Source organism: Sarcophilus harrisii, chromosome 6, assembly GCF_902635505.1.
Source record: "Sarcophilus harrisii chromosome 6, mSarHar1.11, whole genome shotgun sequence".
Classification (NCBI taxonomy): domain Eukaryota; kingdom Metazoa; phylum Chordata; class Mammalia; order Dasyuromorphia; family Dasyuridae; genus Sarcophilus; species Sarcophilus harrisii.
Genome location: NC_045431.1, coordinates 193,541,823 through 193,830,180, shown reverse-complemented (window position 1 = coordinate 193,830,180; position 288,358 = coordinate 193,541,823). Strand labels below are relative to the sequence as shown.

The following is a 288,358-nucleotide window of genomic DNA, read 5'->3' as shown; positions in this document are numbered from 1 at the left end:
TCACTTGAGATGTCTAATAGGCAGTTGGAGGTTAGATGCAAATATGGAGGTTAGGAGAGAGGTTAGAACTGAACAAGTAGATCTGAAAGTCATCTGAATAGAGAAGGAAGCATCTAAGTGATGGAAGATGAATGTAGAGGGAAAAGAGGAAGGAACTCTTAGAAAAGTGGTTTTTTCAGTGAAATGTTAAACAAGGTTCTCAGCTAAGAGGTTGGGGTGGAGGGAACTATGGGAGATTTGAAAAGGGATTAAAAGTTTTGGAAAAACTATAGTGGTGACTGGGAGAATGAATCAGTTAAGGATATATAACAAGATGACCTTGCTGCAGTCCAGTTGAAATCATGTTAAACAAACTTGCAGTGGACCCAATCAGCACACTTTCATAATTTTTTTCTACCTTAGTTCAACAGTATATGAATAGCAGGGTACAGAGTGAAGTAATTCAGAGCTGGAGCTTAGCAGGGCAAGATCTTTGATAGACTAAAGGGGCAAGGGACTCAAGAGAAGAAGATGGAGCAGAGTTAAACTGCTTTATTATGGGGTAAAGATAAGGAAAGGAAAAAAGGATAACCAGTTGAAGAATGATGGACTGGAAAAGACCTAAGGGTTAGGATAAGATACAGGATTTAGAGTTGCAAGGCAGAAAGAGAGATAGAATAACAACAGATTATGATCAGATTATAGGGATTTTATAGTTGATGAACATAAATGTAGAGCATCTTTTGGATAATGAGGAGATCAAAGGCATGACCATTTCTGTGAGCTACTGAGTTGGAACAGAGTATTTAATGGGAAATGAGAAAGGTGAAGAACTTGAAGGTGAAAGTGTTTGAGGGAATATCAAATGTGTGTTGAAGTCCCCTAATATGATGGCAGAAGTTGTTATTGTTTGTTCTTCATTCTTGAAAAGAACCATGACATCAGGGAAGTGATGCCATGACATTCAAGTGAATTATATTTAAGTGAAATAGGTCTGTGTAAAGTCACCAGTCTCATTTTCTCCTTTGGAGCCATCTGGGTTCACTGAATACAAGATACAGATACAAGATACAGATCTGGACCACTGAAGATGGTCCTGGATACATTGGGAGACCTTGGCCTTTTTAAGCTAAGGTCTTTAACAAGTCTCAGTTTGAGTGAGATTAGTTAGTGATTAAAGTTACATAAGAAATGAGGCAGAGAAGAACCTCTTTTCCCTAATCAAAAAACCCAAAATATGCAATCTGGGCAGGGAAGACCCTCAAGGTCTGAAAACAGAAACAATTGCTGTTAATATTCACTCTAAATCAATTAGGGCCCAAACCATGACAAATTGGCATTTGACCTGAGACCTATTGCTGGTCCGTCAATGTGAGCCAGGATTTGGATTTAAAGTATTATGAAAGAAATCTAGCTGTAAAAACTCACCAGCCTTACTTTCTCCTCCAGAGTCATCTGGATCCAATAACAAGATCAGATACATAGATCAGAACAACTGGAGATGACCCTCATAAAACCAGGTGCTAAACTCATAGAGAAAGGAAGGAATGTAAACTGGATATGTGTAGATAGTAGCTACCAGAATCTTGATTTGATTAGGTGATAAAGAGGGATTCATTTAATTTTAAAGGAAGAGAAATTGGTGACAGCTGGTAGGAAAGAGAGTTGGAAGTGTGATTGTGGAGCAAGAAGTAATTCAACTTCATCGCCATAATCAGTGAATCAATCAGAGTTATGGTAAAAATATCACCAGTACTAGAAATTGTAACATTTAGGAACTAGCCTCAACTCAGGGAATATAATGAGGTTGGACATCAAATGAAGTTCAGGTAGCAATTCCTAGGTCAAATTATGAGGCTCAAGATACATGTAAAGAATTCACAATGGTATTTTCTTTGCTAAAAGATACCTTTATTAGGAGAAAAAGGGACCCACATGTACAAAAAATGTTTGTAGCAGTCGTTTTTGTAGTGGCAAAGAACTGGAAATTGCATGGCTGTCCATCAGTTGGAGAATGTCTGAATAAGTTATGGTATATGAATGTTATGGAATATTATTGTTCTATAAGAAACAATCAACAGGATGATTTCAGTTAAGCCTAGAGAGACTTACATGAACTGATGTTAAATGAAATGAGCAGAACCAGGAGATCATTATACACAGCAACAGCAAGAGTATATGATGATCAATTCTGATGGACGTGGCTCTCTTCAACAGTAAGATGATTCAAACTCGTTCCAATTGTTCAATGATGAAGAGAGCCATATACACCCAGGCAGAGGCCTGTGGGAACTGAGTGTAGACTACAACATAGTATTTTTACACTTTCTGTTGATGTTTGCTTGCATTTTGTTTTCCTTCTCAGGTTTTTTTTTTTCTCCGATTTTTCTTGTGCAGCAAGAAAACTATATAAATATGTATACATATATTGAGTTTAATGGGTGAGGTGTATCGGGGTTTATCGATTATAGAACAGGCTCCTCTAGGAGGGTCTAGGGCACTGCCAGGTCCTTTGAATTTTAAGCAGTGGCTAGTAGTTCTCTGGCGAGTAATTTTGTTATTTAATTACCTCAGTTTATGGCTAAGCATGGTGGGGTCTCTAATCCCAGTTTGTACCTTAGCTTTAGTGTCTTCAGCATGGGTAAAGTCACATAAGTTGCGTATTTTAATATCAACTAGGGTGTATTACAGCACAGTTGAGCTTTAACTTTATTTGGTGGATTGAATGCTTAAACACCCTTTATGCCATTCTTCTGTTAATTTGGGTTAATTGTATGACTACGGTGGCTGGCATGAGATTTACCAACCCTTTTTATTATGATTTAGTCAAACTTTCGTTCATAGCTCAATGTTAGTCACTGCTATAACCCGGAGGGGGGTGGGGGTGGGGGGGTTAAACAAGGTGTCATGGGCTACTTTGGGAAGTATGCCTGATACCGGCTCCTTTAAACTCAATGGAAATTAGAAGGGCATACTCACCGGGTTGCAGAAACTTGCATGTGTAGGTCTAATAAAAATTAACAGTAAGGCCAGGACCAAACCTTTGTGCTTGTGAAACTGGTTAAAGCCCATCTAAGCATTTTCAGTGCTTTGCTTTGTGTTAAGCTTACACAAACAATAAATAAAAATTTGATAAAATTTAAGTTTGTATACTATGTCAGTATTAAATTTTTTTGCAAAATTTTTTTGTTTTCTTTTTCTCATGAAGAAGATGAATTTAAGGTTTGGGTTGAAAGACAGGTGTTTGCCTATAATATCCTATATTATCCTATAATAGTTATAGTAGTTTTAACAGTGAGTGATTGTTTGTGGGTTTGAGTTAGACTTAGTTGCTGCTTGCATGTGTTTTAGTACCTATTTCTCCGAGGTATTTAATTACCATACTAAAGGCCTATCATCCGGTTTTGGGGTTTGATGGAAGCGATAAAATTTAGTAAGGGGATAGGGGGATTCAGTGGTAAAAAACTACTGTAAATTATTATAAATATTGTTTGTCTTTGCTTATCGCCTAAACACGCAGGGACACACACATACACACATACACATACACACACACATATACAGAATGTATATTTTAACATATTTAATATGTATTGGACTACCTGCCATCTAGGAGAAAGGGTGGGAGAAAGGAGGAAAAAAATTGGAACAGAAAGGGTCAATGTTGATAAATTACCCATGTATATGTTTTATAAATAAAAAGCTTTAATAAAAAAATAAAGAAATTTTTAAAAATAAAGAAAATTATCCATGCATATGTTTTGAAAATAAGCTTTAATTTTAAAAAAAAGTACCTTTAGTTATGAGAAGTTACAGACAAAATAGACAACAGGAGTGGTAAATATAAATAGTATCAAGAGGGCATATAGATAGCAAGAAAGGGGGTTTTTAACAATTAAGGGAGTTCCCCTCCCTAACTGCAGCAGGGACATGTGAGGCCAGAGGGAGAGAAAGATACTATGCACTATCAGTTAAGTGAAATTTATTATTTGAGATATGATAGCAAAAACAGTTTTATATTGGGAATTTAAAGTTGTGTTTCATTTGATTTTAAGTTAAAACATAGGTTATTAAAACAAATTTCCAGTAAGTCACTTTAGGGGAGGTCATGTTTATATCCCCCAATTAGATGGTACATTGCTTTCTAAAAGTATGTTGGGTAATTTGTAAAATTATGAATTATGCCTTAAAATTTGGTCAGCTCTGCTGAATATATGTATAAGTTTTATGAAATTTGGTCCAAAGTTATTTAATTGTGAATCTTAAAGTTTAAAGTTTTTTTTTTTAAGTGGTTTAAAAACAAGGGACAAGAAAGATTGATTTGCAAAACCAATTAATAGTTTAAATGGAGCATCTAGTTAAAAGGGTTATTGGTTTGGGAGCATGTTAGAGAAAGGGAGAGAGTATATTGTAGAGAGATGGAATGTGTTACAGGGGGCGAGACGGTATGAGAGAGAAAAAGAAAGAGGGAGAGAGAGAAAAGCACAGCATGTTGGAAAAGAGAAGAAAAGTTAGTTAGATTGGACAGAAAGGAGCAAGCTCCTAGTGGAACTGGCCATTTGCCAGGGAAAAGGAGACACCCCATGAGATTGGGGCATGTCTTTTGGCTGGCATACTGAACCCTGGGGGACTTGGTACCCTAAAAAGATTACCTGTAAGAAGTGGGGGTTAGGAAGTGTGGTGGAGAAAGGGATAAGAGGACCTTGTCATGTTAGATTTTCAGGTGACAACCTGACTTCCCCCTCCCTCACTAAGTGCGGCTGCTTTTTAACAAACTGCAGCTCTTTGGAGCTCCTCCCCTTGCAGACTGAAACATTAATTCCTTATATCATTTAAAGGAAGAACCTACATTTACATGATGTTAATAACAATGTTTTATTTTTCTTTTTCAAGTCTATAACTGCTCTAAGAGGTTTGTTGGAACCACAAGTTTTCTGAAAGTGATTTATTTCTACTAAGGTGTCCCATCTGACTTCAGCAAATTATTTAATGCTTATCTAAGTGAATAATGGTCTCCTTGTTTAAGGGTCATAACAAAAACCTAGAGCAGAATTTTAATCTGATTTGTTAAGTTGATAAGGCTATTTCCAAAAAGTTTATCAGGACTCTTCAATTGGAGGAAGTTGACTTAGGATTTTTTTTAAGAACGAAGAAATTGTTAATTCCCATAAGGTTTTTTATGTGAAATTAAGATATTCTATATTTTATATTAGTTTTAATTGGTTGTATTTAGTCATCTTAAAGCTGTATCCATTATTTAAAGGGACTCTGGGAATAATAGTTTTTGCTTTTGTCCCTTTGAACATGACATGTTTCTGCTATGGACAATATGCAATTTAGAGTTTTTCTATGTATTGAACATTTTAAAAACAAAATGATTTGTATAATGTTGAACTTAAATATCTATTTATTTATGAAAAATAAGCTATGAATCTCTTACTGTGATCCTTGAGAGCTAGATTTATTTGAAGCTTTGATTAATGAGAATTGCTATTGGAGATAAAATCTCTTGGGACTGCAGCTGATATTTATTTGGAGTTTTAAATTCAGGTCTAACTGTCTGATTGTCAAGCCAGTGATCCACCATCTGAAAGGAATATGCCACAAGCTACTCAGAAGAAATTGTTACAAGTATAAGTTAGTATCTGGGAACAAATTAGAAGGATGATCTTGGCCTCTGCTTAAGATAGGATCCTTCTGACTCAATTTTCCAGTGGTGTTCTTTGAATGAGAACCCACCTAATTATTCCCAAGTCTGGTTTAAGTGGAATTGTTAAAACTAGGACAGTTACCTGAAGTAAGACTGAGTTAAGGATGTTTTATTCTGTATGTACTCTCAAGTCAAGACTTAAAGGATCAATTTTGATACTATTTAAATCATGTCCCTAATTTTTCTTCTTATTGCAAATTTCTGTAATCAAAGCAAGTGGCCAGTGGAAGACATTGTATGTTGATGGAAGCAGGGATAGGTCTTAGGAGTCTTTGGAACCCTGTCCTAGATCCCTTGCTTATTTATCAAAGATCTATACTGACTTCAAATTCATTTTTCATGTTTTACACAATCATGGGTACTATATGAAAAAGAAGGGGATTTTTGACAGCCAAAAAATCCCCATTAAGTATGCAGATAAAACAGTTACTGCCACTTGTCCATGGACCTAGAGAGGTATCTTTTGTTTCCTAAAGAAGAATTCACTTCAGAGGAAGGGAAACAGGCTTATAGATCACTGCCCATGTTGCTGATTGTTTGCCCCTGACCATGGCAACTTTAATTCCCCAGCTCTGGACTCCAGCATTCCCTCATATAGCTCCCCGGAAAGTAAATTCTGAAAGGACTGTCAAAAAAACCTGCACATGTGCCCCTTGCAGGGGCTTCAAACTGCTTTAGGTTTTGTTAACACCTGTATTAATTAATTGGATAAAAGGCTTCCCTTGTAAGACTCTAGGGTTTTTGCTGGGAAAGATCATACTGAAGGGCACAGTGTTCTACCACTGTACCTACTCCTTTGAGGAAACAAAAGTAAGAATTTGGTGAAAACATTATTTGGTATTTAATCTAGGAAAAGATGTTTGGATGAAGCGTTTATGAGAGCCTCATCTCCCCCCAGCCTTCCTCTGGGTGGGGTTCTTACTGTCCCTATTAACCTCCATATTAACTCCATTTTTGTTTATTCTTTGTCTTTTGCTCATATTTAGTCCTTGTATTTTTAATATACTCGTGAGAGTTGTTTCTTCATTCTTGAAGAATGGATGAACCAGTTGTAATATATGAATGTAATGGAATACTATTGTGCTATGAGAAATGACAAGCAATCAGATTTCAGAAAAACCAGGAAAGACAAGTATTGATTCTGAATGAAATGAGCAGAACCAGGAGAACATTGTACACAGTAACAATAACACTGTATGATGATCAAGTATGACTGACTTAGCTCTCCTCAGCAAGGCCATGATCCAAAAAACTTCCAAAAAACTCATGATGTTCTACATCTAGAGAAAAAAACTATGGAGTTGGAATTACACACCAAAGTCTTATTTTCACTTGTTTATATGTGTGTGTCTGTGTGTATGTGTGGTTTTCCCTTTTTGTTCTGTTTCTTCTTTCACAACATGTGGAAATAACTTTCCACTATTGCACATATATAACCTAATCAGATTGCTTGCTGTATTGAGGAGGAGGAAAGGAGAGAAGAACAAAATTTTGAAACTCAAAATGTTTTAACAATTAATGTTGAAAACTACCTTTACATGTAATTGGAAAAAATAAAACACTATTTACATGAAAAAGGGATTCATCAAAATAAAGCTTGAGTTGATTAAAAAAAAAATGCTGGCATTATTAATAAAATAATTAAATTATTGTATTTGAACCAACTTAAATGCCAGATAGGTTATCATTATCATTATCAAATAGGGGTTTAAATCTTAGTTGAAGTTAACTGAGTTATATATAGCTAAAAGTTGAGATAAGAAAAGTAGGAACATATAGCACACCTGGGCAGGGACAAGCCAAGCCCTGTGGCGTTGTAGGTGAACGGATGCCTAGAGCTCAATGAAAGGTGAGCCCTAGAAGATGACATCTTATGATCCAGATTGTCCCAATGACCTAAAATACCTCCAGTCAAACCTAAGAATAGTTCATACATAACTCATTTCTATAGTTGCTACCTATCTTTTTCTGGTGATAATCAAGCGGATGCATACTGTTGATAAGCCACTGAGGGTACCCAGGATTCTGCTCTACTAATTCCTTGTCTATTTAATATATGAAACATGACTAAGGCAAGCAATTGACAGGTGTATTGTAGCCAAAATATAGTAAAGTACAAGAGTTGCAAGTGTGAGATTTTATTGTTATTATTTCCTCTAGAAAGTGCCTGATATAAAGTGTTTCTTGATGATGTCATACTTCAGTCTTCTTGAAGTGACTTTCCAAATGGGTGATTAGGAGGGTTCTCAATAAAAAGTCTTGGAACAAAAACTGCTTGGAAACTGGAAAATAGACTGGCATCCATTATATAGCTATTAGATATAATTATCATAATAAACAGTTATCATAAACCCATAATCATAATCCCATAGTCATAATTAATACATTATGAGCTCCTAGAAGGCAGGAACTGTCTATTTTTTCTTTTTGATATCCCTAGTATTTAGCATATAGTAAGCACTTAATAAATGTTTGTTGATTAATAAGTTCAAAATCACAAAAGGTCATATCACTTAAAATTATAGGACAATATGAGACCTTTCGGAACTATGTTGAGAGAAAGAACTTTGAACAAAAACAAAGAAAAAAAGGTCATCATAGGAGACAACAAATAATTTTGATTACATGAAATTGAAAGATTTCTTCATAACCCAAATTAATGCAGTTAGCTACAAAATAGTTGTGGGAAGGAGAAGGGACAGCTAGGTGGGGCAATGGATAGAGCACCAACCTTGAAATCAGGAGGATTTCAGTTCAAATGTGACCTGTGTGACCCTGGGCAAGTCACTTAACCCCAATTGCCTTAGCAAAAAAAAAAAAAAAGAAAGAAAATAGTTGGGGGGAAATCTCTACTGCAAATATATCTGAGAAAAGTTTGCTAACCAAAATATGTAGAGAATAGATACTACTAACAAAGTGTACCCAAAAAGTATAGTTTTAATTTAGAAAAGCTAATTTTGTACTACAAACATTAAAACTGTACCAAGACATTTGGGACACTCTGTATATAAAAATAAGTGCCATTTCCCAATAGATCAAGTCAAAGGATATGAAGAAGCAGATTTCAGAAGAAGAAATTGTAATGCTGGAGAAACTGAGGCAAGATAGAGATTAGAGAGTTTTTAATATTTTATTTGAAAGGGAGAGATTTATTGGGATCAAATGGATCCATGGTTTGGCCCCAGTGCTGAATGAGACTGTGGTCTCCAAGAATCCAGCAAACAATGTGAGTTTTCAATGACATACATACATATATATATATGTACATGTGGCTCAGCTACATGGACAGACCGGGTGGAGTCAGAGTGCTGGGAGCAGGAACTGAACTATCATCAATCCAGTTCTGACAGGGTAGGAGGAGACATTCTGATAAATAGGGAAGGGTTGGGGTCATGATGTCTAAGATAGAAGGTCTTTCTCCTTATCTGGATCAACATGATTAGGAGGGAGGAGTAGTTTTGCAGAAGTGACCAAAACAATTAGGAACTGAGGCAGAACAATTCAGGGAAACTGAGGCAGGACAATTTAGGGAAATTGAGTCAGGATAATAAAAGAGAACTGTGGCATAACAAAATGCAAGCTAAAACCAAAACAAAACAAAACCATGCGGAAAATATTCCAAATCACATAATATGAGAAATGCAAATTCAAACAACTCTGAGGTTTCTTTTCAACTTTATTCAGATTGTCAAAGATGACAAAAGAATGAAAATGACTAAATGGTGAAGGGACTGTGGGAGGACAGGCACACCAATGCACCAATGGTAGAGCTGTTCTGAAGCAAACGTTCTAGAAAACAGTTTGGAACTATGCACAAAAAACACACATACTCTTTAACTCAGCAATACCAGTACATGGCATATATCCAAAAGAGAGTAATAAGTTCATTTAAGTTGACTATTAATTGAAAGCAGAGGGAAAGGATCTGTATGTACATATGTGACTCTAACAGATTGTTCATTTATTTTTTTCCAAGTACTTGAAACAAAGTGGGGTTCCATTAATTAGAGAATTGGTTACTAAACTAGAAAATTGGTTAGAGAATTGGTATAATGGTATATTATTTCACTGTAAGAAGAATATGAAGAAATCATAAAAATGGAGAAATCTATATAAACTGAAGTAGACTGAAACAATTATATTATGACTACTCTAATACAAAGAAAAATCAAAAGACTTGATTCCTCAAAAAATATCTGTTCTATTGGGCTAATTAGATACATTCAAGGTTGATATAGAGAATATGAAAGGTGGAGAGAGGGGAAGGGGGAGGAGGAGGAGGAGGGAGGGAAAGCATTGTAGTTTAGAGGGACCTAGAAAAGCCTCCTTCAAAAAGTGTGATTTGAACTTAAAAGAAACCAGTGAAACTAAGTGGTAGAGGTGGAGGGAGGTTATTTTAGTTATAAGAGGTAGCTGTGCAGAGGGACTGAGATAGAGAATGGAGTGTTGTAGTTGAGAAACAGCACATAGGCAAGTATATAGTTAAAAGGTGGAATGTGTGGTGAGAAAATAAAGAGTAACACTTGACAACTCTTTCCTTTTCTTCTTTCCCTTTCCTTTCCTCTGTCTATAGTGTATCATACCATTACCTATGGGTGCTCTACCCAAATGAATGTAAATTTTGATTATTGGACATCTTGGAATTTACCAGCTAGGATCAGCCTTAAATCCAAACCTCTCTGGCTCACATTGATTGATCAACAATAAGTTCCAGACCAAGCCACAATTGGTCATTGTTTGATCTTTGATTGGCTTAGAATGAATGTAAATAGCAATTATTTCTGTTTTATCCAGAAATCCTGAGTGTCTCCCCTTCCAGAATGATTTTTTTTTCCAACTAGGTAAGGGTCCATTCTTTGTCTCAATTCTTATTTAGCTTTAATCAGGAATTGGGTGTTTCAGTCAGACTGAGATGTGTTAAACACTTTAGCTTAAAAAGGCCAAGGTCTTCCACTGCATCCAAAACCATTTCCAGGTGTCCTGATATATATCTTGCCATTGGACCCAGATGGCTCCAGAGGATAAAGGGAGGCTAGTGACTTTCCACAACCTTTCTCACTTCAATCCAATTTACTTTTATGTCATAGTATCACCTTCCTGGTATCATGGTCCCTTTTAAGAATGATGAATAAACAACCAGCAACAGAAAGAGAGAAGGAAGGAGCAAGTTATGAAGAGCTTTAAATGTCAACAGAAGGGTTTACATTTAATCCCTTTATAAGGAGCTACTGCAATTTGAGTATAGGAGTGACAGAACATGAGTAGACGTGCCTTTAGGAAAATCCCAAATCAGGCAGCTGAGTAGAAGATAGGTTGGAGAAGGAAACCAATTAGAAAACTATTGCAAGGTGTCTAGATGAGAGGTGATAAGGATATGAAAGAGAGTGGTAGCCATGTGAATAGAGAAGGGGACATATAGAACAAGGGTTGCAGAGGTAGAAATAGAAAATATGGTTGGCACTATATAGAATTCCCAATCCCTCTATTTTTGTCCACCTGCATTTTGGATTTCCTTCACAGGCTAATTGTCTACTAGTTCAAAGTCTGATTCTTTTTGTACAGCAAAATAACTGTTTGGACATGTATACTTATATTGTATTTAATTTATACTTTAACATATTTAACATGTATTGATCAACCTGCCATCGGGGGGAGGGGATGGGGGGAAGGAGGGAAAAAGTTGGAACAAAAGGTTTTGCAATTGTCAATGCTGAAAAATTACCCATTCATATATCTTGTAAATAAAAAGCTATAATTAAAAAAAAATATGTGGAAATGTTGTTTCTGCAACAGGGGAGAGTAGGATGCATAATAATAAACCATTTGTAAATGCCTAAGTGACAAAGAACATGGGATTGGTTGTAGGAACCTGTGATCAAATAAAGTGAATGCCAATGGGGAGATCAGGGGTGGGGGCTCACACTCACGTGGAGGAATTAGGCATTCCAGGTAGGCTGTAACCTCTGTAGTACAAAATCAAGGGAGGGACTTCTGTTTAGGGACAGGGTACAAAAAGTTATGCTTTAGCACTTGAAGTAGTATGTCTATTCTTTTGTACACTAGTCCTTGCAAAATCATGAATTAAAATCTTTCCCTGGCTTCATGAGCAGATCTACAGAGTTTTTGGTAGGACACTTGTCTCTCTTACAGTAGAACTGATCAAATTTGACAATAATTGAATTGAGAGGGGAAGTGAGGAGTGGATGAGGATGACACATCACATCACAGGTTTCATGCGTGGGTCCCTGGAATGAGAATTAGTAATATGGAAATTAGGAAGAAGAGGGTTTAAGAGAGGAGAAATTTGTCTTCCTTCCATGTGGCATTTTAGATACTTGTAGAATATATAGTTTGAGATACCCAAAAGGCATTTGTTGACATGGCTTTGTAATTCAGGGGAGACTAGAGCTGAATGCATAGACTTTAAAAATAGTTTCATAAAGATGATTACTGAATGCATGAAACTGGTTGAGTTCCCTAAAAGAATATAGAGGTAAAAAATAGAAGGGCTCAGGACAGACAGGTTCTTAGCAGACACCTGTGGTTAGTGGTGCAACATAGTTGCAAAAATATCAAAAGAAATTAATAAGGAATGGTTAAAGACACAAGAAGAAAACAAGTTAGGTCAAATCAACAAGCATTTAAGTGCCTATGTTGTGTCCTGTATCAAATAGTGAGGATACAAAGAAAGTCAAAAACATGGTTCTTTCCCTCAAGCAACTGACAGGGGAGACAACTCTTAAACAACTCTGTACATTTAAGCTATGTAGTATATAAAGTTAATGGGAGGAAGGGCACTAGCAGAGATGGCGCCTGAAAAAAACCTCTAATAGTATATTGTATTTGAGCTGAGTCTTCAGGGAACCAAAAGGCAGAGGGGAAGGAGAAAAAGCATTTTAGGCATGGAAGCAGTTGCTGAAAAAAATGGAGTCCAGGGATAGAGGACCAAGTGCAAAGAATAGCAAGAAAGCATGAGGTTAATGTCAGTACTTAAAAAGAGAAACTGAAAAGGTAAAATTAATAGAAGTTGGCAATACAATTGGAGTAAGGAGTCAAGAAGAACATTTAGGTTGCAATTAAATGATTAATTGGTAATTAATTGGGTGATTGGGAAGAGATACAGTAATAGAAAGGTTGGAAGAAGGATTTTTAGGGAAAGATATGCTGATCTTAAATTGTCTACATCCAGCTCAAAATGTCCAAGGATAGCTAATGTGGTGAGATTAGAAGTCAGGGGAAATTTTAGTAATAGACTAATAGATATGAAAATCTTCACAGAATTTTAGTTGAAACCATTGGAGCTGATGTAATCACCAAGATGATGTAATCATCATATTGAGGTGGAAGAAAAAAGGGCCAAAGACAGAAACTTGGAGAACCCCAGTTAGTGGACATAAAACAGAACCCTAAGAGACACCCATATTTGGTTGGCATGACCTGGATAAAAGTCCAGCAAAGGCAAGTGAGAAGGTCTGATGAAATATGAAGAACTAGGAAAGATCAGTTTCATAAAAACCTAGAGAGATTAGCATATTTAAGGGGAGAAGGTATTAGTAGTGCCAAATGTTACAGAGATGTCAAGAAGAGGACTGAGAAAAGTGTATTGGATTTAGCAATTAAGAAATTTTATAACTTTGGAGAAAGCAAATTGAATGATGAGGTTGAAAGCCAGATTTCCAGATATAAAAGAAATTGAGAGGAAAGTAGTCAATACTTTCATGTTCAATTCTCAATTTGTTTAGTAGAGAATAAATAAATGAATGAAAAAGAAGTTTTTATTAAGCAAAGCACTCTAAGTTCTGGGGATACAAAAAAAAAAAAAAGAGTTGAAAATAGTTTTGCGTGGTTCAGAAATGGTGAGGTGTCACAATTTAATAAAAAAAGCTGGAGAGATCTCTAGAAGCAAAGCAAAGTTTATTATATATTCTTTCCAGAAGGGTGTCCCAAACATCAAGCATGACAATGGACGGGAGGAAGCACCTTCTGGGGCAGGGTCAACATTTTTAATGCCTAATGCAAATGCCCCCTCCATTGACCCTCATCCTCATTGGCTGAGGATCTCCCTAAAAGAGGGAGCTACCCAAGAAATTGAACTTGACCAATAAGTACATAGTTGCCCATATTTGACTGAAATACGGAGAAAATGATGTCACAGGAAGATAGCAGGAAGGGGACTTAAGTATGCCTTTGACTCAATCTTCAAAGTCCTTCAGGCCCACTCAAACTCTGAAGTAGATGAAACCTTACTCGATTTTCACAATTGTCTGGGAAGATCTCCCCTCATCTCGTTCAGTTTCAACTCTCAAGGAGTTCTATTCTACATTCTAATGGAGAGGACAACACGTATAAGAAGTTTCAGCTATAAGTGAGATGGAAAGATTCCATAGACCTTGTAAAGTGCCCCTTGACATAATAGTTTATTTTAAGCCTAGGAAGCAATTTAATGACCTCTAGAGAACTATGTGGTTCCATTCTCTTTAACTTCAGAGTTTATTTTAGATAAAAAATTATGAGTTTAATCATAATATTTCCAATCCTGTTAGGTTAAATTTCTAACATTTAAGCAAAAATTGGGTTCTCTGCCTAAATTTATATTTATATTTATCTCCAGTTATCGCAGGCCTCTTTGTGGTTGAGGCAAAAATCGGGTTTACTGAAAACCTTTACATAATGAAAAGGAAGTTGACAATCTCCATCATGTCCCTATTCCCAAAGTGTTTTCTTCCTTCAGCAACCTGAAATGGGGTTGATATTATTCAACTTCTCTCTCAAAATTGGAAGCCAGAAACACCTGAAGTGCCTGAGAACCTTTAGAGACTGAAAAGACTGTTGTGATCTCTCTCTCGCTCTCACCAATTCCTCTCTGCCTCTCATACAGGTGTAGAGGCATAGTGAAGTTTTAGTGATCAAAATTTACATTTCTTTGGGTGAAACATGGCAGGAAGGGAAAGGAAAAAAAGAAAAGGGAGGAAAGAAGAAAAGAAGGAAGGGAGCAAGCTATGCTACCTAGACCAAAGTCAACAGCTTCATTTTCTCTTCTAGAATCATCTGGGTCCAGTGTCCAGATATGGATCAGGAGATGACCCCAAAAGCATGTGACTTTGGCCTTTTTAAGTCAGTATTTTAAACAGATCTGCTTGATTGAGACAACTGTCTATTTGGTGATAAAGATTAGATGAAAAAAAAATGAAGCAAAGAATGATTGATTTTATTAGTCAACAAAACAAAAATAAAAACCAGTCTGGAATTAGAAGATTCTCAGGATTTCTGAAACAATTGCTACTTATATTTATTTTGAACAAATCAGGCCCAAACAATGACCAACTGGGGCTTGGCCTAGGACCTATTGTTGGCCAATCAAAGAGAATCAGAGTGATTTGAATTTAAGGTGGCCCTTAAAAAAGAAACATAGCCTTGGGGTTGAATCCTTGAGGTTCATTTTTCTTTCATAAGGACCACACCTTTCTTTCTTTCCCTTCCCAAAAGACTTAAAAGATTTGCAGAGCCTTTTATATCCATATAAACATGCATATTTTTTTTTTTTTTTTTTTTTTTTTTGTAGGTATGGTGGTGTCAGCTTGGATCTTCTATTCAGAAATGTCAGTAGAGTTCATGGCCCTATTCCATTTCTCTTTTCTCCACCAAAATTCAATCCTATTTTTTCTTTCTCTTTTTGCTGATTCTTTCTGTATGGTACCTTCCACCTCCACTCCATTTCTTGGCTCAGCTGAGTATGACATCCTCCCTCCCCCCATTTCTAGTTCTATTCTTCTAGCCCCAGGATTCTTTGGGAGATGACCAAATCTTCTCAATGACTTTGATTAATTCAAGGAGGTAGATAAGGTCTGGTTCTTTGTTATTGTTTGACCTTTGTACTCTAATTACATCAAGAGGGTGGTGCTTTGATTAATTTGAGGATTAGACACAGCAGTGAAAAGTCCTTAGTCTCTTTCTTCTCCAGAATCTTTGAAGTCCAGTTGATATAAACGCTAAACAACCTTATTCTCAGGAATTACTTTAAAAAAAAAAAAAAAGCCCTTCCTGTTCCTTTATTATAATCAGGTCAGTTCTCCCAGACTGTTCAGTTTTTATAGAATGATGTGAAGCCAAAATCTATTGTTAATCCAGCTATCTTGTCTTCAACCTTTTAAGACAAACTACAAGAGAACTCAGTTTTCCCAGATGGTCTAATTAGCATCTTTAAAGACAATCACATCTCAATATACAACTATATCACTTTCTACATTCCTCCTTTATTTCTCCCTTCAGCCTCAGAGTTACCAAACTCCTTTCCCCAAATCTAGACCTCAACACTACTATTGCCTTGATCCTGACCTTCTCTTTCCCCACCTCACCTCCTCCAAAAGCAAATTGCTCAATCACCTATGACTTTATACAAAATAAATAGCAAATCTCTTGTTACCTTTGATGGATATTGCTGACATGATTTATGCGAAAACCAAATCTGTTATATTATTTTTATAATTTTTTTTACAATTATACTCTCCCAAATTTACTTCATATTTCTCTTTTATATTGCCACTTCTGGTACCTTTATTACCACTTCATAATAGCAAGGCAGCAGTCAAGGTGACTGGCAATAGTCCAGATTACACCTGGTGATTGTGGTCTTTCTAAATAAAGTCTTTCCCAGATGTTAGTTTATCTGAGGCCACACCCATTCAAGACTAAGTCTAAGTAAGAGCGAGTCAAAAGATGGCTCAATTTACCAAACAAAGAAATCAATCCAAGTGGGGAAGGACCCTCCGAGTTTGTGACCTAAGAGAGAACAATTGCTATTTACATTCTTCAAAACCTAAACAATGAACCACCCAAGGCTTGGGTTGGGGCTATTTTTAGTTATTCAGTGAAAGCTAGAATAATTTGGGTTTAAAAGTGAAGCCAAGTCTCTCCATTTAAAACACAATAGGCGTCTTTAAAAGCCTGTCTTTTCAGAGTTATATTATCATCAAGAAATCCAAAATGAAAATTGAACACTACAAAAAAGAAATTGTTCCAACTTTCTGGGAAAAAATAAATAAAAGAAGGAACGAATTCCAATTAACTGATTCAATCAAGAAATCTTGTGTTTTGACCTTATATTTGGTATATTTAGGAGTATATCTTTTTTACTAATAAAATCATATTCTTCTTTGATACTGAATTATTTGACAATGCCAAGGGTTTTAGTGGCAAAAATGGCTTTTTCTGATTCTTCAATAGCTATGGCTTCAGAGGAGTCAGGGGTTGTAGCACCTGTATAAACAGATACCAAGTTGCATCTCCACAAGAAAGGAGAGACAGGATGGTAGGTAATAGAAGTGGTAGGGATCAAAGTGATGTTTTTTGGGTTTGTTTGTTTTTTTTGTTTTTTAAGTATGGGAGAGACAAGGGAATGTTTGTAGACAGCAGAGACAGTAGATGCAATGAAATTGAAGATAACAAAAGAGAAAAGGGATGATAGCAAAGGCAATCTGCTCAGATCAAAGTTGTCCATAGAGAAGTTTGCCTAAGCAAGAAGGGCCATCTTTTTATCTCAGATCACAGTTCAGGAGGAGATGTGGAGGAAGATGTCTTTATGAGGACATCCTGTGACAAGAGAAAAGCTCTCATTGAATAGCTTCAATTTTCTCAGTTCAGTATGATTTAAGATACTCAGCATAAAGAACAGTGGCAGGGATTTCTGGAGGAAGTTTGTAAAAAGATTAGAGAAGAGAGATTTAGAAAGGTTGTTTTGTTGCTGTAAGGTTCCAGTTGAGATTAGTTAATATAAATTTCTAGTGGAGCCAGTAGAGCCTGGGTTTTGCATTTTGTTTCATCATCGTTGCAAAACAAAAGAATTGAGAATGTTTTGGAGAGGTATGTAGAAAATAGTCACCCGGATATCATTTGGGTAGTAAAAGTAGATTGAATGAACCAGAAAGGCAAAGAGAGATTCCTGAGTGGTTTGTAAATAGCAATGAGGAAAAAGTATTCTGACTCCTCTCCTTTAATCTAAGTATATGTGTGTGGAAGGAGGTGAGAGTAAGGAGGTGGCAAATTCATCTGGTGACTAGAAGGGACTTATTACCAGGCCAGTAAAAGAAGCACTCCACTAGACCAACAAAAAATGACTCAATTCATTTACACTGAATTTTTCAGAAATTTGCATTTCCATCAGATTGTGAATATTGGCTCTATTTAATGGAGAAGGAGTTTGTTCTGAATTTAAACTTCATACATCTAGTGTTGAGGTCTAGATTTGGGGTAGCTAAGTGAAATTAGGGCTTAGTTGAGGTCTAGTGGCAGGTTTGGGGTGCAGGGAGTCAAACAGAACTCCCCTGCAACCCCCTTGGATTCCACGCAAGGATATGGCGGTAAATGAGGTCTAATAGCAGCACGAGTCCCCAATAAAAGCATTTATTGGCCCGAGAGCTAGATTGATAAAAGAGGTTTATTATTGGGTTTGGAAGTAAGGAGATGGGGGAAGGTAGAGCTAAGGAGGGCACCGGACAGAGGGTCGAGTGGACAGAGGGTCCTCACATGGCTAGCATGTTTGGAATCTCTGCAAAGAGGAAGTCCCAGCGTCTCCCTTTTATAATGGGAGATTTAGCTCGAGGGGCTTTTGGGTGTAGCCCCAAAGTTGGCTCAGATATAGGTGGGGCTGGGACAGGTCTGGATCTTCTATTGGAATTCAAAGGGACCAGGATTTGTGAGTCAAAGGGTAATTTACATTATTAACTAGGAGGGGGTGGAATCTAGAAAGGAATCTTTTCCACAGTATACTAGGAAATGTCAGTCAGGATGTGGCACTGACACGGGAAAATTTCAGCTCTAACTCAAATGGTCATCAAATTAAGAAAGGAAGCCAAATTTGGAAAGCTTCAGAAGAAGAAGATGGGGCAACTTACAGGAGAATATTCCATTACAGTTCCTCCCCCTTTTACAACATTTCTTGTATAGGTCTCCTTTTCTACTCACACAAACTACCTGGTGCAGGATCTCATCAATTCTTGCCTGGCCTAGACTTTTGCAGTACATATATATATATACATATATATGTATATACATATATATGTATATATATATGTACTTTTTCCTTATTGCTATTTACAAACCACTCAGCTAACATTCCACTTTTCCAGTCCCTTAGTAAGGGACTAGTGGGAGTGCTTTCTTTCTGAAATTACCTTTTCTCTGTAGATGTATATATAGTTGTTTGGAACTATAAGTTCCTTAAGAGTAGGAATATGTTTTTGTCTCTTTGTCTTCCCCCAGCATTTAGCATGGATGCCTGGCACTTACTAAACAACTAATAAATGCTCAATGATTGATTAACATTTACATAGTGTTTTACCCACAACAACCTGTCATCATCTTCCAGTGGGACTGGTTTGATGTGGATGTTACATGCCAAAGGAATGCATGATACCAAAAGGTTTATTAACTATCATTTGTATCCCCCATCCTCCCACTAGATACAGAGTAGTTTATGAATTTTCTGGAATCCTATGTTGGAAAAAAAGGAGAACAAAGAAGGAAGATTGGATAGATTGGTGATAATGGATGATAGAAAGAAGATAGAACTCCCCAATCCTTATTTTACTTGGTTTTCTTTTTTTTTTTCAGCGGAGGAGAAATAGTGGATAGGGAAATAAAATCTAAGCCGTCCAAAGACATGGTACCATAGCATGATAGATGCTATGATGGGTTCAAATCACTAGACCTATAATCTACACTCAATGTACTGATGATGTGATTTCCGAGTTACTGTCAATGATCTTTGAAAAACAAGAGAATGGGACAAGGACTGGAGGGCGGCAAATGTTCAAGCAGAGAAGAGCAAAGCCTAGAAATCATAGGCAGGTGAGCTTACTTTTAATTCCTAACAAAATTCTGGAATGTATTGTTAAAGATATAGTTTGTGAACATGTAGAAGGGGAAGTGGTTTGTCAAGAACAGGTCATACCAGACAAACCTCATTTCCCCATTTTTTTTTTTTTGACAGGATACCAAACTGGTAGACCAGGGAATGCTGTATCATTGACAAAGTCATGCTGTTTGTGGAAGATGGAGCGATATAGTCTAAAAAATTGTCTTTTAGAAGGATTCAGAATAAATTGAATGTTCAGCTATAAAGAATAGACATTAATGGTTTCATATACACTGGGAGGGTGCTGTATCCCTCAGAGCAAAGGAGCGCTAAACCTGCATTACGTTGTAATGGTAAGTGATAATGCCGGATAATAGCTGGGATGTTATATTCAGTTTTGGGCGCTACATTTTCAGCGGAAGCACTTCCAGAGGAAGGTGGTCTGATGATGCTCAGGAGACCCTGGTGGGAGTAAGACTGTATCCTAGGGGCTGTCATCCGACAAAAGGTGGATATTCTTCCGTGCAGAGGTAGCTTGGGGACGCGCACATGGCCCGGCTGGGCCCCAGGAGTGATGAGTGCGAGTCCTAGCCAGACAGGTGTCACCGTGACGCAGCACCGCGCGCTTCCCAGGGAAAACCAAGGGAGTGGGTTGCGCCTCCTCAGACATCTTCGCGCCCAGACCAGGTGGCCACTTGTTGGGGATGACTGGGGGGAAGCTTCACAGGTGTCAGTTGCCAGCTGATTGTGGCTCTGCAAATTCTCAATCGGTCCCTTCAGGGGCAGACACCCTTTCTATCCTCCGAGGAGTGTGGGTGGGGGTAGTTTCCGTCCCCCCTTCCCAAAGCCCCCCACCCCAATCTGCAAACACCAGGCAGGGGCTTCCGGGCTCGGGCCTCAGACTAGGCGCTGGGGGAGGGCGGACCCCAAAGGACGAGGGTGGCTCCCGAGGGTCCCCAGGCTGCTGGGTGGGGAGGGGAGGCGGCGGTCCCGCCCCCAGAGACAGACTCCACGCCCAGCCAGGTGACCCGACAGCCTCCCGGCCCCAGCCCCGGGACTTCCTGGGCCGCGCCGGCGCCTTCGCCCCCGCCCCCGCCCCCGCCCCCTCCCTCGCGGCAGGCCCTCCTCGGTGCGCTCGGCTCCGTCGTCGCCCCCGCGTGCTGAGGGGCGGGGGGAGCCCCGGGTGCCGGGACGGCGCAGTGCGCATGCTCGGAGCGCGGCGCCCCCGACTCCTCGCTCGGCTGGGCTCGGGCATTTCCGCCTCTTTGTTTTAAACTCCGGACGGATTTTTTTTCCTCCTTTTCGGGGGGACCCGGAGGGAGCGGCGCCCCCTCCCCCTCTCCCCCTCCCCGCGCGGCCCCCGCGCGCGGCCCCGCCGATCGGCGACTCGCAGGTCAGTCAGCGCGCCGGCCCCTCGGGCCCTCCAAACGCGGCCCCCTAGGGCCCCGACCGCCCCCGGCCCGGCTCCCTCCTCGGGGCCACGCTCCCTCAGACCCCGGGCCCGGACGCCCGGCTCCGCCTCCTCCACCTCGGCGGCCGGGGGCTCGGTGCCGCGGGGTCTGGGCGGGGAGGGCCCCGGCGCCCCCCCTCCCCCCCCCCGTGCCCGGGCCCGGGCCCGGCCCTCGTCCCTTTAAATCCCCCGTCGGCGGCCTCGCCGGCCTTCCGGGCCTGCTCGGCCTCCGCCTCCCTCTGCGCCCTAGTCCCGGGGAGACTACCCTGGCCGGGGAGGCCCTGGGGGCCCGAGGGGCCGGCCCGGCCCGGCCCTGCCCGCGCGGCTCAACTTTGTTGGGCTGCAGCTGCAGCTTCTCAAGGACGCCCCGGGGTGGGAGTGTAAGTGTGAGTGTGTGGGGGTGGAGGGCGGGTGTGCGTGAGTGAGGGTGCAGGGGGGCACCTCCGGCCCTCGGCAGGCGTTTTGTCTTTCCCCTGCCCCTGAAACCTACCTGGGGGCAGCAGCCCCTCGGCCTGGGCGGGGGTGTGCCGGGAGGGGGGCGGGGGGAGAGACCCCGCCGTGGGGGGTGGTTAAGGACCTGATGGCTTAGGAACCACATCTGCCTCTTCCGAAGGGAGATGCTGGCCGCCGAGCCGGACCGAGGGGGTGGGGGGTAGACTCATTTTGGGGGTTACCATTTTGGAGTAAAATTTAGCCTGATGGGGGGGGAAGGTGGAGCTCTCCAGGGTATGTGGGAGGATGGGGGGAGCTTTCTTTCTCTCAGCTGCCCCCTTCTTGGGCGGGGGTCGGGGGGTTTGTTTTCATCTTGAATCCCTTCCCCCCCCAAAAAAAAACCCTTAGCATTTAACAGTTCCTAACCCCTTTGTTCAGGATGTTTAGGAAGCAGATAGTGAAATCCTCTTTGGGTGGATGACCCTTATTCGGGGTAATTTTGACCCTTCATTGGTGGAAAAATGAAGACCACAAAGGCAAGGGGTGTCTGTCTCGTGGCTTCATGATGTGGTTTGGAGCTTTTGAGAGACTCTGAAAGTGTCAGGTGTTGGAAGGGTGGGTTATATAGGTGGCAAAAGTCAGGGTGAGGAACTAACTGAGAGCAAAGTCGGGGGTTAATGAGGGCTTTTTGAGAGGAAAGGACAGGGCAGTCCGTAGAATATCGGCAAGATCTGTCCACCAAAAAGTCTTTACATTTGTGGAGAAATAATTATTTCGGATTCTTCAGTTATCTCTCAGCAAGAACAAAACTCGTGAACTGTGTGCCCTGTGGGTATTTAAATAGTTTAGGGAAATTGGTTGTTGTAGCTTGACTGCATAAAATCCAGAACTTTTGCCTATATTTATTTATATTTTAAAATTTGTTTCCAGCATACTTTTAAATTTTATTTTTTGTTTCATGCTTGCTTAATCGCAGTCTGGCAAAAACTTGATTTTTGACAGTGACTATGCCTTTTAATTAAATTGGCCATCATGCCTTAGTACTTTTTTTTTTTTTTTTCCTTCTGATTGTTAGGGGATTATGGTTAAGAATACACTTAAAAAATTTCTGGCTGGTAGAAAATACCTTTTAACCAATTTATTGAATTGACAATGTGTCATAGACCCCATTAAATTTGCCTATAGAATTCCTTTTTTTTTTTTTCCCCACTGTAATATTGGAAGGTTTGACACACTACTTGTGAAGGGAAAGCTTTTTTTCCCCTCCCCTTTGAAGTTAGCAAAGGATCATAGATCTGAATTTAGATGTGGAATGGATCCTAGAGAGATCATCTAGCATATTCCCCTCATGGAGGAGATAGTTCAGACCCAGGGAATGAAATGTTCTTGTTACTAAGTCAGGTGGTACAGTATCCAACTCTGGTGGTCTTAGACAGTTCCTTATTCATTGTACCACGATATCTCTAATGGTGTATACTTTTATTTTGTAATCTTTTAGTGCGTCAGTTTTTAAAAATGTGTAGCAAAACATAAATTGATCAGGTAATTAATTGGCTCCTTGTCAATTTGGTAGGTACTCTATACGGGATGCTGTAACTTTTAAGTTTAGAAACTAGTTGTCACTTTTCCCCATCTCTTATGCTATAAAAGGGAAAAGCATCAGAACTACATAATTAATTTCCATATTAATTAATTACTGTTGCAGCAGCCTTTTTGCTGATCTTTTGCCTCTACTCTTCCTTTTGACCTCCTTCCCAAAACTGAAAAATCATTCACCAGTCTGCTCAGAAATCTTCAGTGATTTAGTGTTATTGCTTTCTCTGTACTGCTTAGGTTCTTCTGTGTTGTTGTCCAAGCTGTCCAAAACCTAATGTCACTCTAACTTAATAACTTTATTTTGTATTGTATTTACCCATCAGTTCCTAGTTTCAAGCCAAATTAGACTACACTGCTTCCAGAACGACTCTGTATTCCTATGCTCAGTGTTTCCTATTTCTGGAATGTTGTCTGTTTTCACCTAGAGTTCCTGCCAATTTGAAGCCTAAGTCAAAAGTCATCTCTTCTATGTAGCCTTCCCTCATTTGTATTATATTATCAACACCTGACCTTCTTAAAATACACTAGGTGATTAAATGCTTGTTGATTAATTATCAATGTGAAGACCTGTACCAGTGAAATCATGGCTTAAACTATTGTCCGTGATCCAAAGATTAGCTTAGTAAAGTTTCAAAAGGTTGCTTACCAGAAGACTGGCACCACTGCTTATCAAGACAAGTTTATTTAAATGTGATAGGATTGAGGTGGCTGATATGTGTTCTTCTAGAGTGTTTTAAAACTTGAAATAATATTTATGATCCTTAGAAAAAAGGTTTGCCTCTGAGAGGAACTTGTTGCCTAGTATTTGAGAACTCCAGTTCTTAAGTAAATACGCTCCAAGAGAACTTTTAAGAATCAGGATTAAACCTCTGATTTCATTGGCATAGGGAACTCCTAGGTTCTTTATTACTGCTGGTCCATACTTTGGACCATACAAATTAAGATCTTAAGAAGAATTGCCTAAAACACAGAGTTGTAGGGGTTTGCTCAGGGTTTTATACAGCTAGTATCTGTTAGATATGGGATTTTAATTCAAGGTTTCCTAGCTTCTGGATTGGCGTGCTGTGGCAGAGCTGCCACACTGCTTATCAGAACCTATACAGAATTTAAATGAAGATTTTTTAGTTTTTTAAAATGTGTTTTATACATAGTCAGAATAAGCTTTTGCTTAAGTGATTTGGACAGACATGCTGTGCCCTATTGAGTTGCCCCTCATGCATGAGAGATTATAGTAACTGATTAGTCTGATTCTTCCCTTTGTAGGCTCTTTTCAGTTTTGATTTGAAGGAGAAATTGCTGTAAATTTTAGGCTTTACTCTTGTTGCTAGAACTCCCTGGCTATTGCAACCCCAGAATTTTCTGGGGCAATTGATTCCAGGGGGAAAAAGTATATATGTTGGACCCTTTTGATTCTTGTCACTTGGAAGATCATTAGTAGACCCCTATCAAGATCCTGAAACACAAGGGAATCTCCTCCCAAGACCATCAAGACTACAGGAGACATTAGAATTACCCAAAGTTTTGTTAAGATAGATTTTTTTTTTTAACAGTATACAAAAGCCTGCAGGTATGATAACTATAAGGAAACACATGATCTCCAAAGTGACAAGAATTCCCTTTTGTCTCATTTTCCTTAAAGAACTGACCAAAACCTTAGCCCTTTTTAAGTACTTTGATTCTCTGATTTAGTGTCAACCTTAAATTATGAGACTGTTGTTCCCTATCCAGTATTTCAAGAATTGAAATTTATTCAATCACTTAAAAAAATTTGGTTTCCCTTATAAAATATGTATTTATTAAGTATGAATAATGTTACAACTCTCATAAGAAACCCCCAAGAAAACCTCACATGGGGTCATGGAGAGTTGGACACGACTGACAACTCAACAACATCACAAAGCTTTGAACATAGTAGACACATAAACACTAATTAATTGACATTGGACTAATTATTTTCTCCATCTGTAAAATGTGGAACATCATAGCACTTTGTCTCTCTTGTAATATCCTTATGACGATTCATTGAGAGAGCTTCAAGTGAAGCAATTTGCTTTGTGCAAATATAAAAGTAATCAAATTGGTCAAAGTACATATTAGTGGCCTACTATGTCAAGCACAGTGCTGGGGTTCCAAAGAAAGTAAAAACAACAACAACAAAAAAACAACAGTCCCTGCCCTCAAGGAGTTCACAGTCTAATGGGGAGGGAGAAAATATGCAATTATATAGAATCATCTGCAGGATCATTTGGAGATCATTTCAGAGGGAAGACATATTAAGGAGAACTGAGAGGTTTCTTGATGGAAGGTGGAATTTTAGTTGAAACTTCAGGAAAATCTAGAAGCAGAGGTTAGAGAGAAAATTTCAGCTATGTGTAACAGGAAAATGCACTAAACTGGGGAACAGAGTCAGTAGATGAGAATATGTGATATAAGAAACCTAGAAAACTTATAAAGCTAAGGGCTTTATAAGACAAACAAAATTTCCTGTTTAATCCTGGAAATAAAATTGAGCCACCAGAGTTTGTTGAGTAGGGAGGTAACATGGACACATTTGTTGGAAGACTGACTGGAGTGGGGAGACTTGATGCAAGAAGGCTAACCAGTAGACTATTGCAATACACCAGTTCAGACATGAGATGAGTAGGGGGCTGGTACCATCATGGTATTGTATCAGGACAGAAGGAACTTTATAGGAGAAATATCCCAAGTTAGAATCAGCACAATTTGCATGTGGAGAGTCAGTGTGAATGGGGAATTGAGGGTGACAGATTGTGAGCCTGGATGACTAGAAGGATGATGTATTCTTGACAGTAACAGTGAAATTTAGGAAGAAGGAAAGGATGAGAATTTTGGACATGGGCTATCCATTTAGAGATGTCTAATAGGCAGTTGGAAATAGGAAATTGAAAATCAGGAGAGAGATTAGGGCTGGATAAATAGATCCAAGAATCATCTGCATAAAGGTGATAAATTGATGGGAGTTGTTGCTGTCACCAAATGACTTTGGATAGAGGAAATAAAGAAGAGAGCCCAGGACAGTACTGGGGAAGTCCATATTTACTGAATGTGACCTGGATGAAGATCTAGCAAAAGAGACTAAGAAGGAATGGTTAGATCAATAGGAGAATGAAGAGAGAAGAATTAGGAGGATTAACAACAGTATGAAAGAGTGTAGAGAAGTCAAAGAAGATGGGAAGAGGCCATTAGACTTGGCACTTAAGAAATTATTAGTATTTTTGGAGAGAGCAACTTCAGCCTAACTAGGAAGCCTGAATCCAGGTTGCAGAGAGTTGAGGGGAAAGGAAATAGAGAAATTAATTGTAAATAGTCTTTTAAAATGAGAGATTTTTGAAGATGGTAGAAACATGGCAGCCTAGAAACTTCCAGTAGATAGGAAGAAACTTTGAAAATAATTGTGAGTGTGTAAATGATTGAGGGGGCAGTGTGTGCTAGAGAAGATGGGATAGAATGAGACCATATAGATTCCATTATGTAGAGAGGTTTGCCTTGGCATTGACAAGGGCTACCTCTTCATCTGAGACAAGGTAAAGAAGTCAATATTGGGGGGAATGCCATCTTAATAATATAAAATAAGATGAGCAGGGAGTGCTAGGAGAAAATGGCTTTTTTCCCCCCAGTGAAATGAGTCAAAGCTTTCAAGATTGTGGAAGGAGGGAGCTATAGAAAAACCGCTCTGGTGAATAGGATAAATAAAAGGATTGCCTTATCATAGTGAGGACCCAGGTAATTGAGATTATGGTGGCCCCAGTCAACATGATTTCCAGTGATTTTCCTCCCGTTTTGACTTAGTAGCATGAGACTAGAATCAAAGGTAGAAGATAGTGGAAAAAAATACAACACTAGCCTTGACATGGCAATATTGGCAATAGAATAAAGAGACAGGAGGACTTAAGAATATAGTGTAGACTTAAAATGGTTCACCAAGGGATCAGCATGGGAAAGGCGATAACCTGGGAAAGATGTTGGTATTGAAATGGAAGAGGTTAGGCAAAAGGAAAGGTGGAATGAGAAAAGATTATGGTCCACTTTTAAAAGGTAAAAGTGATGTTAGTTAGATGGATTTCCTTTGTTTACAGAACCACATTAAGCCATTATTGTCTGTGATTGGCTTCATTCAAATTATTATCTATTTGAAAGCCCAGTTGCAGTTATCCTATGATGGCAAAATTGCCCTCTTCCCCTTAACCCTAGCTGTTATCTTACAATTTATCAGAGTTTTGCTATTAACTTAGTTATAAAGAAATAGCTTTTCTCTGTACATTACAATAGTGAAATTATAGTGGATTAGATATGCACATTGAGGAAGTGGAGCCAAAATGGCAGCCCTAGAAAACAGTAAAGGCAACTCCCTTCCATAAAACTCCAAAGTCAGGGCAGGAGGATCTTTTAGACCCATCTGAGATACCACCAGATCCATACTAGGTAACTGTGAAGGAGACAGTATCAAGTGGCAGCTTTGTTGCCTGCCACCCAGGTCTGGGTCATAAGATTCAGGGTAAATTGAAAAGGTAGTTAGTTTTTTTTTTTGGTATCTTGGCACTTAGCACAGTATGAGGTACATAGCAGACATGTAATTAATGGATATTGATTGAGTCAGAAATAAGTCAGATGACTCTCTGGAATAATAATTCTTTGTAAGTTTGAGTGATGCTGAACTTCTGTAGGAATTGTGGGGAGTGGAGGATTTAAAACAATCTACTTATGTTATGGGGCCAGGAATCAGAAGACCCGCTTTCAAATCCATCCTCATTTACCAGTTTTGTGACTTAGGACAAGTCCCTTAATCCTGTTTGCCTCAACTTCCTCATCTGTAAAATGAACTGGAAAAATAAATAGCAAACCTCTCTATTCTTTTTTGCCAAGAAAGCCCCAGATGTGACCATGAAAAGTGCATGGATGCCACTGAAATGATTGAATAGTATTAAACTGAGAAGGGGACCTGAGCACTTGACAAAGAAAGGAGGAAGTTTGGGAGGAAGCAGCAGCCCAGTGTGGTTCTGACCTCAGGCACAGAGCTGCATCTCAGTTTTAGCACCTAATCCAGCCTGTAGAGGAATAACTAGGTAGGAATCTCATCAAAGAAAGTTCTCTGTTTGAACCAACATAAGTTTCCTAGTTGGCTGATAGAGGGCAAGTCCAACCCAGCTCAGGATTTTTGCCCAGCATAGACTAGGATGGATAGCAAACAAATTTTGCCTCAAAATAGATCACTTTGGGAGCATTGAAAGCTTGCACAGCACGCAAGCATGGCTCCAGGCTGTTCTTGAAATTCAGAAATAGCACAACGCTTAGTACCCCAAGGAAGCAGCAATAAGATAAAATAATAACTTTGCTCCAGAAGAGCTCCAGAGCCAAGCCCTAACATCAAATCTAAAGTCAAGAAATAATCTGGAAAAATGAGCAAACAAAAAAGAATCCTACCAAAAGGAGCAAGGAAGCCCAAGATACAAATTCAGAAGAAAATGACTCCAAAAATACTTATAAGCAGAACATCAGAGAAAGATATAACTTGGGCGGAAATTCGGCTAGAATGCCTAGAAGAAATGAAGCAAGAGTTTTAAAAAATGTATAAATGGAATGAGAGCACTTAGGAAAAATGGAAAAGAAATGAGAACTATGGAAGAAAGAATTAGAAAAGGAATTAACAGCTTGTTACAAGAGATACAAAACTTTGCTTAAAAAATATGAATTGACCAAAGAGAAGACAATGACTCCATGAGGCAACAAAAAAATATTAAAACATACTTCATAACCAATACAATTAACCTGGAAAAATAAACCATTGTTGAATGTTATAATAAATAAAACGTAGATTTTCTATTAAAAGAAAATTTAAAAGAAAACTGTCTGAATTTTTAGAAGAGCAAGAATGCAAAGTGGAAATAGAAAAAAAAATTTCTTCTGAAATCCCAAAATGAAAATTACCAGATTATATCTAATATCCAGAACTTCCAGGTCAAAAGGACACTGAACTTCACTAGCTATAATTTAGCTAGTAAAGGAGAGAACTTGGAATACAGTATTCCAAAAGACAAAAAATATAGGTTTATAGTCATGAATAACTTAAAAGGAAGAACTAAATATAATTCAGCATGGAAAAAATAGATTAATAAAATAGAGAGATTCCAAGCATTCCTGATGAATAGACCAGAGCTACATAGAAACTTGGAAATTAAAACAGCAGTGAAAAGAAGCATAAAAAGGTTAACATGAATTAACAATGATAAAGTATTAAACAAGGACAAATTGTTTACATCCTAATATGGAGAGATAAATATATCTCCTCTGAACCTAATCTTTATCTGGGGTCACTGAGGGAGTCTCTCTCAGTGGACCAAACCTGGAAATGGTTCTTTTATGTCATGTTGATCTTAGAGATGAATGGAAAGAGAGGGGAAGAGGAAAACATTATGTGGTAGGAGTGAGAAAGAAAGGAAAGTTAGAGAAAATTATAGTTGGGGTGTGCAGGTTGATGTGGAGGGGGAACATTTGACATTTGTCTGATCTGAACTCGTCAAAAGAAGGGTGCAGTTGAGTGCAGAAATTTTATTTTATTCAAGAGGGAAATAGGAAAGGGAGGGATTAGTTCTAATCAAACTAAAACTATAAATGTATAAAATTTACGTTTTGAAGTAGCAAAGAATGGGAGTCTTAGGGAATGTCTATAAACTGAGGGATAAACAAATAAGTTATAGTATATATATGTGATGGGATACTGTTATATTAGGGCGTCATCCTTTTCATTAACTCTTCCCCCTTCTACTCCTTCCTCCCCATATTCAATTATTGTCAGTTCTGAGCAGTTCTATCTTTGCCACACTTGCCTTCTCTGGTTAGCACCATTTCGCATCTTCGTCACTTCTCACCTGGACAATTGCTGTTGCTTTCTGGTTTCCTTTCCTCAAGTCTCTCTCCACTCCAACCTAGCCTTCACTCACCTGCCTGAATAGAGATTTTCCTATAAAGTCACATCTGCTCACACTGCTCCTGTATGGACTCAAAGGGCTCCCTATAAAGAGATTAAATGTAAAACCCTCTATAGCATTTAGTACTCAAATCACCTTCACCCTTCATGATCTATGTTTCTTTGACTATCACGACACCATATTCTTTTCATTTTTCTCCTATGGCTTGGTGCCCCTGTTGCCTTTGATATAATCTTTTTGCTTACTCCTCTCCTAATGTTGGTATTCTCCAGTGAGGTGAGAGTTACAGATTCTTGAATAATATGAACTATTTAATTCTTGGCCATATTCTTTTCTCTGTGTTTTATTTTCCACTGAGTGTATTGGACAGGGATTATTTTTGCCTTTCTTTATCCTCTGGTTTAGCACAGTGCTTAGCAAGTAGTAAATATAAATGCTTATTGACCAAGTCCCAAGACTTCCTGTCTCCTCTTTATGTAAATGTCTTCTAAAACAGGGCCTCTTAAACTTTTTGTACTTGTGACCCCTTTTTGCCCAAGAAATTTTTGTGACTCTGGGTATATAGGTATAGGTAGCCCCCACATTGAGTTGCTCAGCCCACAGTATAAGAACCTTGGTTCTAAAAACAAAACACCTGGTTTCACATCTCTTTGGCTCTTTAAGAGGTAGAAGGGGGGAATCATGTCAGTGATATTACTCTTCTCCTGGTTTAAGATCTTGAAGTCATCACTGTTTATTAAGTTGAATTTTTTTTCTCCCATGTCCTACAATTCAACACAGTTTGTACCCGCTGTAAGTGCCCATTGACAGAATGTTGAGTCATTGAACCTAATGGATTCTTTTCCATTTCCACTGCCACTATCTTAGATCAGCTTGTTACTCCCTCATACCTTCTCTTAATTTGTCTTCTAACTTTTCTTTTTTCAATCCATCTTGCATGTAGGATCTTGATCTTCTCATTCTCCTTTTTATCCTGGTGTGCAAGGCCCCTAGAGACTAGTCCCAGATGCTCCTTCTCAGCCCTACCTTCTACTATTTGTACATATTACTTGGATTGCTAAATGGATTCTTTGTTAGATACTTGCCCTTTCCTGGCATTTCGTCGGTGATACCATTCCCTCTGCCTGTATTGACTTCCCGTGTCATCTTCTAGTATTGACTCTAATTTTTGTCATCTTTGAAGAGTTGGTATTTCTCTTCAAATCCTTTGACCACTTGTATTATTAGGGAGTGCTTTCTGTTATGTCACACACATATATGACAATTCCTTAAATATCCTGCTGCCATTTTCTCACTAGAGATAATTAAATTATGTGTGTTGGAAAGCAGCTGTTTCCCAAATTCCTGATCTTGCCATCACTCTTTTTGATTCTCAGTCCTTTCATTAAAGTTAGTGGCAAGATTTTCTGCTGAGGAGAGAGAGACAAATTCAGGGGAGGAAGAGAATAGGTAGTTTGAGAAAATAAAGTTTGAGGAAAGTGAAAGTTGATCTTGGAAGAATGAGCAAAAGAATTGTCATGCATCAGTGAGGGTTCAGTTGTTGAACTGAAGTTCATAAATGGTCTACATATTTGGTGACACAATTTTGTTAAGCCTAGTCTTCTAAGTAAATTCGAAAGGAATTTCCTGTGTTCAGATGTTTTTTGTGGATTTTTTTTTTTGGTGGTGGTTCTCATTCAGAATATTGTCCAACTATGTGTATTTTACCTTTAGGGTTTTTCCATTTCATCATTGTGAATGTTCTCTTCATAACTTTGTAAATGGTTTTGAGAGCGATGACTGAATAAAAGTCATCACCATTTTTCTTTATAAACAATATGATAATGAACTTCCTTGAACTTCTCAGAAAAGAGATACTCATTGCCATATTTAAATGATCCTTTTTAAGGACCTAGGAGGGTTTTCATTCCACTAATGAAGCCTTCAACAATAAAAAATCAGCACCATAATATGTTACCAGATAGGACCTTAATGGAGAGGATGTATGTATGTGTGTAGACATGTTTTGCACACATTTCATAGTTTTTAAACAGTGTGAAGTTCATATTTAGTGGTTTTCCTAAAAGCATCAGTGTAAAATTCCATTTAAAGCAATTACCAATGAAATAGGCTTAAAACAGGTTTTTGAGACAAAGTTGCAGTTACCTTTTGTTGTACCCAGTGAAGGAAGGTAAAGGGAAGCTCTGTTTAGTTGCATCTGACTCATGACCCTTTTAGGATTTTCTTGGCAAAGATACTGGACTGGTTTGCCATTTCCTTCTCTAGCTCATTTTATACATGAGGAAACTGAGGCAGACTGGGTTAAGTGACTTGCCCTGGATCACACTGAGTGACTGAACTTGGATTTGGACTCCAGCCTTGCTGACTCTTGGCCCATGCTCTCTAACCGGGCCCCCTTGCTGCGCAGAGTGAGGTAGGAAAACCAGCCTAACAAGCTGCAGAATTAGAGGAAACTGGTACCATTGCACTTTCCCCCTTAGATTTCTTCTTACCTGCATTATTCTAGTGGAATTAGTCCTTGTCCAAGATCTTCCCTTCAGTCCCTTTTGACTATGAAAAGAATCTTGCTAATGTACAGTTCTGACATGTCCTTTGCCTTCAGTGACATCCCACCATTACCACTGCCTTTTTTTTTTTTTTTTTCATTTTTTTTAACCAGAATTGTGATTTCATAGGTTCAGGGAGCTTTGCTGGAACTAATTCTCACACATGCTAGGGGTTCATAGCTTTTGTGTGTGTCATGGAACCCTTTTGAAATCTGGTTTAATGCTACTAATGTATGCTGTTGATATTCATGACTGAAGAAAATGCTAAATTTCCCTTAGAGATTAGTGAAAAATACAGATGTAATTCCCTCCTTGATTTCCCACTCCCCAACCTAAGTTCATAGATGCTAGGAAATCTATCTGTGGACCTCTTTGTATCTGCATTTGCTGTGTAATTAGGAGTCTTAGTTGTCTTCCTCTGGGAAGGCTAAGTGACATGCCAAGGGTCGTGTAGCCAGTTTGTTTCAGATCCAGGGATACTGACTTAGCTGTTCTTTTATAAAGATACTCCATCTTTAGCTCTGGACAGTTCACTTGCTATGTCCCCTGTTCCAGGAATGCTCTGAGCTGAGTTTCCTTGAAGTCACAACTAAAGTCCTGCATTCTATGAGAAGTTTTTCCTGATCCCCATTTCCCCACTATAGATTATTTCCTTAACTTGTTGTACATAGTTGTTTGCATCTTATCCTCCCCATGAATTTATTGAGTATAGGAACTGTCTTTTTATATCCCTAGAACTTTGAGGAACACTAGGCATATAATGAAATAAATACTCCCATCTCACTGACTGAGGCAGAGCTTTGATTCAGGGCCCCTCTTGGTTCTCCATACACTGTATTGATGGTCAGCAAACTACAGCTAAGAGCCAGATCCAGCTTGTTTGGGTATGAGTGACAAGGTAAGAATGTTTTTTACATTTGTAATACAGTAAAACTTATTTTAAAAATGTAAAAACCATTTTAAAATTAGACTGTAAAAAAAAAAAAGGCAGCAGCAGGACTTGGCCTTCTGATCATAGTTTTCTGACCCTTGCATTACACTTAACTCCTTGTTATTTGTCTATAATATGATCAGAGTGGATTTGATTTAAAGTTAATTGATTTATATCCAGATTTGATTCATAATTTAAATCACTAGTTAGTAAGATTTAATTTAATATTTTTATTACATTAAACAATAAAGTGAATTTCTACTGTCAGATATAGCTTTAGTAATATTTTTGTAATTTAGAACTAGTTTTAGGTTTGATCCCGATTAATGAACTTCTGGGGGAAAAGTTACTTTGTACCTTTTGGGTAAAAAAACCACTTATCCTTAAAAAAAAATAGAGAAAACTATGAAAGTAAAAAGCACATTTTTAAGCAGAAATTTAGTTAGGGTAGTGGTGTTTTGGTGTTTTTTTTTTTTTTTTTTTTTTTTTTTTTGAGAGTCACATTCAAAGTTAAACTAAGTTGCTTTAAAAGTAAAGGACATGGGCAGCTAAGTGGTACAGTGGATAGAGCACCAGTCCTGAAGTCAGGAGGATCTGAGTTCAAATGTAGCCTCAGACACAACACTTTCTAGCTGTGTGACCCTGGGCAAGTCACTTAACTCCAATTGCCTCAGCAAAAAACAGAAAAGAACAAAATACAGCTGGGGTAAAGAAAACGGTGTTCAGGTAAGCAGAGAAAGAAGGAATAGGGCAAGAGAGTAAGAAGAAACATTCTCAGGAAATCTCATGACTTCTCATATCTTTCCCAGGCAATCACCCCTGCACTAGCTACTCTCTTCTCCATTCCCATCATGGCCCCTTGATGAACCATTTAAGTTTTACATGCCCTCCTGAGTTCCTTGCCCCCTATCATTGCATTGCAGAATTTTTACTCAATTGGGCCTTTATTGCTGCAAGGCAGTACTTTACTATCGTAATTAATTCACTCTTACACTTATTACCAGGCTCTTTCAAAACTTTTTAACTCTTTTCAAACCTCCCACAGTTCCCCTTTCTCTTAGTTTGATTTTTATTTTACTGAAAAAATTGAGGCCATTTAATTGAGGACTTCTTTTTCTCCCCTCTTCCTCATTTCATATTGCCCAGATGTATTCTGTTCTTATCTCCTCCTTCACTTCTGTTTCACATGAGGTGGCCTTTCTTTTTGCCAAGGCAAACCCTTTCATGTATGATACCATTTCATTCTGTCTTCTCTGACAATTTGCCCCCTTTCTTGCTTACCTTCAATCTTCATGTGTCCCACTTGCTTTCCCACTGCTTACAAACAAATCTCCCTCATTCCTCAAATACCCTAACTTGATCTATTCATGTAGGCTAAACTCTTTCCCTCAATAGTTTCTGTTTTTACAATTATATGTAAAGATAGTTTTCAGTTTTCATTTTTTGAGTTCTAAATTTTTTCTCCCTTAGCTTTCCTTTTCCTAAGGCAGTAAGCAATCTGATTTCTGGTTATATACATGTACAGTCATTTCAAACTTATTTCCCTATTTGCCATGTTGTGAGAGAAAAATTGAAACAAAAGGAAAAAATATATGAGAAAGAAAAATCAAACAAATGCTTTGATTTGCATGCAGTTTCCATAGTTCACCCTCTGGATCCAGGTGGCATTTTCCATCCCACGTTTATTGGAATTGTCTTGGTTCACAAAACAGCATGGTCTATCACAATTGATCTTTCCATAATCTTGTTGTCACTTTCTCCTGGTTCTGCTTACTTCACTCATCAGTTCATGTAAGTCTAAAATCGGCCTGCTGATCATTTCTTAGTGAACAGGAATATTCCATTGCTTTCAAATTCCCTAACTCATTCAGCCATTCACCAACAGATGGGCATCCAGTGACTGAACTCCTGAAGAAAGCTTTTCTGCACTCCTTTTCACTCTTCTTCCCAGCATCATTCAGCCAAGCCTGTTGCCTCCAACATGACTACTAATGTGATTGTCACTTCTATAGCTTTTTTCCAGTCCTCATCCTTCTTGACCTTTCAGAGGCCTTTTGACACTCGTGACCCCTCCTTGGTTTTCTCCTTGCTTCATTTCCTCCTTGGCTAATCGGCCCTTCTCTGTTGGCTTTATTGAATCTTCATACTGCTCATGGCCGCTCATCATGGATGTTCTGTAGTCTCTGACCCCCTTCTCCCTCTATTACTGTTCCACTTGGAGATCTTACCCCAGAGATGGGCTTTAATGGCCCGAGCTTCTGCCCTGACTGCCAGCCCTGCTGCTGCCCCACTGCCTTTCGGACGCCTCAGCCTGGGCGTCCTGTAGGTGTCTGAAACTCTGCTTGTTCCAAACTGAATGGGTCCTCCTTTCCCCAGGCCCTTTCCTTGTGTTGTGGAGGCTGTCACCATTCTCCTGGTCACTCACTCATAGCCTGGCAGTCCTCCCTGGTCCTGCTCTCTCCTCCCTCCCCCAGCCGTCCTCATCAAGGACTTTTGGATTCACTATCCTGCCCATTGACACTTTCTGCTCTCTCCTGAGACCCATTGCCTGGGTCAGTGTAGTAGCCTGCTCTAGTCCGTCGGAGGCGTCTGCTGCCCGCTACGCAGTCAGCGCCAGCAGCTCATGTCACTCCCCAAAGCTCCCCCCATCCCGGTCAGGCCGACAAGTGTCATCACCTCCCCTGTGCCTGCAGTGCTCTCCCTCATCTCTGCCTCTTGACCTCGCTGGCCTTCCTTGTACCTCAATTAAAATCATACCTTTTTATAGGAAGCTTTTGTGTGTGTGTGTGTGTGTGTGTGTGTGTGTCTGTGTCTGTGCGTATCTAATTTCTAGTGTTTTCCCTCTTGTTTATCCCCAGTTTATCCCCTGTCTTTTTTTGTATATAGTTGTTTTTATGTAGTCACTTCTCTGGCCTTGGAATCAGGAAAGCCCATCCTCATGAATTCAAATCCACTTAGGAGCTGTGTATGATCCTGGGCAAGGCATTTCACCCTGTTTGCCTCAGTTTTCTTTTCTATAAAATGAGCTGAAGAAGGAAATGGCAAAATCACTCAACATTTTTGCCAAGAAAATTCCAAATGCAGTAATGAAGAGTTGGAACTAAACTTTGCATTATTCAGAGAGGACTTTATCTTTGTACCCTCAAAGCTTAGCATGGCACCATAGGCCTGAATACATGTTTATGGGCTATAAACAATAGTCTCTAGTTGAATTTATCATGTGGGTATATCTCAGTTGGTAGACTTCAAAGTATTTTATATAGTCGAGTTATTTTAGATGGAGGTTTTTCTTTCCAATTCTTCCTATTGATTTCACAAAGGGTGTCCCAAAAGGGGCAGTTTTAAGCTATTTTACTTTTTTTTTTCCCCCCAGAGGTATTTAGTTTAAAAAACTGCAATAAGGCTTTTGGGACACCTTTTATAGAATATTTATATAGAAATTTAATAATTTGGGTGGATTTATTTTATATACTCCAAGTTTGCTGAGTTGTTTCAGTTAACCTTTAATTAATTCTGTAGGTGATTAAGTACACTATCATATTATAAGAGACAAGCATCTTTTCAAGAATTCTATAGACCCACTGATGAAACTAGGAAAGGAAAGAATTTTATTTTATATTCTATAAATAGCACTTGTCTAGAAGCACTGCCTTTTTTTCCCCTCCAGTCCTGAAATACAAGTCAATTCCCCATTGAGTGGGTACAGTAAGAGGGTTCTGCTTATCTGGAGAGCCTGATTCCCACCCATGAGTGTGAGCCTCTCCCCTTTGCGGTCACCTTATTTGTATACAGTTTAGTACCTCCCTTGATTGTCCTTTGGTTAGTACTACAGCCCATCCATAGTGTCTGATTCTCCTGCTTGGGTGTGACGCCCCACTCCCTGTTACATCTCATAGCATTTTTCTTATTCTAATTTATGGCTTCCCTCTATAGGTTTTGCAACCTTTTAATTTCATTCTTGGGTTTCAGTTTCTCTTAACTTTTCTAACTCTGGAAATATTTCCATTATCTTTCTCCAAAAAACTAAATAATTTCCCTTTTTCTTTGCCTAATGCTTATTCTCTCAATTTCCCCGTGTCTTATTGCTGTAGTCAGCATTTCTAGTATTTTAAATGGAAGTTGTGACAGTGCTTTCACTCATTTCCCTTCTGATTTTATTGGGAAAGATTCTAGTTTATTACATATTTGTTGTTTGCTTGTTCTTCAATCTTGTCCAACTCTTCATGAATCTGGGATTTGGGGTTTTCTTGGCAGAAATACCTGAGTGGTTTGCCAAGTCCTCCAGCTCATTTTAGATATGAAGAAACTGAGGCAAGCAAAGTTAAGCGACTTATCCAGGGTCACATCTCTAGTGTCTGAGGCTGTTTTTATACTTGGGAAGAGTCTTCTTGATTCTAGACCCAGTACTCTGTCCACAGTGCCACCCAGCTGCCCCATTATTATAGATAGTATCCTTTTTTAAAGTAGCTTTAAATTGCTCTAATACTTTTTGAGATCATCCTCTGAAATGGTAGCTTTTGATTTTAGATATGTACTCTTCTCATTTAAAGAAGACCATTTATTCTTGTACTGTATAGTGCTTTTAATAGAAATGGATGTTGTGTTCATCCAGTGCATATTCTGTATTGATTGAGCATAGGGTTTTTGCTCATTTTATTATTAATATTATCAACCTTCATTCCAGATAGAAATCCAAACTACTAGTCAGTGTATCATTTTTTGTGTATTTTGTTTTAGATTTTTTGGTAATATTTCATTTAAAATTTTTGTGTCACTGTTTATTATGAATATTGATTTATAGCAATAATCCTCAACATTTTGGTTTCAGGACTCTTTTTCATCTTTAAAAATTAGCGGAGACCATGTAAATTTTTTTTTTGTAATTAATAGTTTTTTATTTACAAGTTATATGCATGGGTAATTTTACAGCATTGGCAATTGCCAAACCTTTTGTTCCAATTTTTCCCCTCCCTCCCCCTATCCTCTCCCCTACATGGCAGGATGACTAATACATGTTAAATATGTTAAAGTATAAATTAAATAGAAAATAAGTACACATGTCCAAACCGTTATTTTGTTGTACAAAAAGAATCGGACTCTGAAATTGGGTAGAATTAGCCTGTGAAGGAAATCAAAAATGCAGGCAGACAAAAAAAATAGAGGGATTGGGAATTCTATGTAATGGTTCTTAGTCATCTCCTAGAGTTCTTTCGCTGGGTGTAGCTGGTTCAGTTCATTACTGCTCCATTGGAACTGATTTAGTTCATCTCATTGCTGGGGATGGCCAGGTCCATCAGAACTGGTCATCATATAGTATTGTTTTTGAAGTATATAATGATCTCCTGGTCCTGCTCATTTCACTCAGCATCAGTTCATGTAAGTCTCTTCAGGCCTTTCTAAAATCATTTCGCTGGTCATTTCTTACAGAACAATAATATTCCATAACATTCATATACCACAATTTACCCAACAATTCTCCAACTGATGGGCATCCATTCAGTTTCCAGTTTCTAGGCACTACAAACAGGGCTGCCACAAATATTTTGGCACATACAGGTCCCTTTCCCTTCTGTGTCCGGTGCCCTCCTTATCTCTATCTTCACCTTTTTCCTTAACTATGCTTTAACCTTGCTTCCAAACCCAATAATAAACCTCTTTTATCAATCTAAAAATAAATAAATAACTAAATTAGAGGAACACAGGATAGTTTACCACTCAGACCTGTGGAAGAGGAAGAAATTTATGACCAAAGAAGAACTAGAGATCATTACTGATCACAAAATAGAAAATTTTGATTGTATCAAATTGAAAAGTTTTTGTACAAAAAAAATTAATGCAGGCAAGATTAGAAGGGAAGCAATAAATTGGGAAAACATTTTTACAGGTTCTGATAAAGGCCTCATTTCCAAAATATATGGAGAATTGATTCTAATTTATAAGAAATCAAGCCATTCTCCAGTTGATAAATGGTCAAAGGATATGAACAAAGAAATATGAAAAGATGCTCCAAGTCATTATTAATCAGAGAAATGCAAATTTAAGACAACTCTGAGATACCACTACTCACCTGTCAGATTGGCTAGAATGACAGGGAAAGATGATGTGTAATGTTGGAGCAGATGTAGGAAAATAGGGACCATGTAAATGCTTAAACAATATTGAGGATTCACTTCTTGTTTATGTGGGTTCTATTAATATTTACTTCATTAAAAATTCAAATTGATAAATATTTAATGCATTGAAATTAACACTAAGAACCCATTACATGTCAACAAATGATAATTTTAATGAAAAGTTATTTCCAAAACAAAAAACTGTGAAAAGGATAACATTGTTTTACACATTTTTGCAAATCTTCACTGTCTGGCTTAATTGACTTCTGCTGTACACATGTTGCAATGTGATATTTTGGTTGAAATATGTGAAGAAAATCTGGCCTTACACAGATTTATAGTTGGAAAAAAGCATTTTAATAGACAAATATAATATTTTAGTTGTATTTTTTTAACAAAAAAATTTAGAAATTATTATGAAAATAATTTTGAATTTACAGACCCTTGAAAGGGTTGCCCCTGTGTTACACAGAAAACTTTTTTTTATTTTGTTTTGTTTTAATTCCCCATGGTTTATTTTTCAATTCCATATCTATATCAAAGGAGATATTTGATAAGCTCTCTTTTGCAGCTTTTGAAAATGGTGTTTAATATTGAAATTAATTTTATCACGCGTGTTTGTTAGAATTAACTTGTAAATCTATCTGACCCTGGGGTTTTTTCCTTTGGTGGTTTGATTTCCTCTTCTGAGATTGGGTTGTTTAAATTCCCTATTTCTTGTTCTATTAGCTTGGGTATTTTATACTTTGGCAAATATTTGTTTACTTAAATGTTTTACGTTTTATTGACATGTAGGTAATATATGAGGCAGTATAGTTTCTAATTTTAAATAGCATAATTTCTAAAAAATAAAAATGAAAATAATTTGGATATTGAGGTTTTATTTGGGGAGTACATTGTCGTGGATTAAACTAATTAGGAAGATTTGGGCCAATTTATCAGGTTTGTTGAGAATTCCTTTTTCACTTGCCTCTGGGAATTTCAGTTTTTTAATCAAATTAGGTAATAGTTGATAGTTGATGATCAAATCCATTTTGATTTGATTTGTCAAAACAGCTCTTGGTTTCACTTATCAATACAGTGAGTTTTTTTTCAATTCCATTAAGAGGTTTCTGAAAAAAATGAGAAATGGAGACTAAATAATTTAATCCTAAGGACATGATAGGTCAAAGAAGACATAGAAATGATCATTTTACTAAAGATGACATTAAAAATGTCATCAAAAGGGCAAATAAGATGACATAAAAAATGACAATGCAACAATAAAATTTTTAAAGGTGACCAAAGTAATCCTTAAGGGAAAATTTATCTCTTAAAGCTTATTTTTTTTTTTTTAAGAGAAAAGAAAGAAAAAATCAATTAATGTGGAGTGCAACTAAAAAAACTAGAAAATAAATCTTCCCCCCCCCCCGCCCCCCCAATTTTTTCCCCCTGAGGCAATTGAGTTAAATGACTTGCCCAGGGTCACACAGCTAGGAAGTGTTAAGTGTCTGAGGTCAAATTTGAACTCGGGTCCTCCTCACTTCAGGGCTGGTGCTTTATCCACTGGACCACCTAGCTGCCCCTCCCCCTATTTTTAAAAAAACCTTAATTTTCCAATCTTTTACCTTTGTCCTGTTCTTATTGTCTCATGAAATCATTGATTTTTGTTCTATCTGCTATAGTTTCCAGGGAGTCCATTTATTACGTTAAGGATTCTGGCTTTCTCTGCTAAGCTATATATTCTCTTTCTAATTCTTCCTGCCAGAACTAAATGTTCTTCTACTTCGTTAAATGAAGCTCTAGCTTCATCTTCACCCAAAATCTCCTTTTACTCTTCTGGTTTCTAGATTTCTTAGACCAGCAAATGTTCTCTTTATAGCATTCTATTATACAATTCTATTCCATCTCCTATCCTCTTTAACCTATGTTCTTTAATTTACTTGAAATATATCTACTCACTAATCCTTGTTTCTGTCATATTTTCACTTCATTTTTCACAATCCTGGCCACATAACATAACATTTTGCTTGTGTAACTGCTGTGCTTAAAAACTTTCAAGAGCTGCCCACTTCTTATTGACTGAGTATAAATTCTTGGTACTGACTTTGAAAACTCCTGCTAAACTGGCCCAAACCTTCCTGTCCACTTTTGTCTGCTATAGTGTGCTCCCCAAATATGATCTCAATCCAAATGATTTCCATCTTTAATTTCATTTTAAAGTGCATTTTTAATAAGTCTACTATGTCCCAACACTAATAAATAAACTCACTCTCTGTACCTACTATCAATTTATAGCTTATATTTAATTCCTCTGAAGTCCTCCAGTGCTTCATTGTGTTCTGGTTATCCAGGTTCTAGAAGGATTTTATCTTCTATTGGACTTCCTGCCTCTCATGAGAGCATAAGCCAGTGTAAGTGGAGGCTCACCACTAAGTTAATTGCGGGATGACAAATTTTTGATGAACAAATAGTTGCAGAGAGTTCTCATTCGGGTCAGACGTCCAGGACAAAATGCCTAATTACATTGTAAGACAGATCAGAGCTCAGCTTCGGCTCTCTGGGGCAGCAGAAGCCCTGCTCTGTAGCAGACTAAATCTGGCAGGCCTAAGGCCAACTGCTTTTGTGGGGGGGCATTGGTTCTGGGGATTCAGTGCTCTGACATCCCTCTGCAGTCTTCAGGAGACCTGGTGGTGGGTGCCACTTTATCCACCGCTCTCCATTCTACCACATGAAGACACTGAAATCTGTCACTCCTCATTGCTATGCTTAAGTCAGCGATTGCTAAGGCAGAAGTCCTTTCCTTTTATCTGGCAAGAGGAGTCCCCAGACAGGAGGGGTTCCAGGAACTGGAGAGCCGCATTGGACAGGTCCTCGAGGGCTTGAGTGTTCCTTGAGCAGTCAGATTTTCTGTACTCCAAGAAGATCAGATGCTGAGGGAAGAGATCCAGGGTTTAAGGGGGTGGGATGGGAATTTCCTGCAAAACACAGAGGTGAGGTCAGTCGGGTTTTTCACAACTGTCTTAGGTCATGATCTTGATAAAAGGAACATAATCACAGGTGATTATTGTTTCAGTATTGTTGCTGCCTGTGGACCAAGTTCTATTGGTTCACGAAGGCCCTTGCTTAAGTGTAGGTCTGTCATGTTACCCCATCCTTGAAGGCCTCCCTTGGGATCTAGCCACTTATATATATATATAAAATATGTTTCTACTCATTTCACTCAGCATCAGTTCACAGAAGTTTCTCCAGGCCTTTCTGAAATCATCCTGCTGATCATTTCCATATAGATATTTGATCTATTTCTAAAAAGAAGCTATATGGGGCAGCTAGATGGTGAAGTAGATAGAGCACCAACTCTCAAGTCAGGAGGGACCTGGGTTCAAATTTGATCTTAGTCACTTAACACTTCTGGCTGTGTGACCCTGGGCAAGTCACTTAATCCCAACTGCTTCAGCAAAAAAAAAAAAAAAAAAGAAAGAACATAATGTTCAAAAATGTTTATAGCAGTTCTCTTTGTGATGGTAAAGAATTAGAAATGGCAGGGATAACCATCAATTCGGGAACGACTAAATAAGTTGTGGTATATAATTATGATGGAGAACTGCTGTGCTATAAGAAATGATGAGCTCAAAGATTTTAGAAAAAAATGAGAATAATGAAGAGCTAAATGAGCAAAACCAAGAAAACATTATATATAGTGATAACAATATTGTTTTAAGAATGGCTTTAAGTAAATACATTATTATGACATAATTATAAAGGACATATGAAAAAAGACATTATCTGTATTCAGAGAAAGACCTGATAAAGTAGGTACAGAATAATTCTTACACACACTTTGTCTAGTGGTAGCCATCTCTAACTTTCCCCCAAGAAAAATAAATTTACTTGTTAATTTTTTTTTTTTTTTTGTACATTTAAAATAGCAAGTTATACATAGTAGATATGCAGGTTCATATGTAATCATTTTTATTGTAGTGTTATAGAAATGCTTGTTTTATTCCATAAATTAAAATAAAAATTTAAAAATTGCTCTTGAAACTATTTAGCTGTAGGGATCTTAAAAAAGTTCTTCTGAACCACATTTTCCTTCTCCTCAAATGGTGCAAAGTAACACGGATCTCACAGAATTTTTGAGGGACTCATTTGGGATAATTGTTTTACTTTAGGGTGGTCCATAAATTCAGTAAGTATTAAACTAGAGCCTGCTTTACATAAGACCCTCTAATGGGCATTGGAGAATCAAAGGCAAAGGAAAAACATCCCCTTTCCTCAAAGATTCTATTTGGTAGAAGAAAAGACATTTATAGAGAAATAAGTTCAAAGTAAATTTGATAGAAAAAAGAACACTATCTCCTGGGAGATGGAACTGAGGAAAGATTGGTAAAGGCCTCCCTTGAAGAGGAACCCCTGAACTTAGCTTTGAAGATATCCAGATAGAACTATTTTCTAGGCAGTAAATAAGTAGAAAGCTGCAAGAGAGAATAATGTGAAATGAGCTAGGAAAGCTTGGTTGGAACTAGATTGTAGAAGGCTTTAAATATCAAACTGAAGAGTATATTTTTCCTACAGTGTCAATAGGGATCCACTGAAGCTTCTTGAGTAAGAAAATGACTAAAAAATAAAAAAGCAATTAAAAAAATGATTTCTTAGAGGGAGAAGAGAACCTGTGATTTCGTTGGTATAGGGAATTCCCAGTATGGAAATTCCCCCCGGAGCACAAAGAAGATAGTTGTCCATTGTCACACAGCTCATGTCAGAGAATTTGAACCCAAGTCTTCCTGACGGCAAATACAGTGTTATATGGAATCTTATTGATAAGGGTGTTTTCTTCAGAAATGGTGACGGGTCACCATTTAATAAAAAAAGCTGGAGAGATCTCTAGAAGCAAAGCAAAGTTTATTATACATTCTCCCGAGAAGGGCCTACCATCCATCGAGCAGAGGATGGAAGAGAGGAAGCACCTTCTGGGGCAGGGTCAACACTTTTAATCCCTAATGCAAATACTCCCTCCCACCACTGACCCTCACCCTCATTGGCTGAGGATCTTACATTCTAAATGCTGGAACTACCCAAGAAATTGAACTTGACCAATAAGTACAGAGTTGTCCATATTTGACTGAAATGGGGAGAAAATGATGTTACAGGAGAATAGCAGGAAGGGTACTTGGGTATGCCTTGGATCAATGCTCAAAGTCCTTCAGGCCTCCTCAAACTCTGATTGTAGATGAAGCCTTATTCGATTTTCACAACTGTCTTGAAAGATCTTACCTCATCTCATTCAATACCTGTCTGTCTTGTGTGATTCCTATTCATGTCTTCCCATAAATTCACCTAACATGCCAGAGGCCTTAAACTTTTTTTTAACTCCTTCTGACATATATAAGAAGTACTAAGCAGGGATAAATGGAGAGGCACAGAGTAAAATGAACTTAAAGCTAAAGAAAGAAAGGTCTAATCAATGGACAATCAGGTTTCCAATACTCTATGGATATGAAAGAAATAGGAGGGAAGAGACCCTGAGTAATGCCAGTATTTTGAGTGGATCCCTTGTGATATGTGTGGAAGAATATGAGAAGGATCCCACATGATAAGCAGCAAAAATCAGTTAAGTAAATCAGCTAACATTTGTCAGAAGCTTACTTGCAAGAGGCCCTGTACAAAAACATGCACCCTTTCCTCAAGGAGCATAGTGGGAAATACTATGCAAATTTTATATATACAGTGTAAATTGGAAGATAATCCCAGAAGATGGAGCACAAGCAGTGAAGAAAACTGGGAAAGACTTCTTTTAAAAGGTGGAATTTGAGTATAGAAGAGAAGGAAAGAAGAAGGAAACATTATAGACATGGAGTGTCTAGTGAAAAGGCATGGAGTCCAGAGATGGACTGTTTTCTCCAAGAAAAATAAAGATGTGTAAGGAAACAATTCAAATTCATAAGAAAAAAAAAACTTCAGTTAAAATAAATGGCCTAAGGATATGATGAGGAAATTGTCAAGTGTAGAAACTCAGTCTGTTTATAACCATATTTTTGGTTTTTGTCATTTACTTTTTTACTTTTTATTATTTTTTTATTATAACTTTTTATGGACAGAACCCATGCCTGGGTAATTCATTATCCTTTGCAATCACTTCTGTTCTGACTTTTCCCTTCCCTCCCTCTGCCCCCTCCCCCAGATGGTAATTAGTCCTATACATGTTAAATGTGTCACAGTATATCCTAGGTAGAATATATGTGTGCATAACTGAACAGTTCTCTTGTTGCACAGGAAGAATTGGATTCAGAAGGTAGAAATAACCTGGGAAGAAAAAAATGCATACAGTTTACATTCATTTCCCAGTGTTCTTTCTTTGGGTGTAGCAGCTTCTGTCCTTCCTTGATCAATTGGAACTGAGTTAGATCTCTTTGTTGAAGAATATAACCATATTTTTTTAAAAATTCCAAATCACTAGTAATTAAAAAAAAACAAAAACAAATGAAAGCCGTTCTGAGAATCTACCTTAACCCTCTTCAGAATGGCAAAGTTGACAAAAAAGGAAAATATTAAATGTTTGTGTGGGAAATAGGTATATTGATACATTGTTGGAGGACCTGTGAATGGGTGCAACCATTCTGGAAAGCAATTTGGAATTATTTACAAAAAGTCGATGAAACAGCAGGCCCTTTGATCCAGTTCTAGGTGTACTCCTGTATCCAAAAGATATCACAGACATAGAAAAAGATCCTATTGTACAAAAATTATTGCAGCATTTTTTTGTAGTGGTAAAAACTGGAAACTAAAGGGATACTCATTAATTGAGAAATGCCTGAATAACTTGTATTTGATTGTGATGGAATAATATAGGATTGTAACATTTAAGGAAATAGATAATTTCAAAGAGACATGACATAAAGCTAAGTACTTTACAAATCTCATTTGATAACATCAACATTAAAAATAATTTTGAAGACTTAGACTGAATAATAAGAGGAGACTGAATAATAAGAGGAACTAAGAGAACAATTTATATAATAGTACTGTAAAGACAGCAAGCTGTAAAAACTTGCACCATTCATGATTCCAGAGAACCAGCGAGGAAGTGTGTGTGTGTGTGTGTGGGCGCACGCGTGCTTATGCATATATGTCAATGGAGGAACTTGCATATATGTTAAAAGAAATGTAGTTTTTCTTCCTTTTTTTTTCTTAAATGATGATACATGTAGAAATGAAAAAAATTTCTGTTAAAAATAAACGGACGGTGCTACAGATGTGGAATATTTTATGTACTTAAAGATGAAGCTACTATATTGTTAATTTTGCTTAATTGCTTTACTTTGTTACAAAAAGACCTTATAACACTAAGTGGGGTTAATCTGTGTTTTTAATGTAAAAACAATACGTCAGCAAAGCTTTTGTTAAAAAATAGAAGAAAATGTAAGTTAATTGATCAAAAATAACTAATCTGCAAACCATGTAAAGAAGAGATAACCTTTTCACATTTGCAACTATCAAAACTTAAGAAAAATATGTTGAATGATAGCATCATGGATATCTCAATAGCCTATAACATTGGGCCAATTCTAAAATTTTATTCCATCTTCTGTTGAGGTCTTTTTGAGTTGAAATGAAAATGAAGCTATCACCAAAATAAAGTTAAAATTCTTCAGTAACTGAAACCTTATTATCTAGAAAATAGATAATTACAGCAGTGCCCCTGTTCTGAATAGATAGGTGATAGACTCTGAGAACAAAATATTGGGTACATTTTTTGGGATACTTTTGTTTAGTTAAATAAGTGTGTAAAGTAAGTTAAATGAGTGTAAACAATTATAGATGGGAGATGTGGGTAAACAGTTAATGAAAGAAGAAAGGGGCATTTTAATGGACCCCAGATTTAACTGAGTCAGCATGGTGATATACAGTCTGACAAGTGACCATTCATGAGCAGATAAACCTTAGAGCCTAGGAACCACAGTTTTCTCTAGACCATTGCCCTTGCCTCCAGTTTCGATCTTTCCGCCTCCAGTAAGGAGAGCAACCTTTGTGGGAATGGAACCCAACATCCTTAGTAATATCAGCCATTGCCCAACTAACTGCTTCTAAGAGGCAGATGAACCCAAGAGCTTTGGAAGCAGAGCACCATCTGGACCCACAGCACTGCTGAAGGCTTGTTGTTCTTTGTAGCCATTGTTGTCCTTTAGAGATGTGACTTTATAACTTCTGTAGATGTATGATTCCTGTCTATTCAGTTACTGAAGATCTAGAAAATAAAAGTTTTTGATACCAAAGTCCCTGGTACCTCAGAAATGAAGAGGATTTTATTAATGGTAATAACATTAGAGAAGATTTTGTTACCATTTGTTTTTTTACTACATCACACAAAGAATCCTCTTACTTTAAGCTGAAATATCCAACTTGTGCTATCTTGCTGTATTTAGAATGTGAGTTCTTTGAATATGGAGATTGTTTTATTTTGTGTGTCTCTAGCATCTTGTACAATTCTTTGCACAGAGTAAGCATTTAATGAACACCTTTTGCTTTATTTGGCTCAATTCCTTGTATATAGTAGCCACTAAATATTTCTTGAATTAAATTAGCTCCCTGTAGGTATTTAAACTTGGCAATTCTGACTGATCTAAATGAGAAAGATTAGAAATGCGAACAGGTGCTTCTTTGATATCTTGGCTGTTCTTTTATAATCTAGATCAGTGATATCAGACAAGTAGAAAATCACTATTTAACAAATAATACAATTTAATGGTAAAGCAAATAAAATTACCAAGACTCACAACCTTAACAACTATGTTACATTTTTATGTCTTGCTGAATGTTTCCCAATTACATTTTAATCCCATTTGGCAGTATTATGGCAAGGAGTTTGAACTCTCCCCCTAGACTGTAAACATTTTTCCTCTACTTGGTCTTTTATGAATAGTGCATGCTCACTTGAGTAATTATGGATATCATTTGGGAATCTCTCCTTGTATTCTGAACCTTAAGCATAAATGCATGTTTACTGAGTTATAGACACATGAAATAAAATATATATGATAATTGCTTTCCTGTTTGTCTTAATAGGAAAAATTATTCATAATTTGAAACCACATATACAAGGATTAAAGAATATATTTTCATAGTGTGGGATAGTGTCTTATTTATATTAATGCTATCATTTATAATGATACATTAATCTCTTTCAGCTTGGGAAGCTGCACAAAATCATAAGGCTGAGTGAAGTGGAACACTGTCAGAAGTATTTTTACAAGTAAAATGAAGACTAGTTTTTAAAGTAAGTTTATTTTTCTTTTTTGAAATATTAATTTAAACTTAATTAGAAATTAAATTAGAAATATGTGATGTAGCAGGTACTTGGCAAAGATCCTAGAATCTAGTGCAGCACATTTGTAGTATTGCCACCTACCGTGCAGTCTTTCCCTATCCCAAGCTCCAATCAGAAGGAAGGTAAGTGCCTAATTGGGCAACATGCATTAATTGAGCATTTCCTCTGTGCCAGACCTTCACATACTTGGTACTCAAAGGCACATGTGAGACAGCCTTTTCCTTTTAGGACTTTAGTTCAAATGAGGGAGACAAGGGAGACAACGTCTGCACATACCATTATAGAGAAAGTAAGGACACAGTGAATACAAAGTAGGTGAGGGTGGGGAGGGAAAGACCAGGAAGGGTGTAAGAAGAAAAGTGGCCTTGAGCTGAACAGGGAGATCGGAACGGTCATGTGAGTAAACATGTGTGACTGAATGAAGAGTCAAATGTAAGAGGACAATTTAAAATGTCAAACAGAGGAGTTTCCCCAAGACAGTGGGGCGTTTGTCAGACAAGGAGTCTTAAAATCCCTTTGGTGGCTGCGTGTTGGATGGAGTGGAGTGGGCAGGGTATTGCATCAAATAGGCAATTGCTTCTCCAAGCATGAGACAAGGTCCCAAACTAGGCTGTGTGAGTGGGGAAAGCATGAAGTTCTCAAGATGGGAAGGGCAAGATTCTCTCAATCCTGAGTAACACGGAAGAGGGAGGGTGGAAGCAAGACTGGAAATGGAGTTGGAAAGGGGGGGGGCGGTGTTTCTGACCAATAGAAGGAAGTTTGGCAGTGCTGGAGAGAGAATGGGGCTGAGGACAGAACCACTGGAGTACAGTCACAGTGAATGGGCATAACACGGATGGTGAGTAAGGAAGGCTGAGAAGGAAGGGTGGAGAGAGCTGAAGTGGCTCACAGGTCATGATTAGGAAAGGAAGCAGATAGCTTAGGAGAGGGTGATGGCCTGGCAGAATAAGGACTGGTGAGAGAGGGCAGGATCACTGAGAGCAAAGAATTAAGTCTGGAGAGAGGCTCTGGGAGAAAGGGAATGATGGGATGTCATCATGTGACAAAGGACTTTCATCAGGGAAATGGAATAGCTGTTGGCAAGATCCTCGTGGCGTCATCTGAGCAGGCTCAGAGATGTGGCCATTTCTTTATGAAGCTGAGGCAGAGTGGAAGAATCCATAGGAGTTGAGCAAGTCAGGGAGCTGGGAAATTAGGACATGTCAGTCATCCTCTGTAGGAGAGCACTTGGGATGGTGATGAATGCTGAGCCAAGTACTGAATTCTTTGAGAGAGTTGGGAAAGTGTGCCCAAGTAGTAAATATCAGCTGGGGGATGCAGATTGGGTAAGTGTGGATATTGGGAATCTCACAGTAGGAGCCAGTGCTGAACGATGGTGGCAGACGAAGGGTCTGTCTGCCTTCCCCACTTGGAACTGTGAGCAAAAAGTACTGCCAGTACTAGAGAGGGAGACCTAAGCTAAATCCTCATCCAGGAGGTACCTTAACTCATTAGGACCCGAAAATCGTGAGAATAAGAGTCATAGACTGGGAATTCCAGAGAGTACAGTGGAAGGAATAGGCAGATAATGAACATAGTATGGCAACACTGAGCTCAGTGGGGTTGAGAAAGTGGACAGCAGGGCGGTCGGTTAGCTTCTCTAAATGGATTTCAAAAAAATAGGAAAATAATACCTGATCTCAAGGATTTTATGCTCCAATTTAAGAGAAAAATACCTCAACATATAGAAAAGATCATTCAGGTATTGATTGAAGGGCTGCAGTGTTCCTATGGACTTATAATGGGTCCTCGGGAGAATAGACTTCTCTATCATCAAGAAGATGTCTCCCTGGCTTCTTAGGTGACCCAAATTTTTTATTCTTTGGAGATTGTGGTGTTCTATGATTCCCAGCGATATAGCAACACCTCTCGCCCCCACCCCCCAAATAAAAATCCAACCCTGTAATAGATAGTTAAAATCAAGCTAATATTGCAAATGACTCCCAAGGTGATTATCTTACAATGTATGTTATTTTGCATTTTGAGTCCAGAGATGGATAGCTTTGGTTGAAAAGTTGGTTATTACTTGTCCTATAAATAGTTCTCCTGATTAATCCCTTCACTCTGCAGTAGTTCATATGTGTTTTCTCAGATTTCCATTTATCCTTTTTGTCATATCTTGAAGTGCAATAATATTCCATTACATTCATATACCATCACCTCATCAGCCATTCCTCAATGGCTACCCACTTTATTTTTAATTCTTTGCTAGAATAGAAAGTGCTACTATAAATACTTTTATATGTATGGATCCATTCCCTTTTCTATCTCTTTGGGGTCTATACTTAATCATGCTTATTGTTGAATAAAGTATTCATGATATGCAGGCATGATGAGACTTAACTCTTTTAGTCTTGATCCTATTTTCCTCCTTTTTTTTTTCAAGCCTCAGTTCCTGCCTTTGCATTAAAGTCACTGATTATCAAGATATGTGTAATGTAGATTTAGTTTAAAGATGTTTATTGAGTTACATATATAATGTTTCTATTTCTTCATTCTCTAAAGTCAGTGTAACTGCAGAAACTGCAGTTTTCTTCAAGAATGTTTGTTTGGTTATTATGTACATGTAAAGTGGTAGTAATGATCAAGTAGTCCCCCAAAAAGATGCCTGTTAAAACTTATTTATTCTACTAATTTACTATTTCCATTGCTAAAGAAAACTTGTCACCTTCTGTTTAGTTGCAACTTATTTCTTCATTTAGTTTTTAAAAAGCAAGATTATCATAGACTCCTTTTCATGTACTTTGCAGTCCTTTACAATTCCCTTGCTTTACATGATTGCTTAATCCCATCTCAGTTTTTCTCTTTAGAATTCAGTTTTTTTTTAAGAGATCATCTCAAAACAAATAAACCCTTCTTTTAACACCCTCCCTCAACCTTCCTTAGTACCTTGACTCTAAAATTACCTTCTGTTTATTTTGTATACAGTTTGGAAATCCATATGTACATATTATCTCCCTCCCTAGAATTTAGATCTTTGAGGGCAATGTCTAATTTTTGTCTCCTGCTTATTAAGTAATTGTTGATTTATTAGCCAGAGATCTCATATTTAGTGTCAAAAGTTAAGTTCATCAGTAATATAGCTTCATGACCCATTTTGTGGTGGTTTTTAAATCTGTTTTGTTTTATGGAGTTTGTGACCTAAAAAGTGGTCAGTCTAGTGACCAGCTTGCTAATGAGCATCTTAGCATTCAAATATGCTGGTCCTAAAATAAGAGGCCCAGTCTTTTTTCAAGTCTATTTAAAGTCTTTGCTGGTAGAGCTTTGGAGATCCCGGAGTATCTTCCATCTTGCAAAAAAAAAAAAAAAAAAAAAAACATTGAAATTGGATTTTTGTTTTGAAAAAGACACACTAATAGAATTTTAGAGTTAGAGAAGCTGATGTCAAGATGATGGAGTGTTAACTTGTGATCCATAAACTCATTTTTAAAAAAGTATTTGAATAGTTATTTCCCTAGTTTCCTTTATGTTTCTGCTTAATACGTTTTGTGCATTAAAAACAGTATTCTGAGAAAGGGGTATTAATTTCACTAGACTGACTAAGGGGGATCTATAATATAAGAGGTTAAAGACCCATAATCTAGACCAACTCCATAGCTGATACATGAATCTTCTCCAAAACATCCCCATATTTGAACAATGTTGTGGAATTCCCTGAAGAAGCCCAGTTTATATAAGTGGAGTAGTATCTTGTTTTATTATAGCTTTTTATTTACAAGATATATGCATGGGTAATTTTTCAGCATTGACAATTGCAAAACTTTTGTTTCAGTTTTTCCCCTCCTCCCCCCAGATGGCAGGTTGACCAATACATGTTAAATATATTAAAGTATATGTTAAATACAATATATGTATACATGTCCATACAATTATTTTACTAAACAAAAAGAATTGGACTTTGGAATAGTGTACAATTAAGCTGTGAAGGAAATAAAAAATGCAGGCGGGCAAAAATAGAGGGATTAGGAATTCTTTGTAGTGGTTCACACTCATTTCCCCGAGTTGTTCTGCTGGGTGTAGCTGGTTCAATTCATTACTGTTCAGTTGGAGCTGATTTTTTTCATCTCATTGTTGAAAAGGGCCACGTCCATCAGAATTGATCATCATATAGTATTGTTGATATATGTATCATGTGTATAATGTATATAGTGATCAGCAAAGTAGTATTTTATGGAAAAAAAATAATTGGAGAATTTTAATCGATGCATTGACCAGCCACGTCTTCCAGAGAATGCATGATGAAATATGTTGCTCACCTTCTGACAGAGAGGTGATGGATTCAGGATGCAGGGAAAAAATCCAAAATCATACACATGGTTTTTTTTTTTTTCTTTTGTCTTCATTGGAGGAGGAAGAAAGTTTTGCACTTTAAAATGCACTTTTAAAATGTCCCAAAGACCTTCTTTTATTAAGTGCATGGAGGGAACAGGAAAGTTCAGATGGAAGTATGTGTGGGTATCATGTGCTTACGTATAAAAACAGAAGCAGCTAGATTAGATTAGTGGATGGGGGTTTGGTGTTGGGGAGAAGATGATAATGGTCGTGGTGTAGACCCAGCAGTAGGATGTTACAGTGGCCATGTCAACCACAAGAATTGAGAAAAGTCCATTTGATTTGGCAATTGAGAGCATTGCTATCTTTGAGAAGAGTAGTTTCAATTGACTTAGGAAGGTTGGAAGCCAGATTCCAGAGGACAGGAAGTAGATGCCCTGAATGATGGCTGGTTTTTCAAATGCTAGTCAGAAAAGGGGAGTGTAGATAAAGGATGAGATGGAGGGGCAGTTTGTTAAAGGTGAGGGAGATAGGGTCAAGGTTGAGGAGGCAGTTAGTAGTGGGTTATAGGATAATGGGGAAAAGAATTTGAGAATGGAAGATAGAGCAGAGATGTGGTTCATCAAGGATAGAGATATAAGAAAAGAAGAGAATAGCCAGTGTTTTTTCACCTTTAAGTTGAAAAAGTTTCTTTGCCTTTTTAAAATTCAGTGGCAGGAACTGGACATGGAACACTATTAAACATATATAAATAGTGTAAGATAGTATCATTAACCTGTACTTGTCTATCAAACTGCTTTTAATATATCTTAGTGTCATGTTAGCTTTTTCTAGCATTACCGATTCATATTCAGATTATGGTTGACCATGACCTTTCAGACTGACCACACACACACAAACACACACACACACAGCCTTGATCTTGGCAGTACATTTTAGTGAAAAGAGTCTTGGATTTATAATCAGAAGACCTTGAATAAATTTTTGGCTCTGCACTTAGTAGTTGTGCAAGCCTAGATAAATCATTACCTCCTTGGAACTTTGATTTCTTTATCTGTAAAGTGGGGATAATAATGCTAGTACTACCTGACTCAAATGATGTCAATCACTTCTTAACTACATTTGAGTTGTTGCCTTATGTTTATTTTATGGACTTTCTGTCTCCAAATGGCACTTTTCTGTGTTTAATTCTTAATGATTTATTCTGGTGAGTCTTAGGTTTTGGTAGAGTGATTTTTATTCTTTTATTGGCAGTATTAATAATAATCTAATTAAATATAATTTTGAAATTCATTGGGATGAGTCTCAGTTCCTTTATTCAGCTCTGAAATTTAGATATTAGAAAGAATGAGTCTCACGGCTGCTTTGCTTTTTACTTTGGTGTTGATTGCTTCAGAGACGCCTTACTCTTTGTGATCCTATTTGGGGTTTTCTTGGCAAAGAACGGTTTGCCATTTCTCCAGCTCATCTTACTGAGACCAACAGGACTAATTAGCTTTTTCACACTCTTCGTTCTCTCCCTCTCTCATCACATTTGAACTCTGGTCCTCCTGACTGGAGGGCCAGTGTTTTCTCTACTGCAACACCTGCCTGCTTCTCATCTTATTCTTTTAATTTAATAATCAGTTGCCTTCTCCTCTTGGGATCCTATTTTTTAAACTTCTAGAGACTGTCCAAAGTGATAGTTGAAGCTTTGAAGTCATAATTTCATCTCTTGCTTCTCAGGTGTCTTTAAATTGTAGTTTCACTTAATTTGTTCTTGATTATACCTTATGGCTTTTTTCTTATTGGGCTTTTGAAAGGTGTTTTTTTTGGGGGGAGGGGGTACTCTCGTTGACATAGATCTCTATAAGTTTGAGAATTGCTATGGCTAAAAAATGAATTAGCTTACAAATTATTTGGCTTTACTTTGCTTCCACGTATTAAACTTTATGATTATGATTATGATTATTATTAAACTTTTCCTTTTTTACAAAGTGCTTATGTTCCTTCTATCTTTATTACTTTCTAAAATGATATATTCATTTTTTAAGCACTTTGGTATATGCTACTAGTTTTGCTAATGTGAGTACAACCAGATTTTTAAAAAGTATTTTTTAATTTTTAATGTCTCATAGGTGGGAGCTGGCTCCGGAGTAGACAAAGTGAGATTTGGAGTTAAGAGTCCTTTATGGACTCAAATTTTTATTTTTCTATTGTGTAATTCTGGTCAAGAACCTTTTCTTTGGGTCATCTGTAAAATGAACAAATTGAGCCAGATCTCTGCTTCTCAAAAAGGTGGTCCAGGACCCCTGGGGGTCCTTGAGGTCTTTAGAGAGTCTACTAGGTCAAAACCATCTTCACAAAGAATAAGGCATATATGTAAAAGCTTTTGGAAGGTGTGGTCCTCAGTTTTTAAGTCTCAGTGGTCTTGAGACAAAAAAAGCTTGAGAAATGGTCCTTTTAGCCTTAAATCTGTTACCATCTATTTTCCTTTTCCGGTCATTGTTTAATTTAACTTAATCATTTTTATATAATTTTATTGTTTCTTTATACATATTCATCTTTAGTGATCTGGTGTAATTATCACATTCATTATCTCATTTATCTTTTCATTCTAGAGGCTTGAGGTTAGGTCATATTATGGCATTTGTTCATGTTTAATCTCTTTTATATAAAAGACAGAGATTGTTCCTGAGATTGCAGGATTATGTTCTTGAGCTCCTTTGCTTTCTTCTCCCCTTCAGGCTTTTCTATATTTTCGAATTCACAAACCTGTGAAAATTTCCTAATTTCCATTTGTTTCCATTAATTTACCTAATTGCAAGATCATGGAACCTTTAGAGATCAGGAACTCCAGTTTCTTCATTTCACAGATGAAAGAACTAAGGTCCAGAGAAATTAAGTAACATCTAGCAGTTAGCTGGTCCAGTGGAGAGTTGAACCTGAAATTAGGAATACCAAAGTTCATTACTGTTTGATAAAAATTGCTGGGAAAATTGGAAACTAATATGGCAGAAACTAGGCATTGATCCACACTTAACACCGTACACCAAGATAAGGTCAAAATGGGTTCATGACCTAGGCATAAAGAACGAAATTATTAATAAATTAGAGGAACACAGGATAGTTTACCTCTCAGACCTGTGGAAGGGGAAGAACTTTATGACCAAAGAAGAACTAGAGATCATTACTGATCACAAAATAGAAAATTTCGACTATACCAAACTTAAAAGTTTTTGTACAAACAAAACTAATGCAGACAAGATTAGAAGGGAAGCAATAAACCGGGAAAATATTTTTACAGTCAAAGGTTCTGATAAAGGCCTCATTTCCAAAATATATAGAGAATTAACTCTAATTTATAAAAAATCAAGCCATTCTCCAATTGAAAAATGGTCAAAGGATATGAATAGACAATTCTCAGATGAAGAAATTGAAACTATTTCTAGTCATATGAAAAGATGCTCCAAGTCATTATTAATCAGAGAAATGCAAATTAAGACAACTCTAAGATACCACTACACACCTGTCAGATTGGCTAAGATGACAGGAAAAAATAATGATGATTGTTGGAGGGGATGTGGGAAAACTGGGACATTGATGCATTGTTGGTGGAGTTGTGAACGAATCCAACCATTTTGGAGAGTAGTTTGGAACTATGCTCAAAAAGTTATCAAACTGTGCATACCCTTTGATCCAGCAGTGTTACTACTGGGATTATATCCCAAAGAGATACTAAAGAAGGGAAAGGGACCTGTATGTGCACGAATGTTTGTGGCAGCCCTTTTTGTAGTGGCTAGAAACTGGAAACTGAGTGGATGCCCATCAGTTGGAGAATGGCTGAATAAATTGTGGTATATGAATATTATGGAATATTACTGTTCTGTAAGAAATGACCAACAGGATTATTTCAGAAAGGCCTGGAGAGACTTACACAAACTGATGCTGAGTGAAATGAGCAGGACCAGGAGATCATTATATACTTCAACAACAATACTATATGATGACCAGTTCTGATGGACCTGGCCATCCTCAGCAAGGAGATCAACCAAATCATTTCCAATGGAACAGTAATGAACTGAGCCAGCTACGCCCAGAGAAAGAACTCTGGGTGATGACTAAAAACCATTACATTGAACTCCCAATCCCTATATTTATGCCCACCTGCATTTTTGATTTCCTTCACAAGCTAATTGTACGATATTTCAGAGTCTGATTCTTTTTGTACCGCAAAATAACGTTTTGGTCATGTATACTTATTGTGTATCTAATTTATATTTTAATGTATTTAACATCTACTAGTCATCCTGCCATCTAGGGGAGGGGGTGGGGGTAAGAGGTGAAAAATTGGAACAAGAGGTTTGGCAATTGTTAATGCTGTAAAGTTACTCATGCATATAACCTGTAAATAAAAGGCTATTAAATTAAAAAAAAAAAAAAAAAGGAATACCAAAGTTCAGATCTGACCTTCAATATATAGCTGTGTTAGTTTAGCATCTGCCTGAATAAAATAGTAGGCTTACATGAGGATAAAGTGAACTTTATCAATGAATATCTATGAAGTTTAAAGTGCTAAAAATGCTATTATAATTTTGATTGCACCATCACCATTATCATCACTCATTCCTGTGACTGCACAGTTAATAAGTGATAGGTGGGATTTAAATCCAGCTCCCAAATCCGGTTTCTTTTCCCTCTGACAGTCATATTAACTTTTTTCCTTTTTGCTTTCTTAAGATCTTGAATTTTGATTATTTCTGTGTAGGCTTGCATCAGTTTTTCATTTCCAGTAAATCTTTCCTTTTAGAAGAGTGTCTTTTAGGATTGATTGTTATATTTTCTACTTTTTTTCTCAAAGCAGTGCAAATTTGTCTGATAATCTGGGGATTATGGAATTGCTTTTTTGGCATGTACATTTAAATCCCACAATATCATTATATGCTTTTATTTTTCTATTCTGATTTTAACAAGCATCAAGTAGAATGAACATTTTCATCTACATCTCTGTTTTCTAAATTCATAATTAATTTAACATGTAACTTTCAAAACTGTCCTATTTATAGGACTATCCTAATCTAAGGCATATCAAGCCAACCAGGCCTTCTTCCTGAAGCAAAGGTAACAATCTTTTCAGTAACATTATTCTTCTAGTGATGATGTATAGCTTCAAGTCTTGAGTCTTGAAAAAATTGAAGTTAGGGATCACAGAAAAGTATGGTGAACATAAGATGACTGCAATTAAGTATGTATAAGACATTACTTATATGAAAGTTGGTGAAAGATTTGCAAAACAAACCATTTCACAGCCAGATTGAGCAATCACTGATGATAGTCTGTTTCTTCTAGTGGTATCCATGATATGACAAATACACCGAATGGACTCCTGAAGTGAATTTATGGAGGATTTAGGGAAAGAGTCATTCAGGATAAGCAGGCGGGAATGAGTTATGTTGCCTATCATAGGGAGAAATACATTGTTGAAATCACAGATTTTGTGCTGTATTGTATAACAGGTATTTGGGACCATTTTACTTTTCCATTTTCTTATGCAGTGAAATTTTTGAAACACTAAATTTTCAGTTATATTTTATCTTAACGTAATTCCCAGAACTTTATAAGCACTTAATAAATACCAGCTTTTTATCCACTGCATAGCACTGCTTCTGTTGGTCATATTTTGGAAGGAATGTCTTGAAACTGCTGCTGGAAGTATGCTGATAAATTAGATAAAAGAAGAGGAAAGCTGTAATTTGACCAAGTCTTTAATTGGTAGATTTATAGGTATGAGAGAATTAAATATAACCTTCCACTAATTTTAATAGCAGGCCCTGGTAAAACTTTTAACATGTCATTCTGAGAATGTTGGCCTTGTACCTACATCTACTCTTGGTGACATCTTCCTCACTTGAAATTTTTCAGCCTTCACTGTTAAGAAATTGGTCTAAAATTGTATTTAGGGCTTTAGAATTGGTACATTTCTAATTTTATATTTTTCTGGGGAAGTATGTTGACTCTCTTGCTTTATTTGACAAAACCTAGTTCAGTCACAACAGAAAATCAATAACAACTTTTTGTTTTTTGAAAATTGTAAAACTAATTCCATAGCACACTTGTGTTATACAATGTCTATGAGTGAAGAGCAACAGCAGCTCTTGACTACTCCTCTAGTGAAAGAAAGGAGAATGTAAATCCAAATGATAAATAACTTTTCTCAGACATAGTATAATAAAACTCTGGACTTAGAAGCAAGAGACCTTGGTTTGACTCTGTACTATTTAGTAGGCACTACAAGCAAGTTTACTTACATGGAGAGCCTTGGTTTTTATCAGCTTTATAATGTAGGTAATAAAATATATACACAGAGTGATTGGGAGTAAAATGCTTTAATGGGATATGCAAATATGGGTTTATTTTGAAATTTCTTGCTCTTTGATTTTGTAATGCTTTGTGTCAGTGACAGGGAGAAGAGGGAGGGAGGAGAGAGGGAGAATATGTGTGTGCGCACATGCATTTTCATCAAATCAGAATGCATTTAACAGAAATACATGGAACCCTGTGGTTAGAAAACATAGCACTGTGTTCTCCCACTTAACTCATTTTTAGCACTGATTTAAATAGTGTGGTATAGTGGATAGAGAGCTGTCTTAGAAACTAGGAAGACCCAAATTCAAGTCCCTCCCTTGGCCTATGGCCATAGGCAAATCACTTAATCTAAGTGTTCTAAACAACTCTCTAGATGACTATGTGCCAACTGCATTGATTGAGTTTCCTTATTTAGAAGTTCCCCATATCATTGAAATTACAGATTCATTTCTTATCCATGAATGAAGTGAGATAAGCTCCTGGGATTTCAAAGGTTTGACCTACCACACAGAGGTATTAAAAACTTGGATTCTCCTGTTTACTAGTAGTAAGGAGGTAGAACTGATCAGGGAAGAGCATTGGAATATTCCTTGCCATTGCAATTTTCAGATTATTCTTCTGCCCCTCACACTGAGATTCTGTCCTCTTGAATTCATTCAATCTCTATTCATTTCCCAGTCAGAGTTTTGGTTCCTGTTTACCAACTTCTAGGAACATTCTTCTCTCTCATTGGATCAGTAGCTGGCTTTCAGACTTTCTTGCCTCCTCAAATTTTGCCTGTTGTTACAATCCTAACCTCTCAATTCTTCCATTTATGTATTTCCCATAGTCTATTCCACTCCGCCTCAGCTACACAGACATAGCTTTGATTTTGCTATCATGGACAAATATTCCACATCCGTGTTCATGAATCCTGACATTCCTTTATCCAATCACAATCTGCAGTCATCCCTATCTGCCTTATAACCCCAAACCTGATTTTTCATCCTCAATATGACCTTCATTTCCTCCTCCCTTCCTTTCTTTCCTGGGCCATCACTTCTTCCCTGGTTACACTCTTCTTTTCACCATTTGGATGCCTTGAATACTTCTACATTGTTTAACTCTACATTGCCATCGTCTTTTGTTATCACTTCTATTCACATTCTACTTGAACAAACATGGAGAAAATCGTGAAAGTATTCCTATTTAAAATATATATATATACACACACACACACACACACACACACACACACACAATTTATTTAATATTAAAAGAACCTGTATCTGTAGAGGGCTGAAACTCTTGAGTTGACATACTGAGGTTAGGACAGCCGAGCACTTAAGGCTAATTACTGATTGTACAGTACTCTATGGGCATATGTGGGTAAAACGGCCCTTCCCATTATCTTGTGCTGGCTCGATGATTGGTGTATACATAGAATTGTAGGAGGGACTGGGGGGGTGGTTGTAAAATTAGCCAGGGTCACTTTGGTGGTGGATGAGGAAGAAGGAGGTTACAGAGCTCCTGCTTCCATCCCCTTCACTTCTACCCCTAAAGACCAAGAATAAAGACTAAGGACTTTTGCTTATCCTGACTCTGGCTGATTCTAAGGTATCCTGGATGCTAGCCTGGTCGTCACATATATCCATTAAAAATGTATGTAGCATAAAACCTGTGGGTTTTCTTCCCCTCAGATTCTTAACTTAAGAAGCTTGTTTCATTTAATTAAAAAACTGAGACCATTTAGAGATTACCCTTCTTGCCAAGGCTAACTTTCCTATATGCACAAGTGGTCCCAGTCCATCTCTTTCATGGCAATTGCCCCTGTTATCATCCCCACCCTCAGCAGTCTTCAGTTTTCCCTATTCATTGTCTGCTTCCTTGCTTCCACATCCCATCCCTCCAAAATCTCACTTGATCTAGCCCTCCATGTACGTTCCCATGGATTCAACGCTGATCTCTGATCCAGCCCTAACCTCTACTCCCCTGTCCACAGCTACCTTTCAGACACCTTGAATTTGATGTCCTGTAGGCTGCTGAGTGTTCCCCTCTGTCCCCCACATCCTTCATCATCTTAGCCTCTAAGCTTTCAAGTCTCAACTTGGGGTTCATTCAAGAAAACTTTTCCACTCTTTAATTATAGTGCTTTTTCTTTGAATTTAGCTACAGCTTAACCTGGACTTTTCCTGCTGACCTGTTGGCTTTCCTGCTAGACTTTGAGTTCCTTGAGAGGTTTTACCTTTTGATTCTCCTTTGAGTACTCTCTTCATGCCTGGCAAGTAGTAGGAACTTATTAAATGCTTATTGATTGACCAAAAGTCATTCAATCCTAAAATTCTAAAAGATTTTGAAATAATTTAGTGTTAGTATGTAGGTAACAGAAATTATAAAGGGAAGCTAATTTTTCTAGTTTTAAATTAAATACAGTATAATTTAGTAAAAAGCCTACTATATTAGTTGCTGTCCTCAAGGAGCTTTTATCCTAAGAATCTACATGTATATAAATTAGCTGATTGTGAAGTAAGAAAAGTTTTCATTTGTATTAAAAATGTGTTGCAGGGAGACTTAGTGTGATTTTTGCCTCCTTACTCCCCTTCTGTATATTTTTCTTTTTAATATATAGATGTTAGAGATGGACAGTTTTTTTTTAATACTAGCTTTTTATTTTAAAAATACACAAGATAAACTTTTTAAAATTTTATTTATTTTTATTATAGCTTTTTATTTACAAGATATATACATGGGTAGTTTTTCAGCATTGACCCCTGCAAAACCTTCTGTTCCAATTTTTCCCTTCTTTCCCCCCTCCTCTTCTCCCTCCCCATGACCAATAAATTTTAAATATGTTAAATACAATATATGTATACATATCCATACAGTTATTTTGCTGCACAAGAAAAATCGGACTAAGACATAAGGTAAAAAGGAGGAGGAAGGAAATCAAAAATGCTAGCAGACAAAAACAGAGGGAGTAGAAATGCTATGTTGTGGTTCATACTCATTTCCCAGAATTCTTTTACTGGGTGTAGCTGGATCTCTTCATTATTGAACAAATGGAACTGATTTGGTTCATCTCATTATTGAAGGGAGCCATGTCCAATAGATACATTTTTAACATTCATCCTTGCAAAACCTGTTTCAAATTTTTCTCCCCTTTTCTTTCCCCTCCCCTAGACAACAGGTAATCCAATATATGTTAAACATGTACATTTCTTCTATATATATTTCCACATTTACCATGCTGCACAAGAAAAATCAGATCAAAAAGGTTAAAAAAAATTAGAAAACAAAAAGCAAGCAAAGAACAAAAAAGGTAAAAAATTATGCTGTGATCCACATTGAGTCCTAACAGTCATCTTTTTGGATGCAGATTGTTCTCTCCATCACAAGTCTATTGGAATTGGCCTGAGTGGTGGACAATATTTTTGATAAATCCATTGATAACTACATAATGAATATCAGAACTTGAGGATGGATTTCCCAGCCCATTGGTACAAATCCCCTTGTGGAGAGGCCAGTAAGAGCCATAGAGGACAGGCAATAGATGTTTAATGTAATCTGCATTGTTGAAACAAATAGCTATTTATGACACCATAGATCAGTTTAAAAAAAAAAATTGTATTATTGAGCTGGAAAAGGACTGAATTTCTTTGTAAATGGTTCATTATTCAAACAAAAGAACCTGATTTTTTTTTTCTTTTAATAAAGGAATGTTTTTAGGTAAGCCTGAAAATCTAGGTCCTACATTGGCTGTCTGTATACCTCTTTAAATCAGAAAGTTCTAACTCATTTGTTGATGGAGGCATATAAAGTAATAACTTTGATTCTTACATTTGGGGGTATTATAATCATAATTACCATGTATTCTCCTAAAACTGCCATATAGTATGTGAAGTCTAAAACATATTTTTGTATTGTGCTTCTCTACAGGTTTCCAAAATGTAGCATGAGATTCCAGTCTGTCTGCTAGGTAAATATAGAAAATTAAATAAACTTTGAACATTTCAAGGTTTATTCTTTTAATTGAATGACTATACATGGATTAAACATACTGGAGGGGGGAAGGGTGGGCAGGGAGAAAGGGCCTGATAAAAGATTAAAAAATCTGATAATTAGAGAAAATATGTAAAAGATAAAAAAAATCTGATAATTAGAGAAAATATGTATTTAAAGACTTGAATTATGACAATACATTCCCAGTTTAACAGATAAAAGCAAAATCATATTACTAGCCTTTTGGATTCTACACTAAATAAGTATTTACCAAACTCTGCTCTGCAAGATATGTAAATAAAGGTGTTCTCTGGGGGGGAAATAATTCCCAATATTATTTGTCTCTCAATATTAAATGTGACTTTGTTCATTTGCCAAAAATGGTTATTATGTATGTCTGTGCTGTTTTTTGGTATGGAAATTGACCTACTTTCCTGTTTTATTTCTTAAACTCTTTTTCTTATTTATGGAGCTTGGGAGAATTCCTTGTTTAAGTTAGTTTGAGTCATACTACTTTGGCTTGGTTTTCTCTGAATATTGGAGATGGATCACACTAATCCTATAAAGTAATTGTTGCAGTAAATGCTTTTCAACTAGAGGAAGATAAAACTTTAGAATTGTGATGATAAATGTTAAAACTTAAATGATTTGAGATAAAATAATGGGTAAATGTCTTTGTTAGAAAATGGAAAATAAACAAGGGACTGAGGAAAGGAGCAAGGGTGAAGAGCCAGAATACAAACTAAGACAGACTACCCGGGATAACAGAGTAAAGCCAGTAGCATAAAAACCCAATGAGAAGACAAACTGAAGACAAAGAAAACATCTAGAAGAGGTAAAAAGAAAACCACATGCACATGCAGAAGATAATGGGGGAAAACAAAAAAAGAAGAAATGTTTCTTTTGCTCCTCTTATCAGGAGTGGGAGGGGTGGTTGTTTTGGGAGGGAGGTAAGAAGGATCATACAGTATTTTCTTTTTTTTTTTTTTTTTTTTTTTTTGCTTTTATTTCCATATTAGCTTTGCACCCTTCTTTTTCTCCCTTCCTCTGTCTCTGTTTCTGTCTCTCTCTCACACACATAGTGAAAATTAGGCAGCCAAGTGATACCATGGTTCCCAAAACACTACACCTGTAAGTAGTAAGATCTAAGTTCAAATGTAGCTTCAGATACTAGCTGTTGCAAGTCACTGACTCTGCCTACTTTAGATTTTATTTTCTTCACTTATGAAATGGAGATAATAACATTCACAATGAGATCATTTTTAAAATACTTTGCAAACCTTAAAGCACTTTGTTCAAATCAGTTTGCCACCCTTTATGTGAATATTTATTGCCCAACCTAACTGAAAATGATCTATTCTTCCTTAGATTTCTCACAATCCTTTGCATCTTATAGTATTACTCTTCATAATCTATCTTCTCTTATATTTGTTATCCCATAAGAGAAACAGGTAGGAACTGTTTCATTTTATTTCAGAGGGATCCATATTATAAAGTGGAAGTGGTGTATACTAGGAAATATATCCTTGAGAGAGTGTGTGTGTGTGTGTGATCTTAGTTAAGTCACTCAACCTTGTAAAACTCAGTTTCCCTGATTATAAAATAGAGGCATTCAAACTTGTACTACCTGACTTCAGAGTTCATAAAATGTTAAGTGCTTTATATGTATTGAGTTATCATCATTTTAATAGCATCAACAGAGCAGTGGTCCTAGGACAGCCAAGTTGTCATTCTATGATTTTCAATATTTAGGTAGCTAGATTAATTGAATTTTTTAATTGAATAAAAGTATTGGCATACAAGTTTGTTTTGTATAAGCTCATTGAAGACATCTTTGATAACTGATGAAGAAGAGAAAGTTGTAAGTTTCCAAATGAACATAGAACTCAAACAAGATGTTCTTAAATGGTTCAAAATAGAAATTTGATTTGTGAAAGCACATCACTCTGACTGGCATTCTCCTGTTTTGCTATTGTCTCCTCCCAAGCCTCACCTCCAGAGACACATATATTGGAAATTGGGCTTTGAAAGGGGTTATTATTATTTAATAGTAGCAGCAGCAGCAGCAGTAGCAGTAGTGTCAGTATCCTCAACATCTAGGTTAGTTATTTTCATACACTAGAGATTTACTAATTATTTGTTTTGGAATTGAACATAATTAAAGAATGTTTTATATTTTATAATGAGAAAGAGTGACATAAACCTATAAGATTAATGCAAGAAGAACTAAAACCCAGAATGAGTTGAGTCTGGAGAAAATTGCTGAGAATAATAGACCTTTTAAACTTGGATTAGAACAACTAAAAAGATTAAAAGGACAAAACCATTACTAATGAGATGTTCTAAAGTTAATAGATCAGGGGTGGTGGAGGGAAGCCAAATGATTCATGATAGAAAAACATTGGTCTGGGAGTCGGGAGTTAGTAAATTTGATTGAAGAAATTTACTGTAGAAGGCATTGCTAGAAATTGGGTGAAATAAAGATATATTTGGTAGAAGAGGTAAAGCAATAACAAATACATGTAAAATAGAGCGTGCAAGTACATAGGAAAGTGTTTATAAAGAGATCAAACATTGGATACTTTTTTTTTTTTATGGGAAAAGAGATCAAAATATAAATAAGCCTGACCACCACAGGTATCTGAAGAAGAAGATCAGTACAGCTGAGGAGACAAAAGCAGAAAGGCTTAGTGGGGTCAGTGTAGTGTAAAGATAACCACTAATGCAGTTCAGAAGGGCTGGGCTCCAGTCTACTTTGTAGCTAGCTGTGTGGCCTCCTGGGTCTCAGATTTCTCACTGGAGAGAGCTTACTGGAAGCAGAGACCCCCAGTGAGGATATAATGATGGTCCTGTCACTGATGTGACCTAGACTGACGGAGGCTCTCCGAGTGGACAGAGATGGATCGTGCAAGAAACTATGGAGGTTACATGAGCAGCACTTGGCACCCAATTGGCACAGAGATGACCTAGAAAACAGGATAATGGAAGTCATCAGTAGAAGCATGAAAATTAGTAGGAGAGAGTGAGGTTGGGGAAGGAGGGAGTGGGGAGTGATCAATAACACTTATTTTGAATAAGGAGTTTGAAGTGCTAGCAGCTGGATTTCTAGTTTATGTTCAACAGGCAGTTGGGGGTTTGGGACTGGAGTTCAAGAGTGGGACTGTATCTAGCCTGATAGATTGATAAGGTAGAAGTGATTATAGGCTGTTATTGAGAGGAATTATGATTATTGTTATGATTATGTTTGCAATAGGTTATGGTGTCATTTTCTGTGTAGCATTCAACACTAAATGATTAGCTGTGCATTTAAAAGGGGAAGAGACAAATTGCTATCAATTATTATCAACAGCAATTTCCAGGCCTTTGGTAATGGCCAATATAATTTTTTCTAGTGTTTTGACATGCTAGCTTCTAGTTTCAGTGCTCTACATTTACTTCAGGGGTTCTTCCTGTTCTTGTCCTTTGTATGCAAAACAGGGTTATAGTGCCATCTTCCAGCTACATGTGTAGGCTTTTGTCTGTCTTCTGAAAGGTGCTTAGACTTCCAGACCTCTACAAACATTCCTAAATCCTAGAATAATTGCCCTTACTCCCTTAGAGATAGGTTAAGCCTTCTCTTTTCTTTTTTCAGTCCCCACAAATAGGCCTATAATTCTGGCACAGGTTAAACACTCATTCCTAGAATGCATTTTCCTTTTCTTTTCTCCATTTAATTTTCCCCAAAATGTAGAGTCCCCCAGTTAAAATGTCTGTATATTTCTTTAAATATACTGTTTTTTCCTTGTCTTGGGGAGGCTTACGTTTCTAAACAATTTTCCATTGAGCTCTACAAGCCCCCTATTTTCTATGTGTCCAGATCAGGATTATAGACTTGGGGGTGAAAAACACTTCAGAGGTCATCTAGTCCCACTGATACCCAGGATTCCCTATACATCCTCTCCCAAAAAAATGGTCACTCAGCCTTTGTTTTAATACTTTCATTGGCAGAGTTTTCTCTGCCTCCTGAGTTATATAATTCATAAGTTTTCCTTTAAATTCAGTTGAAATTGATCTCATTATAACCTCTATAGTGTTCTTACTTCTGTCTTCAGGAAGCAAGCAAAGAAATCTTCATTGTTCAATACATTTCTGGAAGGCATGTTTTTACTTCCTTTTCTCTAAGTTGTCTATTCTCCATTCTTAGTTCCTTTATCCAATCTTTACAGTATGCGGTTAAATGTTGTTTGTTTTTTTATCATTCTAGTCTCTCTTCTGGGTTTGTTCCAACTTGTCAGTGTCTTTCCTTCCCCAATTTTTACTTTGTGTCTCCTCACATAAATGTTGGCAGCTAGGTGGTTCAGTGAATAGAGTACAAATGACCTTTAACTTATATACAAATTTAACATGTAAAACAACCAAATGAGAAAAGTAGCACAAACCTAGAACTGAATTAAATGGACATACTTGAAGAGTTTTCTGAATGGCAAGCAAGAGTCAGCTTAATGCAAACTGCCCTCTAGTGGTCAGATATTATTACTGTTTAAGAACTGAAATCTCTGGGTCAGCCTATAAGAAGAATCTTTAGGCTAGACTGGATCTTGGTAGGAAATTTAGACTATTTTTCTGCTTGGACAAGAATGTATATAAACAAATGTAGAAAGCTGTGGTTTTGTTTTATGAAAACTTTTAAAAGATTCACAGTTTTTCTTAATGAGCTTTAGTTTCATGGGAATGGCAGGAAATTTTTGCATAAATCCCTTATGCTGGTGGTTTATATCCTCTTTTTTTTTTTTTTTTTTTTTCAGTAGTTAAGCTTCTTGCAGTAATATATTTTTGTCTTGCCTAAATGGTAGATAGTTCAGAATAGAACCTGAGATTGTGTACTTTCAGGTTTGATAATTTGAAAGGGAGTTTGGTTCTTGATCTCATCCCTTAATCCAGATTGTGTATATTTTTAAACATCCTTAGCAAGTGGTTCCCCTTTGCTTTAAAAACTCAAGTGACAAGGAACTTGACCTCACATAAGGCAATTTGTATCACTTTAGAGAGCTCTACTTGTTGAGACATTTTTTTTTCTTTATATTGAGTTATTCTGGGCCTCCTTTTTCTCGCTGGAGCCAAGTGGAAAAGGCCTAATTTAGGTAGGGATGATATTGGAGAATATGACAGGAGCCGGAAGTTCAGGAAGGAAGTCATAACTGGAGATAAATGTTCAGAAAGTATCTAGAAAGAGAGAGTGGATGCCTTCTAACTTTCTAGGTCTGTTGACTTCCAGGATAGTGAGTTTTGCCACTATATCATATTTTTTTTACAGAGAAAAAAACAAATTTTTATGTTTTTAGACATTATGTGAGATGGATTTAGGGAAAAAGTCAGGTACTAATAGCAGCATATGAATCGTTTGCTTTAAAACTTTTTTAAAAGTCCAGTGAAAAGAACAATGAATTTCTTATAAGTTCACTGAGAAGACTTGCTCCTAGTATGAAGCATGGGTTAAAAATCAGTTTTTCCTGAAGTTTTATTTATTTATTTAATTTTTGATGCAGTGGATAGACATTTGGCCTCAAATCATGGAATCAGTTGGTTGTGTGATCCTCCTGACCAAGTCATACTCGGTGCTTGAGGCTTTTGGTATTGAAGTCAAATAGAAATGGTTAAATTATAAATCCATGTTAAAATCTGTATTATATTATTTATTTTGTTAAATTATTTCCCAGTTACATTTTAGTCTAGTTTGGCTCCAATGGGGAGTTTTGCCTGCTGCAAGGGAGTTTGACACCTCTGCTTGAGGCAACTCTCTAGGAGTCAGTAGCAGAGAAGTTTCCAATCTGCATTGTTAGTAGAGGGGATTTATTCACCAGGGAATTCTCCATACTGGGCACAAGTCATGTCGCTGATGGAGGAATGAAAACGTTGGACTGTCTGCTCTTTAGAGTTTTTGTGAGGAGATTCAGGTGCCAACCTTCCTCCTTCCACCTCTGGATAATTACAGGAGCCTGCTGGTGGGGCCTCCCTGCCTTAGGCCTCTTCCTCAAAGACTCGGCTTCGGATCAGGTCTCTCCCTTCCTTACTCAGTAGATTCTTGTGTCTTCCTGTTACTCTTAGGATCAAATAAGAAGCACTTTGGTTTTTAGAGCCCATGACAACCTGACCCCTTCTTCCTTTTCCAGTCTTGGTCCCTTCTGAGAATTCCATGGTCCGGGGTCACTGACTGTTTGCCAGGAGACTCTGTCCCCTGAGTTATCTGTACCTATTTGGCTATCCCCCAGGTCTGCAGTACCCTTAGTTCTCCCCTCTGCCACCTGGCTTCCTTTTAAGACTTGGCTCATGTCCCACCTTCTGGTGGGAGACTTTCTCTTTGAGATGACTTTTGATTTACCTCGATCTGCCTTATCCTTGTTTTCAACTCTCCCTCACGAGATTCTGGGCTCCTTGAGGCCCAGGACCCCCTTTTTCGCCTCTTTTTATTCTCATCTCTTAGCATGTACCTAACACATAACAAGCACTTCAGTTTGGTGATTGCAGTGGGGGTGGGGATGGTCACAGTAGCAATTTTCTTAATACTCTGGTAGGTTAATAGGAGGTTTCACTTCTAGTCAGCATGGTACCCAATGAACTATCTTGAGTCAGACGGTTCTGAAAGTGGGGAACTCCGAGGGGCGGGAATCAGAAATGATTTTAAAATGGGTGGAACTCAGCAGGACGTGAAAGATTATGGTGTGATGTAAGGAGAATATAGGCTGATGGAGGAAGCTGACAAGTGGGGAGGACAGGGAAGGCAAGCTCTAGAGCATCAGGGAGAAATCCAAAGGAATTCGTGTTGGAGGGAGGGCGCTATCCTCCCCATTCCAGCCCTCATAGTTGTTGGACAGGGACTACAGACGGGGTGTGAGAGCCATGGCAGGTGTGCTCTTGCTGCTTCTCAAGTCCCACAGTGCTGTAGGAAGACAAAGTGTATTTTCTTGTGTGACACTGTATCCTTTAAAGCCTTCCCCAAAGAGTCTCTTCCTTTCTTCACTTTTCCTCATTCAAACCAAAAGAAGGGACCGGTGCACTTTGTGACAGGTAGCATTGTGGCACCGGGCAGCAGAGTAACAAGGACTGACCCGAGGCTCGGGAGTCAAGACCCTTGCTGCCCTGCTGCCTGCCTGAGCAAGTTCCTTAACGTAGCCAGAGTCAGCTTCAGTTTTCTCATCTCTGTAGTGGGGACAATTATAGCTGTTCTGCCCACTTGCATATTTTCTTCATCTCTAATTGTATATGTAGAATTACAATTTATAATATAGTTTTTTGTGTATGGGCATAAAAAAGTAATTAGAAAAAACTGAAACGTGTAATGCAGTCTCAAAGAGCTGCTCAAGGGTAGAATGGCCTTGTCTGACCTGCAAGGAGTGGATCTCTCCCTTGACTCAGAGCTTCAAATGCAATCTGAGAGGGAGTCACTTCTCCAGGCTGTTATATCTGGGATTACAGTCAGATTAGGTGATTTTTGAGGTTTCTTTCAGCTGTAAAATGCTAGAATCAGTACGCCACCCTGTGGTGTCTCCTGCCAGGACTCCTCCATCTTGACAATTACTGCAGCATGGAGTTTGCTCAGCACCTGTCCTCTTCTTTCCTTCCCACAGTTCACCATTCATGTTGGTGACTATCATGTTGCAGGCGAATTTTCGGGAGAGAATAGAGAGGAAAGGGGGTTTCCTTGGAAATGGAGGTGATGTGAAAGAAAAAAATGATTTTTTGATTAAAAAAAAGTCAAAAAAAAAAAAGAAAAGTGAATGACTTGGGAGGCTTTTTAGATGACTGACAACTCAGAATTTCGTTGATTGAGGAGAACCTTAAAGGAGAAATTTTTATTAGATCATAGATGGGCATTATGAAAGGTAGAAGGAAAATGGAGAGGAGGCCGATTTTTTTTTTTTTTTTTTTTTTTGTAGACCACTGTTTTATTTTGTCTCTGGATTTAAATAACTCATTATGATAATAGGTTCAATTTTAAGAGGGCCATCTATCTTCCAACTAAGGGGAAAAAAGGATCAGTTTTATCTTTATTAAATGCCATTGGTTACAAGAGGACTAGGAAAGAGAGGATGTCATTGGTTAAGCAGATGGCTCAACCTAAAAGCCATCTCCACGTTGGAGAAATCACATCTTACTGATGGGCTACAGTCATATTTGTGTATCCAAGAAAGCACACAGGCACATTTCTGGCATATCTCTTAAAGTATTCAATAGCTATAAGTTGGAATTAAGCAAAATTTAGAATTGTAATTGCAATGTTTTTCAAAATGTGAGTGATAAAATGTTCTGAAGTTTATGTAAGAACACATTTTTTTTTTTCTGAATTAATGAAAGAAAAAACTAATATTCTGACAACTGTTGATTTGATTGATTTTTTTTTTTTTTTAAACCAGTTTTGGTGTTCTTTTTTCAGTGTCTCAGATAAGATATCTAGCTCTTTCATACTGCCTAAAGAACTTTGTTCATTTTTGTGTGCACCTAACTAATCTAATGTCTGTTTCTTTGGTTCTTTGTGGTAGAAGACTGGCATGCCGAGGTTGAAATAAGATCAAGTAAAGAATCATTTGAGTCATATTTATTAAGCCAGTTCACATAGATAGAAAGTAAACTTTTATTATTATTAATGCTCGCTAGTTTTTGGTTTTGGTCTTGTCTTTTTTTCAGATTTTAATCTTTTTTCTTTTTTTTTTTTTCCTCTTTCTTCTTACAGACACCAAAGATGTTGACCAGAAAGATTAAGCTTTGGGACATAAATGCCCATATCACATGTCGCCTGTGCAATGGATACCTAATTGATGCTACAACTGTAACGGAGTGTTTGCATACCTGTATGTATAGAAGTTATTTTAGAATGTTAAAAATTATAAAAACTCAAGGTCTCTAATTTCTGGCTGAAGCCAAATATGAAAAAATTACCATTTTACTTCCAAAGTATACCATGGAAAGGAGGGAAGAAGACTAAAATTGGCTTTATAGAATTTTAGTAGTAATTTCTAGTAGTAGTAGCAAATGGAAAAATAAATAATTGAAGCAGTGTATTTAAGAAAGTTGAATTATGTAATAACAAGGTTTGTCTTTATAATCATTACAGAAATTTAGAAATCGGAGAAACTAAGTTGCTTGGGTATAAAATGTGCAAAAACTAATGCATTAAATTTTTAAAAAATTAAACTGTGATATTTAAACAATTTCCATATAAATTACTTATGGGAAAAACCAGCCACAGGCAGTTAGACCAATTAGTTATCTTAGTAGAGAAGGTGCATTCAGAGTTGACACATGGGGGAGATAGCAGAGAGACTTAATTTTTATAGAATTAGTTAATAGACAGCCCTTTATTATGGACTACATCAAATAAGAATCCTGTATCCATTTTTTTTAAAAAGTAGACAAATATGATGTATTAGAAAAAATAGAATGCAGAATATTTTTCAACTGACATGCCCATCAGAATAATTGTTACTCACCACTTTTGATGACTTAAAAGAAAAGATTGAGGGTTTATTGATTCAAATGTTGTGGCAAGTGACCAGTGCGTTAAAAGGACTGGCAATATGATTTTTGTTCATAAGAAAAATTCCAGAGAAGTCCTGGTGAGGGTTCTTTTCATGATAGTCAAAATAAAAACTATAGTAAAGTTAGAGGAACCAAGGATATGCTGTTAAAAAGAGCAGGCTTTCTGGGATTAATAAAATTGTACTCCAGATGCACTGCATTATTAACATTTTGTCCATTACTTTTTAAGTATTGACAGTAAATCAAACCCTGCTTGATAGCATTTGTCAGTTTCTGTTATTTAAATGTATAATTTTACTGCAGATTTTTAACAATTGTTTCTAGCTCTAGCTAGCTCCCACACACTCCTGGTAGGAAGACTTTAGCTTCACATTGAGGAAAAAGAAACATGCTTCTTGCTTTGGAAAGTCAAATTTGAATAACCTTATCTGTTATATTCTTACAGCTATTCTTGTTGTATGAACAAAGGGAATTAGTAGTCATAATTTGATTAGATCCAGGGTCAGCAGATCTGCTCTGGATCATTGTGATAGCACATATTTATGTAGTACTTTACAGTAAACCACTTATAAATCTTATAAAACCCTTATAAAACAAGCAATGCAAGAATTATTTCACTTTTTATTAAAGATTAAATTGAACCATAGCTTCCTTAAATATTTGGAAGAAAGTGACTTGAATAATCAGCGTTGTTTCTTTGATTCTAAGTCCAATGTTCTTCACTCCATATCATATTGCCCCCCAAATTTAGGAACAAAATATATTAAATATATATTTAAAATTGCCTTTTGAACATAAAAAGTGCTTTTCAGATGCTAGATCCAGTTATTTTAAAAACATAAGCTGAGAGATTAGAAGAAAAAATTCAGCTCACAGAAAAATTTGTGAGCTAAAAAAATGACCTCCCAAAAGACTGGGAATTTTTTCCAGTGGAATAGATTTTTTATTTTCCTAAATGCACACATCGAATATTAGATATGCTTTAATACAAGAAAGAGTCAGGTGCTGGGGGGTTTACTCCTCTCTGTTAGCAAATGAGGAGGAAGAAGGGTATAGAGACTCTTTATTAAAACCACAAATAGAGTGCTGGAAAGCTAGGACAAGCATAAGGTTTTTTTTTTTTTTTCCTTACAATTTGTTTTTTTTTAATCATTGTTGGAGCAAGGTTCATGAGTTAAGATAAAGTGTAGTTTGTGGTGAGCATGATGGAGAAATACCATATCATAAAATATTAGAGATAGAAAGGAACTTTAGACTCTTCAAAAAGACTGACAAGATCAGAGGCCAAAAGAAAGTGCCATGAAAAAACTAAGAGAAGAGGTGATCTGATATAAAGAATCCTAGATTCTGGGTTATGGATTCTCAGATCCTAATTGTGTCTCATCTGTTAGTCATGGAATGTAACGAGATGATTTCAAAGTTCTGCTTCAGCTGTGACGTCAGTGGTAGGAGAAATGCAAACAGTGCCATTGTTTGTATAAAATGGTCTCCAGGGGAAATTGAGGGATAGTTTAAAGTTTGCAAATGTGGACAAAAACATGTGAAATGTCACATCAGTAAGATCCATGTAAAATTGTCCAAAGTTCATTCCTTGGATCAAAGATGTCAGCTACCTGTCCACACTACTTCTAGTTTAGGCTAAACTAGCTTAAAATGTAATTGGGAAATTTTTAAAAAACAAAATAAAAGTAGAACAAAACATAGATAAAGTTAGTTTATGTAGTTTTCTAAGTTCCAGAGGGATATATGTAGTAGCCCCTGTTTCTGTTTGGTTTAGACACCACTACTTTATACCGCCCCTCTCTCTGCACTATTTCTTCTGCCCCAATGTCATTTTAATCATAAGTAAACCACAATGGGCCAAAAACTCATTAGAAATAATGCACCCTGCCTTTTCTAGGGTTATAGAAAAAACTTGAGATATGGAAAAAAATAGGCGTCAAGAAATTTTTAGACGGGTAGATTGCATTTATAAGTGGCCATATAGGGACAGTGCTGGAGAGCCTTGAACTTATTTTACTAGCAGCTGGCCTTTTGCCTTGGCTGTTCTGGAGAGCAGCTGCATGATGTAACTTGCCTGTAACTCTTTATTGCCCAGTCTTAATTTGAGTGGATCGCAAAGAACTATCTGTCTCATAGCAGTTCATACTAATACTTCGTATCACTGTGACCCTGATAATTTCATATGAATGTAAAATGGAATATAAATACTCTTTAGCACCATGTTCAAATAAATACTCTTGTCATGTTCACATATGTATTTTAATGCTTAATAAGCCCATTTGTTTTGATCATTTAAAATTTCAGGTTGTCCTGCAATTGAAATTTTTTTTTTGGCGTTATCTTAACTGAAAGATAGATGTCACTGTTTAACTTTAGAATGTAGTTCTATAATCTTCTGTATTCTAAGTGTGGTGTATACACTAAGGATTGTTAACATGCCAATGGGTCATACATCTGAGGATTCTGGGGAACATTGATTTTTAAAAGGAGATTTTAAAATGTGTTGAAAACCCATCTCCCACCCCAACCCTGCAGAAAGTGAAAATGGAAAGAAAAAGTAAATTCGAGTTTTTTTGGGGGGTGTTGGTAATTGTGATAGGGAAAATACAACTCATTCAGTTAGTTATAACTTTTCGTTATATTTTTAGGTGCTGGTGGGGTAGCTTGTTCAAAATTTTTTCAGTTAATTTATACTCAATTTTAACCAGAATATTCTGATACCTGATTATGGAAGGTGAAGCCAGTACTTGTACACACCTTGGCCAGAGCTATTAGGTCTGGTTATACAAAACCAGGACCAGCTGAGCTCCAGCATAAGGTGCTTCCCTGGCAGCCAGGCTACCCAAGTGTGTCAATTGAGCTAGTACCCACACCAGTGGTTCTCAAAGTATGGTCTAGAGAATCCTGGGGATCTCTGAAAACCTTTTAAAGGGTCTACAAATTCAAAAATAGTTTTTATTTCCAATGTGGTAAATGTCTATAAATATAGCCCAGATAAACAAAAACGCTTTGGAGAGATCCTCAATAAATTTAATAGAATAAAGATACTGAAAACAAAAGTTTGAGGACCACTGACCCACACCAATGAAAGAATTCTCTAAGTTAGTTCAAAGGAAAGTCTTGATCTAAGTGAAAAGTGCTTTTTAAAAAATTCTTAAAATGAAAATGTTCAGGTTCTGAAATTTCAGTCCCATTGCCTCATAGCCTTCCTCCTCCTTACACCTGAATCATTTTGCCCTTTCTCCTTTCTACTGCCCAAACCAAAAAAAAAACAATTTGAATGAAAGGAGGAAGAAGAGGGCTTTGCTAGGGATCCAAACTTTCTGTCTACTGTCAGGGATGATGAAGTGAAAAGTCATAGCTTATCTAACTCCAGGAACAAGGTGTGCTTGTGAAAATGTGAAGAATGAATGTTTCAAATCTTAGGCATTTAAAGATAAGAGTTTATATGAGCGCTTTCTGTTTTGGGAATTTAGTTTTCTAACTTTAAGTATGCTTTTGAAAACAGTCTGTAGAAGTTGCCTGGTAAAGTATTTGGAAGAAAATAACACTTGTCCTACGTGTAGAATTGTTATTCATCAGAGTCATCCGCTGCAATACATTGGGTAAGTACACATTATATGAGAGAAAGAAGATAGGAAATTCTCAGTGCATGAAAATTTTCATATTGGTATGGTAACATCATATTGGTGTGGCAAAATTGTTCAGGCTTTTCTTTGTAGGCTAATTATACTTACTGGTGCTATTTTGTCCTGGTGTGGATTAACATAACAGGGCCTCATGCATATGCCAAGTGTCCCTCTTTTGTTCTGCTGCTTTTAGGACATGGCACTGTAGGTTATGAAGACTCTTTGCCAAAAGAACTACACAGTTTATTTCCTTTGAAATGAAATAGTCTCTGTTCACACTCCACAACTATTTGTCCAAATGGAATTACTATATAAATTGGAAAATTGAATTTAGATTTGATATTTTAAAATAAATCAAAAAAAGATTGATTTTTTTCAAAAATTAAATATGGTTAAATTTATTTTTGCTTATAATTTTTATGTTTTCATAATATTTAAAATTTAGTATAAAAGTTACAAGTTTTGAGAGAGTCACTTAGCTCTAGTGCCCAAAGGGTTATTCAGTAACTAGACTCTTGTCTGCAGTTATAGGCAGCTTATTTTTTTATACTCCAAGAAGTGGGAAGTACTTTAAAAACTCTGTCCTTTATTCTTGGTCTCCCATTCTTAGGGGGGAATGACAAAGTATCTTCATACATTTACCTGTTGGGCATAGAATAGCTTATTAGATATTTTATATATTATTTACAATTATTATTTATTTTATATTATTATATATTGTGTAATTATATATTGTTACTTACATTTTTATATATATAATTTATAGACTCCTGCCCTCAATTCCACAGCTATTTACTAAGCGCAAGGGCAAAAACCAAAAGAAAGGGTTCTTGACTTCAAGTAAGTTACGTTCTTTCATGGGGTGCGTGGAGCTAAATAAGACAGCACTGCAAGTAGGGATTTAGAAAGATTGCAGAAAAGATGATGGCTCCTGAACTAGACCTTAAAGAAGAGATCATCTTTGGAGGTCAAGGTGGGCCTGAGCTAGAGTTTATATATGCACATGGAGGGAAAAGACAGAATGGGGAATTATAAAGAGTAGTCCATATTGGATAGACAGAGAATGCCTTAGGGAAGAAGAGTAAGGAATAAAGATGGAAAGGGGTAGGAGCCAGATTGATGAGATCTTTGGATATTGGGCTTGATTTGAATTTTGTGCCACAGGAATAGGAAGCCACTAATGCTTTTTTGAACAAAGTTAAAGCGGTATTATAGTGAATTATAGCTGTAGAGAAGTACTTACAGAAGTGCTATCCAGGTTGGCTGGAATGAAGTAGAGTCCCTGACAGGCAAGAGAGAAAGGAAGGACTAAGGGAAAAAAAGATAGGAAAGAGAGGAGGGAGAGACTTTTGCTGAGGCACTTGGGGTTAAGTGACTTGCCTGGGATTATACAGCTAGGAAGTGTTAAGTGTCTTGAGGCCAGATTTGAATTCAGGGCTGGTGCTCTATCCACTGTACCACCTAGCTGTCCCTGGGGTAGACTAAGAGGGAGCCCTGCCTATTCAAGGTACAAATGAGGCCTTTGATGAAGCCTGCTATCATTGCCTGTAGAAAAAAACTAAACAAATGTTTAGTTACTTGAAGCTCTTCCACGTTAACATTTTTGTTCCTGTTCCTGAATTTATCTTAAGAATTTGCCTGGCTATTAATTACTTTAGAACTGCTGATACTTCTGTCCCAATATGAACTAGATTCAGTAATCTAGATTGCCCAATTTCACCATAGGCTCCACAGGTGAATCTATTGCAGGACTTAGATTATTGACTTATTTATTTATTTAAACCTCCCAGCTGGATGACTGCAATAATAGTAACATCATTGAGGGTAGTAGGAAAAAAAAAAAAAAAACAAATGTGCTTTATTTTTGACCTGTTAAGTTTAAAGCATCTATGAGTTCTTGAAGTGGAGATTTTTTAGGAACAAATGGAAAATTGGAAAATAGATAATATACCAAAACTAAAGGTGGTAAATTTGTAAATCTTCATATAGATTGAATAAAACTGATTTTATTATTTAAGTGTTCCCTCTTTACATAAAATGTTTTTTGGGAAACTATTAAGAAAATCTTGACTCTGCTTCTCTTCCTCACCCTCACTTAGGTTTGTCCACTGGCTGCAGCTGTTAGCTTTAGATGCTGAAAAACAAAATATTTCTACTCTTAAAAGAATCCTCAAATGAGTAGGGCAATACAGAGTAAGGCAATCAAAAGTTGGAATTATCTATGTTTAGAGGGACTAGAATTGTCAGAGAATTTTCCTTTATTTAGACAGTAAAAATGAGTTGCCACTTCTGTCCCATGACTAGCTAGGGTGGTGCAGTAATTAGAGAATAATGGTGCAGATAGTGGTTTTTTAAAAAATCTCTGAAAAAAAGACTATGAGGAACTCGTAATGCTCCTCCAGTACTAAAAACCCAATTCTTTATGTGACATTCTGGTTACCCTACTCTTAATACCTTTTACCTTCTCAATGTTCTGCCCAAGATGTAGCTACCAGGACTGACAGTACTACCAGTGTAGTCTGACTGAGGCAGAATAAAGTAGATAGTCATTTTCCTAATTCAGGACATTATTATTACACTTTGCTTAATACCATCTGACATATTAGCTGCTTTGATTCTTATATTATACTTTTGACCCATTGAAGTTATTCCCCTACTCTTGCATTCTCCCAGGCTTTTTCAGATAAGCCATTAATATCTAGCCATTACCCTTCCATTCTTTGCTTGTAAAGTTAATTTTTCTAACCCAAGGGAGCAGAAATGGGGATTATAATAACAGATTATGGACTTCGGCAGATATCATTTTGGAAAATCTTCACATGTGAATCCAGCAATTAATTATGTGTTTGGCATTGAAGGACTAATTAGATTGCAAAGATTTATCTTTAAAATATTGGTGAAAGTTAAGACTTCAAAATTTCATACATAAATCTTTACCTCTTTGAAAATACAAATTTTGGTGTTATTAAAAAAAGTCAACTAAATAGAACTTTTTATTTGTGTTTAATCTACTCTTCATTCAGCTAAAGATGGACTCCTTTCTGCTCTTCTCTTTATTGCTTTACTTTTTGGAGTATGGCTGCTAAGACTTTTGATTCAAGAGGCAACTCTTATTTTTGAAATCATTATCGGGTTCTCAGGTTGGGTAAAAAACTTTTCTGAAGTTTTTTGCAGTATTTGCAAGGAAGATAGGATTATATTATTGGTTCAGAGTACTTTGTGCATACCTGAATACTAATAGCATTAGATTATTGATAATAACTTGTGCTTGTTGTTGTTATTGTTGTTTTTTCTTGAGGCCACTGGGGTTAAGTGACTTGTCCAGGGGTCACACCGCTAGGAAGTGTTAGGTGTCAGTGTTAAGGGTCTGCGGTCACATTTGAAATCAGGTCCTCTTGACTCCAGGGCAGTTGCTTTATCCACCAAGCCCTCCAACTCACCAATAATAATTTTTTAAAACAGCTTTTAGACATATAATATGGCTTGAATCCATCTTGTCCTAATAACAAAGTTTAGGACTTTTCCTTAACATTATTATGTTTCACAAAACTGTCTAATAAAAAGAAATTTTATTCGGCAGTAGGTCCTTACTAGCACCTGCAGTTAGGTGATGAAGAAGGAGGACCTGGAGTCAAAGGTGGGCTCAGATACTTAGCATCTTGGTGACCCTGGACAAGTCTCTTAACTGATTTGTTTGCCTCCATTCTTCAATTGTAAAATGTGACTAATAACAGTACATACTCCTCATGATTTTTGTGAGAATAAAATTAGATGTTAATTGTAAAGCATTTAGCACATTGTCTAATATAAAATAGACTCTATATAAATGCTTATTTCCTTTCCCTTCCTCTTTTTTTCCTTCATGACAGTCACATTTTGAAATTCCATCTGAAGTCTGACAGGTCATGGTGGTACCCCCTCCATTATTTTTTGTTGTTGCTTTAAAATAAATTTTTGATACCTTATGGTGGTTTTTAAAGCATCATTAAAATTTTACCCAGTATCTCTCCAGCCTTCCCAGTGAACTATCCCATCCATATATATATATAATATTAATTACATTATTACTTAATAATATTTAAATATTATAATAATTATATATAATATAATTATTAAATAATTAAATATTAATATTAATTTTATATATATAACACAAAAACGTAGAATATTTGTAAAGGGGGAAAGAAAAAGAAAATAATCAGCAAAGCTTATCAATTCTTCCAAAAAGTGTGTACATGTGTTCAGTATCCTCTGCCAAAGAGTGACTTTCTAATACTTGTTAGTGAAATGCTAATTGGTGTCTTTAGACATAGATAAATCTACACAAATTTTCCCAAGTAGAAGTGACAGTCATTTCAATCATACAATTATTTGATGACCACGAGTGCTTCATTGCACATGATGTCTTGCCATTACTACTACAAAACTGCATCAACTCAGGGCATGCCTCCTAGGACTTACGCTTTAATATGAGAAATTATGGCAGGGATTTCCAACATATGATTCTCTCTCTATATATATTTTAAAACAATTGTTTTTCCCTTTCAGAACCCAGAATAATTTAGAAATTTAATTAAGATGTTTCATATTTTTATACCTTTCCATAACTTAATAAATTTTCATATGTATGATCCCTAATTTATATAATGAATATAAAGGATATTCTGAACAGATTATAATTTTTAAAAATGTGTTTATGGCTTTTAGTATTTTTAAAAATGAGAAACATGATACATCCCATTCTTTTCAACAGAAAAATTAACAACTCCCAAACATTTGTGATTTTGTATTGCTTAGTACAAGATAGAAAATGAAATTTAAAAGGAACACTTCAAGTGCCATCTTAATGTAATTGCAAATGTTTTTGTAATTTATTTTTTGCTTTTTTTTTTTTTTTTTTTTTTTCTAGTCATGACAGGACAATGCAAGATATTGTTTACAAATTGGTACCAGGCCTCCAAGAAGGTAAGTCTTAGTATGTCAGAATTTAGTTGTAAAATGGATATATAACTAATAGCAGTAATGCAATGACATTTCTTCTGTCACTTATTTTTCCTCTTGTAGCTCTAGTCTTGTAAATCAAATTATTATCAAATCTCTGATAATAAATGAAAAAATTTTAAAGCCTCTTATAATTTGACTTTTGGCCCAAACTTTTTTCCTCCATGATCTGCCTTGTATTCATAACCTCCATTCCTATTCAAAGACGACCTTTTGTATGATCATATATGCAGGAATGTTCTTTTTAGGGTTTCCTTCGGTCAGTCTGACTTCCACCTATCCCCCATACCATCCTGAAGGGTAATCATAGGTCAGCCTCATTATTTTCCCATTCCAACCTAACAAGCACTTGTTTGGTGTTAACTGTCTGCAAAACCTCATGTGAGGGGCTAGAAAGTGGAAGCTCTGGGTCTTACACAATGCAAACAAGCTATGGGCAGGGCCATGTGCAAATAGGTTTGTACCTCATAGTGGAAGAGAAAGCAGATGAGGAAAAACAAGCATAATTGTTGCATGAGAAGTAATGATGTGTCAGCCCTATCATTTGTGAAAAGAAGCAGATGATGGAAATTTCTTTGATCATCCTATATTTGTTTGGTGGGTTTTATGTATCACATCTGGATCCTGTCCCAGAATGTAAGTTCACTTAAAAGTCATACTCTGGATTTCAGCCCCTTTCTTTCAGCTACCTTCTCTCTTTCTCTGTGGCTGCTTTCTCTTCCACTGATGAGCTCTTTGCACAGCCTCCATTTTGAGGAAGGACACTTACCCTTCTTTCATTCTCTGGGTTTCAACTCCACACCAGCACCTCTTCCCTAGCCCACCCCCTGCTTTTCAATTCTTTTTTATATGTTGTCTTCTCCTGAAGTTGAGTTGAGGGTAATCTGAGACTATAATATCTGGTTATAAGCATGACCACACTATTCTTTTGGCATTCCATCTAGACCTACACATCTCTCAGGTTGGAAAAATTTCTCTCACTAGGACAGGAAAGACTCCTTACATAAGTCTTATTCAGAGGAGAAAAAGGACATTTTAGAACAAATTTTCCTTTAATTATAATTTTTTAGAATTTGGGAAGAGAAGAAATGATTACTTTGGTCTTGATTCACTCAAGCCCTCAGGAATACAGAAGCATTTTCAGAAACAGCTTTGAAGTTTTTACTGTTTTCATTTGGAATCAGAGAAGTGTTTTTGCCTTGAATTATTCTACCTTTTTGGTTCTGCTAACTACCAATCTTGTACCCAAAATAGAAATGTAGGAAAATCAAAGGCATCAATACCCAACCAAGTTGACAACATTTCTGTTGTAAATATATTTACTACTTTATGAACTAGGATTTTTCCATTTTATCAAATTCCTTTGAGGCAGATCTGTAAAAGCTCTAACTTTAAGCCATATGCTGGGACAGGAAAATAATTCTGCTCAGTAAAATACATTCTTAAATTGGTGTTCTTTAAATAGGATTTTATCTATATTATTCAGGCAGCTAAGACTAGTGGCGAAGGATTCCATTCTTGTACCTATTGAAGCAGTCTTGGTAATAGTATCTATATCCAGTTCTCTTGGTTTGAAGCCAGTACTCTTGAAATGATAGGAAATACCATTTTGGAAATTTTGCTCTTTTGTTTTATAGCACCTATATTATTTCTTTCTTTTTTTTTTTTTTTTTTGGTCTTGGAGCTATCCTATATAATAAAGTATAAAAAGGAGAAGAAAAACAAACATATTAACCACTTCTAATATTATATGTAGGTAACCACATTAATAGTCCTCTGCAAAGGAAGGAGATGCATTCTCTTCTTTGGGAACAAATTTGCTCAATATCATTTCACAGCATTCAGTTTTTATTTGCTCTGTTTTATTCTGTTTTTTCTGTTTCATATGCTCTCTCCCCATTCCCCCCATTCCAAGAGACTTGTTCTTGGACAGCTGCACATAATTATATTTTAATTTAGGGAGGCTTGCAGGTTATTTATTTGCCTAATCAGAGTTTTATTTTTATTTTTATTTTTAATTTTTTAGCAACTTCTGTTTGTATTTAAAAGTCATAAAATTTTAGAACTGAACCCATTTCCCAATGGCTCATTTATAATATGAGTCAATTGACAGCTCATTTTTTTTTTTTTTTTAAATTTCATTTCTGAGCATTATTCTGACAGAAAGGAACTTATTTGGTAAATGTTAGGATATACTTTAGGGCTTTTTTCCCCTGGTAAATTTTTACTCATTTTGAAATTAAGTACAGAAATATAAAAAAAAATTTGTTTTTTACACACACAGTACAATGTAGAGGATTCTATGTAAAACCATGGATTTCCAATTCACACAGTTTGCTTTTTATTTTGCAAGCTATATAATGAATAATACACATCATTTTCAAAGCTACCCTGCTTTCCTGTGCTTCTTTCTAAATATTCTTTTGTTCTCTGCTGTACATTTTTTTTCCTCCTTTTCTCCCCACATTACCATAGACAAAGTCACCAGTAGACACAAATATGTGTAGATAAGTAAAACTTGACTATATATCTATTTATTAGTCCTTCCTCTGGATGTAGAGGCCATCTTCCTTCATAGTCCTGTGTAATTGATTTGAGAATTCATAATACTCAAAATTAATAAGCAACAAGTCATTCCAAGTTTTATTTTTCATTATGTCATGCAGGTTTTTCTGAAATCAGCCAGCTTGTCATTTCTTATTACACAGTAGTGTTCCATCAGAATCATATACCACAGCTTATTCAGCCATCCCCCAGTTGATGGGCATCCGCTCAGTTTCTTTCTTCTTGTCTCTCACCCCTCCCCCCTTTTCTTTTTCTTTCTTTTTTTTTTTTTTTTTTTTAAGGATCACTTCCTACCTAGATTGAGCATCTAGGTGAGTGTTTCAATTTGATTTCCTAAGTACTTAGTTCTAACCCTTAAGACAAGGAGGCAGATTTTCTAAATTATCAGGGACATTTCTCATGTGCCTCTTTATTTTTGACTGTGACTTGTTCCCTTTCCTTTGATCAACTGAGAAACAGATATGGTTATTGACTATATGCATGAGAGCAAGTTTTTTTTTATTACAAGAGTAAGCTTGTTCAAGTTTCACTGAAATTTACCAGTTGAAAGAAATCTTTACTCATATACCAGTTGATAGAGTAAATTTGCAGAACAGCAAGCAGTAAACATCAAAACAATATAAAGGGAAGAATGAAATGCACGGACACCTTATAATTCACAAGCCATCTGACTAAATAATTGAGAATTGACTGTATATGTACACAAGCTGACATCCTCTGAATTGTCTCTGAATTTTCACTTTTATGAACGTTAGGGGCTCATGTTATAGTAATAGTTTGTGAAAAAAATTAGAACAAATAACTCCTGATTCGCTAGTAAATTACTATTTACAGAGTAGGTGCTTAGTAATCCTGATCGAATGAGTGGCACAGAAGGAGATTGTTTTAACAAACAGTTGTTTATCACTTGTATATCCAATTAGCACTTTTGGAAAACTTTCAATTATCTGAACTGTTAGGCATGCTACATGGGAAGGAAAAGAGGATGTGTTTGTGGACATTAGATTAGATGCATTTAATTTCAGAACTGGAAGATGAATGGATCATCCAGGCCATTCCCCTTGTTTTACAGATGAGAAAAACAGTGGCCCAGAGAGGGGAAGAGGTTTGTAGTAGTCTCATAATAATTTGGATGGCTGCACATAATTCTTTATTTAAAAGGGGCTTATAGGTGATTCATTTATATAATCAATCATTGGTTTCTCAGGCATCACCTGATAAAGGGTTTAACAAATCCAAACTCAATTCAGGAGTGAACTGAATCAAGATTGGAACTCTTAACTTCTGACTTCTCATATAGGGCTCTTCCATAATCAGTCAGAATATTTCTCTATCCCCCTGTCTAAATAATCAGTTTTCTTCAGCTGATATTTCTGTTTTGTTCAAAGATCATATTGTTGATGGGACAAAGTTTTAATATAAAAGCATTCTATTAGCCTTGTTAAAATAAATGATAAATGTTGTTTTCAATAGCGGAAATGAGGAAACAGAGAGAATTCTATCACAAATTAGGCATGGAAGTGCCTGGAGACATCAAAGGAGAGACTTGCTCTGCAAAGCAGCACTTAGACTCACATCGGAATGGTAAGTTTTCTTTCTGACTAGTTCTTGTGGCAGTCAGTAATATTAATAATCTGTCTAAACTCTGTCAAAAGAAACTTTACTTGATGCTTAGATTGTGTATTCTAACATAACTTACATTTTTCTGAACATTGATGGATACCTATGAAGCCTGGTACAGATAATGACGTGAAGATAATATACACATAAGAATGAAGAAACATCATGAAGGGCAGGACAAGTAGAAGTTGAGGATGAACAGGCATTTTCTATTTAGAAAGTGAAAGGAAATGATGCTAACAACTGATATTTTATCAGAATGTATATCACAGGAAGAGGAAATGTACAGAGTTTTGTGAGAGAGGGTCAATGAGGAAGTATGTTCCAGAACAGGTATTTTCAGAGAAGATGATGAGACTTGCCTTCTTTATCTGCTGCCCCTGAAGTTCCTGTATCCTTTATACCTGAGGCAACATAAATCAATACCACCATTTTTTCTAGGAATAAAATCTCTTTTCTGGTCCAGATGATTTAGCCCTTCAGCATTCACCTTTCACTAATCTCATTTACCTCTTATTTCCAATTTGAGGCTTAAGCCCCTTGGGCTTTTCTGATCCTTGAACTGATTTGACTTCTTGGTTTCAGATATCTTTTATATCTTTTGTACCTGAACTCTAATAGACCGTCTAAGGTTACCACCTCACAGTCCCTTCCCTATCTCCATCTCGCCTACACATACCCTTTTCCGTTGGCTGGGTTACTTTAAAGGTCACCTAGTCTGATCTGAATAAAAAACTTTATCTGACAAGTGGAAATCTAGCTCTTGCTTGAAGACTGCAAGTGCGCAGGGGGACCTACTACCTCCCAAGGCAACCCATTCTAATTTGAGATTTTACTTAATTATTGAGAATCTTTTTCTTGCTTCAATTTACCTCATTACAAGTTTTTACTCATTTTTTGTAGCTCTGCCTTCTGAAAACAACTAATTTAATCCTTCCATGTGATAGCATTTGAGGAAACTTCTTTCACCCCCAGTCTTATTTTCGGTAGACTGAACATCCTCAGTTCTTTTAGCTCATAGGAAATCAGCTTGATATCTTTAAACATCTTGGTCTGGAAACACTAAGCTTAAGTCCTCCCTAAAATAAGATGCCACTCACATAGCACATCCCTGTTTAAGACAGAGGCCAATGGAGCCACTTACTGTCACCTCCCTCCTCTTAGGGATGGCACCTCTGTCAGCCATCTTCTGATCAGTAGGTGTTTTCTATGGTTTATAAGGAACAGGAGAACAGACACAATCATTATGGATACTCATGGGGGGAAACACTCTTTTATTTGTGACTGAGCGTCCCTGTAGCTAACTTGATCCTAAAGTTCTCTAAATCTAGCACAATTCATGCTTCTGCTCCATGGCCCCAGTGAGAATAATTGCTTCTCTTTAGAATAAAACTCCCAGTTTCAGGATTTGCCCAGCTACTCTTTGTCATTTCATTGTTCTAGTCCAGTTCAACCTTAGCCAATCAGGATGCCTGATGCTCTGGGAACCTTGTGATGTTTCACTTTGCCATTTGTAATGCTGAGTTAGTTAACATCTCTCCTCCTCTAAAGGGGAAGCCAGGTAAATACAAATCAGCTACCATGTTCCCATCATCTCAGAACAATAGATGATTAAATACATAGAGATGTAAAGATAATTCTGAGATCTCAACAGAGTGGATATGGATTATAAGACTTTACACCTCTTCATCTCACACTATTCTTGTTTCTGGAGAGGATTCACCCCACATCTGGAATCTTTCCTTTGATTCAAAAATGTCTGTGTGGATATATAGTTTTGTTCTTCCAGTTGTGTGTATCAATTTGCTGGTTGTAGATAAAGATTTCACATTAAAATTACTATGACATTCACCTATAACTCACTTGTTCTCCTTGCTTTATGTACTCCCCCCACCCCCCTTTTGCCATCACCTTCCTTGTAGAAGGTAAAGGGCTCATACAGAATCAAGGCTTGTTTTTACCCATTTCATGGACTATTTTGGCCACCAAATTCATTGTTTGACAAATCACTTTCTGGCATTTAGCCTCCCTGCACTTAGCAAGACAGAAACATTCAAAGGAGATAGAATTTTAAAGAGCTTGTGCCAACTCATGCAGCCTTTATATATATATATATATATATATATATATATATATATATATATATATATATATATATATATATTTCATTTCCCAGTGTTCCTTTTTTGAATGTAGCTGCTTCTGTCCATCATTGATCAATTGGAACTGAATTGGATCTTCTCTTTGTCGAAGATAGCCACTTCCATCAGAATACATCCTCATACAGTATTGTTCTTAAAAGTGTATAATGATCTCCTGGTTCTAGTGCAGAACTTTTTAACAGAGGTCATTCAGCCTAGTGGACACAAGAAATCACTTCTGTTTAGAAAGAAGAAAAAAAAGGAGGGAGGGAGGGAGAAATGGAGAAAAAGTTATATGGGCATCTTTGGTTTTATGTCATAAAAACAATATATCATAAAAAAGGTTGTTGTATATCATAAAACTTTTTCCTAGTATCCCTACCTTTCTCCCACCAAGAGAGTTGTCCTATATGACAAATTCTTTTGGTTTGCTTTTTAAATAAAGAGAAAGAAGATGAAAAGAATCAACAAAAATGTGTAAGAATTTTCTATATAATAGGGTGGAGCTTCTAATTCTAAGAATGTGAGTATAAAGGGAAATATGTAGATTTCTTGAGATGAGAGTAATATCCTCTAGGATTTCACCATAATGAGAAAGGAGAACTCTTTTTCAGCCTTCACCATCATATTGGCTACATAGAAAGATTAAGGATCCTGTTTAGTCTGCTTAGGAAGTCTGTCCTTCTTGGGTAGTTTAAACTTTCTTTTACTTTGGCCTTCAGTGAAAGACTAATATCACACATATTCATTACTTTAGTACTGAATACATTGGTAATCTTCATTGATAAATGAAATCGGCTAAATTAGCTAATTTTTAAAAATTAGTGTAGCATTTTTTTCCCCCCTTAATCTTTCTGCCTTTTTTCCCCTGGGTGAACAATGATTGCTTTTGTTAAATATTAACTTCTGGAATGTTTTATTCCTAAAAGTAATACTTTTTTTTTTTTTAATAATAGCTTTTTATTTTTCCAAGTACATGCAAAAATAGTTTTCAACATTCACCTTTGCAAAATCTTGTGTTCCAATGTTTTCTTCTTCTTCCCACCCTCGCAAGACAGCAAACAATCCATTATAGAATTAGACATGCAGTTCTTCTAAACATATTTCCATATTCGTGTAACTTCTTTTTACAGGAAAGGTTTTATTTTATTTTTTAAAAAACAGTAATAAAAATTATCTAACATCTTCTAACACAAAATCAATTTCCTCTTAAACAATCATGTTAAGATATTGTAATAGTTGACAATATAGAAAAGACAATTCATCAAATATTATAGGGTGATATACCTGGGTCTAGTATGTGTAAGCATATCCGCATTTTTAATGTTAGCACATAGTGTTAGCTATTCAGGACATTTTATCTGATTTTAAGTAACTGGGGTTTGGTAAATTATGTACTTTCAAGGAAGTCCATGCTCTTTTAGAATCCACTGTACCTAGTTATCTGCCTTTGACTTTGTATGCATTCCATACTCTGCTTAGTATTTTTTCTAGACTTTTTAAGTGTTTTGATATCACTTTGACTTATACTACATAGACTTGAGTAATGAATTGGGCATTTTGGATTTCATCAGTAAAGTATTTACCTTTGTATTAAAAGGTGAAACAAAAGCCGATGACAATTCCAACAAAGAAACATCAGAAGAAAAACAAGAAGAGGATAATGACTATCACAGAAGTGATGAACAGGTAGTTTATCTTTTCATTAATATTAATGTCTTAAAATGCTTTTGTGCTCATATTTATGTTTCTGGCCATGTAAGTTTTAGCACATTTTAAAAGTTCACCAGCACATTGGGAGCCTGTGGCTTTATCCTGATAAGTTGCATTCTTATTAGATGACATAAAGTCATCTGCACAGACTTCACAAAAACATTCTATTACTAGACTCGGGTAGATTTTAAAGAGAATTAGCTGCTTAGGAAATATCCTAAAAATTTTAAGATTTCTCTACTATGATCTCAAATTTAGGTGTTCTTATGGCATTTGTACTTTAGTAAAGGAAAAAGTAGATACAGATCACTATAATACTGTACATCATACAATCACGTTAGATTGCTCTGTTAGTTCAGAAGAGGATTATCTTTGGGATTAGACAAAACTTCCTTGAAGAGGTAACATCTGAGTTGTGACCTCAAAATAATGAGTAAGAATACAACTGGTGACAAGAGATAAGGAAAGGGCATTCTAGCTGTGCACAAAAGGGAGAACAAAAGTGCAGGAGTTCGATCATATTCTTAACCTTGTTTATCTTATGGACCTCTTTTGGCAGACTATTAAAGTCTATAAACTCCCTATTCAGAGCAGTGTTTTTAAATGAATTTTTAAAAAAGCATAAGGTAACGAGAAATCAGCGTATTGAAATGCCACTTTCGAATTTTAAAATTCTCTCTCTCAGTGAGAACCCCTGGTCCAGAGTAATAGGAACTAAACCTAGAAAGATGAATTATATCGGACATACAGTGCCTGGGGGTTTCGACTTACTTGACAGATTATGGGGAATTACTGAAATTTTTTGACAAAGGATTAACTTAACTACACATTTTTAAAAGCAGGATTACTCTTACATCAATTTAAAGGTTTGGAGCAGGAAGAGGCCTTGCACATAATGAACACTTAATAAATGCTTCTGTTGGAGACAGGAAACCATGTTGGAAAGTTGTTAACATTGTCTGGGTAGGTAGTAAATGAGAATCTGTACCAGGGCAGCTGGAGTGGGAATAGAGAAAGACTGCTTTAATGCAAGGTATGCAGGAAATGTACTAGAACCAACTTGTTAAACTTACTTTTGGGTATAGACATCAAGAGCCAATTGTTATATTTGTAATGTGAGTAATTATATTTTGTAAGTTGACAATTGTTACAAATCAGAATTTGATTTAATGTTTTGTTGATTGTCTAGACTGAAGAATGTGACCCCCCCAAAAGACATTAATGATATTGATCAAACTTGAAGATTTATCATCCACTTATATGTGGCTTTTGGTTTTGGTCATGTGGGGGTTTTGTTTGTTTTTGAGGGCTGATTATTAAACATTTACCAGCACACCCTTGAGGATATGTTATAAAAGTTGAATGAACAGTCCCTTTGATGGGAGTTGAGAAAGGAATTGATGGGGTATGAGAAGGGAATCCTAAAAGATAATACAGAATCAGAATTGCAGATATAGGAAACTGGATGGTACTTTGTAGATAAAAATCAAGAAATAAGAAGGAGGAATAGGTTTAAAGAGAGAAAATAAATTCAGTTTGGTACATGTTGAGTTCCATGAGGCCTAGAATATATAAGGATTTCCCAGAGATACTTTGGGATGAAAATCTAATTTCTGAAGACAATGGGTGATAGTGAGTTGTCTGAATAGAGAAGTCATGGTTAAAAGAAAGATAAAAGAAAGATTGCCAAGGGAGAAAGTATAATGGCAACAAGAAGAGGACTGAAGACAAACCCTTGAAGAACACTTAGTACTTTAAGGAGCCATGAAGAATAGGAAGGGGGATAATGGAGACAAAGAGGAGAGATTGAAAGGACAAGAGAGTGTAGCATCTCTAAACCTGAGGGAGGAGCAGGCTTCCCAAGCACTGACTACTCAGCAGTGTGATAACCATGGGAACAGCCCCAAGGACTGAGAAGGATTAGGTGCAGAGGCCATCTCTAGAGTTGTGGAAATGAGGGCAGGGGGTGGAAAGAGAGAGTGGAGGAAGGAAGGAAAGGAATTAAACATGGGCACGTTTTTCAAGACATCCCCAGTAGAGGAGAGTAATGGAGAGAGTGCTGGAGCCAGGTCTTAAAGAGCAGAAGGAAAGAGACTGGTGGTGGAGTTGGAAGGAGTGAGTCTCAGGAGGAATAGCTTTTAGGCTACTTTTGTGAAAGGTCGAGTAAGGAAGCTAGGAACCAGTGTTGATCCATTGTGATGCTAGATATAATTGTGATTGATAATCCTTTACTTGGAAAAGCCTAGGTTCTAGAGATACTGGCTTGGTGACGTTGGGTGAAGCCATTTAACCCCTTCAAGCCTCAGGTTCCTTATTTGTAAAGTCGGGATCATGTAGCACCTACCTCACAGGGCTGTTGTGAGGGTCCAATGAGATAATGTGTGTAAAGTGCTTTGCAAACTTTAGAGTACTCTAGAAATGTGAGTTATTTCTACCGTCTAGAATATTGTTTCCCAAATTGTTCTATGGTCCCTATTATTTTGCACAGTATGAAAAAGGATTTTATGGGAAAATTTGATAGTAGTGGTACTTACTCCTCAAATCAGATATGAAGTACTCATTTGGTAACTTCTTTTTGGTTATAGCAATAGAATTAATTTTGGTTTTCTCTAAGATTTTTCTAATTTTTTTTATATATCCTGGAGGCATTTCTTACTAAATTTACCTCCTGTATTTGTGGACTCCATCAATATATTTCATTTGGAGCCCTAAAATGTTCAAAAGCCAAATAAAAGAATTGCTGCTCTGGAAAATAGAGATATAATTCGTGTAATTATGAACATAATCAGAGTGTACAGAAATCTATATATTTCCAGATATGCTGATGATACCACACGCATTCAGAAAATAATGGTTTCTTTTGTGAAATAATCGTAGCCCTTTGTATTAATGATCAACTTAAAGAAAGCTAAAGCCATATCAGTCTTCATTAAGAAAAACAAAATAAGTAGAAGCTTATTTTCAGAACCAAAAGGACTCGTTTCTTTTTATCTGGTCATTATCTAGCAATACACAAAAAATAGAAGTCTATATCTAGTAAAGGTTGTGGGTTTGGGTAAGTTGTAAAGCAAAATATTACTCCAAATTAGTCCAAATCTGAGTCTCTATGAAGCATGATATCAAACTCTCGGTTGTAAGTCTTAGAAAGACAGGTACATCTTCTTGAATGCCTTCATCTTCTTCTTTGAGTCTTATTACTTTGATAGATCTATTCTACATGCTGGGGACCTTCCTGCATTGTATATATTTCAGTAGAGCACTTGAGCTGTCTCTACATCAGTTATCTCTTGTCCTTACTGTGTAACCAGTCCATCTGGTGACTTCTTTTTCTCTGCTTCCCTTGCATAATTCTTAGTTAAGAATGTGTTGAAGCCTATTCATGCCAACCATGTACTCCATTGCACTTTGAGTGTCTTTCAACTTCAGTTCTTTGAAGACTGTGATCATCCATAACTTGTGGCCAGTCAGCCTCCCTGTGGTTAACCAGACAGACTTTTGGTCACTTTCCTTTTGTGAGAGAGTTGGGGTACTTGTGGTTGTGGAATGGTATTTATACTGTTAGCCATGATCAATGTCAGCAGTTTTGTTGTTTGTTGCAAAGTAAGGCTCTCTGAGTGGGGATGATGGGAAAGGAAGTGGGTAGATTGAAAAATGAACTTAGTATAAATTTTTTTTTAAATGGACTTTTGTTTTGGAGAGAAGCTTGTGGTCATTACAAGAGCTATGCAGTTTCCTCCTATTAATTCAGTTCCTGGACTCAGCACAATCACAAATCCTGAGACGTATTACTCGATGGACCAACTCAACCACAGACACGATTTGGACAATAAGCATTCTTCAGTGATTTCATTTGTCCAGGGTTCACAATTAGGCCAAGTTCTCTTGTTAAGAGGCTGTGCTGTATTTCTGAGCTTGCCCTCTGTATTGTGTCTGCCATTAACTGCTGCTGGTGTGGCCTGACCCTGCCTCAGCCCACCTGCTGCCTTTCCTCTGGGACCTTCAGTTGCTTGTGTGTGCTTCCAATGCACTCCTTTTTGCTTGCTTTGTCCAGATTGTACCGGTTCTATGATGAGAATTTGAAAAAGAATTTCTGAGCTTGATAGAAGCATCAGGATGTCATATGCATAGGAATATCTGTAAGACCTGAATCATCCATAGGAAATTCTGATTTCTTTTATACTCTGCATTATGGTAGTGACTTTAAAAAAAATCGTCTTTGAACATGTTTCTCCATTCTATGCTATACTTGATACTAATGACCCAAGTCATTGAATGAAGTTATTATTTCTTGATAAAATTTTCAAGGAATATTTTCTAATTTGGGGCATTTTTTTACTTTAAGCCACTACTTGATTCAGTCATAAATTTTTTGTTAAGTCAATGAATAACACAATGGGATTTTGTGTTCTTTATCATATTCAGTTAAGCATGAGACAATAACATGTTCTACTGTAGAATATAGTTAGCAAAAGTTGCTTGTTCCCTCATTTTTTATCACTGTCTCAGTATTCGTAAGTTATTTTTCATAAAAATTTTGTACAAATGGAACAGAAGGCACACACAGATCAAATCACCCTTTTCACATAACAATAAGATGATAAATTTTTGTGAAGTTTTTTTTCTCTCCTTTTTGAGGTACCTTGAAATATTGATATCATAACACCCTCAGTGTAAGTATGGCCCTCCCAGCAGTAAGCTTTTTGGGTATGCTTTGATGATCTAGCTATTCTTCCTTTATTTTCTTTATTAATATTACTATTTTCTTATATGCATCAAAAGTTATACTGTCTAAATGTCATGGCTTTAATGTCACTTTGTAGTGAAAATCATTTGTTTGTAAAAATGCTTTATATCTATTTTGCATTTTTTAAATCTATATCTTAAGCTTCTTTTTAGTTTTATTGATACATGGTCAAGATGATTATATTTAGTTTCTCACCAAACTTTTTGTCTAAAGCTGTTTGCCCCAATAGTAGTTTGCCATTTTATGAAGTCAGTGCTTCTTATAAGCTTAAACCATCCTTCTACAATGTATAATTTAGTCTATTCTGTAAATGAGCATCACCCTTAGTGACTTTATCTTTGCTTTGCAAGAAGAACAGGGTGATTTTTAGGTTTTTTGTTTTTTTGCTTTATCAATTTATTGACATTGTTTTTTTTTTTTTTTAAGGAAATGGTAAATGTCTAGGTCAATGTCTGTTGTTTATCCAGTCCCCATTTTGAGGCATTAGTAATTTGTTTAAATGTATTATGCATTGCCTCAGTTTTGCCATATCTTCATCCTCTTTTTATCCTTTAAATTTTTTTTTGATACTAATTTTGTTGTGATTGAATTGGTAGCCTGACTCTATACAGACAAATGACTTTGAAATAATTCACATCAAGAACTAAGATTAAAAAAATATCTTTTCAAGTGTTATGGTTAGCATGGCAATATCAATAACAATGAAATGTTCAAAACAAAACCACTAGTCTGTTAGTGATGCTTTCTCCATTACACTTTACTGAGTAGAAAATAGATTGATATAAACAAGTGTGAATGATGCGGCATATCTGTGAACTTTTAGGAAAAATCTAGTTGATAGACCAGTGTATCAGAAATGGACTTATTCTCTATAAAAAGAAAAAGAGATTTAACAGCCCATGTTACAGAAGTAGGAAACCACAAAAACAGGTTTGATACTATTTATAGCTTTAAACACTGTTTAAGGGCATTCACCCAAAATTACCTCCTAGTGCTCTTCACCCAGTCTCCTCTGTGAATTAAAATCAACATAATACATACGATATATTTTGAAATGTAAATCTACATTGTATAGAGTTTAAACTGAATTTTTCTCCCTGGTCATAGCACTTAGGCCTGTAGATCCCCCCTCCCCTCCATTCCTGTTTTTACTCATGACTGAAAGCAAATATTTTTTTAAAAGAGAGCCAAGAACAGATAACCCAGAGAGAATTGAAAGGGATACTTAAAGATCATTTACAAGATGATCAATTTAGAGATTCTCATTTGACAAATAAGGAAATTAATCCACAAGGAGTCAGTAGAACCCAAAGCCACTGAAAAGATCACCCTGTGCCAGCTTCTTTGTTTCTCTGTCTCTGTATTTGTGTGCTTTGATGAAACATAACTAAACCAGGGTTGCTTCACTCAACCTATCTCATGAACAACAATCGGACCAAATTTCAAGTTATTGTTTCTATCCAGAAGATCTCTTAAGGTTTCAGAAATGAATTCCTAAAGCCCTGAGCTCATTCTTTTTAATGAGTAATACTAAACATCCTTATGGGAGATGTAAGTATTTTTTTAAAAAATTTTTAGAATTGCTTAATTTTTTAAAAATATGATGCCAAAATGGTGAAGAGCTCATCAGTTTGTGAAAGCACTGTTATTGCCCCATTCAGCTCGAGTGTTTAGAGAAATGCGACAGGAGTCAAACTCAGTACACACATTCATAATCACCTATCTCATAGTTCTAGAATGCTTTTACCCATAATTATGGAAGGATCATAAGGCAGAGGAAGTGTACTACAGTAGGAAGAGCACCAGATTCAGACTTAGAGTTTCAGGCTTCAAACCCCCCAGCTCAACCATTTATTACTTTATCAATTATTTCTTTGTAATCCCAGAGCGTCAGACTTTGGTTTCCTTTCAGTGCTAAGTCTGTGATGTTGGGATCCTCTCCCATGCAGTAGCACTTAGAGAAGCTGATAGGAAACCTCTAAATGTACAAGTGGATAAACCTTGTCAGATTCCATTAAAAGTGAAGTCACAAAGATAGTGAACGACTCTTCCATTTTGGAAAATTTTATATATATATATATATACATACACCTACACCTCACAAGGTGGACTTAGTTCTATATGAAGGGAAAGTAATTACAAACACGTAGAAGTGTTAGGCATTTTGTTCCATTGAACTAATGTTTAGCCACCATTTAATGTACCACAGTATATTCTCTAACTCGTTTATACATTTTCTTTTTGTATACCTTCCAAATCATTCTAATAGAAGAAATTCTGTTAGAATGAGAAGAAATAATTGTACCTCCTCCTCATGTTCCCTCTTTTTACTGATGCTCCTTAAAATTTTATCCTGACACTTATTATACATAAAGATTAGATTCTGACCTCCTACCTGTGAAACCGCATCAGGTGTTAATTTACCCATATCACATCTCATATCTTTCAGCTTAACATAGGTTCATTAATTCGTTTATTCAGTACTCATTAGGGCTTTTTAAGGCTCTACAAGATACCAGGGAAACAAAATGGACCTGTTTTTCTGTCATCCTAAAGATCTTTCCTTAGCTTTATGAAGTGAAAGGCAGGGGGTGGGGGAAGAGAGAGAACCAAATTAGCGTATCCTTTCATATTTCAGCTCTTGAAGCCATCCTCCTCTCACCTGTTGATTGGTTTCCTCTTGTTGCATTTTGCCCTGAACATTATTTCTTTTAGCCCAACCTGAAGTTACCCAGGTGAGAGAAAACACAGGGCAGCCAAAAGAACAAAGTTTTGGAGCGTTCATTACTGGCCAAGACTGTTCCCCTAACACCAAGATGGGAAGGGCCAGTAATGAATGGTCTTAGGGCCATATAGTTATAGAAAGAAGAGAGAGACATCAGAATGTTTTTTGACACATTTGTCATAATAAAAGGAATTTCTACTCTAAACAGGAGGCAAAAGTTATCACTCTAAGGATATCATTCTCAGACAGCAATAAGACAGTATTTCTTTAATTTTATCAAGTCTTAGGTTTTTCAGGACAACACATCTGGGGGGGTAAAAATCTGCATTAGGGCATGAAGAACTAGTAATAAACTTATAACTATACAAAGATTCAAGATTATGTGTCTCACAGTCCCATTTGGGGTGCTTTTCCACTTCAAACCCAGTTGATTAATTCTGATTCCAGAATCATCTTAATTTTTTTCCCTCTTGGTTACTTATTAGCTAACATTGTTCTGTATGGAGAAAGAGTATATGTTTGTTGATAATTTAACTTAGTACTGTATCTGTAGAGGAAATTATTTTTGCCAGAGAAGAGACACATTGAAACACATAAAATTTTTTTTTTGTAGTTGATCTACCTAGTATAATTATATGGGACCCACTCAGAATTTCCATTCCTTGGCCAACATGCACATACTAGATAGATAATGCTGTATATTCTGTGGTTATTTTCATGTTTCAGTCTCTTTACCAAATTCAAAGTACAAACTTGGGCTGAGACAATAGGAAGCAGGTTTAACTTGTATTTTCCTGTGGCTATTTATTCCCTTTTGGTTCCTTTGGTAGTGATTGTAACCCAGGGAGGAATTGTGCTTTAGTATGAAATGGTGAAATACGAGCAAACAGGAAAGTGTTGGATTTTGTTTTTCTGGTTGACAGCCAAATCTCGAGTGCACTAAATGAATACATATAAAATCACCACAGATGGAGTTACTTTGCTTCAGTAATAAGGTAAAGGACAGTTGTAGTGTTCATGGATATCAGAGTTCTTTGGTGTAATTTCATTTATAGATAGCTCAGAAAAGCATTTCCAGGGAGAGCCCAGTGGAATTCCTTTTAATGAGCTCTGCCAACATGTGTGCACTTTCTCTTGAAGGTAAGCATCTGCCTGGAATGCAATAGCAGCAAATTACGTGGATTGAAACGAAAATGGATCCGCTGCTCAGCACAGGCAACAGTCTTGCATCTAAAGAAGTTCATTGCCAAAAAACTTAATCTTTCATCTTTCAATGAGGTAAAATGGGAAATTAAGTAAATGACAACACTTATAAATGCAGATACTTTTTAGAAACAACTTTTTCTTATTTTGTTACAAGTTTCAACTACAAAATTTTAAAACGATGTAAAATAGCTTTTCATACATCTTGCCATTATAACAGGGAATATACACTGGCATTATAACTGCTCCCAACATTGCAGTTATTGGTATGGGACTGGCCTCAGTACATGTGCAAGTACTTTTCAGCAAGAAGCATCTTGAAATAAGGCAGTAGATAAGAAGTAAATACTAGTTGTCTAAGAACTACATGTTTATAAAGAAGCTTTATCTTAAATCCACAACAAAGACTTGAATATATTTTATAGTTAAATGTTATACAGTAAACTATTCCTTCCTTCCAATTTTTTTTTGTTTGTTTTTTTAATTTTCAGACTTATAACAACTTATTCTGAACAAGAGCTAATTGGGACAAAACGGATAGAGCAGTTAGAAAGGATGAAGAGATAATTGGGTGTTTTGGGAAGGTGTTTAATATAGATCCTTACAAAGTTCAGCAAAACTGAAGGGGCTTGAAACCCACCAACGCCCTTCCTCAGTGAACTGCACAATGTGTAACAAAAATGTGCTAAATACTTGTCATAAAGCATTGAAATTATAATGGTGATAGTTCTGGGAACCATGTACTGTATGTAATGAGTGATTGAAGATTATCATGGGTATTTAGCTTAGGAAAAAATCAGACTGAAAGTAGAAGTGTTGTGGATGGGTATAATCACTAATGTAAAATATTGAGGAAAACTGCTATGTGGAAGGATTAGATTTATCATTGGAGGGTCAAAGTAAGACCAAATGAGTGAAAATTACTTGAGAATCCTATTTAGTTCACTAGTTCACTCTTCAGAAGATCTTTCTAACAGCTACAGCTAGCTAATAACAGAGTGAGCTTCCTCAACAATTAGTAAATTTTCTATCACTGGAAGTACAAGCAAAAGTACATTGGTGAGAGATGCAAGTTGGACTAGTAGGAGCTTATCAATCTAGAATTAAAATCATTTAGAAGATAATTGTGAGGCTTTCTGCTCAATATTACAATGGGTAAACTGAGATGTTGAGATTTTTCCACCCAAAATTTCAGAGATAATTGACATCTCTTCAGCTTATCATTAAATAATCTGTACTTTAAAAAATACACACACACACACACACACAATAAAAATTTCTTTCCTGAAACTCTAAAGTGCATCATCAGATAGCATGACAGACTGGATTGTGTGTGTGTGTGTGTGTGTGTGTGTGTGTGTGTGTGTGTGTGTGTGTGTGGTTTGGTTTTTTTTTGTTTGTTTGTTTTTTTGTTTTTTTGTTTTTTTTTTTTTAAACTATTTGGGGAGATTCTTAAAGTACCCTTACAATCAAGTACCCCAAATTTCTCAGATTACTATTTCCTTACATAGGTAAAACATTGAATAATTTTTTTCTTTAATATTTTTACTTACCTACCTCACAGGGTTGTTGTGAGGAAAGCACTTTTTAGACCTTAAAGTGTTATATAAATGTGAGTTACTATTATGTTATTATTTTCTTAACATAGAATGTTACAGCATAGTGTAGTGAAAAAGAATATTTATTGCACATTAGGAAACCTGGATTCTAGTCCTGGTTCTAACACTAACTTGTACTAATATGATTTTGGATAAATCAGCTCCTTTTTCAATGTCTGTTTTTTTCATTTACAAGATGAGGTATTTGAATTAGATGAACTCTAACATCCCTTTCAACTCATCTATGACTGTGGCTCTGTGATTTTACTTAGGTTATTTGCAAGTGTATTCCAAAAGTTTATTTGGTTTATATACAAAGCCTTGTTTATATACAAAGGCCTTGTTTCTGAGAGGAAATCAAAAGTATCCTGAGTTGATGAAAAGGAAGCAGGGACTAAAGGAAATTTATCAGGGAGATGATGAGCTTAAACAGGCCCTGGGGGAAAGCTAGAATATGGTGCCCTTCCAGAAAGCATATCCTGTAAGAGAAGCAGCCATTAATAATGTCGAATATCCACCAAATACAGAACACTATGGGGCTTAGCAAAGAGACAGCATGGGAAAAATGGAAAACAGAGTCTGTGTGAAAGAGATTTGTTTTACTAACAACAATTTAAATATATTCTTTGGATCTTTCTGCTTTCCTGCCCCCTCTAAGTATTACAAAGAGACATTTTACGTGTAGCTCAATTTTCCCTTACATCTATAAAATAGCTGCATATGGTGGTTAGGAGGGGAGATTTCAAGGAAAATTCATATAAGGTTTTGTCATTCCCATAAATATTATTAGTGGCCCCTTTTAAGTGTTAAGGAGATGATAGGAATGGAAAGTCTTCTCACCATACAGGAATGACCCTTTTCTCTGTGGTGTCTCATGGAGTGCATCCAGAGCCAGCCTGTCAGGATAACCAGAGGTCAAGTTCTGCTTCAGATCCAGACTTCCTCTGTGACTCTGGAGAGCCCTGCCTCTCTCAGGCACCTCCCCCCAGTCCCCATCTCTGGCGAGCAACAGACACAGCCACCTGCAGCACCTTCTATGCTTAAGTCACAGGTCTAGACTGGCTGTGGAGAAGCCTGTGGCTGAATTGTCCAGGCCTGTCTCTAGGCATTAGGACAGAGGCCACACTTGCTTTGCTTTACCCGTTGAAAAGAAGGTTGCAATCACCTGATGATGGAGACATGAAATCATGATGTCTCACAAATTATATGATGGAGAAGCCTCAGCATCTCAGTGTTTTGAAGAGTGTTCTTTAGAGTCCACTAACAAAGTTTTTGTCTTTGATAGTTTTAGTCTAACTTATTTACAATAGGTAGTAATGTGTGTTCGTTGACTGGTGTGTTTTGTTATTTACTCCACCCTAAATTAAAGTATTTCTTCCTCTTCTATTAGCTGGATATATTATGCAATGAAGAAATTCTTGGCAAGGACCACACACTCAAGTTTGTAGTTGTTACTAGATGGAGATTTAAGGTATGGCCCGGTTGTTTTGTAACAAGGTGTTTTAATAGTTTCTTCTATGAATAATAGTCATGTGTGTTTATGTAGTCCTTTCCTCTCAGGGATTAAGATTGTCTGCAAGTATTAGAATGATGATTTGAATATACATAAAGGGTCACTTTAAAATAGGAGATTGCACAGCAGCCTTTTAGTGGTTTTCAGAAACCATTATCCACACTTTCCTTGAGCCCCCAAATTAATGCTGTTAGATTTGGGGACTTGAAAGAGATTAGTCAAGGGTTTAATTACAAGATAAATTGATAACAGTTCTTATATCTAGCCCCTTCTCATTCTTTTCATCCTGGTTGGCTGAGTAAACATTAGGGATATGCTTAGAAAGGACAGATAAGAGTTGTAGAAGCTTAGGATTCCCACTGTGGAGGAATGAGGTTTTTTGCAATATGGTACCTCATCATTTTTGAGGACAGAATTTTCCAGTGAGGGAACTGAAGGGTTCAGATAATTTCTATTTTTGGAGTATTAGAAGTTGTAGCTGTCAAGGGTTGGTTACCTCAGGAGAAAAGTACTTTTAGGGTGTGTTATTCCCATGGATCATCAAAGTTAGTCAAGGTTAACTCTGTTTATTGCAGAGATTTAGAGCTTAGGAAAAGGATCCCTGTGTGTGGTAGTCCAGAAGTATTCTGGGGTGTAATTACCACCATTGTGGCAAGGTGTACAAAGAACTGCTCTGAGGGACAATTAGGAATGGCTGCCGGGCACATCAGTGATCAGAAAATTATATCTACTTCCCTTGGACCAATTTGTTTTCAGGAATCTTAGACCCAGAGCAAAACACTTATCAGTAAAGATTCCTGAGTAGCCAAGCTCCTCTGCCTTCGACTACCTCTGCAGGAGCTATGAACATTTGAGGGGCACATCCATTCCTCCCCTTTTACATGAGAACCCCTTCACCCTTCTAAGACTCATCCAGGGGGCAAGTTTGCACCTCATTGACTCACAGCCCAGTTGTCTTTAGAAGCTTCTCCTGGGAAATGAAGTAAAAAGAGGGGCAAAGAGAAGCCGCCCTGCCTTCCTACACCGAGCCCTTCACTTTTCTACTTCCACCTCATGCAGACAGCCATTGTCACTGCTTCCTAGAATCAATTATACCACTATCCTTGAGGAGTTAGAGGGAAAGTATAGGAAGCTGCCAGGTGTAACTTGGGACACCCTAAAAATACTGGAGCAAGAGGGTAGAGAGAAGGAGCTCCTGAGACTGGTGGTGTCCTAAAGTCTGGCTGCCCTCCTGGTGAGCCTGGGCAGAGGGCAGGATGGGCTCCACCACTCAGGAACGCAAGGAGAGTCAGCATGATCTGAAGCAGCCGGTGGATGGGCCAGGGTTCAGATTCTGGCTTTGCCATTTACTCCCCTGTGATCTCGGGCAAGTAATTTCACCTTCAGCCTCAGTTTCTTTATTTGTAAAATGAGTGTTAGATGAGAAGATGAGGTTCCTTCCCACTCTCAGCCTGGGATCTCCCCAGTCCACGGGGAATATGTGGTGAAAGGAAGCTTTATAGAGCTTCACAACTGTAGGGAATCGAGAATGCACATGCCTGCTTAGTCCCAGATTTGATCCTTTATAGCCAAAGCATTTTTAAGCAGAACCCTTTAGTCTGTTCTTTCATTATATAGCAGATAACTACTTTTATTTTGTGTTTTTGTTCTGTTCTCTTTCTCCATTAATAACCTAGCTATTTGGGGGGGTTTGTTTTTACAGAAAGCACCTCTCCTGCTACATTACAGACCCAAAATGGACTTGCTGTAAGAGACCTTTAGTGTCCTTTGGGACAGAGTTTTTTGCAGAGACTATCACCAAGCACCTTCTCAGTGCATCACTTAACTCACATCACATGACCCAGTAGAATTGTTCTGGAGGACCAGTGATCTCACAGCACACCATACTTCAGAATCTTTCTTCTGGGTGACGTGGGAACCCGATTTCTGAAAGAGAATATTTATACCTTTTGTACGAAAAAAGAATTCACAACTCAACAAGACACTACCAGCACTAAGTTTACAGATTATGAAAACACTTCACAGTTTTATGTAGCTGAATAGCATTCGTCTCTTTGCTGCGATTTCACAAGACAGATTAATAAATGTAATAGTGATATAAATGTCACTTTCCTGACACCAAATTACTTTTGCTTGCTTACCATGTCTTGAAAAGTGGAGTTAATTTCAGTATATTTTATGAATTTGATTTCATTGTTTGCCTCAATATTTTGGCTTTCATCCAGTCCTTCCAAAGCCACTGCAAATCCCTTTTGGTGGTGATTGACTATATTTATGTTGCCTTTAACTTCCTGAAGACTTAGAAGATTTTTATTAAAATTTTATTTAATAGCATATCAATAGGGAATTCCATTAATTTTATAATTTAATCATGGCATTAAAGTTTCCATATTAAATAAAAGGAAGATAATAGTTCCCCAAATTTGCCTCTATATTTTACTATATAGCATAAAATATCATCAGATCACTTAACAAAAATAATCACAAGTGCTTAATATGTTACTTGAACTTATTTTAAGGTAGACGTGTCATACAGACTTAGAGCTTGCAGAAATCTATTCTTATTTGGGAGGTAACTTTTGTTTTAAAAATGTATCACTAGTCATGAAGACAGTGCAATAGAAATTTTTTCGTTCTTAGAGCTGAGTGTTATGTATTGCTTTTAGCAGTTTTAACAGTGGCTTACAGAAAAATTCTAATTTTTCTTTAATCATTTCTATGAAAAAAATTATGTAATGTGTTGATATCATTATTGTCCACTTTCCCCTCCCCGTCCCTCCTTCCCCCATTCCCCCCCTTCATTTCACATATGCTTTAGCAATCCAGAGACATGATGGCATTCTTTTTGTTATTTAGAGGCCTGATTTAATTGATAGTGTTTGAGTAGTGACTACAAAGTTGAGGAGTTAAAGCTTCATTGAGGTCTTAGCTTGAGTTAGTAGCTATCATGCTGGAAGAAAGTAAAAACAAAACACCTCCTGAAGGCTGTACCCAGCTACACAAAGGGGAAGTAGAGAAATGAGGCAATTTCTGTCCATTTTAGGCCAAACGAGGCCAAAATTTTAATTTGATTTGCCCACATAATTGCCTTCGTTCTTTGCTTTGTGTTGTATGCCTGTGTGCCCAGCCTATATTCTCTAAGGTAAATGTTAAATCTAGAATGATTTCTGCAAGCTATACAATATAACTGCTGAGTGATATAGAAAGAGATGAAAAGGGACTCAGAATGAATCCTAATCATTCTTGACCCATAGAAGTTGCTTTTCCACTTGTTAAGCTGAGAATCCCAGTCAGCATATGGTTTTGTTAAACCCTTTCTTCTCCAAAATGTGGGTATCTTTGACTTTATACAGAATAGTATCCCCTATTTGCCAACACACATTGTTCTTTGAGACAGTGAATGGGAGTATGATTAAGTAAGAATGAAAATGGAGCCATTTACTGAAGTAATCTAAGCTGAAATTACCAAGTGAGCCCCCCAGATGCAGTTTTGGACACATCCCTCTGTCCTTGCTCCTCCTTTCTGTTATATTATGAACTGGAGAAATCCAAATTTAAAATGAACCATTAATGCCATCAGCTGCAGAGAACCTGGAGAGCTCGTCCGGTTCACCCTTCTCATTCAGTAGTAGCAGACTGAGGCTGGATCCAAGGAGAGCCCGTTTTCCTTGGATGTTTGGTCTAGCAGGTGTCATTGGCAGTGCTGGCACTTGGGAACCTGTAGCTCCCTCGCCATTTATTTCTTTGCTGGCTGAGTTCATGATTTCATTATTGAAGGTAATATGAAATTGGACTCCTTCATATGTCTTTTTTTTTTCCTTCCCATTTCATATTTTATATGCATGAAATGGAAGGAATTAATAGTTAATGCAACTTCATTCTTAGCTACAAGAACAGCTAATTAAATTAATTCAATGCATTTGACCATAAATAAGGCAATTAAAAACCTAAACACAAAAGTATTAATTCAGACTTTTAAAATCAACTTCTTTATATAAACTAGTTAAGTTCACTTGTAGTACAGTTTGAATTGTTGACTTACCCAAGTTCATAGCCTGATACCCCATCCAAATCAGATTTACCATGTGAGGGTTTAATGATTAGATATGTGTATATATAATAAATGTTACCTGTCTACCTCAAAATACATAATCTGCTGAAGCATTCTGCAAGACGAGAAATTACTGCAATGCAATTCTAAGCAAAACATTTAAAACTTGGGTAGTTTCCTGTGTGATGAAACTGAGAAAGGATTAAACAGTATCGACATGCAAATTCAGATGAAAAATAATTCACAGTCAGTTGTAACTTGGCCTCATAACAATCTGCATTATACATACATATTTGTAAGTTTGTAACTATCTTTAAATCACTTGAATTTGCTATGGTGCTATGTCAATATGTTTAAATATAGGTAATCTATGTATAGATATGTAGGTAATATATGGAAGCCAGTATTAACATCTCTAACTGGTTATTGATTATTAATTATTGTGTTTAACTCTGCTTTTGTAAGTGTGTTAACTCGATAAAACCTCAGTGGCAAAAGTACCTATTTTTCTAAAATTGCATCATGTCAAAATCTCTTCGCAACAGGACTATTTTCCCTGGGGAGTTTTCTGCTCCATTTGGCTTAGCTTATTGTACCTTTCTATAGTGAGAGGAGCTGTGCCTAAGTAAATGTCACCGGCAGAGGGAAGCCTCAAAGTCAAATTCGACTTCCCTTCTGAGGATTTTCAAAAAACATTTCATTCAAGCAGGAATTGGTTAAAATGTGCATATTTTCCCCCCAGAATGAAAGCCAGGCTCATTTTGTTTGGATAATCATTCAGATTTGTTCAGTACTTTCATACTGGTGGAGTTACTGTGAAGTAGTTTTCACCACTATTTAGCTGGTTAAACAGTTGCAGCTCAATTATCTTGTTGAATTATCTTCAGCAGCAGTGAGACAGATTCCCCAGGCATTAGTCTCACTAAATAGAGTTTTCGTTGAAAATAGAGAATTCAAATAGAATATATAATATTGAATTTAAGATTTGGGGGGTTTAAAAAAAAAAGAAGAAAACTTAACTTTATAAAATTATTTATTCTATTTTAAGCCTTCTATCATAATTTACCATCCAAATATTTTGTTTTCCGTGGTCCAGCTTTATTTACGGGCATATAAAATGAAATTGTGAGATGTTTTACAAGCTTCTTTTTACCTTGAGTAGCTTTTGATTTGTATGTTTTTGTTTATATGGATGAAGAGCATGACTTCTGCTTCTGTGCAATAGGTTCAAACGTGCATTTATTAGACCTATGTTGAAATGGCAATGTAGCATCTACTCACTGCTGAACTGAAAGGTAATTAATTGTAGGTGGGATTTAAAAGTTTGTACATCCAGCTACTTGGGTTTTTTTTTTTTTTCCCACATTTTATTTCTTTTCTAATTGTAAGAATGATCTTTTGAGATTAAAATTGTGTGTATGTGTGTGCGCGTGTGTGTGCTTGTGTGCATGCGCACGCGCACGTGTGAAAGAACTACCTGTCAGCAATATTTAAAAAATAAATGATTGGGCAAGAAACCTTAATGTGAAGTGTGGACGCGTTCTACGAGACTGGGCCACCTGTCTGACATTGCTTTGTGCCATTGTTATGTCTGGTATCTGTGTACCATCCAACCTGGGAATATTTGTCTTATTGGTTGTGCAATTGTACACAACGCTACAGCCTCTGGGGATATGGGACCATGTAAAATATCAGACTGTAGGATGATGGTGCTATTTTTTCCAGTAGGCAATGAGTCTTTGAAAACTTACCTGGCTCTTGTCTTTATAACAACATGATTAGTCTTTGGAAATTCATTGGATTTTTTTCTAATGGAAGATAAATATAATTGTATTTTACAATAATTTGAAATTTACCATTGAACTAAATGCTATAAAGGATCAAGCCAACCAGTTTATACATCAACATATATGAATATTTGATAAATTTATACTTAAAGTATTTTAAAAGAAACTTAATGCAGACAGCTAAACTGTATATTTTACAGAAAAAAAAATTCCACATTTCTGTATTTCCTCAGGTAACCACATAGTTCCACCACCTCACAGGTGTGACCTTAACATAATATGTTTCTTTGATTTAAAGGAAATTGGGAGTCAAGATTTACAAATCTTCATCCAAATTATGCTTAGATCTTTATATTTAATTTTTTTTTTCCTATTCTATTTATTAAACATGAAATTTAGAGAGCAAGAACACTGAACTATTTAGACATAAGATTGGCGTGGAGTTTTAGTGTGTTTTGGTAAATTCTCATCTCTGAAAAGATTAAGGTTAAAAAAAAGTTGTGGGGAATAACATTTTATTTGTGCTATCATTACATTTAATTCCTTCAATATATAAGCTTACGTTTGAAGAATGAGCTAAAAGTTGAATTTAGCTTAATATGTATGTAGAGCATTGGTGTAAATGAATATCCCAATAATTTATTTGGGCAAAAAAAAAGAAAGGAGTTTCTCAGATGAGACAGTTTTAGAGTTAGAAGACAATAGACATTGCAACCACTAAGCTTTTAACATCATTGTGTGGTGAAAGAAAGACCGGAAACAATTGCAGTATAGAGAAATGAGACTACAGATCTTTTTTGACTGTTTCATTTGAAAGTTTACATTTTTTATGCTTTGTGTTGCTGTGTAATTTTTGTACTCTTGGTGGCTAGTTTTTTTGTCTAAAAATCTTTTTGGAATATTGCTTAATGTTTTGATTTTATGATAGTGAAGCTTGTATTTCAGTGTTTTGCCAATTAATATTATATGCTTGTAATAAAAGCAAAAGAAAAAGCTCACTAAATTTCTGTCAGGCTGGAACTTTATTATCCAAAATTTGTATTATAAAAATGATTCCTAGTATAATACAGTGGTAATATGAAAATGCTTTTTGCTACCAGTGTAAACTATTCCCAGAGCCCTTGTCCTTTAGTTCACTCAGTATTTAATATATCTTCCACACCTCTGTGATCACACATCTCAGCCCGCTTGTCAGTCTTAAGTACCATTGCTGCTCACTCTTACCATTGACATTTTAAAATCTGAAACATCATTTCAGTTAGCCAAATGTTTGTGCCAAATGCTTGGCAGAAATTATACATGAAGTGACAAATATTGTTCATCTGTTACATAGAGAAAAGAGTAGAATTTGGATGCTTTGGTCTTCGGTTTATATACACCACTGAATATAAATTCTCAAAAACAGTAATGGTAGCATTTCTAATTGCTCTTGTGAATATGCTGACCCATTTTGTCACCTGCACTGAACAAAGGAGAAAAAAATACTTAGACCAGATCCTTAATTTTCAAAGTTTAACAAATAATAAAACAACATTATTTGCTTTGGCAGAAAATTGCAAAATAATAAAGTTAGTGGCAAGGGAGAATATCATGGCTAGTTACGCCTTCCTTATTCAAGGTTTAGGGCCATTAACCAGGGTTAAATGTAGACAGCCATATTTCAAGCCAATTCCTTGATGCTATCATTTGGCTGATTTGGCAAATTCTTTACTAGTTCTTAAAGTTATCAATATTTATATCTGGAATTCTGTGTAAAAGAATTTTGATCTAGGATATCACAGTAAACTACAAAGCAGATGTTATGCTGGGTGTGTTTCTTTGCAGTATCTGCATATAGCAATGTAAATTTTCAAAAATATGTATCACTTTTGCTGCTTTTCTTCATTTTGGGAGATTCAAAAGAACTTATTTTCTGCTACTGAGTTGCTATTGTAAAATAAAATGGTCACCGCTGTGGTCTTAAGCCTTTAGACATTCTGTTCCCCTCCCTCAACACACATACATAGATAACATCTACTAAATATTAATACTGATTATGTGTAAAGAGAGAATGAATCTGTTGTTAGACATTTGCCTTTTATTGCTCAAGGTGATGATGGAAACAGGGATGGCCTTGAAAAGATTTTTTTGTTTTGTTGTGAAGAGCAGAAAAGGACACAACTTAAAAGATAGCAACATTGTACAATATTGCATTCTTCCATTCCCCATGTTTTTGTTTTGCAGTCATTAAATTATTGTTCTCCTCTATAGACCAATGCATTTTTGTATGTAGGAAGCCTTTTGTTTGTCCGGCATAATTCTGTGTGTGTATAAGATAGTTAATTGTACATATAAAATAGAACTTGATATAAGAGTACATATTCACAGAATACAACATCTACCCATGGTAAAAGCCTGGTATTGGTGTCAATTCTGAACCTGTATATGCTGACACTGTAAGGAGGGTCATCTCTCTGACTTTCTGTCCCTGTCTCTGACTCTCTCACTCCATATTCTTACAGCTAAGATTCATGATGGCATTTGTTGCCATCCATTTTTGCTTGCTGATTCTCGAGGGAAATTATTGAACTCTGTTATAGTGTCCTTAACATTGACGTTAAGGAGAGCATCTGTCATCAACAGCTCAGTTTACTATTGGACCGTTGATATTGGGCTGTGACCAGAATCATCAGTATAGAAATGTACAAATCTGATTGGTAGACATTAGCTACACCCTCCACACAATACACAAATATACATACGTTATGCATGTGTCATGTATTGAAGTATAACTATGCCATACAAGTCACGTAACTTCTTTTTGTTGCTGGGATGATCAGCTTAAACCCTTTTGCCTATGACCTACAAGCCATTTCCTCAGCAAAAAATAAAATAAAATGTACCTTTAATAATGCATATTGGTTGGCAGTTTTTTCCCATGTCTATATGGCACGAAATCTGCTCAGGTTTATATTAGAAATGATATGCTTATATACCTCACTTCAGGAAGGGATAAAGGATTGTTGTGATTGTGACCTTTGAAATACCCAGTTCAGAAAAACAAAAACACACAAAAAAAAATGTTTTATGAGTTTCATGTTTTGTATTGCTTTGTGTGTAATATATAATGTGGCAATTTAATTGTTTCAGGCTTTAATTTGGACATAAAATAAATTCTTTGACCATTACATTTTATTCCTATGATTTCTATGCTGGTTACAAAATGCAAAAAAGTCTGAATTTGATTTTGGTGTCAAATCATAAAATCATTGCTGCTAAAAAAAAATGTGAATGAACAGTAGTTTCTTTAGGAAAAATTGCTTTGTCCACTTGATATTGAGGAGGAACTGAAGACTTAGGAAAATTTTTATTTAGACTTTAATTGGGAAGAAATCTTTTAAGGGGTCTTGGTCAGGTACAAAATTTTAATAACAAATTGTTATTAAGCATCTTCTCTGTGTGAGACAGTATGCTGAACACCAGGAGATTTGACTTAATGCCAAAAGCATTTATTAAGTGTTAGGCACTGGAGGATAATCAGGACATTTTATTATTCATCAAGGTAGAACTGTACTGCTCTGGTGAATTTATTTGGAAATGGATACAAAGGTGAATGTAAAAGCCTATTGCCACAAGAACCTTATAGTCTAGTGAGGGTGGTGAGGGGTCCATCAAATGGGCTATAATTATAATACAAATTAAATCTTGATATTCTGAGGAGAGAAGCTAGGGTATTTGTTTTAAAGGGGGAGAGAACAGTTCCATTTGGGGCAAGATCTCTATAAAGAGATGGAGAAGAGTACAGGTAGAGATGGGGCAAAGATGGGGGATAGCAAGAATAAAAATGAGGTAGCAACAAATTTAGGGTAGAAAGTATAAAAATTGCAGGGCATTGAATGTCAGGCTAAGGAAATTAGTCTATCATCTAGGTAGTTGGGAAAGTGTCTTTATAGCTTTTCAGAAGAAAGATTACTTTGGCAATGGAGTGTAATGAGGTTCTGAAAATTAAGTAAATTGCTCGCTGCATCATTGCCAAATTATAGGAACTAGGGAATGGTATGATAGTCATACTGCTAATGTTTTAGCTTCCCAGAAAAATGGAATGTTTCATACTCCAAAAGATTTCAAAGAAAGAGCATATAGGGTATCCCTTTGGACTTAAAGAAAAGGCTTTTTACAGATTTCTAGACACAGTTGTTATTGACAGGTAGTGCAACAGTATTTGGAGAAGAGTCTTCAGTATTTTAAGTGTCCCCTGTGTGTTTACTGCTGTACCAGTAGACAAATAGAGAGTCTGGCAGAGATACAGAAGTAATTGCATGTAATAGGTGCTTAGTAGATATTTATTTGAACTGAAATACATGATGATAACTGCTTGCATTACTGTGTAGCACATTGCAGTTTTCAGAGCACTTTCTCCTGAGTACCCCAGTGAAGTAGGTGAAGAGACCAATTGGTAATTGATATTGGCAAGTTTAATTTAGTTCAAATTTTCCTCCATTATAAAAAAAAAATGCTATTGGATCTTCTTAGGTTTATAGCATTTTAAAAGAAATTCTACTTTTCATTTCAGAGAGTATTATATCCATCTAATACAATGATTTTTCCAAGTTTAACCAATTGATTTCAGAAAAAAGTCAGAATCTGTCACTGTGGTAGAGCAATCATTGCTCTTGGTGACACTTTGAATACCCACAGAGAATGGATGGAAGTAATTAACAGTCATTGTCTAATATGTAGCAAATAAAAAAAAAAAAAACAATCGGGAAGGAGTATACAAGTAGCTAAAGAGGAATAAGGGAAAGCTTTATGAAGAAAAAGTGATACTTGAACTGCATCTTAAAAGAAAAAGAATTTCATGGGGCCAATGTAAGGAGGGAATGCATTGCAGACATGGGGGAAGACCTGCTTAAAGACCTGGTGATGGGAGATGGAGAACTTTGTAGAAACAACATTATATTTGAATTTAGTGACAATATAGAGCCACTGGAATTTATTGAGTAGGAAGGATGATGTAAGCCTAGCACTTAAGGAAAGGTACCTTGCAGATATAGGGTGACCATTGCAGTAGTCCAAGTAAGAGGTGGTGAGGGCCTGAAGTTGGTGGCTATATGAGTAGAAATGATGTAAGAGATTTCACAGTAATAGAAATGGCAAGATTTGGCAACCAATTGACTATATGCAGGAGGGGAGAAACAGAATTTTAAGGAGGCATTTAGGAACTGATGAAACTGACCGAATAGTCAAGTTTTCAGCAGAAATAGGGAAATTTAAAGGGAGAAATATAGGAAAACACCATTTTGGACTTGTTTGAAATATCCTCAGGGCGTCTAGTTTAAAATATCTAATGCGCACTTTGTCAAGATTGAAGTTCATGACAGACACTGAGGCTAGTTGTAATAAATTTATATGTTGTCTGCATGAGTGGTTATAAATCCATGGGAGCTGCTGAAGTCATCAAAAGGGTAGAGAGAGAAGATGGCCCAAGACAAGACACATTATATAGATCTCATTTGAGTGTCTCTTCTAGTATCTCCTGGTATCTTCACACTCTAGACTCTGAAATCTGTCAGCAATTTCAGAGTTGAATAGCTTCAATAATCAAGTAGTTTTGTTGTTTGTCTCAGTTTAGGACAGTTGGTCATCTTGGCATTCATTGTTTTGGAAGTATCAGTGGCTAATATAAACATTTTTAAAAATATGCTGAAGCATGTATCTAGAAGGCAGTATGATAAAACTCCAGACTGAGTTTCTAACCCATTAGCTATCTAGTAAGCAAATCAGGTTATATTTGGGGACTTCACTTTCTTTCTATGTTAAGTAAGATTTCATCTAGATCATTTCAAACTCCTTTTTAGCTCAAAAATTATATAATTCTGTGTAGTACTTAGTGCTTGAATATAGATTCTCTTGTTTTTGTTTTTTTTCCCCAATTCAAGTACTGAAGTATTATATATATTCAAGGCACCACTATTCTAGACTCTGTGGACACAGTAATAGTCCCTTGCTTTAGAGATCTTACATTCTAATATAGGTGCTTTTCTAAGAACCTGGAATGAAACCCAGTATAGGCCCTATGAAAATTGCTGGGTTCCTAAATCTAGCTGATGTTACAGCTGAGCTGATAACATGGAGATCTTTTTTTGTTTGTTTTTTGAGGGGAGAAGGAAAGGGTGATAGAAAAATTAGGAGCGGTCAGCATCAGACCAGGGTAAACCAAAACCATGTACATTGCAGGGAAGAATCAGAAAAAGAGTAAGGCGAGTATGTAAGGGATGGAATTGTCTTGTGCCCTTGCTTAAGGCTAGAGATTACTCTAATGTTTGTGCACACCCCAGTGATGGAGGATAAAAAGTGACATAGCAAATGGCCACTAAATAAGTGGAACTTGTCTTTGCTGTATCCTGTGCTTAACACTGTGCCTGGTTCATAGGAGGCACTTTTTGATATACTCCAAACCCTTAGCATGTGTGAAGAAACATTGACAGGGACACCGAGTTGAAATGGTTAACTCCATTTGACTGACCACTGGCATTTCTCCTCTAGTCTGGACTTGGATTTAGGCCATCACTCTGTATTGCTTCTCAAGGCTCTGCTTATGAGTACTGTCATAGTTCCCCAGTTTTCCAGTAACCTTCTATGAAAAACCTCAAGTTTTCCATTATAAGAAACTCAGAGTTTTGCAAAATGTATTACATATATGATCTCATTGGATCTTCCCAACGATCCCATGAGGTAGATAATACAGGTGCTGTCATCTGCATTTACAGATGAGGAAACAGATGGGAAGGGGGGGGAAGGAAGGGAGGCAGGCAGGCAAGCAGATGTCAGGAAATGAGAATTAACTTCTGGTAGGAGGCAAGTCTTGAAGGAAGCTAGAGATTCTGTGAAGGTGTTGGTGTGGAAGGAATGCCTTCCAGGCAAGGAGGACTGCCTGTGCAAAGAGAGGAAGGCTCCAGTGTCTTATGGGGAGAGCATCTAGCAAAAAGTTTGACTTGCATGAATTTCCCAGGACAGGAGCTATGGAGTTACTTCCCATGATCCTTTAGGTTGTAAAAGTCTCTGATTTGGAATGATAACCCATCCTCCTAATCATGTAGCAGCTCTTTGTTTTGTGAGCTTTAGGGTATACAAAATATTTTCCACATTTTATAGTTAGCCACCAGATAGGTCATCATATAAGGTCCTACTGACAATATCCAATAACAGATGATTTTTTTAAAGGGGAACTCCTGTCAACAAGGAGCCATGGTCAAAAGGAATATGCATACTTACAAAATTGGTCTCACAGGGAGGAAAGCTTTTCTTTGTCTTTCCTCATCGTTGATTTTCCAAATATCTATCTACTCCATAAAATGCTTATTCATGTTTCCTATAGCTGTTTAAAAATTTAAAAAATAGCTAACATTTGGAAATGTGGGCTTATTTAGAAAGAACTTCAATTTATTTTCAAAAATTGCATTTTAGGCCTATTTGCGTGTGTCTTTATTTGTTTTTCTACCTTACACGTAGGGATTCAGAGAGCATATGACAAATATATTGAGGTCACAAGCTACCCTGCTATGGCACAAACCTATATCCTATGACTTCCAACTGCTAGAAGCAGAAGAGGGTGGAGAGGGTTCAAAAAGGATGCATTTACCATTGATATAATTACAAGGCATTATTGCCATTCCTCCCTTTTCCCCCCTCAAGGTTATTTGATTTATTTATTCTGTGCCTAAAATTTCAGGTAGCTTATAGTTCACCTTGGTGCATAAGAACTTTTATCCCAGGATACACAAAATGATGCAAAAAAAAAAAAAAAAGATACACAGAAAGCCACTGCATTTATACAATTTAGCTACATCATTTGGTAGCAATAATAATAATAATGCAATTAAAGGTTGGGCTGTTTAGATGTACATAAACAGACTTTCCAGAGCTGCAGATTCTATTGAAAGGAATGTTAAGCTCCCCAAGGACAGGCACCCTATCCTATTTTTCTTTTGTACCGCCAGTATCTACAAATTGCCTGTACAGTGCTTGGCACTTAATAAATGCTTGTTAACTGATGACATCTCATCAACTCTCCTTTTTTGCCAACACGTTAGCTCTGCAATCATAAACTAAGGCCTTGTTTGGGAGCACCAGTTCAGGAACCTGGACTTTCCTTGCTTTTGTGAGTGAGAAAGGCCAATGCAGCAGCAGCTTGCTCCTGGCCTCCCAGAAAAGTCCGTGCTTTCCTCACTGTGGTAGCAGCACAGGTTTTTGCATGCACTCCACGGCTGTTTCCACTGATGCTGCCAAGTGGGGTGTGGATTAAATCATATTCTCTTGGAGAGTGTTGCTCTTCATTTTAATACTCTCAGGCACTCTTCAGAATTAAAGGCTCTGAGCAGCAAATTACTTCTACAGGAATTGGTTGGGGTGTGTAATCTAAGACAAGAAAAAGAACTCGATTCCAGCCAGTCCCAAAGCTGTCACTGCACATCCTAGCTCCATGTTGCCCGGCTTATTAGGATATACTGGGTTTAATCCTCTTCCATTCATACCCTCATTTGCTGCCCTCCTCCATGAGGAAATATGAGCAGGTGGGATCAGAGATCCCTTACAGATCCCCCTTACAGAAATGTAAGACTAGTAATTTATTTGTTACAGCATGTCATTGTGCTGCTGAGCTGCCCTGGTTCTCCCTGGCCCCTTGCCCTTCCTCTTGCCTTAGATGAGGGGAAGATGCTTTGAACATATGTCTGTTCCACCTGCAGGGTGCTCCTGCCTTGACCTTGCTGCTGAATTTGGGATTGGCCACCATGAACTCTGAGGATGCTGAAACCCAAAGAGGTCCTGCTATCACAGTGCTGACAGGCCCCAAGGAACAGAGTGGAATCAAGCACCAGGGACGGGCACAAGCTAAGGCCAACACCAAGAGTCAAAAGCATTCTCATCCAGTGATGGAGCAGAAGTTGGGAACCCAGGCATGGGCAGGATCCCAGACTGTGTAGGGAGCAGGGCCAGCAACTTGTGATGGCTGGAACTCACTGTCCACCACCTCCTCACGGACTCTCGCTACGTGTGGGCCTAAGAGTGTTGTGTCTCAGGCAGCAAGCCAGCAATTGGGTAGCCTGCTAGACAGCCTTGGTCCGAGGCTACTGACCCATGAGTTAATGAACTGACCTTAGGCCAAGTCCAATTTTCTCCATCCCCTCCCCAGTACACACAGGCCAAGGGGCCTGCAAAGAGGCCCCGGGCATGCAGAAGTCACAACTCCTGGACCAGAACCAGGATACATGAGACAGGGAATGAAGGCCCAGACCACCAGACACTGGGGAAGGGGTTCCTCTGACAACCAAATCCCATAAATACTTACTCTCTGCTATCACAGAGGTCCAATTCAATTCCATCCAACAGACTTTTATTAGGTGCCTGCTGTGCCCAATGCACTATACCAACTCCTGGGGGTAGAGATGCAGAAAACCAAGAAGTCCCTGTTATCAAGGAGGGGGTCATCCCAGGGCCTCTGAGCAAACAGCTCTTTACCAGGAGGAGTGGCCAGGGTTAGCACGGCATGGGGCTCTGGTCACCTTGCAGCATCCCTGTGGGCTTAGATGGAGTTACTGTAAGCAGTCCTCCTGTGGTCCCCTCATAGGGCTACCTCTTCACATCCACATACATTACACACACCTCTCCCCTACAATCCATTCTCTAGATTTTCCCCCACTTTGTCACACTTTTTAGGGGAAGCAGGTTTGCTGTTTGACCTCCAATCCCTGTCTGTAATCATAACTCTATACACAGTGGGGTAAAAAGGAGGAACTTGACCCCCAAGTCGGAAAAAGACCCATGAAAAAAACTTCTGGAGCTCTGAAGACCCAAGGGAACCTCCTTAATGACTGCTTTCCCCACCCTACCCCCTTTTTTAACCTTTCATACAGCAGGAGAGCAGGGAGGAAAAGCATAGTTTAGATTGAAAAAAAAAAAAGATGGAACATCCAGGGCCATTATGAAATAGACCAGTTTTCTCACCCATCCTTCCTGGTCTCCCCATCCAGTCTTGGGTTTCCCAATTCCATCTCTGAAGTTGAGGCTTGACCCACTGGGGATTTTAAATGAGGATCCATCCATTTCCCCCTTAGGATGGGGCTGCCTTCTTTCCTTAGACAGCTGTAATTACTTGCTCTTACCAACTCCTCCCACCCCCCAAAATATGGCAGTTTTGCCCTATGGTATTGTGGTTGGGGAATCAGGAAGAGAGGACAGTTGCCCTCAGGGTGTACTCAGTCCTGTAACTTGTATTTTCAAATGTTCTGCATCCACGGTGGGTATTTTGTGTGTTGGTCGGGATTCTCCCTCTACCACTTCCCTCATGCATTCTTTCTAATAGTGGGCCTTGAGAATGAATTGTCTGCCAGGCAACCTTGGCCCAAGGCCACCAACCCACGAGTTGATGAATTAAACCTAGACCTAGTTCAAATTTCTCCATCTCACCCAAGGTGATACTTCTCATTATAGCAGCCTCTTCTGACCAACCCCACACCACCCACTATGCACTGTCAGCTAGGAAACTTCATGATCACAAGGCGTAGAGAAGCTATTGTGGGCTAATGGTCTTGGGCTCAAGAAGAATCAGTTCTAATAGTTGTCAGATGAACCATTAAGTCACCTAACACCTCCAGGTCTTGGTTTCTACATCTGTAAAATGGGGAGTCCAATGACACATGCACCCCTTGCCTCTTATACCTTCAGGGTGATCTTGGGGAAAGTGTTTTGTAAGCCATAAAGCCCGAGACAAATGTTCTTGGGGTTTGTAACATCTTGGCAGGAGTCGGGTTTGGGAAGAGAAGGCTAGAGTTTTAGTTTCCTTGGGTGGGGAAGGCAGAGATGAGCAATAAGTGCCTATCATTACCTGTGTGACTATGGGTCACTCAATTTCCTGGTCTCACTTTCATCATTTATGGAACAAGAGGGTGGAATTCAGTGACCTGAAGGCCCTCCCACCTCCACAGCAGAGAGAATGCTGTAGCTCACCTTGTCTCTGCTCTAACAGGGATAGAACTCTCCTGATAACACCGAGCAGGCCCTTAATTGTATTGTAGATTCTCATTCACAGCAAGAAGTTAACCAGTGAGTCTAATGAGGAAGCCATTCTTAGACCAATGGCTTGAGGAAGGACTCCGGGAACTGAGCAGAGAAAAATAGCAGAGGCAGAGTCTGCACATCAGGGATGCTCACTGACATGGGCTTAGAACACACTCGCACTCCTGGGCCCCCTATAGGAGATACACAAGCATAGGAGTCCAGCTTTATTCCAGTGTATATTAGACTGCACTAATACCCATGGATGGAAATCCAAGCACCTGGGACACAGGCCGGGGATCCATGTCAGTGACACAGGTGATGTAAAGGCCCGTGTACCAGGGATATTTAACAGTGAAACGCACACCCAAAAACCCACGCAGACTGCCAAAGGATCCATGGTGTTATTTAAAAAAACAACAAAAAACCTAATGTGGTCCAATTCATTTTATAGTTGAGTAAAACAGACCCAGAAAAACAAATGGATCGCCTATGGTTCCCCAGCCAGTAGTGACAGAGCTAGTTGACCTAACTCCCCAGAATCCAGGGCTCACTCCACTGTGCTATGGCAAAGTGGGCCACCTCTATCATACAGATGCTGGGTGTGTGGACATTTCCGGGAGGTCACAATTTCCAGCCCCAGGAGCTTCTTGATCCCACTTTTGAGGGATAGTCACTTTCTGAATCTAGCCTCAGTTTCCACTTTTGTGGGGTAGGGTTAATCCCTGACCTTCCTGCCTTGCAGGATTTGAGGCAGCCGGCACCGCCTGAGCAATGTTTGCAGTTGTGCTAGGAACGCTCTCGGGCAAACATTTGCAGGATGTTTTTGGAACTAGCTAATCCCTAGCTTAAGCACACCTGAGCTGGGCAGATGTCAGACTTCATCTACCTGGGGAGATTTTTTTTTTTCCCTTTAGAAAATAAACATTCTGTCCTCTGTTTAATTAGAAAAACAGACATGGATTCCCAACCTCAGCCTCCTTCAGAGACAGGTTATGAGAAGGGGATGGCTCAGTCCCAACAAATCTTTGCTAAACTCTGCCCTGACACTTACCCCAAGATCATCCTCTGCACTGTTCTCCCACAACACAGGTGGGGTCTGTGCTTTGTAATATTCTTCAGGAGATTATGCATTTCTTTTCTGTCTCTTCATGGTTCCCTGGCACCAAATAAACACAAATGAGGGTGACCCATAGATGGGAAAATGGGAAGAAATCCAGACTCTTCCCCCCAGGGAGCTCACATTCTGAAGGGGAGACAGTTAAATGATAAGACAAGAAAATCCACAGGGATGGTCTGCAAGAAGGGTACCAGAAGAAACTTCAAGAACAATAGAAATAGGAGCTATCATTGTTGTTATTACCCTCCAGGGCCAATTTAGTTACTGACTTTTCATCATTAGAGCTTCATTCCTTGGGATAAACATTGCTCTCTCCCACCTCCTTTAAAATGTGACTCCATCTTGCCCTGTTGTGGAAAGCCTTAAAGTGAGTCCCCTATGGTACAGAAGGAATGAGTTTAAGGAGAGGACTTCTTCTAATACAGGAGGGGACTCGCAGAGAGCCAGGGGAATATTGGTGAATTGAGAGATTGGAAAAATACCAGAAAGAGACTGAGAAATAAAGGTGGGGAGAGCTAGAAATAAACACACAGGACTAAGTTTGATGGACATATCCCTGGGTGCTTAAAGAAGTCAAGTTTAGAATCATTCCCTACAGGAGAAGTCATATCTGGTGGAATTGAATACAAATAATCCTAAATTTTTCCAACTGTAAAATTTGAATTTGAGACCCAACTGAGGCATCCAGGGAACCCTTCGAAGTATTTCTCCTGCCTACCTCATTGATATTCCAGCTATGCATCCATCTCTGTGTCCCACAAAATGTCAGCATTAACCCCAGGTCACAGTGGACTCAGTGTAAACAGGTCCAAGCGGTAGTTTGGATAGCTTCAAAAGGTCAAGTTAATGTCATGTTCATGACTGTGAATGTCTGTGAATATTTTAGCTTTTGATATATTTTTTTTTTACATTATGATCTTTAAGGTTACTTTCAAGTACAGAAATCTAGGGGTTTTAGTGAGTTATAAATTACACAGTGTGACAGAGGAGCCAAGGAAAGAAATGAATGAATGAAACGAATGAGTGAGTGAATGAATGAATGAATCAAAATGCATTTAATAAGCACTTACTATGTTCTAGGTGCTGTGCTAATTGTTGGGGGCACAAATTTACAAAATCAAGTAGCCCCTTCCCCTGGGGAGCTTACATTTTAACAGGGGAAGATAATATAGAGTAAGTTGGCCAGGCCAAGAGTATTTTAGTCAGAAAAGTTATAGGGATGGTGAGTGGAGCAATAAGGCAGAACTAACCAGTTCAACTACGTACCATTCTCTACCTTTGGATCTTTTATCCCCTGATTTTTGACCATTTTTGTCTTGCCAATACTCAATAATGGATTACTCCTATCAACAGACCCTCTACAGCAGTGGTTCTCAAACTTTTGTTCTCAGTATCTTCATGTTAAAAAAAAATTATCGAGGATCTGTTCAAAGAGTTTTTGTTCACATGGGTTATATTTATAACTACTTCCTATCTTAGAAATAAAAAAATGATTTTGAATTTGTAGACTCTCTGAAAGGGTTTCAGAGACCCCAACAATTCTTTGGACTACACTTTGAGAACCACTGCTCTACAGGAAAAATGCTTATATTGATATTACAGTTCCTAAATCAGAAGCCCCCAAAACACATGTGTATCAGAATAACCTGTGATCTCCTTGTCATGGGGATACCTCTACCAAATACAGGTCAGCCCCTTCTCTGACTTAAGAGTTGTCTGAGAGCATGGAGAGCTTATTTAAACAGCCGTATATGGGACAAGAAGGGCTGGAACCCAGGTTCTTGCCTCCCTGGCCAGCTCTTTCTACTCTCCCATGCTGCCTCTCAGATATTTAAGTATGTAAAGACTTACAGGATAGTTAAGGGAGGAAGGGCTCTGAAAAGTCTTCATGTAGAAGGTTATACTTGAGATTCAATGAATGGAGTCAGAAGTGAGGAGGGGGATGTGTGTTCCAGACTTTGGGAGACTTTGTGTAGCAAAAAAAGGGCACTTTGGAAGTGAAAAATGGGGAGTTTATATTATATAATACAATGCTGATGCTCATTGACATATCTTCAGACTCTGAGATTCACAATTTCCACAATTTTAAAGACATTTCTATCCTCTGGGCCATGTCCTGAGTGACTCAAGCCTTCTTTGGATTCATCATTTCGATCTATCACTTTTCCATGTTAGACATTTGAACATTACCTTTTATCACCAGGAACGACCTCCACTTGTACAACCCTTGCTTCCCTCTCAACGCCCAGCATGACAGGCAAGCCTGGCTCAATTCCCCCACAGGGCCAGATTTCACCCAGCTGATGCTGCCCTAGCCCCCTCCTTACCTGGTGGCCAGGGTCTTATTTTCCTGGGAATTGGGGCAGCAGCAGGGGTGGGAGGTGTTTGTCACTTGTGTATCCCTGTGTCAGTGCTGGTGGGAAGGAGGGAAGGGGAGAGGGAGGGCGGACAGGAATCGACCCTAGCTGAGTCACAGGGAATTCTCAGCAATGTGCTAATTGTATTTCTCAGCTCCTGGGGAAGCAATTCTGGGGCAGGTTTGTCTCTGAGTGATGGATCAGCATAAGCAGAGTATGAATCATCAGACCTTTCAATTCCTGTTAGAATTCTTAGAGATTTAGCTATTTTCATCATTAAAACATGACACTTTAACCACCCCTTCTATTGAAATGTGCTTAGTACAGGAATTAAGGTGGAAGCCACAGCTACTCCTCTAATGGACAAAGCACTTAATATTCAGTCACGAATGAAGTCCTTCCAGCTGTCTGTCCTTCCTGGGAGAGACAGATGATGGATATCAGAAAGGTCAATTCAAAGTCATGGCTCTAACAGTAGCCTTCTCTGATTTCCTAACCTAGTGAAGGGGAGTATACCTAGGACTAAGACCCAAGAAACAGTGTAGGAAAGTGGAAAGAATCAGTTTTTCAGACTGGGAGACCTAGGTTTAAGTTTTTTCACTGACACATACTGACTGTATGTCCCTGGACAAGTCACAACTATCCAATGCTTCGAACAAAGGTACAGAGCAAATGCTGACCTTCATTGCTGTTATTCATGTGTATCTGATAGCGCTTCAATTTTGTCCTCTTAGCAAAGATGCTGGAGTGTTTGCCTTTGTCTTCCCCAGTAGATTAAGGGAGGAAGGTTAAGTGACTTGCCCAGCATCATGCAGCTAAGTAAATGTCTGAGACTGGATTTGAATTCAGGTTTTCTTGATTCCAGGCCCAGTTCTCTATCCACCAAGCCACCCTCACTGCCAGAGGGGAGGTTATTTTAATGCCAAATTCCCTAAATCAATAGAATCACGGTTCTAGTCCAAAAACTTTCCCCCCAATCCAGATAATTTTGCCTTATAGGCACTTCTTTCTCCATCCCAGGGATAGGAATTGAGGGGAGGAAACAGGTGTAACAGGTAACTAGGAGATGTGTTTGAGAACTGTGGGACCAAATTATGGAATTTAGCTCCTACTCTTGGTCACTTAGCTCCCTAGTTTGAGCTGGCGAGTGGGCTGTTAAAAAATATAAATCTACAACCATGCTGTGTTTGATTCAATGTGTAGAAGGGGGAGACAAATGATCCTTTTAAGAAAAATTTCTAGAAAACAGGACTGGTAATTAGTCCTTTTCCCTTCAAACTGCCCTTCCTTCCAACTTCTGTGTTTCTGTTGATGGTACCACCATTTTCTCTGTTATCCAAGCTCAAAACCAGGGGACCCTCTTAGATTCTAAATTCTAACCTATCACCCCACCTAACACCCAACCAGTTGCCAAATCTCACTGACTCGCTTTCCATAATCTTTCTCCACTATGTTCCCTAGTTCCCATTCGTTGGCCTCCACAACCCTAGCTCAGGCTGCATCTTCAGAACTTCACCCTCTATCCTCACATCATCAGTAAGGTAAGGACCAATACCACCCATGACTGGAAAAGAAAAATCAATAGGATGTGATTTTCTAATTTAAAGGGGCATTCACCGCTACCATTACCAACTTCAGAAATTCCTCTGCTCTTCTGCCCTTCCTTTTCATGTAATCATAATTACAAGTGTCCTTGGGGACCCAATCACCAGGTGATTACTGGTCCAGACATTCCACTTCTCTTCCCTGTCTGTCTGTTCCTGCTCCCATGTTGCCTGTGTTTGTAAAGATTATAGTGAATGAAAACTCCCTAATCCTCCTCCTAACTTTTCTGATCACAAGATTCAAGAGAATAATTGGTCCCCTGAATTAACTTCTTCTGACTTATAGGTATAACTCCTATATTCTTTTCTTCTACTCTTCTGAACTCCATGATTAAGTATCCTTCTGCTGAAATAAAAAATCCCAGAGCTCTCATCTCTGTCTACCTTAATGATATGTACTTCTATCACTTTCTCTTCCTCCGATGCCCTCTAGAGCTCCACATTCGGTCATAAACAAAGCCCCCTTCATCTAAACCCCCTCCTCCGATCTTCTTTCCATTTTCTTGTGCTCAGGGAAACCTGATTATACTCCATCTCTGACTGCCTTTCCTCCCTAACACACACACAAAGAGACACATTTATATATATATATATATATATATATATAAAGAGAGAGAGCTACTAAAAGGAGTCACAGATTTAGAGCTGAATGGAACCTCAGAGGTCATCACATCCAATGCATTTTATAGGTAATGGAACTGAAGCCCAAAGGGTCTGTCCAAATGGCTTTTCCAAGCTCACAAAAATAGCCCTGTAGTTGAGCTAAATTTTGAACCCAGGTCATTGCTTTCCCCCATGTCATACTGGGATCAACTGTTCCTTACTCCCCACTGTCAGTTCCAGATTCTCCCTTGGCTACAACCATCATATAGCATAAATTTAGAGCCAGTCAATTAAGTATTAAGGACCTATTATGTACCACGTTCTGTGCCCAAGCACTAGGAAAGGAGCTCATAGACCCTCTAAAGCTGGAAGGGAATTTATGTGCCCTCAAATTCTACAAAGCTGAAATAACTTGTCCATGGTTACAAGGTAGAAAAATGCTTGCAACCTTTTCTTTTTTGAAACTCAGTACATCTCTATAGCACCAAGGTTCAAATTCTTGTTATTATAATCCACCAGTTTTAAGTTACTTCTCTGTCCTTTCTCAAGGAAGGCACGACCTAACACAATTTTCCTCTTCACTCTCTCATACTTGGATGTTCATTATATACATTGGTGTCCCATCAGTCTAGACTCCCAACTTCCTCAGCAACTCTGATCTATACCTTCACTCCACTTCCACCACCCACCAAAGGAATCACCCAAAACAGTGTTACCTCCGTGATTTTGAACTCTGAAATTCTTCTCTCTGAACATAATCTCTCATATAATTTCCCCTCTGTTTTACTCCTTCTATTATATTTTTCATCTTCACATCAATCTCCTGGGCTTTCCATCCCTCTTTGTCTTCCCAATTCATTATCTCTGTTCAGGTTTCTTTTTTCCTCTTTTTTCCCTTGATTTCCGAATTAATGAGTTCAACTATGTACCACACTCTACCTTTGAATCTCTTGTCTCTTTTCACTAATTTTGTCTTGCCAAAACTTGGTAATCGATCATCCTTGTCATTCATCTTCTGTATTCCCACAATCATGCTGCTGAAACGCACTGGAGAGAATTACTCAGTTGTGCTGAGTGGATTCATTACAAATTCATCTAGCCCATCTCAGCAGCATCTTAGTGATTATGAGACAATCTTTATTCTTTCCTGATTGACTTTAGGTTCTCCCGATGAGCTCTCTTCTTACACTCCCAATTCACATCTGTTATGGAGACTGGGGTTTTTTGTTTGTTTTGTTTTGTTTTCTTGAAAGTTATTGAAACGCTCCTCAAGATTAAGTTGACTCAGGGACCTCAGACTCTGGCCTTTATTGTAGCTTTCTGGTCACCCACATGTAAAACCAAACAGGACTAGGGGGGGACTAAGACTTCAGTGGACCCACCAGCAGCATGGCTTGGGAAGGCAACTGCAACCACAGCAAATATCCTTTCCTCACCTCCATTATCCTTCCTTGCTTTTTCTTTCTCTGAATGACCTTTCCCCGTTGTGGCTAAGTATACCTCCTTTTGTTAACAGACCGCAAGAGTGTCATTTGATTTCAATCATCTCAGACCTTAGCCACCAGATGGGCTTGGTCGACTCTGGCCTATTCCACTTCCACTAAGTCCCTATCTTATCAAATGACCTTGATTCCTATTTTACTAGAAAATTAAGGCATTCTATTGCAAGCTTTCTCTCCTTCTCTACTCCATACTTCAAAATCCTTCTACATCTTTACCAAGGTTTTCCTACTTTATTCCCAGTTCTGAGGAAGATGTGAACATTCAATTTTACCAAGTCAACCCTTCTATTTATACTCTCAATCCTAACTCCAGTCTCCTATAAGCAATTTATATCTTCAAACATCAATATTTCATTATCTGATAATTCTTTCCTCATTGCCTACAAACAAACCCATATCTTCATCCTTAAAAAAAAAAGACCCATCATTAATAGACATTACCATCCCCTTGAGGTACCTTACCATACCTCCTTTTCACTGCCAAACTCCTAGAAAAGGTAACCTATCTCTCCTCATTACTTGAAGTCTCACCCACTGACATCATCATAAGTCCTTGCAATCTGATTGTTGACCTCAGCAATCTATACAAACTCCTTTGTTTTTAGACATTTTCAAATTCTCCCTTTTTCTGGATACTTTCTTCTTCCATACTCCCATGATTCTGCTTTCTCCTGTTTCTCCTTCACCTATCTAGTTCTTAATTGTTCTTTATCACATCATCAACCACATCCTACCTCAAAAGCACAGTGTCTTCAAGTTCTGTCTTGGATCTGTTTTCCTCTGAACTCCATCCTTTAATGATCTTATTGGCTCATAGAGGTTCAATTATCTATACTCAAATGACTCCCAGTCTATATCTTTATCCCACATTTCTTTTTTTAGACTCCACTTTCAAATTGCCAACTAATTGCTGAATGTCTCCATCTGTACATCTCATTGAAATCTCAAATTTCATGCATCCAAAGCAGATTTCATCACCATCTCCACCCACCCCAATCCTCTTCTACAATTTTTTTCATCTCTCATTTGAGTAATAGTAAGAACTTCCTAATAATTCTCCCTGCTTCTGTCACCTATTTGTTCTCCAGACAGCTGCCAAAATAATCTGCCAAAGGCATGAGTCTGCCCATGTCACTCCCCTGCTTATAAACCTTTAGGGTTTCCCTGTCACCTCTAAGAGAAATTAGAAGCTCTTTTCCCTGTTAAGGGAATCTGGATCCAGCCTACCTTCCCAGACTTATTTCATGAATCTTACATTCTAGCTAAACTGGAAAGCTAGCTATTCCCTAAAGTCTATTTCCATATCTAACCAGAAGCTGTCCTCCCTGGTTGGAAAGTATGCCTTCCTCATCTTCACTTCCCAGAGTCCTCATCCCTCAAGGATCACGTCAGGAGCTGCTTTCCCTTAACCTCCACAGTTGTTAGGGATTTCTCTTTCTCCTCAAATTACTTTGTATTTATTCATCTGTGTATGTGTTTTACTCCTAGTAGAATGTAAGCTCCTTGAGGGCAGGGGTGGGCTTATTTTTATCTTTTTTTATTCCCCCAGGCCTAGCACAGTGCCTTGCTTATTTTAGGTGCTTAAATAAACATTTGTTGGGTTGAATTGTTGAATTGCCTCTTGCCTGAACTATTATAAAATCCTTTTAACTAGATTGTTCAGCCAGGTAATGGAGTGGTTAGAGCCTGGTCTTGGAATCAGGAAGACTCATTTTCCTGAATTCAAATGCATCCTTAGACACCCACTAGCTGTGTGACCATGGACAAATTACTTTACCCTGTTTTCCTCGGTTTCCCGTGTATAAAATGAGCTGGAGAAGAAAATGGCAAACCACTTAAGTATCTTTGCCAAGAAAACTCCAAATGGGGTCATGGATTCAGACAACAAAAAATTCACTGTATTCCAGCCAAACCAAACCATTTACCATATCCTTGTTCTTGCCTTCCCTTTCCCACCTCTGCATTAAATATAGTCATTCCTCTTGCTGGAATATGCTCCCTCCTGATTTCTGCCTGCAAGAACCATCTCTTCTTTCAAGATTCAATTCTTCCACAAAGCCTTCTCTTACTGCTCTAGCTGAAAGTGTTCCCTCCCACAAAATTTTCTAGAGCTATCTGAATTAGGGAATTCTACAAAGTAGGAGAGGCAATGGAGAAAAGCTTAAGAGGAAAAAAAGTCTCCACTTTATTAAATAGTAATAATGTTTAATAAACTAAGGACAGAGTTCAGAGCTAACCTATTAATGAGAGGTACTATAATTCTACTAATTAGTAAAGAGATATCAAAACATACTTCATGATTACCTTAGAATCTGGAATTAGAATGAAAAAGGAAATGAACCAGAAGCAAATGAGAGCTGACCACTGTATTCTTATGTGACTGTATGTAAGGATAATCCCCTACTACATTCATATCAAATTTATTTGTATCCAATAAGTTACATTTCTCCATAGACTGTAAGCTTCTTAAGGTTCTTATCCAATCAGTTGCTAAGTCTTATAGTTTCTGCCTCTGTGGTATCTCTCCCCCTACTTACATAGCCATCCCCCTACTTAAGGCCCTCTTTATCTTTCCCACAAACTATTAAAAATATCTCTGAATGGATCTCACTACTTTAAGACTCTGCCCTCTCCATTCAATCCTTCTCACAGCTAATGAGGTGATTTTCCCAAATCTCTCCACTGCTGAATAATCTCCAATGGCATCATTTTACCTCCAGGATCAACAACAAATTCCTCTGTGTGACATTAAAACCCTTCCACAACCTATCTTCCTAGCCTTATTACTTTCCTCCATTTACTCTGTGGTCCAAACTATATTTCCATCCTTATTATATATTACTCCCTTCAAGCTCCCTACTTTCAAACCAAATTGACTTGGTGTCTCACAGAGAGATACTATTCTCGAAAATCCTCACAGTATTCTGAAGAAAAAAAAAAAGCTATGCTAGAAAAAGCACTGAATTTTCACACCTTTAACTCAGCAGTATCACTACTGAGCACATCCCTAAATGCGGTCAGAGATGGAGAGAAAGGTCTCTTATAGACCAAAATAGTCATAGCAATGCCTTTTTGTGTGTGGTAGAAAAACACTGGAAACAAAATTGGCAGCATTGAATGGCTGAATAAATTGTGGCGTGCAGATGTATCTAATTATTTTACTATAAGAAACAACAAAAATGAAGAATAATGAGAAGCCAGGAAAGCTTTGTTTAATCCATTGAAGAAGAAAATAGGCAGAATCAAGAAAGCAAAATGTGCAATGACCCCAATAATATAAAGGAAAACAAGACCCAAAGAATTCAGGTCATCATGATGACTGATCTTGAGTAAGGACATCTTGGGAAAGAGATGGTGTCCTAGGGGCATGGATTGTGGTCAACATGTTAGTTTGTATTTATATACCCCTATATCTTTATAACACAGAGGGTTTTCTTGAAGGAACAGTTTTATTGGGACAAAATAGCAATCAAAAAAAGTATCACTAAATAATTGTTTAAAAAAAAAGAAGGAAAATGTTTTATAAACCTCAAAAAAAAAAAAAAAGTGACTTGATCACAGGACAAAAACCTACAAAAGGGGAATGGAAGACTCCCCAAATGCTCTTCATCTGATTCACTTGTGAATGATGCCAGAGAGGAAGAAGAAGGAAGGAGAGAATCTAAAGAAAATTCTGTGGCTAACAAGAGCTCCCCACTGAGCCCCAACTTTAAAAAGACTCTACAAAGGTAAGACCAGTTCAGTTCAATTCAGCAACCATTTATTTAAGTGCTCACAAGGAGTTGGCTTTCTACTGAACAGATATATCATGATAGTTGATCAAACTAAAGCAATACCATTTGAGGAGGGCTAGAACAGGAAAATCCAGGGTAGTTGGGGAAGGTTTCCACTGGGAAAGGTCACTGGAGTTGCAGCTTGGAGGAAATCCAGTACATGAAGAGGCAGAGGTAAAAAAAACATTCCAAGAAAGGGAGAAAGTCTGTACAAGCTTCTGACAAGGGGATTTGGCTGGAAATCCTATCACTGCAATTCAGTTCAATAAATCTGAGATATATCAGATCCTGAGGCCCTAGAGCAGGGCTATTCAAACTTTTAAAATAGGGGGCCAGTTCACTGTCCCTCAGTCTGTTGGAGGGCTGGACTATAGTAAAAACAAAAACTTTGTTTTGTGGGCCTTAAAATAAAGAAACTTCATAGCCCTGGGTGAGGGGGATAAACATCCTCAGCTGCCGCATCTGGCCTGCTGGCCATAGTTTGAGGACTCCTGCTCTAGAGCTTGAAGACAAAAATTACATAGTCTCTGCCTTCAAAGAGCTTATATTTTCCTGGGGATACCACGTGTGTACAGAATGATATAATTTAAATTCCCAGCCAAGTAGTTTCTGTTTTCCCTCAGAGGCAGTAGGAAATCATCAACGATTTTTGAGTAGGGAGGCAACAATTTCAAGTTTGTCTTTTAAAAATATCAATTTGGCAAACGTGAGGAGACCAAATTAGTGAGGAGGAGAGAATGGTGTCAGGGATTCTGATTAGAGTCATTCTAGTCCAGTGAGAGGTAGTGAGGGACTAAATACTAAGGGTTTAGGTGCATCAAAGGAAGGGATGAGGGTTTAAATACTAAGGGAGGGATGGAGGTCTAAATACTAAGGCTTTGGGGGCATCAAAGGAAGGCAAATGGTGGAAAAGTTACATCTAGAAAAGACATCCAATGGGAAAGAATACATACAGTAATCAGATTTCTGTGAGAAATGTCCCTTTTCTTTCTGGCCTCCATTGCATGTTGGGGAACCCTGACAGTGGCTCTGAGGGCTACTGTGTGTAAGGGCAGGCAGGAAACACAAATCCACAACCAGACTATAAGGAAAAATCATAGAGAGAGAGGAAGGCATGTACTAATGAATGTTATTATGAATTAAGTAACACTTTCAAAAGAATTAATCATATTCTGTGCTATTAACCACAACAGCAAATTTATACATTTGAAAAATAGTGACACCTATATGCACAAGACACATCATTATTCACTCTGAATAATGGATTTATTATTATTATTTTAGTAATTATTATTAATTATTAGATTATGGGTTAACACTTTGTAATAATTACGTACCCATGTTAACACCCTGTCTATGACCCACAGGTTGGTAACAACTGGTTGGAAGGATCAGATTAATGATTGGTGATTGCTTTTATTTTTGGTCAGACCTTGCAGTTACAGAAGTGCTGGGGAACGTCCAGCATGGAAACTCCCTTTACTGGTGCAGAGGCTCCTAAGTGACTTACAGACTTAGCGAATTGCCCATGTTGAGAGGTTAAGTGGCTTGGCAGTCACACAGACTGTACATGAGGTGTTTAGAACAGAGCTACCTACTGATTTGAACCCAGGTTTTCTTGACACCGAATCAGTCTGTTCCACCAAGCTGCCTCTCATCTGGCTTGTAACTCTGCCAAAGAAGTATATCTGGGAGATCAGCCCGTCTGTTTTTCAGTCAAAACTGCCCTGAAGCAATCAGTGTGTACTCTAGTCTTGTGTTCTCGACAAATTTATACTCCTGTTTTCAAGAAGAAATCTGTGGGTGTGTGACTCCTTAGATGCCATCTGCCACAATAGCGCCAACATCTGAAAGACCCGGGGACTTGTGATCTGCTGGAGATTTGGGTGAGAATATCCCTGACACTTCTGACAGAAAATTCAGGAAGCCGTGGTGACAGCCCCTGTGCCAGTGCGAGTGGGCTAGAAGGCCCTGGGCAAAAAATGACCCTTTCCTTGCTTTGCGTGGGTACCATCTGTTGGCATTATTTTCTGTCCCTAGATTTTTTTTTCATCCTTTGCCTGGATCTCTCTATTCCACTTATCTTTCTCCCATGTACCATCTTATTTGTATATGTGACTTTCCATCCATTAGAGTGTAAACTCCCTGAGGGTAGGGAAGATGCCATATCTTATCCTTGGATCCCCAGTGTTTCCAGTTTTTTTTACTACTATAGAATGGCCATTATAAATAATTAGGTATATTCAACATCTTTCTTCCTGTCTTTGATTTATTCTTAAAGAAATAGGAAAATCCCTGGGAGTGGAATGGAAGGAATAGACCTCAGTCAGTTCCATCTAAGGAAACATTTATTTTCAAAGTCACCTCTGGTGATCACTGTTGTAGGGCCCAAGAGATGGGCAAATAAATAGATGCGGTGTTTATTAACTGCTTACCCAAAGTTCTGAGGGTAGGAGTACAAACTTCCATTGTAAATGGAGAAGACAATATATAATGAATAACTGAAAATGTTGGTGAGAGATGGATTCCCATCCAGCTCACCTGTCAAAGCCCAGTGTTCCAACAGGGGAAATCCAAGTGTAGTGAAGACAGCAATGATTTCCAGACCGCAGCCAGCCAGAGATACAGACTGTTAGAAGTGACCCTAATAGGGAATTTTAGTCAGAGAGGAAGTTTAAAGGGTGGCATCCCAGTTGGTGAAGGCAATATCCCTCAGCCACCTACTTTAATGTATGTAACTACCTGGCTTGAAGCTCTTGCCTGGGTCAGTGAAGGTAACAGGTCAGCTCTGGAGAAAGAAAGTGATTCTTCTGAAATTTCTAGCTCCCCAAGGAACCGGGCAAGAAGAGACAAGAAGAGAGAGATTGGTTTTCAATCCAATTTTTCAGCGATAGACTTTAATCATTATTCAAGCTGAGACACTGAAGCTTCTCCACCTCCACTGGGAAGCCAAGGGATTTATTGATTTTTAGAATTTTTTTTGAGATTTGGTCTCATGTAAGCTGAAAGTACAAAAGTCTCTCACAATCTTAATCCCACAACTGATCCACGTGGTATTTTTGACCTGTTCCATTTTTTACCTGAGCCAATTCACCCCTTCTTAGGCAGCCTCACACCCCTTGGAGACTATTGGTATTGGACTTGGCTGTAGACCACTACAGCTCAAAACTCCTAAACTCCAGCAACCAACTTCCCAGCAGAAGGGGTTAGAGACATGTACCATCATGCCCAGAGGGTTTATTTACATTTAAAACAAAAAATTCAATTGGTGGGAAAAGCTATTTGGTCTTGCTCTGAGTTGGCTCATCAGTATTTATAGTCCATCAACTTCCAACATAGATTTTAGAGAGAAATCTGAGCCTAAGGGAGAGATTTTAAAAGTATTTTTATTATTTTCATCTTTATTGGTGAGAGAGTAGCACGTAATTTATCATATATTCAAATGCAGAATCTATATTCCATAATAACCATAGTAGACTCTGAGGCACATTGATTCTTTTTCTTTTCTTTTCTTTCTTTTTTTTTCCCCCTGAGGCAATTGGGATTAAGTGATTTGCCCAGGGTCACACAGACAGGAAGTATTAAGTGTCTGAGATCGGATTTGAACTCAGGTCCTCCTGACTAAAGGGCTAATGCTCCATGGTACACAGTGATTCTTGTACATCCTTGGTATATCTCAAAGTTGTTTCTTTTCTTTTTTTTTTTTTTTTTGAGTGTAAGAAAGGGTATAATTTTGCTTCATATTATTATAATCCTCCCAATATACCCCACATTCTGATGGACTAATCTTTTTATTAGGAGAAATTGCTTGCTATTTTTAATTGCCATTGAGTTTAGTTCAATGAAAGAGTGCTATTTTTGAAGTTAGGTTTAAATCCTATCTGTGCCTCTTGCCATTGGCATGATTTTATGCTACAATTTCCTTATTTGTAAGAGTGTAGGATTGCATTAAATAATCCCAGGAGTCACTACCAGCTCTAAATAAATGATTCTAGCACCCAGGATGCTAATGTAGCTGAGAGTTGACAAACTTATCCAATTTCAAGATTTCATTTCAGAGGATCCTTTTTTTTAAAAAAATAAAGCTTTTTATTTTCAAAATATATGCCTGGATAATTTTTCAACATTAACCCTTGCAAAACCTTGTGTTCCAATTTTCCCTCCCTTCTCCTACCTCCTCCCCTGGATGACAAGTACTTTTTTTTACATTTTAAGATGTAAAGGCAGCCTTGGAAAAGTCTAGCTTATCATCCCTAGAGCTACTACTTAAGAGGAAGACAAGATATGGGGGTCAAGAAATAAGGACCCAATCTGATCCAGACAAGGCTGAGGGTCTCTCTGAATATTAATTGGTCCTCACTCAATTTATCTCCTCCATGTTTCCCCAAATCCCAGATTTTTTCACCACATTGTCTTCAAAATATACATTGCTGTTTCACCAACTCTGTATTCTTTTTTTCTTTTTAATAAAGTGTACCCTTTCATAGCTATTTTAGTCGAGTTCCATCCCATGAAATTTTAGCAGTATCTATAAAGTCATATTTGCCTCCTAGTATTAGATTCTCTGATTCAACTTGAACTTTGTAAAATCTATATTAAACATTTGCTCTGGGTGGCCAGAATTTTTTTGACTCTTGTGATTCCCCCTCCCCTCTCAGTTCAAGGAGCTATTGTAGGAATTTCTGCTTCCAAAAATAAAGCTCTTATTGTTAGTTTATTCTTTCCTCTAAGAGGTCCCTGACATGAGGGAGGTGATGCCATGAAAAGCAAGTGAATTGGATTCAAGTGAGGCTGTACAAGGGCATTTGCCTCATTTTTTCCTCCAGAGACATCTGGGTCCAGTGAAAAGATATATAGATCAGGACGACTGGAGATGACTCTTTTCAACAATGAGGTGATTCAGGATAATTCCAATAGAGTTGTGATGGAGACAGTCATCTGCATATAGAAGGAGGACTATGGGAATTAAATATGGATCACAACATAGTATTTTCACCATTTTCTTGATGTTTGCTTGCTTTTTTCTCATTTTTTCCTTTTTGATCTGATTTTTCTTGTGCATCATGAAAAATGTGGAAATATGTATAGAAGAATTGCATATCTTTAACCTATATTGGATTACTTGCCATCTAGGGGAAGGGGTGGGGAGAAGGAAGGGGAAAAATTTGGAACATGAGGTTTTGCAAGGGTGAATGTTGAAAACTATCTTTGCATGTATTTTGAAAATAAAAAAACTATTATTAAAAAAGAAGAAGGAAAAATAAAGTTAATGACCAATGGAGCAAGTAGTAGATCAATCCCTGACCTGGGATTTGGATTCATTTATCACTTATTAAATACTAGGAATCTAAGTGATTTGGGAGAAACTTCTTTCCTAAAGAAAAGAAACATTGTTATTGAGCATAATTTATCATAATCATTTTTGCTTTCCTTTTTAGAGCTAATAGTTTTCTTTATAATTGTTTGTAACCTCATAATTTGCATGCTTAAATTTTGACAGTTTTTTCTCCTTTTGTATCTCTTTGCAAGCAGTTGGACTTGGCTTTGTCCCAATTCTCACCATTCTAAATTATAGTAGCTTCGGATAGTGAGTTTAGGATATTCTCAGGATAATTATTGGTACCTGAACAGGATCAGCTATTTCCAAAGATCACAGAACGCATGTCATCTTTTGGCTAATTATGAGAAATTGCCCACTCTAGGTGTTCTTCCTGATAAGAGGCAATTATTTTAGGCCCCTGTTGAATTAAAGACTGATTTGCTCTGAAGGCCAATCTGAAATCAGAAAAGTCCGTCTCTGTGTTCCATACCAATTAGTTCTCTCAAAACTTCAATACTATTCAAAAAGCTAGACTTTTTAAAAAAAACAATTTAATTTTTAAGAATTTGAGTTACCCTGGGTCCCAGGTCACAATAGTCACTCATCTGCATTTATACAGGAATTTCCTTATGAAATATATTATTGATTGTATACACTATTGAAACACAGATCTCTGTCAACTTCCTATCATCTGTCTAATTATCTACTGTTATTAATTATCCAACTTCGAATTGCATTCCAGCTGAAGATTCATCGGAAGGCCTTCATATAAAACCCAGTTCTTGTCTTAGTGTGTTTTGTTCTGGGATAAGACCACAAGCTCTATAGGGCTGAAAAAGTCTGATCCACAGCTGGAAGTACCTCAAGGTAGCCTGGGCAGCTTTCATATTCTCTGTACTCTCTATCCATCTAAGTTATGGCCACCTTCGTATCCTATAATTGGCCCCAAAGCTGGAGCATGTGTGAGTTGTGCATTGGGTTGACTTTTGCCTTTTAGCGGGTATGGCAGCAATATTTGCCATTTAACTATCCTTTTAGAGAGCATTTGCTGCTTAATATTGGGGAATGGGCAAGAGAGATTGATCGCCTCTTCCATCTTTAGAATTAGCCCCTTGAATTTAAGCCAGTATCTGAGACCAACCATCTTATTGCTAACTCTCTCCTAAGTTGTTTTTTTGAGCATTATTGGCCTCTATTGCTATTCTTGTTTTTGTTTTACATGCTTTTACTTGTTATATTTATTTATTATACCTTGACAGTATTTGTCTTAGCAGACTTTTTTTCTTTCAAAATGTTTTATTTTCCCAAATACATGTAAAGATAGTTTTCAACTTTTTTTCTTTCAAATACATGTAAAGATAGTTTTCAACATTGATTTTTGTAGAAGTTTGTGTTTTACATCTTTCTCCCTCCCTCTGTCCAAGACCAAGCAATCTGATATAGGTTAAATATGTGCAATCCCTTTAAATATATTTTTGTATTTGTCATGTTGTACAAGAAGAATCAGACAAAAGGGAAGAAAAAACAAACAAAAAAGGTGAAAATACTATGTTTTGATCTACATTCAATCTCCAGAGTTCTCTCTCTGGATGTGATTGGCATTTTCCATCCCAAGTTTATTGGGAATTGCTTGGCGGACCTTTGTGGTTAGTTTCTTCCTTCTTTTTTTAGTTTAAAGTCCTTTTACTCAGATTCTCAGGATTCTCAGACTGTTGTGGTTAGTTTACTCCCTCCTCCTCCCCTTTTAATTTAAAGTCTTTTTAATTGGATTCTTAGAAACAGTAGGGACTCGGGATGTCCAGGAATCTGGACAAATATATTTTTACTCATTAGGTTCACTCTCTTATTAGCTAGCATTCGTAAGTCATCAGCAGAGGTCTTTCCCATTTGTTAGAAATATTGTAGTAGCATTCTTGCTTCCCAAGGGTTGCACTAGATGCCCTCTGAGATTGCAGGATTCCACAGTTCTGTACTTCTGTCAGTATAACCATCCCATTGATCCTTAGTCCTCCTCCTCTCACTACTGCAGGAAGGACCAAGTTTCCCCCATTATTCACCTACCACATGCTACCCTGTTTTCTTCATGGTTAATCCTGTCTCTTAGCCTTGACTTCAGGATTCTGAGTGCATTAATCCATCTCCTCCTTTAGCCTCTGTACCTGTTTTCTGATCCCTTAGATAAAGAAATCCAATTGGATGACACTTAAAATCTATGATCCTCAGCTACCATTCCATGATCCTTAATTTTTGAAAAAGTTTTGAGTTACCCTGGGCCTCAGACAAGTCACTTAAATTTCAGTGTCAGCTTGTAATTACCTAAAACTAAAAATTTCAGAATAGTTGCCCATCTGCATTCACATTTCCTCATGAGATGGCCGTAGCCTGGCCAGGACAGTCAAGCCAGGGGTCTTCAAACTACGGCCCATGGGCCAGATGCAGCATCTGAGGACGTTTATCCCCCTCACCCAGAACTATGAAGTTTCTTTATTTAAAAGCCCACAAAACAAAGTTTTTGTTTTTACTATAGTCCGGCCCTCCAACAGTCTGAGGGACAGTGAACGGCCCCCTATTTAAAAAGTTTGAGGACCCCTGGGACTCTAGACCAAGCACACAAGCAACTTAAGTTGATGGCCTTTCTATCTCCCCCGGCCCCTTCTCTGAGAAAAACAACAAAAGTCACAGGAAGTGAGATCCTATAATTCTTTATTGGCCGCGATTCCATTGGAAAAGAACATCACATTAGTCACCACGTCATGCAAGAAAAGCAGGCAAAGCACCATGGGGTGGACATCCACATGTCTCCACTGTGCACGGGTGGTCCTTGGCCCCCCACCGTGCACGGGAGGGGCTCCATGCATCTGGAAACTGGGAGGACAAGCTCATTGCTATTGGGAAATGCCCCGTCTACTCAGAGTTTGCCGTTGTGAAAACAAGCGTTTTTGGAAAGACATTCCCCTCCCACCCACCCCTCCCACCCCCACTCCCCCCATGATTTATTGACTGACAACATGATGCATTTCATTTTGGGGGACGGGATAAAACGCGCAGAAACACAGGATAGGGACACACAGGATGACAAAGATCACAATCACAACCACGGCCAGTCACAAGAGCAGGTTCCTAAAAACATGACACGCACACAAGGGAGCGGCACAGGGGTCAGCAGCATTCTTATGTCTCTCTCCCCCCTAGAGCTAGAAAGAGGGAGGGGATGGGGGAGATACTTGGCTAAGACACAGAGCTAGAAACACGGACAGAGAAACTCCAAAGTTGAGTTAGCACATGGTCTATTCTCCTGTAATGTAGAGTAGCATTCATAATTAATATTGCAGTCTGATTTATATGGCTTTCTCTAAGGATCGATGTAAGGTCATGAAGGTCAGTGCCAAACGAAACTTTTTGCCCTCCGAGAAGTAGGGATTTGGATAGTGCCTTTATCAGGACAGAGAGGCTGCCCTTGGCCCCATGTCTGGCAGATCACCCGCGGCGGCGGGACCCCGACTGTCTGAATAAAGGCTCACCAAAAACAGAATTCCTCACTTACCTGAGATTCAACATAGTATATGGAAACCAAATGGAAATGGAGGACAAAATTAGGGTCAGAATTCAGCCTGGGAATCCTACACCTGCCTCTAGTCCTGGGGCATAGAAAGCAGAACCAGATTTAGCCAAAGGTCTCTGCAGTTTCAGGAAGGATTTTAAGGGGGTGGGCCAAATTAGTCTTGATTCCTGGTCTTTTGCAGCAGGGATGTCTGGTGATGAATTACCTCATGTGGCCCTGTGACTAAATAAAACAAGACAAAATCCCTTTCCCGTACTCTCATCTCTTTCCATTCTCCAAGAGTGGGGACTGACAGGCCAGAAATTGGCTAGTATTTTTAAGGGAGGAGGTGGACTCCAGATTGGCTTTCTCTGGAAAAGACCCGAGGGAGAAGGGCTTGCAGAGAAACTCCAAAATGACTTAACAGACGGTCAGTTCTTCTGTTGAGAATGTTGAGTAGCATTCTACTAAATTCTAGCAGGGGAGCGTGTGTGTGTGTGTGTGTGTGTGTGTGTGTGTGTGTGTGCGTGTGCATGTAAGAGAGAGAAAAACAGACAGACGAATAGAGTTTGGGAAAAGAATGAAGCTCAAAGAATGTGAAATCCCTCTCTTGAGGGACTCTAATAGATTTCATGATTTATTTTCTGCACAAAGTCCTTTCCAGGTTGTCCCAGAAGGCACAGTGATAATTCAAACCCCAGGAGGCCTGTGATGTGACTTCTGAGTTCAGTATTGTTTGGAGAAAAGATATCCAATACATACTAGGCCATTTACTTTAACCTACTCATCATTCTTGGCCCCAACAATCCAGAACAGAGAGCTTGAATGAAACAGCCTCTCCCCTTCCCCCATTCTTACCCCTCACATGCCCATGATCTGATGTGGGTCTCCTAGGAAGGACAACTCACCCTTCCAATGGCCAGGAGGAGAAATATGGGGTGTAGGAAAAATAGCCCAGAGGAGTAACCTTAGGGCTGGAGCTTGGGTACAGACCTCCGGGATCGATTAGCCCACAAGCCTCCCAGAACAACACTCTTTTCCCCACCTCTTCTCAAACCCAAGACACAGCTTTCTTGCTCCTTTACCATGAGCACTGTTTCAAAGAAATTTGAAAAGATCAACATGTGATCTGGTATAGGTCCCTTACCACTTGCCCATCTCACCCCTTAAAAAATACTTATTTTTCCTGTTTAGTATAGAAGAAATTTGCCATAGTAATCTTTCAAGCTAGAATATCCTAGGGTATGAATGGAGAGAAACTTCTAGGAGAGTGAAAGAGGTATGGATGGGAGAGACGGACAGAAAGACAGAGGGAAACAGAATCAAAGGTATTCAGTAAATGGATGGAGAGATGGTGTACAGATAGATAATGGGTAAACAGAAAGGCAGAGAAGGGAAAGATAGACAGTTTTAGGTCATTTGTTAAAATTGAAAAGTCCATTGAAGAAGAAAAACAAATTGGGAAAGAAGTGATGGCTCCTGGAATGTCAGGTGGAAAATAGGGGTCTTGATAACCATCATGTCCTGAAACTGTCTTGAAGACCATTCCCTGCTCAAAAAGAGGGTCCTGAGCCCTGAATCTACCCTGGAGAGACTGGAGAGCTTACATAGACTTCCTCTCTGAAGGGAGTTTTCTCCGGGGATAGTTTCATCCTTACTTTCCTGAGTTTGGTTACCATGGCAAGGGGGTCTCAGAACAATGAGCTTTAGGCTTCTACTTCTAGTGATAGCTCCATCTTTCATGCAAGGAACATGGTGCATGGAGGAAAGATGTGGTTTTGGAACTTTGGCCTTTCATACTTGTTCTGAGATCCTAATAACTAACACCGGTTGCCCCTGATCTCCATGCCTTCATGTTCTCCATGTATGAGAAAAAAGACAGTCTGTCCTTGTCCCAAGAACTGGGGGATGTCCCACAAGGTACTAATGTTAGTGACAGATAACATCATACGGTCCACAGTGGGAGAGGACAATTCTACAGTCAGTGTCCTAAGGTGTGTGTATGTGTGTGTGAAAATATGGATCAGGGAAGGATAGTCTGACCCTTTTCTAGGATGCTCCAAGCTTTGTACACAAAGCGACTAAACTCCAGGGAACACCCCAGAGCCCCCTTTTCTTCCTCCTCTCAGGTCATTCCCATGCAGATTTTTCTCTCTTCTTAATAATGTGGAATAAGACCCTAGACTGGATTCTGAGACCCGGGTGGCAGTGGTATTAACACAAGAAATACTTGGGAAGGCTTGGCCCTCCTATGGGAAATTTTCATTTCAAATGATTGCCTTTCCAAAGGGTCCCTGCACAGAGAAAAATTCCCCTTTCCCTGGGAGAGGGCAGCGATGGTGAAGACACCTACAGGAGTGGGGGAAACCCCGTTTGACCAAGGCCGGATGGTGGGCCCGTTGGTGGTCATGGCAAATATCCCATGGAGAATTAAAAGAAGCCCCTGCTTGCTCTCTGGGAATGTGGTGCTGCTTATATGGGGGCCAGAAACCACCGGGAGGTCTCCCCTTTTCTCTGTCGAGTGTAGAGGTGCCTGATTAGCTGAGTTTCCTAACACACCTAGTACTATGGCTTATAATTAAAGTTGAGTAGACTGCGGCACTCTGCTCCTGACAAGTGATGGATGGGAGGCATCTACTGGGGAGAGTGGGGAGGGGGCTATGTACAAACAGGCCCGGCCAGGGGGCCCCGGGCAGCCGGGGAGGGACAGGGGCAGGGGCAGGGAGATGGAGTGAGCAGAGGGGGGCATGGTGGGTGGCGAGATTGAGCTCCCACCGAGTGGCGGGAACGGCATTGCTTTGCTGTTCATAGTAGAAACAGTCTGAGAGTTCGTGGGGAATTACTTCTTGAACATATCCTGGAGAGGCCCGGGGAGGTATTTGATGACAGTATCCAGGATGCTCTCTTCCTCCTCCTCTTCTTCATCGCCGCAGCCTGGTGGGATGGCCTTCTTGGGACGCGTAAGGCTGCCTTCGGAGTTAGCTTCCATGGCAGCCTGGGCTTCTGCCTCGCGTTCCTCCTTCTTCTTGATCCCGTACTGTGGGGCAAGGGCAGAAGGAGCAGTTAGGGCCAAGAATGGTATTGCATCAACCCACCCCCCACCTTGAGCTCTCCTTGGGCCCAGGAGCCTCCAGGTGCCCTAAAAATGCTTTGTTATTTGAAGATAAAATAAACCAGAGACACCGCTTCCTCTGGCAGGAGTGGGGACCGTGGTGGGGGGTCCTCCGGTCCTGGGATCAGATCCCACCCTGGGGTGGATATTGCTCTAACCATCATCCCTAGGGCACAGGGAATAACTCCTCATCTCTGGGCTCCTGTCATTGTCCGCTTCAGACCAGAACCTCTGAAACTTTAGGAATTAGAAAAACTATTATTTCAAGAGTGCATGAGGAGGCTATTAACCTTCCATCAGTCAATATACATTTATTAAGTACCTACTCTGTGCCCAGCACTGTGCAAAGCACTGGGTATACAAAGAAAGGTAAAAGACAGGTCCTGCTGCAAGAATAAAAGGTCAAGTATATCAAGGGAATTAAGGGAAAAAAAATACAAAGGATTGTGATCTAGCAGTACTGTCCTAAAACTATTATAGAGCAGCAGCCATCAAAACCGTATGCTGCAGACTAAGAAATAGAGTGGTGTGGATCAGTGGAATGGGTTAGAGACACATGGCACAATAATCAATGACTATAGTTAATCTGTGCTTGAAAACCCCCCAACTCCAGCTTCTGGGATAAGAACTTACTATTTCATGAGACAGATCCTGCTCTTAAGGAGTTCACTGCTTCATGGGAAAGACCACATGCAAACAGACATGTAGGTAGATAGATTAGATGATGTTATATAGGATCTATAATATGCTGTGTATATATACAGATATATATGTATGTATATATGCATATATGTGTGTATATTTATATATATATATATATTTACATGTATGTAAAAGGTAAATTGGAAGTAATCAAATCCACAGAGGGGAGGTTCCAGAATTTTGATAAGGAAACACTTCCCATAGAAGATGGGGTTATAAGCAGGACTCGAAGGAAGCTGGTAAACCAGTGGGCAGAGATGAGGAGAGAGCATTTGATAACCAGAGAAAAAGCCCAGAGTCAGTGAAAAATAGAAGGGAGGTCTGTGTCACTGGATTGAAGAAGAGGTACAAGAGTGTAAGGTATAAGGAGATGGAAATCGGGGAGGGAGGGCAGGTTATGAAAGGCTTTGAACACCAAACACAGGATTTTTATATTTGATCCTGGAGGGGACACGGGATTTATTGAATGGGGAGGATAAGAGGAGACTTACTCTTGATGAAGATCACTTTGTCAGCTTAGTGGGAGGCTTGACTAGAGTGGGCTATTGCAATAGTCAGTGGTGAGGTGACGAAGGGCTGCATGAAATACCTGGCACGTAATGCTGTTTGTTCCTTGGTCTCTACGAGGACCATGTCGCCAGGGAGGTGATGCAGTGACATGCTAATGGGTTTGTGAGGGAGGGCTGAGAAAGGTCACCAGCCTTACTTTGTTCTTCAGACCCATCTGGGTCCCAAAAGACCAAGGTCTCCCATTGCATCAGGACCATCTCTAGTTGTACTGATCTATGTTTTGCTGCTGGACCCAGATGATTCCAGAGGAGAAAATGAGCACAAAAATATAAATTTTGATTTTTGAAATCTTGCAAGATATTTTGGGATTATGGTCTAGGACTATGTCTTAAAACCAAATCACTCTGGTTCTTATAGATTGACCAACAATAGGTCCCAGGCCAAACCCCACTTGGTCATTGTTCGGGCTCTGATAGGCTCAGAGTGAATGTGAATGACCATCCTCTGCCTGATTTCTTACCTGGCCTTCATCCCTGATTGGGCATTGCCTCAGTCAAAATCCTGTTAAAGACCTTACCTTTAAAAGGATCTCTCACCTGGCACATAACAGGCACTATATAAATGCTAGCTATTCTTCTTCTTGTTGTTCCTTCTTCTTCTTCTTCTTGTTCCTTCTTCCTTCTTTGTCTTTCTTCTTCTTCTTCCTTCTTCTTCTTCCTTCTTCTTCTTATTTCTTTTTCTTCCTTCTTTTCCTTCTTCTTCCTTCTTCTCCTTCCTTCTTCTTTTTTCTTTTCATCATCATCATCATTACCATCATCATTATTATTATTACTATTATTAAAGAGTCATATATTTAAACTGGAAGGAACTTTGGAGTCCTCGAAACCTAACTCCCCACATTTTACAGATGAAGAAATTAAGGCACAGAAAGGTTTAAGTGACTTGTCCCAAATCATGTGGCTAATTAGTCCCTGAAGTAAAATTTGAATCCAGGGCTTCCTGATTTCAAGTACAGTTCTCCATCCACCACACCACACTATTCTCATTTTGTAAACTGCAAAGTAGCCTAAAAATGGGATCGACAGGTGACAATATTAATGGCAGAATTAATTAAACTATTGAGAGTATAATGACCATGCTAATTGAGAACATTAAGGAGAGTATTAATGTGAATGTTAATGAAACCATTATAGAGTATGTTAATGAAGCAACAATAAGAATATTAACAAGAACAATAATGAGGGCATTAACAAAAGTATTAATGAGAACATTGATGAGGGCATTATAGAGAGTGATAATTAGAACAGGAATGAGAGTATTGATGGAAAGATCCAAGGAGAGTATTAATGGGGGTATTGATGAGAGCATTAAGGAGAATACTGCTGTGTAAATGGGCAGGAAGGGCTGTTTGTCCTTGGGACAGGTGGCAGCCACAGAGATAGGGGCTCCCTGAGGAATCACCATCCCTCCTTCCCATTGTTTTGTTGGGGGAGGAATCAGACGCCCTTGGCAGAACATTTGGCTGAGCTGTCTCTAAGGCTGGAGCTGTGTGTGGGCGGTGGAGGGGGGGGGGGGGACACCTTGAGGAAACTAGGTCAGGCAAGAGTGAGAGAATTTCTTTCTCACTGGGTAGAGTGTGTGGGGATGAGTTGGTGAGATCAGGGACGGCTTGGTGGTATCATAGGCAGACTGGTGGAATCATGTATGGGCTGGTGGAATCATGTACTGGCTGGCAAGGTCACAAACAGATTGGCCGGGTCTTAAATGAGCTGGTGGAATCCTATATGAACTGGCCGTTAGAACAACATGGGAAAACGGAAACAGAGGGAATCGGTAGAATTGTATATGAGTGGTAAGATCACATATGGGATGGCGGCCAAACATGGGTTGGTGAGAACCTGTATGTTCTGGCAAGATGAGTGAGCTATGTTTGCCTATGGCTGACACTGAATAAATAAAATCTTTGGTCCAGTGGGAACTTATACAAGTGGGTGAGCTCTTATATAGATGGGGTAATGTTTTAGTAAATGACAGGAGCCCTGCTAGCCATCTCCATCATCTCCAACCAATGCTGGTACTACAGAAGAACAAAGCCTATTTTAACATCAGAATCAACTGATCATCCACAATATTGTTTCTATGGCTCACTGACCCCAGAACTGTTCTCTTCCCAAACACTTAGTTTTAATAGAATCAAATTATAATGCTAGATAACGTCTGCCTATGTTTCTGGAATTAAACATGCATATGTTCACAGAATTGTATATGGACCGGTAGAATTCCCTGTGCTATATTAGCAGCCCCATGTATAGTTTAGTGGACTGTAGTTAGTCAATACAAGGAAGAACAAATTTCCCTTTGACTTTAGATTTGTCATATCCTGCTGAGCTGTCCTTCGAGGGTACAGGAGGGTGCCTTCCCACTTAATGATGAACATTCTCAGACCTGGTCACAGCTGTGACACAGTCCAGTGATTCTGAACTCCTGATCACCATTCAAGCTCCATTTCTCACCCCCTCAATGCAGACTGCTGTATTCCCATCCCTCTCAAACCTCCCACCTCAAAGTTTCATCCTAAATCCACCTACCCCTTCCATTATGCCCTCTGTGCTTCTATTATGTGCACTAAACTTTCTTTCAACTTACATCTAGTGCTCTTCTACTCCTTCCATCTACTAACTCTTCTTGAAAGCTGACTCCTCATAATGAAATAGCATCCCTGATCACCCTCACTCACAGATAGAAGCAAGGGAGTTTGCTTTTTTTTTTTTTTTTTTTTTTTTTTGCTTTTCATTGCCACTTTTAGGTTCTCCCTCTTCTATCTTTCTTCCGTTGAAGTTCGTAATATTAGTATCTATCACTCAATCGAAATTCTGGAGGCTGTTGTCTATAGGTAATTCCCCTTACTTCCTCAATAAGTTTGATACCTGACTTACATTTTTTTTTTCACTTTCTTAATTCCTGCCCTCATACTAGGGGAATTCAGCATACATATTGATTATCCCTCAAATACCCTAATATTCAGTTCCTCAACCTATTCACTTCTTCTGAGCAAGTCTTGCACCCCAATTTAGCCACATACAAAGATAGTCATACTCTTGAATTTTGAGCCACAAAAGTAACTACCTCTGTTAAAAAATTCTGAAATCCCTTTATCCAACCACAGTCTTTTAGGTTTTAACCTCTCATCATTCAAGAAAAATAAATAAAGTTAAAAGAAAGTAAGCTTTGTTCTGTATTCAGACTCCATCAGTTTTTTGTTTGTTTTTTTTCTGGGCATTTTTCATCAATAGCTCTTTAGGGTTGTCCTGGATCATTGTATTGCTGAGAATAGCTGAGTCATTCCTAGTTGATCATCTTACAATATTGCTCTTAATGTGTCTCATGTTTACTTGTGTCTGATTCATTTCACTTTGTATCATTTCATGTAAGTATTTCCAGGTTTTACTGAGAGCACTCTGCTCATCATTTTTTATATTCCAATTGTATTTCATCACAATCATATACTACAACTTGCTCAGCTATTCCCCAATTGATAGACATCTCCTCAATTTTCAATTCTTTGCCATCAGAAAAGAGCTCCTGAAAATATTTTTGTACACTTAGGTCCTTTTCCTTTTCCTTTTTTTATCTCTTTTGTGATATAGACCTGGTAGCGGTATTGCCAAGTCAAAGGTAGGCCTTTGGTTTTTACCCTTTGGATATAGTACCAAATTGCTCTTTTTTTAAAATAGCCCTTTGGATACAGTACTAAATTGCTCTACAGAATGGTTGAATCAGTTCACAACTCTATCAACAATGCATTAGTGTCTCAGTTTTCCCACATTCCTCCAACATTTGTCATTTTTCTTTTCTGTCCTATTAGCTAATCTAATAGATATGAAGTAGTACCTCGAAATTGTTGTGATTTTCATTTCTCCAATCCATGGTAATTTAAAGCATTTTTTTTTCATATGACTATAGAAAGCTTTGATTGCTTTATCTGAAAACTGATTGTTCATATCTTTTGTCCATTTATCAATTAGGGAATAGCTCTAATTAAAACATATATTTTTGTTTGTTTTTTAAGTGGCTCTCATTTTTAATAAGTTTAACTCAGTCATCTGTATATTTGAGAAATGAGGCCTTTATCAATGAAACTTGGTTCAAAAATTTTTTCAGTCATGATTGCTGACTGTATTTTCCTTTATACTATTTTCCCCATTTATTCTAATTTCCTTCTCTTTTCACCCTGTAAAAAAAGTTTCCGATTACCTCTATTAGCTATTTTTAATTTCTCCCTTTCTAATTTCCTACTGCCCACAAACGTGTCCAAGATGTTGCCAACGCCTGTCATTTTAACCATTGTGACATCTCCCGACTATGTCCCCTGACCCCTTCTGATGCTGATCCAAGATCACTAGCTTCCTGACTATTTCACAAATAAGACACTTTATCTTTCAGTTGCAAACTGTTCCCTATCCATAAAATATTTTTCCTTCCTCATCTTACTGCCCTCCATGGCTTCCTTTAAGTAAGTCCCAACTAAATTTCCACTTTCTTTAGGAAGCAACCTAACCTCTCAATTCCAGTGCCTTCCCTCTATTTATTTATTTATTATGTCTACTTATTTATACTTATTTATCCCCCCTATTTATCCTGTATATAGCTTGCTTTGAATTTGTTTGCAAGTTGTCATCCCTATTAGATTGTAAGCTTCTTGAGGGCAGAGATTGACTTTTGCCTCTTTTTGTATCCACAGCATTTAACACAGTGCCTGGTACATAGTAGGTACTTAATTAATTCATTATTAATTTATTGATTGATCAATATATATATTAACGGAACTATGCATAATTTGGTGGTAACAAAATCTCCTGAGAAGAGCATTTATGGTTTGATGGAAATGTGTATTTATATAGATTATGCAAGAGGTCCATAAACTTTTTTTTTGGTATACATTTTGATATTGTGTTTAATATAATTAGCTTCCTTTATTCATTTACAAACAATTTGGAGAGGGGGTCCACAGGTTTCACCAGATTGACATAAAGGATTTAACAGAAAAAAAGGATTTGTGCTCAGGTACTTGCTAGTTGTATGACTTCAGAAGAATCAATTAACTTCTCGACTCCTTCAATTTGCTCAATTTTAAAAGAAGGGGGTAGGAATAGGTGACCTCTAAACCTAAAATCTTATGACTTAAAGATGAGTAAAGATCCTCATGAACCCAGAGTAATGACTCTTCTGTCCCTAAGAGCAGCAAAGTGAGCATTTCCTTGTGCTCTGGAAGCCATTGGAAATAACACTCCCCTCTACCAGGAATGAGCAGTGTGAAGACAATTTTTTCTTCTGTCTTCATTTAGACACCCCCGTGCCTTAGGAAAATCACCTTACTTCCCCCAAAAATTTCTTGTTTGGGAATTGGGGGGGGGAGGTCAGTGTGAAGACTTTTCTGTCCTCAAGATGGATGGAATGAACACTCCTCTGTTGTGTCATGAAGATAACCAGAAAAACTCTCCTTTGCCTGGACTGAGCAGTGGGAAGACCCTGGGCAAGCAGAAGGAGTCATGGCTTCCTGCCAGCTTTTTCCTCACCCCCTCCTCAGGTACCCCTCCCCAGAGCGGAGGTGGATTGGCTCTGAAATCAGCCTGGACGGTCCCCAGCGCTGTAACCGTGTCCTCATGGCAAAAGGCCTTTTTCCCAATTAAAGCACACACGAACAGAGGTACATGGTTCCCACTGACTCAACCTCATGGCTTATGAAATCTGGCCAAGCTCACTGTAGGAGGCCTGCAGGAGAAAGGAGACCTGGCCATAGAGGCTGGGAGCTAAAGAAAATGGTTTCTGTAAAGTCTGTGAGGTTTGAATTCTTCTGGTATTTGCTGTCTTTATTTACTTTCTTTCTTTATTGCCTTTTTTTTTCTGGAGAGGGAAATTAGTATTGCGAACAGCAATAACCCATATTTATAGCACTTTATGGTTTATAAAATGACAAAGATTGGGTAGGAATGTTAGTAGAACACCTCAGAACATGCCATATAATTAAGGAATCTCTTGATTAGTGATTAGCACAGTGTCTGGCATATAGTAGGTGCTTAATAAGTGCTTGTTCCCTTTCCCATTTTATAAGTCAATGAAGGCTTTATGTAGAAAGCCTTAGGCTGAAAGCATAGGTACCCTTGGGTTGATGGCTAAGGACCTGATTCCCTGAGATGCTGACCCAAATTAGCAGAAGCATAAAGCCCAAGGCTATATCTTTAACAGGGGGACAGACAAATGTTTCTGGCCATGTACATTGCCTGAGCCAGGTATCAGAAATACATTTCTTCTTTGGCTTAGTCCCAGAAGTTCAGGTCTGAAATTTGCTAAGCCAGAACTGAATGTCGGCCCAAACCATCTGCCTGCCCATTTGTAAACATGGATGTCTTGGAGACCACATGGAGTTGGTCACAATGCCTCAGATGCCCTAGGCCCTAAACTCAAATAACATCACTGAGTCCTGGGCTTCACGACTGCTCATTCTACCTCTTCCCTGTCCTTTTCCCCTACCTCATACTCCATTGGTTTGTTTTAATGTCCTGCCTTTTATATCTCCAACTCTAAGAACTCTATCTATACACTTGAGGGGCAGAGATTGGCTTCTTACCATATTCCAAACTGTTAAATGTACAGGAATCCCTGGATAGGGTAAGAAAGACTCCACGGTGCCCTCCAATTTCTATATTCCATGATTCTGCAATTATAACTCATCCACGGGCTGATAAAATCTCTACTGCCAATTTTGGTCTCAGTCCAGGACGTAGAAATAATGGAAATTTGAGATTTAAGTAAACTAGTATTAGCTGTGACTTCCTGGCCATCTTTTAGCTAAATCCTAGACTAGTTAGAATTTACAAGGAGATAGGGATGGGGCCCAGGAGAAAGACAGGCAGACGTGTTTGGTATCTAAAGAGAGACATTAAGGGACATTGATAACTGAGAGAGAGACAGAGACAGAGAGAGAGGAAGAGGGAGATATTCAGACATGGACAAAGCTGCAGGTAAGTAAGTTATGGAACCTTATGGGCCGAGAAACCTACAGAGATTGATGGGACAGGAGAGAATCAGAGCTAGCTGGGCCAAGCGAGACACAGACAGGAAAGATGCAAAGTCAAGTTAGAATAGGTGGAAATAAGTATAAATAGTTCCTAGTAAACCGAGTCACCCTTTCACCAATGTCCCTTCTCAGCTCAGGCTGACATCCTTTCTCCCGGCACCTGGGGCTGCAGTCCCACATCTGCATGGGCTGGACGCTCTCCTCCTCACCGACCTACTTTAGTGCAAAGCAGGGAGATCTATTTAAAGCTCCCCGGATGTCTCCCTCGGGCGAGAAGGAGAGTGGGCAGGGCTTTCTTTGTGCCAGGAGAGGAAGGGGCAGCAGCTGTAGGGCTGAGGCAACCGAGCCTCCTCCCTCCGCCCCCTACCCCACATACAGCCTTCTCAGGGTTCTGGACAGAAAGGCAGAAACAGCAAGCCAGCCCAGGAAGCAACAGCCACCAGAGCCCCAGAACTAGTTTGTTCTCTAAGCTTCCCATGAGAAGGACTCTCACTTATCCCAGTTTTTAAACCACCCCTTTCTATGCATGACTAAGTAGGAGCAGATTTGGGGAGTCTTAATATTTCTTGGCTCAAGCTGCTACCAGACCCAGATGGTTTTGTCAGAAGGCTTTGGTCCATGTGGTGACCACTCTCTCCTCACATTCATTTGACAAGATGGGCTGCAGTGTGGGCCTTGGGGGGATCTGGATAAAGTCAGAGCAGGATTCCTTAGCATCTCTGAGGCCCCCAGAGAAGCAGGCCTTCAGGGGATATGGTCTTGTCTTCTGGAGACAGAGGCAGTTCCACAGGAAAGTTTTTCAGTTGCTTGAGGAATAACTATCATGTATCCCCTGAATCCAAGTCAGACACCTCCAGTCCCTTGCTATCCCCTTACTATCTTGTAATCAGTCTCTGTCGATGTCCTTCCTAAAATGGATCCTCGGTGACGAACACAATACTCCATTATGGGCAGTGACTTGGGCAGAATGACCACCATGCTTGTTTGGGACACACTCTCTCTTAAAACAGCCTAAAAGACTAAGTTTCTTTGGTTGCCACATTACTACAACCAATTAATATCACATTTAAAGTTCACAGACCTTTTCCACATGAATTGTGTGATCCAATCAAATCTTGCCTGCCCCCACCTATCCCACTCACTTCATGTACTAGAAGGATACAATCATTTCTATTTTATTCCATCATATTAGATTTATTCAATTGTTCTGTTTTAATAGATCCTGATTCTGTCATTCAGAGTACTAGTTGTCCCTTCCAGTTTCTTGCCACACACACTTTCAAAAAGTTTGTCAACTCTGCCTTCATTTAATTTATTAATAAAAACTGTGTGAACAGATCAGGGTTGATGACAGATTCCTAGAGTAATCCCTCCGACAGAAACCTTCCTCCAAACCAACATTGGTCCATTGATCATTATTGTTTGGATCAAATCATTAAACCGATTCCTAATCCATATGATCATCAAATCTGCATCTTTCCATTTTATCCCTAAGAGTATCAGTATAGACTCAGATGCCTTGATAAAATTCAGAGAGATCATGTCTTTTATTTCTCCTATCCACCATTCTAGTTTATATTCCAATACTTAAAGGCACTGTCATTTCGTTAGTGTGAGAATTCTGTCTTCCAATACAAACCGCATCTCCATCTATATTTTTGTAGGAAATCTTTACACATTGCTCTGGCTAACAGAAAAATTCATCACCAGGTGGTCAAGCTATTGTGATGTGTCTCTGAGCCTGGGCAAGCCAGTCCTTAGATCAGTGGCTCTCAAAATTTTGTTCTCAGTATCTTCATGTTGTTAAAAAAAACTTTCAAGGATCTGTTCAAAGAGTTTTTGTTCACATGGGTTATATTTATAGCTATTTACTATATTAGAAATAAAAAATAATTTTGAATTTGTAGACCCTCTGAAAGGGGTTCAGAGACCTCAACAATTCTTTGAACTACACTTTGAGGACCACTCCTTAGATCATAAACACAGAATTGGCTGGAGGGACCATTCCTGAAGTTGTTCCAGCTTGCTAAGACCAGCCAAAGTTCTGGCTTAAGCAGTGAAACCTTTGAGAATGTGGACTTTAAGTAGGACTTGGATAACCTACCAGCCTAGTAAACCTTTCCAAAAAAGGGAATGTGATTTTCTGGATCCAAATGGAAACAGTTTCAAGGAAGAGGTAAATGAGATTTGTTTGAAGAGGCTGGTATGAATGGTCAAGGTATTCGTGAACAAACTTAGATTTTTTTTTTTTTTTTTGGTACAGAAGGTAGAAGCAAGGTCAGGTAACAGAAGATAAATATAACAAATGATATAACTCTGTAAAAATAGTGTATGGAATGCTAAAGTTCAGGATGTAATGAGACTGATGCCAGAAGCTAAGGACAACAAAAATGGTTGGTTTGTTTCTTAAAAGCTATATTGGGGTAATTTCTCCCTCCGAGAAGAATGACCTTTATAATTGAAGGGATAGGACAAAAATGACAAGAGGGAGTTGATATCCAAGATAATTAAGGCGGTAGTAAGAGAGTATCTAATTGTTCTTGATGAATTTAAGACACCTGGTCCAGATGGATTATATCCTGTGGTCTTTGGGAGGGGGGAAGCAGCTATGATTGCTATATCTTTTTTTGTTGTTATATCATTTTTAGTAATGTTTGAAAGATCATGTCAAAAGGAGAAATGCCCCTAGATTGGAGTACAACAAATGACTCAGTTTTTCAAAAGGGAATGAGAAGAAAGTATGAAAACTAGGAGCTTGACTTCAATTCTTGAGAAAATTCTAGAATGGATCATTAAAGATATTTATAGACACTTACTAGCTGAACTGGGCAAGTGACTTAACCCTCTTTGCCTCAGTTTCCTCATCTGTAAAATGAACTGGAGAAGAAAATGGCAAACCGCTAAGAAAACTCCCATTTGGGTTGTAGAAGGTCAGACAATTGAAAAAAAATGACTAAACAACCACAAAAAGAAAAGGAAATATTGATTACAAAGAGGCAACAGCATCATCAAGATCAATTCATGTCAGAGTAACCTTATTTCCTTTATGGGGCAGAGTTACTAAATGAGCTAATCTATTCATTTTGAATTGCCATATTCCACTTATGAGCTGTCTTCCACATTCTCTGTGATACCTTATTTTTAGGTTATTACTAATAGAATCCTCACTTCATATTTCCCTCTTCGCATTCATATCCCCAGCTTCCCTCATTCATTGTCCATACTCTACCCATTGACGTGTGGACATTTGAGACCATAAATATGATTTCTATCCCTCTTCCCAGTTATTGCCTCCCACAAAGCATTAGGTACCTCCACTGTGTCACTATGGTCTCTGATTTGGTAATTGTATCTAGATTTCTTGCTTCTGTATTAGAACAGTTTGTCTCTGGGGAATTCCATTCTTAGATATACTGGTTAGACATACTTCATCCCTGGCCAAGAGCCAGTCATTCCTGTAGATAAAAGCCCTGAAATCAGAAATCCAAACCCATTCTCAAATATTACTTCTTTAATTATACTTAGCAAAAATAAATGTTAGCGCTGGACTGGACTTAGAAATCATCTTATCCACCCCCTATGTTTTACAGAGGAGGAAACCGAGGCTCCAAGAAGTGAACTTGCCCCAAGTTACATAGTTACAGAGCCAAAGCTTGTTTTTTTTTTAAATTCTGAATCTACAACTCTCGCAATCATTCCATGTTCCTTTCTCATTTTCAGAAGCAAATATATTATGGATTTAAAGTCAAAGGTTTGATTTTTAATCCTTTCTTTGTCAGATACTTAATAGTCATATGTCTTGAATGAGTTACTTGACCTCTCAACCCTCAATTTCTTTCTACAAAATGGGAAGTGTGATGTAAGAATCACTTATCTCACAGGCTTGTTGTTGTAAGGAGGGAATTTTGCAGATATTGAATATCAATATAAGATACTGGGATCATGCATCAATCATTATCTTCAATCAGTCAATTGCTGAGTAGAGAGCATTTATGAAGTGCCTACAATGAATCATCAGCAATGATGAAAATATCATCCATGTCCTTCATTCAGTCCAAGTTCCATAAGCATTTATTAAATATCTCCTATATTCCAGACAAGTTCTGTGCTGGACAGAGTACTTTATACCAGCAATTTTTGAAAAAATTGGATTGTTTTGGAGATGAATAGATAGATTAAAATATAGACCTTCCTCACCAGGAATTCAGGAACAGACATACAAACACTCACTTAATTATGACTCCTGGGAAAGTAAAATGGGTACAAGGGAAAGAACAAGGCAAAAAAATGGGAAATAGGAGGAGGGAGAAAATACTTTGAAATCAGGGGTTGGGTTTTTGTTTTTGTTTTGTTTTTTTTTAGTTAGGGTTTTGTTGTTGTTGTTTTGCCCAGGAATTCATCATCACTACCTTGAATATATCTCTTTTTCATACTCTACAAGTCCAAAATTTAACATATCACCCCTTCCCCCCAATGAAGCCTCTGGTCTTAATTTCCATGTTTCTCTTGATGGCAGCACCATCAGGTTCATATTTAATTCGCCTTTCTTCCTCAACCTTTACATCCAATCAGGTGCCAAATTCTGTTTATCCTGCTTTGGCCTGGTAATGCCTTTTGGTTGTTGTTTTTTTTTTTTTTTTTTTACCCTTTTCTCCATTCAACTAATATAATATCCCCACCATGATAGTTCAAGCCAACACCTCTTCTTATACTATATTGACATAACCTCTTAATTAGCCTTCTTGCTTCCAATTTCTCCAAACTGCTCTACAACATTATAGAAAGATTAATCTTTCTACAACACTGATTTGTGTGTGTTACTCCCATGTAAATAAAAACAGAAATAGTCCCTGTGTCCAACTGGATAAAGTTCAAATTCCTTTCAACTTGGCATTTGAAACCCTTCGCAATTTGCCCCAGTTTAAATACATGGGCCATTCCTCCTTGGTTAGGCTTTGCTCTATATGGATTTTTGACTTCTCAGAGGCCCCATAAAAATTTACATAGCCCTAGAGACAGGAAAGAAAAACACTTTCAGTTATTATCAGCCATTAACATTTTAGCAAGAATTAGCTGAGGGTAGTCAGATCCTTTGAGAATAAGACAGATGATGGATCCTGGGATATTCTGACACTCAGAAAAATCCACAGGATGACAAACAAACTGGGCAAACTTGACAAAACTCATCATTTTATAGCTGACACTGTTAGCTACTCTCTTGGGCTTTGGATTTTTCTTTCCCTTGTTAGGACTTTCTCTCCAAAGCTATGATCACAGCTATGACTGTTCTTAGGAAGAAGTCACCATGTAGACGAATTGCCAAGCTACCCTGGCTCAGTCTCCCCTTCAGAGTCATTGATAGATGGCAAGAGAGCTTTCCCAAGCATCCCCGGGAAGGAGACTTTACACTGATCACTCAAGACCTTCAGAGATAACTTTCAGAGAGTTCAACAGACCCAGTTTCACGAAATGAAAAGTGAGAAGTGGTGGGGACGACCCCTAAGTGGGCTATAGGATCATAAATTTAGAAATAGAAGGGACCTTGAAAGTCAGAGTCTTTCTCTGCCAAGATGGCAGAAAAAAGTCAGGAAGTTGCCTAATTTTCCTTGGAAAACACAATAAATTAAACAGCTAAATGAATTTTGGAGTGACAGAACCCACAAAAAGCAATTTCCAGCTTAATATAAGTGAGACGTCTTTAGAAAAGGTTGGTTTAACTTGGATAAAAGGGGAGCACAGCACAGCCCAAATGGTGTCTGGATAATCCAGCAGCAAGCTTTTAGCCACAATACACATAAGCAGCCAAGGTCTCTCATTTCTGCCTTAGCAGGCTAGTGTCACAGTAGACCAGCTGTGAGGCCTCCAGTCTCAATGCAGAAGGCTAATTGATAGCTCTAGAATCCTGGCACAATAGGTATGATTAGGCTGAGCCAGGACAGTGGGCAAGCCCTGGTTTGGAAAGTCAGTGGCCAGGCCCCTGGCCCCCCAGTACAAGAGCTCAACTTTTAAAAATGAATAAAAACCAAAAAGAGCCCTAACCACAGAAAGCTACTGTGGCAACAGGAAAGACCAAAACACAAACTCAGAACAGGTCAACAATGTAAAGTTTCAAAGGGAAATATGAATTGGTCTCAAGTTCAAAAAGTCCATTTGGAAGAGTTCAAAAAGAGTTTTTTAATTAAATAAGAGAGGTAGAAGAAAAAGTGGGAAAAGAATCAACAGCTTGGAAAAGGAAGCACAAAAATTGACCAAAGAACACAATTTCTTCAAAAGTAGAATTGGCCAGATGGAAAAAGAGGTACAACAGTTACCTTAAAAAAATAATTCTTTAAAAATTAGAATTGAGCAAGTGGAAACTAATGACTCTATGGGATATCAAGAATCAGTCAAACAAAATAAAAAAAAAAAACGAACAAAATAGAAGAAAATGTAAAGTACTTCACTGGAAAAACAACCAACCTGGAAAATAGATCTAGGAGAGATCTATGGAGAGAATTATTGAACTACTTGAAAGCCATGATTTTTTTAAAAAAGAGCCTGTACAGCATCTTTCAAGAAATTATCAAGAAAAACTGCTTTGATATCCTAGAAACAGAGGGTAAAATCATCATTGAAAGAATCCACTGATCACCTCCTGGAAAAGATTCCAAAATGAAAACTGTAAGGAATACTATAGCCAAATTCCAGAATAAAATACTGCAAGCATCCAGAAAAAAAGCAATTAAAATATCAATTCAAGAAACCACAGTCAGGATTATATAGGATTTAGCAATTTTGGAATATGATATCCTGGAAGGCAGAATTTGGATTATATGCAAAAATCAACTACCCAGAAAAATTAAGTATAATCTTCCAGGGGGAAATTGAATGAATTAAATGAAATAGGGAACTTTCCAATTTTCCTAAGAAATAGACTAGAGCTGAACAGAAAATTCAATCTTCAAATATAAGACTCAAGAGAAGCATAAGAAAGTAAACAGGAAAAAAATAAACATGTCAGTCGATAAGTTTAAACTGTTTACATTCCAATATGGGAAAATGATACTTGTAACTCTTGAGAACTATGTTTTTGTTAGGGCAGATAGAAGGAATATTCATAGGCAGAGGGTATAGGTTTAAGTTGATTTTGATGTGATGATACAAAAAAATCAAGAGCTGAAAAAAGGGATTGTACTGGGAGAGAAGAGAAACAGAGTAGGAAGAATAGAGTAAGTTACATCACATGATGAGATGCAAAAGATGATAGAGGTGCAAAATTATGGAAGAAAGAAATAAGGGAGGGTGTGAGCATTATTTGAACCTTATTCTCATCAAATTTGGCATAAAAAAGGAATAACATACACATTCAGTTGGGTATAGAAATTTATTTTACTTTATAAGGAAATAGGAAGGGAAAAGGAAAAGAAAAGAGAAAAGAGATTCATAGAAGGAGAGCAGATGAAGGGAGGAAGTGATCAGAGGCAAAACACTGGTGAGGAGAGATAGAGTGAAAGGAGGGAGAAATATAAAAAGGGGATGATATGCAGGAAAATACACAGTAAATGTAAAAGGCTGAAACAGAATAGATTATGCTTCAGCAGAAATTTTTTAAAAAGCAGAGGTAGCAACCCTGATCTCAGAAAAATAAAAAGCAAAAATAGATATAAATAAAAGTTAAAAGACACTATAGACAATGAAGTGATATCAGTACTAAACTTATATGCACCAAGTGATATAATATCCACATTAACTTAACTTAATTCACTTAAGTGAATTACAGGAAGAAATAGACAGCAAAGCTATACTGATAAGGGAACCTCAATTTTCCCCTCTTAGAACTAGATAAAGCTAACCACAAAATAAACAAGAAAAAAGTTAAGGAGGTAAATAGACTTTTTTTTTTTTTGGTAAATAGACTTTTTAAAAAGACCTCTAGAAAAAAACTGAATGGGAATAGAAAGAAATATGTCTTTTGTTAGCCATTCTTAGTAATCTACACAAAATTTGACCATTTATTAGGGCATAAAACTTCAGAATCAAATGCAAAAAGACAGAAATATGAAATGCATTTTTTTCAGATCATAATGCAATAAAAATTGTGTGTAACAAAGGGCCATGGAAAGACAGACTAAAAGTTAACTGGAAACTCAGTAATTTATTCCTACAGAATTTCATAGAAACAGCCAATAATTTCATCAAAGAGAATGACAATAATGAGACAATATATCAAAACTTATAGGATGCAATCTTTCTTAGAGGAAATTTATATCTGTAAATGCTTACATGAGCAAAATACAGAAAAAGGAAATCAATGAATTGGTCATGCAATTAAATAAGCTAGAAAAAGAACAAATTAAAAATCCTCAATTAAATACCAAATTAGAAATTCTGAGAATCAAAGGAAAGATTTGATAAAACAGAAAGTAAGAAAACTACCAAAATAATCAATAAAAGTAAGAGCTGGTTTATAGGGGAGAAACCCCAATAAAATAAATTTTTAGATACTTTTATTTTTTTTTTAAAAAGAAGTAAACCAAACTACTAGTATCAAAAATGAAAAGGATGAATTCACCACCAATGAAGAGGAAATTAAAGCAATAATAAAGAGCTATTTTACCTAACTGTATGCCAATAAATCTGACAATCTAAATAAAATTGATGAATATTTATAAAAGTATAAATTGCCCAGATCAACAGAAGAGGAGATAATATTCTCAAATAATCCCATCTTAGAAAAAGAAATTGAACAAGCCATCAGTGAACTCCATAAGAAAAAAATCTCCAGGGTCAGATGGATTTACAAGTGAATTCTACCAAACATTTAAAGAACAATTAATTCCAATACTTTGTGGACTATTTTTAAAAACAGATAAAGGAATCTTATCAGATTCCTTTTATAACAAAACTATGATGCTGATACCTAAATCAGGAAGGGTCAAAATAGAGAAAGACAATTATAGACCAATTTCTCTGATGGAAATTGATGCAAAAATTTTAAATAAAATATTATCAAAGATATTACAGCAATTTATCATGATGATAATACCCTATGACTAGACAGGATATATTCCAGAAATGCAGGGCTGCTTCAATATTAGAAAAACCATCAGCATAATTAACTGTGTGAGTAAGAAGACTAACAGAAATCTTATGATTATCTCAATAAATGTTGAAAAAGCTTGTGACAAAATACAGAAACCATTCCTATTAAAAACACTAGAGAACATAGCAATAAATGGAGTTTTCCTTAAAATGATAAGCAGTATCTATCTAAAATCAGCAGCAATCATTATAAGTAATGGGAATAAACTAGAAGCATTCTCAATGAAATCAGGGGGGAAACAAAGATGTACTGTTATTTAATATTGTGCTAAAAATGTTAGCTTTAGCAATAAGAGAAGAAAAAGAAACTGAAGGAATTAGAATTGGCAACGAGGAAACAAAAACTGTTACTCTTTGCAGATAATATGATGGTATACTTAATGAATCCTAGAGAGCCAACTAAAAATTATTTGAAATAATTAACAACTTTGGATAAGTTGCAGGATATAAAATAAACCCACACAAATCATCAGCATTTCTATATATTACCAAAAAAAGTCTAGTACCAAGAGATAGAGAAATTCAATTTAAAATAATTGTAGATGATTTGAAATGACAAACTCAGGAACTATACTAACACAATTACAAAACACTTCACAAAAATAAAGTCAGATATAAACAATTGGAAAAATATCAATTGCTTATGGGTAGGCTGAACTAATATAATAAAAATGACAACTCTATTTAATTTAATTGGCTTATTCAGTGCCATGCTAATGAAACTAACAAAAAAAATTTTTTTAGAACTAGGAAAAAATAATAGCAAAATTTGTCTGGAAATACCTAGAGATAGAGAATATCAAAGGAATCAAAGGGGAAATAATGCAGAAAAAGGTGGCCTAACTGTACCAAATATAAAACTATATTATAAAGTGGCAATCATCAAAACTGTTTGATACTGGCTAAGAAATAGAGTGGCAGATCAGTAGAACAAATTAAGTACACAAGGCACAATAGTAAACATGACTGTAGTAATCTAGTATTTGATAAACCCAAAGACTCCAGCTTCTGGGATAAGAACTCACTATTTGACAAAAACTTCTAGGAAAACTGAAAAATGATATGGCAGAAACCAGCCATAGACCATTATCTCACATCCTATACCAAGATAAGTTCTAAATGAATATATGATTTAGGCATAAGCTAATTAGAAGAGCAAGGAATAGTTTACTTGAATTATCTATGGAGAAGGGAAGAATTTATGACCAAAATCAGATAGGAAACATTATGAAATGCAAAATAGATAATTTTGATTACATTAAATTGAAAAGTTTTGCACAAACAAAACCAATGCAACCAAGAGTAGAAGGAAAGCAGAAAACTGGGAAATGATCTTTACAACCAGTGTTTCTGATAACAAGTCTCATTTCTAAAAGATATATTATATATATATATAAAATATATATATATATATATATATATATATATATATATATATATATACAGAGAGAGAGAATTAAATTTAATTTACAAGAATACAAGCCATTCCCTAATCGATAAATTGTCAAAGGATATGAATGGGCAGTTTTCAAATAAAGAAATCAAAGTATATAGTCATATGAAAAAAAATGCTTTAAATCACTATTGATTTGAGAAATGCAAATTAAAACAACTCAGGCATCATCTCACAGCTATTAGATTGATTACTATGACAGAAAAAGGAAATGATAAATGTTGAAGAAGATGTTGGGAAATTAGAACACTAATGCATTGTTGGTAGAGTTATGAATTGATCAACCACTCTGGAGGGCAATTTGAAGCTATGCCCAATTTATGCATACCCTTTGATCCAGCCATGTTACTACTAGATTGTATCCCAAAAAGATTATAAAAATATTTATAGAAACTCTTCTTGTGGTGTCAAAGAATTGGAAATAGAGGGGATGTCCATCAATTGGGAAATGACTGAATAAGTTGAAGAATGTGAATGTAATAGAATACTATTGTGCTATAAAAAATGATAAGCAGGGGGATTTCAGAAAAACCTGGAAAGACATATGACCTTATGCTGAGTGAAGAAGAACAGAATGAGGAAAACATTGTACACAGTAACAATAACACTGTTTGATGATATATGACAGATTTAGCTCTTCTCAGCAATACAGTAGTCCGAGACAATTCCAGTAGATTTGTGAAGGAAAATGTGATCCATATTCAGAGAAAGAATTTTGGAGACTGAATTCAGATTGAAGCATACTATTTTCACTCTTTTTGTTGGTTTTTCTTTCTCGTGATTTTCCCCTTTTGTCCTAATTCTTCTTTTACAACACGACTAATGTAGAGATATGATTTTAATTTAATATGTTTTAACATTATTGTACAAGTGTGATCTATATCAGATTGGGATAGGGGGAGGAAAGGGAGAGTAGAACTTAAAATCTTACAAAAATGAAGGTTGAAAACTATCTTTATATGCAATTGGGAAAAAAATAAAATACTATTAAGTGTGTGTGTGTATGTGTATGTATGTGTGGAAATCATAGAGCCTAATCTCTTTATTTTATGGATGAGGAAATAAACAGAAGTTAAATGATTTGTTCAGAGTCACAGAGCCAGTAAATATCTGAGGCAAGATTTGAACTTGGATATTTCTGACTCCAAATCCAGCCTTCAGGAAGTGATTTTGCCATTCTGAGAAAATTATATAAAAATCTGTATTTTATTTAATTCCTCCCACAATTAAAAACTGATTCTTAAAGAAAATAATAAACCCTTGAAAGAACTCAGCAGCCCCAGGGGAACGTTCCTATTTGTATGCCTATAAGAGAATATTTTCTCCCCAGAATGAGCTGCTCTGGCTGGATGCTGTTAACAAGGGCCTTCAGAGCTGAGCATCCATCCTTTGGCATCTTTACTCCTCATTAAACCTAGTGTTTCAGGAGTTCTCAAGCTGCGTTGACTCTAAGCTCAGGAATACACTCGAATAGCATTAAATAAAACTGGAAATAGAATTTCCTGAGAGTATAATGGGCTATCTGCCCAAGCTTGCATTAGTCGGCCTCTCTGGGATCTCAGAGCCATGACCTCTAGCAAGGGAGCATGGGGATGGAGATGGCAACTGGCAAAGCTGGGGGCTGGGGCTGGAGCAGACAATGGACTAAGCTGCGTTAGCCACCCCACTGAACAAAGGCAGGAGATGGGGCTTTGTTCCAACCAAAGTGCTTCATCTCCCAGAATACTTTGCACAGGACCCTGCTAGCCGCTGATAACACCAGCTGCAAGCTAGGCAAGGTAGCAATCACAATCTGTATACAGAAAAGTTTAGGAAAAGGAGAATTGGGTCGGGAAACTTGGGTTTAAATCTTGGCTTTATTCAGTGGCCTTTCTGGACCTGTTTTTTCCCCTTCTATAAAATGGGCAGAAGTACACTATCTTATAAGGTTAGAGTGAGAATCAAATAAGATAATAAAAACAAAGCAGTTAGAAGACTGCAAATCTCTCTCTCTCTCTCTGTCTCTCTGTCTCTGTCTCTGTCTCTCTGTCTGTCTCTCTCTCTCTCTCTCTCTCTCTCTCTCTCTCTCTCTCTCTCTGTATGTATGTAAACAAGGAGGGACCTCAGCTATACTTTGAAGTTAAAGCTTCTAAGTGACAGGGGTGAGGAGAGAAGGCAGACCAGGCTTAGGGCACAGTCTGTGCAAATGCAGAAGTGGGAGATCAATTTGCCTGGAACATGAGAATATAGAAGGGAAGTGATGTAAGATAAAGTTGGAGGTCAAATTGTGCAGGACCTTCAGCTGAAAAGTTTGTAATTAATTCTGGAAGCTAACCTGAAGATTTCTGAGCAAGAGAGCAGCATCGTTGCAAGATTTGTGCCTCTGGGAGACTATTTTGGCAGCTGTGTGGAAGATGAATTGGAGAAGGGAGAGCCTGGGAGCACGAAGGCCAATTAGGGGGTTATTGCAGGCAAGAGGTGATAAGGGCCTGGATTAGGGTCCTGGAAATATGTGTGCAAAAAAGACAAAGGGATGTGAAATATATTGTGGGGGAAACAGACAAGGTTTTGCAGCTGTATGAATTTGGAGGAGGAGATGATCATGAATTTGTATGATTGGGAAGATGATGACATCCCAGCTGAATCATATTCTAAGCTATGGAGATATTCCCCTCCCCCAATTCCTTAAAATAAAAAATACCCCTCTCCAACAAAACAAACCCTCCAGCTTTAGATTGTACACTGCCATGTGCTGCCTTTTCCCTATAAATGAAGCTGATCTCTTCCCACACTTTTCCTCCTCCCTTACCCTACCACCCCAGTTTCCCAGACTATAGACTCTCTGAAGTCAGGGTGCATCTTCTCCTGCTCTATCTCAAAACTCAGAGCTCCCAGAGAGGAGGACAAAGGCCCTTCCTGCTCTGTCTCCCCCATATAACATGTATATATATAGCCTGACACAAGCCTGGACATACAGGGAGGGAGTGGATTTATTGAATTGAGTTCAAACCTAGAGATTTTGAGGGCCCTGCAGAAGGTTGTGTGAATAGAATCGCTGGAAGACTAAAAGGTTGATGACCTACTTCTGGCTTGCAACACATTCTGCTCAGGAGGATCACAGACTCCTTTCTGCTGGGATACTCCAAACTGAGTTTCAAGTGTCTTAAACTTTCCATGTCTTCACCTCCTACTTGGCTGAAAAAATTGAGACCAGAGGTCATGTGTTCGCCCTCCTATTACTTTTACATTTCAAAAACTCCTTTTTTTGGGGGAGGGGGTTCATCTTTTCTCTTCCCTTCCTCCAATGAATGAAATGACCTTGCTCCTTTCCAAGAAAAACACTTCCTCTCTTGCCCTTAATCCCATTCCCTTCTCACCTTCTGGAGCTGGCTAATTCACCTCTTTTCCTTCTCTTTCTCATCTTCAGGATGTTATTTTCTACTGACTCCTTAACTCACTGGCTACAAATAGAGTCACATCTCTACTGTCCCAAAACAAACACGTTTTTAAAAAAGAAGTCTCTTGACCCTATCATATTTTTCTTTTTTCCTCACCTCGGGAGCTAATTCCTAGAAAAAAAAATCATCTATACTCCCTTTCTCCACTTCTTACTCCTCAATCCTCTACAAACTGGCTTCTAACCCCATTCCATTACTAAACATCTCTTTCCAAAGGCCACTAAGTCCACTGAGTTTTTCCTCAGTTCTCAATCACTCTGAATTTTAAAACAGCTCATGATCTGTAGATGCTTTCTTCTCCCATGGCTTTCTCCAAAGCTTTTCTCCTTCCTATTTAATTACTCCTTACTTTCATTTTCTGGTTTGTCCTCTCCCTCTGTGTCAGTTTGTAGAGAAAATTGTTGCATTTAAAAACAGAAAAGTAATTTTGGAGGTCATTGAGTCCAGCCCACATCTAACGGAGAATTCCTTGAACAATATTTCCTTAAATCCTTTCATTTCTCCTTCATCAAGTAGCTCCTCTTTTGTTGGTGAGAATTGCAGCATGTCGGTTCCCTTGTGGTTTTCTTTGCCTCTGAAGTATGAAATAATTATTGAGACAAGTGGAGAATTTATCAGAGTGCTCCCATTTTTGGCAGAGAGAACATCAGTAAGTGTCAAGAGAGTTGAAGTTCCCCCATCACTACAATATCATGATTCTAGGGAAAGTTTGCAAGATGTTTCCCAAACTCTTTATCTAATTCCTCTTCCTCCCCAGGTGATATAGAGTATACGTCTGTTTCTGGCAGTGTTAATTCTCATTCAGATGCTCCCTAATGTGTTTCTACCATGAGATTCCTGGATGAGCATATCTTTTCAACATGTGATATCCCATCCCTTTCCCCACTGCCTATCCCCACTATCTACGTTTTTTTTGATACAGATATACCCCCATAGGAATACTTTCTAGTCATGAGTTCCCATCCCATCAAATTTTGGTGATACCTGTGGGGTCAAATATGCCTAGCTGCATTGGGATCTCTAGTTCATCCTATGTATTACCTATAATTTCATTTTCTTATCATCATTGAAGCACTAGTATTTCCTTTTGTTTGTTTTCCTTTTATATTAGAATCTGCTACTCTCTATGGTGCAAGACTTGTCAGATCTATATGAGTAGTGTTTTCCCATCCCCTTTCTTTTCAGTTTAGAGCCCTTTTGATGAAATACACAAAATTCCAGGTAAATATGTTTGTTTGTTTTACTAATATTTGGTAAGTATACTATTCCCTGTCCTACATTTTGATATTTTAGACCATGATGGACAACTCCCAAGCCCATTTTCTGCCACCTGTTTACTTTCTAGAATTGCACACCTCTTTTTAAATCAGAAGCAGCAGAAGCTGAAAATACCCCAATCCCTGGGTCTTTTATGAGACCCAAAAGATCTTCCATTTTTTGACAGAGATATTAAAACCCTTAGCAGTATTTTCTATAGTCTTCTTCACTTTACCTATACTCGAGTGAGTTGCTAGAAATAATTATTCATCAGGTTTCTCAGGCCCTGGTAGATTGTTGTGTCCTGGAGAAAGGTTCAGTAAAGACAGTGGTCCTGTTGTTAATGCCAGGTCAAACATAACTGTGTTGGTACACCGGGCAGGGAGCCACCAGTCACTACAACTCATTACTTTTTCTTCTGATTCTTATTGGATAATCTCCCATTAATAGGATTCCTGAACCCACACCATTGCTTCTTGTTGGACAAGCACCTTTTTCCTCCTCAGAGCCTCTGCTCTTCTGCAGGAAGAGCCTTAGCTTCATCTTCAGTGGTCTTCCTTCTTCCTCTTTTCCTCTGTGCCTCATTCTTTTACCCTCCAACCTCTGGACGCCGGGCAAGGATTTCTCCCTGCTGCTTCAGATCCTTTTTTCTCCTTTTTTTTTTCCACATTGAAGCTCATTATTTTTAAAATTTTTCAATAGAATTTTATTTTCCCAAACACATGTAAAAATAGTTTCCCAAATTCATTTTTGAAAGATTTTGTGTTCCAAAGTTTTTTCCTTCCTTCCTTTCCCTCCCCACTCCTCAAGATAGCAAGTAATCTCATATAGATTAAAAATGTGCAGTTCTTTTAAATGTATTTCCATATTTGTCATGTTGTAAAAGAAAAATCAGATCACAAAGGAGAAAAAAAAAACCATCCTGATCTATTTTTAAAGGACTGAACTCCTATGCTCTCCTATTATGGGGAATGGAGAAGCGTTCCTCAAGACCTGATACCTTCCCTTTTAGGAAGGAAACCAGTTAGCATTTCAGACACCAGATGAGAGTGCCATGACTAGAGTAGGAAGACAGACATCACACATTCTATACGGCTCGCTGCAAATTTCTCCACACTCTCCACAGTTGCTAGAGGAAAGATCCTTCCTCTGTGTTTTGCTCAATATAAGTAGCAACAAAGGGGCCAATTCCCCCTTTAAAAATGCTGCAGCACATTTCTTGCTTTAAGAAGTAGTCTTAAATCTGAGTTTTCCTTTCTAGTACCCTATTAGCACAGGGGTAAGCACACCTGATTTCATTTCCCTTGTTCTTTGATTTTCTTTTCATTCTTTTTCTTGGGTTCTATATCTTAAGCACAGATCTGACCATATGACTCTCTAAATCAATCAACTCCTATCTGACCATATGTGTTTTTTACTCAATCAACTCTTCCCATCCTAGAGGCAATAGGAAACCTTCTCTTTTCAGTTCTTGATTGAAACCTTTCCCCAGATTCCCTAACTGCTAGTGTCCTCCCTCCCAAGCTCTCTTGTATTTAATTACTTTGAATACATTTGCATGTATTCGCCTTATTTCTATGCTGGATATATTTATCTACTTGCTGGCTCCCCTATTTGAATGTGAGCTACTAGTAAGTAATGATTTCATTCTCTGTACCTGTATCCCTCGTGTCTAGATCCTCGTAGCCTTTTACTAAATACTTGCTGATTGACTTTGATCTATCTCAATTCCTTGTCCATCTTATGCTTGAGCTGTGTCTTCCTTCTTTTCAGGAATCCAAGGGAGAAGTCAGGATTCCATTTGCCCAATGCCCAGCTATTCCCTTTCTAGGGTACAGGGAGGGTATGTTATAGGAATCTGGTGCAGTACAGTGAAGAAATATTGGACTAAGAGATGAAAAATATCCTGGCGCCATCATTAAATACCCTTGTGCCCATTCTAACTCATTCTCCATCTCTAGTCTCAATTTCTTCATTGATAAAATAATTCTTCTTTGGTCTACTAGACAGAATTGGTGTGAGGCTCAAACAAGGTAACGGACATTACCTAGGGGTAAGTAAAGGGCACAGTGACCACCTTATTGTTTAGCATTTGGGGCCATCTTACTTCTTGGCTCCCAGAAAGGTATTAGGTACTTTGTTGATGAGATAAGCAGAAGCTTTCTGCTGTGAGTGATAAACACGTAGTGGCGATATCTGGTGGGCCCCAGTGAGACAAGCAGTCACAAGCAGATATCCATTTGCAGCAGGATATCTGGCAACAGATATCTGATCACAGATACAAAAAGACCTTTTTTTTCGATATAGTGCCTACATGTTCAAGATCTTATCTGAGATATATCTGATTACACACAGAAAAAGGACTTTTCCCATACAGCACCTACATGTGTAAAATCTTATCTGAGATTGTCCAATTTTCCTGTTTTGCCCAATTCTTGTATTTTTCTTATTCTCCATTATACATACATACATACATATATCTCCTTGCCTTATTCTGCTAGGCTGCCTGTCTCCATTAAGGAGGTGGATGCTTTATCCCAAATAAACACCCATGCTTGATTTGGAAACTATCTGAACTTGAATTCTTTGAAAGATGAACCGTGATACTTGTCCAGTGGATCAGAATCTGTTTTAAATTATGGCTCATTAGCCCCTACCAACACATTTACTCTGACTATTCAGTCAAGGGATGGACAGTTTAAAATGAAGGCTGAATGAAATAACATAATATTAAAAGTAAAAAAGTTCTTCCCTATCACCACTCCCACCCCCCCAAAAAAAAAAACCAAATTCGGAATTTACCCACTCATTTACAAATTTTGGTGGGAAGGGAGACATGTGGGGCACACAGACATAGGGAACCTGTGTGACTAGAGTGCTCAAGTGAATGAGAGTGTATGTATGCAGGGAATATACGTGATGAGAACACAGGTAATAAGGATATCTTGAGTCTTGAACAGCCAATGTCTGCTGGACTTGTTCCTTGCTGGATGTTGCTCTCCCCTGCCAAAAACTGGGTGTTGTACCTGCATTTCTACCCGCTGAGTATCACTGAAATCTACTTGGTCTTCAGCAATCTAGCTATCATCAGAACCATCCAATATTTTATTTACCATTCACTAATGATGTTGTGATTAGTAAATCTCTACAATCCTATTCAGACAATTCTTTCAACCTCCTACTAAATTTTAGCTCTAGTCTTTGATGGTGTTTATCTTTAGGTCATCTGCTACTATATCTACTATCCAGTGGGGAGGGTTACTAAGAAAGTCTATTTCCACCTGGGAAATATTGCAGTTCTTTTTGTTGCCAATGGTTATAAACCATTTACCCTCAGTTGGAAGGTAATAAATGCTTAGAGTAAGGTCATGTTTATTCTTTAAACTCCTCTTTCATATACTATCTTATCTGAGCTACTCTCTTTTCTGATTTATGGTCAAAAGCCTATTTTACTATTTATCATACTTCCCAGCTGTGGTGAGAATTCCCAAGATGCTAATTCAACTGAAAAAGATTCTGAATAAAATTGTGGTGAAGAAATGGCTTTTAATCTCCTTGTCCATGCTCTTTTCTTCCATGAAAATCACAAGGACTAGGATGGTTCGTGAACACAAAAAACTTGGTGACCTTTTTCCCACTTAATCCTCCTCCCTAAAAATCAAAATTTGGTTTCTCTATAATTTTAGATGTCAGAAGTGGCCATACCACGCATGTCCAAAGCAATCTGAATTTTGAAACTAATAATTACAACAGTCTGAATTGTCATTAGAATCAGCTGATTATTCAGCTTGGAATAAAAAAATATGAATTGAATAGAATCTACTTATTTTTACTGAGTCGCCCATGTGTCCCAGCCCTATACTTGGCTAAGTTTTGGAGCTTAGGAGAAGGTCAATTGTCAATGAACAATTCTTTGGTTAGCCAGAGCAAGCAAAAGAACATGTACTCCTTCCATCCACCATACCTCCTCTGTGTGGGAGACAATCACTCTTTGAGAAGCGGATCTAGGATTTTATTGTTTGTTTTTGGTTTTTATTTTTTACTTTTCTTTGTATCTCCATTGCTTAGCACATACGTGACACATAGTAGGCATTTAATTTAAGTTTTATTGTTCTTGTTTGTTTTTCATTATCAAAGAGAACTGTGACCTCAGGGAGGTGATGCCATGATTTGCAAATGAATTGGATTTAAGTGAGGAGGGCTGTGCAAAATCACCAGCTTCACTTTCTCCTCCAAAACCATCTGGGTCCAGTGGAAAGATATAGATCAGGATAACTGGAGATGTCCCTGGGTGCAGCAGGAGATCGTGACCTTTTTAAGCTAAAGTCTTTAGCAAATTTCAGTTTGACTGAGGCAACACCCATTCAGTGATTAAGGCTAGGTAAGAGTTGAGGCAAAGAATGACCTCTTTTACTTAGTTAAAAAAATAAAAAAAATCTAATCTATTAGGGGAAGACCTTTGGGATTTCTGGCCAAAACAGAAAATTTGCTATTTATATTCACTCTTGAGTCAAACAACCCCCAACTGGGGCTTTTCCTGGAACCTATAAATGTTTATTGATTGACAACTACCCTCACTGGTTTTGTCAGACAAAAGTAAGAAGCCAATTTTCTGTATCAATTTCCTCTCAGTTGGCACTACTCCTACTGCTTTGGGGTATATAGAATTATAGAATTACAGAAAATCAGAAGGAGAAGGGCCCTCTGAAACCATCTGGTTTGGCAGAGATGGCAGGTTTACAAGGTAGAGTCCACTTATCTAAGGTTTCACAAATGTCATTAAGCCTCATCTTGGCCAGGAGAAGACGCCAGCCTCCTGACTGGAATCTTGTTCCTCACATCACAACTTCAGTTGCCCAGATCTTTGATGCTATATAGGGAAAAAAATTTGAGAACCATGATTTATTACTCCTTGTTTGGAAGCATGTCTCAAACCAACCATCTAGGGTCTTCCTTCATCAGGCAGCAGAGAAGGAATGAAGCTGAGATCTGACAAAGCTCTTTAAAGTTTGCTGAAACTTTTCCACATCTTAATTCATTTGATCCTCACAATAATTATGTATCTCAGTATTATTATCTCCATTTTCCAGAAGAGGAAATTGAGACACAGAAAGGACCATATAGCTTCCAGGGTCATAGAGTTAGAAATTAACTGAGACAAGATTTGAATTTAGGTATTGCTGTCTCAATAAAGGTGCACTGGGAGAGATTCATTTATTTAGATCACCTAGCTTCCATTTTCTCAGTTTGAGAGCCAGATCTCCTGAAATCAAACTAGTTGGTGGATCCCATAGTCCAGGTTTGGGATTAAAGGAAAGTAGGAAAAACAGAAAGAATATTAGAGGAATGAAAGGAGAGATGTCTGGGAAAAGGATTTCTGAGAGGCTTTTCTCATCAACAAAGATGCTTTCCTTTACACTGATTATGGGTCCCCCATGCCTGGAATGCTTTCCCTTTTTGCATTCAGTTGGAATTCCTGCTTTTCTTCAAAATTCAGCACTAGCACCTCATGAAACCCTCACTGAGGGCTTTCCCTTCTTTTCTCCCAAAACTTGCCCTATACACACACACACACACACACACACACACACACGTGTGTGTGTAGTCTCTCCAGTAAATTCCTTGGGGCAAAGGACTATCGATCAACATTCAACAATCATCTATTAAATATTTATTATGTGCTAGGCAATGGGTTAAATTCTGGGGATACAAAGAAAGGCATAAATAGTCCCTGCCCTCAAGGAGTTTCCATTTTTAATTGAAGATTAAATTTGGATAGAAGAAGATAATATGGAAGAGATAATATAGAAACAACTAGGTAGATAGAAAATAAATACAGACTTTTGATGGGGGCACCTGGAAAAACCTGTGGAAAAAGAAGTAATCTGAATTGAGTCTTGAAGGAAGCCAGGAAAGCCAAGGGGCAGAGGTGAGTAGGAAGAAGCATGTGGATAACTGGTATAAAGGCATGGCGATGGGTGTGGGAAAATTATGTGCAGGATGAAACAAATAAGTATGGTGGATTGTAGCCTTCATGGAACGAAATAAATTGTAAGAAGACTCGAAGAGTAAGAAAGAATTAAAGTTGTAAAGGGCTTTAAATGTCAAATAGGAGACATTATATTTGATAGGGAGCCATTGGGGTTATTGAGTGAGGGTGACATGGAGACCTCCAAACTCATTTTGATGGCTGAGCAGAGCATGGATTGGAACTAGGGAAAGAGTTGAGGCAGGGAGACCAATCAGGCTATTAAAATGATTTGGCCAATAAGTGATGAATGATATCCTGAACTATGATGGCAGCCATTGGTACTGGAGAGAAATGGACCCATATATGAGATGTTGTGAAAATAGAAATAACAAAGTTTGACAATAAACTAGATATATGGGGGTGAAAGATAGGCTTCTAGCCTTTGTATTCCCAGCACCTCACATAGTGTCTGGCTCTTAGTAGGCATTTAATAAATGCTTATTGGTTGGCTGATTAATTTGATTGAGAAGGTTCTTCTCTCAGTTGGGGTTTGGCTCTACTATGAGGGGCTTCCTGATATCCAAATCACTGAGCCACCCTGGTTGATGAGGCTTGAACTTGACTCCAATAGGTCCAGTAGACGCCTTGCTCTTGAAGTTCTTGTCACCAGCAGGATATTTGTATGTGCACACACATGGGCACACTTATGTCTGTGGATACTAATGCACACAAAGCTTTCTTTTCCGCAGCTATCTATTCCACTTTTAGTCTCCTCTGCAACTGGGTTGTTCTGACCTCAACCTTCCCCAAGGCAGGGGTGCTGCTTTCTCAAGCCCTCTCTGCTGCATGCTGGTGGCTGCTGGGTGTTTTCCTAGTTATTTATTGGACGGATTAAAAAATAAAAGAGGACTTTCCAATGTTGTTCCCAGCAGTGAGATGTGACTCCTACAGGAGTCAACCCAGGTGTGAACTCAGACCTGTACTGGCCAGGGAGGGGCTAAGCCAGAGAAGCCTGCTCACGGCTGTTAGGAACATGTCTCCAGATCACACTTGCTGACTTCAGATAAGAAGACTGGGCAGGAGACAGGAGAGAGAGGGAAGGAGGGTATCAGTCGGTACCCAAGAGCTCTGCTAGGAACAGTAATGTCAAGTGGTGCAGGCCTTTCAAAGGTCGTTGCAATGCCATAGGCTGCCTCCTTCCCCAAGCTTCCTCTGCCAACAAGCACTAATCCTGTTTTATCAGCAGGAAGCCTGCAGTGTTAATGGTCCTAATCAGGCAAAGTCTGTGCCTGCTTTAAGGCATAAATTAATTCCTAATTTCTCTGTCTCCAGACTCTCTCCCATCCAGTCCAGTTCACAATGGTTGCCAGAATAATCTTCCTAATATATGGCTTGGATCGCATCCCTCCCCTGCTCAGAAAAGTCAGAGTTCCTCATTGTTCATGGGATAAAGTCTACAGCCTGGCATTCACAAACTTGCCCTAAATCTGTCTTTCTTGCCCATTCTTTGGTGAGGTCAAATGAATCAGTCACTTAATCACCCCCTCCTCCAATGAAGGTAATTAAGATGCTTTACTGCTCCAGCTTTTCAACAGAGATACCACCTTTAGAGACTCAAGGAATCAATGCAAGGCACTGGACTGGGGCCCAAAATCCTTAGGCCATTTGGGGAGGAGGAAAAGCCACTGGAGCAGATGAAATGATGCTGCACAGGAAATGCATGGGGCTTGGGATCATGTCCTGTGAAGACTCTGGTAAAGTAGGGAGCCAATTCAGCACCCAGTATTTCAATACAGAGATGGTGTCATGATAGAAGCAGCTTCGGTCATGCCCTTTGAAGAGAAGCGCTTAGAGACAGAAAGCCTAATTGTCCCTCTCTGTATGTGTATATAGAAATGCAAATACACACATGTACATATAAATCCACCTAGATTTTGTAGACATGTCCATAGGACATCATATAAATAATGCTATACAAATACAATATATGTGCATGTAAATAATACGATACATATATAATACATATGAAATATACAATATTATAATATGATGCTATAATGCAATATGAATAACACTATACAGATATGTAAGTTTATTTATTTGAATATATGTACACATACATATTTGTATGCATATAAATATATTTCCATGGTATATTAAATTCTATTTATGTATATAAATGAGATAGGATCTATTTGTATGTAAGCATATATATATTTGTGTATATATAAATATATTTCCAGGGCATATTAAAATCTATATATGTATGTAAGTGAGATAGGCTATACTTGTATATATATTTGTTTATATGCACATATACATATTTGCATATTTCTAAATATATTTTCACGGTACATTAAAATCTATCTATATATAAATGAAATAGGATATATTTGTATATATGTATATATGAATATATTTCCATGGGATATTAAAATCTATATATGTATATAAATATATATAAATGCATATATGTATTTGTAAATTTGATTTAATGGATAAAAAAGGTCAGTATTTTAATCAGGAAGACCTAATCTAATCTCTCATACATTCCAAAAGATGTGAAGTACAAGGGCAAGGGGAGGATAGAGAAAGCACAGGGGGAAAAAAAGAAAAAGAAGAGAAAATAGGATCAGTGAGCATCATTTTTTTAAGCAGAGAAAAGGATAGAAGGAAGCCAGAAAGAAGCTCACACAAGCAGGATACCTTTGAAAACTGCAGTTTGACTTTATTATGTACTTAATTAGATAAGTAAGCCATCCATAATGGAGATCTTCAATTTTATGCACAATCCTCTTTTTCTATTCTATTCTATATATAGAAATGTCTTTCTTTCTGGTGTTTAAGAATAAAAATGAATTTTAGGAGCAAACAAAACCATTCCTGCCTCTCCTAATGCAGAAAGCATAATATTCATCTCCCCTCCCCATTCCCATTCCCAGCTTCCAGCTCCGCATGTCCCTTGGGAGCCTAGAACAAAGAGCCCAAGAGCTGGGTGAGTGATGGCTCTCAAGGGAGCTTCCATTTCTGGGAGTGACATTTGCTTTAGCTTCTGGATAAATTGTATTTTATAACTGGCCTCAGGAGCCTCTTTTCCTGCATATGTGCACCCAAAGGCTGCTGTTCCAGATAAGGCGACAGTCCCAGCTGAACCAAGGGCATTAGACCTTCTCTTCCTCATTTCCCCCAAGAACTTTGCAGGCTAGTCCTGGCAGGGCCAGGAACTGTCTGTCTGGGGCAAGGGAGGCTTATCCCCTTACCTTATCCCGGATCCCTTGTCTCATGACCTCCCGCTCAGCCTCCATCTTGGCGTATTTGGCTTTTCTCTCCTCCTCTTCCTGCCGAAGGGCTTCCTGGCGTTCCTCCTCTTTCTTGGCTGCATCAGGGTCTTTCTCTTCATCTCCACCAAGCATCTTCCCCATGTCCTTGGTGGCCCCTGAGGATAATTAGCAGAGTCATTAGTATGGGTTAGTGAGGGTTCAGTGTATAAATGAGCACAAATGTTAGTCTAGAAAGTATATACATAGTATATACGCAGTATATACCATGCATGGATACTATATATATATACTATGTAGATACATTTAATATATAAACATAGTATATATACTATATGTATATACAATGTATATATACACACATAGTATATACAATGTATATATATATACACACACACACATAGTATATACAATGTATATATATATATATATATGTAGTGTGTGTGAGCACACATCGATGCAGGAGGCTACATCACTCCCGCTAGTGATGGACAGATCTCGGGCAGGTCCCAGCCCCCACTGCCAACCCGGTTTCTATTGACAGTCCCATCCTGGCTCCACCTACTAAGTCTAGTTGAGCTCCCAGGATAATCAGAGTCAGAAAGATTTGAAAGATCCTCTCTCCCAGAGGTTCTTAACCTTTGGGGGATCATCAATACCTCTGGCAATCTGGCAAAGCCTATGGACAACTTCTCAGAATCTTGTTTATGAATGCATAAAATAAAATAACTAAACTTGCAAAGGAAGTCACTAATATTGAAATAAAAATATATTTTCCCCCATCGAGGTTCATGATTCCCCCCAAAATCTATCTGTGGACCCCAGGTTAAGAACCCCTGATATAGTCCAATTTCCTCATTTTTTACAAATAAGGCAACTGGGACCCAGAGAGCATATGACCTTGCCAAATGTCATATAGGTAGTCATTGGCAAAGCCCAAGTTTTCTGACTTCAAATGCAGTGTACTTTCTATTGCACCACACTGCTCATTATTGAATGGATTGTTTCCTCTCCCTCCTCCTCCATCATCCTTGGGATACCAAAACTACTTGCTTATTCTACCCTTCTTGTCCCTTCCTATCCTCATGCCAAGCTGAGAGTTTGTGTATTGATGAGTATGAATATGTGTGTGTGTGTATGTGTAGATATATAAATATATCTGAGGGTCGGAGAAAGCGTGTGAAAATATGTCTGTGACTCAGTCTATTTATCTATGTGTATGTTTCTTTCACTGTAAATATCTGTGTTTTGGGAGAAGCAGAGAGAAGTGGACCAGGATTGATAGGGAGCCCAGGAGTGTATACCCTTCAGCTGTCAGCCCCGTGGCTTAGGGAGTCCAGGGTAGCCTGCTATGCCCGAGCTCTAGGCTCAGGACTCTGGGAGCTGTGCCTAGTGGGGGTGGAGGTGGGGGCTGCTGCCAGAGCCCTCACTCCTGCCCTGACTTTGCCAGCCACCACTTTTCTAATGAGCAGCTGATTCACAAGCCCCTTGCAAGCCGCCCTCAACGCCCTCCTTGTAGTCATTTAATTACATCCCTCTCCAAGGCTCAGCCAAGACCCAGCCCAGCCTCTTGGCTCAGAAAATCCCCTGCCTGGGAATAGGGAGGTCTGGAGGAATCTACCCCCAACGCCCAAAGTTGGGGGAATGTGGAAAATCCTTCCCCTCAGAGATCCAGAGGCAGAGCAGGATCCCTGAGACCAAGAATAAATCAGCCAGATTTCCAGAACTGGACAACTGCCCATAGCTACCCCAGCAAGAGGTTCTCATGATGAGAGAAGAGTCATGATGATCCAGAACTTAGCATAGTGTTTGTGATAGAGTAAGTGCTTAATAAATGCTTGTTGACTTATACTCTGGATAAAACCTATATCACAACTCTGTTTTTGTTGCTTTTTTTTTTAATTAAAGCTTTTTATTTTCAAAACATATACGTGCATAAATTTACATTGACCCTTGCAAAACCTCATGTTCCAAACTTTTCCCCCTTTCCCTCTACCCCTCCCCTAATTGGCAAGTAATCCAATATATGTTAAACATGTTAAAATATATGTTAAATTCTATATGTATACATATTTATGCAATTATCATATCACAGCTCTAATGCTCAGAAACCTTCTGTGGTTCCTTAGCATCCAAAAGACAAAGTCCATTGTCCTGAAGGCTGTCCAGTCATTTGATTAACTGAGCCAATTAACATTATTTTCTACTGCTCCTCCTTCACACTCTGTTCATCAATCAAACTGGATGATTTTCTATTCCCTATCATGCTATGTGATCTCTTGCTCTTATACTTTTGTTTGTGTGTTGCCTCCAACTGGGATGCCTATTTCTCAACCTGGACACAGTAGGAGCTTTTTGATTATCTCATTTGATCTTCGAAACAATCCTTTGGAAGGAGGGACACATATACATAGGGGGGAAGGGGGTCCTAGGTCTAGAGCTGGTCACCCAAGGTTCAATCCTTTCATTTTACAGATGAGGAAACTAGAGTTCAGGAGGCCCAGGGTAACACAACTAGTAACGTTGGAAGTAGCATTTGAACTTATGTCTTCCATGTTTTACATCCAGTACTAGAGCTTGAGGAAGCTAGATGGCACTGGGGTTATAGTCAGGAAAATCTGAGTTCAATTTGGCCTCAGATACTTGTTAGCTGTGTGATCTTGGGCAAATGGATTAATCTCTGCCTCAGTTTCCCCATTTGTGAAATAGGGATAACAATAATACATGCCTCCCAGGATAGTTGTTAATGCAGTTCCTAAATAAATAGTATATTTAGTATTTATGTATATAAATAGCATAATATTTATATTATACAAATTTATTTATATATAATACAATATTTATAATACATAAAATAAATAATAAATGAATGTAGTTTCATGAATGCTAGCAGTTATTATTATTATTATTATTATTATTACTCATGGCAACATAGCTAAGCGATGGCAAAGCTGGGTTTGGAATTCAACTAACTTCAAATCTAGGCCTCTTTTCAGCATATAGCATTACTTTGTTTTGTTTTGTTATTGTTTTTGTATGTTTATTTACATGTCTTCTTAGAAAAAAATATTCTTTTAAAAATGCATGGAAGAGAAAGTCATTTGGTTTGATTCTGGATCACATGCTCAAAATCACTTTTAGGGATTATGAAAACCAATGTTTTATAGTTCAGTGGTATCATATTTGGCTTTTTTTTAATTAAAGCTTTTTATTTTTCAAAACATATGCATGGACAATTCTTCAACATTAGCCCTGGAAAAATCTTGTGTTCCATTTTCCTCTCCCTTCCCCCACACCCTCTCCTAGATGTCCAGTAGTCCAATATATGTTAAACATGGTAGAAATATAATAACATTACTTTTTAATATATTTTTATATTGATTTTTATACCTATCTTCTTTTTCCTACTGGACTGGCATCTTTCTGAGGGCAAGAGTTGGGTCTGGTTTATTTCTACCTCTGTTGGTCTAATAAAGTAGCTGACTCTGTGCAAATGCTTAGTGTATAAATGAATGGCTATGAACTAAGAGGTCCAAATTATGACAATTCTTCTTTACTTGAATTAATTCCATTTCATAAACATTTTATTAAGTGCTTATTATGTGCCAGGCACCATGCCAAGCCCCGGGGTTACAAAAAGAGGCAAAAGGCAGTCATTTCCCTCAAGGAATTTATAATATAATGAATATACACAGAGGAGAATCCCCATCTCAGATTGTCCGTCAGAACATCTTTACTGGACATAGGACATAGACAAGGAATTCTCAAATTAGAGGGGAGTCAAAGGAAGAACAGACTCCTGCTTCACCTCTCCTTGAACAAGCTACCAGTCTGGGGAGTAGACAGAGATGGAGCAGATGTGGGTACTGGGTGAATAAAGGATTGAATATATGTCCCTCAGCAACACATTTGGGCAGACTGAAAGAAATCAGAAAATTATAGGACTTGGCGCTCAAAAGGACCTTGGAAAACTATTGAATCCAATTCTCTTATTTTTATATATGAAGAAACTGAGCCTTACAGAAGAGTTAATGATCTTAGCTCAAATTTATATACGGCTTTATATTTTTCCAATTATTTTATATGCATTTTTTCATTTGATGCTCATGATAACATTCATTTCAAGATAATATGCTATTATTAGCCTGATTTTCCAAAGGAAACCTTCTCAGAGAGGTTAATGATGTGCCTGCTTATAATGAAACCCGCGACTCACCTCCAAATAGAGAGGTAGGTGGTAGTGCATTTGTAGTACAGATGGAGACAAATAAAATTTTAAAAATTGGGACATAGCCAAAATGGGAATTTGCTTTGCTTAACTACTGAGTACAATAAATTTTGTTTTTCTTGTTTTCTCAATGAGGAGTGGGGAGTGAGAGAAAGAGAATACAGGCCTGGAAAAAAATTAATTTCAGAAATTATTCATCTACGGGCTGGTGGGTACCTAATGTAGCATTTCTGTAACGCTTTCTGACTCCAAGTCCAGTAGGCTTTCCACTATACCACAGAGCTTCAATTTGATCACTATCCTGTAGGCAATAAATGTGGAAATTGAGGCTGATTGGAGTTCTAGTCCCTGGATCCCAAGTTCGGGCCGACTTCTGCTGCTCCAAGGACAAATCTCATCAATTCCACAAGAGCTAGCTCCCCACCCTTGCCACTTTGAAATTGTAGCTTGTACCAGACTGGATTTGTTTATTCACCTGGGATCCGCCTACCCGCTGCACCGCCTGTGGTTTCTGATCCTGCCTTGACACAGATTCTGTCCTGATCGTCCTCAAAATTCTGTTTTAAGCCCCATTTTCTCTAGCTGACACCCCCTCCTGAATGACTAAGACACCATGTTTCTATCTCAAAGTCCCATGGGTTTTATTTAGCACTTACAGGGTCTGGTACTTCGAGAGGGCCTGACAAATTGATGCGGTGGCTTACAGGAAGGAGGGTTCACTTACAACTGGGATGTATCAGAGAAGATGTTGAAGAAATGATGCCATTTGATCTAGACTTTCTAAGGATAGCTAGGATTTCAGTAAGGGCAGATGAAGGCGATGGCTTGCCAACTAGATGTTTTTTAGTTAGGTTTTTTTGTTTGTTTGTTTTGGGTAGCCAGAGATTTTTATTTTTTATCTTAAAAATTTTCTTTAATATAATAAACTCAGGCAAATATTGAACAAATACTAAACTAAATAATTCATTTTTTCTTATTTTTAAAATTTCAGTGGATAGAGCCCTGACCCTGAAATCAGGAAAACCTGAGTTCAAATTCAACCTCAGACACTTAATACTTCCTAGCTGTGTGACCCTGGTTACTGTGTAATCCCAGTTGCCTAAACAAAATAAATAAATAAAATACATGTAAAGACAGTTTTCAACAATTTTTTTTTTTTTTTTTTTTTTTTTTTTTTTTTTTTTTTTTTTTTTTTGCTGAGGCAATTGGGATTAAGTGACTTGCCCAGGATCACACAGCTAGGAAGTATTAAGTTTCTGAGGTCAAATTTGAACTCAGGTCCTCCTGACTTCAGGGCTGGTGCTTCAACATTCATTTTTGTAAGATTTTGAGTTCCAATTTTTTTTCTCCCTTCCTTCCTTACCTCCCCCTCCCAAAGACAGCAAGCTATATGTAACTCTAGGCAATCTCTTCACTTCTGCCTACCTCAGTTTGCTTATCTGTAAAATAGAGAAAGTAATAATACCTTGCCTCTTAGGGCTATTGTTAGAATCAAATAAAATATTACTCATAAAGTGCTATATAATGCTTGTTATTATAATTAATAAACCATGAATTAATTTTTGAAAATATTTTAACAACTATTCCAGTATAATTGGTTTCCTTTGTATTTAGTGTTTTCAAAAATATTCTCCTCAATGAGGGGTGTGGAGGTGGAGAGGAAGAAAGAGAGAGAATTTAGAATTCAAAAGTTTTAAAAACAAATGTTTAAAATTGTTTTACATGTAATTGAGGGAAATAAAATATTGAATGAAAAATGAAAATATTATTCTGAGGACAGCTCCATAGATTTGGAACTCAAAGTTTTAAAAACCAAAAATGTCAAAAATTATTTTACATGTAACTGGGGAACAAGTGTTAAAATTTGATTTTACATGTAACTGGGAAAATAAAATATTAAATTAAATATGAAAACATTATTCTGAGGACAGGTCCATAGATTTAGAACTCAAAGTTTTAGAAACAAATGTCAAAAATTGTTTTACAGGTAACTAGGGAACAAATGTCAAAAATTGTTTTTATATGTAACTGGGGGAAAATAAAATATTAAATTAAATATGAAAACATTATTCTGTAGACAGGTCCATAGGCTTAACCAGTCCACAGAGGGGTCTATAACACAAACAAGGTGAAGAACACTAGAATTCTAGGTCAGCTCCCTCATTTTCTAGACAGGGACTTTGAGAGGAAAAGAAATTTTCCCAACATATTATCACAAGTTGTTGACTGAGCAGAGAACCCAGGTTTCCCAAATCCCATCTCCAGCCTCTTTCCTCCTCCTAATGCACCAGCTGCCTGGTTTCCATGCTGTCTTCTGCATCTTGGCTGTTTCTCAGCAGAGTTTTGTTTGCACCAGACGCAGTGCTGTCTCCGAATTTGTGAGATGCTGCATGAGCTCTCGATGGCCGCTGGGACACCTGGAATCCTTCCTGGCAGGGTTATATATATAGACTGGGCCTGGAGCCCAGGAGCCATCGATCCCTGCTTTGGAAGTTCAGGGCTCCCCAGAATCCTGGCTCTCTAGGTGACCTTGGGCACTATACCTCCCTCTGGCCCTCAACTTTTTTTATTTGTAAAATGAAAAGCTCTCTGAATTTCCAACTTGAAATTCTATGATCCCATTTCCCTTCAAGAAGACAGATTTTACTAGTCTGTTCCAAAGATTCCTCCTTCAAGTTTTCTTGTGACTTCAACACAAAAAAGCCTCCATTCCCCATCTATCATTCCTGAGCTCACATTGAGCCACATGGTACAGGCTCCAGGGAGCTAGAATTAGTAAACACAGAAAATAACAGAAACCCTAATGACTTGAAAACATTTTCTTGGCACAAAAATTTTAATGTTCTATTTGGTCTCCAGGCAGCAGGGCTGGCTCCAGCCCCCCAATACAGAGAGAACTTTCAAATGCTATTGCTGTATGGCAGAGACTTAAGAAGGCAGCACCCAACCAGGTTTGCTTAGAATAGTCTGCCCACAGCCTTTTTTACCTCCCCAATTAGGTAACTGCTCTACCCAATTCTTGGTACCAGGCAGAGGGAATAAGGGGGACTCTGTTTCCCCAGGCTGCCAGAACCCCAAAGGTTCTGCTGAACGCCTTACACACACCCTGTTAAGAGAAATTTCTTCCCCACTTTACCCCATCCCTCCTTTGAAAACACACATGATGAAAGTCAGGGATAGAAACTATCCCAACTCTACAAGCAGCCTGCATCTCCCCTGCAGAAGAGAGCTCAATCCAGGGGTTCTGAGTCTGAAGAGACTTCCAATTCTGGTCTAATGATTCTCCTTAGAGCCACAACTGATAAAACCACGAATTCAATGGTGTCATCTGGCCCATGAGTTAATAGAAGTAACCACATATATCTATAGGGGGCTTTTGGCTCCTTGAAATACTCTCAGACCTAGCAAGAGGCCATTAAAATCTTATTATTTATATCAGGATTATATCAGGATCTTATATTAAGATCCTGAACCAAGCAGATCTGGAATTTTTATCCTTATTTTACAGATGGGGAGACTGGGCTAAAGAGACGGGGGAACTAGAACTGAATTCTGACTTCCAGGGTACTGCATTGGAAAGTATTTTAGAAAGAGCTGTTCTGCAGGAAATGCTTTCCAGGAGCAAAGGTAAATGGACACAGAGACAAAGGTGAAAAAATAGACCACACTGATAGCTAGTCAGCTACAGAAATCTCTTCAGGATGATTTGCTTCGATTCAAGCACAAACATTTAGGCTAAATCACAAAAAAAGCAAAACTATCCCCAGTCTATAGGCAGTTGAACTCTATTAACTGGTCGGGAGGGAGATGGGAGCTGATTCTCTCTCTGGAAGAGCTATAACCCTTCCCTGAGGAAAGGGAAGCAGATGGCAGCAATTGAGACCTCAGATGTTGGGTGGCAAAGCAAAGAGTTCGCTAAGCAAAGTGATGAGTTCCTGGAGCCAGCTGGGAGATTCAGTAGCTAAAACTGGGGAACAATGAGGCCCAAAGCTATACTGTGAAGGCTGAACTTGGGCCTTATTCCATACTAAATTAAATGAGATAATGATCGTAAAGCACTTAGCATAGCTCCTGGCACATAGACAGTACCATATAAATGTCAGCTATTGTTGTTATTATTACTGGCTATTATTCTGGTACTGTGAGTCATGTGGACTATGTGGGTCCGTGGATAACAGAGCACCGATTCCCTAGCAACTCCCCCAGTTCTTTTTCTGCTTGACAAGGATTGGGTCCAGCCTGATTTATATTTCTGGAGAAGGTGAGATCCACCAGAGGGGAACGTGTTCCTGACTGCCTGTGAGCACAGATATAAGTCCTCTTTTTGAGATCCATTAAAGGCTCCTGAAGCCCAAATATAAAATAATTTCTAATCGACTTGGAAATGCTGCCCAGTAGACTTGGAAGCATTATGGTCAAATAAGTCAGCAGCATTTTTTATTAAGCACCCATTGGGTGCTAAATCTGGCTGTGTGCTAGGGACATACTCCAAGGTACTTAGAATTAAGCTCATGAACTAGTTCTTAAAGAACCCTTATACTGGGCACTCAGGAAATACTGATGAAATGAGCACGCAGACACTTCTGTGAGTCTGAGTATTCTTTGTAGTGTTTAATGAAATTATTTTATGTTTCATGCCTTGTTAGCTCGGTGTTTGGCAAGGGAACTTGGGATACCTAAAAAAAAAAAGGAAAGATATGAGCTAAATTCAGATTTCCCTCTTCCCCCCGCAAAGACCAGCTCTGGAAGGGAATAAAAACAAGTCAAAGAATATTAATTATTGAAAAAGCTGAAAGACTGATCTATGTGGAGTACCCCCAAAGTCTTAGTGTTTTAAGGATTTTAAACTACATTAAGACTTTTGTGGTGCCCTGTATAATAGCCAGCATTTTATAGCACTTTATAAATACAATTTTATTTTATCTTTACAACTATTGGATGTAAGGGCTATTATTGTTCCTATTTTATAGATGAGGAAACTGAGTTTAGGAGAGGTGGTAGGAAACTGAATTGGATTGGACTATGGACCTGTAAGGGGAGGAGAGGATGCAGGTAAGATACATAGAGGTAGAAATGTCAGGACTTAGCAAACCATTGGATTTGGGGAAGAAGGGAGGAATAGACATGGGGAATGACCTTGAAGGGTTGCTTCTGGACGGAGCTAGAAATGAAGCAGACTTGTACTCCATCCATGGAGGCCTTAGAATTTGGAGAAGATAACTGAAGTTAACAGAAGCCCTATGCTTAGTGAGCTCACAGTCTGGGGCAGACTCACTGATTCTTTCCTGAGAACCCACTACAAAGATTCTTTAAGAACTAGCTCAGGAACTTAATTCTAAATACACTGGAGTGTGTCCCTAGCTCGCAGCCAAATTTAGTATCCAATAGGTGATTGATAAATGCCACTGTTCACTTCTCTGATCATAATGCTACATTCTCTCAGGTGTATTGGGCAGTATTTCCAAGTGGATCAGAAATCATTCATGTCTGGGTTTCAGGGGCCCTTAACAAGATCAAGTAGGACTTCCATTCTCACCTTTCTTGTGCTCTAGTTTGTACACACTGTTTTATCTTGAGCAAGTCACTTAACTCAGTCTGCCTCAGTTCTCTCAACTGTAAAATGGGGATTATTACACCACCAATCTCCCAGGATTGTTGAAAGGATCAAACAAAATCATATTTATAAAGAATTAACACAGTGTCTGATACATAGTATGTACTATAGAAATTCTAGATATTTATAAATTGGTCATTATTGGTATTATCATTATTGTTATTCCTGTGACTCTTATTGACTCAATTTACTTTCTATGTGACAAGCAAACACTGCATTAAGTTTTCATTTTCTGCTCAAGTTTTTATTTCTCTATACCCTCATGAGACAGACACTTCCCTACTTCTTTCCAGCTCCTGCATCTTGGGTTCCCTTTAGAGATTTAGAGATTACTCCATAAAACTGACTCAGGAGAAAGAAGTCACATATTCCGGAGTGGGGAGATTGGAATCCACACCTGGTCAAGACATTATTAGCGGACCCTTATTTGAAATGATGGCTTGTATGAGATATGTTGTTTCCCTTTGGATAGACCTTATGTCCTGTTAATTAGCTTATTAATGTGTTCATCTAACCACCTCAAATGAAGTAGGAAAAGCAAAATATCTCTTGCTATTAGCTTCAGAATCTTTGCACATGCTAGGTAGAGATCTAATGTAAGATTGGCTTGGGACTGAGGCTTGAGATAGGAGCCCCTTGAAAAATTGGCCATTGCCAAGAAAACAAGAGTTCTGGAATACCCCTAAAGACATCAAAGAAAGGGGAAAAGATCGGCATTTACATGTATGTATGTGTATACATATATAGAAAGATAGATATAGTATGGGTACATATACATAAATGAATATCCATCTATAATTAAATATAGCAGCTCTTTTTGTGGTGGCAAAGAACTAGAAGCTAAAGGGATTACCCATCAGCTGAGGAATAGATAAACAAATTATGGTACATGAATCTAACAGAATATTATTGTCCCATAAAAATAATGAAAAGAATCCTTTCAGAAAAACCTGAAAAGATTTGTATGAACTGAAGCAGAGTAAAGTGAGTAGAATCAAGGGAACAATTTATAACATAACAATGATCCTGTAATGATGAACAATTTAAAAAGCCTTAAGAATTCTGGTAAAGGGAGCAACTAGATGGCACAGTGTATCAGCCCTGGAGTCAGGAGGACCTAAGTTCAAATCCAACCTCAGATACTTAATACTAGCTGTGTGATCCTGGGCAAGTCACTTACCCCAATTGTCTCACACACGCAAAAATTAAAAGTAAAAAAAAAAAATAAAGAAAAATAAAGAATTCTGATAAACACAGTGACTCACTATGATTCTGGAGGGGCAAGGATGAAACATGCCATTCACCTCCTGACAGAGAAGGGATGGACGCAGGGTACAGGATGAGACATGGCCAACATGAGAATTCGTTTTGTTTGGCTACACAAACTTGTTACAAGGGATGTGTCCTTTCCCCCTCCTTCTGTTATCCCACTAGTAGAGAGGGAGGAAAAGGAAATAAATTATGCCTGGTGAAAAAACAAAATGTAATTAAAAAAAACAAGTGATCTGTGTTAGCTGGGGCTGTCCCTGTGAACACTTCTTCCTCCAGGAAGACTATAATAGGGACAGGCAACAATAAATAGCAGACTGGCTCATTGGGGACGAGGTCCTTTTGTTGTTGTACCCCTTTGACTATCGGCATCTGCAGTACATCTCAGCATGAAAGACACTGAGATTTGGGGCTGGCTGTGCTGAGTGGGAGCAGATAGAGCAGGGCTCGGTGGAATAGACCACAGGCTTGTTCTGTTTCTGTGTAACATTCAATAAACATCTCTAGCTTTGTAAGCCTCTGTGTGAGTCACTCCCAGAGTTCTGGAATTGAAATCAGAGCACCGATGCTGAACCCATCTGATTATTTCCCCCGCTAAACTGGGAGCTCCCTGAGGGAAGGGTTCTGCCTTAATTATCTTTGAATTTCCCTGGACTCTGCACAAAGCTGGTACCTAATGAATGTTTGGGGGGAAAAAACCCAACAACAACAAAACTTCCCTCCCAGCCACCTGGTGTCCCAACGAAGCTTTGCCTCCTGGGTTTAGCTTCCTTCCTGTACCTTTCCTAACACTCAGCTATCTCATCAAAAACTTCATTATACTGCTCATGATTTTCTGCAGCAGAAAAAAGCAAAAAAAAAAAAAAATCTCCTATAAACATTTTGACTGTGGATCATGTGCCTAGAAAAGCACCTGGGGCCATAGAGGAAAAGTGTTAACACAGCGAGTTGCAGTTGGGGGTAGAATTGTCATATAATCCAGATTTTCTGCTCCAAAGTCAATGACCTTTCCAAGAAGGAGATAGGGGAGGTAGGTAACCTCAGAGGTAGGAAAAGACCCAGAAAATACCAGATCACTTAAGTTGAGATTGGAAAGGTTTTTGGAAAGAGATAGTGGTCAATAATATCAAATTTGGTAGCTAATAGAGTAAATGATGAAGCCTCAGAGTCATTAGATTTGGCCCAGAACCAGTAAGGACTCTTTCCCCACTCTCTCCTTAATACTTAGAAATCTAATGGTGTCTCTTTGACTTTAAGAACAATGCTCTAGGGCACCTCTGCATTTTAAGAAGTCATCTACATGTTGTAGCAGAGATGGGGAACTCATTACCTGATGGACAATCCATTTCATTTTAAAATAGTTCTGATTGTCAGGAAACTTTACCTTGTGTCAGGTCCAACTGTGCCTTTCTGAAGCTTCCACCCATTGTGCCCAATTCTGCCGTCTGGGACCTCTGTCCCATGACAGATAGTTTAACAAAGACTAATCCAAGTCTAGAGCTCTTTGAAGGCAGCCTTTTCTCCTGTCTAAATATAACTAGTTTCTTCAGCCTCTTCTAACGAGAAGTGGTACCCTGTTGCCATCATCCCGGTCACCTTCTTTTGGGCATTCCCTAGCAGGTCAGTCTCTTTCCTTAAATGTGGCACCCAGAAATGAGCACAATTTTACCGAATACTGGAATTTTTATTTCTTCCCTCCCTGAACTTCTCCCTTGTTCTAATAGTATTTCATCTCTTCCTCCAGGACCCTTGTCCTAACCTCTATTTCCCCAGAAATGCTCTTTCCAAGGCTGTATTTCTCTGAATCATGTCTGACTCATGTTCAGACTTCAGTGAGCGACAAGTAATTTGTGAAAACCTTTTGCATAATGAATGAAACTCTAGCCCTTACCACGCACTGTCTGAGTATCTGCCTCCCTCACCAACAATTATCTCAGCGCCACCACTGATTAGGCTGGAAGGGTCAGTCAGGCTTTCTCTCATGCTGCCCTTCCTCTGACTAACTGTGGTCAGCTCGCTTCCTATAGCACTGCATCCAGATACACGCAAATGGCAAGTTCTATATCAAGAAGATGAGGGTTTATGGGAAGCAGCAAGCCTTCTTATTATGAAGACTCTGATCTCTCCAGGGACTAATATGGACAGGACAGGTTGGGAGGTTCAGACAAGAGGAGGAGTTCCATTAGGAGGCAGACACCCACGCTCCAGGCTCTTCCAGCTCCTCCAAGAAACTAACCCTGCCTGCCCCAGATACAGCTTGCTCCCTGGGTTCCCAAGTGCCACTGCACGTTTCTAGGTGGCCCCGGCTGTATATGTGGTATCTCCACTGGCTACTGGGTGCCTGTCTTTCAGAATTCCTTGATAGTGATGTCTGATCTATTTGAATCAGAGCTGATGCAGGAGGGAAAAGGGGAAAGAGAAAGCAGAAGAAATAAGCTTTAAGTAAGCACCTACTATATGCTTAGAAACTGTCTCATACACTTTACAAATATGATCTCTCTTGATAAAGACAAAGGTGGGAAGGCAGCTTGTGAGCTACCAAAGTGGAAGATCTGAAAGCTTCATGGGGAAACATGCATTTATTCATTTGTTAAGCATTTATTAAGAACCTATTGTGAGGGGCAGTTAGATAGTGCAGTGGCTAGAGCACCAACCCTGAAGTCAGGAGGATCTAGTTCAAGTCTAGTCTCAGACACTTAACACTTCCTAGCTGTATGACCCTGGGCAAGTCATTTAATCCTAACTGCCTCAGCCAAAAAAAAAAAAAAAAAAAGAAAGAAAAAAGAACCTACTGTGTACAGAATAAATAAAATAAAATAAAACAGAGGGTCAAGTTGTGGAAAAAGCTAGGGTGGACACTCAGGCTCTGCCTCCCCCTGGAAGACCCTTTCACCCCAAATATCCCTTGGCCAAGCCAGGGATGGGCTACAACCTGAATATCAGCCATCCCAGGCGCCTCAGTCGGGCAGAATTCGGGAAGCCCAGAGTCAGACCTCGCGCTATTTATCGAACAAGACGAACGTTCCCTCTGGACTTCCTAATGGAGGTTGGCAAGTCAGAGACCTGACTGCTTTATCAATAAAGCTGTTTCCAAGTGCCCTTGGAAAGGATAATGCGGTGGGGGAAATGCAAAGCCTTGTTTCCAGTGAGAGGAAAGCTGCTGACCCAGAACGATCCAGCAGAGGCAGGCTCAGACAAAAGCAAACATTTTGAACGATATTCCACTTTCAAAAGAAATCAGGTAAGAGGCAGCGCGGGGCCGGGAAACGTGTCCCAGGACTGAAATTCAGGACGCGCCAGCTTTAAGGCGGCTCTGCTGCTGATCCCTGGGAATCCTGAGTTCAAATTCTGCTGCAGTCACTTAGCTTCTCTGTGTCCCAGACTCCCAATGAGGTCCTTTCCAGCTGTTTTATAAAAATTACTTCTCTTTTCTGAGCTTCCCTTTTCTCCTCTGAAAAAGCGGGAGGTGGGGGAGAGGATTAGATTGTTCCTAAGAATTATGGAAGTTTATGCAGCCAAGTCATTAGCGAGGAAGCACGTGGATGGAGTGCCCGGCTCTGGAAGACCTGAGTTCAAATTCTACTTCAGATACTTACTAGCTGAGTGATCCCGGGTAAGTCACTTAATCCTGTTTGCCTCAGTTTCCACATTTGCAAAATGAGATGAAGAAAGAAAGGGCCAACCACTCCAGTATCTTTGCCTGGAAAACCTCTAAGGCAGTCAGTCACAGAATATAAACTCTTTGAGGACCAAGACTATTTCCCTGGCCTTCCCTGGACTGAGTTGGGGCTTAACAAATGCTTATGGGACAACTACGTGGTGCAGTGGATAGAGCACCAGCCCTGAAGTCAGGAGGACCTGAGTTCAAATGTGTCCTCAGACACTTAATACTTCCTAGCTTGTGTGACTCTGGGCAAGTCACTTAATCCCAATTGCCTTAGCCAAGAAAAAAAAAATGCTTATCAACTGAATGAATGAAGATCCTTTAGCATTCGGCAAAGGGTTAAGAGTAAGTATCAGATGAGTAAATGGACAGATGAACATCCACGCTCTTGGTGAAGTGAATGATATTGTAATTAATGCCTTTAAAAGGAACTCAAGTGTTTCATATTTAAAGTTAATGGACCAGAACGTTGGATGTGTCTACAAAAATACTTTATAGCATCCTGGATTGGCCCTGGAGGCACGAGCATTTAGGCAGAGCCTATGGGATGCTCTGCTCCTTCCCTCCTCCTGTGCAGATCTCTTAAAAGGGGGAGATTTCATTGGTTGAATTCTTGTTTCCCATACTGTGAGTCCCTGAGGTAAGGCTTAGATCCGTTTCTGTACTGTTTTCTCTTCAAGGGCAGGGCTTGGGACAGATACTCCTCTGACCCTATCCCCTGTGCTTAGCACACAGTAGGTGCTTAATAAGTGCTTCCAGAATTGACTGAAGAGGGCCAAGGCAGCGTTCTCTCCCCTCCCTACTCTCCCTACTCTGCAGAGAATTAAATCAAACCTCCTGACAACTCCAGCACTCAGCTCTTCCAGCCTCCAAGCAACTTTCTGCATTATTGATCACCTGTCATCCCTGGTCCCCAAACATAACTTTAAAAATAACAGCGCTCATTAAAGTAGTTCACCAGCCCTTCCGAGTTAGCACATCTGCCGGGCCGTCAGCGTATGTAGGGCATTTCTGTGGCAGCTCTGGAGAGGCCTCCCTTGCAGGGCCTGCCCTGGGTGAAGAGGCTTGGGAAGGGAAAACAGTTGGGGAGCTATTTATGACAACAGAGGGACATCTATTATCCTAGCCTTCAGCAGTCTCTGTGACACTAACCCCAAATCTCTGGCTGCCAACAAGAGGGCGGGGTCGAAGTCAGCCTGGGGTCCCACCTGCTGGTAGGGGCGTGGGACATTTGAGGAAGTGGGATTGAGGGGGCTGGTGTCAGGAACTAAGCAGTGAGGGATGGGCGTTGGGGTTTGGAAAACATGATCTGGGGATTCAGAGTCACTGGGGTGGGGAGAGGAGGATGCTAAGCACCCAGGAGATGCATAATCAGGGGCCAGAAAGAGTATGACAAGGAGGCAGGGGATTAGACTATTTAAGACGCTTCCTTGAGTTCCCACCAAAGGGAGTAGGAAGCAATGAGATGGGGGCAGATGCACCGATCTGCCCTAGGTGGGGAAAAGGAGAGCAAGTCTCTTTTCTATATTTTTGATGGATGTCCTCAGTGGCCCTGAGGCCTCCTCACTTCCCTGGGCCCATTTCCCTGAGCAATGAGGTAGCACAGGGAATAAAGTGCTGAGGAAGATCTGAGTTCAAATGTGACCTCAAGATACTTGCTGGGTGACTTTGGGCAAATCATTTATTTTCTATCTACTCCAATTTCCTTATCTATAAGTTGGGAATAATAACAGCATCTATTTAATAGCATCATTACGAGGATCAAACAAGATAATATATGTAAGGTACTTAGCACAGTGGCTGGAAAATATTTATATATGCTTATTTTCTTCCTTCCTTTCCTCCTTCCTTCCTTCCCTTCCTCTTTCCCTCCTTCCTTCCTTCCCTCCCTTCCTCCTTCCTTCCTTCCTTCCCTCCCTCTTTCCATTCCTTCCTTCCTTCTTTCCTTTCCTTCCTTCCTTCCTTCCTTCCTTCCTTCCTTCCTTCCTTCCTTCCTTTCTTCCTTTCTTCCCTCCTTCACTCCCTCCCTCCCTCCCTCCCTCCCTTCCTTCCTTCTCTGGAAGAAAGAAGGTCACATGTCAGGCTTCTTATCATTCTGAAACAAGCCTGAAGTTACATACTGAATACCTAATCACTGAACCATCTTGAGCCTTAATTTTCTTATCTGTAAATTGAAGAAGTTGAACTAGATGGTCTCTAAGGTACCTTACATTCTTGTTCTGTTCTTCTGGCTGACTGAAAAGCTAGAACTCCCCAAATTGTTTATAAAAGTTTGTAATGAGGAGACAGCCCACATTTGGTTGACTTAATGGGTTTTGCTAAGAGCTCCTCTCCCTGGGAGAATGCCTCCTCCTTCCCTTCCCAATGAGAAGCTGATTTTTCAATCAGGATTTCTCAAGGTAGCTCTTATGGAGGCACAGTCAAGCCCTGGAAGGAGGTTGTAGGTTCAGCCTGGGGGGTCTAAACCAGCCAGTAAGGGAGGAGCAGGGCCCACTCTGGTTGACTCCCCATCTCTAACTCTTTGCAACTAGGAACTTGAGCTCAAAATCCATACTTCCATCCACTATTCTTTACAGCAGCTTTCTGTGCACTCTCATTCTGTCTCCACCTCTCTGTCTCTGTCTCTATCTTTGTCTTTCTGTCTCTCTCTATTTCTCTCCCTCTCTCCTCCTCTCTCCTTTCTCCCTCCTTCTCCTTCTCTTTATCCCTCTGTTTTTATTTAAATATATGTATATAGGGGCAGCTAGGTGGTGCAGTAGATTGAGCACCAGCCCTGAAGTCAAGAGGACCTGAGTTCAAATCTGTTCTCAGACACTTAATACTTCCTAGCTGTGTGACACTGGACAAGTCACTTAACTCCAACTGACTCAAGAAAAAAAAAACTCTATCTACCTATCTAACTATCTATCTTTCTCTGGTTTTGGCTTTCTTCCTCCCTCCCTTACCCTCCCTCTCTTTCCCCCCTACTCTCTCTCTCTTTCTCTCTCTGAATCATCCAGCAGCTGTTCTCAAATATGTATTTTTCCATGTTCCATGGCAATAAAGAGGGTTTAGGGGATAAAGCCCTGGACTTAGTGTCAGGAAGACATGAGCTTCAGTGTTGGATTGGTGACTTACAAGCTGTGTATGTAATTCTGGGCAAGTTAATTAATCTTCCTCTATCTCAATTCCCTCATTTAAAAATGGGGGTGATAATCATGGCACCCATTTTACAAGTTTAACGTAGCATGCAAAATAACATATGTAAAGCTCTTTGTTAATCTTAAAATATTTTATAAATGCTTGCAACAATAAAAAATAAGCTAATAATAATATTATTCAGTGTTTCAGTTGTACGAAGCTCTTTGTGGCTCCATTTGAGGTTTTCTTGACAAAGATACTGGAAGCGGTTGCTATTTCCTTCTCCAGCTCATTTTACAGATGAGGAGACTGAGGCAAACAGAATTAAGTGACTTGTCCAGGAACACTCAGCTAGTAAGTCTCTAACTTGAACTCACAAGATGAGTCGCCCTGATTCCAGGCCCAACATTCTTTCTACTGAGCCATCTAGCTGCCCCAGTAAGAACATTAATTGTCCCCCCAAAATTCAGGAGTACACAATGGGGTTATTGGCCAGTGGTCAAATGGGTCACTATATATTTTTTTAAAGTATGTTAAAGCAGAATCAGGGCTGAATTTGGAGTCAGAAGATCATAAGATCATAGAAAAGGCCTTAAAGGTCATCTAGCCCAACCTTTTCATTTTCCTCATAAAGAAACTGAGGCTCAGGAAAGCTAGATCACTTGTCCAAAGTCTTGGTTAATAAGTGTCAGAGGCTGAATTGGAGTCCAGGTCCTCTGCCTCAAAAGCAAATATTCTTTCTTCTGCTTGGACCTGAGTCCCAAACCTGCCATTATTTTATTGTGAGACCTAAACTGACTTTTCTGGGCTCTAGTTTCCTTAACTGGGAAATGAAGGAGAGTGGAGAGATGATCTCTCAGGCTCTTTCTTAAAGGTCTCTGAAGACAGAATAGTAGAATTAAGAGTATTTGGCATGTAGTTAGGGCTCTAAAGTTTACGAAGATGTGAGTCATTTATCTCAGATGGACCATGTTCTAGGATCCTTAGAGAAGAGGAACTGCTCCCTGGAAGGGAGTATGAGCAGTAGAAACTGAAAAATGTAGGTCATGAAAAATCAGAGGAATTTGATTTAAAGGTCTTTCCCCCCTCAAACAAAGAGCACGCCGTCCCCGACTATATTTTGTTTCTGGACTGGGAGGTCATGGGAAATGTCATAAACATATCTTTCCTATATTATAAGAAGAACATTTGTCAGGTACTCCCATGTTATTCTTGTGGAAACTATGGAGAGCTATTGGCTCGGCGACAGGGTAGTCTTTGGAATTGATTGAAAGGCTAGATCCAAGAGCAGTCATTACTGGTCCATTCCTGGAAGAAAGTGAAATGCTATACGGATCTCTCCTTGGCCTTATATCATTTAATATTTAATGACTCAACCAAAGGCATGGATGGCATATTTATAAAATCCACAGATCGCATGAAGGTAGGAAGGGCAGCCGACATATTGGATGGCAGAATAGGGATCCAAAAAGCTCACAGCAGGCTAGAACACTGGGTCAAATCTAGCAAGAGGATATTTAATAAATACAAATTTAACATTCTGCACTTGGATTCAAAAAATCAATTTCTTTCGAAGGAGACTGAGAAAGAGAGACTAGGTAGTGATTCCCAGAGAAAAAGACCTAGTGGAATTTCCTGGACTACTATCAATTATGTTAAAAAGCAAAGTAGTTACCAAAGTACAAAGAAGTAGAGAGAGATAGAGCTGTTGTTACACTGCCCTGGTCAGATCACATCTGAAATGTTGGGTGTGGTTATAGGAATCTCTTTTGAGTAAGCGCATTGAGATGGAGTACATCCAAAGGCTGCAGAATGGTATGTGGACTTGGAGATTTTGTCATATAAGGAAAAGCTGAAGGAAGTAGGACTTTAGTTTGGAGAAGAAAAGAGCTGGGGAGAGGGACATAAAAATTGGCAAATTACAAAATACAAATAAAGTATTTGAAGGATTGTCATACAAACTTTTTTTTACTTAGACTCAAAAGGCAGGACCCATACATGGAAGTAACCCATGGAACTCAAAGATTTAAGTTTGATTTGAAGGGAAAAAAATTCCTAACAAATGAATTAATTAATTTTGTTTGACTGCATAAGTGTTACAAAGGTTTTGTTTTTCATCTTTTTTTTTTTTTCTCATGGGAGAGGGAGCGATATTTGGATAAACATTTGGATAAACAAACAAACAAAAAGCTCAAAAAGAAAAAGAAAAATTCCCCAATGATTATAGACAACCTGAAGGAGGTAATGAGTTCCCTCTCATTATCAGGAATAATAACCTTAATGGACCCCATTGGTAATCCAATGAAAACTTATGAAACCCTCCACAAGATATTATTTTTTATAATTACCTATGATTTATAAATAATGCAAATTTTAAAATGCATAAAATACATATAATTACAAAGAAAAACAATACTATGGCAATGCAGTTAATAAAATACACAAGTCAAAAAACAGGAACTCCTGCTAGACATCCCCAAGGAAATGCTAGATCTCCTCTTTGGGTAGAAGTGATAGACACTTTTTGTTCAAGCACAAGTTAAATTAGGTCCCTTACCCCTCTCACATTCTATGATCCTTGATGACTTTGAGATACTGGGTGCCCATCCACTGAAAGGAGAAATATCCATTCATATTGTGAGGGTCGAGACCCCCACAGCCTATTCCAGTATGGTCACGGCCGCCCCAGGCCTTGCACTCTAGGAGAGCAGGGGCCTTGAGTGAGAGCTGAATTTTCCTTCAAAGCCTTTTCTGATGTGACAGCTAGAAGGCAAGTGAGGAATTTGTATGAGGAAACCTGAGGCAGCTTCCAACTGAGGCTGAGCATGTCCTCAGTCAAAGGTCTTATTGCTTCAGGTGCCCATTTCTGTTATTTGGATTCCATTCCTGGGGTACTCATCCCCGCCTGCTGACTCTGCTAGGCTGGGGGTAGAAGGGAGGGAATGGCCTCTCTCTAGACATCTTCATCTTTCTGCTTTCTGACTGTCTTCCTGATGTGCACAGCGTGGCCAGCTGTGCTGCTTTCTCATTGCCCCGTCTGGCCCAGTGCTTGGCTTAGATTCAGCTTCCGATGCCCTCTGGCCGCCATCTGCTGGCTTGCTTTCGGCTCATCACCTTGCTCTGACCTCCATGACTCAAATGCCCCAGACTCCAAGTGGCCACCCAGCTCCTGACCTTGGCTGTTGCCCAGGGTCCAGCTGTTTCTCTGTCTAACCCCTCTGTCACAATCACTCTCCTTGGTTGGGAGGGCTCTGGCTCCTTGCCTCTGAAAACCTGCTGTCTTTGCTATCATCTTCATTTCACCTAAGCACAGAATTTCAGGATTAGAGAGGCACCTCATCTAGTCCAACCCTAGTTGGAAACTGCTTTGCATATCTTAAAGCACCATAAAAATATTAACATAGAAATATGCTTTGCATATCTTAAAGTGCCCTAGAAATAATTGAGTCAATAAACTCTTATTAAGACATTACTAAAAATGCAAATCTGAAAATAAAATGAAATTTTATTTTTAAGAAAGTAGTTTACTATATATCAGGTATTATTCTAAGTGCTGAAGATACACAGAAAGGCAAAAACCAGTCCCTGAACTCGAGGGGAAAACAACATGCAAGAAACTATGTACATACAAGATGGAGACAATAAATAGTCTCAGAGGAAAGGTACTAATAAGGGGGATCAGGAAAGGATTCTTGAAGAAGGTGGGATTTAGCTTAAAAGAGGTCAGGGAAATCAGGAGATGAGGAAGGAGAGAATTGCAAGTATGGGAGACAACCAGTAAAAATGCCAGGAGTTCAGAGATGGAGAACAGAAAGTCAGTGTCTTTGGAGTAAAGAGTAAGTGAAGAAGAGTGAGGTATAAAAACCCCTGAAAAAGTAGAAAGGGGACAAATTATAAAGGATTTTAGCAAAGTCATTCAGTGTCATTGGAGAAAAGAGTAGGTGAAGAAGAGTGAGGTATAAAAAAACCCTGAAAAAGTAGAAAGGGAACAAATTATAAAGGATTTTAAAAGTCAAATAGAGGATTTTATATTTGATTCTGGAGGTAATTGGAAGCCACTGGAGTTTATTAAATGAGGGGAAGGAAGGATCTGTGCTTTAGGAAAATCAATTTGACAGCTGAATGGAGGATGGACTGGAGTGGAGACCCTTGAGGTGGAAAGACCAAGCAGCAGGTTATGACAATAATTCAGTCTTAGACTTTGCACCAGAGTAGTGGCAGTGGCAGTGGAGAGAAGAGCGTTGTTTTAAATAAGAGATGTTTTAAAAGTAGAATTAACTTCAGTTGACAAGTCTTGGCAACTGGGGGGGGGAGGAGACTGGAACAGGGGAGATGAGAGAGAGTGAGTAGTCAAGGATACCACCTAAATTGAAGCTTGCGTGAAGGGGAGAAATGGCACCAGTAATGGAGCCCAGAAAGTGGTCATAAAGCCTGAATGAAGACTTCCAAGGAAGGAGAGCCCATTACCTTCTGAAGTAGCCCACTCCACTCTAGGAGACCTCTTATTGTTAAGAAGTTTTCACATGGAAGATGCTATCCACATAAGAGAAAGAACTGATGGAATCTGAATGCAGATCAAAGCATACTATTTTCACTTTTTAATGGTTTTTTTCCCCCTTGTGCTCTGTTTCTTCTTTCACAACATGACTAATGTTTTACGTGATTGCACATGAATAATCCATATCAGATTGCTTGCCATCTTGGAGAAAGGGGAAGGGAGAGAGAAGGGGAGTAAAATTTGAAATTCAAAATCTTTCAAAAACTAAGTGATAAAAATTATCTTTTCATGGAATTGGAAAAATAAAATACTATTAACTAATAAAAAAATTAAATCTCATAAAGAAAAAAAGTTTTCACAGCAGGGATCCAGATTGCTGTTGTTGGTGCTTTGGCCGATCTATTAGTTTATTGGCATATGTAATAGAGGCAAAGAATCCTGAACGTGACGAATCATGACCCCTTAAACTAGAAATGAGGAAGCAGGATTGTGGAATGTTCCATTTTTAATGATTTTTCTTTGCTTTTGAAAATTAGTCTATGTTGCCTTTCGAGTTGAAAGATGTATAAATGTTAAGAAGCCCATCTGGATGGCAGAGAGGTGATGGACACTATCACAGAATCTAGGATCTCAGAGTTAGAGGAGACCATAAGGATCATTTGGTTCAACCTTAACAGGAATTCCCTCTAGGACGTGCCAGACAAATCCACCTGGATATCCAAAATGATGGAAAACTTGCTGCTTCCCAGGGCAAATTAATACACAAAGCTAGAGAAAGGATAAATTGAGAGATAGGGAAAAGCAACCAGGAAATGAAGGGGAGGGTGGTACATAAGAATTGGAAACTAGGACCATGGTACTAAGTCTCCAGGAGACGGGAGAACAAACAGTCCCATAGCTAACTATAACTCCCTTAGGATTGTCACTGACAGCCTTAACTGCTGTTGACACCCTCTTATTAAAAATGAAATCCATTCCCACCTCCCAGCTCTCTGCCTGGCAGAGGGCGGATAGGATTCTGCAGTGTCATCAGAGTGACTAGAATCAGATGAAGCCCTGATGTGAGGCTGTCTCTGCTATGGGTAGCAGGGAGTAAATTGAGATTCAACACTCATCTGACAGCCCGTGGCCAATGCAACATCCTGGTTTGTCAGTGTCTGTGATCTCTGTGGATGAGCCAGAGACATCTTTGGAGTGCAAGCAGTGCCTCCAGTCCCAAATCTGTATCTGCAACCCCTCCTCCCAAGAACCAGATCTACATTTACAGATATTTATAGAGCATCTTCCCCCGTGTCCTACCAGCAACTCTAACTCAATTGCCCAAATCCAAACTTTCTTCCACTAAGGTTCCAGTTTTCCCAGTCATCTTGGTGAGAAGTCTGGGAGTCCCAGAACTACAAAAATCAGAACTGGAAAGGTAGACAACAAAATCACAGGATGTAGGGTAGAAAGTGATCTTAGAAAACATCTGATCAAACTCATATCTGATTGAAAACTGCTTCTAGTTAGTCAATCACTCAATAAGCATTTATTAAGCATCTACTATGTGCAAGGATAATATATATTACTAAGCTAAGCACTAAGAATACAAAAAAAAGGCAATAAAAGACAGTCCCTGCCCTCACTGAGTTCACAGTCTACCAAGATTGGGAGATACCAAGCAAACAAAGCAAACACACAAGCTCTATGCAGGATAAAGAGAAATAATTGACAGAGGGAAGTTACTAAAATTAAGAAAGATTGGGGAAAACTTTCTATAGAAGATGGGATATTAGCCAGGGCTTGAAAGAAGCCAGGGAATTCAGTAGTCAAAATGAAGAGGGTGAGCATTCCAGACAAAGGAGATAAAAAGTGTGTTAGGAAAGAAGGAAGGAGGGAAGTCATTTTCATTTTGGTGTTTTTTTTTTTCCCTTGTAAGTATTTTATTTCTCCAAATATATGTAAGGATAGTTTTCAACATTTATTTTTGTAAGATTTTGTGTTCCATAGTTTTCTCCCTTCCTCCCTTCCTTACTCCTCCCCTTCTCAAGACAGCAAACAATCTGATAGTAGTTAAACATGTACAATCCTTTTAAACATGTTTCCGTATTTGTCAGGTGGTATAAGAAAAATCAGACCAAAAGGAGAAAAACCACAAGAAAGAAAAGCAAACCAACAAACAAAGATGAAAAATCTATGCTTTGACTCATGTTCAGTCTCCATAGTTTTTTCTCTCTGGATGTGGATGGCTTTTTCCATCACAAATCTTTGGAATTGCCTTGAATCACCGCATTGCTAAAAAAGAGCCAAGTCCATTGCAACTGATCATCACATAATCTTGTTTGTTACCATATACAGTGTTCTTCTGGTTCTGCTCACGTCACTTAGCATCAGTTTGTGTAAGATTTTCTGAATCAGCCTGCTCATCATTTCTTATAGAACAATAATATTCCGTTACATTCATGTATTACAACTTATTCAGCCATTCCCCAACAGATAGACATGAGACAAGGAAATGGTCAAGGGGCTTTGAATAGCAAACATCTCCAACAAAATGTTCACTCAGACACAGTAGTTCAGCCTGTTTGTTTTATACACAAGAAACTTAGGAGGGCACACAATGAGTTTGTCATCAAAGTTGGGACTGAACTCTAGATCCTCTGACTTAGGACCCTATTTTTCTTTTTTTTTCTGAGGCAATTGGGTTAAGTGACTTGCCCAGGGTCACACAGCCAGGAAGTGTTAAGTGTCTGAGGCCATATTTGAACTCAGGTCCTACTGACTTCCAGGGCTGGTGCTCTATCCACTGTACCACCTAGCTGCTCCCCATGGTCATTTTTTTTTAACTGTCTTAAGGGTAAGTTTCTCAATTACCCCTAGACTATAAATTCCCTGAGGGCAAGATTGAAGTTTTTTCTTCTGCTTAACCTGGACTGTGGGCTAACTCCCTGATATCAGAAATTGAATGTGCTTCCCTTCTATCTCCACACTGTGAGTTTCCTGAGAGCAGGTGCAGATTTACTCCCCCAAACTGGCTTGCTTTCCCATATGTAAAATGTCAGGATTGGACTAGGTGACCTATGAAGGTTCCTTTGAGCTTTGTCAATCTAATATTCTAAATATTTTGGGCTAGGGAGAGGTAGAAGTTTCAGATCCATAGAAAGGAATCTGATAAATTTAAACATCAACCTCAACTCACAAAACTTGCTTCATTCTGAGTTTGGGATTTCTGGGTTTGAAGCAGCTTCTTCCTACCATTGTTCTGAGAACTGTGACGGCTTGGGGACAGATGGACGGAAGCTTCGACACCCTAAGCTGTCCTTGCACTGGGGACAGGATGCCCTGACATACTGAGCTGTCCCTGGGCTGGGGACAGGATGCCCTGACACACTGAGACATCCTTGGGCTGGCAACAATAGACGAGTGCCGATGTTTCTGGGTCAGGGAGTCAGGTAGGGTCTGATGGTTTCATTTGTGGAAAAATCTCGCTTCAAAAGCCTATCCTATTTTCCCTAGATAATTCTTTTCCTTTGGGTTCAAAATAGAAGACCCTCCAAACAAGTAGTAATCAAAGCAAATTATCATTGGCAACACAATCACGGCTCTTTGTGGGTTTCATGTGTTGTGAGTGTAGGTGTATATTTGTGGATGTGAGAACATTCATGGGAAGAGAGATGTAGTCCTAAGTACTCAGACTTATGAGTGTATATGTATGATAGTGTGTGCATGCTATGTGGAAGGATTTGCATGTACAGGCATATACATCAGTGAGATTATAGGAAAACAGATTTAAGGCTGAAAGGATTGTCTGGGCTATACAGGAGGAATCTGAGGTCCAAAGGGATGGTGAATATATGCTTCATTTCTATAATGCCCAGATCTGAGAGTCATAAAATCAGAGAATCTCAGCACTGGAAGATACCTCAAAAGTTTCTAGTCCAACATGTACCTAAGGAGAAAGCTTTCTGCCCCAACAAGACAATCTGTTCTATTTGGGGGACATTTTGACTTATTAGGGGATTTTTCTTAAATTGAACTGAAATCGACATTTCTGCAACTCAAGCTTATTCAACTGCAGGGGAAAACCAAAGTCATTAATGGGAGGGGGAGGAAGAGTAAAATAAGGTTCATTAATTGCAGGAGAGAAGAAGGGGTGGAGAGATGAGGCTCATTAATCCTGGGGGAGAATTGAGATCATTAATCCTGAGGGAGAATCATCTCATTCATCCCCAGGGAGAAATCAGACTGATTCATTACTCAGCTTTAATGATGACTTCATGATGGGAATGGACAAAGAGCCTTACAAGAGACAGGTTTCTATAAAATTAAAAAAAGAGAGTGTCTCCTGCTCAGGTTGGTTTGTGATGTTGCTGCTATATTATGGGCCTGGGCAGACTTCATCTGCGGCAGAAAGGAACAGGATCAAGATAGCCCAGCCAAGCCTACTTCACCTTCCTTGGCGTGGAGCCCTCTGCAATTTGCCTTCAGTCCCGGCCCTGGCTGGATGACAATCTAATTAGCCATGGGCTCTCTGAGATACTGTTGTCCTTTTCCTGAAACCACAGTGCTGCTGATGCCGTCATCCACAGACACATTTTTATTCGGCGTCTTGACAGAATTAATCCTGCTCTCCACAAGGTCAAGTACATTGTCCTTATCCTACGTTCTGAAATGTGCAATTCACTACCAGTGTATATGAGATCTGTCCCTACATCAGGCAGATTGGTCCTCTGAGCAAGTCCTCTAAGACTCGGTTTCCCCATCTATAAAATGAGGACATTGCCTTCCATGGTCTTTGAGACTCTAGTTTTAATATTGTCTTTTTTTCATTTTAGGTCTTCAAGTTGTGGATAAATAACTATCAGAGATATTGTAAAAGAGATTCCTAGTTAGATCTAGGATAGAGTACACAGATTCTTTGGTCCTTCTGCAACTCTATCCCATCATTCCCCTCTCTATCAGCACTGGTATTAGCAGTGGACACTGGTCTCAGACCTAGGGCTGCTACTTATGTGCTCTTGGAATTGAGAACAGAGGTCCCAAGGAGCTCTGATCCTGCCCAATACCCAGTTTCTTTTATTGTCCAGTTCTCCTTTCCTGAATTTGAGCTCCTGATTTGGCAAAAGTCAATTTTTATCAGTGATTTCATCCATCACACCAGTTTTTGTCTGATTTAGTGAGTGACTCTGTTCTACCCTTGAGCTTGTTTATAAGGAGATCTTATAAACCTCGGGGCTGGGAACTCTAGTAGTACAAGGGGCCAGGTTTTACCAGTCTGGAGTTATTTATAAGATTGAAAACTTTTAGAGATAGAATGGAATTAGAGGTCACCTTGTTCAGTCTCCTGCCAAGACTACATTTTTCTACATTGTTCTAATATATGCTCCTTTGCCCTTGAGTCTTCTGTTTTTCAAAATAAGCATCCCTAATTTTTCAGGTGATTTCTACATGGTCTGGACTCCATTTTCCCAACATCCTAGTCACTCTTTTGGATGCTTTGGATGGAGGTTGTGAATGGGGGGAGGTGGAAATCTCTTATCTGTTAATCACCGGAGTAGAAATCTCCCTAGCAAGAAAAATCCCTCAGCCAATGCAGATCAGCAATTATTTGGCAACCTAGGTAACTCTTAGAGAGTTACCTGGGGGACTGAGAGGTAAATGATTGCTTAAGGTCAAACAACCAATATGTATCAAAGGTTAGACTTGAACCCAGATCTTTTAACTGTCCATGTCAGCCCTCTGTATGCTACAAATGCTGCCTCTTGACTTATGATCATCGATATTATTGACTGATTCTGAAACTCTTTTGCTCAGAACTATAACCGATCAATACTCACTGTCTGGTTAGAGAAGAGGGCAGAAAAACTGTGTGTTGTCTCGCTGGTCTTTTATGAAAATCATGTCATGCTATTGACTCATATTAACCTTGCATTCCCCTAAAACACCCAGATTTTTTTCACATGAACTATTATTTGTCTACACCCCACTCCTCTTTCACTTAAGCTCAATGCTGGCACATTAATCTTTATCAAATATAATCTCATTAACTTTATCTGACTATTCCATCCATTCATGGTCTTTTTGAATCTCGATTCTCTAACTATTTAGAAGGACTCTGTGAGAACATACAGCCTGGTGCTCAGTGCCCATCAGGGACAAGAAGGAAAGAAGATGGACACAGTGACATATTCTCTGTGCTTTGCTCAGGTCATTAACTTACTTGGATTGCCCCTATGCCTTCACATGTCTAGGTCAAGCCAAGCTCCATGAAGCACCTTTCCAATCTCCTTTCCCTTCAGCCTACTGATACCTTCCTTCTCCAAGTTCATAATAATAGCATATAGTCCGTACTATTCATATTGGTGCTTACTAATACAAATTTCAAGATTAGAATGCCATTATTTCTGGCCAAACGCTGTTGTGAGATTTACTTGAGTAAACAGGAGGCAGTTTGAAGGTAGAAGTGACATAGATTGGTGGAGAGATGCAGTTTCTCCTAGACTGGAGTCAGGAGAGTCCAGTTCAAATCCAAGTTCTGATGCTTACTAGTTAAGTGACCTGGAGTAAGTGAACTGAACCTCTGGGAGTCTTCATTTCCTCATCTATAAAATGGAATACAAATATTTGCATGACACAAATCTTAGGATCTTTGTGAGGCAAGAACTTTGGAAATCTAAATGGGCAATAGAAATATAGTTTGTTGTTAGAGCAAGTTTCTTAACATGAGAATAAGTAATAATTTACGCCTGATTTTTAAACGAGAATCATCAAGTCAATAAGAAAACCAGCATGCGCTATCTAATAGAATTTTAGATTTGATTTTTAAAGTGGTCCAGAATTATAACTAGGATTCTTGAACCAGAAGAAAATTCAGTTGGTGGTTGGAAATAATGAATGGACTGATACCCCCAGAACCAGGAGGAGTGGATTCATTGTGCTCTGGGCTGAAAGAGATATAAATGGTGATCTCCACAAGAAAGAAGTGAACTTTTCCCTTCCCTGATGGTGCTTGTGAGATTAAAACCCTGATCAAAATCCACCTAGTTAACAGTGTAGTTATATACACAGCCATGTTAATTAGCCACGTGGAACTTGCCTTTCCTAATGTCATTCAAACAGTCAATACAGTCAGTGTTGTTCCAATGAACATCTTGTGTCATTGTGTGGTACTCAAGTGGGCTACAATATACATGTGGAGATCCTTTGGCTCATGGTTCTACAGATAGCAGGTTCATTGTCCTGGGAAGGGGGATCCTGGTGACACAATCATGTGAACAGTCTTGTTTCCCAAACCCAATAGGGAGCTTTTTGAGGGTACAGATTGTATTCCTTCCTTTTTTTCTCTCCCCACAATATGGCTAAACACAAGACTATGGTGATAAAGATGTATTGAATAGAACTCAACAAGAACAGACTATATTGTACTATGTAGAACCAGTGACAGCTGTGAAGACATCTGGATCCACACCCACTTGGGCTGCTAAAGTGCCCAGAGGCTTGGAGGGATGATAATCAGTTTTGTGCCAGAGGTAGCTTCTCTGCTGGACTCTGAGAGATCAAGGGCTAAGGGAACAGCAAAAGCAACTACTATGAGAAATAACATGTGCAAAAAGGATTCAGCACCATGTTTGAAAGACAGCGATGGAACAGAGCGGCACTAAGCAAGGGAGTTAATTAAGGAGGTAGAAGCTTCAGAGTTGGAGCACTTCAAAGCCAATGATTTTCAAGTTTTTTACTCCATTTGAGAGGCTGCAAGGAAACTTGATGTCCAGAATGTTTGTTATTTCAAATGATCTGAAATATTTGGAAAGGGAAATGGAAAGAAGAAGTGGCCCTTTTAAAAAGAGATTAAGTAAGAGATTATGCTGTCAGTACCCATTGGGAAAGATGCAGAACTGTCAGAGAACTTTCAGTGTTAATGAACAATTGATAAGGAAATAGAGAGAGAGAAAATGTCCCAGAAACACTGTGCTGGAAACTCTTGTGGCACTGAGAGGGGATGGGGTGCACAGATCTGTCTTCTCCAACCAAGAAAGGAACCAAAACACCCAATTCCACCAAAGAAGGTGATTAAAATGAGAAAAAAAAGGCATAAGATGAAAAATGCAGAAGTCCTTGAGTAAGTCAGATTACCCAGCAGGTCATTTGATAGCAATAGTGACAATTTGTATGTAGAAACTCAGTCACAACCATCTTGTGAAGTTCTTGTGAGGTCTGAAGGGCAAGTATGATCATCCCCATTTTACAGATTGAGGAAGTTGAGGCTTGGAGAATGCTTTGCCCATATTTATCCAACATATATATGTGTGTGTGTGTGTGTGTGTGTGTGCATATATATCTTACTTTGTATATATTTGTTTGCATATCATTTCATTCATTAGATTGTAAGCTCCTTAAGGGTAGGAACCTCTTTTGCTTCTAGCACAGTGCCTGGCATATAGTAATAACTTAATAAATGCTTGTTGACTGCCAGAAATTGTACTGCAACTTAAGTGGAAAGATGTGATTTTGGCAGCAAAGTTCAGAACCAGAGCAGCTAGGTTCAAATCCCAGCTCTGCCCTTTAGTGTCTATGTGAATAATCGCAACTTCTGGACTTCAATATCCTCATGAGTAAAAGGAGGTGATTGGACTGCATGACCTCTAGGGTCCCCATTAGTCCCAAATCCCTTCTCATAAAGGGGAAATCAGAAGAAAGGGATTGAAACCAGCTGAGTTCGCAGAATCCAAACTGTGCCTGTGTCCAACTTCTTTCAAATAACAATAGGACTTTGAATACTGTTCTTCTATGTCTCTCTCTCTTGTAGAACAGAGTCTGGTAATCACAGCATCACAAATTCTCAAATTAGAAGAGCCGTGAAGGGAACATGATGAGGAAAGGATTGTGGGATTACTGCTTTAGAGCTGGCACCAATATTAAGAGATCATTAAATCTAACCCCTCCAATGCTCTTGCATACCACTTGTTTGGAATCAATAGATCAGGATTCAGCTCCTAGTTTTGACTCCATGAGATTTGGGGCAAATTACTTCAACTCTTCTATTGGCTTCCTTTTCAGGAAGATAATGGGGTTGGACCAGATGGTCTCTAAGGCACTATTCACTCTAAATAGGATTCTAGGCGTGTAGATTTGAAACCGGGGTCATCTAACCCAAATTTCTAATTTTATAGATAAGGAAATGGAGCCAGGATACCAAGAAATGATGTAGATCCGAGTAAAAGGAAGCAGCTGCAGGAACCAAGAATGTTCTTTGCCTCCCTTGGATTCTCTCACCGTAGAGTCTGTAATGCTATTTATTCACTTGGGAGTCTGGTTGGGAATGGAGACAATAGTCACCAATGGTTACCTAACTATACCTTTTAGCTCAATGATTGGCAGGGCCAAAAAAAATCCCCAACAACCAAAAAAACAAGCAAAACAAAACCCACTTTAACTGCATAGGAAATTCTGGGTGTATTTCCCGTTGGTGGAATGCATACTTCTTATCTCAAGCCAAAGCATAAATTCCTTGAGGCTAGGGTTCAAGGTCTACCTCTCACCCAGGATTAGACTAACAATAATGATTCTGATGATGATGATTGTAAAAAAATAATAATAATAACTTATTTATATAATGTTTTTTTCTCCCCAAGCTTTTCTTAACACTAGCCCCATGAGGCAAGATCACATAGCTAGTAGGTGACAGGGCAAAACCAAAACCTTTCCCCTCATTTCTGACTTGGAGCTCTTTCTGGGATCCCACACCAGAGGAAGATGTGCAGCCCTTCCTTCCTCTCTAAATGAAGCTATGTCCTACCAAGCCCCATCCCCCCAGCTAAGGCCTGCTCCCCTCCCCCAAGCTAGATTATGGGGGTGGGGATCCAAGCCAGTCTTTGTTAAAGGTTCATCTTCCCCGCACTGGCAAACATCCCCAGGAGAAGGAATAGCTCCAGTCTCTGGGTTTTTTCCTTGCTTTTAAAAAGAGTCAAAGACATAGAAAATATTTCTTCACCCCTTTTTATTAACTCTTCTCCAGCTTTTTGAAAATCCCTTGCTAGATTGTCTGGAAATTTCTTTTCCATCTTGAATACATCCTACTTCCATAACCTCCATTCACAATTGTATTCTTTAGCTCCTTCCTGTCCCCTACCCGAGGCTCTTGTCCTTCCTGTGGTCCAATGTGGCTCATTTTCCTGGACTGAGTGTGGGGGGTGTCAGGGAGTCATAGTATCATCACCCTGATATTGAGGCTTAGGAGAGAAATCTGTCTGGTTCTCGATTTGTGAGGAAAGAGCAAAGAGAGGGAGTTTAAGGGAGCTTAAAGATAGAAAGGGAGCTGGAATACTGAAAAGCTAGCCTTTCTCTCTTCTGTTTTTACACACACACACACACACACACACACACACACACACACACACACTCCCCTTGTCTTATCACCTCTCCTCTGAATCTCTCTGTTCCCCTCTTCCTTTCACCTTTCTCCCTCTCTCTAATTCTTTCTCTTGGCCCTCTGCCCTTTCCTCCTCTCTCCTTTCCCTCTCATCATCCTATTTCTCCCCTTTCCTTCTTCCTTCGCTTATTTCTTTCCTTCTTTCCCCACTTTTCTCTGTCCCCCATCCCTTTTTCATCTCTCTCCTCTTCCGAGTTTTCTACAAACCTTTCTCCTAACTATCCTATTCCCTTTTCCTTCTCCTTCTCCTTCTTTCTTCTTTCTCCCTCCCTCCTTTACTGTCCTTCCTTTTTTCTCTCCTTGACCTTGTTCTCTAGCCCTTTCCCTGTTCCCTGCCCCTCCTACCTTATTTGCTTCCCATCCTTTTTCTCTTTTCTCTCACCTTCCTGTCTTCCCTCTCCTTTGCTCTCTCATCCCTGCAGAATCAAGGCAATTCACCAAATATTTATAGAACACCTATTCTAAACAAGCACTTATGCACAGTCCTGGGATACAGAGACACATAAAACAATTTTTGCTCTTCAAGAGCTTCCAGTCTCAGAGAGGGATAACAAATGCACACAAATACTACAAGTTCAAATCTTTTTAAGTACATTGGAGAGAAGAAATAGGGAGAGAGGAGAGATTATAGAAGAAGTGAGGTATGCAGTAGGTAGACAGCTAGACTTAGAGTCAAGAAAATCTGAATATAAATCCAGCCTCAAGCACTTGCTTTCCATATGATCCTGAGTAAATCAATATCTGCTTCTTTTTCTTCATCTATAAAATGGGAATAATGATAACATCAGCTTCCCAGGGTTGTTGTGAGGATAAAATAAGATAAAATTTGTAAAGCACTTTATAAAAGTGTTTAAAGCATCATATAAATGCTGTTTATTATTATCATCATCATTTGGACAGTAGGCAGATTAGCAGTTAGCTGAGGGATGGATTTGAGAAGGGAAGTAGGAGGCTATTTTACTAGTCCAGATTTAGGGCCAAACCTAGAGTGTTGGCACTGAGACTGGAAAGGAGAGAGTGGATGTAACAAATGTGATGAAATTAGCTTCACATTTACGAAAGTAAATTCCTATTATTATTCTTATTTTATAGATTAGAAAACTGAGGCTCAGAACTTAATACATTCTTAATACCTTGTAATACAATGTAATGTATAATTAAAAGAACTCTGAGGTACCGCTACATACCTCTCAGAATAGCTAAGATGACAGGAAAAGATAATGATGAATGTTGAAGGAGGTGTGGGAATTCTGGGACACTAAGTACAATATAAGTATTGTTAATTTCATAACATGAAGTTGAGAAGTGGGCAAATTAGGAGTTGATTTCAGAGTATAGATAGGACATTTCAGTTAGAAATGTGGAAATGGAATTTAAGGGGCAGGTTAGGGCCAAAGTTATGAACTTGGAAGTAATCTATATGGAAATGATAATTGAAGGTATGGAAGTGAATGAGATCATAGAGGGAGAGAGGAAAGGGAAGGGAGAAAGAGGGGAAGAGACAAGAAAGAATAAGAGGGAAGGGAAGGGGAAGTGAAAGGAGAAAAGAAAGAAAGGTGGTAAGGGAAAAGATACTATGGAGAAAAAGAGAATATTTGAAAACAAAATCTTAGAGAACTCTAATATTTTAGGATTGAATGGGAGGAAGATGAGTAACTAGCAAAAGAGACAGGAGTGTTCATAGATATAGGAAGAGAACCCTAAAAGTAGTGTATGATAGAAGCCTAAGGAAGAGTCTAAATCTAGACCCTAAGGTGTGGATATAGCCAGTGGCAGGAACTGCAGAGAAGTTAAAGAGAACAAAGGCAGGAAAAAAAAAGATGACAGAACTTGGCAATTCTGAGATCATTAAGAGAGCAACTTGAGTAGAAACAGAAAGAGAGGGGAAGAAGCCAGATGATAAGAAATTGAAGAGAGACTGATAGTTGAGGCATTGTTTCAAGTAAGGGTCCACTGAGATCTTCTCAAAAGAAATGATTCCTTTATCCAGGGCAGAAGACTAGAGCCAATGGTTTATCAAGCTGGCTCCCTCCTGAGCTCTGAGGTTCAGGGATTTTGGCATCCCAGAATGTATCTGTTCCAAGTCCATCCTTGTTGGACAAAACTGAAATAATTGTATTAATTAAGCCCCCAAGGGAACCAGCTTGCAGGAACCTGACAGGCCAGTGAGCTGGCAAGCTGTGCTTTGCCAGACCCTGGGCTTCTTGTAATTAACTGACTAAATTTTCATTGCTCCTCTGAGAGTTAACCAGCAGAAAGAGAATAGCCTAGAATTGCATATGAGAACTACAGAAAATGACCAACACACCATTTTTAATATTTCCTCAGCCTCTGACACAAGTGAGTCAACTTCTACATCACATGGGAGCTTTAACACATGTGGTTGTCACTTGTACATATCTGGTGTTCCACTGGGGCTAATTATCTTTGGATGGGGCAGGAGGGCCATCTGCTATTTGAATGGGAATGTTCAATCAATCACATGAGCAGTGTCCTTACACAAGGCTGTCATCCCACAACATCATGCCAGATGAGTCCAATCTAGCACAGTATTCAAATGTTACAGAACACCAGCATTATCCATGCCATTGGATAAGTTTCTAAATGTAATCATAAGTATGATTATTGGAGCCTAGCTTTAGAGCTGGAAAGGTCTTTAGAAATCATCTAATTCTAAGTGGACAGAGCATAAGAACAGACAATTTTCAGATGAAGAAATTGAGATCATTTCTAGCCATATGAAAAGATTCTCTAAATCACTATTGATCAGAGAAATGCAAATTAAGACAACTCTGAGGTACTGCTATCTACCTCTCAGATTAGCTAAAATAACAGGAAAAGATAATGATTAATGTTGAAGGAAATGTGGGAAAACTGGGACCCTGATACATTGTTGGTAGAGCTGTGAATAGATCCAACCATTTTAGAGAGCAATTTGGAACTATGCCCAAAAGGCTTTCAAACTGTGCATACCCCTTGATCCAGCTGTGTTTCTACTGGGCTTATATCCCAAAGAAATTGTTTTTTTTTTATTAAAGCTTTTTATTTACAAAACATATGCATGGGTAATTTTTTCAACATTTATCCTTGCAAAACCTTTTGTTCCAAAATTTCTCCTACTTCCCCCCACCCCTCCCCTACCTGTCAGGTAGTCTCATCCATGTTAGATATGTTAAAATTCATGTTAAATCCAATATATGTATACATATTTATACAGTTATCTTGATGCACAAGGAAAATCAGATAAAGAAGAAAGGACAAAAAAGCTGAGAAAGAAAACAAAATGCAAGCAAATAACAGAAAGAGTGAGAATACTATGTTGTAGTCCACATTCTGTTCCTATGGTTCTCTCTCTGGGTGTAGATGGCTTTCCATCACTGAACAAGTTTGAATCATCTCATTGTTGGAAAGAGCCACGTTCATCAGAATTGATCATCATATAGTCTTCTTGTTGCTGTGTATAATGATCTCCTGGTTCTGCTTATTTCACTCAGCATCAGTTTGTGTAAGTCTCTCCAAGCCTCTCTGAAATCAACCTGCTGGTCATTTCTTATAGAACAATATATTCCATAATATTCATATACCACAATTTATTCAACCATTCTCCAGCTGATTGACATTCACTCAGTTTCCAATTTCTCTCCACTACAAAAAGGACTGCCACAAACATTTTGGCACATACAGGTCCCTTTCCCTTCTTTAGCATCTCTTTGGGGTATAAGCCCAGTAGTAGCACTGCTGGGTCAAAGAGTATGCACAGTTTGATAACTTTTTGAGCATAGTTCCAAATTGCTGTCCAGAATGGCTGGATTCATTCACAACTCCACCAACAATGTGTCAGTGTCCCAGTTTTCCCACATCCTCTCCAACATTTATCATTATCTTTTCCCATCATCTTAGCCAATCTGACAGATATGTAGTGGGACCTCAGAGTTGTCTTAATTTGCATTTTTCTGATCAATAGTGATTTGGAGCATCTTTTCATGTGATTACAAATAGTTTCAATTTCTTCATCTGAAAATTGTCTGTTTATATCCTTTGACCATTTATCAATTGAAGAATGGCTTGAACTATTATAAATTTGAGTCAATTCTCTTTATATTTTAGAAATGAGGCCTTTATCAGAACCTTTGGATGTAAAGATGTTTTCCCAGTTTATTGTTTCCCTTCTACTTGTCTGTATTAAGTTTTGTGTAGAGGGCTGGAACTCTGGAGAAGTATAAACAAGGTGTTAACTCAATGGAATTGATGAGAATCTGATGGTTTTCTCTTTCACACATATTCAGTATGTTGTAATGATGTAATTGTACTAAGGTATATAAGGGCTGAGAAGGAGTAAAAATGGGACATTCTATTTTTGACCATCCTCCTGGTGGCTCTTCTGCCTCCTGCACTAAGGTTAAGAGTGGGTTAGACTATGACAACAGAGACTGTAAAGGAGATATGAAGGAGGCAATAAAGACTCTAGACTCTATTCCTGATCATTTTCATGGACCAAGGCCCGTCCAAAGGACCTCCAGAAAGCTAGCCTGAACATTACAGTTTTATTTGTGCAAATTTTTTTAAACTTAATATGATCAAAATTATCTATTTTGTGTTTAATAATGATCTCTAATTCTTCTTTGGTCACAAATTCCTTTTTCCTCCACACATCTAAGAGTTAAACTATCCTATGTTCTTCTATCATTATGTCTAGATCATGAACCCATTTAGATCTTATCTTGGTATACTTGGTATTAGGTGTGAGTCTATGCCTATTTTCTGCCATAATAGTTTCCAATTTCCCCAGCAGTTTTTGTCAAATAGTGAATTCTTATCCCCAAAGCTGGGGTCTTTGGGTTTGTCAAATATTAGATTGCTATAGTCATTGACTATCTTGTTCTGTGAAGCTAACCTATTCTATTGATTAACTTCTCTATTTTTTAGTCAGTACCAAATGGTTTTGGTGACCACTGCTTTATAATATAGTTTTAGATCTGGTGCAGCTACGCCACCTTCATTTGCTTTTCTCTTCATTAATTCCTTTGAAATTTTTGACTTTTTGTTCTTCCAGATTAATTTTGTTATTTTTTCTAGGTCAGTAAAATAGTTTCTGGGGAGTTTGATTGGTATAGCACTAAATAATTAGATCAATTTAGGGAGTATTGTCATCTTTATTATATTTGCTTGACCTATCCAAGAGCATTTGATTTTTTTCCAATTGTTTAGATCTGACTTTATGTGTGTGGAAAGTGTTTTGTAGTTTTGCTCATATAGTTCCTGACTTTCCCTTGGCAGATAGATTCCTAACTATTTTATACTATCAACAGTTATTTTAAATGGAATTTCTCTTTGTATCTCTTGCTTTTGGATTTTGTTAGTGATGTATAAGAATGCTGATGACTTATGTGGGTTTATTTTGTATTCTGCAACTTTGCTAAAGTTGTGGATTACTTCTAATAGTTTTTTAGTTGATTCTGTTGGGTTCTCTAAGTATACCATCATATCATCTGCAAAGAGTGATAATTTGGTTTTCTTCTCTTATTGCCAAAGCTAGCATTTCTAATACAATATTGAATAGTAATGGTAATAGTGGGCAACCTTGTTTCACCCCCAAAGAGATCTTAAAGGAAGGAAAGGGACCCACATGTGCAAAAATGTTTGTAGCAGCCCTTTTTGTGGTAACAAGAAACTGGAAACTGAGTGAATGTTCATCAGTTAGAGAATGGCTGAATAAATTATGGCATATAAATGTTATGGAATATTATTGTTTTCTAAGAAATGAGCAGCAGGATACTTTCAGAGAGGCTTGGAGAAACCTACATGAACTGATGCTGAGTGAAATGAGGAGAACCAGGAGATCATTGTACACAGCAACAGCAAGATTATATGATGATCAATTTTGATGGATGTGGCTCTCTTGAACAATGAGATGATTCAGACCAGTTCAAATGGAATTGTGATGAAGAGAGCCATCTACATACAGAGGGAGGACTATAGGGACTGACTGTGGATCACAACAGGGTATTTTCACTCTTTCTGTTGTTTGCTTGCATTTTGTTTTCTTTCTCGTTTTTTTTCCTTTTTTTGAGATGATTTTTCTTGTGTAGCAAGATAACTGTGGGAATATGTGTAGAAGAATTGCACATGCTTAATATATATTGGAATAATTGCCATTTAGGAAAAGGGGTGGAGGGACAGGAGGGGAAAAAATTGGAACACAAGGTTTTGCAAGGGTAAATGTTGAAAATGATATATGCATATATATCATGCATATGTTTTGAAAATAAAAAGCTTTAATAATAAAAAACTTTTTTGAAAAAAATGAAATTATCTAATCTAATCCCTTCATCTGGATATTCTTTCTTTCTCTCTCTCTCTCTCTCTTTCTTTTTCTCTCTCTCTCTCTTTATCTACCTATCTATCTACCTACCTATCTATCTCTATATCTCTCTAAATATTTATCCACCCATATCTATCTATATTTAACTGTATCTATCAATATCTATATCTGTCCACCCATATATATCTATATTTATCTCTATCTATCTATCATCTACCTCTCCACCTATTAATCTATCCATTTAGCCAACATGTTTATTTATTCAGTCACCCATTTGTTTATACTTTCACTTTCTATTTTCTTTGTATTTATCTGTTTATGCTTTATATTGTTTCTTGGGCTTTCCCCCCATTTTACTTTATTTTCATTCTGAACTTTCTAGACACCAAATGAAATGAGCACTTCCATATATATTACACAGCAAACGGATTCTTGGCAAAAGAACAAAACAAAACAAAACAAAAAGTAAAGAGAATAGTCTTCGACTTAAGTAGACTACTGAGGAATATAATGAACTTGTTTTTATTTTATTTTATTTTATTTTTATTTAATAGCCTTTTATTTACAGGTTATATGCATGGGTAACTTTACAGCATTAACAATTGCTAAACCTCTTGTTCCAATTTTTCACCTCTTACCCCCCACCTCCTCCCTCGGATGGCAGGATGACCAGTAGATGTTAAATACATTAAAATATATATTAGATACACAATAAGTATACATGACCAAAACGTTATTTTGCTGTACAAAAAGAATCAGACTTTGAAATATTGTACAATTAGCTTGTGAAGGAAATCAAAAATGCAGGTGTGCATAAATATAGGGATTGGGAATTCAATGTAATGGTTTTTAGTTATCTCCCAGAGTTCTTTCTCTGGGCGTAGCTGGTTCAGTTCATTACTGCTCCATTGGAAATGATTTGGTTGATCTCCTTGCTGAGAATGGTGAACTTGTTTTTAGACATGCATGTTGACTTTAAGGTGCTGGTGGTGCACACAAGTGGGAGATGTCCTGTAGTTAGCTTAAGAGATGGGAGTGGAGCTCAGAAAAAAGGTTAGGATTCGAGTTTAAGGGCATTTAAAGGGATAACCTAGAAGGCAGCACTAAAAACAATAAGGAAAGATATCAAAAGCCAAATCCAGGCTTGAAAGCAGGAAAGACTTCCTAATAATTCAAGTTCTCTCACAGTGGAATGGTTTGCTTCAAAGAGGTAAAGAATACTTTCTCAGTGAAGGTCTTCAAATAAAGGCTGGATGATCATTTGTTAGGCATGCTGTTGTAGATAGGTATGATCAGGCATATGTTGGATTGTCACTGAATCACTGATGTCACCGAAATCCTTTCCAATTTCAGAATTCTATGATTCCAAATGTATTGAACTTTCTACCCCTCCAATATTCTCTCTGTTTCTCTCTCTCCCCCCTCTCTCTCTGTTTCTCTCTTCTTTCTTCCCTTTCTCCCTCTTTCTCTCCCTCTCTCCCACCTTCACTCCCATCTTACCCCTCTCCCTCCCTCTCTCTCCCTTCCTTTCTCCCTCCTTCCTTCCTTCTCTCCCTCCCTCCCTTCCCCTTCTCTCTTTTTTCCCTTCTGTCATTATCTCTCTCTTCTTTTCTCTATTCCCTTTCTCCCCTTCTGTCCTCTTTCTCTGTAACACTCAGCCCTAATTAGTGTACACACTATTGACAGATAATGTGTCTTCTCTGGAATATCATGAATCTGTCTCCTTCGTGGTCTTTCCCACACATTCAATATTTTTAGGCCATTACATTATCCTGTTAAACCCAGAGCACTGAGGAAGGAAATAAATCATCCAATTAGCAAGTAAATATCTTAATTGTTACTCAGGTGGGCAGAAATAAAGGACAAATATCCAGTTGCTATTTGAACACTTCCATTTTGGGGGGAAACTTATTATCTTACACATCCAACAATTGGTCAGATGAACCATTGAGCTTCCAGAAAGCTTTCAATGACTAGTGATAAAGGAATGGAAAGCTAGGTTTAGTCTGTGCTCCCATATTTAATATGGTCCATTCTATAGAATTCAACACTTAGCACAAATCTGTCATGTATTGATTTAAAGTTGTATGAGTTTTTTTCTCCTCAGATAGACTATGAAGTCTCCTTAACCTTTTCCCATTCCCTTAATATGCCTAATATGCACGCACATAGCCCTCTGCTTTTGTCTCTTAATCATGACCTTACAGCATCTCTTTTAATCAAACCCTCCCAAATATCACCTCTAGTTCTAATCTCTTTCATGAACCCAGTTCTACATCTGTATCTGGACATATTCAGCCCCTCAAACTCCACATGTTCCAGATCTTTCCCCCAAAAAAAACTTGCTCCTCTTTCTGATTTGACTTTTGGTGAGTTGTGTTATTACCATCTTGCCAGTCAACCAGGCTGAGAGTCTGAGAGTTTGATGTTGTTCTCTCCCTCCCTCAGCCCCACATCCAATCAATTACCAAAATTTGTGGATTTTGCCCTCCAATATCTCCCATCATCTATCTCCTCCTTCCCATTCCCATTCATCCTTTGGTAACCCAACACTTGCCACCTTTCCCATGTACTACTGCAAAAACCTCCTAACTGGTCTTCTTGCCTCCAATCTCCTCTCCCTGCAATCCATCTTTTACATGTGGTCAGATGAATCTTTCTAAAGCATCCCATTGACCATATTCTGAGGTACCTAAGTGATACAGTAAATAGGATCCTGGGTCTCGAGTCAAGAAGACCTGAATTCAAATCTAGCCTCACTTATTGTCTTGATATGTATCCTTAACTTCTTTGTCTCATTTTCCTCAACTGTAAAATGGGAAATAACAAAGGCATCTCTCCACAGTTTGTTGTGAGGATCAAATGAGATATTTGTAAAGCACTCAGCACATAGGAGAATCTATATGAATGCTATTGTTTGCTGTTTTTATTGTAATTATTGTATGCCTCCTTGTTCAGAAATCACCAAGGGCTCTTTGTTGCTTACCATACAAAGTCTAAATGCTTTAGCAAGGCATTTAAAGGTCTCCACAATTTGGTTCTAAACTGTTTTTCAAGTTTTTTTTCTCCTGCTTCCATACACATACTTGATACTACAGTCAAATAGAACTACAAGCCATAGTCCCCTGCCTCTGGGATTTTGCCTGTGCTATTTCCTACGCCTAGAACACAGTCAATCATCTAATAAACATTTATTAAGTGTTTTCTATGTGCTAAGAATGATCTTTAGTGCTAAAAATAAAGACAGCAGATAGTTCCTGCTTTTAAGGTGCTCATGAGAGATCACATATGTTCTCCCAACATAGCCATCTTTTGTAATCCTACCTTTTTTTTATTTCCAAATCAAATTTCACCTAATCCTTAAACCTGCCTCTTCTTCCGAAAATCCTATGCTTTGTATATCCCTCTGCCCAATCCACCCCACTCCAAATATGGCATTTATCACATCTCACAATGTAGTTACTTGTCCCTATGTCTTATTTACAACCTCCCCCACTAGATTGTGAGCTCATTAAAGGTCTGCATACAACAAGCACTCAATTCATGTTTGTCTAATGAGTGGCTGTGAAATGTTGATTCCATGAATGAATAAAAGATGGATGCATGAATGGATGGGTGAGTGGGTAGATGGAATTACAGTAACTAAGGGCTCAAATTGTCTATATGGGAAATACCCTATTTCTTGATGGTATATTTCCTTGGGCAAGGTGAATGAGGAAGATGTGGACAAGAACCAGATTGGATTCAAATAAAATTGGCAGTGATCATATGAGATGACTGGGTGGACAGAGTGATTTGACCCCATGGTAAAGCAGCTCTGTCCGTGAAGGACCATTGGCTAAAACCAAAGATGTCACCCCTGGACAATGGTGTGAGAGCTTCAGGCATGCTGGAGGAGGGACCTAACAATCCATTCTCGATGCTCCCTTTTTCCGAAGGCTTGCCTTCAAAGGAGAATGAGATTGAGCTAATCAACACTTCCCACAAGGTCTGCTTGGAAGATCTTGCTGTGATTAGCAAGGAGAGCTGCTTGGCAGATGAAATCCCTCATGCCTGCAGCTCCAGAGATGGCAGAGAGAGCTCTGTTCTGATATTCCATTTCTTCTCAATGTGAATCTGCACTCCCAAAGCAAAGCTGTCATGGTTTTTTTTTATTTTTTATTTTTTTGGTTTGTTTGTTTTTTTGCCACTCATGCTCACAGAATGATGCCTTTTGTTCCTTCCTGAAAGTAAATGCTATCACTCCAGCTTCCTGCTGAAGAATTTGTTGTCCTGTGCACAAAATAGGAATTAACTCTTCTTGCTCTCTGGAAAGACTAATTAAATTTCAGTGTTCTGATGGTCCCTGTCAGTGTATCTAGTGGGTCTCTAGACTTACAGTGTCTGTCAGATATAGTGTCAGTTCCTCTAGTTTCCCATTGGTCTCTCCAGCCCAGGACACCTCTTTTTTTTAACCTCTTTTAGGGGCACTGAGGGATGTGCTATGGAAAGCCAAGATCACCCTTCATGAATGAGGGAGCATTTATTCCAAATCACTCTTAAAGCTCTAAGCTGAAGAAAGGATGATTTGCCCTGTCACCTCCCTCCGAAGGAAGTTTTCATTTACAACTATAGAATCTCACCCAAAGAGATTATAAAGAAGGGAAAGGGACCTGTATGCGCACGAATGTTTGTGGCAGCCCTTTTTGTAGTGGCTAAAAACTGGAAACTGAATGGATGCCCATCAGTTAGAGAATGGCTGAATAAATTGTGGTATATGAATATTATGGAATATTACTGTTCTGTAAGAAATGACCAACAGGATGATTTCAGAAAGGCCTGGAGAGACTTACACGAACTGATGCTGAGTGAAATGAGCAGGACCAGGAGATCATTATATACTTCAACAACAATAGTATATGATGACCAGTTCTGATGGACCAGGCCATCCTCAGCAACGAGATCAACCAAATCATTTCTAATGGAGCAGTAATGAACTGAACTAGCTACGCCCAGAGAAAGAACTCTGGGAGATGACTAAAAACCATTACATTGAATTCCCAATCCCTATATTTATGCCCACCTGCATTTTTGATTTCCTTCACAAGCTAATTGTACAATATTTCAGAGTCTGATTCTTATCGTACAGCAAAATAACGTTTTGGTCATGTATACTTATTGTGTATCTAATTTATATTTTAATATATTTAACATCTACTGGTCATCCTGCCATCTAGGGGAGGGGGTGGGGGGGTAAGAGGTGAAAAATTGGAACAAGAGGTTTGGCAATTGTTAATGCTGTAAAGTTACCCATGCATATATCCTGTAAATAAAAGGCTATTAAATAAAAAAAAAAAAAGAAAGAAATAACAGCAAAAAAAAAAAAAAAAAAAAAAAAAAAAAAAGAACTATAGAATCTCAGAGCTGGAAGAAGGCTTGTTTGAATACAGAATTTTCTCTAAGACATCCTTGAAAAATAGGCATCCATATTTTACATGATTGTACACGTATAACTGTTATCTGATTGCTTTCTGTCTGGTGGGAACAAAGAGAGAAAATTTGGAACTTAAACTTTTTTTCAAGAAAAAATGTTTTAACTTGTAATTGGGAAAATAGTATCTTTTAAAAAACTTTTTATTTTCAAAATATATGCAGAGATCGTTTTCAGCATTCACCCTTGCAAAATCTTGTACTCTAAACTTTTTCTCCCTCCCCAAGTAATCCAATAGACATTAAACATGTGCAGTTCTTCTATACATATTTCCACATTAATCATGTTGCACAAGAAAAATCAGATCAAAAAGGAAAAAAATGAACAAGATAAACTCACTCCCCACATTTATCTCTTTGAGTGCAAATAACTCTCTCCATTTCAAGAATATTGGAACTGGCTTGAATCACCTCGCTGTTAAAAAAGAGCCACGTCCATCAGAATTGATCCTTGTACAATATTGTTGTTATTGTGTACAATGATCTCCTGGTTCCACTCACTTCACTTAGCATCAGTTCATGTAAGTCTCTCCAGGCCTTTCTGAAATCATCCTGCTGGTCATTTCTTACAGAACAATAATATTCCATAACATTCAAATGCCATAACTTATTCAGCCATGTTCCAACTTATGGACATCCACTCAGGTTCCAGAGTTCCTTGCTACCACAAAAAGGGCTGCCACAAAAATTTTTGCACATGTGGATCCTTTCCCTTTTTATGATCTCTTTAGGATGCAGGCCCAGTAGAGACAAATCTGTATCAAAGGTATACACAGTTTGATAGCCTTTTAGGCATAGTTCCATATTATTCTCCAGAATGGCTGGATCAGTTCACAATTCCACCAACAATATATTAGTGTCCCAATCTTCCCATACCCCCTCCAACATTCATCATTTTCTTTTCTTCTCATCTTAGACAATCTGAGAAGTGTGTAGAGATACCTCAAAGTTGTCTTAATTTGCATTTCTCTGATCAATAGTGACTTAGAGCATTTTTTCATTTGACTAGAAATACTTTAATTTCTTCATCTGAAAATTGTCTGTTCATATCCTTTGACCACTTATCAATTGGAGAATAACTTGTTTTCTTATAAATTTGGGTCAATTCTCTATATATTTTAGAAATGAGGCCTTTATCAGAATCCTTGGATATAAATATTTTTCCCAGTTCACTGCTTCCATTCTAATCTTATTTGCATTGGCTTTGCTTGTACAAAACCTTTTTAATTTATTATAATAAAAATTACTCATTTTGCATTCCATAATGTACTCTAATTCTTCTTTGACCACAAATTCCTTCCTTCTCACAGATCTGAGAAGTAACTATATTTGTTTTTCTCATTTGCTTACAATACCACTCTTTATGTCTAAATCATGAACCCATTTAGATCTTATCTTGGTATAGGGTGTTAGATGTGGGTGAGTGCCTAGTTTCTGCCATACTAATTTCTAAATTTCCCAACAATTTTTGTCAAATAATGAGTTATTTTCCCAGAAGCTGGGATCTTTCTGTTTGTCAAACACTAGGTTATTATTATCATTAACTATTGTGTCCTGTGAACTTAACCTATTCCACTGATCGACTACTCTAAAATAAAATGTTATCTATAAAAATAATAAAAGAAAAAAACTAGTCATCCAACTTTACTGGAAGACCTCTAGTAATCAAAGATTCATTACCTCTTCATGCCTCCCATTCCATTTTGGGAAATTATTCGTTATTTTTTCTCACATAGAATCAAAATCTGTCTCCATGCAACTTCCACCCATCAGAGACCAAGTAGAACAAGTCCCATACATGAGAACCCCTCACATATATAAAGATACTTGCTGGTAGACTGTAAGCTTCTCAAAAGGTATTTTTGTTATTATAGTTCTGGGATCTCACACAATGTTATATGCAGTAGATATTTAATAAATATTAGTTAAATTGATGTCTCATCTAACTTTCTCTTTCCTAGGCTAACCATCCCTTGCTCCTACAGTCTTTCTTCATGTTTTCCAGTCTTTTTCGTCCTGGCCACCATCAATATCCTTCCTAAAATATGGCACCTGAAATTAAACCTAATGCTTCAGATGTGCATGACCCAGGGTGGAGAATAGCACTTTGCTCTGGACACTTTGCATCTTCATGCTACCATTAAGTCTATTTTTGTTTTCTGAGTCATGTTACTGCTGAATCATCCTGAGTGTGTGATATCATACCCTCAAGCCTTTATTTCTTTTGCTCATGGTCTGGTATCTAGGCATTCCTCCTTGACTCTGAACTGGGTACAATTGATTTTTTGAACCCTGATAATAGATATTTACATTGCCCTCTTTTGAATTTTGTTTTATAAATATAGATACTACAGCTTCACAACCTTTATATAGCAAGGGCCATACAAACATGCTGATCAGAGATCAGATCTGGAGATGTGAGATTATTAATGAATCCACAGTAGTGAGAAGTAATGTACTTCCCATGAAGTGTAGAGAGAGAAAAGCCAGGAGTTGAAAACTGGATCTTGGGGAATGTCCATATTTGGGGAAGAGGAGGAAGAGAAGCTCTTGAGGGAAATGAAGAGACAGGAGGATGACCAGAAGAGGAATGTATCATCAGAATATGGTTCCCCTTTCAGAATACATAAACTTCCCCTTATAACAAGATAACATTAAAAGGGGTTCAAATGAAGTATGAATATCCTCTTTGTCAGAGCTTTGTCAGATTTAATAGGTAATAAGTTCCTATCACTAGAGATATCAAAGAGAGACATTATGATCTCAAGGGTATTGTAGAGGGCATAACTGTCCAGAAACACATTGGAATAGAGACTTCTGGGGTCTCTCCCAACTCTGAAATTCTGTAGGATTCTAGTTCAGGACTAACTGACCTCTGGCTCCAAATCTATGAGGATTTGTAGAAAATACTCATGTTGAAACTGGCGACAAAATAAATCAGCATTGTTTTAGTGAGAGGGGTTATATTGGGGGGGGGATAGAGTAGATGCTGCTGCTGCTGTTAATACATTTTATATGAGCCATTTTCTGAATCACCTTTCATCTAAAATCATGAAGGCAAGGGAGGCTGAGGCAAGAGAGAAGATGAAACAAGATGAGCTGAGCTATGATACATAATTCCTCACAGATTTCCGCCCCCCCCCCCACACTTTTCTTCCTGCAGGCTTTGAACCCCTTTTGCAGGCTTAATTCAGCACATCTGACAGACTGTATTCCATTAGTCAGTAAACTCATCCTGTTGATCATAGTACAGTACTTTTCATATCTGGGCCCTTCTCTCCACTTCCACTGCACCATTTTTGTTCAGGTCCTCTTCACTTCTCATCCATCTGGCTTCCAAATTAGCTTTTCTACCTTTAGTCTCTCCTCTCTCTTACTTTTTCTTCATTAGGCTGCTAAGGTTAATTTTCTTTAAATGTTTTTCAGATTACATTATCCCTTTGTTCAAAAAGTTCAATTGTGTAACTGGATTAGTAAAATCCAGACTTAATTAAGTTGACATTCGAGGTCCTCCATGTTTTGTTCCCAATTCATTTTCTAGCCTTATTTCCATCTCCATACTCTGCGTATCAAGTTGACCAAAGAGCTGACCATTTCCTACCCTTAGTCAATGATTTCCTGCTTCCCTGCATTTGCTTACACCATTCCCTCTATCTAGAATTCCATCCACCACTGCTACCTCCCAATGGAGGAATCTGGAATATGAGTCATATCTGTACCAGGCTGGAAACTCGACATCACCTCTGTATTATAATACCCAGGATGTTTGCCTGATGTCAGTTCCTCCCCCATCTGAATCCACTGCCTAAAGAGCAATTCAAAACCTTGGGAATGATACTCTACTGGTGGGAGAAATCCAGACTTCTGGAAATGTGGCACCATAGAGAGTCTGGACAGGAAGAGATTAGAGAGATCATTGAGGAAAAGCCACTCATTTTACAAATGGAGAATCTATGGCTCAGAATGCCTTTTTCTAATTAGGAATTGGCTGACATCAGCTACAAACTCAGGTCCCCTGATATCCTGCCCAGGGTTCTTCCTATGATAAAAGCAAGGTCTAAACATTAATGGAAAAGGTATTTTTAAAATGGAACTGTATTTTCCTTCTGCATTTGCCTGCATCCCACCCTGAGCCCCCCAAGCCAGGAACAGGTTTCCAGCAAGAATTTTACATTTAACTTAGATGTAGATGATGACCAAATGCTCTAATAATGTCGTCCAAATGAAAGGCTGGGCCACTTCAGGTTGCTAGAAATGCAGATTTCAGATGATTCTCTGTAGATATCTAGCCACGAAAGATCTTTTAGCATCCCTCTGCTGGCCCATGTAGTGGGAAGAACAACGGATCTGGAGCCAGAGGACCTGGGTTTGAGTCCCCCATCTGGTACTATGTGACAATGGGCCCCTCTCTGAGCTTCAGTTTCCCTTCCAACTCTAAAGCCTGGAATAGCCAACTGAGGGGCCAAGAGAAAATGCAATATCCCACTGAAAGATATTTTCAAATGGCATCAGGCACATGCCCTGAAGCCAGAGCACCTGTTTAAGCTGTTTTTCCAGGCCGAGGGCAGATTCTGCAAAGTGCCTCCCAGGCTCTGAATCAACAATCTTCTTTCTGGCTCAGTTATTTTTCAAGGCTTCTGCCAGCATGCGGTGGACTTGTCTCATTACTCTGTGAGATTTCCAACAGGGCTTCCCCCAGCAGCCCCATAGCTCCAGTGCCACTGAGTCAGCTCGGTGTTTTCTTGCAGATGCCCGAATTTCCGAACTGGAAGGGACCAGACTTCAGAGGACTTTTGGTCCAATTTGAAACTGCCTAAGATTCCCTTCAATCACATTTTTTTTTAGCCTTCTGATGGGGAGAGGAAGATTGTGGCCATAGCAAACTGAGGTAGGTTACATTTTGGGAAATGGAACCTAGAGGGCAGGAAATTTTTCCTCAAATCATATATAAATAGGCCCTTTTGCAGCTTCCATTCTAGTCCTGCCCTTTAAACATGAAGGAACAAGTCTAATCTCTTTTCTATAGAATAGCCCTTTAAATATTTGGAGATAGCTAAATGTCCCACCTAAATACTCACAAGAGAAATTTAGAACTATACCCAAAGGGCTACAAAACTGTGCAAACCCTTTGATCCAGTAATAACATTACAAGAGCTGTATCCCAAAGAGCTCATAAAAGAGAAAGAACCCACATGTACCAAAAATATGTATAGCTGCTCTTTTTGTGCTGGCAAAGAATTGGAAATTGAAGGGATGCCCATAAACTGGGGAATGACTGAGTAAGTTGTGGTATGGGTATGTAATGGAATATTATTGTGTTATAAGAAATGATAAGCTGATTCTTCTTGTGCAGCATGATAAATGTGGAAATATATATAAAAGAATTGCACATGTTTAATATATATGGGATTACTTTCTATCTAGAGAAGGGGAAAGGGGAAGGGAGGAAGAAAAATTTGGAACACAAGATTTTGCAAGGATGGATCCTGAAAACTCTCTTTGTATATAGTTTGAAAATAAAAGGCTTTTATTCATTCATCCATTCATTTATTTATTTCTTTTTGCTGAGACAATTAAAGTTAAGTGACTTGCTCAGGGTCACACAGCTAGGACGTATTAAGTATCTGAGATCAGATTTGAACTCAGGTCCTCCTGACTTCAGAACTGATGCTCTATCCACTGAGCTATTCACCTGACTACCCCAAAACATTTATTTTTTTTTAAAGAAATGATAAGCAGGCAGATTTCAGAAAAATCTGGGAAGATTTACATGAATTGATGATAAATGAATGAAGTGAACAGAACCAGGAGAACATTGTACACAGTAACAGCAACATTATGCATTGATCAGCTATGTAGACTTAGCTCTTCTCTGCAATACTATGATCCAGAACAGTTCCAAAAGATTCATGATGGAAAATGTTGATTACATCCAGAGAAAGGACTATGAAGTCTGAATACATATCAAAACATACTTTTTCACTTTTTTCCCTTCCTTTTTCCTCCTCCTCCTCCCTAATATAGCAAGAGATCTTATATATTACATATGTACAATCATATTAAACATGTTGCCACATTAGTCATGTTGTAAAAGAAGAATTGGAACAAAAAAGGAAAAAAGGAAAGAAAGTGTTCCTAAGTGGATGTCCATAAGTTAACAAAACATTATGTGATCTGATCAGATTAGATCACAGGGACTATAACCTCCTCATAGCTGGACATTGTGCTTCTTCATGTAGACTAATAGGAAGTTAGACTTTGTGGATGTTGCATCACAATGCTGACCCATGGAGCTTGTAGATCACTCAGACCTCAGACTTTCAGATCTTAGTCATATGAACTGCCATTTAACTATGCCATATTAAGGAAACATTATTATTTTTGGGGGGGAAGACAATTAAGTGGGGCTAAGTGACTTGTCCATGGTCATACAGCTAGTCATATATTTAGTGTCAAATGCACAGTGTCACGTCCTCCTGACTCCAAGTTGATGCTCTATCATTGCATTACCTTGCTGTCCCAAAAGCTGATTTTTTAAACTCAATTGAAAATGCCATTTAAATATCATCTTGTTAGATTCAATCTACATCAGCTGGGACAGATCTTTTATGGATCCTGATTTCTATTATCTAGTAGGTTACTAACTCTTTTAGCTTTGTGTCATCTGCAAATTTCGTTCGTACCTTTATCTAAGAGCTTATAAGAGGGAGGTCAAGTGATACTCCTGAAAACCTTTTTCACCTCCTCCCCCGAGCTCAGTTGATAAAATCACAGAAAGATATTAATGTACGAAATGAAGAACAAATAAGTGTTCCCCTCCTTTTTTAAAGTGTGAAATTTTCCTTAATGGAACTGGAGGGCAATTTATATCATAGCTGGTTGTGTAATAATCATACCCCTAGTAGTTCTTAAGAAAAGTTAAGTTGCTGGTGATGATGGAGGTGGGAGATGAAAGATAAGAGATAGAGAAAATTGAATGTCAGAGAAGATGATGCTAAGTGTGGTGCATTGAATAAAGTGCCAGGTCTGGAATCAGGAAAACCTGAATTCAAATTTGATCTCAGACACTTAGTAGTTGTGTGAGCATGTGTAAACATGCTATTAACCCTGTTTTCCTCAGTCTCCTCATCTGTAAAATGAACTGCAGAAGAAAATGTCAAATTACTCCAGTATCTTTGCCAAAAACAAACAAACACCAAATGGGATTTTGAAGAATCAGACATGACTAGAACAACTGAAGATGATTCCAAGGAGTGAAAGAGAAGAGAGCCAACTATGGATTCAAAAGAAAATTAGTTTTGGCATTTGGGAGTTGAGCTGCGGAGAAAAACAAGTGCCGGGAATCCAGCTGAGTGACTTGCCCAGAAGAGATGTCGTATACCACGGGGAGCATATGAAAGCAGTCTCGTATTGGGTGCTTGAGTTACCTTGTCCGTATGTGCTCCTGACAAATATACCTCGTTACTAGCGTACTCTAAGCTTATATCTACTCTTTCCACTGAAAATATATGCATTTGTGAGAGAATAGACCCCAACTTTATAAAGAAGATTCATTTTTAGCTACTATTCTTATTTTGACATTTTGGTAAATATCTCAGCTTTGAGCTAATCCTATCTACTAGATGATTATTAAAGGAAAGAGAACCAATATGGGGAGGGGGTTTGTGAACTAAAGCTTCGGGAGAGTCTTTGAACCTGAAGTAGTAGTTGCCCTCTTGGAAACCCAGCCTGCATAATGAGAATTCCAGGTTCAGAAGAAATAGCTCCAGAGCGGGTGCTGTGTCATTTTTGAAAATATTAAACATCATAAGTCCAAATATAGATCCCCTCTATGAGTGACCTCTTTTGAGTTGACATAAATCTATTAACGATCGTTCTTTAAATTCAGTCATTCAATCAGCCCTGAAAACACCTAACTGTACTATTTGCCAGTTCATCTGTTCATCTTGCTTGCAAGAATAACATGAAATGTTATTCATTATTTTGCTAAAATCAAGGCAAATTATATTTATGGGATTTCCCTGGTCTATCAATCTAGATACTCAATCAAAAGGTGAAGGCCATCTCCAGTCATCCTGAACTATATCTGGCTACTGGACCCAGATGGCTCTGGAGGAGAAAATGAGACAGGTGACCTTGTACAGCCCTCTCTCATTTAATCCAATTAAATCCAATTGTGTGTCATGGAATCACCTCCCTGATGTCATGATCCTCTTCAAGAACGAAGGACAAACAATAACAATTAAAAGTCAAAATTTAGTCCATAGGATTCTAACTCTTCTTTCTCTGAACTCTTTGATATTTCTTCTTACAATATCTAGTAGAGCTCCTGCCAGGGCTAATCTTCTCCATCCCAAATTCTAAGTGTTCCTCCTATATACTCCATTGCAACATTCCCATTGCTTCTATCCAAAAACCAGTTCCTCTTTTTCAGTGGGAATCAGGGATGTATCAGGGATCATAGTCAGGGATGTGCTGACAAATGTTTAACAAATGTTTCCAGGGGGAAAAATTAGCACGACATACTTTTAAGTATAATCTATACTATTAACACTTTCTTAAGTCTAGACAATTCACAAGACAATAAAACAAATCCTGATTGTTTACCAGTCTGCAGGTATAAATGCTCACATTGAAAATGGGAGGTAAACAAATGGCTTGCTGAAGAACCCTCTCAGCTGGCTTCTATATATCCTTGATGAGATCCTGAATAGTAGTCTTTCTTGATGATTTTTTCATATTTTGAAGGGTTAAACTGTCATCAAAGGAAAAGATTTAACATTCCACTTTTGAAAGTTAGAAACTAAAACTCCAAGTCATATACTTTGTTCTACTCAGATGTTCAAATGAAAATATTTTAACAGAAAATGCTACTCTTAATCCCTTTATCCATGCTGTTTCTTTCAAATAAGGTATATACTTCCAGGGTCATATTCCAGTAATGAGTCCTTATTTTACCAAGACTTAATCATATCATATCTTAATCAAATATTAAAGGGGTCAAATTTACCCCTTTGGTATATTTAGTTTCCTCTACATTATATCTCTGTTTTGTGCACTTGAATACAAACATCTAAGGTCATGTTTTGGGTTTTTTTTTTTTTGGCTATTTCTTTGTTGGACTGTTATCTACTCTGAATTCTTAGGCATCTCTCCTAATATTCTTCTTCCTTTATTGTCACTACTCTCTGTGGAAATTAGAGTATTTGTGAAGGCATCCTCCTCTTTCCTTTTCATTAAATGTCCTTTTTAATTAGATTTGCAAGATACCAAGCAAAATACATTCTTAATATCAATTGTTGGAAGCACTCCATCCCTGGCTAGAAAACTGTCAGTCCTACATTTTAAACACTGCAGAAATTTCCATCCTAATTTTAAATTCATCATCTTCTTAACGAGCTATTTACTTTCCAAATCTCTCTTTTCTGAAGCCTTTGCCTTCAGCTGATGATAGGAATGAAAATACCACCTATTTCTCTTTAAGTCTTCACTTTCCTTCCGGTCTAAGACTCTGCAATCTTTATCAATATTTTCTACATCTTTTTTGGTGATATCATTCATTTTCATGTGAATCCCCTAGAAGTAAATATTAGCCATCAGATTTGACAAGACATGGTTGGTTTTCTGAAATGTACTGGGTTCCTTCCTCAAAAAAAGAACAGATTATTCTTTGGTTAATATTTAATTAATATTCAATATATCCAGCAGCAGGGAGTCACTAGATTCCATTATTGGTGTCTTCTACTGATCATTACTGCATGCACTCTCAACCCCTGGAGACCCAGATCATCCTTTGGAGAAGAAGAAGTTAATTCCTCCTTAGAGTTTATCTCCCACCTCTTTGGGAAAAGCTTCTTACTAATTAACAAAATCTAATAGCACATTCTCTTTTCCTCCTCTGTCGCATTGTTCAACAATACTGATATGTCTTTTTCCTTCTTTGCTTTTTTTCACTTGTGTTTTCACATTAAAAATGAGCTTGGCAATGTCAAAAGCCCTTGAGAAGACCATCAGTGCACCACTAAAGGGAGTCTGGTCCATCTGCACGTCTTTGAGGACCTGCTATTAAGGTTTTACTGAGGTAAATAATTTCAATTATGTCCCTTCTTCATTGTGTGAATTTGGGAAAATTATATCAGATTATTGGGCCTCAGATACTTCTCTGTTCTGCATGTCCCAAAAGTCATTCAATTTTAATATAAATATATATATATATTCTACAAATATATAAATTCTACAAACTTTTAAAAAACCCAATATTTGAAAGGTTCATTATTTAAAATTTATTGATATGTTTCTTGTTAAAATTCAACATAACTACCATCTTGTGCTATATGTTTTTTTAACTTTGTAAAAATTTCAGCAGCTGCTCTGTGACTCAAAAGAATTGCATTTGTAATTCTAACTTTAATATAATAAAAAATGGATGAGGTTTTAGCTCATGCACAACACTTTTCATGTGACCCCACAGGAATCTAATTGGTAACCAAGGAGGCCAAACAAGAGGACTTACCCTCCTAATGTATGGGTCTGAGAAGACATTATCCAGAAATTGTGACATATATTGTGCATAATGACAGGATATCATATTGCTCAAATTAAAATTTTAATTTAAAATTCACAAAACCCAATACATATAAAACAAATCTAAATTATTAAACTTTCAAAGAATTTTTTTGTAAGTTGGTGCTTCTGAAATTTTATGAAAGTTTAAAATAACACTAAAACTTTTGGGACATCTTATATAAAGCAATGTATGGAGAAGAAATTGCCTCATTACTGGGTTGACCCCTTCATTAATGTTCTAAACTCTGGGCAGAGTGAAGCCCAAATGTTCAGTGGTATAACTTTGAATCTTAGTGTCTTATGCCCCTTCTCTGCCATCTTTTCCATGTAACTTAATTTCAGCATCTGCCTTCTTCGTTGTTCTACAAGACCTAAAAGGGAATTTTAAACCCTTTCAGTGGAATTGAATGAGCTCTGGACTCTAGGAATCAGAGAATTGGAAGGAACTTAGAGGTATCTAGTCCAACCATTCCTGTCCTATCTATAATACCCACCTCTGAAAATGGTCTGGATTTTACTTGAAAAACTTTAGTAACGGGAGCTTCCTTTCTCATGGGACATCGCTCTCCGCTTTGAGAGATGATATAATTGTTGGGGATATGAAATATACCCTCCATGCTCCACCCCACACTATTTCGCCTAGTTCTGCCTTCTGGAACCACAAAGAGCAAACCTAATGCTTCTTCCACATGACAGCTATTCATTTTAATACTGAAGATAGCTTGAAAATATCTCCTCTAAATCTTTTCTGCAAATTATATAGCCCCTATTCCTTCAGCCAATCTTTGTACATCATGTTTTCCCAAACCCTATTATCCTTCTCTGTACATCTGCCAGTTTGTCCTTGTCTTTTCTAAACTGTAGTGCCCAGAACTAAACATAATACTCAAGATAAGGTCCAGGGCAGAGGACAGTGTAATTATCATTTCCCTAGTTCCAAAAACTCTGTTTCTCCTAACGTTACTAAGAAATCATTAAGAATTATTTAAATTAGGAAATTAACATTATTAAGAAATTATAAAAAAATTAAGAAACATTACAAGTTTGGAGGTTTGGTTATTGTTTTTTGTAGCTTTTGTTTTGGGGAGGAAGGAGAGGAAGGGATGCTGTATTTTACCATTGATTCATTTTGACCTTGAAAGGTCTTTTTAACTAAAGTTTTATTTAGCCACACCTTCCTCTTGTTATACCTGATTTTGGAAGCCAATTATAGAACTTTTCACTTATCTCAATGAAATATAATTGAGATAAGTGAAAAGTTCTATAATTCATCTATATTTCATCTTTTAAAATTAACTCATCATTCTAGTTTATCTAGATCTTTTTTGAATTCCCAATCTGTTCTTCTATATGCTTCATGTCATCCATGAATTTATATTTTTAAAAAATCCTTCCATGTCTTCATTCAAGCCAAAGCTTGGGAACTTTTAGAAAAGCAAGGGATGGAGGAGAAAAGGAAATAGTATGGATGAGCATAACTGGAGGGAACTGATGTGGCTTAGACACTGAATATTCAGGGACCAATCAGGTTTGCCTGAAGCAACCTGGGGACTTAAACTGGGCCATGAAAGACAGGTACGTGAATAGTCATAGAAACTAGGGAAATCTTTCTAGCATGGAGAAACTGGCAGGAGACAAAGTTTGGAAATGGAAATTGAGCTCAATATACTCAGGAATGATAAAGAGAATAGTGTGTAACAAAAGGAAAAGAATGAGATTAATTGGAAAAGAATGTTGAAGCCAAATTGTGGACAGCCATGAATATCAAGATAAGGAGTTATGGTGTCAATGGGAGCCATCAAAGATTTTTGAGCTAGAAAGTGACATGATGATTGTTAGAATGTACAGGCAGCTTCTATAGAATGAGCTAGAAAATGAAAAACTAGAGATAGGGAAACCATTTAAGAAAAAGTCGAAAAAATAAAGAGAAAAATTAAGAGAAAAGCCTGAATTAGGGGAGGAGCTACAGAAGTGTTAAAAGAAAAGTACAACAGAGACGTATCTGAGGTCCAATAATCTGATATCATTTACCCAAGTTCACATAATGAGATAGAGACCTAATTGGAACTATTTATCTCAATAAAACCCCAACAGCAGGTCCTCAAAAGCTGATTCAACTGCACCAAACTCTCTTTGGGGTACACTGATGGTCTTCTCAGGGGCCCTTAGTATTGCCAAGCTCATGTTTAATGTGAAAACACAAGTGAAATATCCTTGAGGTGTACTTGATGCGGTGTTGTCTTCCTGTAGCTCTTTGAAAACAGAGACTGCTTTCCTGAAGCTCTTTGAAAACAGAGACTGCTTTATTTTTGTCTTTGAATACCCAGCACCTAGCACAGTGTTTGTGGTGCGCATTAGCACTTAATAATGATTACTGATTAGCTGATTCATTATTGATTTGCTTAGTGACCTATTAAATCAGTTGCCAGATCTACCTTTGTGACATCTCTTGCATCTTATCCCTTCAGTCCATTCATGTAGCTACCACCTTAATTTAAGCCTTCTATCACCTCTTACCAAGTTGATTGAAACAGCCTCTTAATTGGTCTTTCTGATTCAATTCTGTCCCCATTCCAACTCCCCCTACACAACACTGCCAAAGGCAGATCTGGCCTTTGGCTGCATTATTTCTGTATTCAGTCAACACTGTTGTTCCCTATTGCCTCTAGGATCAGTCTAGCTTTTAAAGACCTCTACAACCTAACTTCAGCCCATCTTTGCAGACTCACTGGACACTATTTGCTTTCCTGCACTCACAATTCAGCCAAACGGTCCTTCTCTCCGTGCTTATATTCCATCTCTCATCATCCTGGTTTTCCCATTGTATCTAAAATGTCCTTCTTCCCTCTTTACCTCTCCCTCATAGAGTTTTAATCTTGATTTTCAATGTAGAACAAATACATTCTACCTGAAGACCTTCCCATGCTAGGTCCCTCTCTCCCAAACAACCCTGTATTTAACTACTCTGTATGTATTTAGATTTATTCATTTTCTATGTGGGCTATATATATGAAAATATAGATTTGTACTTGTGTTCTTTCCTGAAAATAGAGGCTATTCCTTTTTTTTTTTTTTTTTTTTTTTTTTTACTGTATGTTCCCAGCACTAGCATAATGTCTGGAGCATAATAGGAACTTAATAAGTGCTTGTTGATTTGACCAATAAAAACTTATTGATTGTTTGAGACTGTCCATAGTCTTTGAACTTATATTGACAGTGGGGGTTCAGTCCCTTCTGGTCAGTTTTTTTAAAGTTGTTATTGTTTTTTATTCTATTACGTTTTTGCCCATTTCTTTTTTTTTTTCTTTATAGATTTTATTCTTTTTTTTAATTGAAGCTTTTTATTTTTTTAAATAGCCTTTTATTTACAGGTTATATGCATGGGTGACTTTACAGCATTAATAATTGCCAAACCTCTTGTTCCAGTTTTTCTACCCTCCTTCCCCCCATCCCCTCCCCCAAATGGCAGGATGTCTGGTCAGTTTTTTTTTTTTTAAAAAACATGTTAAAATACATGTTAACGATACTGTATGAGGATGTATTCTGATGGAAGTGGATTTCTTCGACAAAGAGAAGATCTAACTCAGTTTCAATTGATCAAGGATGGACAGAAGCAGCTACACCCAAAGAAAGAACACTGGGAAATGAATGTAAACTGCTTGCATTTTTGTCTTTCTTCCCAGGTTATTTTTACCTTGTGAATCCAATTCTTCCTGTGCAACAAGTAAACTGTTCGGTTCTGCACACATAGATTGTATCTAGGATACACTGTGACATATTTAACTTGTATAGGACTGCTTGCCATCTGGGGGAGGGGTGAAGGGAGGGAGGGGAGAAGTCAGAACAGAAGTGAGTGCAAGGAATAATGTTGTAAAAAGAAAAAACTACCCAGGCATGGGCTCTGTCAATAAAAAGTTAAAAAAATATATATGTTAAATCCAATATAGGCATACATATTCATACAATTACCTTAATGAACAAAGAAAATCAAATGAAAAAAGTAAAAAAAAAAAATTAGAAAGAAAATAAAATTCAAGCAAACCACAAGAAAAGGAGTGAAAATGTTATGTTGTGATCCACCTTCAGTTCCCACAATCCACTCTCTGGGTGCAGATGGCTCTCTCCATCACAAATCTATTAAAACTGGCCTGAATCATCTCATTGTTGAAAAGAGCCACGTCCATCAGAATTGATCATCGTATAATCTTGCTGTTCCCTGGTCAGTCTCTAGATAGACCAGAAAAAGGCCACAGGGGAAAGAGGCAAGAGTGAGGGAACAAAGGCTGGGGAGAGCAACAGAAAGAACAAAGGTTTCTTGGTCTTTTCAATGATGAAGTCAAGAGCAGTCCTAGCACACCTTGGGGCATGGGAAGCTACATCAGGCAAGCTGTCACAGGAAGTCAGCATCACACTGTTAGGGAGAAGAAAATTTAAGTATTTGATTTGACATACTCTGGCCTGAGGCCAACTGCAAATCTCTCCCATGTCATAGCTTCACAATGGCCTTGACTACTTGGTCTCATGTTAATATGGCCTGTGTCCACACAGGCAGCCAGGAGCACCAGCAGTTATCCAGATAATTAGATCATTGTAGGCAGGAGGTGTAGAAAGCATTGGCCAAAAAGTTTTTGCATTTACCTTCTCTTTGCTCTCTTCCCATTGCCTATTTGGGATCTAGATTCTCTTGAATTGCTTCATTCCTCTGCATCATCCTGTCCATATTATGCAATTATAAGATGAAAGGTCTCTCATTCTACAAAGTCTAAAATGCTTTTTTCCCCTTGTCCATCAGCACCACAGCTGGGGTATTTCTGGTGGCCAAGGGGATCTGGCTAATGTGTTGTCCTCAAATCCTGGAACCACCTTCTCATGCACCTCCTGAAGAAACTGAGATCCAGAGGCAAAAACAATTTGCTAAAAGTCAAATAGCAAGTCAATGTCAGTTATTGTTTTATGCTTTACGTAAATGGACCATTCTGCAAACCTCTCCATAAAGATTTACCTCATGCGAATTTGCCCTTGGATGTAGGGAAGGAAGAGAAGAAGGGAGGCAGGAAGGGGGCAGCCCACTGGAGAAGGGAGGGGGCCAGCACACAGTTCAAAGACACTTGGGGATTGGGGATGAAGAAGTGGACACAGAGAGGAGAGGACAGATGGGCAGTACCCCAGCAGATGGGTAGAAGATAGAGACTTGGGGCAGACACATTGGCACTTGGGTAGAGAGAGGAAAGATTCTCTCTCAGGACTGGAAGTTTCAAGCCAAGCTCTCTATCCAGCAGTATGTGGTAGTCTCTCTGTGCATCTGTTCTTCTGTTTTCATTTGGAGGAGTTTTTCTAGGTTTTGGGGAGGACTGTGGGGGAAGATGGAAAGGAAGTCCAGAGAGCACTCAGAAAAGGGAAAGGAGAAGAGAGAGAGCAAAGTGCTACACAGAAAAATGAACATAGGCTTTTGTGTTGGGTTTGGGTTCGGGTTTTTTTCCTTAGAATGCAGATTTCTTTTGAAACCTTTTGCAAAATGTCATGATGCTAATTAACCTAAAGTGAGAACTGTCTGTATAGCTTCCTGTTCATCACAGTATGACAACATCTCATACTTTGAAGTGGGATTTTTTACCCCTTGATCAAAATGCCATCTCTCTTCAGGTCCAAGGATTCAAAGGATGGAAACCTCAACCAAACAAATCATTATTTTCCTATAAAACAGGGTACAAACCTTACAAAAAGATGAGTGTGCACTGGCTTGGAAGAGGGGGAGGACTCTGGGATCACCTTGAACCTAAAAAAGAGTCCCAATTTGAAGAAATAATTAAGCATTGAGAGCTAAGGAGAAAGGTCTACTGCAGGATGAGGTCAAGCCTAAGTGATATCCCATTCCACTGAACTTCTTTCTCAATTTAATTTCACTAGTTGTCCACTTGGGGAGGTAGAGATGGAAAAATGGTGTGGGGGTCCTCTTGATCATTATGAAAAATAAAAAGATACCATTCAAATACAATGCTTGCTTGTCCCTGAAAAACATAATGGCACTGCTGCTAAGGCCTACCATGAATGGACCTCTTGTTTGGTTCATCTGGATCACCTGTGCAAACAATGAGCCTGATATCAAGGTATCAAATCAAATTATCAAGGTCTAGCAGCTATTCTTCAAATACAACATTTCATCTCCAGACTATAGACATTTTCAGTGGCTGTTTCCTCATGCCTGGAATTCATGGGAATCCCTCTCATCTCTTCTTCCTGGCTCCCTGACTTCGTTCAAGTCCAGCTAAAATCCCACTTTCTTGCAAAAAACATTTTACCATTCCCTTTAATGCTAATGCTTTCCTTCTGAGTTTATCTCATTATCTATATCATGTTTGTAAATGATTATTTACATGTGTTCTTCTCTACTAGATTATGAATTCCTTGAAAGCAGAGGTTGGGTTTTGCTATATATATATATATATATATATATATATAGAGAGAGAGAGAGAGAGAGAGAGAGAGAGCGCTTAGCACAGTGAGTGGTACATAGTAGGTATTTTTTAAAAAAGGCTTATTAATTCAACTTTGCAGAACTTATCAAATCTAATCTTAGAGATAAAGTCTGTCACCCTCCCCCTGTTTTACTGATGAGGAATACTAAAGTCAGAGAGATCAAATACTTTTCCCAAGATCACTTGGGTGGTAAGTAGACATGGACAGTGGCCATGGGCTCTGAACCCAGATTATCTGACTCCAAATCCAGCATTCATCACACTACCCCAGGGCTGTGGCAATTCTTGGATTATTCCCTTTGTCTTAGGCTCCAAAATGGATATATTGGTTTAATGATATGGCTCAATTCTGGATTGAGCCTAAATCATTAGTATAGATGATTATTAGGTCTTCCTTTAAACTGGTAAATTCAAGCATTTTACACAATGCCTTGATACAGCAACATAGACAATCATCCTAAATCATTAAATGCAAAAAAAAAAATCCACTCTAGCATTTCCCCATTAATAACATTGACCCATTTGCTACTGAGATTCAACCAAAAGTGATTAAGAAAAAATTCAGTCACCTTATCCCAATTCAAATCTTTTTTCCCCACAGAATACAAAAACTAGCACAGGAACAGCTAACAAAGGGGAGATATGAGGCATTGTCCTGAATAGAGAAGGGTAAACAACCATGGTACTCTAGGGGTTAGCCCACAAAGTTAAAGAAGCCATGAGGGGTGGAAAGAACACTAGTTTTAAAATTGAGAGATTTCAGTTTGATATCAGGTCAATTTTACAGAATCTCAAAATTAGAAAGAGGTCATAGCTCATTGAACCCAAGTGATGCTGGAACATTAAGCTTTTCTACCAAGCTCTTAAGGTTCTGGCCACAAAATGACCGACTGACCTAAGGCTATCAGTGGTGGGAATTCACACCTGTTAGCTCAGTTCTACAGAGAGGAAACATTTAAGGGCCATTTTTATCCACTGTTCGTCCTTCCATCCTTTGGAGTCAAATAGAACTAAATCTAAACATTTCCTTAGCAAGTATTTAAGTACTTAAATACAGGCATCATAATCTCCAAGTGTTTTCTTTCTCCTCAGACAAAACATAGCTGGCTTTCCAACTGATTCTCATAGGTCTTGGTCTCCAATCTTCTCATCCCCTTTTTCTGATCACCTTCCTCTAAATTGACTCCAGTTTAAGTCCTTTTAAAAGTGTGGCACTTAAAACTGAACATAATTTTCTTAATCCTTCAAATCAAATATTCTTTTCTCCTGAAGTTACTAAGCTATACTCCTGCAGTGACTTTAAGAAGACTTAGATCTTCAATAAGGCTACTTGATCTCCCAACTGAAGGAAAAGCTCATATTTGTTAGAAGGGTTGGAGTATTTCCAAGTTGTAATTGTTAGAAAAGAACAATGTATTGGTTGGCTGAAGAACAATTTTCTCCATTTTTCTCTGAGATGCTTGAGAATGAAAGGATGATACACAATTACATTTGCTCCAGGACCCAACCAAAATAGCCTTCCTTTGGGTAAACAAAGATTGATTCTGCAACTATAGAATCTCATCTCAGGCCCAAACAAGAGCTACTTCTCCTTCCTAGAACAACTGACAAGGCTAAAGTCTTATGTACTAAGAGCTCACCAAGCTGAAAAGACCTTTTAAAAATCTCTTGTGAGAAAAACATTCTAAAATTTCTCTGCATAAAAATACACAACATCTATTTGTTCAATTAGGGGCTGATGTTTCAGAGATCTTATCAACACTTTATATTTCCTATGATCCAAGAATGATGTGAAATTCTTCAGGGAAGAGAAATTATAATACCAAAAAAATTATTTGGATAATTGTCTGGAGTTCCCATGATTGGCTTAATTTTGCCCTACCGATTCTTGGGTCCTGAAGCAGCCAGAAAAGGGGAAGTTTCATGCCAAAGTGTTCATTAATATCCTTGGATAATCTGTTCCTGAAAAACAAAGTTCACTCTGGCCCTCTCTTAGCAATTTTACTATGGAGTCACATTAATGTAAATAGATATTTCTGTTGTTTAGTTATTTTCAGTGATTTGCCATTTCCTTCTTCAGCTCATTTTACAGATGAGGAAACTAAGGCAAACAGGGTTAGATAACTTGCCCAGAATTACACATTTGAACTTAGGAGAAGTCTTTCTAATTCCAAACTTGGCACTCTATCTGCTATATACTTAGATGCTCACTCAGATTTTTTAGACATCCATTAGAAATCTTTATTGTGATATTTTACATGATTCCATATATATATCTATATATCTATATAGATATATATATATTATTGATAACAAATTGTTTGCTTTTTCAATGAATAGGGGAGGGGTTGGAAAGAAAGAGAAAATTTGAAACTTAAAATTTAAAAAGGAAAATAATGTTAAAAATAAATAAATAAATTTAAGATTTAAAAAAAATCTTTATTGTATATATTTTCTCTTTTCAATTAAGAAACCTGTTTAGAGGAAGATAAAATCAGATTGCTCTTGTGTCTCATTTCCTAATTATAGAAGAAAAAATGTTTTTTTCCAGTTTCCAGGTAACATTTATTAAATATTTACTATGTGTCAGGCAGTGTGCTAAAAAAAGATAAAAAACCATTAAAGAATTGCTGGTATTCATATCTGTATAAAATAGCATCAAGTACTGTTGGCCTCCTGGCCTGGTAGACTAGGTGCATTTTAGCTTTCTGAAAGTTTAGATTTGATTTTCCTCAATTTTCTTTTGTCCTTAAATATAACAGAGTAGTTAGAGTCAAATCTCCCTTCCTGAAAGAAACGTGAATAACAATAACTATAGATCTCTTGAAAGTTGCTCATCGTTTTTTCCCTCAGGTCATACTGGGTACATTCTGTATGGTGAGCTAATGAGATGTGTATCATTAGAGGGAATGACCACAGCTATGAGATCCCAGATCCACTCAATTCTATTAATGATTTATTTATCTATATACATGTTTCCTTCTAGTAGATTGTAAATTCTTTGTTTTTGTCTGTATCTCTGACGGTTGGCACAGTGGTTGGTTCATAGGAGGTTTTTAAGAAATGCATGAAAACAACAACAAAAGAGAAAATAAAATTGTGCCTTTGTTATTGTGTCACAAGATGTGACCATTATGAGGAATTTAGAGAAGTATAGGAAAATAGAGTATGGACATTCTCAAGAGAATATAGAGTTGATTCAGTGACACCAGATGTCCTTTCTGGTGAAGGCACAATCCCTGTACACTCCCCTGACACTCAGTAACTATCTTGAAAACAATTTTGGATCTATGGTTTCTGAAAGACCAAAGTTGGCTCCCTAAGGCAGGAGCACCAGGTCCCTGAAGGTCACGTCATCCTTCAAAAGTACAGAGGAGGGGCAGCTAGTTGGTGTAGTGGATAGAGCACCAGCCCTGAAGTCAGAAGGAACTGACAACCCTGGGGAAGTCACTTAACCCCAATTGCCTCAGGAAAAAAAGAAAGGGAAAAAAGTACAGAGAAAAAGACATCAAAGAGCCTGCAGTGGACAGTCCCTACTGCAGGCAGTATTGGGGCATTGCCCAGGGCATTTCCTACATGAGTCAGGGACCTGGACTGCACCGGAAGGGCAGGGGCAATTGGTGCTGACAGGTACAGGGAGGCACTGAAACTGTTACCTGGAGTCCTGTGCCAGTCCATCTTACCTTCTGAGCATGTAGCTGAGGCAAAAGAACTACCCATGTGGTTCAGTCTGGAGTAATTGGTACCTGTCAATAAATGTGCCCTGGTGCAAGAATTAGTTGAAGAATGAAGTAAAGAGAAACAAGAAAATGATATAAACAATGAACACAACAATGTTAATGGAGAGGACAAAACAATAAAACTCCAGGCTATGAAATTATAATAAGCAAACATGGCCACAGAGAAGAGTTGAGAAAATGCACCTCTTTCCCTTATTTGAAGAAAGGGAATGAAATATGTAAAAGACATGGTTGATAGATTGATTGTTTTTGCTAAACTGCTTTTTTTCCTCTTTTCTTTCTTTCTTTGTTCTTTATTACAAAGCATGCTAGCTAGGCAGAGAACAGATGGGAATATATTTGGAAATGAAACGGGTACTGAAACAAAATACATATCAATAATTTTCTTTAATTGTGCCTTTCCTTTTGTGGGTGGATAATGGTAGGGTTATAGTAGGTAATGGAATTAAATTCATTCTATAGAGCAGAGCTTCTTAAACTTTTTCCACTTAATGACCCTTTTTGCTATATAGATATATATAGATATAGATAGATATGTAAAATAGATATACAAATCAAATATTTACTGATAATAAATCATAATTTCACACTCCCATATTCAGTTACGAGACCCCATGTATCTTAAGTTTAAGAAACTGAGTCCTACAGAATAGCTCCTATATGATGCCTCTTTCCAATTTTAACAATGAGCATTTTCAAGTTTTTCTTTTTTTATTAGGAAGATTCAAAATACTTTCATTAGTAGGTTAGTTACTTTTAAATAAGTTTACTTGGAAGCTGTCTACATGTCTCAGATCTTGGACTGATCCATGGGGACTCTGAGACTGGTGATCAAAATTCCTTTCTGATTTTCAGGTGCAGTTTAGATAAAATGAAAAAATTTTGGTTGACCAACCATAGTCATGGTTCTGGCCATAAATTCTTTTCCTTTGTCATCTGGATGAGCATCCAGATGCTTTTACGAGACACTGTACTAAGGGCTGAATAAGACAGCTTTTTTCCTTCAAGAAGTTTACTTTCCAGTAGAAGAAATAAAGCATGTGAACATATAAACTATAGTATTTCTTTAAAAAAAAAAAACTACCTATGAAGCCCAGATGTTCTTTTTTTTCCCCCAGAGGCAATTGGGGTTAAGTGACTTGCCCAAGGTCACACAGTTAGGCAATGTTAAATATCTGAGGTCAGATTTGAACTCAGATCCTTCTGACTTCAGGGCTAGTGCTCTATCCACTGCACCCCGTAGTTGCTTTTCAGATGTTATTTCTAAAACATATAACATCCTCTACTACTACTACTACTACTACTATTACTACTACTACTACTACTACTACTACTACTACTACTACTACTACTACAACACACAAGTTTAAGATGCTTTGGTTGGGTCTACCTTTGATGAAATGAAGAGAATAAATATTTAGCACCTAGTAAATGCCAGGCACTTTGCAAATATTATGTCATTTGATCCTCACAATCATCCTGTGAAGTGGGTGGTATCATTTTCCCCATTTTAACTGTAGAGAAAACATTGCCATCTTGACCTATCAGGAGGACCTATCAGGACTTGCACAGGAACACATTATAAGTAACTGAGGTTAGAATTGAACCTATCTTCTTTGACTTTAGGTACCATCTAGCTGATTCAGATGCTTAAAAAAAGTTGAAGTTTAAATCTGTGCTTCAGGAACAGTTGTTTTGAATTTGAGGATGAAAAGCTACCTTCACTGATGGAAATCACCTGATCATTTTTCAAACTGTCCACTCCACCCAACCTATGACTACAATCACATATTACTTTCCCAGAGTACTTCTAAATAGCTTTGAGATGGTTCATTTTCTCATCAAACCTGCCATTTGAATTAAAACAAACTTTTTTTCCATGAAAGACTAAGAGAAAGAATTAAAGATATATCTAATGAATTCAGAACCACTCATTTATCCATTCATTCAGTGTTTACTTATATGTGTGTAATAATGAGTAAGCATATTTATTACAATTTAGCTTGAAAGCTAATCATATGAATTTGCATTTTAGTGCTTTTGATTCTGAATCCCAAAGATAAAATTCCTAGGTGATCATAATACCAGGCATTTATATAATGCTTTAAGATTTCCAAAGTGCTTTATAGATATTATCACATTTAAACCTCACAACTTTGTGAGTTAAGTATGTTTGGTATTATCACCTTCATTTTACAAATGAGGAAATGGAGTCTTTGTAGTATAATATATCACTACCACTCTGTCCTTGTGTATCTGATTTTTTGTATCTAAGTTCCTGACATATTAATCATTACTACAGTATGTCTCAAAAAAAATCCTAGTATAGATTTAAGCAATTAAAGCTATAATGAGCTTTAAACTGCACTAAGATTTTTGAGACACCCTATTTATCTCATCATATTAAGTTAATTTGCCATTCTATGTCCATTGAGGTATATTTGGATCCTGTATCTGACATTCAATATACCTGTTCACTACTGCTTCCACTTTGTTTCATCTACAATTTTGATAAACAAAACACCTATGGCTAAATCTGAATCAATGATTAAAAAAATTGATAAAATAGAAAATCAATGAAAAAAATATTGGGATGTATACTCAAAGTATTCCACTAGAGATGTTCCATTCAGAATGAAATCAATCTATTAGTGACCTCTCTTTGAGTCAGTCATTCATTCATCCGGATTTGAAACCACCTAACTATTCTGTCATCTAGTCTCCATTGCAGTCTTGACCCATCAGGACAACATGAGATGTATTGTCACATGCTTTACAGACACATTGTATTTATAGCATTGCCCTGATCCATGGGTCTACTAACTCTGTCAAAAGAAAAAAAAGGAAATGAAATTAGTGTGGTATAATCTGCTCTTGATGAGTCTTAGTAACTGCCATTCCCCTTTCCAAAAGCTTATAAACTATCCCTTTGATAACACATTCTAGAATACTTCCAGGCATCCACAAGTGCACCTGTCCCTTCCTGGTTTGGAAAATCCAAGCATTTACCCATATCTACTTCTTAGACTGTGAGATCCTAGAGGGCAGGGCCAGAGTTCACTCCTCCTGTCTCCCCTCTAAAGATGGTCTACTCTTCCTGTTACTTCGGTCTACTACAGAGATCAGAGCTGACCACACACAAAAAAAAAAGATTTATGAGGCAATTCATTAAAACCTATTAGCTTTTAGAAAACTCTTCAGATATAATTCGTTGACTTGTCCATATATATTGAGAAGAAGCCAATAAACCAGTCCATTGTAAAGAGAATTTTGTGAGCAGCAGTAGAAAGGAAAGTAGGTGAGAGCTTTTACCTAAAACCTTGAATCCCTAATGTGGGAGGACACTTCAAAGTAGCCGTCATTTCTTGTGAAGCCCTGAAGAATGGCACTTCTCCTGCAGAGATGGAGCATTAGTTGATTAAACTGCAACTCAATTACAAATGTTTTAGCTCCAACATGGGAATAGAGTGGATGTAACACACTTCAACTGATAAAGTCATTTATTTTTTGCTTTGTTGGTTGGCAAGAAATTATAGTCAGGATTAAGCAAACAGCATTAGTTTTAATAGCTCCTGGATGACAGACGTTTCACAATAATCTTTTACAAACATCAGGGATGGGCTAGGCTGGTTTGGAAAAAATTGTGCACTTAATGCAAGGATGTAAAAGGGAACAGGGAATTAACAAAAAATAATTGAGATGAACATTAAAGTTCAAGGAAAATCAGACATGGAAAAGAATTTCAGATTTAGCAGCCCTAGACTCTAACCTGATGTGAGATCAGAAAAATCACATATATAATTCAAGGCAAAAATCTGCTTAAATTCCCTTAGTGTTGTCACCCATCCTCACTGTGTCAAGGTTATGGCTAAAGGTTTGTATAGGGGATGACCTATTTCTTAAACATCTAGAACCTTCAAGGAAATCAACTCTATGTTCTAAGTCCCCATCAATTTATAAGAAGTTTCAGAATAGACTAAAAGAAATGAGGTTGGCTAAGAGCAAAGGGGATGGATGAGAAGAAAGAAGTATAGAGAGGCAGATTGAAACTTAATGTAAGGAACAATTTCCTCACTATGGGAGCTGTCCAAAAAGTGAAAGGGCATGCCTTGAGAGATATTGAGTTCCCCATCATTTATGGTTTTTAAGTAGAGTCTGGATGGTCACTTGTCAGAGATGTTGTGGTAAAGATTCCTATTCAGATAGATCTTGAACTAGATGACCACTTTTAATGTTACTTCCAATTTTAAGATTCTATAATCTTTTCTTTTCTACCCAGTGGAGCCTCAAAAGATTTCACATCCCAGGGAAGGGAGGCCATCTTCAGTAGGGTTTGGATGCTGCCATCCTGCTTTATTTCTCTCCTAGTATTTATTATTTGCTCCAGTTTTTTTGAGATGATTGCTATTTTCCCCATAGAAAATCAACCAGTTTTTGCTTACAGTTCAGTGGATTTTAATCAGATTTTTAAAAAATGCTAAAGTGCATCTTGGTTGATCTTCTGAAATAAGATGTGCTCTAGAGGTTGATGGGGAAAACAAATCTGATTTGAGACAGAGACTGGCCAATGGGTACATCTGATCAAATGTTAAGTGGTTTTGTGGCAGCCAAGTCTCTCGAGGGGACATGGGTCATGGGAAACAGAGAAGTCTAAACAAATGAATGGATGGACAGAAAGAAGATCACAATGTGTGAGCCTGTGAAGGGTAAATTCTTGCAAAGAATGGAAATCATCAAAGAAAAGACTGGAGCTGTGGAGGTGGGAGAAGCTGGAAGGGTCAAGGGTCTAGAAGAGACAAAAGTATTCTTCATACTACGTGTACTAGAGGCACATTCTCTAGCAGATTCTTGAAGCAGGTAGAAGATGAATGATAGCTGACATTTTGATCATGCTTTGAAAATTGCCAAATGCTTTCTGTTATCTTATTGGATCCTTATTACAATCCTATGAAGTTTATAGCTACAGAACCTATAACAGTGCCTTGTATACAATAGGTACTTAATAAATACTGAAAGGGATTTTACAAACGAGAAGCTAGAAGCTCAGAGAGTTTAAATGACTTGCCTAGGGTGACACAGCTAGTAAGCATCAGAAGCAGAATTCAATGCCAGGTCAGACTCTTAAGGCCAGAATTCTTTCAACTGTACCATAACTCCTGGCAGAAAAATAACTCTTGAGTATTTATGTCCGTAATTATCTAAGCATTTAAATCAATTTCTGGTTTTTACCCTGTAGAGAATGGTACTATAAAATATTTTTATCTTTTTTAGATGATAGAGTTATCTATATATACATGTATATTTTATATTTGTGTTATCATGTTTTACTATTATCAGGTAAATATGTATCAGAAAATTATGAAATGAATCATTATATGATAATAATAACTGTAAGTCTGTACATTTTAAATAGCATTTGAATAAAAGTAAGATATCTGTTCCCTGTGCATAACTGCTAATGTTATTTCTAGACTCCAGGCCCCTTCCCTTTTGACTCCAACATTCTGAAAGCTAGAAGCAAGGGGCAGAGTGGGGACAGTGAGGAGAAAACTCTCCTTACTGCTTACCTTAGCTCGCATGGCTAGGGTAGAAGTGGTAGGATGAGGCACAAAATCCCACATATTAATACATTAAAGTGGAGCCTGTTATTGGAGCCTGTTATTTTCTTAAAAGGAAACCCAGAAAATATAAAGGTAGATAAATCTGTCAGAGGAAAAGTCAGATTGACATAGGTACACGCAGTAACAGGAAATCCAAACCTTGTTCTTGGTACCCATCCCATGAACTTCAAGTCTACCATCTTATTATTCTACTTGGCAAATACCAAGTTGAAAATCCCCCTAGTAATAAAATTTGGAGATCATCTCCCAGTGAAAACTCCTAAGGAAGATGGTTAGGGTACACCTACAGTGCCAGAAATCACCATAGAATCTGATGTCTGCTGAAGCTTTCAGAGCAACAGATGTTTTCATCTGTCCTTCAATACATTTCTGGATAAACAGTTCCACTAAGGATGAGGTCCAGGTGTGGAAGAATCATGAGGCCCAGCATGTCTCCAAATCTTGAGAGAGGTTTTATCAAGTCTTTTTCAGGAAATGGAGCAAAAAAGATCACACAAGTTGCGTGGGAAGGGGGGTGAGTTGTATCTGATTAGCTGTAATAAGCAAGATTTGAGGCTTTCTTAGCCCTACTTTCTCCCAGCTGGTTCCGATGCAGCCATAATCAGCTAGACAGACAACTGAATGAGACATCTGATCCTTCTAAGATGCTGTCACTACAAAAGGCATAAATCAGCAGACTGGCCTATGAGGATCTGGTCATCCTGACACCTGAGTTGGAATAGTTGATCAGGGGGACTGATCTGCCAGGTAACATACTGTTTGTGTCTGTCTGTCTTATGTGCATAGTTATGCATGGTTATAGAAGTGTGACACAGCAGAAAGGTGAAATCATTAGATTTTAAGTCTGAAGTCCCTAGGGTCGAATCTAACTTAGATACATGTGATTTGGGACAATCTCACCCAAGATTAATTTTCTTTATCTAATGGGAGGATTTGACTAGATGACCTCTAAGATTCCTTCCAGCTTTTTAGCATCTAAGATATCTAGGAGAAGTACTTACTTTAGGCAGAATTTTTAAATTCACATTCCAAGAGATACTTATTTGTTTTTGGAGACTATGAACTATATAAGGGGTCCAAGAATTTGAAATGAGTTCAAAGAATTTGAAAAGAGTTTGAAATGAGGAACCTGGTTCCTGTTGCTAATTCATTCTTGGGCCCATCTTCCTGCCTTCCTTCCTTCCTTCCTTCTTTCCTGCCTTCCTTCCTTCCTGCCTTCCTTCCTTCCTTCCTTCCTTTCTTTCTTCTTTCTTTCCTTCTTTTCTTCCTTCCTTCCTTCCTTTCTTCTTTTCTACTTTCCTTCCTTCTTTCCTTCCTTCCTTCCTTCTTTCCTTCCTTCCTTCCTTCTTTCCTTCCTTCCTTCCTTCTTTCCTTCCTTCCTTCCTTCTTTCCTTCCTTCCTTCCTTCCTTCCTTCCTTCCTTCCTTCCTTCCTTCCTTCCTTCCTTCCTTTCCTCTTTCTCTCTCCATCAGTATTTTGTAGGATCTGATCCTTTGGTGAAGGGCCCCTCCATACCTCCTCCCTCCATCTTCAGCATTCATTCTCTCTCATCTTGTCTCTCAGTGGAACTCTCAGGGCGGAGTGGTCCAATCACACACCAGCCCATCCAGGCTGAGAATTCCAACAGTGGAGCATAGGATGTTTGCAGTAGCTTTTCTGATGTAATCCAACAAGATCAACCCAAACCTCCCCTCAGAACAACAAACAGACTGAATAAATAGAGCAGGAGCCAGACTGGGCTACAACAGAAGCAGGTTGCTCCGATGCCCAGGGACCTCGGCTTACTCCTTCATACAACAGTGCTGTTCTAGGATAGAGGCCACAGTGTCTATACAAACAACATGCAGGATTGAGATGATTAAGCAGCTACAGAGTTCAAAAAAGGAACAGTCTGTCAATGAATATTTATTAAGAGCCTGTTATGTGCCAGACACTATGTTAGGCACAGAAGATACAGAAATCAAAAGGAAACAGCCTTGCCCTCAAGAAGTTTACATTCTAACACAGATATTAAGGAAGAAAAGATTTCCTTGACCTGAATTGCCAGGATTCACTTTCTATATGGCCCTGAGTCCACTGAATTCAATTCAAACATGGATCAGTAGCTTCAAGGCACCAGGGGAGCTGTCCAGCAGGCTCCCTGCTGGAACACATATATGTATCCCGAGGAAGACAATGGAGCTATGCAAAGCTTCATAGAATTCTTCAGCTGTAGCTGAGAATAACCCAAGAGCCGTATTTTGTCTGCATCCCTCCGAAAGGACAGCCTAGCCAGGCACATCCTTTGTGTCTTAACTCTTCAAAACGCCTGCACACGATTGTTGACCCTCTTTTCAAAATGTTTTATTTATGCCTTTTGTTTCCATATCACACTTCTTTCTTACCATGTCCTCTCCTTTCTCCTCCCATGAATCTTTCCTTGTAACAAAGAAAAAGAAACAGTTATAAAAAAATGAAACATTCTATACCCACAGTCCCCACTTCTTTACTGGAAGGAGAAAGGGCACCAGTTCTTTTCATTTGGACCTCACAGCATTCATTCATTTATTCAGTAGTCATGAATGAAATGCCTACTTTGCATCAGGCATTCTTCTAGATGGTGGGGATGCAAAGACAAAATCTAAACAATCCATTTTCTCAAAAAACACAGACATCCTATTGGGGCAAAACAATGAATATTTGCTGTTCATTCATTTCTGACTCTGACTCAATTTGGGATTTTATTGGTAAAGATATGGAATGGCTTGCTGTTTGCTTCTCCAGCTCATTTTACAGATGAGAAAACTGAGCAAAGTGACTTGCTCAGTGTCATACAGCTAGTAAATTGCTGAAGTTGGATTTGAACTCTGATCTTCTGAACTCTAGGCTTGGCACTCGCCCACAAACAAGTACAAAGATAGGTCAATAAAATATGTTCTATTAATTGATGGAGGGAGTTTCCTTGTCCAGAGATTTCCCTAGGCTACTAAAACCAGGAGTTCAGTCCTAGTATACTAAACAAAGTGTGGGATTTTCCACAGAAGTGGAAGGCTGGGGGCAAGCAATAAGAACAAGACCCTATAAGATAAACAAGGAATATGTCTATCTGATGAAAGAGCTTTAGCTCTGAAGTGGGACGATCTAGATTCAAATTCTCCCTCTGATGTTACTACCTTCATGACCTTCAAATCATTTAATCTCCTCAGGCCTCAGTTTCCCTATCTGTAAAATGAGAAATCCCTTCTAGCTATAGCTTTTATGACCTCATTTGACAGAGAGGAAACTGAGGCCCAGACTTGCCCAGGGTCATATAGCTGGAAGGAACTTCAGTCATCTAACCCTCTCACTTGAAGTATGAATCCTTACAACCTTTCCAACAAATGACTATTCCCCCCTAATTGAAGGTCTCTTATTAAGAGGGACTAGAATCTTGGAGCCCAATTCATCATCCATTGCATTGTTCCCCTCCATCTCAATGAAAGCGAATTGAAACTTGAGTCAAATCCATTTTCTCTCCTAATCTCTTCCTTAGAGCTCAAAGGGCATTTAGTTTACAATTCTCTTAAATAGAGTTATGTTACTGCTTATTGCAAGCTCCATGGGATCAGATACTTTGTATACTCCCTTTCCCAAGCTTTTGCATATAAGAAGCATTTAAAAGATGCTTGTTAAATGAAATACTTGTTTAATTCCTCTCAGCTGATTTAGCAAAGATGGCTGCCCACTGTGGGAGCACAGGGTGTGGTGGTGACCATACCAGAGCCAAAATCACAACTAGGTTTTTTTAGTGATCTCTGACCTATGCACTCATTTCCTTAGCAATACTTCCCCTGAATGATTAAAAAAAATAATAGATTTTTGACAAACTAATGAAATGAGAATAAAATGCCAAAAAGGAGAGGTACCTTGTTAGGAAATGTTGGGGTTTGGGTGAGATTTTGCCTTATTTTGTTTTGTGTTTGCTTTTTGGAAATAGTTCTCCCTCCTGCTCATTTAATAGAACACAGATCAGAAGGGCAGATGATTTTGTAAAGGGCCACAGTGAGACCCTTACTTTTTTGAAGCAAAATGTTGAGCTTTCCCAGTCACTCCCTTTCAATAGGGTGTAGGTGTGTACAACACTAACATCAGCAACTGTACCAATATAGGCTATTGACCACAGAACATCAGAGCTGGAAGGGATGTTAGAGATAGACCAGCTGATTCCACCTTCTCATTTTATAGATAGAGAAACTTAATTCCAGGGAAGAAAAAAATGATCCATCCAAGATCACATAGCAACTCAAGAATAGATCCAATATTAGAATTTATGTTCCAGGAATAAGGCAGACAATGCCTGTTATTCCATAGCAATACCAACAACCCAAAATTTCCTGGGAAATGGATCCTGAAAGATCACTGGAATTTGTTTATTGGTATCACCCTTTTGGTAACCCCCTCACTTTTTCCTCCGCAAAATTTTGTATTTTCTTTGTGTGTGTGTGTGTGTGTGTGTGTGTGTGTGTGTGTGTACATATATGTTCACTGAAGCTACTAAATTGTCCAGAAAACTTGGGAGAGACAAAGGTTTTGATTCTCTTTTATTTATTTTATTTTATTTGTTATCCCCATTTTAGAGTCTGAAAATTTTAAATACAGTTTATGGGAAGTAATGTGATTTGCAGACTTTTGCATAATTTTAAGGATAGGCTGTCTCTAAAGTCTCTGTGTGTATATACATATACACACTGTATTTATTTGTCAGTGTATAAATTGTATTTTGATGCTACAAAGTGAGTTTCTTGAGGACAGCAACTTGAGGCTAGTTTCATTTTGATCTTTTAATCCTCTACGCAATTCAAGGTATACAGTAGGAGCTTAATGAATGCCTTTGATGATGGATTGATACTAAAGTATATACCTGAAACATATGTCAACACATATAGAATGTACATTGACTTCTTGGAAATTCCAGAGAGAGGGGTTCCTTTATGGTTATTTAGAGAAACAACCTTGATGCTAGGACACAAGGGAAAAAAAAAAAAAAAACATAACTCTAGGCAATTACCTTGTTCGTCAAACCAAAGTCAGAGGTTTCAAAACCTCCAAATGAATCCTCAATTACAAATCATTTGAATGACTAATGTAATTAAATGTCTGAGCTTCATTAGCACAGATATTTGACCATACTCGATTTAAACTAGAAGGACAAAGCTTAACTTCATATTAAGTCATATACCCTCTTTGGATCTCAGTTTCCTCATCTGTAAAATTAGGAAGTTGGATCAGATGTTCTCTAAAATCTTTTCTAGCTCTGACATTCTGTGATCCTAAATCCTCATAATTAACCTTAAATCTCCATGTCCTTTGGACTAGGGAAATTTTCAGAGGAGGGAGACCCTGTTATAAGGTTTGAAATCTTCTGACTTAATCTAAGTAGATGAGAACTGCCACTGTTCACAATGAACCAAATTATATCTGAAGACCATGGAGAGCCCTGGTCCTGTCAGTCCTGCATCAGACCTTCCACTGAGAGAGAAAATCTGCAGAGCCCCAAGGTAGGCAAAGAGAGGGAAATGAAGGAGAATACTGCAGATCAATGCCAATCACTGGGCAATCCCTGGGGCAAGTGGAGTCTGGCACCCATCTGGAGCTGGTCCACAGCTAATGCTGAGTTAGAGCACGGAATGATGATTTCAGCCCACTTCAGGCGCTGTGATGGGGAGAGATTTGGAGGTATGCAGCTCCTTGCCTCACTTTACTTAAATTGTACCACAGATGCCATCTGCACTTAGGTTAAGTACCACACCTTGATTCTAACCCTAGGCCTAAGGGACTAGGAAGTGTCTCAGTCAGAACAGAAAAAGACCTTAGAGACAGCCTACCCTTAAAATTATGCAAAAATCTACAAAGCCCATTACTTCCCATAAACTGTATTGTAAAAATTTCCAACTCTACAATGGGGATAACAAATAAAACAAAATAAATAAAAGAGGACCAAAACTCTTGTCCCTCCCATGTTTCTCTGGACGTCGGGTCTGGACAATTTAGTAGCTGCAGTGAACATTTTAAGAATGGCTCAAAATCAAGGCATTCACTACAGGGGAGGTTGAACTGTTCTATTGTCTGTGACTGTGTCCAAAGCCCCACCAGTGTCAAGGTTGGGAAAAGGAATAGATTGTATGGGAGAATGGTTATGATGATGTATATATTGGGGACCGTTAAAAACAAGTTTGGGCTCACAGAGTCAATATATTTGCCAGGGCCTCCCTCCAATATAACCACATATTAATATATAAATAATGTCAAAATAATCAACTTACCACAGAAAAGAAATAGTTTAAAACCAGACAATTCTCTTTTTCCAGTACAAGGAATTTCCCTCCCCTCCCCTTTAAAGACAAAAATGTAACTTTGAAGGCCAGAGGCAGCTGGCCTTTTATCATTATGTTAATTTGCTCGTGTAAGTAACTGGGAGGAGGGAAAGGGTTGTTTTTTTAGGGCCATTGTCTTGACTTTTGCAGAGTCACCAAGCTCAGGGAAACAAGTCAGCTCTCAGTTTCATAAAATCCTTTGGCTTTTGCTAGGAAAAGGGAGAGGGGAGCAAACACCATGGGAACCAGAGATGCCACTGGGAACACAAAAGCCTGGGATACAATTCACCTTCAGAAAATGCGTTTGGGATTTGTAAAGAGAGGATGGGATTGAGAGAGCAAACCTCAGGAGAACAGGAGAAAGCCACCAGCCCACAACCAGAGATGATCCAACCCTTCTCCTTCTGGGAAGAGTGTATGGCGCAGCTGACTGATCTTTCCAGCAAGCTACAATAACCAGATTGTAACATTGCCCTTCCCCAGACATAGCCACAGCCTGACATCTCAGCCCTACAGGCCGGCTACTCTCAGCTCTTTTTTTCCCCTAGGAGATTAGAGCACTATCAGTATTTATGACTTGACGGTCAGAGCCTTACCCAACTTTGCTCAGCCCCAGATCCACCCTTCCATTCCACCCCGGAACCGGGGGAGGAAGTTACTCTTCAGTGTCCATAGGCTTGATCATCTGTTGTTGTGACCCTCTCCCCAATTCACACACGCTTTCAAACACACTCACATACATCCCAAACCTCCCTTTATTATTATTATTATTATTATTCTACTCCCACTATACAGACATTGATAAAGGGAAGCCAAGAGAATCCATTGTTGCTGCTTCCCTGTTGTAAATGGATCAGGGAGTGTCTGCCTTCCCATCATCTCTGCACAGCACAGGCCGATGAAGGATTTATTGTCAATATTTATTCCAAATATGAGGCAGGCTTAGCTGGATTGCAATGACAGACTCCAAGCACAAATATAAACTTTCCCAGGTAGGTGTCAGTGCGACAAATAGCACGGGAAGGCAGGTATGAGGGTGCCAGAGCACAATAACAAAATTACTGGAAAAACTCCTGAGTGTGCTGGTGTTGTGCTCTAACAGAAGACGGGAAAGAGTGAATGTTTGTGCCATTGCACCATAATCAAAAAGGTATATGTTTGAGTCTATATGAGTGTATCAAAGGTAGGGGGAAAACAGAGACAGAGAGAAACAGAGAAAGAGACAGATATAGAGACAGAGATACAGAGAAATACCAGTTGTTCAGGAGTAAATAATCACAGAAAGATTGTGGGGATTCAAATTGGGTCCCCCTTACCTCCCAGAGCTTGCTTCATAACGAAGTCCATGATGATGGCTTTGATCCCGTATGAGGCTGGGTCAGACTTTACATGCAAATTTTACAGGCCACTGGTCCTGAATTGTACCCTGTGAAGAAAAGGAAAAGGCCATCACAAAGGTAAGGAAATGGGTGACATGGGATGTTGGACCATGCTTTTCTTTCTTTCTTTCATTTGAAGGTATAGTACAATCTTGCAATTGGGATATCAGTTCTTTGTTTTCCTCTCCACTCTAGTAGGAAGGGAGGGGAGGGGTTCTAGCTAGCCAACGTTTGCATTGTAATATGAGTAAAGGAGGAAGCTTGAATACACATTTCCTGATTGAGAAGTAGCCTAGCATTGTTGAAGAGACCAATTCACAGTGCTGGGGAAGAACTCTTCTGGGACCCTAAAGGATTTGGAGCCTCTAGACATAAAAGGATTTACAGGGAACCAAAATAGACCTGAAAAGCCAAGATTCGACAGAATAACTAGGAATTTTAAGATCTAGTCTGGAATGGAGTAAATTTCATTTTTAAGGGAGTGGGGAATAGGGATGAGGTTATTTTATAGAAACCATTGTTCATTTTATGATTTTCAGAGAGTTGCCCAAGACATTAAGAGATTAAAGGTTTTACTCGAGATGACACTGATAGTGTGGACCACACTAGAATCCACACCTTTTTTTTCTTTTCTTTTCTTTTTTTTTTTTTTTTTTTTTACAACCAGGCTAATAAACTAAACACTACGGCATCCTGCTTTTATTTGCGAGTCTAATGACATTCCCTTGTTATTCTTGAATCTGTTTACTCACTTCTCCCTCGAGAATAAACCTAAAAAAAAACCCTCACTACCAGGATATGTATCACAAAGGGACAAAGGGAAAGAGGGAGCAGATATAGGGATTAGTATTCAGTGATCTAAGCAGCGGTGAAAGGGGAGAAATAAATAGGGATCGGAGTAATTAAAGAGTGTCAGACCTCAGCTGAGGGAGTCCTGCAAGCTTTAGAGGTTGCAGAGAAGTGGAAGAAAGAGAGCCTAAAGTGAAAGGGGAGGGAGGACAGAGAACATTGGGAAGGTTTAGAAAATAAGGAAAGGATAAAACCCCGGAGTCAAAGACAAAGGTCAATTAGCTTCGGTCTGGTTAACTGACTCAGACAAAGCTGGGAAGTCAGATGTCCGGCTTGAGATCCCTTCCCTTCGGCTGTCACTAAGTGAACGAACAGGCTCAGGGACAAGGTAGAGAGAGCCGTCAGTCACTAGTTGGCCACTGGGGTCGCTGTTTGTTGCGGGTTAGAGAGCAGGTTAAGGCATCGACTTGATTTTGACATCCTAATTTGTCTCTGTGAGTTGGGACAAGTCGGAGAGAGGAGACGTCAATGACAGGTTCTGGTTTGGGGAATCACAACGGAGAGGTCACTTGGGGAGAGATTTCCTTGCTTAGGGGGTACAGTACCTAAGGATCGTAGCACCCTAGATTTACAGCTGGGAGATACTTAGCCAAAGTCCTCATTTTTTTTTTCAGCTAAAGAAACTGAGATCGAAAGAAGTTAATTCACGTGCCCAAGGTCAAGTAAGTAAGTGGAAGTAGGACCCAAATTATCTTCCTCTCACTCTAAATCCAGAGTTGGGGGAGCAGAATGGGAGGAGTCACTTGAACTCTGGTTTGGGAGTAAGGAGGAAGAGGTCACTCACCAACTAGTTTGGAGAGGGGGAGGTAGGCAAAAAAAGAGCGGGGGCTCAGGTTTGTGGGAAGAACGAAAGGAGGGCAGACACTCACGAGTACTAGATTAGGAAGGAGGAGTGAGTGGAGAAAGTGTCGGTTGGGAGGGAGGGCGAGAGGAAGAAGGGTATTCTGAGGAGTCCTGGGCTGGGCGGGACTAGTGGAGGGGCGGGAGCGGCGCTTCTCAGCGCTGCAGAAACAACCCGCAAGATCAGGTTCATTGAATATCAATTTTCTTGAAAGGTCTTTTGGCTTCAGATGCAAGGGTTCTGTGCTTCGGGAGGTTCATTGATTAGGGAATTGAGCTGGAGGAGGAAACTTTGGGGCGGGGGCTGCGCAGGGAGCGAGGAGCGCGCGCCCGCTTGGCAGAGGCGGCAGCGAGCAGGGAGGAAGTGCAGAAAGGGGCGTTTGAAGGTGACTCGCGCTGCGCTTGGGGAAACGCAGCGGGTTCCGGAAGCTCCGGGGTGGTTCAGTCTCCTGGGCGATCTGAGGAGTCGAGTTAGGGACAAGGGTCCGAGGACCAGGATTGCCGGACAGCACGCGTTGGAGACCCTCTCCCCAGACGTGGGCGTTAGGGTCTTGGGAAGTACGAACTCCCAGTCGCCCCGCCCAGCCGTTCCCTCTATGGAAGCTCCCTGCCTGGGAGAGGGGAGAGGGGGAAGGGTTCTGGAAAAGCGAGAAGCTTAGGGGTTCAGGGCCTCTATACTGGAGTCTGCATCCTCCCGGGTCCGGGGTGGGGTCATGGAATCCCACCACCTCCTCCGAGTTTAGTCTCTGCAGACTTGGATCCCTATCCGTCCCTGTCCTCTCCCTGCCTTTGTCCTGACGCTGTGCCAAACTCTCTTCCCAACCATTAGCCCTTCTTTGACCCTGATCCTGAAAGGTCCCCATCCTTGAGTAACCGCCTCTACCAGCCTGGCTGAAAGACCCCAAACTCAAGATGTGTGTGCTAGAGATGTGGAAGTATTACTGGGAGGCTTGCCTTCTATAGAGACTCCCCTAGAGGAGAAGAAGGAGGTAATGGAAGATTGGCTGAACGTCCCCCCTCCTTCTCGCCCCCCCCCGCCCCCCCCGCAGTCGCATCCCCACACTAGCGAACAGAGAACCGCGGGGACAGAAGCGGACCGCAGCGCGCTCTGGCTCACGCTCGCGCACACGCACGCGCGCTACAGAAGCACACGTGCGCGCGCACACACCGACGCGTGCCCTATGCTGCAGTCCAGTATTTTTCTTCCCAAACTTCTCCGATCCCGCTGCTTTCATGTCCTCCGGGAAGCAAAGAAGCCCGCGAGTAGCCACCTCCAAACAGAGCTCTCGACTGAGCTTCTCGGCCCAGAGACTGGGAACCTGCTTTGGCATAAACGACCCCCGATACCCCCGCCAATAAAATTAAGAAACAAAAACATGCTGCCCTAACAGACCAAACCAGATGGGTGTTTATATTCCGCTCAGCATACTTCCACCCCACCTCTTAAACCCCTTTCCATTCTATGTTCTCCAGGGCTGACCTGGAGCAGGACGAGGGGAACCGGTTGCTCTGGGTGCAGAGGGATATGGAAATGGGGGATTCTGGTTGAGGAGAGGGAGTTCGGGGTACAGAGGACCCTAGTGAAGGAGCCACGGCTACAGGGGGTGTGGGACCCGGGTACGAGTGTGAAAAGAAAGACCCGAGGTAGGGAGAGGAGTTGAGCAGAGATAATCACGATACTGAGAGTAAGAGCAGAGTGGACCCAGTGTGCGGAGCGATCGCGGGATACTGGGGTCACGGGAAGAGTGGATCCTGGGTGGGCAGACAAAGTGGAAGTGCAAGGGAAGTAGGCAGGGTGGTCTCTTGGAAGAATGAACCCTGGGTACAGAAGGTGCTGAAAGAGGGGATCCAAGACACTGGGGATGCGGGAGAAGCTCATGCTGGGTTGGGGAAGGCATAAGAAGAGTAGGTCTTGGCTATGATCGAGATGGGGAAGACAGGACTCCAGGTTCAGGGGAGCAGTCAAAGGGGACCCAGAGTATAGGCAAGGGAAAAGGACCGGGGAAAAGCAGGGTTTCCTTATGCTCCAGGATTCAGCACCATGGTCAGCGGACAGCTCCAGATGGTGGAAGGAGGGAACAGGCAATAAACAGGAAAAGTCAGTTACCTTCCCGGGCGGTGCTGGGGGCTCCTTGTGGGTCTTGTCAGTGACGGAGCTTTCTCCGGGGAGCCGGGTCCATGTGGTGTCTCCCGAGCCGCAGCCGATGCTGAAGGGCGTTCGGGGAAGGAGCAGTCACATGAAGTTATCGCCCTCCTTCCTCCCGCGTCCGAGCATGACAGGAAGGGAGGAGGGGCCGGGGAGGGGACAACGAGGGAGAGGGAAAGACACGGAGAGAAAGGGAGAAAAGAAGCACATACAGAGAAAAAGAGGAGGGAAGGCACAGAGAAAAGGAAAAGATGAGATATATTGAGAGGGAAAACAGAAGGAGCACAAAAGGAGGAAAGAGAAGGAAGTAGGATGGAAAAGACAGAAAGGGAGACTAAGCAGAGAAAAAGTGAGAGAAAAGACCGAGAAAGAGAGAGTCAAACGATATTCTCAAAGAAGAGGTACACACATAAACCCGGGGGGCATATGGAAAAAGAGAAGAGAGGCAGACTGAAAGAAAAGGAGGAGAGAATGTAAATAAACTGTGATAAAAGATATGTGGAAAGAAAGAGAAGAAAAAGTAGCAAAGTCAGAGAGAGAAAGGAAGACAGTGAGGAGGAAAAAAGGAGAAAAAGAAACAAAGCAGAGAAAGTCATTGAAGAAAGAGGAAATACTGATGAAAGAAGAAACAATGGAGAAAACAAAGAGATAGAAATGAGGAGTACTTTATCCTTCTAGTCTCTGGTTCCCTAAACTGTAAAATGAGGGGGTTGGACTAGCTGATCTCTGAGGTCTCTTTCAGCTCTAAATCTATCCTTCTTTGATCCATGAAAAGAGAAAGAAATCAGTAGCAGAAATTTTGCCATTTTCAGTACTCCCTTTAAGTACTTATGACCCAGGGTTTAGGTGTATAGAGATTCCCTTAGACAATATTGGGTTAACAGCCCACAAATCCATTCCTTGGATTTAAATGAGATAATTTGTACACTATATAGCCTGCCCTTGGTCTTAGGCCTTGCTGACTAAATCAGTTTCTTCCTCACTCCCCAAAAAACCAAGTTCAGGGTACCCTTTTTTGGCTCTAAGAGTTTTTTCTTTAATAATTTCTAAATCTCAGGGATCCCTCATTAAAGTCTCAAATGCCATTCCCTAGCTGGCTTCTTAACCTGTCTGGCTCCCTTGGTTCAAAGAAGTGCTGCAGCTGTTTTCTAGTTACCGCTTCTCTTCTGCCATTTCTAGCATGAAATGTTGGATTCTTGCTCCATTTTCTCTCTTTGACTCCACATATTCTGCATTTTTGAGAGTACATCTCAGCACTAGGAAATATATTGGCTGCTGTTGCACTTTGGGAGCTCTGTCCATATTCCTAAGTAATTAGGAAGAAGACAAAGTCCTTGGGAAAAATATTAATTCTGTTCTATAGACAGAAGCAACAGTAATTCAACCTTCTTCCAATTCACCCACAAAATCTTTAGAACTTGTCACACTCAAAAATAAAGATTTAGGGTCTACGTACTTCATGGGATGATAGTCTTATAAGTATAGATTGTCTGGCAAATACCCGGGTGATCCTTATCCATATCTGTCCATTTACCTTTCATAAAGCATCTACCCAAAATAGTTCCAATATGCAACATTGCTCCCAGTTCCTGCTCTATCCCAAAACAGTTCTCAAACAGGAGTTGAAAGAAGTCTTAGAAGTCACTGAATCTGTTCTAAATTCCTCATTTTACAAATGAAGAAACCCAGAGAGGGGAAGTTATTTACCTGAGATTGTATAGGTGGTAAATGACAGAATATTCCAGGTGCCAATGTAGCATTTGGGATAATATTTTTCTCTCATGGGCTCTATCTCCTTCTCCAATCATCTCCAATCACACCCTATTTTACATACTATATTCAACATTCAACATTGTCTTCAAAGTACTATGATGGGAGATAGAGGAGTTAGAGAATTCTGATAAGATGTAGTCTTCATTTCATGAAGCTCATAGGAGAAGAGGAGAAATTAGCTACAAACACAATGAACTAAAATATACTATATTACAAGTAAGTATCAAGAAGAACAGAATGGTATAAGAAATAGAGAACTGGCCATGCAGTCAGGATAGCCTTGGTTGAAGTTCCTCCTTTGATGCATCTTTACTATGAACCTACGTGGGTAAGTCACCTAAGGTGCTAAAGCATTTCTAGGTGCCCCAGATAATTCTCTAAGGTTCTAATTTACAGACTGTTGGGTGTTTTAGATTGATAGATGGAGTTTTCTCATTAGAGTGCTGCCTTCACCAGTGAAATCACAAGTCCAGACTCCCTATTGCCCCTCATCTCTAAAGTACATTAGAGAAATACAAGCAAACTGCTCCATAAGATCTGAGGAGAACCTTACTTGAAGATATGTCTGACATTTGGCCCCCGGAAGGAAAAGCATTCTGAAAGTAATCACCAGCCACAAGCTGAGCTGGACCTAACTCTTCACATGTAATCCTTTGCCTGAATAACCCATTAAAAGGGTAGATCTCTCAACTCCAAGAGAAATTCTAACCAGTATAGAATAAACTCCAAGTATCAAGTAGTACATCCCTGGAGTTTAAGACTGATCAGGGTGAGAGATGATATACAAAATAGCTATTATTGTTAAGGGTCATTTGGAAATTGGGAATATAGTTCTATCTATATATAGTTTTCAATAAAGCCTGTTCCAATAAACCAACCATGAGGATATTCCATTGTGTCAGTCCCTAAGTGTCTTCAGAATCCATTACCAACGCAAGGCCAGATCATCACCTCAAAAATCAGAATAATTCAACTTGATATACAGGATACCCTCAAAGTTTGAAGGCCTAGAGTCTTACCTTATCTCAATCTCCTGGCTTGTAATGAGTACAGAAAGAGCCCCCAAACCTGCAAGTTTTAATGAAGCTAGTGGGGACATAAGCCTATGAAGAATAATTTGACTTTTATGCTTGCTGTGTGTTAGGTTCAGTGTCTGTAGCTGAGGATCTGTGATAAAAAAAAGTTTAGAAATTAATGAAAGAAAAATACTTCACCCAAAGACAAGGGTTCTGACCTAAACTGAGGGTCCATCCATTCTAAAATCTTATTGGTCCTATATAGGATAAGCAATATCCTATGCATATTGATCCTATATACAACCCTACATAGGATTGCTACTCAACTAGTATTTGGATAGCATTGTTGGTATTTTATAATAGGATCTCACAGTCAGAAAGAACTTGAGAGTCCATTTTCTTCAACCTGAACCTGAACAAGAATCTCTTCTGCAGCATGTGTGATAATTGGTCAGTACAGTATAAACTTCTTGAGAACACGTACTGTTTATATTTTTGTAACTCATGACTAGCACCAATCATTTTCCCACACCAGTCATTTAATAATTGTTTGTTGAACTAAATTACATTTGCATTCTAGACCTCTTGTGATAAGAAGCCAGCTACCTCTTGAGACAGCCCATTCCACTTTTAGATAGCCTAATTGTTTTCTTTCATGCAAATGTTTAATGATTTTGCCTTGATCAAATGAGATAGTACCATCTAAGTGTGTGCTATTATTATTAGCATGTGTTCTTTCTCCATTTGAATAAGACCTGGAATATAGAATGAGAAACACATAGAATACAGAATAAGAGTAAGAGTGGGCAGGGAACTGAAATTGGAGTCAGTAAAAGCTAGTTCGAATCCAAACTCAGTTACTTATTTGCTATGTAACTCTAAGCAAGACTTTTTCACCTCCCTAAATTTCCTCACAAACTTGCAACTAAATGATTTCTGTGGTGCCTTCTATCTGAAAAATGATTCTATGACAACTATAAATTTGAACTTAAATATGGAGAGATGGAGAGAAAAGAGATACAGAGAGTAGAGACCAGATAGGGATGGCCAGTTATTATGAAAATGATAAGGATAGGGGACAAATGACTAAGGTTTGAAAACATCAGGTTAAGGCTCTCCTCATTCTCAGAAGTGTCCAACCGCATCTGGCTATTACCTTAAGATTATTGAGTTAGCAAGCTTAGTCCCAAAGGAAACAGGAAAAAATATGCTTTCTTCTTTTTTAATTTTTATTGTTACAGAAGTAGATGGGTTTGGAACATTGTATACACAAGGGGTCCCAAAAACTTAAAATTGTGCTTAGACTTTTGGGACACCCTATCCTGTTGGATTAGGTTTATATGTTTGTTTCTGTTCTGTTCCTGGCATTTTTCCTGGAGTTGTTGGAGAGGAAACACCAAACAGCAAATATGTTCCTCAGTCCCTTCTGAAGCCACACTGGTTCTTAGGTGGGTGACATTCTTCCAGGCATAGGATCAGCCTACAAAGGAGTACTCTGGTGAGAATCTTGCTAGCAGTGACTAAGAGAAAAGGGATACAGAGAGTAGAGGCCAGATAGGGATGGCCATTTATTATGAAAATGATAAGAATAGGGGACAAATGATTAAGGTTTGAATACATCAGGCTAAGGCTCTCCTCATTCAAAGGAACTCAGAAGTGTCCAACCACCTCTGGCTATTACCTTAAGATTATTGAGTTAGCAAGCTTAGTCCCAAAAGAAACAGGAGAAAATAAGACACATTTCCTTCTCCCCCTTTCCCTCCCACCCCTGTGACTGTCACAGAACACTCTATTCCCTTTACCCTTATAGAGATGGACAGTGGAAGCATCCTTGAACTTCTGGTGCATAACCTCCTCTTGCTATTTTATCTGGAACATTTCAATCAGCTTTTGTATGAGCAATGCACCCCCCCACCTTGTAAATCTCAGCTGGAATAGAATCAGCACCAAGTGCTTTGCCACATGAAAGTAGCCTAATGGCATTCAAAGCCTCTTCTTCAGTTGGAACTTCAGCTAGGGAGTGATTGATCTCATCCTGAGGTAAACAGTCAACGGTCTACAACATTTGTAGATCTGGCCAAGGCCTTTGATGCTGTCAGTTGTGAGGGCTTATGGAAAAGTATGTGAAAATGTGGTTGCCCAGAGAAGTTCATCAGAATGGTACATCAATTTCATGTGGGCATGAACCCGGGCTTGCCCAGGTTTTGGACAATAGACAATGTTCTCAAGCTTTCCCAATCACCCGTGGAATAAAGCAAGGCCGTGGGCTTGCTCTCATGCTTTTTAGCATGATGTTTTCAGCCATGTTGTCAAGTGTCTTCAATGAGGACAAACATGACATCCAAGTCAGCTACCACACTGATGGTAAATTCTTCAATTTGAAAAAGCTGCAAGCTAGAACTAAAGAGGAACATTGGTACATATATATATATATATATATATATATATATATATATATATATATATATATATATTGTTTTGAGATGATTATGCACTCAGTGCAGCATCCAAAGCTGAGATGCAAAAAAATATGGGTTGATTCTCTGCTTCTTTTGCTTATTTTGGCCTAACAATTAACACCTAGAAAAAACAGATCCTCCATTAGCCAACCATCTATATATGGAACCATTGGTTACTACAAATGGGGAAGTTTTGAATGCTGTGAATAAATTCACTTACCTTGACAGTATACTTTCCAGGGATGTACACATTGATAATGAGGTTGACGCACACATTGTAAGAGCTAGCTCCGTGTTTGGGAGGCTCTCAAGGAAAGTGTGGGAGAGGAGAGGTTTTAGATTAACCACCAAACTGAAGGGCTATAGAGCCATTGTACTGACCTCACTGTAATATGCCTATGAAAGCTGGACAACATACGAGCACCATGTCAGGAAACTGAATCACTTCCATTTGAATTGTCTTAGGAAGATTCTGAAGATCACCTGGCAGGATAAAATACCAGACCCTGAGGTCCTTTCTCAAACTAAATTACCAAGCATTCAAATTTACTGCAAAGAGCACAACTCCATTGGGCTGGCCACATTGTTCAAATGCCAAATGTATGCTTGCCAAAAAGACTATTTTATAAAGAACTCACAAAGGATAAGTGCTCACAAGGTGGTCAGAAAAAGTGATACAAGGATATTCTCAAGGTCTCAAAAACTTTAGAATTGATTCTATGACATGGGAGGTGCTGACACAGGACCCCTCATCAGAGAAGGGGCTGTGCTCTATGAGCAAAGCAGAGTTGAAATTATGCAAAGGAACTGGGAGATATGTGAAATTAGAGAGTCCACCCAAATGTTCATAAGGACTGTTTGTGACCAACATGTGACAGAGCATTCCAAGTTCATATTGGTCTGACTAGCTAAAGTGGAACACAGTAACTTGACTCTAACATAATGATGTCATTTTGGTGCTCTTTTAGAATGAAGGACAACAATTAACCAACCAACCAAATGCTTATTTAGTTTTGCTGAACCTCTTTCCACCCCTCTCTTTTTTGTTCTTTGATATAAGAGATGGTTCTCCAGAAAGAGGAGGAATGAAGAATGTATCTGGAGCAGAAAATGTTATGTAAAAAAAAAAAAAAAAAAAAAGATATTAAACATATAATTAATTAAATAAAATGTGGTACTCAGAATTGGAGTAAAACAGTATTGAGCTGAGAAGCCAGGTAGCCTCTGAGAATGTGGCTACTAAGACCTTAAGACTATAAATTATGCTATTACCTATACCACCAAAATGCCCCTACCCCTTTTTTAAGAAGTGTGAGATTTTACATCTGTGAGCAAGAAAGAAACAGTAAGACCTATCTTTGCTCATAACTGGCTCTACTCATCAAACAATTGGGGTGTGCTGACTCAGTGCTTTCCATTCTGTCCATCCATCCATTCATTTGTTTGTTCAGCCAAACATTTATTGAGTAGTTACTGTGTGCAGTCCTATGTTCCGTTTATATAGACATGGTTAAACTGTGCTTATAAACCCTGAAATCTAAGAGAGAACAAGACACAAATAGATAGTCATAATGCACACCATTACATAAGTGCATTGTGTGTGAACGTGCATGTGTGAGAGAGACAGACAACAAAATAGAGATTACACTTTGCCAAGTTCTATGTGAGATCTAATGGGAAAGTTTATTATACACTATGGAGCTTCACACACACCAAACAGTGGTGTTTGAGTTAGGTTTTTTGGAGAGGTAAGAATTCAAGATGTAAAGAACAGGAGGCAAAGGGAGAGTGAGGACAGTCTAAGGCATAAGAAATAGCAAATTCAGTGAGTCTGCTGATCTGTGTGTGTGTGTTTATCCCTCTTTGAACTAAGTGCTGAGAGAAAAAAATGAAAAAATATAGCTAAAACACATGGTGCCTTTGTATATATCTTCTTCCATTTGTGGAGATGGTATCTTAAATCTCTTGTGAACTTGCTGTGGCCAGGGACCATCAAGAATGGTGGAGTTACCTTTGATGTCCTAGAGGAATACCAACATTTGCCCATTGTGTCATCACCTCATTTCACAGATCACTTAAAAATATCTTCAGGATGTCTCTGGGAAAAGGAGAATATAAAAGAAACTGAGGATGTCCTTTATTGTAAGAATTAAGCATAAAGGACTTTAAGGGAATGACAAAAACACCATATAGTTCACATATGAGGTTTCGTAACTGAATGTGAAGGTCATGAAATTGTGATTTATTATCAGTAAATGTTTAATTTGCATACATATTATATATACTTGTATAGCTGGTGTTGAGGAAAAATTTCTCAGGCAAAAGGGAACTGCAAGTGAAAAAAAATTTAAGAGGCCCTGTTAAAAACAAGCAATGTTGTTAATGCTTCAAAATAAATGTGTAGTGCAGCTCCTTCACCCCCACTTCCCACCCCATCACCATGCAGCACTGAAATCTGCCAATGTTTCTCAGTTTGGGTATTCTATTTGAAGTTAGCATCTATACAAATCCTAAACTTTGAGCTCCCACCCAACGACTTTTTGTAAGACTAAATTAGGTGACAGTGAATTCAGAGCAAGACATTTCATTAAAACAATGTAAGATAAATAGCAAGAAACTGAATCAGATCATAAATGTTCCCCCAATTAATTTCTCTCTCTCCCTGACACATCGGTTTAAATTTTACCTCTGAAATAGTCTCTTTTTAATCACTTTCCTTTCCTTCTTAGCATAATGCTAGCAAATTGCCCCCCTTTGAAAACTAGAGTACTGTCTGAGCCAGGCTAATGCCCCTTGATTTCTGTTTTTACCTGAGTCACCTTGGCTCTTTATGTTCTTATCAATCCCCTCAGCATGCGGCTTCCATTTTCTCTTATCTCTCCACTCCCCATGGATGCATCTATGGTTGATATCAAAACTTGTATCCCACCAATCCTTCCCTATCCAACTCTGAAACTCTCATATCTCTTTAAAAGTTGCCTATGCTGTAATTATTCCTTCTTAATTTTAACCTAGATGGTAGTTAACATAGCTATGCTGTCAGGTTTATGCCCCATCTTCTGGAAGCTTTGGTAGAGATAATTTCTCCCAATAAGCAAAGTTCTCTTTCAGTCTCAAATATTGTATTAACATAGGATCTGTCTACAGATATACTCCTCCACGAAGCTACATGGATGACAATTTCTTCCCACTAGTCAAAGCTTTAGGAACATCAAAACATCTCTAATCAACAGAATTTCAATTTAGCAAGTCTTTCTTTTTTATTATTATTATATCTTTTTATTTACAAGATATATGCATAGGTAATTTTTCAGCATTGACAATTGCAAAACCTTTTGTTCCAATTTTTCCCTCCTTCTGCCCACTCCCTCCCCCAGATGGCAGGATGACCAATACATGTTAAATATGTTAAAGTATATGTTAAATACAATATATGTTTACATATCCATATAGTTATTTTCAGCAAGTTTTTCTTAAAATGTTCAGAGAGGACACTATCTTTTAGAGACTGTCCAATGGAGCTTCCTCTCATTTCTTTCTTTAATCTGAATTTTGATAAATTTGAAAACATAAGAATGAATAATACAGCTGGGGCAGAATTAAGGGAATATTGTGACAGTTTTGCCTCTCTGTCTTGGTGAAGGAGGAAAGACAGATGGAGTTCCATGCTGCTCTATGGGATGGCAAAATATAATCAAACATAACATCAACTTAGACTGAAAAGTCAGACCAGTTCCTGGATGTTCAAGGACTTAGGCTCAAGTTCTAATTGCCACTTCCCAGATATTTGATCTTGGGCAAATCCCCTGTCCATTTTATGCCTCAATTTCCTTTTCTATTAAGTGAGGGATTTGTATTAAATAACCTTTAAGGTCCATTTCACACTAAGACTCTATACTTCTCTGAGTGTTGAAAAGAAAAAATTAATTGCAAAGCAAGGTCTCAGAGATGGAATGTGGTCATCTAGTCCCTTCTTTATCCCCTAATATCCGGTTACTATATCCTGTCCATTCTACCTTTACAATATTTTTCACATCTATATTCTTTCTGTGTTCCAACTAAAGGCAGACTAGTTCAGGTTCTCATTCTGTAGCATCTGAACTATTGGAAAAACTTTCAAACTGGCCCCTCTTAGTCTCTCTTCACTCTGCTCTTCATAGAGTACTGGAAGTATCTCCTTAAAGTATAGGTCTAACCATGTCATTCTGCTCAAAAATCTTCTTTAATTCCCCATTGCCCCAAGATGAAGTCTACACTGTTTGGCATGGAATTCATGGCCTTCCATGATTTAACATCCATCTATCTTGCCAGATTCCCATCATGTAATCACAGGATAAGGAATGGACAAATATTTTTTTGAAAGTATTCTGGAACCTGTAGAGAGATGAGCTTGTTATTTTAGCTCCCTGTAAAATCCTACAATTATTGAAAAGTTGAAGAAATGGAATAGGATCATAGTATTGCTAATGGATTTGTAAACAGTTGAACTTGGGAATTAGCATCAATCTGGAGGGATGTTCCCAGTCAGTAAGCACCTTTTCCTTGGGCCTGACATTTCACTGTTTATTTTTGTTAATGAAGTGATCATTTAAATGAAGTGTATACAGTTACCTGTGAATTATATCAGTATTATAGTTATCTGTGTGCATGTCATTATGTATTACAGTTATCTGTGTTTGTATTATATTCTCCTCCAAGACTATGAGGTTCATGGGAAAAAAACCATATCTTCACTAAACTTTGTATCTCCTCTGGTACACAGAGCTTTTCACACTGTAGGTGTTAATAATTATTGAATAGAGATTCAAAGATCCTTTCTTCCTTTCTTCTCTCCTGAACTCCCTTCCCTTCTTCCTCTTTCCCTCTTTCTTCCTTCCACAATACATGCATGATACTGTGCTTAGTGCTAGAGGAACACAAAGAACCTATAGTCTAAGAGGGAGAGCAAGACACATATACAAATAGCAAAAATAGAAAGTGATCAGTATAGTGAACATAATAATCATTTGTAGAGATCACTCATTTCTGGGCTATTTAGGCTCATACATATATCATGGAAGGATTCATAGAACATCATGTTTCTTGCTTTGAAACCTTCCATATATGTTGTTTCCTGCTTTAGAATGTTAGTTCTTTGAGAACAGGAACTGTCTTTTCTATTTTTGTCATCATTACTTGGTATAGTGCTTTGTACATAGTGTGTAATAAAGGTTTCATTCATTCTCCCAGACATAAAGGATCATTGAGACAGGCAGAGAAAAGAAAAAATGTATTTCAGTCAAAAGCAACCAAAGGCATAAAACCAGGAAAGCATGGCAACTATCTGGGGATAGCAAGGAATCTGCTTTGGTAGGAGAAAATCACCTGAGAGTTTGTGGTATAATAGGAAGCTAGAATGACAGGTTGGTGCCAGATTTGGAAGGCCATGAATTCTATGCTAAGGAATATGAACTTTATCTTTGGGACAATGGAGAATCAAACTATAGAGAACCTACAGAAGCTCTATGAAGAACAGAGAGAGGGGCTTATTTGGAAATTTGTTCAGTTTGAAAGCTTGAAAATAGTTCGATGCTACAAAATGAGAACCTGAATTGGTCTGGACTGAATTGGAATAGAGAATTTCCAGTTCTCTAGAACAGGACTTTTAAATTTTTTTCCACTGATGACACTTTTTCATCCAAGAACTTTTTATGTAATCCCGGATATGTACATATATACAAATCAAACATTTACTGATAATAAATTATAAGGAAATTTATTTTTAAACAGTTCTTTGTTGTGCATATAATTTTATTATTTAATAAAGACTAAAGCAAATTTGTATATGAATGGAATGGATGTGCTTATTTTTACATAAAGAATTAAATCTTGGCAGAATATTTGATGCCTCTTATTGTTGCCAATTTTTTGCAACTCCCACATTCACTTGTGTGAGCCCCTATGGGTTCACAACCCATAGTTTAAGAAGCCTGTGTAAAATTACACACACTGTTGACAGTGAGAGGTTCCACATTCATATCTTCCAGTTCTTTCAGTGCCTTTTTCATCTCACCTAGCACATAAAGCTCTGCATACAGTAGGTGATTAATATTTGTTCACTTGAATTGTGATACAAAGATCCTTTCTTCCTTATGTAGGGTTTTGTTCTACTAGGCCAAAAAACTTGAACTTGTTTGAGGCAGCTCAATTTTTCATTCAATATTTCCTTACTTATTATGAGTTTCAGCTCCCTGCTACTATTTTGGTTTTATCTTTTCTAGTTTCTTTTAGTAAAGAAAACAGAAATAAAATAAGGTTAGAATGCCTCTGCCTTCTCTTCATGCTCCATTATTTCTACTACAGCTTAAGAAGTTGGTCTATCCTTCTTATTTTCCTCCAAAGTTCTGCAAAATTTTTTATTTTATTTTATTAAAGACATTTTTGTTATCCCTGTCTTTGCTATACATTCCCAGATTCAACTTGCTCTAGGTTTTAGTACTTTTAACACCCTTCTTAACACAGGATCATACTACCCCTTTGTGTTCTTCCTCACTTAGAGACACTTATAGGCCCTCTTTTCATCCTTGGTACAGGCTGTGTCTGTTAAGGCTGATACTTCGGAGTGTTTGAAGAAACTATATTTTGGAAACAAAAAAAGACTTCCTTCCCTACAATGTTGAATCACACGTCCCTGCAAACATATGGCAGGCACTGCGGATGCATTGAGATGATCATTAATTCAAAGCATTTATGTAAAATTTGGCATTAGAATTTCACTAACAACAGGAATCCATCCTGCTGAGCTATTCAGCCCTGGCTTAAGGAATTCCTTCCTTAAGGTGGTTATGTGACATTTGTATGGAGAGGGAGAGTGTTTGTCCACAAAGCTCATTTTGTACCATGAGGCAGAATCATTCGATTCAGGTGTTTTCCTACTCAATTCAAATACCATAACATTAGGTGTCCATCTTCCAAGTACAGGCTGAACAAGATACTGAAGCTTCCCGGACTTTTGTTACTACACATTGTCTTGGGTTGTCCATGACATAGATAGATAGATAGATAGACAGACAGACAGACAGATAGATAGATAGATAGATAGACAAATAAAACATTTACTAAATATTTACTATATGTCAAGCATTATTTTAAGCTCTAGGGATATAAATATAAACAAAAAGAAAGGCAATCACTATCCTTGAAGAGCTTAGCAGTCTAATGGACAAAGATAACAAAGAAAAAGGATCTGAAAAGGGATAAGGTGACAGGAGTGCAGGTCTCAACTCACATCCCTCTACCCAACTGTGACTGGCTCTGGAACAATCTGAAATAGAAATTCTAGATAGGTAGTCACCAATAGGAGGAGAAGGTTGGACACAGAGGTGGAGGGATCTTTACAGTGGGAGCTGAGGCAGGGGTGGAAAAGTCTGGAGAATGAGGAGGTCAAGGTTGGAAAGGCTGGCTCAAAGGTTCTGGCAGATTTACTAAGCATAGCTTCATCTATCAGTCCCATGGTCCCTCTTATGTCTGACTTTTTATGGTTTAAAAAAAATATGGTTTGATCTAAGGTCCACTGAGATCTGTAGATTTATCTATAGGAATAGAAAGTCAGAGACTGCTGAGAAAAGCCATGACCCCAAATATCTTCCTAGCAGCTTGTCACAGTGCCAGAAATTATCCCATTTGTACATAATTCCTTTGGGTTCAATATTTTCTTATCTAGACTGGGATTAAATGCAAATTTTCCTTGGGGGGGGGGGGAGTCAAATAGTATGCCATTATCATTCACTTTCACTTTATGGTTGAGCTATTTTTATTACTGCCTTTCTAAGGTCAGGTCTCTGTGATGATGGCTCTGGGAGAATGGGGATAAGATGATGAGAGGGGACAGAGCTGTCAGCTTATCTTGCTTCTATTTTCTATGCCAAAGTGAATGAACTTTGGACTAGAAAGGACAGAACAAAAATGGCTAATAGGAAGTTGATATCCATGTTAAGTATTTAGAAAGTAAGAGGATAGCAAAGTGACCTTGATGACTTCAAGCTCCCAGCTAGAACAATGCTGATAATAGTTACTGAAAAAAATGGGTCCATCTAAATGTTGAGGCACTGTCCATGATCTCTGAAAGACCGTACAGAATGGGAGAGATACTACAAGACTGAAGAAGAACAGGTCTAGAATTTCAAAAGAGGGAAGAGAACAAGATCTCAATCCCAGGTAAAATTCTAAAACATATTATTAAAGGAATGATAAGTGAAAGGAAAAAAGCATAAATTGATCATATTAAATCATTTTAATATCATATTAAAATCATATTATTATTATCATATCATATTAAAATATTTCCCCTTCTGACAGCGATATCAGAGTAGCAGATAGGAAAAATGGTAACAATATGGTTTACCTAAATTTTAGCAAAGTTTGACAAAGCCATTTATGCTGTTCTTATAGAAAAGATGAAAACTCAGGAGCTAGATAATAATAATTAGGTGGATTTGGAATTAATGGAATGGATAAACCCGAGAGAGTTAATGGTTTAATGTAAACTTGGAAGGAGGTCTCTAATGGAGTACCCCAGAGAGCTTTTTATGGCACTATGCTATACAACAATTTTTTCATCAGTACCATAAAAAGGCAGAATGACATTTTAATCAGATTTGCAGATGATACAAAGCTGGGAAGGATAGCAAAGTTGTTAAATGACAACATCAGGATCCAAAAATATCCTTAGTTAGAATGAATCGAATAAGATTACATTTAAATAAGAATAAAGTAAAGTCTTATGCTGGGTTCAAAAAATCAATTTCATGGCTCACATAATGGAAGCTTGGCTAAATAGCAGAAAAAGATCTTGGTTTTATAGTAGATTGAAAGCTCACACAGAATCAGCAGTGGCAGACAAGGAAATTCATGTCATCTTGCGCTTCATTAAGAGACGTATATTGTTCAAGAGGAGGGAGACAATGGCCACCATTTTCTGCCTTGGTCAGAACACATCAGACTATTGTATTCAGTTCTGTGTGCCACCTTATAGGAAGGAAACTGATAAGCTTGAAAGCATATAGAGAAAGGTAATCAATCACTCCATAAATATTTATTAAGCATTTGCTATGTGTAAGATATTATGCTAACTGCTGGATATATAAAATGAGGCAAAAGATACAATCTCTCCTCGAGGACTTTATAGTCTAATGGGGAGGCAAGATGCAAACAAATATATACAGACGATCTATATACAGAATAAATAAGAAATAAGTAACAGAGGGAAGTTATTAAAGCTAAGAGGGATTGGGAAAGGCTTCCTGAAAAAAAAGATGAGATTATAACTAGGACTGAAGGGAAATCAGGGAGGCTAGTAGTAAGAGTCGGGGAGAAAGAGGACATGAGGCATGAGGGACAGCCAGAGAAAAGGCCTAGAGCAAAGAAATGAAGTGTCTTGTTTGAGGAATAGCCAGGAGATTGTATTGTTAGAGCAAAGAGTACATGTCAGGGAGTAAGGTGTTAGAAGACTGGAAAGGTAGAAGAGGGCAGGCTTATGATTGGCTTTGAATACTAAACAGAGGATTTTACATTTATTTTTGTAGGCAATAGGAAGCCACTAGAATTTATTGAGTAGGGGGATGACATGATGGGATCTATGCTTTGGAAAATCACTTTATTCTTTTTTTCTCAATAGTATTTTATTTTCTCCCATATATGTAAAGATAGTTTTCAATATTCATTTTTGTAAGATCTTATGCTCCAAATTTTTTCTCCTTCTATTACTTTCCTCTTCCCCAAGACAACAAGCAATATGATATAGTTATATATGTACAATCATTTTGAACACTTCCATATTTGTCATGTTGTGCAAGAAAAATCAGAACAAAAGGAAAAAACAGGAGAAAGAAAAAGCAAGCAAATAAACAAAAAAGGTGAAATACTATGCTTCAAATTCACATTCAGTCTCCATGGGTCTGGATGCAGATGGCGTTTTCCATCCCAAGTCTAATGTAATTGTCTTTGGATCACTGTATTGCTGGGAAAAGCTAGGTCTATCATAGTTGTTCATCACATAATTTTGTTGTTACTGTGTGCAGTGTTCTCTTGGTTCTACTCACTTCACTCAGCATCAGTTCATGTAGGTCTTTCCAGATCTTTTCAGAATGCTCATTTCTTATAAAATGATAATATTCCATTACATTTCATATACCATAACTTATTCAGCCATTCCCCAGTTGATGCATCCATTCAATTTCCAATCTCTTGCCACCAAAAAGCTGCTACAAACATTTTTGCACATGTAGGCCCTTTCTTCCTTTTTATGATCTCTTTGGGATACAGATCTAGTAGTGACACTGCTGGATCAAAGGGTATGCATAGTTTTATAACCCTTTGGGCATAGTTTTAAATTGCTCTCCAGAATGGTTGGTCAAGAAATCACTTAAGTAGTTGAATGGAGGATGGATTGGAGTAGAAAGAGACTTGAGATAGTCAGATTGCCAACAATAGGCTGTTTGAATAGTTCAGGTGTAAGCTGAATCCATTTCAGAACCAAGTTCACTATAAGGTACTCTCTACCTAATAAAAGCCCCAGTGGCTTTTTCTCCTGGTTCATTGTAAGTTCCATTAGGGAACTCATTCCCCTTGTTAATTCTTATCATAAACAGCAGAACTTTGTAATCAGTGATGGATATCTTGTCATAGTTTATTTCATGTCATGAACTCAATTATGATATTTTCATATATTTTTTAATTAAAATAGTTCAAGTTGAAGGTGATAAGAGTCTGTACCAGAGAGGTGACAGTGTCAGGGGAGAGAAGGGGGAATATTTGAGAGATATTGTGAAAGTAAAAATTGACAAGCCTTGACAACAGCTTGAGTACGGGAGGTGAGAGATAGTGAGGAAATCTGGATGACTCCTAAATCGAAAACCTGAGGGACTGGGAGGATAATATTGCCCTTGACACTAATAGAGAAGGTAGGAAAGTGGTGTAGGTTTAGGGAATTTAAGGGGAAAGATAATGAATAATGAGGTTGGTGAAGTTCAAGGCATTTGAGAATTGTTTAAAAGACCTGTGGATGTGAGCCAGAGAAAAGAGATTTAAGGGGACATGATAGCTATATTCAACTCTTTGAAGAATTGTCACCTAGAAAAGAAATTCAATTTATTTTGCCTAGTCCCTGAAGATAGAACCAAGAGCAAAGGGTGAAAGTATATTTATCTAGATGTTAAGAGTTTCCCAGTAGTTCCAAAATATAACAGGCTGCTGTTGGGAATGGTGGGCTCCCCATCACCTCAAGCAAAGCCTTGAAAGTTAAAGATTATCTAGCCTTAGCCACACCTGAACAAAAATCGTCATTCCAACAAGGTCAGGTGGGTGGAGTGCATCTGGAGGGGACTCTGATATATAAAAACAAAAGACACAAAACATTTCTTTAGGAGCAAAGAAGTTGAGAAGGAGAAGTTTTACAGAGCTTCAAGGGAAAGACAGGGATGGAAAGGTCAAAAGACCATCCCAGTTGTGTTACTGACAAAGAAAGTAAGGGAAATAGATTTTTAAAAGGCTTTTTCTGTTCTCACAACAAAGAAGGCAACAGGAAAAACATCTCCCTTGCTCTGGTCACTGTCTCTCTTCAAACTGCCTGAAATAAAATTAATTTTCTGGTCATTATGATACATAATTGACTCACACAGATTTTAAAATCCCCATATCCTTTTCACATTATCTTGAAGGTAACATTCAAACTCCCTACCTGATATTTAAGGAGAGAAGAAAACAAGCGTTTATAAAGCCCCTATACTACATGCCAGGCACTGTGCTATGAGGGCACTAGGAATGCCCTCAAGGGGCCCACAATCTAATGGGAGAAAACAATAATTGTATGCTATCTCTCCCATTAGAGTATGAATTCATTCCAGGTATGGTGGACAGCCAGTGAAAATGCCAGAATGAAAAGATAAAATCCCTTATTCTAGGAACAGGAAGAGGACTAGTGGCACTAGATTAAAGAGTATATGGGACAGAATAAGCTGTAAGAACATTAGAAAGGGGAGGGGGAGAGACTAGGTTATGGAAGGTTTTGAACACCAAAAAGAGGATTATATATTTGTTCTTATAGGCGATAGGGAACCAGTGGAGTTTACTGAGTAGGGGTGACAGGGTCAGACCTATGTGTTAGTCACCCTTTGGTGGCCGAATAAAGGATGGACTAGAATTCAGGTATTCATTATTCTGGAGACAATGGAAGTCCCTTCTAGCTCCGAGATTCAAGGTGTATCCAAGACTTGGAACTCAAGGAGATTAACTATCAATGTGCCACATTTGAGAAAGCTAGGGGACATCCAGAAAAGAATGACCAGAATCAAGAGTGAGGGTCTTGGAAAGCATGTCATAGGAAGATAGTTAGAAAAAAAGAGAGAGATTTCTCTTGGAGAAGAGGAGACTTAGAAATAATAACAGCATTCTTTAAATACCTGCAGGGCTTTCTGCTTGGTACCGGATGACAGAATAGAAATCACAGAGAAGCAGATTCCAGGTAAATATAAAGGGAAAAATATAATGGGCACCATAATCACTAACAACTGGAGCTATCAAAAAATAGAATAGACGGGTTGGGAAGATAAGTTCTTCATCACTGGAGGTATTGAAGCAGAAGCTAGATGTTCATTTTTCAGGGATATTCTATTCAGGTAAGGGTTGGACTATATGGCCTTTGAAAGCTTTTGCAGAGATGAGATTATGATTCTATGAAATCACTAAAGAAATCTACATGCTTTAAAAATATTCCAGTGCAAAGAAGAAAAGTCCTTGACCACTAAGCTCTGGCTCTATCATTGACTGGCTATACAACCTTGAGCTTAGACCTTCTTTGGGTCCTAGTTTTTTCCTCTCTACAAAATCAGGTAATAATCTCTTGATTTGTTGCCCGCCCTGGAGCAGCAGGGTAAAAATAGAGTGAGACAAGGCTTAGGGAAATAATCGGAAACCTGTATGGTGATGAACATTATTGTGGCTTACATTTGAACAGCATTTTATATTTACACAGATCAACAAAACCAAGTAAGTAAGTAAAGGGGTCGTCTTATCTGCATTTTCCAGAAGAGGACTCTAAGACTCATTTAAATTAAGGGACTTAGCCAAGCTCGCACACTGACCCATGAACCCTTGTACCATGAGATCAAGTGTGAATTGGAAGTTCCTTCACTTGAGCAGCTTCCAGAAGCCTGAATCTACCCTTTACAGCGGGGCACCCCCTCAGCACATCCCAACCTTCCTCCCTCTCCCCACCCCCCATAAGTTCCCGAGGGCGGTGTGTCACTAGAAGCGAAAATAGCTCCTCCTCGTGCCTCCTGGTGCCGCCCGCCCCGAGTGAGAAACGCACCCAGAAATACCTCGTCTCGCGCACATGACGCCATCCTCTCTCCAAATTGCACCGGAGACAAACCTGTCTCCTAGTTTGGGGAACAGGATGTTAACAAGACGCAGCATTCGGAGCGGCTTCTAAGAGCAGTGGAAAGAACAGTCCCAGAGAGGAGATTCCTTGTTGCTTGACTTCTTTGAACCTCAGTTTTCACATCTATAAAATGGAGAAAGTAGTTGGTAAACTTGAAATCTCTGTAGCAAAGGGAGCTTCCATTGTGCTACTGACAAAGTTGAGAGCAAAATTGAATAATGAGGGTGAGGAAAAACACGAATCTTTCCCAACCCACAAGCGGAGTCCTGCCTGACTTCTGGACACAGGCTCTCCAGCATTTATCTTGGGGTGATTTTCCTCTACACTTATAGCTAAGAAGATAGCCTCTTTCCCCATGGGGCAAGGGCTGACTGCTGGACCAGAGGAGTGAGCGCTTGGTTTTCTTCAGGGGGTTCATAGTGACTTATAGCAAACAATCCATTAGTGGAAGTTTTGCTAAATCTGCTATGTAAACAGCCCCGTGGACACTGCCACAGCTGCAAGGGAGACAGGAGCAAGGCTGGCTCTGCCCTCAGGGAGTTCATAGTCTAGGGGGAAGAAGGGCTCAGATGCAGGTATCCTTAAGAAAAATACATAACCAGATCTGAGTCAGTCTGAACCACGGTTTAAACTCTAAGAGCTCTAAGAATCCAGAGAAGGGAAGTCCCACGTTGACTAAAGTCAATCAAGGGAGGCTTTGAAAAGGGGGTGAGAATTTGTAAGCTCTTTTTAGAGCTCTTTTAGAATAGGCAGGCTTTGGTTCAAGGCAGAATAGGAGGATGAGCATCTCCATAAGGTTTCTAAGGGGTCTGAGAATATCCTCTACAGGAAAGCTGAAGTGGAAAGGGTCTTGCCATATTGCAGGCTATGAGGAGATTGTTTTAACTGGAGTGGAAGATTCCTGTAAGACTGGATGATTTTTTAAGACTGAATGCCAAGCACAAAATTTAGATTTGATTCTAACTAGTAGCTGTAAGAGGCAGCAAGAAGAGAAAAGTGTTTGGATAAAAACCAACTAGGCAACTTTGACCTGCATACTCTAAAAGCTTAATTGATTTTTCCTGCTTTACAAACCTCCCAAGAAGCAAGGCTTTTTCTAGCAGTGGAAGCCTCCATCCCCAGAAGTTCCTTCAGCACTCCTTGTCTGGACCTACTTGTGGTTGCAACAGTGTTTATCTTTCTGCTCTCAGCTTCTCTGGTACACAGCAGGGTTCCAGGGGGAAGCAGGAAATAAATTATGTGGGGAAAAGGGGGAAGAGAGATATCATTGGATTGTAAACCCAAGTAGTACTTCCCCCTTGCAGACCCTATGTACTTGTACTTGGGGAGGGGGAGGGATTTCTCAAGAACCAGGGAGCACAAAATGACCATGTTTGCCTTTATCCATGGGAACTTCAGCTCAACCTCACACCTTGCTCCTAATTTGGGGACTCAAAACATGTGCTTGTAGATATGGGCACAGTCCAGCTAGGAGATGGCAGGATTCAATTCATTTTATTTCAACAAATATATATCAGACGCTGAAATTGTACTGGACACACAGGATTACAACAACAGGATCCTGGAATCTCTGACTGCCAGGATCCCATGACCTGTGGGCACCAGGTACTTCAAAGAAGAGGGAATGACTCAAAAGGAATTGTTAAACACTAAGCTCTTGATAGCCTTTTACTTTATCTGTTTCCAACATTTTGAGCAATTTATAGCACAGGCTGGCACGAAGGGTAAGAATTCCTTACAGATACCAGGAACATGTAGAAAGCTCTGTCATATCATACAAAGCTTTGTCATAAAGAATCCCTTTCTTTCCCCTCTCCATTCTCTCTCTCTGTTTCTCTTTGTGTGTCTCTGTCTCTGTCTGGCTCTAGTTTCTGTATGTGTCTCTGTCTTTCTCTGACTCTGTCTCTGTCTGTCTTTCTCTCTTTCTCTTTCCCTCCCTCCTTCCTTCCCTTTCTCTCTCTGTGTCTATTTCTGTCTGCCTCTCTGCCCTCCCTCCTTCTCTCTCTATCTCTGTCTCTCTCTGCGTGTCTTTCTGTCTCTCTATGTGTATGTCTCTCTATCTCTGGTCCTCTCTCTCTCCCTCTCCCCTTTCCTCCCTCCCTCCTTTCCTTTCTCTATCTCTGTCTTTCTTTGTCTTTCTCTCTCTTTTTCTCTCTGACTCTTTTTTTCCCCTCTCTCTTTTCTCTCTAACTCTCTGTTTCTGGTTGTCAATCTGTCTGTCTGTCTCTCTCTTCCTGTTCCCACTTCATAGCATTGTCAACAATTTGATGCCTTCCTGCCCCCATCTCTCTGATTGTGCAGATGAATGAAATGTAAGTATCTGCCTTCAGTTAGTTTCCTCCGTAATAAAGCACATACACCGATAACTGTAACCACAAAATAAAACAAGTGCATAAAAGAAGTATGAAAAAGAATATTCCATGAGGATGGGGAGGAAGAGAGGAGATAACCAGAGGGATCAACAAAAAACTTCACAGAAGAGAGAAGACTAGAGACGATCTTTAAGGAAGTGTAGGATTTCAACAGGGAGAGATAGGGACAAGAGGGAAATTCTAAACAGGCAGACGGGAAAGAGGGAGGCGGGGGTGGGGTGGAGAGGATGGTGAGTTGTCAGGTTTGTTTGCATTCAAACTGCCCCCTAGGATGCTTCACTCCACCAGGAAGAGACAATTTTTGGTGGCAATCCACCAAGGGCTGCTGGGAGATCCTGGCTAATTCTGTCTGGTCGGCAGCCTTTGTTGGAGGCTGATAGGAATTGTGTACTTGGAGGAGTTGAGCAGAAAGAGAAAAATTTTCTAGGATCAGAGTGGGGGAGGCTAAAGTATGAGGAAAAAGAAAGAGGGAGGAAACAAGTGCTGGGGTGGATATTGTAGTGAAATGTAATGAGACCAGGGGTTTTCTGGGTTCTGTTTTTTTAAAAACTAAATAAATAAAACAAGGGCCCCAGGTAGCAAATCCAACAGGTAGGGACAGCCTGTGGCACCGAGGCAGTATTACGTCAGCGCCAGTGAATGTTTTGTCTTTCCTACCACGAGGATGAATTTTGGAATTTTTGTCTGCTTTCTACCAGCCTTTGATCCCACTTAATAAGAGTAGCCCCAGGTGAAGTTTTCCTTCCCAGAGACTCATCAAACACTCCAAACCAATCCCTGGGGAGGCTAAATAGCTTGAGAGGCTCTTGCAGCTACTGCTAGCTCCTCCACCCACACGCTCCCAAGTCTGTGTCCACAGGGTAGCCCCTCCTTCATGATGGTGAGGAACAGAACAGGAATCTAGGCTGCCTAACCAGTCAGTCCTGAACTGGAAGCCACAAGAACTGGGTCTAATACCACCTTAGCCACTAAGTCACAACATGACCTTAGCAAAGTACCAAATCTTTGGAAACTTCAGTTTCTTCTTCTTCATCTATAAAATGAAATTTGTTGCGTTATGTGTTGGGCACCCAGTGACAGGGTGACTAATGATAAGAAGAGGAAAAGGAACGAGCCTATGGAAGCATGAATTGGATTGTGAAAAGGTGCATGGGCTAAGAAGGCTAAATTGGTGCTGGTATCTTGGAAAGAGCAATGGACGTTCACCAGGGAGATCTGGTTCTGATTCTGGGTCTAACATTTACTTCTTATGTGACTGAGCAAGTCAGCTTACCATCTGGATCAAAGAATTAGAGTTCATTGTTATCAGGCTCCTCAATTTATTAGAGAGGAAACTGAGACTTTAGGAAGTTCAGTCCCATGGGACTTGGGTCAGAAGGGAAGGGAGTATATATACTGGAGAACTCACAGATTTTTGTCAAAGTGTTAGAGTCCAGGTAAATCTTTGGCCATCAGAGAGAGAGCTGATGGAGTGAATGGACTCCAGCAAAAGACCATGTCCAGTATTTAACTGGGCCCCAATGAGGAGCAAGCTGACACTGTAGAATTATCTTGTCCTGACATTGTTGTGTACAGATAAAGCTATTCTGTACTGATACCCACTGTTATACGATCTGGAAATTAAATTATAGAATCAACTTCTGAGGCTTTCTTGTAGAGTGGCTATGGAAACCAGCTAATTTACTGACCTACACAATTAGCATGGTTAGCATACTTTTTTCTGGGTTCTTTCCCATAAAAGTTCTGCTTTCCCCCTTGTTAATTGCAAATTCATTAGGAACTTTGTCTTTCTGATATCATTACAATAAAGCTCCTCCCCCCCCCCCCAACCTGGAGATGGCTTGAGCCTGTGTATTCATTGTAGACAACTCCCCATTTTCATGATTTGTTGTTCCCCATCATGACTTGTTGGACCTCATCAGAGCTATAGTGGAAAACATAAAGTTTAAGACATTTATGAATGTCTAAATAGGAGTCAGACAAGGAATATGAAACTGTAGTAAAATGTAGGGGAGGAGTTCGACCACTCTTTGTAACCTTGAAAAAATGCTTTTCTTCTCTGTGCTTCAGTTTCTACACCTATAAAAAGAGAAATTTGGCCTAAATGGTCTCTTTGTTCTTTCTAGAATCTTAAGGATCCTTGTCTCCTAAATTAATTTTCAATCAGGTCATATAAAAGAGTCCTAAGTCAATGATTTTTTTGGAGTCAGATGCTAGGAAGAATCCAACCAGGAGCTAGAGACATTATAGAGGATAAATAGGAGTCTGAGGACCATAGAACAGTGGTAGGGAAAGCATTGACTCTGAAGTTTCAATTATGTTTCTGCTGTTCACTGTCCCTTTGACTTTGGGCAAGCAATCTCTTTCAATCATCTATAAAATAAAGGGGTTGAATTAGATAAAGCTCTTTCAGGTCGAAATCTATAATTCTATGTCTAGAAGGATGGGAAAGCACTTTAAGTGACTTACTCACCAATATGATGAATCCCCAAGATCAGATGAACAATAGACTGTCAAAGGAGGGACAAATCAGACAGATCTGAAACAGAGGAGCTCTTGTGATCTTTGGAGGGGTTTGATCAATGGGGATTCTGCATTTTGAGTCTAGGTGAGGTAAAGAGGACTCAGCCTTTCCCCCATTTACCCCCAAAAGCAAATTAATATAGGGAGCATAGTTCTTCACTTTCTCATCTGAGTTAAGAGGCAGGTGGTCTTTGGTATAATGTCAGGAGGGCGGGTTATCTCAACTTAAATGATTTAGGAGGGCAGATGATCTCAATTTAGCTGTTTTAGGAGCGCAGATGAGTTCAATGGACCACATAAAGCCCGACAAAGTCACATATGTCTAAATCTTCCATCTTGCCATTTCAGGACGCTATGAAATATGAGAACTCACAGTAAATTCATCTGATGAGCCTTTGTTTTGTGACAGGGAACCTTTAATTAAAGTAGAAAGAACAAGGGATGCCTACCTTAGAGAAGAGTGGTGGCGGAGGGTATGATGGCTGACAATGTATTTGTTCTGCTTGACTTTTGAAGACAGAATTAGGAGAGACAAATTTAACCCTGAGATTAGAGGCACCAGTTCTTCCATTTAGAACCAGTCCAAGGAACCTCACATCTGGCAGAGTTTCCAGTTTTTTCTATCCCTCTATGATCTTTGAGTCCCATTTTGAAGGTTTGACCACTCTTGAGCATTTTCTTGTCTTCTTAGTTCACAGAACATCATTCTCCTGTGGCTACCACATCTTCCAGTGCCTGTTTTCTATTCCCACGCTCTTTTTTCCCTTCTCTCTACTCACTTCAGGCCACATGAGTGTTTTTTTGAGGGTTGATTCACAAAGGGAAGATAATATACAGATTCAGAAATAACACATTAGGGAAAGGTTATTAGACATGCAGACAAAAGAGAGCTATCTAGTTCCAGACTAGACAGTCCTTCAGCTACCTAAACTACAGTTTTATAAACCCAGCATCCTTCTCAGCCAATCAGGAAACCTCCTAAGGTCCTGGTGGGTTGCTATGGGGGGGGGGGGGGGCGGGTTGCTTACCCCATATGACTGCAGGATAATGAAATCTCTTCTCTATCCACTAGAAAAGGGAAAAAGGAGGTTCATTAACAACCATGATAATTACATTCTCATTTCTATAGACTCTAACATTTGCAAAGTATTTGCCTGACAACAGCTCTGTGAGATGGGCACTACGGGAATGATCCTATTTTACAAAAAAGAAAACTGAGTCTCACAAAAGACAGCTATTTGCTTTGCAAGCAGCTTGAAGCTCAATATAATAGTGAACTTTGTGCTAATTAGAATTGTCCAAATGTAAATTGTCTTAGGAGGGAGGCAATTCTCTTATCACTTGAAGAGTTGTGAGAGAGTGGCTATTTGTCAAGGAGAAAGTAGAAGATTACTGCCAGCATTAAGGTTGGAAAAAATCTTCCCACGTCTCTTCTTGGGACTTCTATGAATTCTTGAGCAACACAAAGTTAAATTAATGGACAGAAAAGTAGATAGTTTAATCAGTCAACATATATTTGTTAAATTATTTGAAGGCTCTATGCTAGGCACTAGAAACACACAAAAAAATCAGTTAAATAATTCCTGTCTTAAATAAACTTGCATTCCACCATTTATAATATGCACACAGATAAACAAATGTTGAACATATACAAAAGGTAGAGTTCTATCAACAAGGGGAATTGGGAACATCCTTATGTAAGAAATAACACCTGAGCTGAGCTTTAAAAAAAGTGAGAGATTCTACAAGAAGCAGGTGAGAAAGGAGTATATTCCAAACATGGGGGAATAACCTATGCACAAGTACATGTTTGGAGATGTAACATCACATTTGGGGAACTCTTAGAAGAGCTGTTGGACTAGAATGTGTGTGTCACCCATGAAGGGCAGTAATAATATCAACAACTAGCATTTATATAGTGTTAAGGTGTTTGCAAAGCAAACTCACAAATATTGTCTCATTTGATGTTCATGACAACCCTGAGATGCAAGTGGAATTTATTGCTGTTGTTGAGTTGTTCCACTCATATCCAGTTCTTTGTGGCCTCATTTGGGGTTTTCTTTGCAGAGATAATGGAGTGATTTGCCTTCTCCTTCTCCAGCTTATTTTACCTATGAGGAAACTGAGGCAAACAGTTGCCTCAGAGTCACACAATTTGGAAGTGTCTAATCTGGGGCCACATTTTAATTCAGGAAGATGAGCCTTTGTGATTTCAGGCCCAGCACCACAGCACCACCTAACTGCCCCTAAGTGATATTATTACCTCTTTTACAGATGAGGAAACTGAGGTTAGATGACTTGCCTAAAATAATATTTGATATCTGAGGCTAGATTTGAACTCAGATTTTCCTGAATGCAGGCCCAGTAATCTAACTATTGGGCCACTCAAACTGCTTCTATGAAATAAGACTGAAAAGGTAGGGAGTGATCTGGCAGGTAGAGGATTTTATATTTTAATCCTAGGAGAGTAGGGCCTTTCTGAAGACTTTTGAATAGGGAAGAAACATGGTCATTTCTGTCTTTTAAAAGTATCAGTTAGTGATCAGATGGAGAGATTGGAGAAGAGAGAGAATGGAAGCAAGAAAATCAATGCAGAGACTGTTGTAACCATTTAGGTAAGAGGTGATGAAGGTCTAAGCAAAGATGGAGGCCACATGAGATGATATGGAAAATGAACTGACAAGACTTGGCAATTGGTTATAGGTATAGGGAGATGAATGATGTTATCAACCTAGGAGAGGTTGGATCTCCTGGATGCAGGACCCCTTGCCATCAGTGTATCATGTACTGGGTGGGTAAAGATGGGGCATATGTGGGGAATGGACATCTCCAGTGATGGAGAACCCATTTCCTCTTGACAACTCTCTTATGTCAAACTAAAAGGTCTCTCAGTAACCTCTATCCAATGCCACTTTGTAGGCACAAACAAAATTCTAATCTATCTTCCACAGGACAATGCTTTGAATACTTGAAGACAACTATCACCATGTAACTTGAGGCAAGTCACTTCACTAGCTCACTTTCCTGCTCTATAACATGAAAAGGTGTAACACGATATAAAACTATGGCTGCTTCCAGTTCAGAATTCAATTTACCTTTGCCTCTTTTAAATCTTTTCTCCTCCAGAATAAACATGTCCCAGAAACAGACTCAGCTCTTCCCATGTTGGGAATCTGAGACTATTGTAGAGCATCTTACTCCACCATGGCTCATATATGAACTTGAAATGAGGCTTCTTTGGAATCAGTGGGTATCGTTCAGACTGTTTTATAGAACCCTGATTCAGAGCAAGGAGCCCCAGATTAGGATAAAGAGACCTGCCTTCAGTTTCTGTTATCTGTAAGCCATTGACCCTCACTGGGACCCCAATTAACTCACATGCTAAATGAGGAGAGTAGCTCTGGCCATGCTGATAAGGTGAAATGAGATCAAGGTAGGAAGAGCATTTTGAAAAGTTAAAATTAGTGATGTTTATCTTTTATGTATCTTCTTGTATAATTATGTGTTAGAGCAGGAGATGAAACTAAAAGCCTCTCTAGTATAGCTCTCTCATTATAGAAAAAAATATAAACTTGGGGAAACTGAGACCAAAAGAGGGGAAGGTAACAAAGTAAGTAATGGACTCAGATGTCCTGGCTCCAAGCCCAGTGTTTCTGTCGTTTTACATGTTCAGGAGCTCCGCTATGTAGATCACAGTCCCTGAGCAATTGTTTCTGAGACTTCAATGTTCTTCTCAGGGTTTTGAGGGGAAAGGTTTCCCTGAAATCTGATATTAGTGACCAAGTCTTAGCTCCAGCCCAAACAGGAATGGGTAGAATAGATGAGATGTCTTTGCTTCACTCTAATGGAAAAGACAAGGGTCAGATAGGGTCGCATGTGTTGTGCCCAGTGATGTTCTAGAGTTAGCTTGAATGGACTCCTGAGAGCAGATTGTTAAATTATCAGTGCAAGAATTTTGCTGTTGTTCGGTCATGTCTGAATTTTTGTGACTCCATTCGGGGTTTCCTTGATAATGATTCTATTTTGCCATTTCCTTTTCCAGCTCATTTTGCAGATGAGGAAACTGAGACAAACAACTACTTGTCCAGGTTCATACTAGCTGTGCTTGAATTCAAGCACTCCTGATCAGTGAACATGATACATCAGGAATTGATTTATTGTTTTGATGATTGTCTGGATTTAAGAAATCGATGGACAAAATGTTAATTAGGCTGATTAGTCTTAAAAGTATCTCCAGTATACATTTCCCCTCAGAGATCCAGTTGTTAAATATTTACCAGCATCATAGTCACCCACCCGGGCAATAACAAAGAACCGGAGAGGGAAGAAATGAGGAGGACTGGTCTGAGAAGGGGGTTGTAAGATCCCAAGAAGTCCTTGTCACTTCTCATAAATGGCAATTGACTGGATTCATTATCTCTCTGGGTTCTGCCATTTCCATTCCATTCTTCCCCTAGCTACCAAAATAGTCTTCTTAATACACAAGTCAGAATTATGTGCATTAATCCATTCATTGCTGGAACTTTTCCCTGTTGCAGATCTGTTTTGATTAGTGAGAGAGGGAAAACCTGTCTAACCTTTTAGACTTAGTTGCCCCCTGACCACGTAGCCTAGAAAGCTGGCTACTTGTCTTTCTAGACTGTCTCCCTTCTATTTCTTTCTCTGGGAACAACTATTTCCATTGTTGGTATTGATCCTTCCTTTTTGAAGCAGACCTATGATTATCTTGACTCATTAGTGAATTGGATTTAAGTGAGGCAGAGTTGTACAAAGTCACCAACCCCAATCTCTCTCCCAGAGACATCAAAGTCCAGTACTAAGACAAAAGTCAGGATTGGTGATGGCCCAGAATGCAATGGATGACCTTAGTGTTTTCTATGTCTAAGCTTTAAGTGCCCTGAGATACCTGCTTCAGCCACCTTCATGGACATTAGGACTAATTTCACCAGGGATTGTGGTGGTAGTGAGGGGATCAGGGGAGGAGAGGAGAAGGGAGAGAGAGATGGAATCTTCACATATTTGTGTAGACACCATCCAACTCACCCATTCGAATGAGGTCTGTCTGTTATACTCAACCTGTTTTATCTTTCCCTGAAAGGCTTTTTATCAAGGTATAGCTGCTGCACAAGTTACAGCTTCTTAGAGCCATAGGTGAGAGTTAGGGTCTTCAGGGAGGATCAGCATGTCTGATATGAGGATTTGCTGAGTCCTTTCCAGGGCTGCTCATCTACCTTTGGTGTCCACCTTCATGCAACTCTCACTTATAACTCTGGGGAACAGTAATAAATCAATACTCACATTGCCTCTTGGTTCCATTCCTTATTGCTGTGACTCCCCATGTAAAAACTTTTTGTATATTGCACCCCTCCCCCAATTAAAATATTAGCAAAGCTGCCTTACTTTTATATTTACATAAACTATTGCCTAGTCCTGTTCTTGGTATTAGTAGATGCATTCATTTTCATTCATGTGATGAATGCCCAAAAGTCTTCTGTGGCTCCCTACTACTAGTAGAATTACATGCAGAATTACATACCTCCTTAAACCGGTCCTTCACACAACCTGGCTCCAACCTATTTTTCCAGGCAATCTCATCATTCACTTTATTCTTCAATAGAACCGGACTACTAGTTTCCCCTTTCCCCCAAACTTACACTCCCTGTCCCTCCTCCTTGTATTCATGTACTTCTCTTTATTGCAGTCTGCTAGAAGTCTGTTCTTCCCTCAGGGCTTAGCTCAAGCATCTTCTCTTCTATGAAGCCTTCCTTGAGTTCCCCAGCTGAAAGTGATCTTTTCCTCTTCAAATTCTTTGAGAACACTTTGCCAGGATATCTCTTTTTTTCTTCTTATCACCATCTATCTTGTGTATTATATTATACTTGTGTATTATAATAGTTGTCATATTGTTGTATATTATATACTTGTATAATAGTTGTTATTGCATATTATACATGTATATTATAATAGTTGTTATATTGTATATTATATTATGATTGTTATATTATTGTATATTATATCATATTTGTATATTATAATAGTTATCTTGTCCATTATATCACACTTCCATATTATCATAGTTGTTATATTGTTGTACATTATATTACACTTGTATATTATCATAATTGTTACATTGTATAATATAATAGTTGTTATATTGTTGTACATATTATATTTGTATAATAGTTGTTACATTATTGTATATTATACTTTTATAATAGTTTTATGTTGTATATTATATTACATTTGTATATTATCATAGTTCTTATATTGTTGTACATTATATTATACTTGTATAATAGTTGTTATATTGTTGTACATTATAATACTTAATGGCTTCAAATATTTAGAATGGTCCGAAAGTAGAATGGGCTGATTTGGGAAGTAAGAATGATTTGGAAACCTTAAAATGCTACCTAGTGTTCCCATCATTGTAATATCCTTCAAGTTAGCTCAGCTCCTAACCCACAAAGCCTGGCCTTACTAACCCACTTCACACCAATCTTTCTCTTCCCTAAATTCCTGAGAGTCTTCCGCTGTCCCCAATCTTTTGCTGGTGCACCACCTTGTCAATGCAATTTTTCTCACCAGATTGTGAGCTGCCTAAGGGACTAACTTGGGACTACTCTTTGCTTTCCCAACTTCTGAGCTCTGCTCTCAGGCATGAAGGAAAATGCAGAGCTCACTCTCGGAATGCTAGATTTCCCAGGATGCTTCAATCCACCCGTTAGGAGATAGACCGAAGGGAAAAGAGAAAAGGCAGTTGCACTCTCTGGAAGGAGTATGAGTCTTACAGAGATGACCACTGAAAATAGCCTAGGGAACTCCAGGGAAAAGAGAGCAGATTCAATTAAAATTTTAAAAATAAATTTGTTATTTACTTATTTTTCACATTCATTTTTTTGAAAATTGAGTTTAGGATTCTTCTCCACCCGTTAAAAGACAAGAAATGTGATATTAATTAGGAAACTGAATCCCAAAGAACTTCCCTCTCGATGCAGGAACCCGGGGGATCAATTGGCTCAGCTCCCCTGTGAGTTGGGTTGGGCTTTGAACGATGGACTCTGAGTGGGAAGCCCCATAGCATAATAGGAGGAGGGGGATTCTTTATTAAGCATTTTTTATGCTTAGGCAGAACTGTTTAGTTTTTTACAAATATTATCTCGTTTGATCCTTACAACAATCCTGTGAGGCAGGTGCTATGATTATACCCATTTTTCAATTGAGGGAACTAAGGCAGAAAGAGACCCAGATCTCATGTCTAATGAATCTGCCTGCTTCTCGACTGCTTTGGGGAGCCCTTTCAACTCTGGTTCTGTTTTCTTATCTGTAACATGAGGGGAGCTCACAATTTCTAAAGCCCCTTCCAGCTCCAAATGCAAGGATATGGGGGTCTAGGAGCTTAGCCTTGAACGAGACTGGCCTGGGCTCCGGGTTACAGATTTGGGGTCCTGTGCCTACCCCAGCCCTGGCAAGGGTAGACTGGGCTGGGCTGCCCATAGGACCTTGAACCTCTGCACTGCGGAGCAGGGATAAGGAAGCAGCAGGAGGGAGTGGGGGAGGGGTGGGAACCGAGCTCCCTCCCTTTCTCCGGCCCTCCCCCTTCCCTGCAGGGGAGAGACCTGAGTCCAAGGACTGTTTTGTTTGCTGTGTTTTTTTCCAGCCTCTCGCTCAGCTGCCAGCTCCCCCTTCCCTCTGCACTCTCCCTCCTCCCCCTCCCCATTCTGGGCCTGGCTCCCAGGCAACTCATTAACATCCTCCCCTGTGCTGGTTGTTGCCGGATGGTTCCTCCAAGGCTGGCTTTTTCCTGATCATTAATCTGATCAGTAGGAAGCGCTCCAGGAATTTGGGCAGCCCGGTTTGTGGCAATGCAGGGGTAGGAAGTGGGGAGTCCATCCTGCGGTAGATCCAGCTCTGACTTGGAGGGAGAGAGGGAGCAGGCAGAGGACCTGGTTCTATCTCCTCCTGTGCCTTTTGGCAGGTCACTCCCAATCTCTCCCCTGGGTGATCTGGAAGGTCCCTGGGTTCCCTTCCACTTCTGAGAAACCTAGAAGTTACCTGAAGGTTTTTTTAAAAAACAGGACTCTCCAGGATCTGCAAGTCTGTCCCTTCCCTTTCTCCCCCATTCTCCCATCAAGCTTTGTGCCCACCATCCCCCTGCCCGGAATATCCTCCTGGTCTTCCTAAATCCCACCAATGGGTGGGCTCCTGAAAGCCTTCTCTGAGCA

The 288,358-nt window shown here is 38.5% G+C and overlaps 2 protein-coding genes across 9 annotated transcripts; one reads left to right on the top strand and one right to left on the bottom strand.

The window, feature by feature from the left end:
• Positions 1 to 20,749: 20,749 nt before the first annotated feature.
• Positions 20,750 to 120,889, top strand: PCGF3 (polycomb group ring finger 3). 8 transcript variants are annotated; one of them, XM_031942391.1, is made up of 12 exons: positions 20,772 to 20,934; positions 48,721 to 48,809; positions 63,432 to 63,471; positions 64,177 to 64,329; positions 72,202 to 72,319; positions 76,519 to 76,615; positions 81,549 to 81,604; positions 85,679 to 85,789; positions 89,567 to 89,655; positions 98,289 to 98,426; positions 101,340 to 101,420; positions 103,165 to 115,087. In XM_031942391.1, exons 5-12 carry the CDS (start codon positions 72,211 to 72,213, stop codon positions 103,210 to 103,212), a joined length of 729 nt encoding a protein of 242 aa, XP_031798251.1. In that variant the 5' UTR covers positions 20,772 to 20,934; positions 48,721 to 48,809; positions 63,432 to 63,471; positions 64,177 to 64,329; positions 72,202 to 72,210; the 3' UTR covers positions 103,213 to 115,087. The 8 variants fall into 8 exon arrangements, with proteins under 8 accessions (XP_031798248.1, XP_031798250.1, XP_031798249.1 ...); XM_031942386.1 differs by lacking the exons at positions 101,340 to 101,420; positions 103,165 to 115,087 and adding an exon at positions 116,027 to 120,889 and having other exon boundaries at positions 20,754 to 20,934; XM_023506202.2 differs by lacking the exons at positions 20,772 to 20,934; positions 101,340 to 101,420; positions 103,165 to 115,087 and adding exons at positions 32,627 to 33,410; positions 116,027 to 120,889.
• Positions 120,890 to 137,299: 16,410 nt separating this feature from the next.
• CPLX1 (complexin 1) lies at positions 137,300 to 256,706 on the bottom strand. Its single transcript, XM_031943766.1, has 4 exons — positions 256,535 to 256,706; positions 252,676 to 252,785; positions 174,016 to 174,191; positions 137,300 to 141,191 (listed from the first exon to the last, which is right to left on the bottom strand). The coding sequence occupies exons 2-4, from the start codon at positions 252,704 to 252,706 to the stop codon at positions 140,994 to 140,996; spliced, it is 405 nt and encodes a 134-aa protein (XP_031799626.1). The 5' UTR covers positions 252,707 to 252,785; positions 256,535 to 256,706; the 3' UTR covers positions 137,300 to 140,993.
• Between the last annotated feature and the right edge of the window lie 31,652 nt (positions 256,707 to 288,358).

Excerpts from the sequence above, each read along its gene's own strand:
- PCGF3 (XM_031942390.1), top strand. The coding sequence starts at position 72,211 with ATGTTGACCAGAAAGATTAAGCTTTGGGACATAAATGCCCATATCACA. Across the intron at positions 85,790-89,566 it reads CTTAGACTCACATCGGAATG|GTGAAACAAAAGCCGATGAC; the intron begins GTAAGTTTTCTT and ends TTGTATTAAAAG. Across the intron at positions 89,656-98,288 it reads ATCACAGAAGTGATGAACAG|GTAAGCATCTGCCTGGAATG; the intron begins GTAGTTTATCTT and ends TTTCTCTTGAAG.
- CPLX1 (XM_031943766.1), bottom strand. The coding sequence starts at position 252,706 with ATGGACTTCGTTATGAAGCAAGCTCTGGGAG. Across the intron at positions 174,192-252,675 it reads TATGAAGCAAGCTCTGGGAG|GGGCCACCAAGGACATGGGG; the intron begins GTAAGGGGGACC and ends AATTATCCTCAG. Across the intron at positions 141,192-174,015 it reads GACAAGGGATCCGGGATAAG|TACGGGATCAAGAAGAAGGA; the intron begins GTAAGGGGATAA and ends CTTGCCCCACAG.